The 288358-nt window shown below is 33.4% G+C and overlaps 14 protein-coding genes and 8 long non-coding RNA genes across 24 annotated transcripts; 9 read left to right on the top strand and 13 right to left on the bottom strand.

Moving 5' to 3' along the window:
• Positions 1-3955: 3955 nt before the first annotated feature.
• brk (transcriptional repressor brinker) lies at positions 3956-7574 on the bottom strand. The gene has a single exon (XM_075298941.1). It carries the CDS (start codon positions 6729-6731, stop codon positions 4581-4583), a length of 2151 nt encoding a protein of 716 aa, XP_075155056.1. The 5' UTR covers positions 6732-7574; the 3' UTR covers positions 3956-4580.
• A 46087-nt stretch (positions 7575-53661) lies between these two features.
• On the bottom strand, positions 53662-87271 carry Nup205 (nuclear pore complex protein Nup205). The gene is made up of 17 exons (XM_075298575.1): positions 87164-87271; positions 86949-87097; positions 86471-86890; positions 85851-86410; positions 85301-85792; positions 84812-85008; positions 84485-84637; positions 83262-83463; positions 82253-83117; positions 80953-81690; positions 80666-80870; positions 71910-72135; positions 61137-61875; positions 60752-61059; positions 60437-60597; positions 59996-60166; positions 53662-53931 (listed from the first exon to the last, which is right to left on the bottom strand). Exons 1-17 carry the CDS (start codon positions 87168-87170, stop codon positions 53738-53740), a joined length of 5787 nt encoding a protein of 1928 aa, XP_075154690.1. The 5' UTR covers positions 87171-87271; the 3' UTR covers positions 53662-53737.
• Positions 87272-87759: 488 nt separating this feature from the next.
• Positions 87760-88431, bottom strand: LOC142228505 (uncharacterized). Its single transcript, XR_012720191.1, has 2 exons — positions 88053-88431; positions 87760-87985 (listed from the first exon to the last, which is right to left on the bottom strand). It is a non-coding gene; the product is annotated as an uncharacterized LOC142228505 (long non-coding RNA).
• A 1620-nt stretch (positions 88432-90051) lies between these two features.
• On the bottom strand, positions 90052-90592 carry LOC142230242 (uncharacterized). The gene is made up of 2 exons (XR_012720616.1): positions 90323-90592; positions 90052-90265 (listed from the first exon to the last, which is right to left on the bottom strand). It is a non-coding gene; the product is annotated as an uncharacterized LOC142230242 (long non-coding RNA).
• Positions 90593-92025: 1433 nt separating this feature from the next.
• SMC3 (structural maintenance of chromosomes 3) lies at positions 92026-101524 on the bottom strand. The gene is made up of 6 exons (XM_075298798.1): positions 101329-101524; positions 101149-101263; positions 99108-99247; positions 96285-98671; positions 92492-93224; positions 92026-92327 (listed from the first exon to the last, which is right to left on the bottom strand). The coding sequence occupies exons 1-6, from the start codon at positions 101341-101343 to the stop codon at positions 92115-92117; spliced, it is 3603 nt and encodes a 1200-aa protein (XP_075154913.1). The 5' UTR covers positions 101344-101524; the 3' UTR covers positions 92026-92114.
• Positions 101525-105339: 3815 nt separating this feature from the next.
• Positions 105340-106715, bottom strand: LOC142229401 (uncharacterized). Its single transcript, XR_012720398.1, has 3 exons — positions 106332-106715; positions 105903-106266; positions 105340-105850 (listed from the first exon to the last, which is right to left on the bottom strand). It is a non-coding gene; the product is annotated as an uncharacterized LOC142229401 (long non-coding RNA).
• A 12353-nt stretch (positions 106716-119068) lies between these two features.
• Positions 119069-121974, bottom strand: LOC142229713 (uncharacterized). Its single transcript, XR_012720474.1, has 3 exons — positions 121888-121974; positions 119249-121821; positions 119069-119192 (listed from the first exon to the last, which is right to left on the bottom strand). It is a non-coding gene; the product is annotated as an uncharacterized LOC142229713 (long non-coding RNA).
• A 24014-nt stretch (positions 121975-145988) lies between these two features.
• On the top strand, positions 145989-155648 carry schlank (ceramide synthase schlank). The gene is made up of 7 exons (XM_075299118.1): positions 145989-146260; positions 148818-148938; positions 152441-152662; positions 152953-153174; positions 153311-153426; positions 155180-155324; positions 155393-155648. Exons 1-7 carry the CDS (start codon positions 146076-146078, stop codon positions 155522-155524), a joined length of 1143 nt encoding a protein of 380 aa, XP_075155233.1. The 5' UTR covers positions 145989-146075; the 3' UTR covers positions 155525-155648.
• Positions 155649-161582: 5934 nt separating this feature from the next.
• Positions 161583-164228, bottom strand: Rab40 (RAS oncogene family member Rab40). The gene is made up of 5 exons (XM_075300764.1): positions 164071-164228; positions 162738-162870; positions 162485-162678; positions 162053-162275; positions 161583-161998 (listed from the first exon to the last, which is right to left on the bottom strand). The coding sequence occupies exons 1-5, from the start codon at positions 164071-164073 to the stop codon at positions 161781-161783; spliced, it is 771 nt and encodes a 256-aa protein (XP_075156879.1). The 5' UTR covers positions 164074-164228; the 3' UTR covers positions 161583-161780.
• A 623-nt stretch (positions 164229-164851) lies between these two features.
• Positions 164852-165346, bottom strand: LOC142230265 (uncharacterized). Its single transcript, XR_012720629.1, has 2 exons — positions 165130-165346; positions 164852-165061 (listed from the first exon to the last, which is right to left on the bottom strand). It is a non-coding gene; the product is annotated as an uncharacterized LOC142230265 (long non-coding RNA).
• A 772-nt stretch (positions 165347-166118) lies between these two features.
• Positions 166119-167507, top strand: LOC142228837 (uncharacterized). The gene is made up of 2 exons (XR_012720277.1): positions 166119-166476; positions 167001-167507. It is a non-coding gene; the product is annotated as an uncharacterized LOC142228837 (long non-coding RNA).
• A 2938-nt stretch (positions 167508-170445) lies between these two features.
• Positions 170446-171154, top strand: Smn (survival motor neuron). Its single transcript, XM_075299066.1, has one exon. It carries the CDS (start codon positions 170523-170525, stop codon positions 171129-171131), a length of 609 nt encoding a protein of 202 aa, XP_075155181.1. The 5' UTR covers positions 170446-170522; the 3' UTR covers positions 171132-171154.
• Positions 171155-172293: 1139 nt separating this feature from the next.
• On the bottom strand, positions 172294-174915 carry LOC142228595 (asparagine synthetase domain-containing protein CG17486). 2 transcript variants are annotated; one of them, XM_075299065.1, is made up of 6 exons: positions 174812-174915; positions 173829-174243; positions 173556-173770; positions 173099-173499; positions 172859-173042; positions 172294-172808 (listed from the first exon to the last, which is right to left on the bottom strand). In XM_075299065.1, the coding sequence occupies exons 1-6, from the start codon at positions 174824-174826 to the stop codon at positions 172377-172379; spliced, it is 1662 nt and encodes a 553-aa protein (XP_075155180.1). In that variant the 5' UTR covers positions 174827-174915; the 3' UTR covers positions 172294-172376. The 2 variants fall into 2 exon arrangements, with proteins under 2 accessions (XP_075155180.1, XP_075155179.1); XM_075299064.1 differs by having other exon boundaries at positions 174690-174814.
• A 5664-nt stretch (positions 174916-180579) lies between these two features.
• On the bottom strand, positions 180580-182289 carry LOC142228587 (uncharacterized). The gene is made up of 4 exons (XR_012720215.1): positions 182160-182289; positions 181863-182040; positions 181693-181772; positions 180580-181627 (listed from the first exon to the last, which is right to left on the bottom strand). It is a non-coding gene; the product is annotated as an uncharacterized LOC142228587 (long non-coding RNA).
• Positions 182290-182366: 77 nt separating this feature from the next.
• Positions 182367-187489, top strand: parvin (beta-parvin). The gene is made up of 7 exons (XM_075299056.1): positions 182367-182588; positions 185115-185204; positions 185272-185426; positions 185481-185597; positions 185996-186180; positions 186237-186595; positions 187151-187489. Exons 1-7 carry the CDS (start codon positions 182468-182470, stop codon positions 187225-187227), a joined length of 1104 nt encoding a protein of 367 aa, XP_075155171.1. The 5' UTR covers positions 182367-182467; the 3' UTR covers positions 187228-187489.
• A 4321-nt stretch (positions 187490-191810) lies between these two features.
• Positions 191811-193114, top strand: Rpp20 (ribonuclease P protein subunit p20). The gene is made up of 3 exons (XM_075299055.1): positions 191811-191967; positions 192021-192189; positions 192988-193114. Exons 1-3 carry the CDS (start codon positions 191878-191880, stop codon positions 193104-193106), a joined length of 378 nt encoding a protein of 125 aa, XP_075155170.1. The 5' UTR covers positions 191811-191877; the 3' UTR covers positions 193107-193114.
• A 36-nt stretch (positions 193115-193150) lies between these two features.
• Positions 193151-193581, top strand: LOC142228584 (transmembrane protein 203). Its single transcript, XM_075299054.1, has one exon. It carries the CDS (start codon positions 193151-193153, stop codon positions 193571-193573), a length of 423 nt encoding a protein of 140 aa, XP_075155169.1. The 3' UTR covers positions 193574-193581.
• Positions 193582-195050: 1469 nt separating this feature from the next.
• Positions 195051-199546, bottom strand: Dbp80 (putative ATP-dependent RNA helicase Dbp80). The gene is made up of 12 exons (XM_075299053.1): positions 199393-199546; positions 199249-199337; positions 199119-199186; positions 198490-198621; positions 197762-197957; positions 197592-197706; positions 197352-197529; positions 197194-197295; positions 196996-197131; positions 196770-196932; positions 196599-196712; positions 195051-195333 (listed from the first exon to the last, which is right to left on the bottom strand). Exons 2-12 carry the CDS (start codon positions 199303-199305, stop codon positions 195194-195196), a joined length of 1401 nt encoding a protein of 466 aa, XP_075155168.1. The 5' UTR covers positions 199306-199337; positions 199393-199546; the 3' UTR covers positions 195051-195193.
• Positions 199547-201425: 1879 nt separating this feature from the next.
• Positions 201426-264890, top strand: Socs16D (Suppressor of Cytokine Signaling at 16D). 2 transcript variants are annotated; one of them, XM_075299051.1, is made up of 10 exons: positions 201426-201605; positions 205033-205286; positions 205350-206103; positions 206202-207374; positions 207441-207553; positions 233525-233693; positions 233760-233850; positions 241274-241381; positions 258728-258860; positions 264129-264890. In XM_075299051.1, exons 2-10 carry the CDS (start codon positions 205056-205058, stop codon positions 264150-264152), a joined length of 2796 nt encoding a protein of 931 aa, XP_075155166.1. In that variant the 5' UTR covers positions 201426-201605; positions 205033-205055; the 3' UTR covers positions 264153-264890. The 2 variants fall into 2 exon arrangements, with proteins under 2 accessions (XP_075155166.1, XP_075155165.1); XM_075299050.1 differs by having other exon boundaries at positions 205350-206142.
• On the bottom strand, positions 257096-258268 carry LOC142231502 (uncharacterized). The gene is made up of 3 exons (XM_075302108.1): positions 258184-258268; positions 257275-258121; positions 257096-257216 (listed from the first exon to the last, which is right to left on the bottom strand). Coding segments are annotated over exons 1-2 (813 nt in total). The 5' UTR covers positions 258186-258268; the 3' UTR covers positions 257096-257216; positions 257275-257310.
• An 11441-nt stretch (positions 264891-276331) lies between the features above and the next one.
• On the top strand, positions 276332-276888 carry LOC142231733 (uncharacterized). The gene is made up of 2 exons (XR_012720889.1): positions 276332-276598; positions 276666-276888. It is a non-coding gene; the product is annotated as an uncharacterized LOC142231733 (long non-coding RNA).
• A 2556-nt stretch (positions 276889-279444) lies between these two features.
• On the top strand, positions 279445-284514 carry Scamp (secretory carrier membrane protein). Its single transcript, XM_075299349.1, has 6 exons — positions 279445-279600; positions 279807-280043; positions 281740-281941; positions 282055-282184; positions 282254-282509; positions 283416-284514. Exons 1-6 carry the CDS (start codon positions 279544-279546, stop codon positions 283566-283568), a joined length of 1035 nt encoding a protein of 344 aa, XP_075155464.1. The 5' UTR covers positions 279445-279543; the 3' UTR covers positions 283569-284514.
• Positions 284515-288358: the final 3844 nt, after the last annotated feature.

Below are 288358 nucleotides of genomic sequence, written 5' to 3'. Positions count from 1 at the left end.
CGGGCTGCCACCTAACCTAACCTAGAATATATTATGTTTGGGGCATGAATGTTTCATAAAAATAATATGCGTGAATGCAAACATATATAAATTTACAAATTTCAAGTAAACATATATATGTTTACAATTTCTATGAAACGGTTGTATGTTGTTTCGGAAAACTGTTTCATGATAAGGCCAAAAATGTGATATGCTTAAGTCTAAATATTATTTAATTTGGATATTAGAATTTGTATTCGGAGTAAAGAGAATAGACATTCGGAACCAAAAGAATAGACATTTGAAAAAAAAAACAGCGTGAGTTTTCGCCTTGAGAACAGAATTTTATGTATGTGTCGACAAGTGTTTTGTTTATCATTTTGGCATTATGGGCACAATTTTTTTACCGGCATTAAAGGTAAACATGAAATTAAGTACAAATCACGATAAGTTTTAAAGGCATTTAAAATGGTGTTAAATGCTAGTAAAAAACGGTTCACTCCTAAATACATTTTCTTCTTTTGTTAGTGTTTTTGAATTCCTTCCAAAATTTCAAACTTTTTTACCAAAAACAGTTTTTTGTTATAAACTTGTTATTTTTGCAATAAAAAAAAAATATTTTATCCAAAAGCTCAGTCCATTTCGTTTATATCAAGCACTGTTCTTTTCCGACTGTAAATCTTTAATACCCCACATTTCGAAATTTCATTATAAAAATTTAATATAGTATAAATGTCTAAATTAAAAAAAAATGGTTCAGTCAAAGCAGGGATTGAACCCACGACCCTTTGCATGCAAGGCCGACATGCTAACCACTGCTCCACGTGGCCAACAAATGTATGTTTCTGTTAAATAATGTTATATTTGCATGGGCTCGTGGGCGCTGCAAACTATGCTATATAAATATAACTTATAACGATAATTGTCTACTGGTGACTATAACAGCTACGTAGCCCAGTGGATAGTGTGTTGGCTTACAAACTGTATGGTCCTCGGTTCGATTCTCCGTCCAGGCGAAAGGTAAAAATTTATAAAATTGAATAATTTCTTCAACATTATTTGTATTACAGGAAAAGGTTCCAAGAATTAAAAATTTCGTGGAAGTGAAAATTATGTTAGGGAATGCGCACAATCTTCTTTGGGGAAAATTCTTCCAAACATATAGTATTTTTGGGCTAGAGAAGCGATTTTTTTTTGAGGGTGAAGAAAACACATGAACAATTTATAATAAGAGATTTAATTTAGGTTAATATCCTTTTTGGCAAATAAGGAAGATTCCATTAAAAAATCCGCGAAAAGTTTCCCGATCTATGAAAAATAGCTTGCAGAACAGCCCCGACGGGAATTACACCCCACCAGTCTTCCATATGAAACCAAAAACATTCCCGTATATCTAGTTTCGTTCGAAAATTAGCGTTACAGATATGACTAGTGTGATTTATAATTTCACCGCGATTAAAACAATATATTACAGGACCTGAGACCAATATTTCGATTTAAGATTTTTCTACTCACATGTATTTTAAAATTTTTAAAATTCTACTTTAAATTATCATAAGCGTAGGAAGGCCTCTGGGGAGAGGGCTTAGACCCCCCCAGAAAAATTTTAGCCCCCCCAGAATTTGAAACTCTATTTATGATTTTCCATTTTTCAATAAATGTCAATAGTTTTTTTTTTTAATTTTTATAAAAATTAAACAAGTATATACAATCGCACAAAGTTCCGCTAAAGACTTTCATGAACACTCGAATTACTTGGGTTGTGGTAGCAGTTGCCGATGGCAATGTTTCAAGTCAGATATTTATGAAATAAAGCTGTGGTTGAACTTATGATTGATTTAGTTTAGTCAATTTAATTAAACAAATAGTAATTGATATTAAAACTATTTTTTCATAAATTAATATCTTAATAATGCTGTGAAAAAGCGTCGCCAAAAAAGTAGTGAAAATGTTCTTTTTGGTCTAGAAGTGGTGCAAAATTGGCGGAGAAGCAATGAATGTAATATGAGCTTGTCATGGGACAAATGTCCACCGTTTCAACAGCCGTTGCAATGAATTAGCATCACTTCTTAATGTGAGATCCGAATTCAGTGTTTTGAATGTGAATTAAAAAATTTTGTGATATTTTCCTAAATAAATAATTTTTATATTGTTTTTATGATTTTAATGCATTCTGACGCTCGTTTTTCCTCGAACAATTTCCAAAATTATCGATTTTTCTATAATGGATTTAGCAGTTTTGTGGCAAAATTTGAATAATTTGTACCAATTTTATTCTTACTCTTTTTTTAAACTATTTGAAAAAAAGAAAACAAAAAATTACACATTAAAATATGAAAAAAATCAATTGAAATCAAATTGAGGACATTTTTGGAAGTACTTTAGAACAACTCACAATTTTTTTGCTGGGAAAAGTGTGGAACTACTTTTAGTTGCTTTATTATAAATTAATTGACGAGTTATTTTGATGTCTAATTTTTTATTAAATTTTATGAAATAAAACATTAAATGAACCTATAAGTTCAGTCCATAAATTTTTAGCTAGGGGGGCTATAGCCCCCCCTAGGAAAATTGTCTAGCTACGCTAATGTAAATTATTCAATTTTAATTCTCACACCCTCAAAAAAATCGCCTGTTAACATATGTTCCAAACATATTTTGCAGGAAGCACATATATTATTGGATACTGCCGAAACATTAATATGTTTGTTGTATGTGAACATATTATATGTTTGGAAGCATTTGAGCCCAAAAATATTATATGCTTGGATGAATTTTCCCCAAAGAAGATTGTGCTCATTCCCTCACATAATTTTCACTTCCACGAAATTTTTTAGTTCTTCTCAAAAGAAGAACGTGGAGTCGAGTATAAATTAATAAAGAGGAACTAAACTTTGTTTTTATACATTTTACTGTTTAAATTTTCACTGTTTCCTCCTTTTATCATTTCACTGTCCCAACTCTAAAAAGAGTATAGTGCCCTTTCGTTATTTTTATGAAGATCCCTTTGTAATTGTTGTATATTTTCCACCGTTTTTTTTTTTTAATTTCCTTTGTCTGAATATTTTGACTTACTCCTCGTATGTTACGTTCCGATTTCTTTTAACGAACCAAGAAAAAATTGTGCCCATAATGCCAAAATGAAAAACAAAACACATGTCCACACATACATAAAATGCTGCTCTCAAGGCGAAAACACATGTTTTTTTTCAAAGATCTATTCTCTTGGTTCCGAATGACTATTCTCTTTACTCCGAATACTCATTCTAATATTCAAATTAATAATATTTAGACTTAAGCATATCAAATTTTTGGCCTTATTATAAAAGAGTTTTCCGAAACAACATACAAGCGGTTTCACAGAAATTGCTCCTTTTGATTCTCTCGCTGTGTTATGTTGATGTCTTTCGTTAACCCTCCCGGTTTCCATCTCTATTTCTTTCTCTATACTCTCTCTCCCTCTCTGTCACTCTCTGAATAAAATATCACAAGATATATATGTTTACTCGAAATTTGTAAATTTATATATGTTTACATTCACACATATTGCTTTTATGAAACATGCATGCCCCAAACATAATATATTCTAACATATTGACATATGTGTCCCAAACATTTAGTTTTAGTTTAGGAACATTACATGTTTGCACTTAAATATATTGTGTTTAAAAATAGTGCCCGAAACACATTTTGTTTATATCGGAACATATGAAAAACATAATTTTCCAACAGTGCAGTTATTAACATTAAAAAATCATCAAAATGTATCAATGACGATGGCAACACTGTTTATAGCCAATGATAAACAAGTGTTCGTAACTGTTCGGAATTGTTCGACCGAACTGCCAACGGAAGCCGAATACTAAAACAATGTTATCCCTAAATTTACCTCTTTCCGAGTATAAGTATTAATCCATCAGATCCTCTTCCCATATTAGCAAATATATAAAATAACCCAAATAATAAAACGTAATGCTTGTTTTTGTTTTGCAGGTTGTTAAAACATTGTTAATATATTTCGAAGTTCTTTACATGCAAATTTATCGCTGTATGTTTGTAAATAAAAATACTGTAGAAATATTGTAGGGCCTACAATTTTATCTAGAGAGTTTTGTAAAAATGTTTGTATATATCTATGTGTTTATGTATGCATGCATTTTTATGTAGCTTTTACAGTTCAATTTATATCACAATCATTTGAATGAACATTTTTCCAAAAATAAGTCAACTAACATTTTCCAAAAAATAAGTATTCGTAAAGCTTTCAATTTTAACAGTACAAAGTTCTTTTTTCTTCTCTTAAGAATTTAACTTTTATATCGTGAAAGATAATATATATATTTAAGTAGTATTTACATCACCTCCCTTAAGACTATGTGCTAGCACAATAATACGACTGACACCTTTGCGGTCGCATTTCAATAAAATTATTTTATTCTACTAGACCATTATCAAATTAATGGTTTACCTTTAAATATTGCTTAAATTATAAATTGATATGTGTTCATTACATTGAATTGTTGTTGTTGTTTTAGAAAGGATTCTTATCCAATGGCATACATTTTTCTTAATGATTAGTAAAAAAGAGGGGGAAGGGGGGTTCAGGCTAATATAGCTATCGGTGAGATCGACTCTGAAGAAGGGCGCGATTCATGCTCCAACCATCGTTCCACATGCTTTGCTCGTTGTAAATTAAGCTGATCATGAGGGCTTGACTGCATTTGCAGGGTTAAGCTAAAGGTTCGGTTGTAAGCGTGAGATTCCCCTCGTGAACAAAATGACGAGTCACTGTATGTGGAAGACGAACTTTCGTAGCCTGACGAAGACGGAGATCCCTTGGGACTTCGGAACGAAGTGGGAGATATGGTGGGAATGGAGGTAAAGGCACTTTTCATCACTTCTGTCTTACTTTCGGCAGGAAAAATTGTGTTTTCCGATGGGATGGCTAAATTTTCTGTCGTTGAGAATTGAAATGTAGATCCCTGGCATTGGTTGTTTGTAACGTCATATGTGGTAGGCGGAGGCGAAAGGCTAGCTGTATACCTGGTCCATGGACTTGCCTCAACTGATTCACAATACTTCGTTGTATCCGTGCTAGCGCCACTAACCACTGTACTGCTCTCCGAATCGACATAATCATCGAGCAGATAGGGTTTGAATAGTTTTACTGGTTTCGAAGATGGTATTTTCTCCTCGGTACCCACTTCAATTTCGACTTCATCCTCATCATTATTTGTATTAATGGCATGGCTGTTTGTGTCTGTATCTGTAGAGTCTTGTAGTTTTTGTTGCTTTTCCGAAAGCTCAATTGGATTGTCATCTAAGCTATTGGAAGATTTTCTTGATACCTTCCGCTTTCGGTGGGTTAAATCAACAATGTTTGTACTATTTGTCGAATTATTGTAACGCCCCTCCTCGGCACTTCTATCATTGGAAAACAAATCGGTCTTCATATGCTTTCGGGTTCTTAGTGACAAATCCATTGGACCCAAGGGATATACCAGGGGGGCATAAACATCTTCTTTGAATTGATATAATGCCGCTGCCGCTGCTGCTGGGTGGTAGTGATTAACAACAGTGATTTCATGGCTTGGGTATGTGATTTTGTGCTCACTGGCTGCAACTACACGTTTTGGTTCTAATACATTCTCAGAATTTTTCTTAGACTCTACGGACTCAATATGTTGGGATCCACATACTACGGGAAAACCATTGGTGGTGGCGGTGGCGGAGACGGCGGTGCGGGTGGCAGCTGCTGATAAGGCACTAACTTCGGGTAGACTCATTGACGGCATAAACGATGACTGTTGCTTGTCTGATGACTGATGTGTTAGTGCTTGTGTATATGCCAGATTGTGGTATTGATATGGTGTGTGGTGCTGTTGATGAGGAATATGGTGCGCTAATATCGGCAAAGGCAGTTGAACTGTTGCAGGTGTATGGTGAATATATGCTGGGATTCCGTAGTGGTGATGATGATGGTGGTGTAGTAGGGGTGACATTGCTGTGGATGCATTGTTGCATGCGCCAATAATTGATGAGGGGCGCAAAGCCGAGGGGACCGATTCTGCTGTCTCTGCTGCTACCGAACCATTAGACGATGGTTTATTTGTAATTGTCATAGCTACAACTGCAGCTAAATTGGCGGCCGAAAGTACATCTTGTGTTTGTGTGGTGGTTGTATTTGTCGCCCCCGATGACATAGGTGGCACAATTATTGAATTATGAGGTGCATCATGGCCTGCAGCTAAGTGGCCATGCTGGTGGCCACTAGCTCCAAATTGTACATTAATGGAAGACTTTTGGGTTTGTTGTTGTTGCTGCTGATGCATGTTGATATTGTGAAATTGGTGCTTCACAGTATTCTGATTAATATTGGCCACCGATGATCTTAGACTCGTCTCGCATTGTAACCATTTTTGTATTTGCCTACGGTGGATGTTATACTTTCGTGCCGTTGCCCGTTGATTGCCTTTGCAATCATTGTCATTGCGGTATGACTCGAGAACTTGTAGTTTGAATTGTGGTGTGAATATGCGTCTCGAGCCCATTTTATGGCTATTACTTCCGTTTCCACTTGTTGATGAAGAAGAAGTTCCCTCATGTAGAGGTTTTTTGCAACTTAGCTCTAGCATGGTAGCAATTCGATCATCTCTATTTTCATTTTTCATCACTGCTTTGCAATTAGTCGGGGAATTCCGACTGTCAACACTTTCATTATTTTCCATCTTTTGGTTTTGTACAAAAACCATAACAAGCGATTGTATAAAATGTTAATATGTACAACATAAAATATAGGCACTTCCGTTCACAATCAATATTTTTATTATTATCGTATATTATCTCAGTTTTTGTTTTTTGTGTGTTTTGATTAAATCATTTAGAATTGTTCAGTTTTTTTTTCTATTTGGGTTTTTTATTGTTTTATTGAATATCAGATGCTGTTGTCGCAATTTGAATTTGTACACTTCACTGTTTTGTAATAACTCATTCCCACAATAGTTATTGCTATGATGTCTGTGACCGAACACCTTCAAATCCAAAACACAAGTGTTATGCGTTCTAGTTCGAAGACTCGTTCTAGTTGTTTGGCTGTGTTATAGCAAGTAATTGCTTTAGTATTATACCGACACAACACATCGTAGTCGTTGGCTGTTGTCGTCGTCGTCGGTTTGTCTCCTGGCGTGAATGTGTTTAAAGTGGTTGCATTGTTGTTGTTGCTCTTGTCGTCTTCTTTCACTGATTCTGATTGTTTGCATTGATAGGCAAGACGTGAGTGGAACACAAAAGAGGTGTGGAACGAAACAAACAGCGCGGCGGCACAATACCCAGAACACGTTCGATCGCAGTGTTTTTTCTTTTCCAACTAACTAAAAACTCGGTAGAAATATATTTTAATGTTCAATTCGCCAGACACTGGCAGACATTCTGGCTCTAGGTATTTCCATTGTGGTGGTGCCTTATGACACAAATACCTACACACACATACACAGCCACACGCGGGCGCTATCCACACGAGTTTGATTAGTGCAGAGCATGGCAAATGGGTGTGAGTAGGTATGCCAACTAACCACATACACTTGCTCTCTCACTCTCTCCCGCTCTCACAAATATCAACTGTTGCTTTAGCTGTATACTATGCGTGTAGGTAGAACAACTAAAATATTCTTTCTCATTGATAGAGACTTAGCCGTCCCATCCCGTTCGGCCTCCCTATATCTGTTCATATGCACTAATGTGTATTGAGTATCTGTGTGCTATCTACAGACGGCGCAACATGTGCATGTATGTATGACAATTTGATTGATGAAGAAAAACAACCGCCGCTCTAAGTCGGTATGTATTCGGACGTGGACACTACACTAAATTTGTTCACACACTAGCTTCGACAACGACCTATGCATAAGCTGATAAGCAGTTGATATAATATGCACAATCGTTTTATTTGACCATAGCGTAAAAACTTATATGCCGCTTCTGCATACTTTGCTAAAATTGAGAAGAAAACAAAAAATGCATGCTAGCATCGGAAAGTCAACTTGCACTTTTCTCAATCCATACCATGAATAATTTTTCATACAATGTAAAGATTACCACATTAATGTACTTATACAAATTAGAAAAATTGCAACCCACATGGGGTTAATATTGAGAACAATGATATTGCAAGTATTTGTCAGCCAAATTCAATTTTATTTCCCCAAAAAATTTTGCAAAATGCATATAAAAATAAAATAATTTTCGAAGAAATTGGTAATATCTCGAAACATTGCAATTGTAAGATCAAACGTTGACACTCTACAGTGGCTTCTTTGCTAATGAATGCACCACTAGTGTAGATGGAAATCACAATCACGGCTTCTCTCCCTCCCCTTTGTGGCAATTTTTACAAAAACCTTAACGAAACTGAAAAGGTTTTGATCGCTATTCTACACATGTAAATACGTACAGTATAAATATAAGGAAACTACAAATATGTTGGTATAGTGAAACCTCTAAGAAGTGGACATCCCCGGTCGAATTTTGTCCACTTATGAGAGGTTAATTTTAATGAGATAATATAGCGAACGTGGTGCAATGGTTAGCATGACTACCTCGCGTACAAAGGGTCCTAGCTACTATCCCAGTTTCCACCGAATGCTAAAAAGAAGGCCCCTTGTCATTGAGCTACACTGAGAAAGGAGTAGAACACAGTGATACCACTCTGCTATCACAATGGACTGAATAGTCTAAGTGAGGCTGAAACAATGTGCTGGTACTATATCTTACCTAACCTAGGCTTTGCAAAGCATCTATGGTCCAATATTAGATCTGGCTAAATAATTAGCTAATGCAAAGCATGAACATAAGAATAATTAATGAAACTAATGGAGACTTAGATTCTAATAAAAAGTGCAACATATTTGAAATTTATTACAAAATATGAAGGACACCGTCATAGTTATTGGATATAGAATATTACGAATTAACAATAACTTTGGAACGGCACATTTGGGCGAAAATACAGAGAGGAAAAAAGTAGCTTAACCTAATTACCTTTTGAAAAGTACAAATAGTTTTTTTTTATTTATTTTATTTTTTGATTATTTTATTCTTATTTAAAGGAAGGACTAAGTTATTAAATTCCTTTTTTTAAGTTTTTGCCAAAATCGAATTTTTAGCAACTATTTTTCGATAAAAAATTCCTAATATTCATATGTATGCTTAGAAGAAAATTGTTTCTAATGACAATAAGAAAAAAGTTTTGTTTGTTTTTACATTCTTATATCCGGAAGGCACCGGTCATATTAACATAGCTTTGTCATTGATGGGGTAAATTTACAGCATTTAAATGTGAACAAATCTTTTGTTTCTTGTACCATTGTTCCTTACAGAGATACTGATAGTGATACATCGCGTTCGAAATGAGTGGACGAAAAAAGCGGTTACAACACAAGAAATGATAAGAAAAGTGAAGGCCAGATTTGATCGAAATCAACGCGGCGGTTGAAAAAAAAATTGCTTGTGAGCTGGACAAATCGTGAGAACGGATGCAACACATATTGAAAAATTTGCTTGGACTAAAACCATTGAAGTTCTAAAAAGTGCAAGAGCTTCCCGATGCCCCCAAAAAGTAAGACTGGAAAGAGCCAAGGGGTTGTTTCGTTTGCATGAATGTCTCCAATTACAAAATGTGGTTTTCTCCGAGAAGAAGTCATTTTAAATTGAAAAAAATGATAGAGTTTACCTGCCGAAGAAGTCAGCTGAGAATATACATCTTCGATTGGCGTCCAGAACTTAAACGACGCCACCGTAACGGCCGATGATCGTCGACCGTGGGTTCAACAAAAGAAACTAAAGAAACGATTGAAGCCTTGGACAGACAAATATTTCGACCGTAGACCATGGACAATCCAAGAGGACTCAGCACCATCGCACTCAACATGCGTCAACCAAGAATGGCTTAATTTCTACAGCGCAATGGCTACCAAAATCTACGGATCTCAGTCCATCGGACTTTTGCGCCTGGAGCATTTTGGAGAGTAAGGTTCGCACTAGAAAATACCAAAGTGTCGATCATATCAAGGCGCCTCTTCGCCTGGTATTGCCCAAAATTTTCAGAGCCACTTGCGTGCAGTTTGTGGTGGCTTTATCGGTCTTTTAAAACCCATAATTCGTGCGAAAGACAGCCATCCAATTCGAACAGATTCTACAATTTTTATTTTTCCGAAATTGTTTGTTATTTAACAATTGCATTATATATCAATCACCCTGACTCTTTTGTGGGATTGACAGCCAGACTGATACACCTCTTTGTTAAGTCAAGCTTTTCCTAGGTCAACGACATCATCCTCGCTTTACTAACCTAAAAAATTAGATCAATTGACCCAACGACATTGTCGGCTAAAAGAGAGCAATTCTACATCAATATGCTGGTTGGTTACAAAGATTATTTAAGGCATTTGACGTCTACCTGATGCTTGGAAAGTTGATCTTTTGGATGAGGTGAGGACCAAGACTATATGTGGGGTTTATATTTAAAAAAAACAGTCCCAAGGTCGGGTGAGTTATGGCTTCCTTGATATTTACTTGAGGATACTCAAAAGTAGATCAGTACAAGGATTCTATTTGCAAAAGCGAGCAAGATACAACAAAACCAAAGACAATAAACTTTAGGAAGATGGGAAATTGGCTTGCGTCATACCAAATGTTGCATTTACCATGTTAGTTCCATACATGTTTGTAATTTTTTTATTTGTTTTCCGTTTTTATTTTTTAAATGAAAAATCTTAATTTTCTTAATGAAAGAATGTTAAATTTTAGGCAACAACAAAAAAATTAAATTTTCCCGTTTAAGGAAATTTATTATTAATTTCTTTTTATTTGCATTTTAATGCTATGTCAATACTTGTCGTATACGCGTTTGGTTCGAGTATGAAACTAACACGGTAGATGGTTTGATCTCCTTAGTAGCCAATTTCCTGTCTTCCTAGAGTTTATTGTCTTTGACAAAAACTACGTAATTCTTCCATATGTTCTTGTAGTAAAAATATGACTTCTGATATATCCTATACACGGACGGTGTGATGGTTAAAAATTTGACCGTAAAAATGAGCAGAATCTTAATGGTTTTACGGTGGCTGTAGATAAACCTTCATTGTTGTAAGGCGGCATTTGTTACCTCTTGATTAGCGAGGCATATATGAGGTTATAGTTTAAGAACCATATTAATATGAGAATAAATCCATTAAAGAACGCAGGCAATGTCGTAGCCAGTTTAAAAATACACAAATTCGACTAAGGCCAACTGCAAATGTCGATTGTGACCAAATTAAGGTTAGGTTGGGATATAATATAACTGTTAGTCCAGGCTCGGTTAGACATTCGGTCTATTGTGATACCCCAGATGGTGAATTTTTCTCTTATTAGTGAGTGATGTTCTATTCTATGATAAGCTTAAAAGCTTGTCTGAATCCAAATTCTTCTTTACAAAATGATCAACGAGACAATGATTGTCTCTAAGCGTTTGAAGAAAAATTTTTTGGATCAAAAGAAAACTTTGCTTGTCTATACTTTCGTTCCTCAGAAAGGAAATCTGTTCTTTCAGTGTAGAAATTATTTAGAAGATATGACATTTACAAAGAAGCGGAAAGTTGAAGTAAGAGAATTAAGAATTACTTGATACTACTCTTAAAAAAGTAGAGGATGCTGATGAGGAATGTTGTAATTCCGAAACGTGCGTCCATCCCAACCATCTTGCAGTCTATAGGGCTTTGCCAAATAAATTTGACAAACATTCTTTTCCTCTGTTAGTTAAGCTACACTTTGGAGTTTAGTCAATGCATGGTTTTAAGCTGAAATCAAAAACAACAACAATGATTAAAGGAAAAATACCAACAATAACAAAACAAAACGAAGGAAAAAATTTGTAAATTTTACCAATAATGCGCCCATCTTGTATGACACTAAAGACATTCTGCAATTTTCAACACCAATTTTTTTCCTTCAAACTATAAAATTTTCTTTAGTGAAAAATATTAATTGTGTCTAATTAATTTTCTTGAATTTGTCGAAAATTAATTACTTATTTTTATGATATCGGCGTGATGTCAGCGTTTGTAAAACTGTTTAGTTAAAAATTTCTAAAAATAATCGAAATTTTCTAAAATTAACAAAAATTTGTCTTCCTGGAGGGTTCACTGTTTTTTTCAGTGTAGGTAGAAAATTTGAATTTATCCTCTAAAAATTACTTCAAGTAGAAATTATGTTATGTTTCACATAAAAACTTCCTTTAAAATAAAGTGCTATATAGTCAAGATACAAAAAGTCAACAAATGTAAAGACGATTTCATTAAGTTTGAAGAATCTTTCAGAATTATTAAAGCCAAGTTGACCTTAGTCAAACAAAATTATATTTCATGTTAAGATGCCCATTTTTAGTCGAATTATTTAACTATAAGGAGAAAATGACTTCATTGAAGAGTTAATGGACTTTTGGACAAGGAATAAACCTTTATATCTGAAAAATGTATGTTCTATTCTAATTCGCATTCGTATTCGTATTTTAAGGCCAAAAAATATTTAATCTCATGATAATATTGTTTGCAGTGTTTAGCCAAGTCCGAAAGGTGTGTCACACTGTGTGTGAATTAGAAAAAGTATGAAATCCTTAGAAATACGAGTATCACCAGCGTTACTCAAAACTGGTGTTTGACCGAAACTGGAATTGCATTACCATTTGCATTCAAGCGCGATATGGTAATCATCCCATCACGGTGGCCAAGAAAAATTTTTGAATTTTGAAAATCATTAAAATTCGTATAGTCTAATTGAAGATTATTTGGCAAGTGTCTGCGGTTGCCGGTAGGAGATGTCATTTGTTAGCTTACACAAAAATACTCTACGAAGAAGCAATATGAAATTCATTGAAGCTACTTGGTGAACAGGAAATGCCGTTGGTGGAGGAAAAGGTTAAACATCAAAACGAAGTATGCTGATATTCGGCACATTTGTGAAGTATTGTCAGAGGAATGCGTACACCCAAAGAAAAAATACTTTCCTCCGGAACGAAATTTTCTTGTAAATTATTTTCTTTAAGATCAAATAAATCCGAATTTATGATAAGCGAGACAGCGATTGTCTCTAAGCTGCTTTAGTTGCTTTTAAAGAATTTTTTTTTTTTAAGGTCAAAAGAAAACTATGTTTGTCTCATAAGTTTGATAACAACTTAAGCGTCTTCCACAACTACATCAACTATGAAGAAATAATACATTTGGAAAATATATTTTTCAACTTCTAAAGAAAAAATTAAAGAATTAAAAAAGTTCACTTGGATTTGGTACTGATACCTAGGCAAAGATGGGGCTTCTTTAAAATAAAGAATTTAAAATAAAGGAATTAGCTACACTCAAAAAGCGTGATCCCTCTAGGGTAAAAAACACATTTAACACAATACCTGCCTATGGGGTAGTCCTACTAAGTTGTTGCAGGACGTGTCATTTGGAATGAGTTCAAATCCTGTCCTATCGTGTAAACTTACCCCGTCCATGTTAAAGTGACCGGTCCCGTCCATAAGTTTGGTCCAGAACTGGGACTGGTCCACACACACCAGGTATTAGTCCTGTACCGATCCTGGGGTTGATTCATTTCCCGTAGGGCAATTTTGAAATTTCTAACTACAATTTTTCCATTAAACTACTTCATTAACAAGTGAAAAAATTAATTACGTCTAACACATTTTCTTGAATTTGTCGAAAAACATTTACATATTTTTGGCGTAGCATAGACGTTTGAAATACGTTGCACCAAAGATGCAAGATTTTCAAAATAAGTCTTAGCCTATATTTGAAGCTATCTTTGATCCAAATATTCAATATTTTCGTCAATATAAAGATTATGTAACAGGTTGGCTAATAAGTCCCCGGTCTGACACATAGATGGCGTCGCTAGTATTAAATGCATATTATTTTTATATAGTACCAACCTTCAAATGATTCGTGTCAAAATTTGACGTCTGTAAGTCTATTAGTTTGTGAGATAGAGCGTCTTTTGTGAAGCAACTTTTGTTATTTGTGAAAAAAAATGGAAAAAAGGAATTTCGAGTTATGATAAAATACTGTTTTCTGAAGGGAAAAAATACGGTGGAAGCAAAAACTTGGCTTGATAATGAGTTTCCGGACTCTGCCCCAGGGAAATCAACAATAATTGATTGGTATGCAAAATTCAAGCGTGGTGAAATGAGCACGAAGGACGGTGAATGCAGTGGACGCCCGAAAGAGGTGGTTACCGACGAAAACATAAACAAAATCCACAAAATGATTTTGAATGACCGTAAAATGAAGTTGATCGAGATAGCAGAGGCCTTAAAGATATCAAAGAAACGTGTTGATCATATCATTCGTCAATATTTGTGAAAAATGGGTGCAGTGGACGCCCGAAAGAGGTGGTTACCAACGAAAACATCAAAAAAATCCACAAAATGATTTTGAATGACCGTAAAATAAAGTTGATCGAGATAGCAGAGGCCTTAAAGATATCAAAGGAACGTGTTGGTCATATCATTCATCAATATTTAGATATGCAGAAGCTCTGTGCAAAATGGGTGCTGCGCGACCTCACATTTGACCAAAAACAACAACGTGTTGATGCTTCTGAGCGGTGTTTGCAGCTGTTAACTCGTAATACACCTGAGTTTTTCCGTCGATATGTGACAATGGATGAAACATGGCTCCATCACTACACTCCTGAGTCCAATCGACAGTCGGCCGAGTGGACAGCGACCGGTGAATCGTCTCCGAAGCGTGGAAAGACTCAAAAGTCCGCTGGCAAAGTAATGACCTCTGTTTTTTGGGATGCGCATGGAATAATTTTTATCGATTATCTTGAGAAGGGAAAACCCATCAACGGTGACTATTATATGGCGTTATTGGAGCGTTTGAAGGTCGAAATCGCGGCAAAACCGCCCCATATGAAGAAGAAAAAAGTGTTGTTCCACCAAGACAACGCACCGTGCCACAAGTCATTGAGTACGATGGCAAAAAATCATGAATTGGGCTTCCAATTGCTTCCCCACCCACCGTATTCACCAGATCTGGCCCCCAGCGACTTTTTCTTGTTCTCAGACCTCAAAAGGATGCTCGCAGGGAAAAAATTTGGCTGCAATGAAGAGGTGATCGCCGAAACTGAGGCCTATTTTGAGGCAAAACCGAAGGAGTACTAACAAAAAGGTATCAAAAAATTGGAAGGTCGTTTTAATCGTTGTATCGCTCTTGAAGGGAACTATGTTGAATAATAAAAACGAATTTTGACAAAAAAAATGTGTTTTTCTTTGTTAGACCGGGGACTTATCAGCCAACCTGTTATTTAAATCGAAAATGTTTTGTTTAGTTTAAGGAAAGTTTGCCTTACTTCAAAAACATACGACTTTAACAGAGGGAGGTCAATTTTGCAGATTCGAGTTCTAAATTAAAAAAAAAAAAAACAAGTAAGTAAAGTTGAAAGTCGGGCGGGGCCGACCATATCATACCCTAAACCACCATTACAGAATTAGTAATCATAAGCATTTGTGGGGTAACATTGATATAGGCCTGGGAGATAAACCGCAGTTGCATATTTAATAAAATTAAGGGGTACATGTTTATGGATGCTTTGTGTCAATCTGACTATAGCTCATAGTCAATGTTGCCAGGGAAAATGTTCGGTTTACCCTACAAGGACAAAAAAAGTTCCCTACTTTCCCATACATTCCCAAACAATTTTCCCTACTATATTTTTCGTTAAATTTAAAAAATTTTACGAAACAAAAATGGTTCTAAGTACTTTATTATCTTATAACATGAATATGCAACGTATATAACTTAGAATATAAATTTGTATTAGCACCACGGTTGCCACAGTTGGTAGAATTCTACCCAAATTAGTAATCTTTTTTGTTAAATCTCTATAAAAATAAAATTTTGGAAAAAGTTTCTATAAACAAATTTTTGTGAGAAATTTTTCTATAGAAATAAAATTTTGACAATAAATTCTATAGAAATAAAATTTTGAGAAAAAATTCCACAGAAATAAAATTTTGAGAAAATTTTTTAAAGAAATAATATTTTGAATAAATTTCTATAGAAGTACAATTTTGACAAAATGTTCTATAGAAATAAAATGTTGACAAAATTCTCTACAGGAATAAAGTTTACCACACATTGTTAAAGATCAAGCCTTGCCGGCTTCTAATTTCCTCCTCTAGAGCCACCAAAATGTAAAAATTATTACAAATTGTGTTGAGTGAAAATTTCCTACATTGTGTCCCTACGTCCCTACAAGACGCTAAATATTAGTAAAACCCTACATATAGGGAATTTCCCCTACTTCTAGCAACACTGGCTGTGTTGATATTGCACCTACGGAGTTAGTATGCCACTAATATTGAGCCCATTATTAAAAAAGAGAAAATCGTTAAATTAGTGTGGGTAATAAATACAAAGTTGTAAAAATCGAGCAATATTCTTATGTAAGAGCTACAAGTACGTATAAGAACGATCGGCTAGTACATCAAAATTTGAAATTTGAGTAACATTGGTTAATAAATAAGAGTACTATGGCCAAATTTGGGAAAATCGAGCGATGCATATATATGGAAGCTATATCTAAATTTGAACCAATTTGCATAATATTTTGCGGGTTTGATTAATACCACAAAAGATTACCTTGTGCAAGATTTGAGTAAGATCAGTTAAGAAATTAGGCCTGTATGGTCAAACATAAGGTTATTAGGGGCGAATTTTTCAAAATCGGGCGATACATATATGGGAGCTATATCTACATCTAAACCGATTTCGATGAAATTTTGCACATATAGTTAGTACTATAGAGGACTGGATCTAGCCAACTTTTAGTAAGATCGGTTGATAAATAAGGGTTCTATGGCCAAATTTGGGATAATCGGGCTATACATATATATGGGAGCTATATCTAAATCTGAACCGATTTCGATGATTTTTTGCACATATAGTTAGTGCTATAGAAGACTACATTTAGCCAAATTTGGGTAAGATCGGTTGATAAATAAGGGTTTTATGGCCAAATTTAGAAAAATCGGGCGGTACATATATATGGGAGCTATAGCTAAATCCTAACCGATTTCTATGATTTTTTGCACATATAGTGAGTGCTATAGAAGATTATATTTAGCTAACTTTGAGTAAGATCGGTTGATATATAAAGGTTTTGTGGCCAAATTTGGGAAAATCGGGCGATACATATATATGAGAGCTATATCTAAATATGAACCGATTTGGATGAAATTTTGCAGACTTGAAGGGCGATGGAAAAGATTACCTTTTGCCAAATTTGGTGACGATCCGTTTGAAAAAACGCGCAACGTGACCCCATTTGTCGAAATCGGGCGGTACATATATATGGAAGCTATATCTAAATTTGATCCGATTTCTTCCAAATTCAATAGCGTTCGTCCTTGCGCCCAAAAAACTCCCTGTAACAAATTTCATCAAAATCGGTTAATAATTGCGACCGGAATCCTGTGAACAACAAATACATGGACAGACGGACGGACGGACGGACACCAAGCGGTAGATCGACTCAGGAGGTGATTCTGAGTCGATCGGTATATATTTCAATATTTCTGGTAGGCACATTTTTTGGCCGATCAAACTTATTATACCCTGACCACTATGTGGTTTGGGGTATAACTATATATATCACAGAGTATGAACTTTCTTTTATTTGAGTGTAAATACAAAATTCTAATGTTTACTAGGAAAATCCATCCAATGTGTTGAGTGCTATATATAAAGGTTTATATTCCCATATACATATAGTTAAATCTGACTCGATCGGGACAAAATTTGTTAGACTTCTATAGACTTAAAATTTAAGTCGGCTAATGCCCTGAGGTGGAACACAATGTCAGTATATGGGAAACATTTAAATCTGAACCAATTTTGAGGCAACTTCGCAAAAGTGTATTTATGAATTATGGTCGATAGATTTGTATTAGAAGTAACATATAGACAAGTTGGAGTAATTTTTACAAGTTTTCGACTTAGCAGTTGGGATTTTATAAGGAAAATGTGGGTATTTTGGCAATTTTTCCCAAATCGGACATATATATGGAAGCTATATCGAAATCAGAACCGATTTAAACCAAATTTGACATGCATAAAATAAAATTTTGAATAGATATGATATGATAATTATTTTGTATAAAACAATAAGTAAAAAAAATAAGTAAAAGTTAGCATAGACCTGTATATTATATTAGTTTTGGTTAAGATAAGTAATAAGTTTTTCCTTAAAAACATTTGCGTTGCTGTTAAGCTGTAGACGATGTGGAAGAACATTCCAGAGTCGCACTGCATTTATAAAAAAGTGTCATTCCGAAACATGGATCGGTACCGAAATAGAGTCAATATTTTGCTCCGATTGGATCTCGCAAACTGAAGCCTTTCGTAGAGATAAGGAGGTTTCCGAGTATATATAATTTTATGGAGAAACAAAATAGTCCTGTATTTAAGCAAGCTACTGTACCGGGAGATATGTTTGAAACGATTATGTTAAGTCGATACACATATCTAATTATATTGTTATATAAAACATTCAATTTCCTTTTACTTGCAGCATCTGAATCTAAATCTGAATCGATTTCAACCAACATTGGCATGCATATCCAGAACCTTAATTCTACACCCTGTGCAAAGTTTCAAGTAAATCGGGGTAAAACGTTGGTCTCTGTGGCTATATGAGACTAAATACGGCGGAAGATATACATATATGGGAGCTATAAATCTGAACCGATTTAAACCAAATTTAGCAAGCATAGTTAGAATTTTAATCATACTCCCTGTGCAAAAATCAGAGTACAACTTTGGCCTCTGTGGTCAAATTAGTCCAAATCGGGCGAAAGATATATATGGGAGCTATATCTAAATCTGAACCGATTTCAATAAAATTTAGCACACTTGACTACACTACTAATTATACTCGTGGTGCAAAATTTCAATCAAATTGGGTTAAAACTCTGACTTCTGAGGTCATGTAAGTCCATATCGGGCGAAAGATATATATGGGAGCTATATCTAAATCTGAACCCATTTTAATCAAATTTCGCACACTTGACTGCACAACCAAGTGTTATGTTTGTGCAATATTTCAAGAAAATCAGAGTAAAACTCTGGCTTCTAGGCCACTATAAGTGCAAATCGGGCGAAAGATATATGGGAGCTATATCTGAATCCGAACCGATTTCAATAAAATTTAGCACACTTAACTACACTACTAATTGTACTCGTAGTGCAAAATTTCAACCAAATTGGGGTAAAACTATGGCTTCTAGTCCCTATAAGTACATATCGGGGGAAAGATATATATGGGAGCAATATCTAAATCTTAATCGATTTCTTCCAAAATCAATATGGTTCTATTCTGACCCAAAACAGAATCTTGTGCTTAATTTTAAGTCAATTGGACTTAGAATTTGATGACAAAAATGTGTTCACAGACAGACGGACGGACGGACAGACAGACATGGCTAGATCGACTCAGGGACCCACCCTGAGCATTATTGCCAAAGACATCATGTGTCTATCTCGTCTCCTTCTGGGTGTTGCAGACATATGGACTAACTTATAATACCCTGTTCCAGAGTGTGGCACTGGTATAATAAACTGTTATGTGAAAAATAATCTACTCGGTGAAATTTCAATATTGGGTCGGTAAAATAACGCTTTTTTGCATTTTTAATATCATTTACTAAATTTGTGCTTCGAATAAAAAAATAACAAAAATTAACCAAAAAACAAAAAACGAATTTTTCTTAATTAATAAGCATTGAACTTATTTACACGGTCATTGATTTTTATACCGCCTTTTAGTTATTCTTTTCTATGTAATGCAAATAAGTTAATTTTGGCATCAGTTTAACTGTGTGATGAAGATGTGATGTTTTTTTATTTTTCCTAGAGGTTCACTCATAAAAGTTTTCTTGGATCCAAATATTTTGACCTTTTAATAAGGATATTTAGAGCCAAAGATGCGGCTTTTTTTAAATAAACACATTTTTAGGGGCCATCTAGCTTTAAATCTACACGGACGAAAAAGACTGTTTTTCATATGCTTGGGTGTAAACATTATATGTTTGGAATTACATTTTTAGCACATTATTTTTAAGCGCAAGCATATAAAGTTCATAAAATAGTAGAACATATTATGTTTGGAACATATCATTTTCTCTCTGGAGGCAAACATACAGTGAGTCTCAAAAGTATTTTGCCTTCGAAAAATTTCATATTTTTAAAAACAAAAGTCCCATAAAATTAGTTTAAACCAAAAATAATTCATATTTTATTTGGTATACACTAAAAGGGATTAAAAACTAACACTGAAGTAAACAAAAATTAAAAACTAAGTTAATTTATGAGATTTTTAGGGATTTTTAATCTAAAATCTATTTTTTGACGTCACAAAAGTATTTTGCTTTTTTAGTTTTAAGAAGTATTTTTATTTTCATATTAACATTTTTATATTTAATATTTTGTTGGATAGCCATTGTTAGCTAAAACAGCTTCTAAGCGCCTTGGCATTGACTCCACTAAATTACGGCACGTTTCGACCGATATTTTACCCCATTCTTCTTGCAATGCTCTTTTTAATGAGTCTTTGGAGGAAATATATATATATATAAAAATAAGAGGACACCTTATTTTTTCTTCCAAGAAGGACCACAGATTTTCAATCGGGTTCAAGTCCGAACTTTGAGGCGGGGTTGGCAAATGTTTGGTGTTGTACAGTATCCACAATTTAACGTCCATAGCTGTATGTTTTGGGTCGTTATCATGTTGAAACAAGTAAGTAAAGTAGAAAGTCGGGCGGGGCCGACTATATCATACCCTAAACCACCCTTACTGAATTAGTAATCATAAGCATTTGTGGGGTAACATTGATATAGGCCTGGGAGATAAACCGCAATTGCATATTTAATAAAATTAAGGGGTACATGTTTATGGATGCTTTGTCTCAATCTGACTATAGCTCATAGTCAGTGTTGCCAGGTAAAATGTTTGGTTTACCCTACAAGGACAAAAAAGTTCCCTTCTTTTCCATACACTCCCACACAATTTTCCCTACAATATTTTTCGGTAAATTTAAACAAATTTTACAAAAAAAAAATGGTTCTAAGTACTTTATTATCTTAAAACATGAATATGCAACGTATGTAACTTAGAATATAAATTTGTATTACCACTACGGTTGCCACAGTTGGTAGAATTATATCCAAAATAGTAATCTTTTTTGTTAAATCTCTATAAAAATAAAATTTTGGAAAAAGTTTCTATAAACAAATTTTTGTTAGAAATTTTTCTATAGAAATAAAATTTTGACAATAAATTCTAAAGGAATAAAATTTTGAGAAAAAAATTCCATAGAAATAAAGTTTTGAGAAAATTTTTTATAGAAATAATATTTTGACAAAAAAAAATCTATAGAAATACAATTTTGATAAAATTTTCTATAGAAATAATATGTTGACAAAATTTTCTACAGTAATAAAGTTTTGACAAAAAGTCTATAGAAAGATTTGTTTGCTAGCTTTGTGGTAATTTGTGGTAATCTTCAAATTTTGTTAGATTTTTTTGCACGAGTGGTAACTGTTGTTACCACACATTGTTAAAGATCAAGTCTTGCCGGCTTCTAATTTCCTCCTCTAGAGCCACCAAAATGTAAAAATTATTACAAATTGTGTTGAGTGAAAATGTCCTACATTGTGGCCCTACGTTCCTACAAGACGCTAAATATTAGAAAACCCCTACATATAGGGAATTTCCCATACTTCTAGCAACACTGGCTGTGTTGATATAGCGCCTACGGAGTTAGTATGCCACTAATATTGAGCCCATTATTAAAAAAGAGAAAATCGTTAAATTAGTGTGGGTAATAAATACAAAGTTGTAAAAATCGAGCAATATTCTTATGTAAGAGCTACAAGTACGTATAAGAACGATCGGCCAGTACATCAAAATTTGAAATTTGAGTAACATTGGTTAATAAATAAGAGTACTATGGTCAAATTTGGGAAAATCGAGCGATGCATATATATGGAAGCTATATCTAAATCTGAACCAATTTGCATAATATTTTGCTGGTTTGATTAATACTACAAAAGGTTACCTTGTGCAAGATTTGAGTAAGATCAGTTAAGAAGTGAGGCCTGTATGGTCACACATAAGGTTATTAGGGCCGAATTTTTCAAAATCGGGTGATACATTTATGGGAGCTATATCTACATCTGAACCGATTTCGATGAAATTTTGCACATATAGTTAGTACTATAGATGACTGGATCTAGCCAACTTTTAGTAAGATCGGTTAATAAATAAGGGTTCTATGGCCAAATTTGGGATAATCGGGCTATACATATATATGGGAGCTATATCTAAATCTGAACCGATTTCGATTTTTTGCACATATACTTAGTGCTATAGAAGACTACATTTAGCCAAATTTGGGTAAGATCGGTCTATATAATATAATATATATATATATATATATATATATATATATATATATATATATATATATATATATATATATATATATATATATATATATAACTGTCCCCATATATCCCCATACCATTACAGAACCCCCTCCAGAACCCACACCATTCGCCGTCCATATATATATATATATATATATATATATATATATATATATATATATATATATATATATATATATATATATATATATATATATATATATATATATATATATATATATATATATATATATATATATATATATATATATATATATATATATATATATATATATATATATATATATATATATATATATATATATATATATATATATATATATATATATATATATATATATATATATATATATATATTAACTGTCATTTTCTTTGTAAATAAGGGAGTTTAAATCCATTTTGACTAGAGAAGAATATATGTTATAATGTAATTTAATTGTTTTTGGCATTTTTGTTCAGATAAAAAAAAACTATGAAATGAAACAATTTAAGTAAAAATTTTCAATTACTTTGGAAATTGCATTCTCCTATTTGAATATGGTACCAAATAATAATAATAATAATAATAATAATAATAGTTACCTTGTCCGACATATACAGTCGTGGGTTCTAGCACAGGTTCTAACGGCCTACCAATAGGTTAAAAGAAGGTAGCTCTTCCTAATTTTTTATCGTAATATTTCTGTAAACCGGCATTCCAATAGACTGGTAGACTAAGTAAACATTTATAAACAATGGGTCATTTTACATTATATAACCATTTTTACAATTGCCTATTTTCAAAATATTTTCATAGTTATTACAAGGATATGTTTATGAAATATTAAAATGACAACTTTTATCATCATAGTTACTTTATTTTCAAATATTGATGGTGTATTCCTACTGGGAATATTGACCGAACATGTGTATATAGTGACATCGAAATAAGTTTCTTTCATTTCCATACAAGTTTTAATGTTACAAAAAATCCCATTATATCGGAAGAGACTGTCGATTGTAACCATTGTAAAAGATTTTTGTATTTTGTTATTACAAAATATTTTAGTATAATATACCAAAAATTTTGGAAGTTTTTCCAAAGGCACAACTTTAAAAGCACTTCCAGAAGATGCACTCCCAATGATGTTCTTTATTTTAATTACCCAGGAAGTTCTTTAAATTTAATTTTTTATAACTTGTTTTTTTCATACTTTTACGGCCATTTTCATGTAGCTCCGTTAGGCTTTAACTGCCAGTTAACAGAAAGTAAATTGCAAATATCTTCGAAGCAAGTTTCCCGGCATCCCAGGAAATTCGAAAAAAAATCGCACTTTCCCGGGAATGGAAAAAGTGCGGGAAGAAACACCTTAATTGACAATGAATCTAACGCCAGCTAGTGAACCCAAAGATAAAATACTTTCTCCGGAACGAAAATTTTAGACAAACGAAATCCCCTTTCGTATAAAGTATATTCGTTTAGAACAAATTGAACCGAATTTATTCAATGACAGTCTTTGATATTTTTAATTTAATTTGACGCTAAAAATGTATTTAAACATTTTTAGCGTCAAAAGAAAACTTTGCTTGTCTAAAATTTCGTTCCTCAGAAAAGAAAACTCTGGTTGCCCCAAAGGATGGCATATGTTTGCGCATTTTTCTCAATTGAAATCGCCATAAGTTTAATGGGGTTTCATTTATTTCCAAAATGTTCCGGGAAAAGTGTGACAGTTGTTTTGATTAAACATTTGTGAAGGCTTTCATCCTAACATAGACTTTCTATTGTTGTAGACACACTGGGACTAATAACTCTATAGTGATTCCACAGGTGGTAAACCTATGTGCAGCTCGATTCTCAATGAAAATGGACCTTCTCTGTATATTCAAACAACGTGTCACACTGTGTGGAAACATTTAGAGAAGCTTTGACATACTAAAAACTGTCACCACCACCTATTGTATCCCAGGCGGGCATATTAACCTTTGCGCCACAGTGGTTCTCTAAAATAATAAATGACTTCTAATTGACAACAATTCACCAAGAGTAGCGGGAAGCGGGAAATTTGTGCGACAGCGTCCTTTCGTTTTAAACATCGCTGATTAGGATGTTGCTACACCAAGGCTATAGGTAGTCGTTACATTGGTAATGTTTTCATCGTTTATTCTAACATTAAATGAATATTTTATATATGTATGTATGTTTGTTATGTATTATTAAAAATCTTAGTTAATTTCTAGACTAGATTTCTATACCACGAATATACACTAAGACCTAAGGTTGATTTCTTCCTACCAACACTATTGCTTTTCATTCTTAAGTTATCATAGCCGCCGATTTCAGTCGCCGCCGCCGAATACGTCGAGTCATTTCGATCAAGGGGAACAGATCCCCTATTTTCATAACGATCATATTAATTATTGCCCAGCATCGGATACATTAGCTACGATGGACCCTTAAAATGGGATACATGTACTTATGATACAACACTGATATTGGAACGAATTTCTTCATTATGCCTAACTCGTCGGGGTAGAGTTCAACGATTTTTAAAATGAAATTAATTTCAGAAACTCAGGGTAGAGTTCACCGATTTATAAGGATGAGATAAATCTCAGCAACTTCGTTTAACTAAGGTGCAAGATAATTTGCTGATCATAGATAGAAAAAATACCATCTGCACTAGATCTTCTCAATACATATGTCAATTGTGAATGATTGGATCCCACACTCTACGAAACTACAACCATTGAACTAAAGTGCATTCATATGAACCCATGATTAGAGACAATCTTGAATTGCAATGAGGGTTAAACCCCTTTTCAAATATTCATGATATAAGCTAGAGATACAATCTACGCTAGATCTTTTCATTCATATTCCAATTGTTCGATCTATGAAAATACATACTGGTGTACAAAACATATGTATGAACCCTGATTAGAGTCAATCTGGCATTGCAATTAGGGTTCAAACCCTTTACAAATATTGATGATATAGGCAAGAGTTGGAATTTACATTCCACCATTCCATTGTTTTTCTGGATTCGTGTGATTATTCTAAATTGTACTGGGCAGTTTTTTAAGAAATTGCGATTCACATAATTCTATGAATTATTCCTTCATACGAATATATATGTGTGGTATGTATGTATATGCACCTATAAATATCTATCGGTAGATCGACTTATATTTATGGACACTGTATGTATGTATGTATCGACAGACATCTATCTGGTGGTATGTATGAATGTGTAGACGGTTCATATGCAATTGTTGAATTGAAATAACACGAAGCAAGGTAAGGCATTTCGACTTAAATCTAAACGTCGACACTATGTCTGGTATAATCGCATGAAGTGGCGACATTCTGTCTGGTTAGGCTGGGCATTGTTGCCACATTTAACAGCTGCATGGACTGCGACGTAAGCATAAACAACAACGAAGCAACAGCTTCGGTTCATACAAAAGAACAAAAACTCAATACACACTTTTACTAGACTGACTGGATGGTTGATTGTATGGTGCTTATACCCTGTGGTGTTGAGTTATCGCTCCTACTTTTGTGTAGAGAAAGCACATCTGTGTGTGCGTCTTTCTACATAATCACCAACAACACCAAAGAAATCAAAATAAAACAAAACAAGAAAAAAAAAGAACCATCTGTGTGTATATGTAATGGAATTTCACACCAATGCGGATAAGATATAAATATACATCACTTGGTGGCTTTGTACGAACGCAGATACACTTGCATGCATGTGTGTGTCGTAAAATCACCCGTCCATCCATCCATCCATCCACACAAAGCAGTGCTCGATTGTATATGTGAATGATAATATAATCGTTTTTATTTCAAACGTCTGCTCGCTCATTTGGCCGAACACTGTTTCTGTAATTGGGGAGGGGGGAAAAGAAAAACGGAATATTCGATTATATTGCGTCAACTGATCACAAACAAGTATTTAGATGAAATATGGCAACATGTACATTTTTAGTGAGTCGATTGTCGATTCGAGTTAAGTTTGTTTGTGGGTATCTGAAAAACCTGTTTGACTACGACCGGAGAGAGCTCTGGTCATATGCAATAATACACTAAAACGTAGGCGTAGTGGCGCTCGGTTGCTCTCGTACGACATAATGCCAAACGCCGATGAGCCCATATGAATGTATATAGAAAAGTGTGTTAGGGAGCACGTTACCTAAACCATACATTCATGTTCGTATCAATATACGCCATACATACGTACGTACATATATAGAAATGAATGACTGTGGCCCTTCGAATGGCTCGTTGTTGATTCCTCATTTATTCGCTGTCACATGTTGCATAGGCGCGATGTTTGTTTGCTCTTTCCAAGATTAACAATACACTTATGGGTAAGATAATAGCAATGATTTCACTGCCTGTTGATGAAACGATGTATTAGGTTAGCCTGAAGTGGCAGTCCGCTTTATTTCAGGCTTACGAAAAATACCAATTACAAGTTGGCACTTCTAGTTTTTACCGTTGAACTCACCCGATTATTTTCTTCTGTTGAATCAAGCAAATTGTTCCAAAAACATTAGTAATTTCAGATCCCCCAGCAATCTAAAGATATATGCATCTAAAATTCCCTTAATGCTGGTGACATTTCTGAGGGTTTCAAAGCTTCTCTAAGTGGTTTCACTGCAATGTGGAACGCCGTTCGGAGGTCCTTTGTCATTGAGCTTAACATGGAATCGGGCAGCACTCAGTAATAAGTGAGAAGTTCACCAATGTGGTATCACAATGGACTGAATAGTCTAAGTGAGCCTGATACATCGAGCAGCCACCTAACCTAACCTAACCTAACCTACGTCTCTCACAAAATGCAGGACTCTCACACAAGAGGTGCCTAATTGATACATTCTCCTCTGCATCTTGACAATTTATGCAGTAGTAATTAGACTCCAATAGTTTTTGCAAACTCGGTTGCGACCCGTCATTACAGATATCAAGAATGATATATGACTCCTGAAAACACTAGCACATATAGTGTGTGGTTTAAGTTTAGATGGAGCCATATTTGCTTGGTGTTTTTGCAACTCTTGCGATTCTTCCCTCGAACGTTCGCCATTATTACTGTCTTTTCACTCAGCAGAGACGTAGCCAGTGGGGGAGGAGTCTGGGCCCTCTGAAATTCTTTTGCACCCATAGAAAAATACCTTGGTTAGCCAGAAAATGTTCGCTCGGTGTCCCTCCAAAACAGATTTCTGTGTGTGTCCCTGTCATGCGTTATGAGCTGAGCTAGAACCATACAGATTCTAGTTCCCCTGGAATATGTAAGATAATTCCTAGCCTTTCTAACTCTTCCGATTTCCAGTTCCCTGGTAAATATTTAATTGCACATCCTTTCCATTGGGAGATTTGGGACAATCTATGGCCGTTTTCGTTTAAGGAACACTGTCGCCAGAGATTTTATTCCAGGTTGACTGTCTGAGTTATATATTTATTCCAACGTTTGTTGAAACGTTACTTCTCACCTTCGTTTCGCTATTTTAAGTTCCAGGTATTTTGACTTGACCAAAGCCTAATTGTCAGAGAATGAAGCCGAATATATCGACTCATCTCGACTCAAGATTAGAAAAATGTATTAATAATTGTTGTATTTTTTGTCAAAATGTTTAACTTTCTACCCCAAGTTCTTCAGTATCAAGTTTCTATAATAATTTGGCAAACATTTAACTCAGAAAATTTGAATGAAATCTAAATGTGATTGTAAGATTGGTTGTACAGCTAATCTCATTACCATTCGGATAACATCAAATTTATTTTATAATGGATAATTGACCGCCACCGAATAGACTAATTTATATCGGCTTAGCCACCAAGCCGCCGCCGCCGGAGGCAAAAAATTAGTCTCAGCAGCCGCCGACAAAAATGGGTCGGTTTCATTCTCTGCTACTTGTCAATCGATATAGAAATACCATAGTGGCAGTCCGATATTTCAGGCTCACTTAGACTATTCAGTCCATTGTGATACCACATCGGTGAACTTCTCTCTTATCACTGAGTGCTGCCCGATTCTATGTTTAGCTCAATGACAAGGGATCTCCTTTCTATAACCGAGTCCGAACGGCGGTCCACAATGCGGTGATCTAAAAACATACATAACATTTATTTTCAAGTTTCTTGTTGAAAAGGGCCAGAGTGCAATGCTCAAACACGCTCTTAACTTTATCTAATCCTGTCGAATGCATCCATCCGAACACAACACCATATAGTATTATAGGTCTAACCATCAGACCCCTTAAAGTATATATGTATATTCTGGTTAAATTCCGAGTCAATTTAACGATGTCCATCCGCCCGTTGGAATCACGCTATCCTCCGAACGAAGCAAGCTATCGACTTGAAACTGGAACAAGTAGCTATTATTAATGTAGGTCGGATGGTATTACAAATCGGACCATTTTTATGTATAACCCCATATAAACCGATATCCAGATATGAATTCCGGAGCTTTTTGTAAGAGCTTCTTTCTTCCGATCCGATTGAAACTTGGTACACTATGTATGTATTTATATGCCTCTAAAACCCATACAAAATTGGTCCATATCGGTGCATATAAACGGGCTCTGTAGACCTGCCCTTCAAGAAAGTATGTGATCATTTCGAGAGCAATGTCGATTCAATGTTGCTTCTAAGATAAATAATAAATATCTAGCAGAGTCTAAAGAAGGATTGAGGAAAATCTTATTGGTGGAGAATCCTTCGCATCCGATTGAAAGGATTTCCCGTTGTAGGAATGAAAACAACTTTCAATTCTTTCCACTTTACTTGATATATACAGCCTTTGACAGTAATTTCGCTGGAGTAATTCCATCAGAGGGACTTAAACAGTTCAAAACTAATTTATTCTAGATTGTGAAACAATTTCCCTGACAGTAAATGGTCGTTGGCGTTGAGCCGTCTGATTTTCATGAAAATGTATGTCCAATACTCGTAGTAACGATAATTCAAAATATTCCGTGTTTCCCTTAAAAAGTAACATTTGCGATGATCATATTCCTCTCTGCGTGTACTTGCAGAAGAATGGTGTTCTGGTCTTGTACACGACAGGTTAGGTAGTTGAATGTCGTATGTTATCGTCCTGGAATATGGCCTCCACATATTTGAGTGCCACCGTGTTCTTTAATTGATGTCTTAATAAATAAAATGTACTCCATGGGGTTAAGATAGTTTATAGCCCCATATCATTTCAGGCATATTGTGATTCCACATTAACTAGAAGTACCTGATACAAAGTTTTTTTCAGCTCTTTTTTCCTCGATATTTTTTGCGTTAGCTAAAAATTTTTAGGTCGGCGAGTAATCCGAAGCTATATGCTTCCCATATTCGCTTACGTCTCACGCAAAAACTGGACTCCGTATCATAACTCATTATCCATTCATTAGCAATTTTACTTTACAGCAAACTCCCCTTCAAGACAGATCCCCGCTATTACAGATATCAGTAGTGATATCTGACGTCCAGAGAATGAAGCCGACACTAAATTTTAGACTCCAGCAAAATTATTATAGCAACTCGATACTGATTGATTGTGGGTGGAGGGTTCAAAATTTTAGCCAAAAATACAGCAGGTTTTAACAAATTTTCTTGATTTAAATCAATATTTTTGATTAATTGGCGGCTAAATTGAAGTCGAGATGAGTCGACTGGAAAAAACGGTCGTCAGTGATTAAAATCAGCGGCGCGACTCGGCGGCTTCATTTTCTGCTGACGTCTCGAAAACAAGTGCGATTTAAGTTTGGATACTTGGTGTCTTTGCAATTCTCCTAACGAACATTTGACAAAATAATAATATTTTTGGACGGTTAACATAGAACATTTTGTAGTAAAAATGTTGTTTTCTCGCCAAGCGTATACATGGTTGCCGAAATCAGATACATAAGTTCCCTGGTATGTTCCGCCAGGTATAAATAAATAAAATAAGTTCCAAACATTTTGTATTTTTGCATCCAAATTCAATAATGTTGTCTTCCAAAAAACAATATGTTATTATGTGAAAATATAATATGTTTGGAAGCATTTTGCACCCAAAAATATTATATGCTTAAAAAATTCTCCCAAACAATATTGTGCTCAAAATTTTATTTATTTATTTATATATTTACAATCATAATGAATTATGAAAATAAACAGGTAATATAGGTGCTAACAACATAGGTTTTCGACCTGAATGCTCAAAATTTTGTTTCTGCCTAATTGTATATTCCCCCACATCTTTCTCACTTCCACGAGATTTTTTAGTTCTTAGCACCTTTTTCTGTAATACAAACATTGTAGAAGAAATTATTCAATTTTATGATTTTTATTTTATTTTAATTTTACCTTTTGCCGGACGGGGATTCGAACAGCGGACCACACAATTTGTAAGGATCAAAGAAGTAGCTGATCAATTGCCCAAGGAAAAATAAAATGTTAATTTTGTAATAACAAGCAACAACCACCAACTTAATTCAATATCGCTCCCTGTTAAATAGCGCTCCAAGCTACTAAACACATATATGTTTATAGGCTATTTCTAAATTAATATATGTTTGCATCCAAGCATATTATATTTACAAACATAATATGTTCTAACATATTAACATATATGTCCCAAACATGTTATGCTAGTTTATGAACATTATATGCTTGCACTCAAATATATTGTGTTTAAAAATTTGTGTTCCAAACATATAATGTTTATAGCCAAACATATGAAAAACAGACTTTTTCATCCGTGTACCCAGCAAAAAAATTTGGAAGTACTTCTAAAGGCACTTCCAAAAATGTCCTTCCAGAGATGTTCTTTATTTTAACTACTCAGGAAGTTCTTTTAATTCAATTTTTTATAACTCGCTTTTTCAAAGGGTCTTTTATCGACTTTTCCGAGAATTGACCTATGAGTAAGATAATAGCAATGATTTTACCCTTTTGATCGAACAATATTTTAAAACCCCATTTTAACAGCAATCCTACAAAAACATGTGTGTGATTGAATTGGTCATGTAACCGTCAAAGCCAGTAACTACCCAACAAAAAAATGTGGAAGTACTTCTAAAGGCACAACTTTAAAAGCACTTCCAAAAATGTCCTTCAAGAGGTGTTCTTTATTTTAACCACTCAGGAAGTTCTTTTAATTCAATTTGTTGTAACTCGCTTTTTTGATATTTTCAAAGGGTAATTTTAACTTTTTTTGTTTCAAATAGGTTAAAAACAGAGTAAGGATTAATAAAATGGTATAAATTATTTAAATTTTGTCGAAACAAATTCTAAATCCATTCTAGAAAAATTGCGAAATTTTGAAAATATTTGAGGTCAAGGGTTTCAGCCAAGCTTTAGATTGTATTAAAAAACATAAAAATTTATAAAAATTAATTATTTGTCAAAATACCACAAATTTTTTTAATTCACATCCAAAACACTGAATTCGGATCTAAAGAAGTGATGCATATTCAGTGCAACGGCTGTTGAAATGGTGGATATTCGTCCTATGACAAGCCCATGCTAAAATCATCGCTTCTGCCCCAATTCTGCACCACTTCCGGATCCAAAAAGAACATTTTCTCTACTTTTTTGGCGATGCTTTTTTAGCTGGGTACGGCAATCTTTATTTTTATTTTTTATTGAAGAGGTAAATAGTAGAGAACCTACTGACCATTGTGATACCACAGTGGTGAACTTCTCTCTTATCACTGAGTGCTGCCCTATTCCATGTTTGGATCAATGACAATTGACCTCCATTTATAGCCGAGTCAAAACGAGGTTTCACATTACGGTGAAACCATTTAGAGAAGCTTTGGTGTTTAGTCGAATCTGGGCGGGCATGCTAACCATTGCACCAAGGTGGCTCCCAAAAAATCCCTCGATAAACTCGCAGTAAATTGTTTTGAATATGGGTAAAATTTTTAAATTAACTGAGATATTGAATCTATGGATTAAAAATAGAACAAGTATATACGGCCGTTCTACTTCTACTAAAGTCCGACACCAACAATCGAATTACATTGAAACCTTTGAAAGGTGAACACTCACTGTCGCCTATATTTTGTCCACATTTGGGAGGTGTCCGGTTATGAGACGTTAATTGTAATGTGCCCAGACAACTGTCCAAATGTGGGAGATGTCCGGTTTTCAGAGTGTCCAAGTTTGAGAGGTTTCACTGTACCATTCTTGGATAGTTTTATTTATTAACAATTCCTTCTAAATTGTAAGGTAGACCATATGGAGTGTTAGATATATGGTACAAAAAATAAAAAAGACATATTGAGTATCTATATTGGCCTTGATTGGTTTAGAGGAGTCTATAAATAAATATGTAAGACAAATTTCAAACAGATCAGATGAAATTTGCTCCTCCAAGAGTCTGCCGAAGTCAAATCTGGGGATGGGGGCTATATATAATAATGAGCCAATATCGATAAATTTTTGCATAGTTACTATAAAGCATATATCGACATCACAATACAGCCGTTAAAATTATACTTATATGTAAAGATTTTGACCTTCCCTTAAGGTTTTTGGTATTGATTGTGAACCAAAACTGCGGCTTCTTTAAATTGAAGATATTAGAAAGATATCTACTATTAAATCTAGGCTCTAAAAACTTAAAATTAAAATATTGTTATCATTTATCGAATTTTCATTCTCTTTTTGCGATATATTAACGAAACTATTCATACACTGTAATTTTTTTACCTGTTATTAAAGATTACGCAACATTTTTTATAATGCGCAATTTATTAAAATCGAGAAATTTTAATTAAAATAAAGTTTATAATCTTTGTTAAAAAAATATTAAATTTAGGAACTAAATTTAATAAAAAGTAAATTTTGCTTTGAACTAAGGCAAAGTTTACTTAAAGTAAAAAAATATTTTTGATTTAAATAAATCGTCCTTAAATTAACTGAAATATTGAATACCATTGGATTTAAGATAACTACTCTTTAAACATAGGCTAAGTCTTGTTTTGAGGTTTTGGTGTCTTTGATTTAATTTGTTTTGGAATTAAAGAACCATTTTTTACTTTTAAACTTGGCGTTTGTTTGAACTTGATTAGCTTTATTAATATATCACAAAAAGAGAATGAAAACTCCATAAATGAGATTTGTATCTTAATTTTAATTATATTGAACCTATATAGGTACCTAAAAATGTCTTTATTAAAAAACGCATATTTGGCTCTGAATCAATACGAAAATCCTTAAGGCAAGGTCAACATCTTTGAATCCAAGTAAACTTTTTTTGGAGTGTAGATGGAGACTATATAAACAGCATATATTATTATTATTTTTTTTTTTTTAGAAAACCGGTCCCTTAAGGATTTTGGTATTGATTTCGAGCTTAAGATGGGATTCTTTAAAATAAGGACATTTTTTTAAGGACCTATCTAATTTTAAAACTACACTGAAAAAAATATTGTCGTGAGGTAAAAGATTTCATGTCTTTAAAATACGAATACAAATTTTGCTTAGCATAGAAGACGCATTTCTCTAAAATAAAGTTATTTTCCTTGTCCAAAAGTCGATAAACTTTTCAATGAAGTCGTATTGTCCTTATAATTAAGTGATTTGACTTAAAAATGGGTATCTTAACATGAAAGAAAAAATTTATGGGCTAAGGTCAACTTGACTTTAATAATTCAGAAAAATTCTTTAAATTTAATGAAATTGTCTTTAAATTTGTTGTCTTTTTGCATCTTGACTACAAAGCAAAAAATCGTTCAAATATAGGACATGTTTTTCAAAACTTTATTTTAAAGAAGTTTTTTACTTCAAACATAGCATAATTTTTACTGGAAGTCGAGTCCTAATTTGGAAAATAAAGTTGCCGTTAACTCGTTTTTAAAGGACTTTGATAGCATATGAAGAAAAAAGCACAAAACCTAAATTTAAAAGAGAATTGTGTCGTAAAGGTATCCTTACTTGTATTCTCCGCTTCTTTGGCTCGGAATCAATACCAAATTTTTTAAAGTAAAGACAAAATCTTTGGAACCGAGTATGTTTTTTTATCAGTGTAGGTTTAATAAAATTAACATTATGGTACAGATCTCATTTTCTGCATTTTCATTCTCTATTTACGATATGTAAATAAATCCATTCACTTAGAAATTAATGCCAGTTTAAACCAATCCTTAAAATAAATCTTAGCCTTCAATTGAAGCGTTTTTATTTTAAATCTAAGGGTTCAATATATCACTTAATTTAAAGACGGTTGCCTTAAATCAAAAATATGTTTCTTTACTTAAAGAAAAATTTGCCTTAGGTCAAAGAAATACGACTTTGAATTTTCAAGATGCGTGTCCTTAAATTTCATTTCATTATTTTAAAGAAATTTGTCTTTAATGTTATGTAAATTACTTGTCCTAAAATTTAGGCTGCATAATCTTTCATATAGATCAATATTTTTTTCAGTATAATTATGTGATTAGTATAGGGTAAAAAATAAGCTTTGAAACATAGCATAATTTCTACTTGAATTCGAGTCTGAATTTGGACATTTAAGGTGTCGTTAACACGTTTTTAAAGGACTTTGGTGGTCATGAAGAAAAAAAAGAAAAACAGGTAAATTCAAATTTGTTTCCAAGTATCAAGTACGCAAAACTCAAATTTAAAAGAGAAATTTGTCTTAAAGGTATCCTTACATAAATTCTCTGCTTCTTTGGCTCAGAATCAATACAAAAATTATTAGTATAAAGGCAAAATCTTTGGACTCGGGCAAGATTTTTTTCAGTGTAGATACTAACATCATGAAGCGAATTTCAAGCCCATTATATAACAAATGCGTAACCCCCCCAAACATAGTTTTGATGAGTCTCAACAAATTATACATGAAATCGGATAAATCTGTTTTCTAGTTTTGAAGAAAATTCTTACAGAGAAACCATATTTAAAATTTAAATTAAAATGTGGTAGCTGAGAAATTCAACTATGTAGTTCTCTATGGAAAAACTAGATGGAATCTTTTATTATCGATGATGGGCACGTCTCTAAAAGTAAAATTCGATAAGGAAGACATTAATTAAAATGCCGGAAACATGTTGAAAGAAGAAAATATAAATGTTTTAGAGTCATTTCATAGTGTGCTGCAGACTGTTAAAAATGTAGTTGAGGTTTGCAGACGTGACGAATAATTCAACCCTTTTGTAAATGCGGATTAAATTCTGCAGTAATGTTGAAATGCAGCAAACTCATTGACTACTTTTTTAAAAAGATTAGATTACTGATTCTGAATTTAAATATACGTCCTAATGCCTAATGTGATTAAACCCATGAAGTTCGTAAACTAATTCAGATTCTAGTTGTGAAATTAAAAAAAATCTATTATGATTCATTTTAAGACAAAAATCCATTGACAATTTAATGGCATTATCGCAATAATGCAAGTGATATCAATAAAGCCTACGAAGAACTACCTCACACTGTGGATAAATTATTCTGCGTTTTATTAAAAATTAAACCTACATCTATAGGTGAAGTGAGTAGAGAAAAAATATATATATATATATATGTTAGGAAACATACGAAATAATCAGCACGCTACATGCAAAGAAAATATACTTTCATCCGAAACGAAAATTTAGACAAGTACGAGTAATACGAAACTTGAAACTTGCAAGCTATGCAAAGATTCGCAGCAAAAAAAAAAATTGAAACTTGTTCCATAAACATTTCTCTTAAAGCGCATCCCCCATCAAGTTTTTTTTCCACTTCCGATGCAGTCCTTTTGGACAAGTCCACAAACATTTCTTTTAAAGCGCATCCCAGGATTTTTTTCTTTTGGACAAGTCTTAGAAAGTACGGAATTAGACCGTTTTAAGTGAACATTTAAGTTTTGGACAATTAAATTTCGCAAAAAAGAATAGGAAATCAATAAAAAAGTAAAAAATAATAAAAATAATATTTAAAAAATCACCCCGCTGGGATTTGAACATGTGCCGTTTGACTTTTTCACATCTATGGAAGTTCTTTTGAGAAGCTTTTACGATAATTTTTAATTTGTTGTCGTTTTTTAATGGAAAAAATATATTTATACAAAAATTTATGCCGAAAAAAAATGTATAACAAAAAAAAATTAATTTTTTAGAAAAATATTTAGTAAAAAAATGCCGCTGGTGAGATTTGAACCAGCGTTCTTTATATTTTCTTTCATAATAATAAGGAACATCTCAGGAAGTAGTTAGAATGTCATGCCGTGGTGTCATATTAGGTTCATATCACAATCATTTGAATAGACGTTTTGATGTATTGTGTTCAAAGGCGTTTGTGGCTGAGTGTGCTAAGGCGTTCTGTTATGATGCTAACAGACCCAGGTTCAACCCTCCTTGGAATCGAAGAAGATTTTCAATTTGCAAAAATTAGATTATAAGAAAATAAAAGTGTAACAAAAAATACTGATAACAATAAAAAGGCAAATTGGAAAAGAAATTGTTTGTTTTTTTAGTTTTTTTTTATTTCTTCATTCAAATGAACTTCCAAGGCACAACTTCTAAATGCAAAGGATCCAAAAATGGAGTACTTCCGTTCTATGTCAAGCCCATGTAAAATTCATTGGAGATGATGCAAGTTTGCACCACTTCCGGATCACAAATTGGGAATCTAAACTACTTTTTGGAAGCTCTTTTTTGCTGGGCTGAGATAATCCTTTTTATACCCTCCACCATAGGATGGGGGTATATTAACTTTGTCATTCCGTTTGTAACACATCGAAATATTGCTCTAAGACCCCATAAAGTATATATATTCCGGGTCGTGGTAAAATTCTGAGTCGATCTGAGCATGTCCGTCCGTCTGTTGAAATCACGCTAACTTCCGAACGAAACAAGCTATCGACTTGAAACTTGGCACAAGTAGTTGTTATTGATGTAGGTCGGATGGTATTGCAAATGGGCCATATCGGTTCACTTTTACGTATAGCCCCCATATAAACGGACCCCACAATTTGGCTTGAGGATCCTCTAAGAGAAGCAAATTTCATCCGATCCAGCTGAAATTTGGTACATGGTGTTAGGATATGGTATCTAACAACCATGCAAAAATTGGTCCACATCGGTCCATAATTATATATAGCCCCCATATAAACCGATCCCCAGATTTGACCTCCGGAGCCCCTTGGAAGAGCCAAATTCATCCGATTCGGTTGAAATTTGGTACGTGATGTTAGTATATGGTATCCAATAACCATACAGGAATTGGTCCATATTGGTCCATAATTATATATAGCCCCCATAAAAACCGATTCACAGATTTGGTTTGCGGATCCTCTAAGAGTAGCAAATTTCATCCGATCCGGCTAAAATTTGGTACATGGTATTAGTATATAGTCTCTAAGAACCATTCAAAAATTGGTCCATAAAGGGTGATACGGTCAAAATTTGGTCTAGGGAAAACGCGTGTAAATCGGTGAAATCGTTTATTTAAAAAATCAAATTAAATTTGTTTTTCAAGTTCAATTAGTATAAAATTCAGGAAAAATATTCAGTTAGGCTTTCGCTTTTCCAAATCCGAATTGCCGGGCCTCACGCTTGACACCTGCCATCAGATTTTGTACAGCCACCTTGTCCACCTTCTTCGCCGCAGAAAGCCAGTTTGCCTTGAACTGCTGCTCGTCCTTAGCAGTTTTTTGGTCTTCTTTAGGTTCCGCTTGACAATAGCCCATTATTTCTCAATTGGGCGGAGCTCTGGCGTGTTGGGAGGGTTCTTGTCCTTGGGAACCACCTGCACGTTGTTGGCGACGTACCACTCCATGGCCTTTTTACCGTAATGGCAAGATGCCAAATCCGGCCAAAACAGTACGGAACAACCGTGTTTCTTCAGGAAAGGCAGCAGACGTTTATTCAAACACTCTTTCACGTAAATTTCTTGGTTGACGGTCCCGGAAGCTATGAAAATGCTGCTTTTCAAGCCACAGGTACAGATGGCTTGCCAAACCAGATATTTCTTTGCGAACTTTGACAGTTTTATATGCTTGGAAATATCTGCTACCTTTCCCCTTCCTTTTGTCGTATAAAACTCCTGTCCAGGAAGCTGCTTGTAGTCGGCTTTGACGTAGGTTTCGTCGTCCATTACCACGCAGTCAAACTTAGTCAGCATCGTCGTGTACAGCCTCCGGGATCGCGCTTTGGCCGTCGTATTTTTTTTATCATCGCGATTTGGAGTCACTACCTTCTTGTAAGTCGATAGTCCAGCTCGTTTTTTGCCTCGATGCACGGTTGTAGACGATACACCCAGCTTATTTGCTGCATCTCGGAGAGAGAGGTTAGGGTTTCGCTTGAAACTACCGGCAACTCTCTTTGTCGTCTCAGCGGCTTCCGGTTTTCGATTTCCCCCCGATCCAGACATCCTGGCTGTCGACAAACGTTCCCCAAACACTTTAATTACATTTGTAACGGTTGATTTGGCAACTTTTAGCGATTTTGCCAGCTTTGCGTGCGAGTAGCTCGGATTTTCGCGATGCGCGAGCAAAATTTTGATACGCTGCTCTTCTTGCTTGGACGGCATTTTGACAACTGAAGAGTGAATTCCAAAATCAAAATAGGAGCAACATTCTACACACACACACCTTCAAAATGAGGGGTGTTCAGGTTTTTTAAATGCAAAATTGAAAGAAATACGTCAACTTTATATTGACCAAATTTTGACCGTATCACCCTTTATCAGTCCATAATTATATATAGCCCCTATATAAACCGATCCCCAGATTTGAACTTCGGAGCCACATGTACGAGCAAAATTCATCCGATCCGGTTGAAATTTGGTCCATATCGGTCCATAATTATATAGAGCCCCCATATAAACCGATCACCAGATTTGACCCCCGGAGCCTCTTGGAAGACCAAACTTCATCTGATTCAGTTGAAATTTGGTACATGGTGTTAATATATGGCCTCAAACACCAATGCAAAAATTGGTCGAAATCGGTTCATAATTATATATAGCCCCCATATAAACCGATCCCCAGATTTGACCTCCGGAGCCCCTTGGAAGAGCCAAATTCATCCGATTCAGTTGAAATTTGGTACGTGATGTTAGTATATGGTATCCAATAACCATGCAGGAATTGGTCCATATTGGTCCATAATTATATATAGCCCCCATAAAAACCGATTCACAGATTTGGTTTGCGGATCCTCTAAGAGTAGCAAATTTCATCCGATCCGGCTGAAATTTGGTACATGGTATTAGTATATAGTCTCTAAGAACCATTCAAAAATTGGTCCATATCAGTCCATAATTATATATAGCCCCTATATAAACCGATCCCCAGATTTGAACTTCGGAGCCACTTGTATGAGCAAAATTCATCCGATCCGGTTGAAATTTGCAACGTGGTGTTAATATATGGCCGCTAATAACCATGCCAAAATTGGTCAATATCGGTCTATAGTTATATATAGCCGATCCCCAATCACACAAAAATTGGTCCATATCGGTTCATAATCATGCTTGCCACTCGAGCAAAAATAATCTAGCAAAATTTTATTTCTATAGAAAATTTTGTCAAAATTTTATTTCTATAGAAAATTTTGTCGAAATTTTATTCCTATAGAAAATTTTGTCAAATTTTATTTCTATAGAAAATTTTGGCAAAATTTTATTTCTGTAGAAAATGTTGTCAAAATTTTAATTCTATAGAGAATGTTTTCAAAATTTTAAATCTTTTGAAAATTTTGTAAAAATTTTATTTCCATAGAATATTTTGTCAAAATGTTATTTCTATAGAAAATTTTGTTAAAATCGTATTTCTATAGAAAATTTTGTCCAAATTTTACTTCTATAGAAAATGTTGTCAAAATTTTATTTTGTCAAAATTTTATTTTGTCTAAATTTTATTTCTATAGAAAATTTTGTCAATCTTAATTATATACGTATTTAATCGGCCATTTTAAGTTTAATATATACCACGTATGGACTACGTGGTATATATTACGGTATTAGGAAGTTTTAAGATACCTTGTCATCAGCAAAAGTTACCACAACCCAAGTAATTTGATTGTGGATGACAGTGGATGGTGGAGGGTACATAAGCTTCGGCCTGGCCGAACTTGCGGCCGAATATACTTGTTTTTTTTTTTTAATTTCTTCATTCAAATGAACTTCCAAGGCACAACTTCTAAATGCAAAGGATCCAAAAATGGAGTACTTCCGTTCTATGACAAGCCCATGTAAAATTCATTGGAGATGATCCAAGTTTGCACCACTTCCGGATCACAAATTGGGAATCTAAACTACTTTTTGGAAGCTCTTTTTTTTGCTGGGTTGAGACAATCCTTTTTATTTTTTTAATACATAAATTTTGCGTCAAAAAAACTCCGTTTGTTTAAAATTTCGTCCCTCAGAAAAGAAAACTCTTCTTTCTTATCTACACGGACAGAAAAGTGATTTCTATATGTGTGTGAAGATAAATTGTGAATTTAACTAGGGAAAATGAAAAACCGAATATGAAATCCCCTTGCATTTATAATACTCTTCAAGAGCTTTCTTCTGATACCAAAACAAGATAAACTAACATTTCCGGGAAGCTTTCCAAAATTAAATCAAGAAATGGTACTTATAGTATTCTTGAAGACCTTTCGCTTAATACTAAAATATATTGCACAGATTATAATTAACCCATTAGGGGGCTGGCAGAAACACTCTGGCTTTAATGTAATTTTTTAATACATTTTTTAAGTGCAAGAGGTTTTGAACGCAACCTAATCCTCGCATTCGCTGAATTAAAATATATCTTAAGGGCAAATTTTGAACGACATATCTCACATCTGTGGGAGGAACAGATTGGAGTCAGTAGAACCGAGTCGAATATGAGAATCGTAAAAAGGGCATACCTAGGAGCTATATTGAACAAGAAGCTGGGCTTAGCTTCTCTTAGTGGTTTCACCGCAATGTGAAACGCCGTTTGGACTCGGCTGTAAAAAGGAGGTCTCTTGTCATTGAGCTAAACTTAGGGCAGCACTCTTTGGAGAAAGTTTCCTTTACTCAAATAATTTTTGCGTACGTTAGTTAAAGTATGAATCATAAAAATTTACTAAATTCATACTTCTCACAAAATAGTACTACAAATGCGCCCATCATAAACTTTGTATGGCACTAAAGACATTCTTGCAAATTTGAACTCCAAGTTTTTCCTTAAAATTATAACATTTTCTTTAACAAGCGAAACAAAATAATTATGTCTAATAAATTTTCTTCAAATTGTTGAAAAATATTTACTTATGTTCATGATATCTGCGTGATGTCATCGTTTGTAATACTGCTAAGTTATAATTTTTTAAAAATTTAAAAATTTTCTAAGATTAAACAAAAATTTTCTTCTTTTTTTTAGTATAGATCGAGCAGAGCCACAATTGCCATACATTCAGAGGACGATGGAAAATGGGATCCACTGTGATGCATAGGTTCCCAACAAAAAATGTGCTTTTTGGATCCGGAAGTGGTGCAAAATTGGCGCAGAAGCGATGAATTTAACATGGGCTTGTCATAGGACGGATATCCACCATTTCCACAGCCGTTGCACCGAATTTGCTTCACTTCTTAAGGTGTGATCCGAATTCAGTGTTTTGAATGTAAATTTAAAACATTTGTGATATTTTGCCCAATAAATAATTTTTTATAATTTTTAATGCATTCTAACCTTTGTTCGAAACTTTTGACCTCAAATATTTCCCAAAATTAGCAATTTTTCTAGAATGGATTCTGCATTTTTTTGACAAAAATTTAAATAATTTGTACCATTTTATTAATCGTTACTCTGTCTTTAACCTATTTGAAACAAAAAACGTTAAAATTACCCTTTGAAAATATGAAAAAAGCGAGTTATAAAAAATTGAATTAAAAGAACTTCCTGAGTAGTTAAAATAAAGAACATCTTTGGAGGACACTTTTTGGAAGTGCTTTTAAAGTTGTGCCCTTAGAAGTACTTCAATTTTTGTTTGCTGGGTTAGCATACCCGCTTTATATACAATGGGTCGTTGGTCCATTCCCACTTTGACAAACAGTTTATTCAGCCTCTCAGTAATACTGGTGACATTTTTGCACTGGACTTACATTTTAGGATGCGCAATTTACAAAAAATAAGGACAAATTTCTTTGAAATAATGACATTATTAAATTAATTAAAATTAAATTTATAATCTTTACTTTAAAAAAGTTTTTATTAAATTTAGAACACACATTTGTATCCTTATTTTAGTTGTATTGATCCTAGATTTATAGCCAAATAGGTCGCAAAAAAATGTCTATTTTAAAGAAGCCGTATCTTTGGCTCGGAATCAGTATCAAAATCCTTGGGGGAAGGTCAAAATCTTTGGATTGGAGTAAACTTTTTTTGAGTGTGAGTGTTTCAAAGATTCTTTAAATCAATCCACCAAACGCCGTTCGAACTCGGCTACTAAATTGAGGTCCCTTGTCATTGAGCTAAACATGGATTGAGACATCCCTCATTGGTAAGAAAGAACTTCTCTAACATGGTCGAAAATCGAATTTAAGACAAATCGACTTTTTGTCAAAAAAAGCTCGAAGTAGATTTTTTATAATTACAAAAATAGAATTATCGAATTTTTTCGCAAATCCACTTGTGATGCTAGCCTCAATCGACTAATCGAACTTGAACGAAAAAATGATTTCCAATTGAAATGTTGCTCTTTTTATTCTGACAACTTATAATTAGAGGTGTGCGCGTGAGGGAGTTTTCACGCACGCTCACGCACGCTCACAAATTCAAAATGTCATTCACGCACAATCACGCACGCCTGTTTTAGAATTGCTCACACTCACGCACGCTCACGAATGAATTCGTAACATTCACGCACGATCACGCACGCCCGTTTTTGAATTGCTCACACTCACGCACGCTCACGAATGAATTCGTAACATTCACGCACGATCACGCACGCCCGTTTTGGAATTGCTCACACTCACGCACGCTCACGAATGAATTCGTAACATTCACGCACTAAGGTTTTTATTGATTCACGCTCACTCACGTTCACGAACCAAAATCCTGCAAAGATAAACACTCACGATTGCAGAATAGTGACTACCGCACGCTCACGACGGGATATATCAACTCACGCACGTTCACGAACAACAAACTTATTCACGCACACTCACGATTCGAAAAAAAACTACTTACGCACGTTCACGAACAATGAAACGTACTTCCACACACTCACGATTCATAAAAAAACTATTCACGCACGCTCACGATGTAAAATGCAACTCACGCACGTTCACGACTATTATACTTACAAAACAAACGAAAAAATGTAATTCACGAATGAGTACGAACTTAAAAACTTACTCACTCTCGCTCGTGATACAAATGAGCTACCCACACAAATTCGCCAAAATATTTCTAATTAAAAATCTGAAGTACTCAATTAAAAAATTAACAGATACAATTAACATTTTAATCAAATCAAAATATAAATTCAATTAAAATTTGGATTGATTTTGGCCGAAAAACTTAATTAATTTTTAATTGAGGCAATCAATGATTTATAGTGTTATTGTTTACTTATTTTATTTTTTATTATATTATAATTACATATATTATAACTATACTATATAGAATTATTTTTTTTACATCTAAGCCAAAATTTAATGAACCAATGAAACCAATTATTTCTGAAAATTATTAATTTTTTATTTGGAAGTATGTTTTCAATTTAAAAATGTAAAAATGTTCAATCATTATTATACCCTTCACCACTACTGTGGTACAGGGTATAATAAGTTTGTGCATTTGTATGTAACGCCAAGAAGGAAAAGTCTGAGACCCATCGTTTAGTATACCGATCGTCTTAGAATTAAATTCTGAGTCGATTTAGCGATGTCTGTCTGTCTGTCTGTCCGTCTGTCTGTCTGTTGATGTATTTTTGTGTGCAAAGTACAGCTCGCAGTTTTAGTCCGATTGTCCTAGAATTTGGTATAGGGTCCTGTTTCGGCTCAAAGACGATCCCTATTGATTTTGGTTCAGATTTAGATATAGCTGCCATATATATTTTTCACCGATCTGGTCATAATTGGCGTGTATATCAACCGATCTTCCTCAAATTCCGTACATCCGAATATTTTATGAGTCTCGAAAAACTTGCCAAATATCAGCCAAATCGGTTCAGATTTAGATATAGCTCCCATATATAGCTTTCGCCCGATTTACATTTATTTTCCCACAGAGGCCAATTTTTTGCTCCGATTTAGTTGAAATTTTGCATAGGGAGTAGAATTAGCATTGTAAATATGCGTGCCAAATTTGGTTGAAATCGGTTCAGATTTAGATATAGCTCCCATATATAGCTTTCGCCCGATATGAACTTATATGGCCCCAGAAGCCAGAGTTTTACCCCACTTTGCTTAACATTTTGCACAAGAAGAACGTGAATTTCATCGTGAGCGTGAATTTTTCGTGAATGTGAGTTTCTTCGTGAGCGTGAACTTTCTCGTGAGCGTGAATTTTTCGTGAACGTGAATTTTTTCGTGAACGTGAATGTCATCGTGAGTGTGAAGTTTTCGTGAATGTGAATTTCTTCGTGAACGTGAATTTCTTCGTGAGCGTGAATTTTGTCGTGAGCGTGAATTGTTCGTGAATGTGAATTTTTTCGTGAACGTGAATTTTGTCGTGAGCGTGAATTTGAAAAAATTTACTCACGCACATTCACGAACAGAATTTGATGTTCACGCACGATCACGCACGGCACATTTTTGTTCAGTCCCATTCACGCACATTCACGTGATTTGGTCAAAATTTCATTCACGAATCACGTGACTCACGCGTGAATCACGCGTGTCACGAAAATTTCGTGTCACGCGCACACCTCTACTTATAATAAAGTCGATAATCGTAAAAATCGAAAGTCGACCCAATTTAAAATTGAATATTCGACTTTTTAAATTGAATTGGATCAAATTTAGACAAGCTCCCATTTATATATGCATCGCCCAATTTAGACTATTATGGTCATATTGCACTTATTTACTAATCGATCATGATCAAATTTGACTCAATGCAATCTTTTGCAACACTCTTCAAGTCTGCAAAAATAAACTTGAAATCATTTAAGGTTTAAAGGTGAGTATTAAGTTCGAGTTTAGCCGCTAAAATCGCCATTTTTTCACGATTACTTTTCTCTAATAATACTTTTTAAGGAATACAAACTTTTTGAAAACTTGCTTTGGGCTATTCCCCATCAAGTTATAATAAAATCTGCAACAAATATGTATAATTTTAGGCCTTTTTTTACTGTTTTAGTTTTCACTTTAGTGAAAAAAGTCGAACTTAATACCCACCTTAAGGTGGGTATTAATTTCGAGTTTAGACGCTAAAATCGACTTTTTTCACGATTAATTTTCTTTAAAAATCCATTTCAATCAAGAATATAAACTTTATGAAAAAAGTTGCTATTTCCCATCAAGTGATAATTTTAAGGTATAATTTTATACATTCTTTACTGATTCATTTTTGATTTTAGCGGCTAAACTCGAACTTACTCGTAGTACCGACCTCCCACATATGAGAATCGGCCGATTTCCCCAAAATAGGCCATATTATCTCTATTTATTAACCGATCTTACTCAAAGTTTGGCACAATGTAATCTTCTATAGTATCATATCATCAAAATTGGTGGCGTGAAATCTAGCATAGCTCCTACATGTACATACACTGACCTAATATGAAAGATTATGCAAAATACATTTTATCTAAAATAATGAAATTTTATTTAAAAGAAAGTTTAAAATCTTTACATCCAATTTTGTTTTCGTTAAATTTACGAAAGATGCGGCTTCCTTAAAATAAATACATTTTCAAGGGACCTAACTAGCTTTAAATCTACACTGAAAAAATATTAACATGGTATTAAAGATTATGCAACCTCAATTTTAGGGTGGACAATTTACACACTATTGAGGACAAATTTCTTTAAAATAATAAAATTTTAATGAAAGGAAAGTTTACAATTTTTGCTTCAAATTTTTTTTTTTATTAAATTTAGGACACATATTTGAAAATTTGCGTCCATTCGTTAAAGTTGCATGTCTTTAAACTAAGGCAATTTTTCCTTAAAGTAAAGAAACACATTTTTGATTTAAAGAAATCGTCCTTAAATTGACTCTTTAGATTTAAGATAAGAACGCTTCAAATATAGGCTAATACTTATTATGAGGATTTAGCATCTTTGGTTTAAAGTTTTGTTGGGATTAAGAAAATATTTTTTACTTCGAAGTATCCGTCATAATTTAGATTTTTAAACTGGCATTTGTTTTTACGTGAATAGCTTTATTAATATACCGGAAAAATAGAATGAAAATTCGATAAATGAGATCTGTATTCTAATTTTAATTTTTATACATCCTAGATTTAAAGCCTGATAGGTCGCACAAACATGTCCTTATTTTAAAGAACTCGCATCTTTAACTCGGAATCAATACCAAAATCCTTAAAGGACGGTCAAAATCTTTGGATCCAAGTAAACTTTTTTTGAGTGTAGGATCAACAAAAAAATTAAAACTTTTTACTCTTTTGACTCTCTTAAATGAACTCTCACATGTAATTAAATTAAATTAAAATTACGATACAGATCTCATTTATCGATCAGTATCGCACTCAAAAAATTTCACTTGGATCCAAAGATTTTGGGAGCCACCGTGGTGCAATGGTTAGCATGCCCGCCTTGCATACACAAGGTCGTGGGTTCGATTCCTGCTTCGACCGAACACCAAATAGTTTTTCAGTGGTGGATTATTCCACCTCAGTAATGCTGGTGCCATTTCTGAGGGTTTCAAAGCTTCTTTAAGTGGTTTCACTGCAATGTGGAACGCCGTTCGGACTCGGCTATAAAAAGGAGGTCCCTAGTCATTGAGCTTAACATAGAATCGGGCAGCACTCAGTGATAAGAGAGAAGTTCACCAATGTGGTATCACAATGGACTGAATAATTTAAGTGAGCCTGATATATCGGTCTGCCACCTAACCTAAACCTAACAGATTTTCTAGCGACCTATCTAATCTAGGATCAATACAATTAAAATTAGAATACAGATCTCATTTATCGAATTTCCATTCCATTTTTGCGGTATAATTAAAAAAAAAAATTAAACGAAATATGAAAAATCCTCAAAATAATTCTTAGCCTATATTTTATGCTTTTTTATCTTAAATCTAAAGATTCAATATTTTCAGTTCATTTAAGGACGAAGTCATTAAATCAATAATGTTTTCTTTACTTTAAAGAAACTTTGCCCTAGTTCATAGACATACGACTTTAACGGAGGGAGGTAAATTTCCAAAATTTGTGTTTAAAAATATAATTTAAAAAATTTGCAGCAAATATTGTAAACTTTATTTTAATTAAAATTTCATTATATTAAAGAAATTTATCCTTAATATTGTGTAAATTGTGCATCGTAAAATTTAGGGAGCGAAATCTTTAATACCATGTAAATATTTTTTCAGTGTAGAGATGTAAATTATTTAATCAATTTTAATTTATTGAATCCAACGTCACATTCAGATTTTATGAATTTGGCTTAAATAAAGTCTTTATGCCCATGAAGAAAATTTGCATTCCAGAGAATCTTTGACGGCGGAATAGAGGAGGAATGTCACAAACCCCTACTGACACCTTTCTGTATGTTGTGGATTTTCCAAAGATTATATCGGACAATGTTATTGTACATGTGTTAGATTAAATTTCAGTTTGCTGGTGTGTAACGAACGCAAAGTAGAAGGTTTTCCCTAAATATCGCTCTCTGCACCATGTTACGTGCAATTTCTAATCACGGGAAATACCAATCAGAACTAACAAAACATCATGATGTAGTGTGGATTTTCCCCGGCTCTCCACACTCTCCTTTTGATCCTTTCCAATGTTTTCTTAAGACAATGAAAAGGTGTAAAGATCTACCTGTGTATTGTGGGTTTTTCGTTCATTTTAACACCCATGGTTGGATTAAGCATTATCGCTTCCTTATACCTGACTATTAGAGGGCATATCATAAATACGCACGGTATTAATGAATTTCGTGTTTGCGGTTTGTCCTTGTGCAGGTAGACATTCAATTGACTTGATCAACTAACAAAAATGTGGAATTCCGATTTCTGGTGTATTTATTTCCGCTCCGTATATCCTTAACATCATTTAGGAAATCTTTGCAAATAACCGGACGATTGCGCAACATTAACAAAAACATGTACTTCTATACGAATATACAATGAATCCAATGTCTTAAATCTTGAATGGACGTGAGAAAATAAGCCAACTGATTTTCGAGTGGGTGTGATATCATGTATATTTGTGATACTACATGAAGCACGTTTAATTATTGTGAATGATTCTTGTTATGTTTTGTATTTTTAAATCTGGGTTGGGGGCTATATAGTTATGGTCCGATATGGATCAATTTTCGCCATATACTAACATCACGTACAGAATTTCAACAGGATCGGATGAAATTTACTCCTCCGAGAGGTTTCGGAGGACATGGAGATCGGTTTATATGGGGGCTATATATAATTATACATAGAGATTTGTACTTCCAGTAAGCTCCGTAAGGCAAATCTGGTTATGGTCCGATATGGAACAACATTTCAACGATTGTTAGAAGGCATATACTAACATCACGTACCAAATTTCAATTAAATTTGATCTTCCAAAAGGTTCCGCAAGACAAATCTATGGATCGGTTAATATGGGGGCTATACCTAAAAGTGGTCCGATATGACTCATTTGCAATGTCATGTCAATAAAAACTACTTATACCAAGTTTCAAGTCGATAGCTTTTTCGTTCGGAAGTTAGCATGATCTGCACAGACGACCGGACGGACGAACATCGCTAGATCGACTCAGAATTTTACCACGACCCAGAATATATATACTTTATGGGGTCTAAAAAGAACATTACCATGTATTACAAAAGGAAAGTTGGCATATCCCATCCTAGGGTGGAGGGTTTACCATTGACGGGCGCATTCCAAGGACACGTCATGGGGCAATTTAATATGACCAACCCACAGACAGGTCCTTATGAACCAGTCTGGGAAAACCTCTTTGGAACCAGTTTCATTTTGAGCAATCGAATCGCACCAGAAAGGAAAAACTTTTGTAATATGTTGAATAATGGATTATTCTGAAAAATGTATTTCAATAAATGTATAGATCCAATAAGATTTTAATATCAAGAGCCTATAGAAATCGGTACTGGTGCTAGTCCTGTGATAGGTCCTTTAGTGGCAATTTGCAACAATTTCCCGTTAAAACAACAACCTGGACTTAATCAATACGTTGTCATTTCATACTCGTTCGTGTTCACATCCAATACGTTGTGTTCTCAGACCATGTTGCATTCAAAGATTATAGATTCAGGAAGACAGGAAATTAGCTACTGAGGAGATCGAACCATTTACCGGGTTAATTTAATACTCGAACCAAACGCGTATACGACCAAAGATTATAGATTCAGGAAGATAGGAAATTAGCTACTGAGGAAATCGAACCATTTACCGGGTTAGTTTAATACTCGAACCAAACGCGTATACGACAAGTATTGACATAGCATTAAAATGCAAATAAAAAGAAATTAAGAACACGAAAAAAATTTCCATAAAGGGGAAAATGATTTTTTTTGTTGTTGCCTAAAATTTAACATTGTTTTATTAAGAAAGTTAAATTTTTCATTTAAAAAATAAAAACGAAAAACAACTAGAAAATTACAAACATGTATTGAACTAATATGGTAAATGCAACATTTGGTATGACTCAAACCAATTTCCCATCTTCCTCAAGTTGTCGTATACGCGTTTGGTTCCAGTATGAAACTAACACGGTAAATGGTTTCATCTCCTCAGTAGTCAATTTCCTATCTTCCTAGAGTTTATTATCTTTGGTTAAAACAACAGCAGAGGATCCAGGACGGAAGTCATAAATGGCTTAACCAATGCGTTCTTATACCATACATGTTCGTGTTCATATCAAACACGTTGTGTTCTCAGTCCATGAAAAGTGGTTGTTGCATTCAAAGACAATAAACTTTAGGAAGATAGGAAATTGGCTTGCGTCATACCAAATGTTGCATTTACCATGTTAGTTCAATACATGTTTGTAATTTTTTAGTTGTTTTTCGTTTTTATTTTTTAAATCAAAATTTTAATTTTCCTAATGAAACAATCGGGTATGATCTGGATTTCCCATCACATAGATTTCACCTTTCACTTTGATTTCCCCCCAAAAATTGTTGGTTGTTCTGTGTTTCCCGTGAAACAAGATTTTTCGAATTCGCCTGTCGAACAATGAAAATCTGCAAATCATATGGTTTGCAGAAGAAAAAGTAAACAAGCTGTTTCCATTGCTGTCATAAACTAAGTATTTTTCAAAGTTTTTGTAAAAAATACAAAATGCCTGCTTCTTTTTTGTTAATGGTTAATGGTATACGATTCATTTTCTAAAACACGGATTCAAAGGCAATTATCTTTTGTTTACTTTTGTAAGAGTTCAGAGCCGAGCTACTAATTTGAAGATTTAAGACGATGCGCAAAAACTTTTAACGCCGTTAGAAATAATCTTTATGTTCGCACTATAATCGATTACAAATGAAATTAATTAATTTTCATCGAATTACAAATTCAAAATTGCCGAATATTTTGTATTTTACGCTTTTTTTACTAAATAAAACAAATAATTTTGTGAAGTAAAATATGTTTGCTACCGACGGCGAGAACTCTTAACGCAGTTTATTATACTTGACTCACTCTTGCGTGCGACGCTTTGCAGAAGTAATGATGCCCAATCGTTTATAGCAATTCTGGGATCAAAAATATTGTTTTCATTTATTTTATTTGCTTCAAAAGGTAGTCGTGGGTTCGATTCCTACTTCGACCGAACACCAAAAAGTTTTTCAGCGGTGGATTATCCCACCTCAGTAATGCTGGTGACATTTCTGAGGGTTTCAAAGCTTCTCTAAGTGGTTTCACTGCAATGTGGAACGCCGTTCGGACTCGGCTATAAAAAGGAGGTCCCTTGTCATTGAGCTTAACATGGAATCGGACAGAACTCAGTGATAAGAGAGAAGTTCACCAATGTGGTATCACAATGGACTGAATAGTCTAAGTGAGCCTGATACATCAGACTGCCACCTAACCTAACTTAACCATCATTTTTCGCAATTATAAAAGTTTCAATGCGCTTTCTCAAAATCTTGCAACACCGTCATTTCGAACTTACATAAAATCAGCTGCTTTTAAACAACCCCTAATTTTTAGCAACAAGTGGAAGGAAAATCTTGGTCGATTTGTAATGCATTTTTAAATTTTGCTTTTAAGAGGGCTTTCGTGCTAATTTATCATCCAATACTTATGAATCATATAGAAAACATATGACAGATTGAAAATAAATGATTTATTTTGGTTTTAAATCCTTCGTTTTGCAAATATGAAAGATTCCACTAAAAAATTTTCCGTGCAAAGTTCTCCCATCTGTGAGGTGAAAAGTTGCATTCAGAACAACCCCTACGGGAACAATTCCCCGCAAGTCTTTCATGTGAAACCCAGAACATACACGAATGTTTAATTTTAATAAAAAAATTACCTTTTCCCCTTTATGGAAATTTATTTCGTGTACTTAATTTCTTTTTATGTGCATTTTAATGCTATGTCAATACTTGTCGTATACGCATTTGGTTCGAGTATGAAACTAACACCGTAAATGGTTTGATCTCCTTAGTAGCCAATTTCCCATCTTCCTAGAGTCTATTGTCTTTGCGCAAAACCACATAATGTTATGTATAGTCAATGCAACCAAAGATTGGTTGATTTATTTTAGCGCGATAATGCGATCTTAATTAATACTGGCCTTTAACAATTAATGTTCATTAAAAACAAAAATAGTCATGCCTGGGTTTAACCTAGGGTGTCCAAACCTACATTGGTTAACCGGATTCAATTACACAAACCGAAACCGGATTGTTAAAAAATTTGGCATTTTTGATTAATCGCGAAAACCGGTTTTTGACAATCAGTTAACCGATTTTCCATTCCAATGAATGAATTAATCTACTTTGTCAGTTGTTTATGTTTACATGTATTAGCGTTCTTCTTTTTGGTTTTTTGGTGTAAACGAACGACTTCCAGTTAAAATTTGTGATAATTATAAAAAATTATCGGGTTCTCTAAAGGAGCTATTATTGGCAAACTTTGTCGTAATTTAAATATTATAATTAAAGGCCGCAAGAACGTTTGGAAATAAATTTTATTAAAAAATTGTAGCCACCTGTTTCAGGGATGCCACCTTCATTTTACATCATGCTTTGTCAAATGTTTCTTCCGAAAGACGAACTTTTTGTAGATAGATACTGAAGATGAGAAACAATTGACTACTTTCAACACGTTTTCACTAAGTTGACCAAAATAATCGTTCACTTCACCACTCTCTATCAGAGAATGAAGCCGGCGGCGGACAATTATCCATTATAAAATCAATTTGAAGTTATTCGAATGGTAATGAGATTAGTTGTACAACCAATCTTACAATCAAATTTACATTCCATTCAAATTTTCTGATGTAAATTTTTGCAAAATTATTATAACACTTTAAAATAGATTGATTGGGGGTGAAAGGCTCAAAATTTTGACTAAAATTACTGCAATTATTAATAAAGTTTTTTAATTTAAACTAATATTTTTGATTAATTGGCGGCTAAATTTGAGTCGAGATGAGCCGACATATTCGGAGGCGGCGTCGACTGGCAAAAAATGGCCGACGGCGCGACTCGGCGGCTTCATTCTCTGCTCTCTATACGACGATTTCGCATTCTGCGAAAAAACTGAAGAGATATAAATTGTGTATCTTGCACCCAAAGAAAAAATTTTATTTTTTTATGTACTGAAGACGAATAGTCCGACTTCTACAATCAGTAAACGAGTATTTTCAGCGCCAAGTTTCATAAAAAATAAGCAAAAATGTCGGAGAGCAACTAACGGCTTTTAATTTGTCCAACAAACAGCATGAAATAATCAGTAATGTATTTTAAAATGTTTATTTTATAACAATGAATTATTAATTATTTGAATAAAATGAGTTTTAAAACTCATTTTCACCGAAAACCGTACTTGGTGAAACTAGGGTTTCAGAACAGAAATTTAATACGGAAACACTTGCATTAATTTGTATAGTAAACTTTTCCAATAATAATTTCGCTTTATTTTCAATTTAATTAAATAATAATAATATGTTTTTTAATCTGATGGAAAACATTGTATTAAGGATTTTATCCTACGCAATAGTGCTGTGTTGAATGCAGCATATTTGCTTTCTGGTTCATCATTTGTGGAACACAATTGTTTGGAAAAGGTTTCGTTGAAAACTAAAACCAGATATTTCTTCAAATTTTCAAGTTCCTCGCGGCTGCACTTGTACATACTCGTCTTAGCTGAAAGTAGATAATAAAAATAAAAATATGTAATTAAATCCATAATTTTTTAGAAATTTATTACAATCTGTGCACAGAAAAATATCAAAAATATAACATTTCAATTGAAGATATATTGAGTTAAAATTGTAATTGATTCATTTAAATAGTCTCAAATTAAACATTAAATATACAAATTAATTAGACCAATTACTTTTTTAATTAGATCAATTAATTGTTTAAATGACATTGGTGATTTATATTATTGTTTACCTTGGTTGAAGAAATAATAATTAAAAAAAGAATTCATTTTAAGACTGAAATTAAAAAGATTTTTTCTGTCTATACAATTATTTTAGATACTGATAACACTAGTTTACCAAAAAAAAAATCATGTACACTTGATGAGAGTCTGAATTTAAAAAGATTTTTTCTGTGTATACAATTGTTTTAGATACTGATAACACTAGTTTACAAAAAAAATCATGTACACTGTTCCATAAAAAAATTTTAAACATTTTTTTTTTCGAATTCAGCAGATCAAAATACAAAAGTCAACTCTCATCAAGTACACATTCTTAGTGTAAACTACTGTAATTAACATATTGATCATATTTCAAGAGTAAAAGGGTAATTTTCACAGCTGGGATAAAACATTTTCGTATTGAACATGTTCGACTATCGTATCATACGTCCTAATATCGGTCGGGCCGAATCTTAAACACCCACCACCATGAATCAAACCACGAACTATTATAGTTCCCTTTGAAAGGCCCTTCGCCGTAATGGGTTACTCGAAAATATATAGAATTTTAGGTGGATTTTATGATGTTAAAGAGCTACAGTTTCCACATTTGGAGATTTCATCAGATTCTTGATTTTTAAGAACAATTTTGATTTTAGTTTTAGAGGAATCTTACAACATCTTCTCTGAGCGTGTCAAAATCCAAATAACATAACTTTCATATGATTCGGTATCCAAATTTTGTACAATTTACGCCCATTATTCGAATGAGCACGAGAAGCAAAATTGGCAAGTCTTACTTCTAGTTTCGCAAATTTGGATAATCAGGGCGCCTTCTATCAACGCTTGCCTCTCGAGCCAAAATAATGTACCAACCGATTTTAACATGCAACAACTTGGGAATTTTACTACATCTACAATGTGGTCATTAATGGACTTTAACAGCCAGTGGTTGTAGAAAAATACCAAAATACCAAAATTAAGTTTGATGATTCACAAACACCCACATGAAATAGTTCGGAAATACAAAGCTTCCGTAGTAGCTCCAAAAAATCTTAACCTAATTTTTATTTCATATACATATTGCGTAAATTGTAGAATAAATACAAATTGGTATGGGTATAGAGTAATTGAAGTACCTTTCTGATGGAGGGGAATATGAGAGCTATATCAAACATATGAAGATTTATGGAAGAAACGATGGGCTTCTTCTGTGGGCTGTGAACAAAGGAAACTGATATGGGATATATTAGGAACTCTGAAATCCTGATGTCATTGCAAAGAGAGGATGTGAGGTCGATAATAGGTATCATGACAGGAGACAACCCTGGGATCGATCTAGCGAATGATGATATTTGTAGGTGGCGTCTGGACCCCGTGGCTACGGAAAATTCATTTCACTTCCTGGGCCAGTGTCAAGCACTATCTTTCAGAAGAAACAAGATACTGGGCTCTTATTTCTTTCAGGCTATGATCGACTGCGAGAATACTGCCTGAGGAGTATTCTCGCTTTCATCAAGACATCGGGGTGGAGAACCTAAGCGCAACCGAAGGGCACATTATCATAGAATGGACACATTTCGGCCGGAGCGAGACAGACACGAAGAGGAAGGTAGAGAGAAGTTTGAGGAACCGCAATGGACCAACTATGGTCTAAGTGGACCATAACCTATCCTAACCTAACCTAAGGTATTGACTACCAATATGACCCTATGGAATGTATTTAGAAGGTCTCGAGCATGGGTAAGATGGTCATAAATAGGGCATTAAAAAATGATGAATTTTCCCGCTGGAATGGCGCTCTGATTTTTTCTGTATATTTTTTTTTTAAACCATGTACACTTATAGGTCTGCTACAAACATTAGTCGGTGTTTGCTGTTATATTTTTGTACTTTTTTGATCTAGAGGACAACAATTCCAAAAACTTTTAGGTTATAAAATGAACCAATAACCAAACAATTTTTTGTCCTATAATATCCTTAAAAGCTCCTTAATTTGAGTAATATTCAGATTTATGGTCAAATACAAGACATATGTCTAATATATTGGTTTTGTTTTTATTATGTTACGATGGCCGCAAGTTTTTTTGTCCGTTTCAGCTAAACTAAAAAATCGAGTTTAAATAGCAAACAATGTGTGCTATTTAATCATCTTTTTAGAAAATTTTCTGTCCTTTTATTTAAAAAAGGACAGAACAAATTAAAAATGATTATTTTACATAAGAAAATGCGCCATCTATGGTGAGTAGATAACACCTGTCTTGGTCAATCTTACACTGAAAAAACACTGAACCCACCAGGAAGAAAACTTTTGGGTAATATTAGAAAATTTACATTATTTTTAGAAAATTTTAACTGAACAGTATTACAAACGCTGACATCACGCCGATATCACAAAAAATAAGTAAACATTTTTCGACAATTTTTTTTCACTTGTTACAGAAAATTTTGTAGTTTGAAGGAAAATCCTGAAGTTGAAATTGCAAGAATGTCTTTATTGTCATACGAATTTCGCATTTGTAGTAAAATTTACAGATTTAAGGAAATGATGAAATATTTTGTGAGAAGTACGAATTTAGTAAATATTTATATTAATTATACATAAATAATTTTTCCCCCGAGTTGTGTTAGAGTAAAGGAAACTTTCTCCAAACATAATAGTTTTATGGACTAAAATAAGGTTACATTTTTGTGTTTTGTTGCAAAGCCTATTTATCTGGCTGTTACAGCAGCTTCAGACTTATTAACAATTGATATGGAGAAAAAATGTTTTTAAGTACCCAACAAAAAAGTAGTGAAAATGTGCTTTTTGAATCCGGAAGTGGTGCAAAATTGGCGCAGAAGCGATGAATTTAATATCGGCTTGTCATAGGACGGATATCCACCATTTCCACAGCCGTTGCACTGAATTTGCTTCACTTCTTAAGGTGTGATCCGAATTCAGTGTTTTGAATGTAAATTAAAAACATTTATGACATTTTGCCCAATAAATATTTTTTATATTTTTATATGATTTTTAATGCATTCTAACCTTTGGTCGAAACTTTTGACCTCAAATATATCCCAAAATTCGCAATTTTTCTAGAATGGATTTTGCATTTTGTAACAAAATTTAAATAATTTGTACCATTTTATTAATCCTTACTCTGTTTTTAACCTATTTGAAACAAAAACAAGTAAGGAAAGTCTAAAGTCGGGTGGTGCCGACTATATTATACCCTGCACCACTTCGTAGAGCCACATTTACGCCATATCAAATCCGTCCGAAATCTATATATAATGATTTCTGTTCCCCTATACATGCATTTAAATTTGACTCGACCTTGAAAAAAAACTGTTAGACTTAAAATTTCAGTCTAATCCCCTGGGGTGGAACGCAATGTTAGTAAAAAGTCTAAAGTAAGGAAAGTCTAAAGTCGGGCGGGACCGACTATATTATACCCTGCACCACTTTTTGGATCTACATTTTCGATACCATCTGAAATCCTTCAAATTTGTTGGGTGCTATATATAAAGGATTATGTTCCCATATATATACATTTAAATCTGAACCGACAAAAATCTTAGAAAATCTATTAACTTAAAATTTAAGTCGGTTAATGCCCTGGGGTGGAGCACAATGTTAGTAAAAAATATAGGAAACATTTAAATCTGAATATGTATTAGAAGTATAGGAAAATTGGAATCATTTTTACAATTTTTCGACTAAGCAGTGGCGATTTTACAAGGAAAATGTTGGTATTTTGACCATTTTTGTCGAAATCAGAACAACATATATATGGGAGCTATATCTAAATCTGAACCAGTTTCAACCAAATTGGGCACGCATAGCAACAAAGCTAATTCTACTCCCTTTGCAAAATTTCAACTAAATCGGAGTAAAAACTTGACCTCTATGGTCATATGAGTGTAAATCGGGCGAAGGCTATATATGGGAGTTATATCTAAATCTGAACCGATATCAACCAAATTTGGTATGGACAGTCAGAATGTTAATTCTACTTCCTGTGCAAAATTTCAAGTAAATCGGAGTTAAAGATTTGCCACTGTGACAGTGTTGCCAGGTTAGGGGTTTTCCCCCCAAATTTAGGGGGTTTTTCATGTTTAGGGGGATTTTTATGGGTAAAATTTATTTGGGGGGATTTTTGGGGGTAAAAAATTATTTCAGAACTTATAGAGTGGAGCAATTCTCAAGCAAATTCGGAACAATTCTAGCATGAGTTATGAGAAAAAAGATGCGGAAAGTCTACAAGAAGATCCTAAATACAAACAAGTATCCAATAGCATTATTTTCGTTATCTTTTTTAAACTCATCTGTTGAAAGGGCATTTTTAATATTTGACAAAATTAAAAACAATCGTATTTTAACTTAGCAGCTGAAAGCTTTTTAAGAGTAAGCCCGCTTTTTAAATTGATATACATATTGTATTATTACATCCATAGAAAAAATAATTTCCTCAGGGATGAAATTTTAAACAAACGAAAATCTCTTTTGTTTTAAAGTATTTTCTTAAATAGCAAATTTTATTTTTTATTTACTTCAAACGAAAAAAAAATAGCATCAAAAGAAAACTTAGTTTTTTCTAAAATTTCGTTTCTCAGGAAAGAACTCTTCTTTCAGGATATATATTTGTGTTAAATTTAACTTTTAAAGTGTATCACTACAGGATTTTTTTCACGTAATTTTGGGATCACTTTTTGTACTTTTATATTCTGAAATTTTTTGGGGTTTTTGAAAAAAGCTTAGACCAATTTAGGGTTTTTTTTCTTAAGATTTGGGGGGGAAAATCAAAAATCACCTGGCAACACTGCACTGTGGTCATATAAGTGTAAATCGGGCGAATGATATATATGGAGCTATATCTAAATCTGAACAGATTTCAATCAAATTTAGCACTTGACTTTACTATTAATTGTACTCCTAGTGCAAAATTTCAACCAAATTGGACTAAAACTCGGACTTCAAGGATCATATAAATCCATATCGGGCGAAAGATATATATGGGAGCTATATCTAAATATGAACCGATTTCAATACAAATGTGGCAATCACTAGACTACAGTACCAATTGTTGTTTCAAGTAAATCAGGGTAAAACTCTGGCTTCTCGGCCCAAGTAAGTCCAAATCGAGAGAGAGAGAGAGATATATATATGGGAGCTATATCTAAATCTGAACCGATTTCTTCCAAAATCAATAGGGTTCTATTCTGACCCAAAACATATACTTGTGCCAAATTTGAAGTCGATTGTACTAAAACTGCGACCTAGACTTTGATTACAGAAATGTGTTCACGGACAGATGGACATGACTGTATCGACTCAGGAGCCCACCCTAAGCATTTTTGCCAAACACACCATGTGTCTATCTCGTCTCCTTATGGGTGTTGCAAACATAGGCACTAACTTATAATATCCTGTTCCATAGTGTGGCGCAGGGTATAAAAAGTTAAAATTACTCTTTGAAAATATGAAAAAAGCGAGTTATAAAAAATTGAATTAAAAGAAATTCCTGAGTAGTTAAAATAAAGAACATCTTTGGAGGACACTTTTTGGAAGTGCTTTTAAAGTTGTGCCCTTACAAGTACTTCCAATTTTTTTTTGCTGGGTAGTGCTTTTGTAACCCAGGACCATATTCCATCATTTTATGGCTTTGCCGTGGAAAATCTTTATTCGCGTTGCGTCGTTTTTGCCATAACATTAACATAAAGCGGCGTCTATGGCGTATATATTTTTTTATTCGGAATAACACTTTTTGTGTTAGTTTTTAGATACAAATTTATCAATGTTTACTCAGGTTTTATCGTTGCATATATGTATCTACATTTACACCGTACACTTACCATTATCCTCGTAATTGTGCATGTCGTGTTTTGTTGATGCTGAATATCTTATGTAATAGTCTAAATGACTCCACAGCAAATATAGACATTGTTCGGCAATAAAGACACATAAATACAACACAGATTGTTTTTCGATAAGTTGCTTATTAATCTGAGCGTACTTGTCTTTTGCTATATTATTAAATAAAAAACGAAAAAAGGACATTAATTTAATCATAAAATTCGGCTTAAGTTCATGCTATTAAATTATATATAGTAATATGTTAATAGTGGACGTTAGATAAAGCGAATATTGATGTTTGTTATAAACCTGATAGTAATGTTTGGCAAGTGCAAGTGGTTTGGACGCACTCAGACCTAATCGATGATATCCCAGGTCTGGACACATATCATAACTATATACAATACATCAAAATATATACATTAAGAGTGTATACGAACCTGTTGAATCGAAACTTATGTTGTCCATAACAGATCTTTGACGTAGGAGTCCTTCGTAAATTGCCTTTTGCGAATGGTAGTATTCTACGGATCCTTTGAGCTGATCTACTACGATACCTATGTTGAATTGAGTACATGTATTGGTTATGTGATCCTGACGCCTGAAAAATATATATCAATACATCCTTTAAAAATAGTATTCATAATTGGTAATAGTATAATTGTTATATTAGAATATCCAGTTATTTATCATAGATTTGTTATAGTTATTTAACAACAATTTATTAATAAAAATAAAAGGTAAAAAACTCTTACCTGCGTACTGGCTCATGTATTTGAGGCGAAAACAGAAGCCCATTGGTCCTGTGATCTGCAGCGTTATTGGTTACAATATTTCTACAAAACAGTGTCAAATTGGCAGCAACTTCCAAAAAATATTTTATATGAATTGAGATATTTTCATCGCTTTGTTCGTACAACGCATTATCAGGCTTTAACATTTCCTTGAAATTAACGTCACTTATGACGAAACGGGCATAAATCGAAAGCATAAGCTTTTGAATTCTATATAGGTTAACACCAATGTCACCTGTTGAATCAATGTTTACGAGCGCTAAAGTTTCCTTAAAATGCAAGAGGATAAAATATAAACGTTGTAATTATTAGCATATATGAGTAATGATGTGACAAGTGTAAATACCTGGTTGAATGTGCGTGCAATAACACCTGTAATCAACGATAATTCCTCCAATAATCCAAGATCCGAAAATGGAGATCCAGATCGAAGAATTATTTCGATCATATCCCAGTGAGAAAATAAGAAATGCATTACTTGAGATAACACGGAATAGTTCTCTGTTCCCAAAGTCGATATTAGGCAATCGCATACATTCAATGCTGGAAATAGAATCTGTCTAAAACGATAGTCGAAAGCAGGTACGAACTCTCGCATTTCATTTCGTTGCCACACCTCCTTTCGTTTCAGATCCGGATGCTTGTCCAAAACTTTCATATTCGACAAAACATCTAAAACTTTATTCGAGAGTAGCAGTTCGGCACCAATATGAGTATTTGCAAAACGCAACAGCATAGACATTTTCGATTCATAAACATATAGGCATTTCATATTCTCGGGGGCATTTGACAATGTAGAACAAAGTTGGTTGTCACTTTTAGCAATACTCTCTATGATGTGAGACAAATAACCATGGTGCGCTATGAAATTCATCAAATGCGCCATTGAATCTATGTCCAATAAAACGTCAATGCATGCCAGGGCGGACATCTTACAAATATCGTGTCCAGCAATGCAATCGTGGCATATTGTCTCCATTAACTTGTCACCAAATGACAATAAAACCTCAATTGCCATTTTGATATGAGTTGTATCAGAATAGATTGTATCGTTTCCCCTCGACTTGTCCAGTCGGGTAATCAAACTGGAAAGAAAATCATTTTTAAAAATTGCATTAATGTTTTGATTTCAGCTAAAAAACATCTGTTGACTAAACTACAAGAGCTTAACCAATAATAGAAATGTATGTTTGTTGAATTCGGGCAAAACCCTTAAGACTGCAAGACGGTTAGATGTACCATCGTTTCGAAACTGCCACATTCCTCTTCAGCATTCTCTACTTAAAGCGAAAATTTTAACCAATTATCAGAATAAATTTGGCAAATTCAATACATCCACTGCGAATTACATTCGAACCTTCCGACTTCGTCTTCAGCAATTCATAAAACAATTCACTTTCCTTTGTATCTCTTTATGTTAAAGTAAAATTAGGTTTATATTTTAAGGCGTAATAGATCAATATATATGCGATTTTATACATATTCAAAAATTATAGTGTGTCGTTTATCATTTTCACCTAAATACAAACGTGGTCTCGAAAGCAGTCCAATTGATTACTATGATGTATATTTCCACAATGAGGCATTTAGTTTCTGAGAGTCCCAAGACCTACCTAAACAAATCGCTAAAATAGCAGGGATTTTGGATTTGGATTAATTCTTCGGCGCGGCCACGAATCGACCTTCGGCATCATAAGACCGATTGACCGCAGCCGAAGCTTTTTCAATAATTTATTTCATGTTGAATTGTCCCAGTGTTGGATTTGTCTCAGTCAAAACACCCAGTACAAATAAAACGTAAAAATTATAAAAAAATCCTTTTTTGTCACTATAATATCAAACTATTGAATTTTGAATACTATAACAGGTTGGATGATAAGTCCCCGGTCTAACAAAGAAAAACACATTTTTTTGTCAAAATTAGTTTTTATTATTCAACATAGTTCCCTTCAAGAGCGATACAACGATTATAACGACCTTCCAATTTTTTGATACCATTTTGGTAGTACTCCTTCGGTTTTGCCTCAAAATAGGTCTCAGTTGCGGCGATCACCTCTTCATTGCAGCCAAATTTTTTCCTTGCGAGCATCCTTTTGAGGGAACAAGAAAAAGTCGCTGGGGGCCAGATCTTGAGAATACGGTGGGTGGGGAAGCAATTCGAAGCCCAATTCATGAATTTTTGCCATCGTTCTCAATGACTTGTGACACGGTGCGTTGTCTTGGTGGAACAACATTTTTTTCTTCTTCACATGGGGCCGTTTTGCCGCGATTTCGACCTTCAAACGCTCCAATAACGCCATATAATAGCCACTGTTGATATTTTTTCCCTTCTCAAGATAATCGATAAAAATTATTCCATGCGCATCCCAAAAAACAGAGGCCATTACTTTGCCAGTGAACTTTTGAGTCTTTCCACGCTTCGGAGACGGTTCACCGGTCGCTGTCTACTCAGCCGACTGTCGATTGGACTCAGGAGTGTAGTGATGGAGCCATGTTTCATCCATTGTCACATATCGACGGAAAAACTCGGGTGTATTACGAGTTAACAGCTGCAAACACCGCTCAGAATCATCAGCATCATCAATTCACCATCAGCTGCAACAACGGCTGTTGTTGCAGCTGACTGTTTGCGGTTGCGCACGTTTTCACGTTTTCAATACTAGGGGTGTTTTCTTTTAGCACTGGATACCTTAAGCAGTCACGTACTAAAATAAAACAGAGTACTCGTTTATCCAGGACATCTCCAAAAATATGCAACACTGTCATCAGCAGTTCAAAAACAATCACAGAAAAGAAGTGAAATCTTGCATTTTTAATGTATGAAATGTTCCAATTAGTAATAAATATTTACTGCTGCGATTATTTATGACACTCTACCACTTTGAATTTCATGTTTTTCGATAAATTAGTCACAATAAAGTGCTATTGTGAATCGATGAAGCGTCACTTTATCAAAACACAATCTGGCAAGATCGGCCCGACTTGCACTGATGAGATGTTCTGGATAGAACACCAGTGCAACGATGTTCTGGATAGCCCATACAAATGTTGTATCCAATGCAAAAAGAAAACAGCCCTACTGTAGTTAGGTTAGGTTAGGTTAACCTAACCTAACCTAACCTAACCTACTGTAGTTAGATATGTGTATAAATTGCGACGTTATGATCACGTATCCCAGCACGCCATATCATTTTTGAGATATGCGTTCAAATATATTTTTGATGTTCGCATTTTATTGTCGTTCTACAAGATTATAAATACTGGGTGCAGCCATTATTGCGTGAAATTTTTTTCTTTTGAAGAACAACCAGAAATACCCAACTGTTAGTTCCGTTGATGTGCTCTCAATTCTATTCGAATATGGAATACACTTCCACAAGAATTACGTTCACATTCGTACGGACAATTTCGTCGTATGGTTACTGACAATTTTTCTCATAATTGAAGGATTGTAGTGTCTGATCGTGTTTTATATGCTATTAGTCATTATTTTTATTTAGATAAATGCATTGTGGCTGGCTGGGCATTACAAAAGGAAAAGATAACAATTAAAAAAAAAAACTTGATATATGGCTGGGGAGACGCTAATATTTCATGATTTTAAGAATCCTTTAAACATGTTATATTTTCTTTCTAATTATCTAGCAACTATTGTTAAGTAAATATATAATATTAATGTATTGGCCTTGTACGCTTTGGGTATTGCACGAAATAAAAATAATAATTGTAACATGAAAACAGAGGAAGAAACCAAACAAAAGGCCTCAATCAATTCTAGAAGACATTACACGTAACAGTGAAATCCAAAATCATGATCATATTCTCAGATATTTGGTTGCGACAGCTTTGCCTAATAACAAAGATAGTGAATCAAAACCTCTTGGATCATACAATTTTTTCCAAGTCGGCCGCAGTCTCGATCACATCTCAAAGGAACTGAAGTTACTGAATTAAAAAGCGTAGACTTATATGACGTTCTCACCAAGCATGTTTTGGGATTTTAAATGTTTTTCCTTTATAAGCATTTTAAAACGAGTCGTTTTCCCCATACAAAAATCAAGTTCAAAACACAAGTTTTCCTCCAAAACACGTCATTTTTATAATGTAAACGCCCCTAATTTGGAATATGCTGACTGAACATACTCTTTTCAAAACAGATGTCAAATTATTAAAATAAATTTTATAGAAAAAACGAATAAACAAAGACTTCGAAGAACATGTGGATGTGAAAATAAAATTCTGCAGTAAGCTTTTATAAGCTCTCTTATCCAATGATTAGATTAAAGATAGGATTATGTCGACTTTATACCAACATTACCATAAGAGGCAATTTTCCACATACTTGGTGTCAAAACCTATACCGAAACCGGGGAAAATCCCTGTCATATACAAGGATACAGACCTATATTCCTAGATGTGCGTGAAGATAAATTCAGAATTTAGTTAGCACAGACACAAACCATTTTTTTGCAGAGCTCTGTTAATTAGTTAACAAGGCTTCATAAAGGAGATAACAGAGCACTGTAACGTGTTAACAGAGGTATTTTCTGCCCTAACCAATGCTAGATTTATTTTTTAATCACTATGAAAAATATTAAATGGTCTTCTTGACCAATTTACTTTATCTAATATTAAACCACCCACTTGTGGCATTATCACTCACAGCTACATTCACACATATGTCTCAAAATTTTGCAGAAAATTGAGTTTTTCGGCACAATTTTTTGAGACAATTGTCCCACAATGACCCATACACCATATGAAAGAGCTTGAAGAGCTCTATCGGCATTGGATAGAATTTTTTAGATCAGATGGTCAGTTTTGGAGAAAAATCAATTTCTTTATAAAATTCTAGAGAGGATGCCTCCAGTGGCCATTGTGGCCAAATGGACAATTGTCCCACAATGACCCATACACCATATGAAAGAGCTTGAAGAGCTCTATCGATATCGGATAGAATTTTTTAGTTTTTTAGTTTTGGAGAAAAATAAAATATATAAAAATAAAAATATCTACTATTATAAAATTAACTTTAATCCTAACTTGTAATGTAAGATTACTTTAAACTGAACAAGTAAGGAAAGTCTAAAGTCGGGCGGGCCGACTATATTATACCCTGCACCACTTTGTAGATCTAAATTTTCGATACTATATCACATCCGTCAAATGTGTTGGGGGCTCTATATAAAGGTTTGTCCCAAATACATACATTTACATATCACTCGATCTGGGCAAAATTTGACTTCTACAAAATCTATAGACTCAAAATTTAAGTCGGCTAATGAACAAGGGTGGAACACAATGTTAGTAAAAAAAATATGGGAAAACATTTAAATCTGAAGCAATTTTAAGGAAACTTCGCAAAAGTTTATTTATGATTTATCGCTCGATATATATGTATTAGAAGTTTAGGAAAATTAGAGTCATTTTTACAACTTTTCGACTAAGCAGTGGCGATTTTACAAGGAAAATGTTGGTATTTTGACCATATTTTTGAAGTTTCTTCTGGGACTCCTCGTGAAGTCCATGCGAGTCTTGTATCCTTGAACGACAGCATACAGGACTGGTCTAGGCGAACAGGTGATAACATTCCCCGGGAGAAAATTTAGTTTCTTCACGTTTGCCGGAAACGAAATCGTGCGGACGATCATTTACTTAGGCATTCAATCGAAAATGAGGATTCTAGGAATCTTTTTCTCTAAGTATTTGTTATGGAACAGACACGTGGCATATCTTGTAGTGATCAACAATCTTTTTATGACTCGTATGTTCTAAGAGAAAATGGCCACATCTCGACACTGTCTTGATATTTGCCGTGATCTAGTTATAGGAATTCTTTCTCATGGCATAACGATATAGGTAAACCTCCAAGAGAAACATTAAGAAGATTGAAGTGGCCTTGAATAAGTGTTTCTGGACCGCAAGTGGTCTCTTGAAGGCAACGCCAACAGACGTTCTTATGAACGAGTGTAGATATAGCAACTTCGAGGAGTTGGTTGAGAAGTTATTTGTGAAATTTGCGGCGAGGGCTTTGACATTACCACGGGATGGTCTACATGAGATTTTCTGGGAGCAGGTGGATACGAATGGTTCTGGTAAGTCATCCATCAGTCGTATAGTAAATCGATCACATGATATGGATATTATCCTTCCGTCTAAGCCCTGAGAGCATATTTCTGTCTCTTCGGATATGATAGTGGATATTACTCTTAGTTATCATGGGAAAGACTTCGTACCGATATTGTAGAGCCGTCATGCTTTCCTAGTCCGATAGCCTCACAATACAGATCCGTCAGAGTACTTCGTAATCGTGATATCTAGAATCAATCACACTACTTTCTTAGAGTTATAAACTCCTCCATTATCGAATTATGCACCTCAATAAAGTAGATCTGAATGCATATTATTAGGCAGAGTTGGCACGGCAATATTTAACACCCGTCACTATTATGATGATTCGGAACCTAGGAAGTGTAATTTTTGTAACAATTTGCTTGCCGTTGAGCATATCCTCTATTCAGTTGATTTTGGATTGCTCAAATGGTAACGTGCTTCCAAAGATTCATGTTGCTATTCGTGCGCATGATGATACTGACATCTAATCCTTTTTAATGCGTATCTACATTATTAATTTAAACTATAGTTTTTTTATACCCACCACCATAGAATGGTGACGGGGGTATAATAAGTTTGTTATTCCGTTTGTAACACATCGAAATATCGATTTCCGACTATATAAAGTATATATATTCTTGATCAGGGAGAAATTCTAAGACGATATAACGATGTCCGTCTGTCTGTCTGTTGTAATCACGCTACAGTCTTCAATAATGAAGCAATCGTGCTGAAATTTTTCACAAACTCGTCTTTTGTCCGCAGGCAGGTCAAGTTCGAAGATGGGCTATATCGGTCCAGGTTTTGATATAGTCCCCATATAAACCGACCTCCCGATTTGGGGTCTTGGGCTTATAGAAATCGTAGTTTTTATCCAATTTGCCTGAAATTTGAAACTTAGAGGCATTTTATGACCATAAAGAGGTGTGCCAAAAATGGTGACTATCGGTCCATGTTTTGGTATAGCCCCCATATAGACCGATCTCCCGATTTTACTTCTTGGGCTTATAGAAACAGCAGTTTTTATTCAATTTACCTGAAATTGGAAATCTAGAGGTATTGCAGGACCACAAATACGTGTGCCAAAAAATGTGAGTATCTGTTCATGATTTGGTATGGTCCCCATATAAAACGACCTCCCGATTTGGGGTCTTGGGCTTATAGAAACCGCAGTTTTTATCCAATTTGTCTGAAATTGGAAATTTATAGGTATTTTAGGACCATAATGGTGTGCCGAAAATGGTGAGTATCGGTCCATATTTTGGTATAGCCCCATATAGATCGATTTCCCGATTTTACTTCTTGGGCTTCTAGAATCCGAAGTTTTTATCTGATTTGCCTGAAATTGTACATATTCTGGTATTTTAGGCTCACAAAAACGTGTATATCCGATTTGGTAATGCCCATCTGGTCCTTTTGGTAATGCCTCCATACAGACCGACTTCACTTCTTGAGGGTGTAGAAGGCGCACTGATCATGAAAATTGCTTGAAACTCAATGTAAAATTTCTAGATTTTACTTCTACAGATTTAAGATTTCAAATCAAGACGTTATTTTATAATTTTCTTGCACACTTACAAGAGATGTTAATGATTCCTCTAAAACTCAAACAAAAATGGTTCTTATAAATCCAGAATCTGATATAGTCCTCATAGGTGAAATCTTTAAATTTATCTTCGGGAAGTGTCCTCAAGTCCTCAAGCCCTCCTGAAATTTCAAAGGAAACCCTAATATTTGGTTCATGGTGGTGGGTATTTAAGATTCGGCCCGGCCGAACTTAGTGCTGTATATACTTGTTTTTTCTTATTAATGGAATAAGTAGTATTTTATGTATATGAATAATTTGTTTTTGCTAGTTTTTCACTTTTTTATTTAAGACAAATGAATAGTTTAGATTTCTTTGTAATAAACAGTTATTAGGCAAATTTTAACTGTATTTTATTTATAAAATATATTGCAAATAAATAAATAAAATAAATCCTTATCCCAACTTGCGAATTATAGTTTAAAATCCTTAATATTATATATCCCAAATGGTTTGCCTTTCAGTTCTCTAATTCATACATATTATTTTTTCATATTACACGTCGTTAACATACTAAACCCATCTCCATCTGAGACAATACAATCTTCTTCATGGACTTCAATCACATACTTTTAGGGAGTTGGAGTTGTTCCATCGTAGACAGCCCGGCCTAGGAATTCCCTTACGAGGCTTATTAAAAAGTAACTGGCATTCCAACCTAAAAACAAAGCCCTCCATTAAAAAACTAACTGAATCGTGGTTGTTGTTTCCTGTTAGATAATTCTCTTATCAATTCATATGTGAATCTGACCGTTTGATATTACTCAAAACGTTCTTGTCGCAATTGTGGCAAGGAGGATGTTGATGGATGCTTTCTGGTATATAACCAGTACCACTCCTATGCTGTTCCTGAGAGCAATCCCCGGAAATGACGCATGATTTCCTACCATGGAATGGTATATTGTCCGTCCATTTCAGAAGCAGCATCTGATCAACATGCTGTTAAAACCAACGTTGGATACTCTTTCCAAATGACTAAAGGGAATAGAAAGAAAAGCAGGAGGCATTCGATTCAAAGATATGTTCATATCCGGTAGATACCGACTTCTATGTCGTTTTTGATGGTTTTCGTTTTGGGTTCTAATACAGTTCGATTTGTTGTATTAAATTGCTTCCTCACTGCTGTTTATGTGTAGGCGGATAAGATGTTTTTCTGGTATTCTAGAGATTTCCTCTTTGATCATATTAATTTTTAAGTCTGGGTGGAGGTCACTATTTCGGACATACCATGGAGCGTTAACTGCACTTCTTATCACTTTGTTTTGAAACCTTTGTATTTTTTCGATTGAACTGTTTGCCGCTAACTTATAATAACAATAACAAATACTTGTTAATTGGCTATTTATCTACGAAAAACTTATTACATATTAGATGATTATATGCTTTAAATTCACTACTTTTTTCATGGTCGAAGGTATGCCCGGGGTGAAGTACTTTCCTCCTAGGACATGCGTATGTAAATGTAATCCGTAGCGATGTCAATTAATAAGTGCTTATTACTTTTTAAGTAGAATTAGCTCTAAGTTTACCGTGTAATGAGAGTTTTTGCTAGGTTTCTTTTTATAGTAAACACTTCTTGTACTGTCGTTCACATATGCAGAAAATATTCTTTTTCTATTTTCATAAGGCCGAGTCTTCACACTAATATCTTAATCTCGGATGTTACAATATCCAGAGACAAAACAATAACTTCGCAAAAACTATTTTAGAAAAATTAAATTTCCTCTTCGATTGAAAATTTATTTCTTACGTCTTTTTTCTTTTCTGTCCTTGATCTGGCTACCAGCTGAACTACACAAGCATAGAACAAAATGGATGAAACTACATTAAAAACTGTTACAACAACAACAACAACAACAATATAATCTTCCTCATGGACTTCAATCACATACTTTTGGGGAGTTGGAGTTGTTCTATCGTAGACAGCCCGGCCTAGGCATTCCCTTACGGGGCTTATTAAAAAGTAACTGGCATTCCAACCTAAAAACAAAGCCTCCATTAAAAAAGTTAGTGAATCGTGGTTGTTGTTTCCTGTTAGATAATTCCCTTATCAATTCACATGTGAATCTGACCGTTTGATATTGCTCAAAAAGTTCTTGTCGCAATTGTGGCAAGGAGAATGTTTATTGATGCTTTCTAGGAATATAACCAGTACCACGCCTATGCTGTTCCTGAGAGCAAACCCCGGAAATGACGCATGATTTCCTACCATGGAATGGTATATTGTCCGTCCATTTCAGAAGCAGAATCTGATCAACATGCTTTTAAAACTGACGTTGGATACTCTTTCCAAATGACGAAAGGGAATAGAAAGAACAGCAGGAGGCATTCGATTCTAAGATATGTTCATATCCGGTAGATACCGACTTCTATGTCGTTTTTGATGGTTTTCGTTTTGGGTTCTAATACCGTTCGATTTTTTGTATTAAATTGCTTCCTCACTGCTGTTTATACTGTAGGCGGATAAGATGTTTTTCTGCTATTCTAGAGATTTCCTCTTTGATCATATTCATTTTTAAGTCTGGGTGGAGGTCACTATTTCGGACATACCATGGAGCGTTAACTGCACTTCTTATCACTTTGTTTTGAAACCTTTGTATTTTTTCGATTGAACTGTTTGCCGCTAACTTATAATGACAATAACAAATAGATTAGATGATTATATGCTTTAAATTCACTACTTTTTTCATGGTCGAAGGTATGCCCGGGGTGAAGTACTTTCCTCCTAGGACATGCGTATGTAAATGTAATCCGTAGCGATGTCAATTAATAAGTGCTTATTACTTTTTAAGTAGACTTAGCTCTAAGTTTACCGTGTAATGAGAGTTTTTGCTAGGTTTCTTTTTATAGTAAACACTTCTTGTACTGTCGTTCACATATGCAGAAAATATTCTTTTTCTATTTTCATAAGGCCGAGTCTTCACACTAATATCTTAATCTCGGATGCTACAATATCCAGAGACAAAGCAATAACTTCGCAAAAACTAATTTAGAAAAATTAAATTTCCTCTTCGATTGAAAATTTATTTCTTAAGTCTTTTTTCTGTTCTATAAAAAAGATTGTTAGCATGACCGAGTATTTTTAGGTGTTTTATTCGAATGACTCGCTTTTTCAGGAGTTTACTGGGTGATGTATTGTTGGGCAAACTTCTGTACTGTTCTACCCTTACTGTTTCTATTAAGTACTTTTTTGGCTATTACTTCTCTAGTAGTGTTTGAAAGTTCTACGCTAATTAATAATATATTTTTTTCTTTTTAATCTCTAAGCTTCATTTTGATTCCATATTGTTATATGTTGCTTATCGGAACCGAGAATTCAAGAATGAATCCGGCTTGAAATGGACATTTTTTTTTACTTGTTGAGATCGTGCATCCTATTTCCCGAGAGAAATATTAAAAACTGGAATATGGAGTACTTACTTTTCATTTGTTAATGCAGGGTGGTTTCGGGAATTTTGTTCTTTCACTATGCTGAGACAATTTAATAAAGATGCATATAGATTGATTCGTAGTTTTTGAGAAACAACACCGCTGACGATAATCCATTCCAACAAGTATTTCAATATAAATTTTATGTTTAACGCATTTGATTTCGATGGATGATGTTTGCCAGTTTCCGCTGCAATTTGCTCGTTACGGTCATATTCTAAAAAGATCAACCAGAATTAAGATAAATTTAATTTAATTTTGATATAGAAGTGTTGTTACATCCTTAGTCTGACGACAGAGTGAGAGCAAAAAGTGTTTCTATGTTATGGCGCTATTCTGCGCTATAAAACACTGTGTGTGTTTTGTTATGGTGTATCGCAAAAGCTGTCAGAGTAACAGAAAGCGACAAAGCGTGTCGTGCAATCATTTAAATCAAGAACTCACGTAGCTCCTCTTTAATTTTCTTTTTGTATTTTTTTTTATACCCACCACCATAGAATGGTGATGGGAGTATAATAAGTTTGTCATTCCGTTTGTTATACATCGAAATATGGATTTCCGAATATAAAGGGTGATTCTTTTGAGGTTAGGATTTTCATGCATTAGTATTTGACAGATCACGTGGGATTTCAGACATGGTGTCAAAGAGAAAGATGCTCAGTATGCTTTGACATTTCATCATGAATAGACGAACGATCTGCCACAACGTCGAATTTTCAGTGAATGGGCCCTAGAAAAGTTGGCAGAAAATCCGCTTTTTTATCGACAAATTTTGTTCAGCGATGAGGCTCATTTCTGGTTGAATGGCTACGTAAATAAGCAAAATTGCCGCATTTGGAGTGAAGAGCAACCAGAAGCCGTTCAAGAACTGCCCATGCATCCCGAAAAATGCACTTTTGGTGTGGTTTGTACGCTGGTGGAATCATTGGACCGTATTTTTTCAAAGATGCTGTTGGACGCAACGTTACGGTGAATGGCGATCGCTATCGTTCGATGCTAACAAACTTTTTGTTGCCAAAAATGGAAGAACTGAACTTGGTTGACATGTGGTTTCAACAAGATGGCGCTACATGCCACACAGCTCGCGATTCTATGGCCATTTTGAGGGAAAACTTCGGAGAACAATTCATCTCAAGAAATGGACCGGTAAGTTGGCCACCAAGATCATGCGATTTGACGCCTTTAGACTATTTTTTGTGGGGCTACGTCAAGTCTAAAGTCTACAGAAATAAGCCAGCAACTATTCCAGCTTTGGAAGACAACATTTCCGAAGAAATTCGGGCTATTTCGGCCGAAATGCTCGAAAAAGTTGCCCAAAATTGGACTTTCCGAATGGACCACCTAAGACGCAGCCGCGGTCAACATTTAAATGAAATTATCTTCAAAACGTAAATGTCATGGACCAATCTAACGTTTCAAATAAAGAACCGATGAGATTTTGCAAATTTTATGCGTTTTTTTTTTAAAAAAAAGTTATCAAGCTCTTAACAAATCACCCTTTATAAAGTATATATATATTTTGATCAGGAAGAAATTGTAAGACAATATAAGCATGTCCGTCTTGCCGTCTGTCTGTCTATTGTAATCACGCTACGATCTTCAATAATGGCGCTGTCGTCCTGAAATTTAGCACAGATGCGTCTTTTGTCTGCACGCAGGTCAAGTTCGAAGATGGGCTATATCGGTTCAGATTTTAATATAGCTCCCATCATTAGCGTAGCTAGACAATTTTCCTATGGGGGGGCTACATCCCCACTAGCTAAAAATTAATGGACTGAAGTTATAAGTTCAATAATTGTTTTATTTTATAAAAATCAGACTTCAGCCTAACTAAACAAGTAGACAATATATAATAAAGCAACTAAAAGTAGCAAAAAATTGGGAGTTGTTATAAAGGCACAACTTTAAAAGCACTTCCAAAAATGTCCTCACAAAGAATTATTAGTTATTAATTATTTTAACTACACAGGAAGTTTTTTAATTCAATTTTATAACTCGTTTTTTTTTTATATTTTTAATGGGTAGTTTTGTTTCAAATAGGATAAAAAAGTAAGAATTAATAAAATGATACAAATTCCATTCTAGAAAAATTGCGAATTTTTAAAAATATTTTCGGTCGAACGTTCCCATTTCCCATTATTTATTTGGGAAAATATCACAAAATTTTTTAATTCACATTGCATTCGAATCACACCTTAAGAAGTAATGATAATTCAGTGCAACGGTTGTTGAAATAGTGGGCATCCGTCCTATGACATGCCCATCTTAAATTCATCGCTTCTGCGCCAATTTTGCACCACTTCCGAATACAAAAAGAACAGTTTCACTACTTTTTTTTGCGATTCTTTTTTTGCAGCATTATTAAGATATTCATTTATGAAAGAATAGTTTTAATATCAATTACTATTTTTTTAATTAAATCGACTAAAACTCTGACTAAACAAAATAATAAAGGTGCTTTAGTTATTAAACTAAACATACATTTAGGAACTTAAATCATATGTTCAACGACAGTTTTATTTCATAAATATCAGACTTCAAACATTCACTTATAACAATTCACTTATATAAAAATAAAACTATATATTGCCATCGGCAACTGCTACCATGAAAGTCTTTAGCGGAACTTTGTGAGGTTGTATTTACTTGTTTAAAATTATATAAAAGCAATGGAAAATCGTAAATAGGTTTTCAAATTCTGGGGGGCTACATTTTTGCAGGGGGTCTAAGCCCTCCTCCCCAGAGGCCTTCCTACGCTTATGGCTTATAAACCGATCCCCCATTTTGGGGTCTTGGGCTTCTAGAAACAGTAGTTTTTATTCGATTTACCTAAAATTGGAAATCTACAGGTATTTTAGGACCACAAATAGGTGTGCCGAAAATGGTGTGTATCGGTCCATGTTTTGGAATAGCCCCCTTATAGACCGATCTCCCGATTTTACTTCTTGGGCTTTTAGAAACCATAATTTTTATCCGATTTGCCTCAAATTGGAAATCTAAAGGTATTTTAGGACGACAAATAGGTGTGTCGAAAATGGTGTGTATCGGTCCATGTTTTGGTATAGCCCCCTTATAGGCCGATCCCCCGATTTTACATCTTGAGCTTCTAGAAACCGTAGTTTTTATCCGATTTTTCTGAAATTGGAAATCTAGAGGTATTTTAGGACCACAAATAGGTGTGTCGAAAATGGTGTGTATCGGTTCAAGTTTTGGTATAGCCCCCATATCAGGGTTGGTCTGTCGCAAACTGTGACTTTTGCGACATACATTTACGACGGTATAATACATATGTCGCAAAAGTCGTAAACCTAATGACGAAGTTAATTGATCCAATTATTTTTTTAATTGAAATGTCTTCAATCACAGAAATGATAGTATCAATTAAAAAATTATTGTCAGCCAATTAAAAAATTAATTGATCCAATTAAAAAGTTAATTGATACTATATCTTTTTTCAGTTAAAAAATTTGTTAAATCAATTAAATTTTTAATTGAATATTTTTTAAAACTCAATTAAGATTTCAATTGGAAAAATTTTCGTGAAATTTTTTCTGTGTAATTTAGAAAACCTAATTTTTGCCAAAGAAATATTTAACATTTTTTAATTTAATTTAGTTTGGCTCACAGATAAAAGCGGTATATGAGCGGGTACAGATCTCACGCTTACTACATTATCGAGTAGGATATAGTAATTTTGGCTTGAAGTCTCCCATTAAAATAAATATATTCTATAGTCTATTTTTTCTATATCCATTATTGATTTTATTAACATTCCTGAGAATTAAAACTTCTTCGAACATATCGACATCTTGGCTATCATCGAATTCTCTGTATAGCCCGATCTCCTGATTTGACTTCTATGGTGTCTAGATACCACAATTTTTATTCGATTTACCTCTAATTAAAAATCTACAGGTATTTTGGTTCATAAATAAGTGTGCCGAATATGGTGTGCATCGGTCCACGGTTTGGTATAGACATCCCAATTTTTATGCGATTTGGACGAAATTCAAAATCAAAAGATATTTTGGGTCCACACAAAAGTAAGCCGAATATGGGACATATCGATCGATTTTGTTATATCTCCCATATAGATCGATCTCCCGATTTGACTTCGAGACGCTGCAATTTTTATTAGATTTGCCGGAAATTCAAAATTTAGAAGTATTTTCGGTTCGTAAATAGGTGTAGGGAATATGGTGTGTATCAGTCCACGTTTTGGTATAGCTCCCATGTGTTAAGTCTCACTATTTCTATGTTGGTATATATGTCTGCTGGGCAGAGTATCTGTCATCCAATTCACCTGAAATTCTATATACCCGTGTAAAAATCGGTGGATCTGATCATATCTAATAATTTCAAAGTATATATAATTATATCTGTTCAGATAGGGTTGTAGATATAAATAGATCTACGGAGATATGTTATGTATAGTGTTATATATGATTAGATCTGATTCAAGATCTCATTATATATATTGTTATGTCTAATTATATCAGTCATATCTGGTAAGATCTAATTGTATATCTTCATATATGACATCATATCTAATTATATATATATCGCATTAAGTCTTGAACCAGTACTGCCACACGGATAAAAAATATATGTATATGTTTGGGTGTACAAATAATATGTTTGTTGCGAGAATGTTAACGTGATATATATTGTTACAAATACGTATGTTTGGTCACACAACACAACAAGTGGTGACCAAACAATCTTTATATGTTGTGACAGTTCGAAGAAACCTTTTTCGATATCATTTTAAAAATTCAAAAAATTCTTAGTTCAGACACAACTGTCTGTTTGTTTTCAAAAATATCATATAATAGCATTGCAATAGCATCAACTCTTATAGCATCGCAATCAAGGTTTCCACAATTGGTAGAATTCTACCAATAATGATAGATTTTTTACTGTTTGGTATTTTTGATGTTTTGGTAGATTTTGCAAAAATCTTCTTCCCCAACTAAGAAGTACTTAAGTTTTCTATATACAGAAATACAATTTTGAGAAAATTTTCAATAGAAATAGAATTTTGAGGATATTTTCTATAGAAATAAAGTTTTGAGAAAATTTTCTAATGAAATAAAATTTTGAGAAAATTTTCTATAAAAATCAAATTTTGAGAAAATTTTTTATAGAAATAAAATATCTATAGAAATAAAACTTTGAGTTCAAAATACGTTTTTTTTTTTTAAATCAAAACATCAATAATAATGATTGAAGAATAAACCAACAATAACAAACAAAACGAATGAAGATAGAGGAAGCACGCTCAAAAACAAACCCAGCCAACTACATTCAAATCGATTATTTGAGTTTGGCAAAGGAAAAGAGATATGCTTGCAAATTTGTTTAGGCAGTAGCCGACTATCAAACCTTTTTTCGGAAGGTTCAACTGTAGTTCACTTTGGGTTGAGTGTATTAGCCGAATTTATTCTGATAATTGGTTGATAGTTGTGCTGCAAGTAGAGGATGCTGATGAGGAATGTAGTAATTCCGAAACAGCTGTACATCCAACCATCTTGAAGTCTATAGGGCTTTGCCCAAGTAAATTTGACAAGCATACTTTTTTGCTTAAGCCACACTTGTAGTTTAGTCAATGCATGGTTTTAAGCTGAAATCAAAAACAACAATAATGTTTGGTAATTTTTGGTAAAATCTTCTTCAAATTTTGGAAGATTTTTTTTTGGCACGAGTGGCAACCGTGAGAAAATTTTCTGTAGAAATACAATTTCAAGAACATTTTCAATTTATTTCAAACATCAATACATAGGAAGCCTAATAAGGCCTATAATACATGTATTGTAAGATTAACTACTACGACTAAGTTGTAGTATAACTAATTTAATGGTAAATTTCTTATCAATGATAAATACATTACAATTAAAACTTGGTCCCCCAACCACAAAGTATTGCAAAATTAAATAATATAAAAACCCAATAACCAGCACATTTATTAAGAAAATTGTAACTCATTAAGAATGTGTGTCATTTACATGATCCAAAATATTACTCTTATATGATTGGTAAGAAAAGGAAAAATTTCTTAGTGAATTAGGCAAATGATTCCAAAAGCGAAGAACTCGAATCAAAAAAGACTTTTCATATATCGAGGAATGTATCATAGGGACATCAATTTGAACATTACGCGTTGAATTTATAAATGAGAATTTATTTACAAGAACTTCTGGTTTTCTAGATTGCATAATCTTAAAAAAATGCAGAACAGTACGCAAATTCAAGTAATTTCGAAAAGTGCAACCAAGAAAATCAGAAGTACATGCATGAATACGATCATGATCATACCATTTAACATCATATATATAGCGGACAATTCTGTGGACAATTCTCTCTAGCCTATCTAAATTGTAAGACCACGTTCCAGAAAATATTTCAATGCCATAGTTTACAAGAGACATAAGTAAAGCATGGGCCAATTTTTTACGAATATATCTCGGAGTATAAGCCCTCAATTGGTATAACTTTCTTAAAGTGAGGCAAATACGATTTGATAAATAATTTAAATGAACATCAAAATTTAGATTCGGGTCAAGCATAACCCCAAGACATTTAAGAGAATCCACGTAATCAACTATCTGATTATTGATAACAATTTGAGGGCATAAAGCATTGCGAGTTCTTGTGTGGAAATGCATAGCTTTAGATTTAGCTGGGTTGATCATTAATCCATCATCATTCATTATTCCTATAAAGTTATTAATATGATCATTGATTAAAGTTTCAGAAGCATTTGGTCCTAACAAAATAAAGATATCGTCAGCGAATACATAAGGCTGACAAAATGTATTCTCTATCTGAGATATGATATCATTAATATAGGACAGAAACAATATTGGTCCCATAACGGACCCCTGAGGCACGCCTGATGTAACAACGCCGATACTAGAATTAACCCCGTTAAATGACACATACTGCCTTCTATCAGAAAGATAAGAATAAATTAATTTGCAGGCCGTTCTAGAATAGTTAAATTTGTGGTACAATTTCTTCGTCAGGGTAATATGATCAATACGGTCGAAAGCCTTAGTAAGGTCCAAAGAGACTAGTGTACAAAAATGATTCCTATCCAAATTTTCCCTAATTGCTTCAGTTAAAGAAAGTAGTGCAGAAGTCGTATTAAAATTCTTCCTAAAAGCAAATTGGAAAGGATGGAAAAGAGAATAACGATCATAATACTCCAGGATCTGACATTTCATTATATTCTCAAGTATTTTCGACATAGAGGGCAGAATAGTGATCGGTCTTAAATCGTTGCTCATCCGATTTCCATTTTTAGAAATAGGCACTACTCTACCTATTTTCCATTTCGAAGGAAATTCAGAAACCGTAAATATGGTGTTGATAATATGAAGAAGCATGGGAGAAATTAGTGGAAAAATCTTTTTTATGAAACTAATAGGAATGGCGTCATGGCCTAATGCATTTGACTTTATAGCATCAACAGCAGAAACTAGTTCATCAATTGAGACAGATCGAAAGGAGAATGATTCAATATTTTCAACAAATTCGTCAAAATCAATATTAGAACTATCATTGCTAGGATTTTCTAAAAAATCAAATTTTGAGAAAATTTTTTTATAGAAATAAAGTTTTGAAAAAATTTTCAATAGAAATAAAATTTTGAGAAAATTTATGTAGAAATAAAACTTTGACTTCAAAATACGTTTTTTTTAATTTGGTAATTTTTGGTAAAATCTTCTTCAAATTTTGTAAGATTATTTTTGGCACGGGTAGCAACCGTGGAAAAATTTTCTGTAGAAATAAAATTTTAAGAACATCTATAATTTTTTTTTTGAGAAAATTGTTTGTAGGAATTACATTTTGAGAAAATTTTCTATAGAAATAAAATTTTGAGAAAATTTTTAATAGAAATAAAATTTTGAATAAATTTCTATAGAAATAAAACTTTAACTTCAAAACACTTTTTTTTTTAATTTAATATATTTTTGGAAAAATTTTCTTCAAATTTTGGAAGATTATTTTTGGCACAAGTGGTAACCATGAGAAAATTTTCTGTAAAAATAAAATTTTGTACAAATTTTCTATAGAAATAAAATTGTGAGAAAATTTTCGATTTTTTTAATTTAATAGATTTTTGGAAATTTTTTTTTTCAAAATTTTGGAAGATTACTTTTGGCACTAGTGGCAACCGTGAGAAAATTTTCTGTAGAAATAAAATTTTGTACAAATTTTCTATAGATATAAAATTTTGAGAACAAAAAAAAATTTATAAAAAATTAAATTTTGAGAAAAAATACGTTTTTTCTAAATTTGGTTAAATTTTGGTCAAATTTTTGTCAACTTTTGGTAGATTATTTTGGCACGAGTGGCAACCGCGATCGCAATGCTTGCAGCTCGCACTCTTTCGTCAGCCTTAGGCTACTAAACAAAAATTCGAATAACTTTGTAAATTTTATAGAACTACAATAGGACTTTAAAGAACTAAAATATTTGTTATTAATTCCCACAACCAATTGTCTTAAATCCAAATCAAAGTTAATCATAAAGCAAATCGAAAAACGTTAAATTTTTATATCTCCCAGATAATTCATTATTCAAAGTTATAATTCGAAATTTTAAGACGTTTTTATTAAATTGCTTTTTCAAAAAGAAGGTACAGAAAGCAAATTAATGATGAATTGTTGTGCTTAGGGAATGTTTGTGTTAAATTAATATGGAAAATTTGTATTACACTGTACACAATTCCAAGAACTTACCTTGCTTCGAAGCATTTGAAAAACAGTTTCGCAAATTCACAAGAAGAATCAGTATTGTCTCAGATATTATGGCCGATATCTCTAAAGTTGTTTGGCTAGGTGTTATTTTTAGTAAAATTTTTTGCAGTATTTCAATAATTAATTCTTGCTTCTTAGACAATGCCAAACACGAATTGGGAACACAACTAAATAATACTTCAGACACCTATTTTGAGACAGAAAAAAATTATCAAGAAAATATTTAGTTGTATGGTTGAAAACATTGAAAAATAAGATTTTGTACATACCTGACTCCAAGCTTCAACAAATTTTAAAATAGCAAAGCGTTTAGAACGTTGCTCGTTGATTTGTAAGGCGTAGAGCAGTACCGATTCTATTTCTTGCAAAACCAGTCGTCGTTGGCCGCTTGCAATTGTACTTTGTACTATTTGCAATTCACCATGCAAAGTTGCATGAATTTTCTTCAAATCAATTAATTTATGTCCCTCAGTAGTTTTATATTCACACTCTTTGAATATTTGATCTAGTAAAGATTTTTCAAAAAAGTTCCAATGAGGAATATTTGTGTTGCCTACTTCCAGTTCGATTGAGTTCATTAATTCACACAATAAATTATTTCTCGTAACCGATGTGTTTGTTGTTGTATCAATAATAACTGTTGCATTATTTGCACAGAAATGATTGAGCTCGGTTGAAATTGAATCCTGTTGATTTTTGGTCGTCATACCCAAAAAGAAATCCGAAATATGTTGAAATCTGCTCAACTGACAACTGGAAGCCGTCTGTTTTAATTCAATTGCTATACATTTTAATAGATAACTTATTTGGTTTATAACGTGTGCATTTTCCATCACCAACACAGGTAATTCATTCAAATAGCGGCATAAAAAGTCATTTCTCGTACGTAAAAATCGCAAAATTTGATCGGATGTTTTGGGATTCTCGCACAAGGAATACAAAAGACTGAAGCAGCGTTCCATAATATTTTCCACATTTGCTTGTAAACAATTCGAGTTTCTTTTCATCTATAACAAAAAGTAAAAGGACATTTGACGTGCAAATATTTAAATCTTGGAAGGAGAAAGGCAGAAACCAAACGATTATTCCAGGATAATGGAGGGAGGCAAACTTAGTTTTTATCCAAGAAAATCCTCTCACTCGAGGTGTAGCATTTTCTCCCAAAAGCTTATTCTCATTTTAAGGCATTATTGAAGAATCACTACACCCAGTGAAATTTAAAAATAAAATAAAAGTGTTGGAATACATTGATTTTATTCCAACCCCTGACAAGCAGCCAAGGGAAATTTTGCAAGAACAATTAGAAATATTTTTCGGAGTTATATTGGAAAGGAAGCTGGACACCATCTCCATATTAAAAAAACAGTGTTAGAAAAACCAAGTTTGTCCTATTTGTTCCAAAGAGAAATTTATCAATATTCAAAAAATTATTGGCAGTTTATCGAATATTAACGTTATGACGTTATTGTAAATTTCCGAGAAAGAATGTAAACGAAGTTTGCATTAAATCGTACTTTTATAGATAAGTTATTCTGAAAAAAAATTTAGTTACTTAAACTTGGAACATACCTGTAAATGAATTTCCAAAAGAAACACCAAAGATTTCGTACAGTTAATTCCTAAGTCAAATAAACCCAATCGGTTTTTATTGGTACAATGCGCATCGTTAAGATAATCGAAACCCAAAAGAAATTGTGCGAGATTTGGGGTGGGTTGATATAGACAATCTTGAATTAACATGATTATAGCCTCTTTGATTTGCAAATGCACTTTAGGCGATTCCAAGCCATCGGTTTCAATAGCATCATCAGTCTTTGTTTGTCTTTGTACAAAATCCATTTCCAAGCATTCAACGAAACCATGACGTAGCACAGTTTTAGTAGCCTCATTTTGTGTAAAAATGCCAACTATTTGTGAGTTAACACCTGGCTGATTGGAAACCATATGTAGAATCTTCACAGCTTCAAGGGCATGATGCGGCAACCAATTGAAATATGTCAAAAAGTATGTTGTATTCAGTACATGATCTGGTTTTCGGCTTCTTGGATTTATGTCGAGCATTATTTTATTCAGCCCCGAGAGCAGAACAGCACTGTTGGAAAGTGAATGGGCCTCGAAAAAAATATCTTGATTCTTCAAGCCCAACTTAATTATTTTTAGACAAAGTAGGGCACATTCCTCCAAAGATCCTTTGCCTTTGAATTTTTTGAGGTCGTCTAATTCCATACGAGCATCATCAATAATTTGTAACATTAGACGTAAAGTATCCGACTTTGTTTGTAAATTAAGCATTATATGGTAGCCAGGATGAGGATTAAAATCGATATTGTCTTCAAAATCGCAGGGATTCACTTCATATATTTCCAAAAGATAGTGCAAAAATTTCAAACATTGAGCCCCAATTGACCATCTTTCTGATGGCTGTTTGTAAGTTCTGAAAATAATGGACATTTTTTATCTTGTTTTTATGTTTATCGAAATAGATTAATATTCCAATAACAGTCGATATAAAGTAAATTTTGTTAAATGAGGCATTGACCCACCATGTTGCTACAGAAATTTAAATTCAATTGCATACCTGTTATAGAATTTTAAGAAAATTCCATTAATAACGAATTTTAAATATGGATCCAACCCTGGTTTTCTAGGTCCTGCACCAAGATTCTTAGGTATTACAGTAGAAACTAAAGAATACAACAAATCTAGGATGCCGCTTGTAAGTGGATAATGCTCCATTCTACACTCGTTCTGTTCGATTTCCATTTCTAAATTACATGTATCTGAAAAAGAGAATTTAAATTAAATTCAAATAATATCACTTCTACCGAGCTATGCTTTTACAGATTACATTAATTAATGATAAAAAAATAGAAATATAATTTATAACCTTGCCAAAAATATGTACAGTCAATTTCATAGTTATATATTATCTTGAATATTTGTCGTCTTATGTAATAATCTATTAGGTTTGCAATGGAATAAAAAAAACCAAGCTATCGCGTTAAAGGTTCTGTATGTGGTAGCCTTTACTACGAAAAGGAATTTTGAACGGATTTTAGAACAATTTTTAAACTAGTGAATCGTCATTCAGCAGACGAGTAAAAAATAAGTGTTTTTTATTCAAAATATTTACTACATATATAATTTGATGTTATCGTAATAGGTATCTATTATTAATTGCTAGTACGGTGATCATAATAAAAGCGATTACGGAGTAATAGTCAAGAACAAAAGTGAATGGATGCTTTAATTAAAATTGATCAAACATATACGGTCGTGCGAAATAACAATGTTTTGTATCAAGTATCATGTACATTCACCATATTTTCCCACAGATGAAAATTTATATAATTTTTTCCCTGTCCTCTATCGTGGGCATCGGTAATCTAAGCGTTCCCATCAGAGAATGAACCCGACCCATTTTTGTCAGCGACGGCTGGACGGCTAAGTCGATATAAATATATCTATCCGGTGGCGGACAATTATCAATTAAAAAATCAAACTGAGTTTATCCGAATGGTAAAGTGATTGGGTGTCCAACCAATCTTACCATCAAATTTATAGTTCATTCATATCTTCCGAGGAAGATTTTTGCAAAATTATCATAACAACTTGTGGTTGGGGAATCGAAATACAATATACAGCAATTATAAATAATTCTGATTTAATAAAATATTTTTTGATTATTTGTCGTCAAGATTCGTCGACATATTCGGCGACGTTGGCTGGTCAATATGTTCGGCAGGTGGCTCCATTTTCTGATCCACATATTATGTAGAATATTATGTTTATTCTACTTACCATAAGTCATATTTGAGGGCAAAGTTTTAATGATTTGAGAAGCTTCTAAATTATTCCACAATGGTATAGCAGTTTCCTTCGAACGCCCTAGAGCAGCAAGAGTTTTTAGTATATCAGACTTCAAATAAATGGGGACTGAGCAGCTCAAAAGTCCTGTTTAAATAAGGAATTTATGTTTTTAATATAAATTGTTTTCATTAAATTTTCAATATTTTTCTAAAGTTTACTAATCCGATGATGAGTACATGGGATTAATTACCATATGTATAAAATATAAATTTGCAATCAATTTTTATTTAATATATTTATAGCTATTTTTATACTTACCTATTAAAGTAAACAGTGGATTCCAATTTGGATGTTCGCATATGGCTATACGAGCTACTTCGTCATGTGATGTTACCGCCCGTATCACCTCCAGAACTGCTCTCAAACCCTCAATTTCCTGAGGATTTATATTACGATTGATCATACGACTCCTGTATATTGAGTCACTAGAAGTGTAAAAGTCCTGCTTTAAGTTTCTGAAAACGAAAAATTAAAAAAACAGGTCCACATGTTATTCTTTAATATCAATTCATTTCATCGTATAAAGGTACGTTTGTGACAAACATATTCAAACACCCAAAAAAGAAAATACAGTTGCCGCGGTAGCAAAAACGTAACTAAAAAACGTTGATCGTTGAATAGACCAAATTGCAATAATATAATAAATTGTACAAATTAGATTTTACACAAAATTAGTTTTGTAAGACACCTATAGCAAAAATCACTGCACATTTGATTTTACGGAATAATAATAGTGTAACAACTTACGTGTAATATCTTGATAAGGATGAAAAGAAATGTTCCCAGGACAACGCTGCACTTCCAGTTAAACCTGTGGACTGCTTTAATAGATTAAATGTACTTCTTGATGAGCGTTCGCAGCTTGATAGACCGGCAATCATTTTCAAGTATGGAACAAAGAGTGTCGCGGGCAAAAGTTCACCAGCCAAACGTATAAACTTAAACAGAGACACTGAACGAGTAGTTGTGGCGTAATTTGAGGACGCCTCCAATGGACCCCAGTATTCCGAACACAAAGAAAGTCCTGCTCTATCATCGGCATAAAACTTTCCTATACACAATAAAAGCATTTCGAAGTTGTGATCCAAATTATTTGGTGGTTCCAAGCCTTCTTTTGCAAAACTAAGTACTGTTTTAGATGTTTCGTCCGCTCTTCCACGAAGTTCCGTCACTTTCGAATGCATAAAATCAATAAAATCTCCAAACATTGTATGAAGTCTCAGGTAGAAAAATTGATTCCTATAATGATATATAGACAGTATATAAATATTCGCAGCTCTCCAATTAAAAAGCTTACTGATATATTGCTTCCTTCTCGAGTATGTAACAGTAGATAAATTTAAATATATTTGATGCTATTGCATCGTCCACTAATTGTTCATCATAGTCGGTTATGGACATATGATTATGAGTTTGTTGCGACGCATGGCGTAAACCTGAGATAGCCAAACCAAATGAAAATTTCACCAAATTTACAATTCCATTGTTGCAGTTAGGATTTTCTGCATTCATTAATGCTCCATACATGTGTTGAACGAACTCATGATCTTTAATAATGCTTAGGTTTTGTATTAGGATACTGTCATCTTGTTTTTGCAGGATACTGGTGTCATATGAGTATAACAAGGCCATCAGCATTGTAAGTGTGGTATTTTCCATCTCGCCATTGGCTTCTTTTGCTCTATTTTGTGAAAGACTTTTTAACAATCTTATGGCATTGAACTTTGGCAAACCCCTTTGAGCAGACCAGTTAAACAATGCCGAGGCTAAAGACACTCGAACATCCTCGAACAGTTCTATAACTTGATTTTGATGTTTATTATCACCGAGAGCCCTGTTCTTTGTAAGCATAACTGTCTGCAAATGAAAATGTTTTTAATATTTAAATCATGCTTTTTGAATATTTGAAATAAATACCTCCTTTACAATGTCCAATTCATCCAATAGATCCACAATTCTATCCAAAATATTGGAATCATCAACAAGTGTTTGACAGAAAGATGATACTAATGAGACCAATTGCTTAGGAGACTCAGGTATCCAAGACACTCCGCTGACAATTTGAAATAAATCCCTAATGGAGTTAGCAATAGCTTTCCGGCCATCGTAGTACAAGAGCACAGCAACCAAACCTCTGGGAAGTCCAGGATAATGTATTTGTTGATGCTGAGCAGTACACAACAGCTCCAATGCCAGAAATTCATCTAAATCAAACATATCTGACACTATAATGCTCTCATCAATGAGCTCCTTGGACAACGGAACTCTATTCCCAGCTACAGGTACGCCTTGGGTGACATACGCTCGCAGTTGAGAGCGGTTGGATTCATTTTTAGGCTGAAATTAGTTCTTTATTCACAATTGCAAATTTGATTTTTAAAAACAAAATACAAACCGGATTTCGTAGAAGGTTTACAAAAATTTGTTTGTGCCTCTTGAGATATACTTCCAAGTTAGAAATAGCTGCCTCATTTGGATTTACAATTGTCTGCTCTATTACCTTGTACAGTTGTTTAAAGGGCGACCACATGTCGTCTGGGATTCCTGCATGCACATGACAATGAAACCATCTATTTTAAAGACTTCTAAACAAATTGTATACTTTCTTACCTTCCATGGCTAAATAATTTCAAGTTTTGCAAACCTCGATATGTTAAACAATGCCGGGCATTTGACATGCAACGAGTTATCTTAAAATTAACATACGGCAATACTGGCAACTGAATGCGTTAATTTTTGTTTTATCCGGCATCAATTTGGCATCAATATTTTGTGAAGGCGTTATTTTTTTTGTCCGGCTTTTAATGCCAACTATTTTTTTAACATAAATAGGTCTGTTCGCGTACTTTTCCAGTAAAAAATATCCTGTAAAACTAGTTAGAGAGTACCCTGCCAACATTTTTTGAATTTGGGGGCGCTTCTGAGAATTCCCACTACATCGAAAACAGTCGTATTTTACTCTCTTTGCTTAAAATTGCTGGAAAGTATGCGAACGGCATACTACGTCGAAAACAATCATATACGACATCAAAAACTCGTCGGAAAAGCGCCGTCACTATTGAGAAGTTGTACCACGCCAAGTTACTACAAAAAAGTTTCTCATCAGTGCAATTATTACGTGCCTATTTAGATCAATTTCGAAGGACGCCAATAAGAACCCCTGCAAACTATCAGAAAAAGTGAATTTTAAGGTAATTGTAGAAGAATTATTGTGGTCAAGTAAAACACGATTGTGTAGATGTTTATTGATTTGATTAAACATTTATAATTTCTTATAATGTTATACATAATGTTATACATTTTTCGGTTTATCTCATCACATTTAACATAATTTTTTGCATTAATAGAAGAATGATGTTGAGTTTTAAGTAGCAAGTTACATATTGCAGCGTCTATCAGCCAGTTTGTTTATTTTCGATGGAGACAGCGTGCCTGGAAAAATATTTGAAAAAAGATCACTTTATTCTATTTGGAAAGTCGAAAATTGTTCACCATATACCTTTCACAATTTTAAGCGTAATATCTATGTTTTCAGAACTTTATTTTCGTTTTTATTTAAATAAAATATAACAAGCTGGTTGCGCTTGGCGTTTCACAAAAAATAAAATGGCTCTTCTAACAGTAGTGATGGCATAATACTTTCATGTACATTTTGTACTTTTTGATATGCTTCCCCATCACAGTTCGCGATGGTTGTGGTGACATTTACGAGTCTGTGGTAGCGATGAGGATGAAATGGAACTTTGAAATGTTGGCAGGGCATTTGCATATTCAAAATTTAAGTTTCTAAAACATTAAAAACAGAAAAGGTATCCTTTTTGTTTTAAACTTCCAATTGTAGTTGCGGAATGCGCATTACAGACTATCAGTTATCTCACAAATATAACTTTTATACGACTATCATATCACATTTAACATATTTTTATGCATTAATGGATTTATTGTTTTTATATCTTTCTTTGAGTACATATGGCTGGGGAGCCGATCATGATTAAATTATTAGATTATACTTTTAGTTTTTTTATTTTATATAATTTATAGTTGTATTTAAATTTACTACATCCACTTCTATTCAGATTATAATAAACTTTGTAATACAAATGTATTTAGGCTATGTAGGCTTAGTATTACTGAATAAAAATTGATAAATAAATAAATAAATAAATAAATAAAATAATAAAAGATTGATGTTGAGTTATATTTATGAGAATTTATAAATGTTTAATAAAATTAATAAACATCTAAATAATCGTGTTTTACTTGACCACAATGATTCTTTTACAACTATCTTAAAATGCACTTTCTCTGATTGCTTGAAGGGGCTCTTATTGGCGTCCTTCTAAATGTATTCAGAAGGGCATCTAATAATCGCACTCATGCGATCTTTTTTGTAGTAACTTGGCGTGGTACAACTTCTCAATAGTGGCGGCGCTTTTCCGAGGAGTGTTGGATATCGTATACGACTGTTTTCGACGTAGTGGCGATTCTCATAAGCGCCCCCAAATTCAAAAAATGTTGGCAGGGGTTATGCGCTTTACAGACTATCAGTTATTCCGGACGACAGTGCTCGTGTCGAACATATCCCATATATTGTGCACAATATAAGTTAAGTCCGAAGGCATAATCGATACTGCTGCATGTTTATGGGATCGAGAACACATTTACCGATTATTTAGTCATCGCCGACAAGTCGTATCGATCCGGCACACTGTAAGATTCCTTGCAAACAACGACATTCCGTCCGGAATAACTGATAGTCTGTAAAGCGCATTAAAAGTAATTTGGCATTCTCACCACCCTGCCAGCATTTCAAAGTTCCATTTCATCCTCATCGCTACCACAGACTCGTAAGTGACACTGCAACAATCGCCAACTGTGATAGTATTTTGCCATCACTATTCGCAAGAAAGTACTTTGCCATCACTATTGTTACAAGAGCCATTTTATATTTTGTGAAACAACAAGCACATCTAGCTTCTTATAATTTATTTAAATAAAAATGATAATGAAGTGCTGAAAAGATAGTTATTTCGCTTAAAATTGTGAAAGGTATATTGGTGAACAATTTTTGACTTTCCAAATGGAATAAAGTGATAGTTTTTCAAATATTTTTCCAGACACGCTGCCTCCATTGGAAATAAAAGCACTGGCTGATAGACGCTACAACATGTAACTTGCAACTTGTAACTCAACATCAATCTTTTATTAATGCATAAAAATATGTTAAATGTGATGTGATAGTCCCCTGCCAACATTTTTTGAATTTGGGGACTCTTTTGAGAATCCCCACTACGTCGAAAACAATCATATACGACATCAAAAACTCGTCGGAAAAGCGCCGTCACTATTGAGAAGTTGTACCACGCCAAGTTACTACAAAAATGTTTCGCATGAGTGCAATTATTAGGTGCCTTTATAGATCAATTTAGAACGACGCCAATAAGGGACCCTCCAAACAATCAGAAAAAGTGAATTTTAAGATAGTTGTAAAAGAATCATTGTGGTCGAGTAAAACACGTTTGTTTAGATATTTATTAATTTGATTAAACATTTACAAATTCTTAAAAATATAACATTTGTACCACTATCACATTACATTTAACATAATTTTTGGCATTAATGATTATGTTGAGTTACAAGTAGTGAGTTACATGTTGCTGCGTCTATCAACCAGTGTTTTTATTCCATGGAGGCAGCGTGTCTGTAAAATATCTGAAAAACAATCACTTTATTCCATTTGGAAAATCACCAAATTGTTCACCAATATACCTTTCACAATTTTAAGCGTATAATCTATGTTTTCAGAACTTTATATTCGTTTTTATTTAATTAAAATATAACAAGCTGGTTGCGCTTGGCGTTTCACAAAAAAATGGCTTTTTTAACAGTAGGGATGGCAAATTACTTGCATGTACTTTTTGATGTACCTTTTCATGATGGTTGAAGTGACATTTACGAGTCTGTGGTAACGATGAGGTTGAAATGGAACTTTGAAATGCTGGCAGGGTCGTATAACCCCCATTTTCACGAAGCTCCGTTAGTGCTACGTTAGCTAACGAAATTTTAAACCGTACTATGGACATGTCTGTCATCTTGTCTATATATTTCATATGCCAGTTAGAAACTTAACTGCTAAAAATTTTTCAGTTAAAGTTAACCGGAGAGAAGATATTTCGATTTTACTTTCTGCTAAGTGGGAGTTAAAGTCTAACGGAGATACATGAAAACGGCCGTAAATGTTATATTTATGAGAATTTATAAATGTTTAATAAAATCAATAAACATCTAAACAATCGTGTTTTACTTGACCACAATGTTTCTTTTACAACTATCTTAAAATGCACTTTGTCTGATTGTTTGAAGGGGCTCTTATTGGCGTCCTTCTAAATGTATCCAGAAGGGCACCTAATAATTGCACTCATGCGATACTTTTTGGTAGTAACTTGGCGTGGTACAACTTCTCAATAGTGACGGCGCTTTTCCGAGGAGTTTTGGATATCGTATATGACTGTTTTCGACGTAGTGGGGATTCTCAGAAGCGCCCCCAAATTCAAAAAATGTTGGCAGGGCATGCATGTTTTGAAAATTTTCCCTTTATAAGCATTTCAAAATGAGTCGTTTACCCCATCAAGTTAAAAACTATACTACCATACTAAAATCAAGTTAAAAACACAAGTTTACCACCAAAACACGCCAATTTTATAATGTAAACGCCCCTAATTTGGAATATGCTCTGACTGAACATACTCTATTCAAAATATGCTTGGTGAGAACGCCATATAAGATTGTAGCACGCCGCGGAGCCGTCTTGTCGATTGGGAAAAAATTTGACAGTTTCACATTTAAAGGCCGTTTACACGGTGAATTGTGTACAGTTCAAATTGAACTAAATTTCTACTAAATATATACTAAATTTATGTAAAATATCAGAACACCGTTGGGCGGTTAAAAAAGACTGAATAAATTCTCAAATTTTTCACTTTTAAGCGCTGTTCACTCGGTCTTTAGTTATATAGTGAAAAACTCAAATTGAAATAAAAGCTATGCAGTACAACATATGCGACAACTACAACTGGTACCGCCCTCGTTGCAGTCGGGCCTACGGTCCGTGGCGGACACAGGGTTTTCAACCCTGTCCAAGGACTGCAAACCCCCATTTGGAGTAGGCTTATTTCACTAAAAACTCGAAAATACCAACTCCAAAGGGCTACAACAACAACAACTGGTAGGAAATGACCCACCACATGGACTCTGAAATGCAAAAAACTTTATATTTAAGGGATGTTTTTCTACAAAGGGTTACAAAAGTTGCAACTATTAACCCATAAACATTGATTTTTTATATGAATATATAAAAGTTGTCCTAAATGGGAAGACAGCTGTTTCCTCAACCTCATTGGGTCCCTTTATTTGACAATATTCATTTATCTACATAGTAATTGAAAGTATCGACAATTTAAGCAAGACGAATGTTTAAAAAGCATTACCACATTAAATGTTTATTTTACACTTTTTCTTACATATATCGAATATATTTTATAATTAAAACGTAATATAATATTTATGCATGGGTATTGTCGTCTTCAACGAAATCTTTAGCCTGCTCTCGTGTAACGCAATCTATGTGGCTTACTTTATTCCTAAACCGAACGCCATAAAATTTGTGGGCATTTTCCAATAATTCCGGCCGAAATGTTGTGGTAATAAATTGAGCCTTATCGCTCAACTCGTGAATCATGTCCGCGACAGCCTTTCTGTGTTGTGCATCTAAAGCCTAAAAGTATACCCAAGTATGTGATGTTATTAGTCATGAAAAATAAGTAGTAAATATATTCAATTTGTATATAATGAAGCCAACAGATATATATCCTTGTGCAATAGTAATGTGTAGCATATTTTACACTTGTCAATTTGAGATTGACGTATTTTAATATTTACCTGGTCAATTTCATCAAAAAGATAAAAAGGGGCAGGATCGCACTTCTGAATAGCAAATATAAGAGCCAATGCAACCAACGATTTTTGGCCGCCAGATAGCTGGTTCATTTCTCTCATTTCTGCTTCAATGCCGGTAAATGACACACGTATTCCAATTCCTGTAAATGCATCCGAATTGGCGACCTCGCGATCTGACACATCTCCTTCATTATCCTTTGTTTTTAGTATTAAATACCCAGCTCCTTGTGGTACTAATTTTTTGAATACCAGAGTAAAATTCTTTGCCACTTGCTTGAATGTAAATTGTATAGCTTCCACTTTTTGCATCTCGAGTGATTGCATCAATTCTCGAATTTTTTGGTCTCCAACATCCAATTCTTCTTTCCTCTTATACAATTTTTCTTTTTGTTCGGAGAAACTTAAAAATTGATCCAAGGCCTTCTTGTTCACATGATTATATTTTTTGAGATGATGGTTAGCTTTCTCCAATTCTTTAAACAAATTTTTTAAGGACATTTTAGCATAGGTTGGGTCCGTTTGGGGCAATGCGCCCAGAGATGCAATTTTTTCAGTATATTCATCGATTTTTTGAAGAAGTAAATTCTCTTTGGCGGCCCATTTTTCAACTTTTTTGGAATCTTCGTTAATTTTTTCTTCGACTTCCTTTTCAGCTTTTATCCAATTTTCTAATTCCACTTGTAATGTTTTCTGTGAATGTACGGCTTCTTGGACCCTGTGACATGAACAACAAAAATATTTCGTTATAATTAATCAATATTTATTTTCTGCTAAATTATTAGAATTAGATACTATAAATCCAAAATTAATAAAATTGTACATCTAACACGGTCATTGATATCAAATCAAAAATTATCGATGCATTTCTAATATTCTAAATTTATTATGATATTACTAAATTAAAATAGTAGATGTGAATTGCTTTGTACGCTGAAAAATATTGTAGTGAGGCCAAAGAGTTCACGTCCTTAAAATACGAACGCAAATTTTGGTTATAATAGCATTTGTGAATTTCTCTTATATAAACTTTTTTCCTTATCCAAAAGCCGATAAAATCGCTTTGTCCTTATAGTTAAGTGATTCAACTTAAAAATGGGTATCTTTACATGAAAGAAGGCTGGGGTCAATTCAAAAAAATTCTTAAAACTAAAGGTTAACATAAAAATAGTAAGCTACGATGAGCCCATCGTAAAAGGTAAACAAAACACTACTAATGTTGTCGTTAGAATTGTTGTTGTGTCCTTGAAACCAGTTTCAAATAGTTATCACAGTAGTTGTTGTTGACTAGAAACAAGACATTGTGTGATCGTTCACCAATCAGGTGAATTCAGCAATTCCTCTAAAAATAGATTTCAATCTGTTGTAGCAGTAATGTAATAACAAATTGAAATCGAAAAAATAAGATTAAGGGATTGTAGCTATATGAGAAGATGATGCACAGTGGTGGTGGAAAAATGATTGAACTTGGGAGAAATGATTTTCGTGTGTAATTTCCATAAGAAATTAGCATATAAGACCCAAATTGAATCACCTCACCCAGCCAGATCTTACTAGAGACTATGGAAATGTGGATTAGCCAACACTGAAACATATGTATAGTCAGGCTTGTAAAATGGGTATCTGGCATTTTCTATTCAATAGCATAATAATACCAATTCCTTAATCTTCATGTCCAATAGCTCGCATTGTAATTAATTAAAGAAAAAGTCTTTAAATTTGTGGAGTTTTTGTATCTTGACCACAAACCAAAAAAGCGTTCAAAACTAGAAGATGTTTTTCAACACTTTATTTTAAAAACGTATACATAGAATAATTTCTACTTGAAGTCGAGTCTGAATTTGGAAATTTAAATTGTCGTTAGCGCGTTTTTAAAGCTCTTTGATAGCTCATGAAGAAAAAGCTGAAAAACGAATAAATTCCAATTCGGAATCAATACCAAAATCAATAGTGTACAAAATCTTTGGAACCGGACATGCTTTTTTCAGTGTATGTAAGAAAAAATTGGGGCATTAGAGGGTTAATGGAATGGATTTACTTTTACGAAAATTGGACCACAATAGGTTTGTTTAGGTAATTTTCCAATAAAAGTTATTCAGTGTAAACTTGCAAGATAGTAAGAATGGGTTTTATTCTCTTAGGTAAAATTAGTAGAAGTGTACACGTTCACGAATTTATCATTAATTCAGCGGTTTTAAACTAATCAAAACGAAAGATATTTATATTTTCTAATTCTAGTGCAATTGGATTTGTTGATGATTAAACAGCTGATAATTGCAAATCTTTACTGGGAAAAATGTTTTTAGTGAAATATAAACGAAGGACAACCAGTAAAAATGTGTGATAGTAATCAAAACGTATCGAGTACGCAAACAGAGCTAATATGATTTAAATATTGTTATAGTCTCGCAGAAGTAAAATGAATACAATTAAAGTAATATGCATTTTAAGTGAAATAAAGCCTTTAAGTTTGCTAAATTTCAATCAAAAATGTAACTTTTGATACAAAAAAAAATTTAGCCTTTTTTCTAGCTATTTTTAGAATTCTTTAGCTTTTTTGGGCAAATCTAGCGGTTTTTGGTGAAACAATTCTGGCAACGCTGATCGTAAATGCAGACAACGTCACAGATTTTTTCCGTATTTAAATAACGAAAATCAAATTTTTGTATATCAAAGATTTTTCGATGTTAGATAATCCAAAGTTGATAAATCAATTTTAGCCATCAAAAGATAATATTAATAATGAAAATTAGAAGTCTACTATTAGTTTTTTTGCAGTCTCTGTTTACTTGTTATCCTTTTGCTTTTGTATCAGATTTTTTTAAACAGAAGATATGAATATCGAATACCAATTTTACCTCCTTAAGGTGGGTATTAAGTTTGATGAAAATTTTATTAAAACTTGATGGGAAATATCCCAAAGCAACCTTTCACAAAGTTTATATTATTTTTAATGGATTATTAAAGAAAAGTAATAGTGGAAAATTGCGATTTTAGCAGCTAAACTTGAACTTAATACTCCCTTAAACTCGAACTTAATACTCACTTTTAAGGTGGGTATTAAGTTCGTGTTTATTTGTGCAAATTTTATAGGGAATAGCCCAAAGCAAATTTTCACAAAGGTTGTATTCCTTAAAGTGGTTTATTAAAGAAAAGTAATCGTGAAAAATGGCGATTTTAGCTGCTAAACTCGACCTTAATACCCACCTTTAGCCGCAAAATCGCAATTGTTCACGATTACTTTTCTTAAATAATCAATTTTAAAGAATAAAAACTCTATGAAAAGTAGCTTTGGGCTATTCTCCTTCAAGTTATAATAAAATTTGCATAAAAAAGGTATAATTTTATACTTATTTTACAACTTTTTTTAATTTTGCTGCTAAACTCGAACTTAGTACTCATCGTTATACATAACAGTTGCCAAAAAATGTGTTGCAAAAATCGTGTGCGATGTACTCGTAGCAAATGTGGCAACCACATTGTTATGAATGCTAACCGAGATGTGGGTGGAAAGCGCCGACAATTTGCCGGAGGATGAATATCACTTGATGCTATACGACGGCTATAAGCAGAAATTTCGACGCAAAAGATTTGATTTCTTCTTGGTCTTTTACTATTTATTAAATCATGGCATAATTGCCCAGTTATCGTAATTACGCACACTTGGTTTTTCCCCATTTGGGAAAACATAATGCAAACTTTTGGAGATTTTCAAGGAGGCAATTAAACGAAGATTACTATATATATTTAAGTGTATCATAAAGATATTTGTAATTACCTTTTTTCCGTTTCCTCCAAGTCTTGATTTACTTTTTTTATACGTTTCTCTGCAGCACATAGTTCGGTTTTGCAATTTATCAATTTTCTTTTTCGGTCTTCTACTGATATCTCTTGCAGTGCTTGAATCAATTCATCCCTTCTTCTAAATAAGTTATTCACTAATAAATTGTCCAGTTTATTCTTTATAACCTCAAGCTGCATACGCTGGGTAAAGGCTTCCTTGTTTTCTTGATTTAATTTTCTTATATCTTCATTAAGTTGGTCTATTTCTTTTTGATCGTGTACTGATAATGTAGACATTAATTCCTGGTTCAATTCGACTTCTAACCCAGATTTGGTACTATTCATTGCATCGAGACTGGATTTACACTGAGCCAGAGATCTCTCTTTCGGAGTCCGATATTTTTCAATTCGCACCAGTTCCTCTTTCATTAAACGAATTTCACCTTGCACCTTCTCAAAAATATCCTTTGATTTTCCTTGTTTCGTTTCTGTTTTTTGCATTTCGGAAACGACTGCGTTAATATTATTTTCTATTTGTTTCAGTTCGTTCCGAATTCTAGTTAACTCCTTTTCAAAGTCTCGAATCTGTGCTGTTAATTCCGTACGCTTTTTTTGCATTTCCAAACGTGATCGAGACGTATTAAAGTATCCTCCTGTAAGCGATCCTTTAGAAGAAACTTGATCTCCATCCAAAGTCACACAATCTAAACCGGTACATTTGGCTAACTCTGTGGCTCTTTCTAAATTTCTACATATCAATGTCTTTCCAAATATGTAGCACAATGCCTTTCCATGTTGCTCATCGTATTTTAATTTCGAAATCATTGGAATTGAGTCTGGATCATCGGGATAGTCATGATTTTTTACTTGCAATCGGTTTAATGGCATAAATGTTACCTCTCCCGGCAATTTAAGTTTATTCATTTCCTTTAATATCTGTGTTCCTACTTTGTCAGACTCAACAATATGATGGAATAGCCTGTTACCAGCGGTCACTTCAACTGCCGTATATATAGTCTTATCACAACTAAAATTTTCAATTACTGGGCCATAATAAGCATTTGCAATGTCTGCGCATTGACCGCCTCTTTCTAGAAATGAGTCTAAAACTTTTCTAACAGAATCGCGTCCATTCAATATGGGTTTTCCTGCCATGCTTCGTAGTGCCTGATCTGTTTTTGATAGTTCCTCTTTATGAGATTGCAACTGTTGGGTCATTTGGGTCTCTTTCCTCCACAACTCATTTCTCGTAGCTTGGTAGTGGTCTTTCGTTTTTTTAAGTTCATAATATTTTTTGTTGTGTTCGTCTATTTGGAATCGAAGTTGTTCCAATTCTGCGGTATGTTCTTCAATTTTTCGCCCTAAATCTTTTTCCGCATTCGCGTCTTTTTTGAGATCTTCGACTAATTTTGAGTGGTGATTTATTTTGTCCTTAATTTGTTTACTTATTGATTTCAATTCGTTTTGTATCCAGCGATCGCGATCTTCACGGGAGGAGAATTGGGATCCTCGTCCTTGTTTTGCGTACAACTCTTTTCGTTTCTGTTCTTTTAAAGCAAGCTCACGAGAGCATTCTTCCTCTTTTCGCTTCATTGCCTCATATTTAGGTTTGACGTCTTCAAGTTCTCTTTCTTTTTCGCTAATGGTCACCTTAAGTTTCTTCAATTCCTGATCTGCGCGTTCCTTAGATTTATTATCACCTTGGACTTCGTCATTCAGATCCACAATGGTCAAATCTAATTTAGTTTTTTCGCGCAAAAGTTGTTGCTGCTCTGTTAGAAGTATTGAACGTTCTTCCTTAGTACTTTGGACATTCTTCTTTGCATCCTTCAAGTTTTTTTGAATTTCCTTAATTTTCTCTTGTGCTTTTTGAATTTCCAAATTGTACACTTTTTTCTTATCAAAAGATGACTTTCGTTGCTGTTGAATGTCTTCTAAAGATTTTTTCGTATCCTTCAATTCAGTTTCGTGTATTATGTACTCCAGTGTGCGCCGCGCCTTGTCCCACTTTTGATACTCTTTGAGTTCCTCCTTTTCTTCTTCAAGTGTCTTTAATCTGTCTTCTATTGTTTTAAGGTATTCTGAAATCTTTTCAAGTTTGCCTTCAGTTTCGCGAAGTATATTAAGTGACTCTTCTTTTCTTTCATCATATACTCGAGTTCCAGCTACTTCACGTAATAATTTCAACCTATATGAGTCAGCTGCGGTGGCCATTTGGTTAATTTTTCCTTGTTTCACAATATAATAAGGATTTGAATTAGAAAAGCCAGCAGATTCCAATAAGTTGACAACTTCAGTGCGAGGAACAACCTTTTTATTCAAAAAATATTGATCTTTTTTGGCGCCAATTACACGTCGTAAGAATATTTCATCTTTGTCAATCTTCATGAAATAATATGTTAATATATGCGAATATATAAAGATATTAAATATAGTATCAGTATCAGAAATCAAACTGTTTAGAAATTTAAAATTACTTTGTTTTCATATTGTATTTTAATTTTGAGTATTTTAGTTGATATCGGTTAAATTAACTTTATTCAACTTTGATTAAAATAATAATTAAATCAACTCAGGTTTTAATTTAATATGTTTATAAATGATGTAATTGTTTTCTGTGTGTTTAGGACCCAAATTTCAATTTCAATTTAATTTTCTTTAATTTTTATAAAATTCTATAAAATATTTGAGATACATATTAAATGCATCATATTTGGGGCAATAAATTAAAAAAATAGTATGTGTGGATTCAAAAACTATTTATACATTTCATTTAAATACCTAATATATTTAGAGATATTAATTACATTACACTTACAGGCACTCTATTATCAGAATTGTCAAATACTATTTCCACGTATGCTGATATAACTCTGGCGCCAGTACCTTCGTGCAGCAGACCTTGACGCTGCTCGGGTCGTAAATGAGTAAATTCATCACTTAAAACAAACTGGATAGCTAAGAAAGATATATACTTTGTATTGTTTGATTTTTTATTTTTAATATAAATTTGGGAGTCACCGTGGCACATTGGTAAGCATGCCCGCCTTGCATACTGAGGGTTAAGGATTTAATCGCAATCTCGATCAAAAACCACAAAATGTTTTCAGAGTTTGATTATCCCCACTCAGTAATGCAGGATACATTTCTGAGCCTTTCAAAGATTCTCTAAATGGTTTCATCGCAATTTGGACTCGCATATAAGAAAGAATTAATTTATCCAATTAAATTAAAATTTAATCGCAAAAATAATAGTATCTTTTACCAATGCCAACTAAAAAATTCTATTATACAAATATTTGATCAATTAAATTTTTAATTAGAAAACCGTAAATTTTTTTCTGTATGCGTTATATGAATTGTATACACGAAAAAGCATTTTATGGCTCGAATAGCAAAACTAATTAACAGAGGTATGTTCTGCTCTAACCAATGATAGATTTATTTTTTGATCACTAGGAAAAATATCAAATGGTCTTCCTGACCAATTTGCTTTATCTAAAATTAAAACAACCACTTGTGGCATTATCACTCACAGCTACCATAGACCAACCAACCTAACCTAAGGAAGGTATAGACATCTCAAGTGAATTCACAGCGCTGTAGTTTGTCTGCACACCGTAGATAGCTCTTTTTCGTCTGTAATAGTGATTTTTTAATTTGGCTTTAATTTGTTTTCTTTCCTTTGTTCTCTTCATGAAACGCCAAATATTGAAAAAAACATACAAAATTCTATACATCTACACCTTTTTTGTAATGCAAATTGGCTGATTTGTTTGGTTATTCTCGTTTTCCAAAAAGAAATTGAGTCACTTGACTGCGCAATTGAGTGGAATGACTGCGCACTGCAAATAAACAAAACCATGGTGAATTGTCAAACGATGTCTTTATATAATCTTGGTTTATGCAGCTACCATACGATACCAATTTTGTTCAGATAGGATAGGAAAAAACAAAGGAGATATTTTAAAATTTTTTTTACCCTTTCTAGGGCTATATCTTAAGACCCGCGTACTTCCCCCGGCTATGGATCACTTCGTTGGAATCAGCCACCGAATGACACACCATATATGAAATTTACGCAATTCGGTGAGGGGCGGTCGAGTTTTCTCGTCTGCTTATTTAGAGGACATGGTGCTTTAAGTGAGATGTTGATGGATTTTGTAATCTGCCCCAAACCCTTTAAATATTCTGCACAAGGTTAAAATTCATCTCTGGCATTTCAGTACCATCTCATTTCTTTAAATAGGGTCTTTGTAGCAGTAACAGCCAGCTTGAAATTGGTAAAACTATGATCTGAGAAAATATTTTCTAATATGACTCCAAATCCGATGCTAATCTTTGTGCTGCTATAATATAATGATAACGTCCAAAATATAATGCTTGTTTCTAGAGGCAAGCAAGTTAATCTCCCATGTTCGGTTAGTACGCAAAACAAACTCTGTTCGCGGAACCTAATAATATTACAGCTTTCCAATACATTATGATGCACATTAAATTCAAATTCAAACATTTATTTATTTAATCATTATCATCACATCCCAATATGAGTTTTGTTTCAAGTAGCCCTCAAGCAATGGTAGCTTATTATTTCAGGCTCACTATGGACGCCACAGTTGGTGAACTTCTATTTTTATTAATAAACGTATGTTAAGTTTAAAGGGACCAAATTTGTGTAACAGAATCCGACCGGCATGTCTACTATGTGTGGAACCATATAGAGAAGCTTCAGAGTAGTCAGAAATGTCTTAATGGCGGAAGATTAACCACTGTTTTGACCTTCCAAGGAAATACATGCTGGCTTGCCAAGATTTACTAGCAAGACTATCCAGACAAATAAATATGGTATTTTTACTTACCATAAAAGAAGTTGCTTTTACCAGACCCATTTCTGCCAACAACTACATTATGTCTCTTATCAAAAGGTTCTACAACCGTCTGATCTTTGTAACTTTTAAATCCTTGGATTATTATCTGAATAAGAAAAACATAATAAGTACTATTTATATGCGCCAAATCTTTAAAGTATCACAGTTTACCTGTTTTATATGCATGGTGAGCACGAATCACGTATTTCCAGCGTAATTACAATAGGGCCCCGTATTAAAAAACTTTATCGTAATACAAATAAATTATTTCTTGATGGGAATAATACGTCGGCAATTGTTAAATGTTATTAAACATTTCAATAGTTATTAAACATCTGAGAAAAGATGGATTTACGTTTAAGAAGAAATGCACAATAGTAGCATACAAAGATAATTCTCAACAAGATAGCGAATTATTATCTCCTTAGCGAAGGCACAAGTATTGATACAACAGATGGCGCTGAGAGTCTCTATTAGGCCCACCAATGTTTTTCATGAGGCGTTCGCGTTTTACACCGTTCATACTATAAGTTTATACGTATGATAATGCCCCTGTCCAACATTTCGAGACCACCCAATAAACACAAACGTTTGAAAAATGATAAATTTCAACAATTTTTCAAACATTTTTTCAAAGGATTAGGGTAATATTCGAGTAAAGAAATTGTTGAGAAAATCGCGTTCTCAACAAAAAACAGACATTACCCTCAACAGTAAAATTCAACACATTAGCAATGATTTCTCAAGACTTATTCTCATACTGAAATGCATCGCTACTCAATAATTTCTCAAACAATTTTCGATGGGAGTCAAATTAAAAACTAACATTGTTGCATATACTTTTCAACCAAAATTTGTATAAATGATATTCCCACTTTTAATTGAAAGTCGAAGCTAAAATTCTATGAATTTTGTATAATTTATTCATTTTCGTCAAAATAAAATATATAATAATACACTACACTACATAATACATTACAATACTAATTGAAAAATAAATACACCCAGAAAAAAGTGCCTTCGAAACTAAAGGAAAAAATGTTCATCAATTTAGTTTAGCCATTTTATTTGCATTCAGTTAAATTTTTGTGTGAAATAATAACATTTACTTGTTTCAGTAAAAAAATCCTAAACTGAAAGCAGTTAGGAATAGTTCATTAACTAGAATAAGGCATGGCATTTTACTAATACTGTTTTCTTCGCTGGGTATAAGAATTTACTACTGAAAAAGAAAATTTTATTCACTGATAACAAAGCATTCGTAAAAATAAACAAAAACCGAACTAAAACCAAGTTTCAAATTTAGTAAGATTTCTTATAAAATGATAATTCTGACTTCCTTTATTATAGAAAGCTTATCATACATACGAATAACACTTGGAATAGAAAATTGTTTTAGTTCATTCGTACTAAGAAGTATTCAATCCTTTCAAAACTTAAGGAAACACACTTGTTAGAATATGGGAAAATTTCCTACATTTCTTTTATTTACCTGTAATCGATACCTGTCATCGATGTGTTTGCGCGTGGGTTGTTTCATGATACAATGATTATAAGGTAGCCTTATTCCGTCAGGTGACTTTGAACGGCTCATCATAATGTCAAAAATATTGTATACATTTTTAAATTATGTTGTAATTAACGTCTTAAATTTAAATTGTATTTGACATTCGGAGAAACAAAATTCAACGGAAAATGCGAAAGTGTTGTCTGGATACAGAAATTCCAAAATTATTGCACGCGTTTGAATATTTCCACTCACAATGTATTTCCATACCAAACAAAAAAAACATTTCTCATGAGCAACACAAAATCAAAACAAACATTTTTGTATTTGTTTATTTACTTTTTACCGACATTTAGTTTGACGTTATGATGAGCTGCTTTTATGTTTTTGTTGTTATTTTTGTTCTACAGAGGCTACCTTACAATCATTGTATCATGGGTTGTTTTTTTTTAGTTGGAATCACGTTGTTATGGTATACGGAGAGATTGTTAAAAAATAATATTGTAAAATAATATAACAAAAAACAAATAAAATATATAAAATATTTGTTATTTTAAATTAGTGAGAAAAATGTTCGTTTTTTTTTTTAAATTGGTTTATAAACAAAGAAAACACCAGCAGAATAACAACCCTTCATTCGACTTGATTTTGAAATCTTCAATTATTAGGTAATATTCAGTGACGCTAACCTTTTGTGAAAAATTGGTTTAGGATTTTTTTTGTTTATATTTGTAGGTATTGAAATTGTAAAAGGCAGCAACTTATTCAAAGTGAAAGGTACTAGAAGAAGAAAAAAATGTGTTTTAATATTTCAAGGCCAGTCGATGCTGTTGATTCTAAATAAATATATTTAATATATTAATAAAACATGTATTTTATTGAAGAAAAAATTGCTTACATAAATACATAAAATTGTATTTAAAAACGAAGGTAAGCAGTTCTAAATTTGAAGTAAAAAGTTTAAAGATTTTAGTTTAGATTTAAATTTAGTGACTTCTCTAAAATGTTGATTTATTTTTCATATTAACTTACCAATTATTATAAACTATTTGAAGCAGTTCCAGTTAATTGTCCAACATTTTCATCGGTCAGCTTTTTAATGTTTTCAGGAACGTATAATCCATAATTTTAGTTTTCGGCAAAGAGATATACATTTAGTGACTTCCTTAACATATTATTTCCTTTTTTATTTTCACTTACCTATTATTATAAACTATTTGGAGTTAATTCAGTTATATGTCTATTTTTTTTATTTCTTCCAATTGACCACGAACTTCGTTGTACAAAGAAGTATTAAAAACCACATGGTTTTTTCGTTGCATGTAGGGTAGTGTTTTGTCAAAGTTTTCTCATATTATCTTCAAAGATTTCGTCAACATTTTGGCAAATTGGAAGCAATTCGCAAACAATTTGAAGATGTATTGAAGATGAGCTTTTTCAAGTAAAGTTGAATTTATGTTGAAAATTACATTTACCCTTAAACTGAAAAGTTGTTGCAGTTGAAAAACGCTCATCCTGTGTTTATTGGGCAGAGAATGAGTCAGCCCGATTAAGTTTCAGGCTCACTTAAACTATTCAGTCCATTGTGATACCAGAGATTGAAGCCAACCCATTTTTATCGGCGACGGCTGCGGCCAATTATTCATTATAAAATCAATTTGGAGTTATTCGAATGGCAATAAGATTAGTTGTACAACCAATCTTACAATCACATTTATATTTCATTAAAATTTTCTGAGCTAAATTTTTGCAAAATTATTATAGCAACTTGATAATGACGAATTTTGGGTGGAAAATCAAACATTTTAACAAAAATTACACTAGTTTACAAAAAAAATCATGTATATGAGAGGCAACATTTCTTATGTATTTTGATCTGCTAAATTCGAAAAAAAAAATAAAAAAACTCTTTATGGAACAGATTTTGACATATCCCGTAATTTTTAGTTTTTCTCTTCTCTTTTCTCTTTTTTCATTAAACACCCAATAAATACAAACGTTTGAAAAATACTAAAATTCAATAATTTTTCAAACATTTTTTCAAAGGATTAGGGTAATATTCAAGTTGAGAAATTGTTGAGAAAATCGCGTTCTCAACAAAAAACAGACATTACCCTCAACAGTAAAATTCAACACAATAAGGCCGGTATGCACCTCTAGCGAAAATTTTCATTCCCATAAGAAATGCATTGCTATTTATGCTAACGAAATTTTCGGTAGCGTTCAATTTCGTAAGCTGGTACGCACCTCTAATGAAAATAACAGGGTTGTCAAAAGCATATTTTGGCAGCAAACATTTAATTTATTACAATCATTGTGTGCGTAAAAGTTTTAAAAGGTCTGTAAATAATAAACAATTTATTTGAGGAATATTTGGAACCTATATTAACAATTTTTAAAAGCGATTAGCTGGTTTAAAATTTGTGTACACGGCCCTGTTTTTTTGTTGTAGACTTAAATAAATTTTTGCTACCGAAAATTTCGCTAGAGGTGCATACCGGCCTATAGCAATAATTTCTCAATTGTAATCTTCAAATTGAAATGCATCGCTACTCAATAATTTCTCAAACAGTTTTCAATGTGATAAAAATAAAAAATTAGCATTGTTGCGAATACTTTCAAACCACAATTTGTATGAAAGTCAATCCTAGTTCTAACTGAAAGTCAATACTAAATTTCTAGAGATTTTGTAAATTTTATTATTTTTTTCGTTAACAAATATAATAGTCTTAAAAATAACATTAATAATATATAAAAATAATAATATAATACCAATCAAAATGTAATTATCTTATTAAACGTATTAATAAATAAAACTATGAATACAACTTTAAATATCTTAAACATTTTTACATGTATAATTCCATTTCCTCCATAATGTTGGTGTCAAATAACTATTAATTAATATCCTGGCAATTTGAAATAATTACTATCGAGGAACTTGCTGGCTTGTGTGTTAGAATAGATTCCAGCAAGAGGAAATCACAAAATATCAAACTGATGACGGGATGTAAATTGATGTAATGCACATTTTCATCCAGAAGTCCTTGATATAGGAATTGTTGCACTTTGTTTTAATTGGTTGCACCTTGTAAGTTTTCTGAAAACTTTTCTTTGTTTTTCCCTTCATCGGTTTTTCATCGGCCAACATCTTCCAAGAATATACCATCCAATGATTTTAGTTTTCTGCAAAACAATCGAGTTTTGTGATTTCCATTATGTTTTCATTTTGACTTACCAATTTGTATTTCTTCCAACTGACCACGTACTTCGTGTTTTCCTCAAGAACGTTGGTTTTACAAAATTGTTGTTATTAAAATACTGGCAATTTTCAGGAACTTGATGACTAGATAATTGGAATAAATTTCCAGCAATTTCAATTCACAAAATAACAAATTAAACCGATGATGCGATGTAAATTAAACTATCGATGTGATGCGAATTATCATCCAGTAGTTGTTGATATGGAAAAGAATAAATACCAAGTTTTTTTGGTTGCACTTTGATTTATGGAAACTTTCTCTTCTCGATAAGCCACTATAATTTTTCATCGGCCAGTCTCTTAATGTGTCCAAGAATCACCATCCAAATATTTTAGTTGTCTGCAAAGAGATTTGATTTTAGTGACTTCCTTAAAGTTTTCATTTCGTGTTTTAATTTTACTTACCAATTATTATAAGCAATTTCAATTGATTATTAAAAAATGTCCACATTTTTTTATTTCTTCCACGAACTTTGTTGTCCAAAGTAGTATTGAAAACCATGTGGTTTTTCGTCAACAAATAAGAACAAAAAAAAAAAAAAAACAAACAACAAAACTTTAAATATCTTAAACATTATTAGTAAACACTTGCATTGATAATTCGATTTCCTTCCTTTTGGTTCCTTCCTTTTGGTTCCTTCCTTTTATTAACATGCGAGCAATTTGAAATTAGGAACGTACTGGACCGCGTGTGAGAATTGATTTTTAGCAGAAGGAATTCACAAACTATCCATTTTAAACTGATAATAGCATATGAATTAAACTGACGATGTGATGCACATTTTCATCCAGAAGTTGTTGATTATTATTATAAACTATACAAACACCGACATTCCGTCCGGAATAACTGATAGTCTGTAAAGCGCATTACAGATTATCAGTTATACCGGGCGGAATGTCGGTGTTTGTAAAGAATCATAAAGTGTGTCGGATCGATACGACTTGTCGGCGATGACTAAATAATCGGTAAATGTGTTAACGATCCCATAAACATGCAGCAGTATCGATTATGCCTTCGGACTCAACTTATAATGTGCACAATATATGGGATATGTTCGACACGAGCACTGTCGTCCGGTATAACTGATAGTTTGTAAAGCGCATAAGGCGTAAGCGGATTTTATGGGCTTTAGCTTAAGATTACTGGCGGACCTGGAAAACGTTAATTTAAGGAGTCTGCTAATGTTTTTGGAACAATCTGGTTGATTCAACAGAAGGAAATAATCGAGAAGGTTCAGCGGTTAAAATTAGAAGTGCCCATATGTAATAGGTACCTATTCTTATTCAACCGTCGAACTGAACGGACGTGTTTTCTAATAGCGGAGTATTTCATCGTAATAAGTACTTATTACGAATTTCACGTGTGGTAGAAATAATAAACCACCATGTAGCAAATTCAAAGTCATCCACTGGGTTGCTAACTTCAGGGCCCAGTGGACGGGTAACGACTGAAGTTATAAATTTGGGCAGCGACCAAGAGTCAGGCCCAATTAGTCGACCTGTAGACGGGTCGACTGGCGGTGACACTTTGGCAAGTCGAACCTTTTCTAAGGTGACGACATCAAAAGGAGGCAATCCCTCTCGAAAGAGATTCAAGGAACGAAGAAATGCTTTGCTTATCCTAAAGAAATTAGGATCAGTCGACACAAGCACGTTGTCGGCTAAGCAAATTGAGAACGCGATGTCTGGTGTCTACTCAGAGGTGCGAAAAAAGTTTCCCGGATAGGGTTGCCAGATGATGGTTGCCGAAATCCGGGACATTGCGCCGTACATTCCGGGATTTGTCGGGACAAGCAAAAACAGTCATATTTTTCGATATTAGTTCCCCATATTTTATCACTTGGTAAATTTGCATAAACGCCATGGCGTAGTCGTAATTGTCAGCAAGCTTTGAAATTCCTAAATATATTGGAGCCTCTGAAACTTTCTCCCAAGATGGCTGCGACGATTTTATATAAAACGTAAATAATTTTGGGAATATTTTTTTTAAACGGAAACCGAAACTCATATTTACTGGCATATTACTTTCGGGTTTAGCAAACAAACTTAAGCTCTGAGGTGACAATCGCTGCTTCTTTTGTAGTGGCTTTCGACTGGACTGCGAATTTGGATATCGCCATGGACATGGTTTTAGGTATATTTCATATCCGAATTGGGGATTGTTATAGTGTCACTAAAGGGTCTATGGTAATCATAGGATAAAATCGAACTTTGAAATGATGGCAGGGAGCACAAACTTGACTTATAATTTATTAAAATGCATTTTGCAGAAAAACGTGAATTAGATATTTGCGTATATTTTTTTTACATTTACTACTCAAGTGACAGCTGATGATTTTGATTTTTTTCGCAAAGTAGTGAGATTAAATGAAATGGTACAAAATCGGACAAACAAATGTACATTTAAAATGTATGAAAATCCAAAACCAAAAATATTTTTGAAAGCGATTTAATTTTAAATCGTTTTCATTTTTAAGAAATGTAAAAAAAAAAAATAAAACATATGCCTTGAGTAATTGAAATTCCGGGATATTTGGTAAATTTTGTGAAAGATCCGGGACACTTCCTAGAGACGAAATTCCGGGACAATCCAGGCGAATCCCGGCCATCTGGCAAGCCTATTCCCGGACCAAGTCCTCGACGGCAAGATGCTGGATGGTATCAAGGACGATATAAGTTAATAGCGGCAAGATGCTGGATGGTATCAAGGACGTTATAAGTTAATAGCTTTTGCGGACCAGAGGTCTATGGATTGCTTTAAAGCTGCATTGATGCTAATTGGTGAAGTTTGGGAAGGAGCCGCTTTGGAGTTAGTCGATAAAAAAAACCTGCTAAACCTAGAGCACATGCATGGATACCGGCAAACCCTCCTGATCCTGAGTCAACACTAGAGAGAATGTAACCCAGATCTTCCAACCGCCGATTGGAAGGTTGGTCGTTTGGATGAGGTGGATGGACCAAGACGACATGCGGTGTTTATATTAAACATAGAGTCGCTGCCACATCTAGCCCAGACCCATGGACGTGTAAGTTATGGCTTTCATGATATCCATATGAAGGTATACAAAAGCGATCAACCAAAGGATTCCGAAACGGACAAGCCTCCGGTAGAGTCAGCAGTGAAAAAATCTCCTAGCGAAGCCGAAGGAGACATAAAACCTGCAGACTATGGCGAAAATCATATGCGGGAAGTTTCTACAGGCTCAAACCTCACCAAAGCTGAACAGCGGATTGTTGCGAGAGCCACCGAGATCTTTGAAGAGGAAGCCCTTGATGACTCAATTGAAGCGGCTGATGTGACGGTGGTTGAAAATGTGGATGGTTCTACGGTTCCTCCAGATAAATCTTCACCATTGTAAGACCGCTTGTGCTGCCTTAAAAGTTCTCCTGATGAAAGGAGACATAGATATAGTTATTATTCAATGCATTGGCTATACACGGCAGTAGTTAGACCTATAATGCTATATGGTGTTGTAGTCTGGTGGCCGGCACTTCAGAAACCGACTTGTTTAGATAAAGTTCAGCGTACGGCGAGCTTATGTATCTCAGGCGCATTTAGTAAGACAGGAACAGACACCCTTAATGTCATGCTACATTTATTGCCTTTAGACATTTTGGCCAAACATTCAGCTGCAACAACGGCTGTGCGGTTGCGCGAGCTATCGCTGTGGTCGGAAAAAATGTACGGTCATAGTTCGGTCCTCAAAGTAATGCCAGATGTGCCTAACGTAGTGGATTACACCCTGGCAAACCCACTTTTCGACAAAAAGTTTGAAACTCTAATTCCCAACAGTGAGGCGTGGTGTACACAGACCCCGGGGAATAAAAGATGTATAGATTTCTATACTGATGGCTCCAAATTGAATGGACAAGTGGGGTTCGGAGTATATTCTAAAGATCTGGAAATTCGAATAGCGAAAAGATTACCTAATCACTGTAGTGTTTTTCAGGCTGAAATATTGGCAATAAGAGAGGTGGTGAATTGGCTGAGAAGTAATGTTCCAACAAATATTGGCATTAATATATACTCAGACAGTCAACCTGCAATAAAATCCTTGGACTCTGTGTTCCTTAATTCGAAAACGGCCATAGACTGCCGCAAATCTCTCAAAGAGATGGCTGAGCAGTACAATATTCACCTAATATGTGTGCCTGGCCATAGGAACATACCGGGGAACTGCGAAGCGGATGAGTTGGCAAGGCTGGGGACTACCTTAAATATTCCAGGGGAACTAGAATCTGTTGGTATGCCCCTGGCTACATGCAAGCTCATGCTGCGTGAGAAGGCTGTTATGATGGCAAATGTTCGATGGGAGAATTGCAAGGGCTGTAACGACACCAAGCAAATATGGCCCCATTTAAACTTAAACCGCACACTAGATATGCTAGTGTTCTCGAGACGTCACGATATCACTCCTGATATCTGCTATAACGGGTCGCTGCCTGATAGGGGATTTTGCAAAAACTATAGGCGCGATGTATAATGACTATTGTATGAGCTGTCATGATGCGGACGAAAAGGAATCAATTAAATACCTCTTGTGTGAGTGTCCTGCATTTTGTGTAAAGCGCAAGCACCTTTTAGGAGAATATAGCTTCAGATTACTGGCGGATCTGGAAAACGTTAACTTAAGCAGTCTGCTAATGTTTTTGGAACAATCTGGTTGGTTCAACAAAGAAAAATAATGAAGAAGGTTCAGCGGTTAAAAGTAGAAGTGCCCATATGTAATAGGTACTTTTAGTTAATGTGGTATCACAATGGACTGAATAGTCTAAGTGAGCCTGAATTTTAATCGGGCTGCCACTTTAACCTAACCTAACTTAATAGGTACTTTTAGTTAAATGTGGTATCACAATGGACTGAATTGTCTAAGTGAGCCTGAAACTTAATCGGGCTGCCACTTTAACCTAACCTATCCTAATGCCCTTAACATTTTGGCCAAATAATCAGCTGGAACAACGACTGTGCGGTTGCGCGAGACATAGACCTTATAATAAATAGATGCTCCACTATTCTCTTTTAAAAAAAATGTGTCAGTTGCAAAAATTAATTTTCTGACATTTCGTTTTGATTTTTTCGTAAACAGTCAGTCCCAAACATTAATTGTCGCTCATTTGCTTTTGTGTTGTTCATAAAGAGCAATGCTGCTCAAAATTAAATTTCGTATTTTGGTCACAATTCTTTGTTAAAATATGAACTTTTAATTTATTAATTTATTTATAAATCCTCTGTTGCATCATAAACGTTCTAATTTTGTGTAAAATTGGCAAACTACAAAAAGGAAAACGAAAGAGATTGTAAGCGTGCTCTTATTTTTCTCGTTTATTCTTAATCTTCGGAACTGTCAAACATAGTTTGACACACATGGCTCATCTATGTATTATAAGGTCTATGGTTCTATTGTTTAGTACTAAGTTCGTTTCTGCAAAAAACGAATATCTTCATCTATCTCCGTAAATAGGGCATCAAACTTAGGTATGTTAACATATTTATGCGAAATAATATGCCTGCCTATTTTTCGTGCGAAAATCCAGGGTTGTATAAATATGTGTTTAAAAATTATCAAAACAAAGATTTCGCATTTATTTCGCGCCAACGTTTTTTTTATATGGAGAATAACAGTTTTTCCTGCGAAAACATGATGTACTAGGCTTATGGTATTACATTGACAAGAGAGCGTAAATTTCTCTTCTACAAAAACAACAAATGTCAACGGTACAGATGCCGCTAAATATACGCAGCTTGTTGGTACTGACGGCGTTGCGGTCGAATCGCTGTTTGGATAAAATGAACATATGCAATGAAACGTCGGCAGTTACAATTTCAATATGTCTGAAAAAATTTAATTGTACGAAAACATCCGTCGTTAAAGATTTATTTTTTGTTGGAAAAAAATTTTTGTTATAATTTGCCGATTTAATTTATTTAAGTTCTCCTGTTTGAAGAGGTTAATATTTTTGTCTAATAAAGATATCTACAGTTTCAGTGTTTTTTATGTGAATTAAATAATTGTGTTTTATATGTGAATTAAAAAATTTTGTGATTTTCTCAAAAAATAATTTTTAACGCATTCCAATGTTTGAAGTTAAAGTTGTGCCTCTAGAACTCCAATTTTTTTGCTGGGAAAATTTTTTATTTCTAACATTTTATTTTGCATTGCAGGAAAATGGTGAGAGTTTGTTTCTTCAAATGCAAGGAATTTAAGCACCTTTACGGGTTTCCTACCGATCCGGAGGAGAGGAAGAAATGGTGCGAAATATTAAGAATCAACTACAATGTAATACGCCCAAACACGAAATTGTGAGATAAGCACTTTGATACCAAGTGCTTGGGTAGTAGAATTTTGAAGAAGTGTATGAAAGTGAAATAATGTAAAATAATATAAAACAAATATATATGGAAGAGGAATTCTCCAAATAATAGTTCACAAAAAAATAATAAAAAGATAACGTAGTAAATAACATACTTTGTCATAAATGTCAGAAAATGTGATATGGTATGGTTAATGGATCTTTTGCGAGTGAATGAAGCCCATCACTTAAAGCCGGTACTTCATTCGTATATTATTTTACTTTATTTTCCGGTTTAAAATGTACTTCATAGCACATAATCTTATTCAATTGAATCGTACCTGGCCGTTATGTTAGACTCACTTCGACTATTCAGTTCACAAGTGGAGAACTCATTTTATCAATGAGTCCTTCCGAATTCTATGTTTAGCTTAATGACGAAGGACCTCCTTCTTACAGCTGAGCCCAAGCGGTGCTTACGATACTGTGAAGCCGCTTTAGAAACGTCTTGATACAGTTAAAAACAATGCCGGTATTACAGAGAAGGAAAAACTTTTCGGTCTTTGGTCGAAATTGGGATTTTAACAATTGAATTTATTGACTCTTTTGACATAAAAGTAAACTTACAGTATGTGCTTCGTGTTCATAGCTAGGTTGCTGATTGTAAAGAATGATTAAAAAACAAGTAAGTAAAGTTTAAAGTCGGGCGGGGCTGATTATACCCTTCACCACTATGTAGACCTATGTAGAACATTTGTGTTACCATCTCAAATATTTCAAATAAATATAATGGAGACAATTTTTTGTACTTCTACAAAATCTCTAGAATTAAAATTTAAATCGTCTAACGCCCTGATATGACACAATATTGGAAATATGAAGCGAGACAAATTTTGATTTATTACACCATACTTATTTATTCGAGATAAAGGACAATTTGAGCAATATTTACAATTTTTGCAGTGACGATTTACAAGGATATTGGTTAGAACTCGCCAAGATATGTGGTCAAGTGTGGATTGTGATATATTATTTGGTCAAGTCGGGCGACTTGGTGCCTTATTTAAAACTCAACCGTTCTGTGGAATGTCTTGCATTACAGTGTGTAGAACATGGACGGACGGCCAGAATTTAAATAAACGAATTTAATTGTAAGACGATCGGTATACTAAATTTGTCTCAGACTTTTCCTTATTGGCGTTACATACAAATGCACAAACTTATTACACCACGTACCATAGCACTGGTGAAGGGTATAAATATGAAATAAATTGAATCAAATTTAGGATAAAACCAAATAAAAAATAGTAAAAACAAAATTTAAAATGTACAGCAAATAAAATTTAAAATTGGTCATAGCTGTGTGTTAATATTAACCTCTGTTTAAAGTTATTCGTATAGATTTAAACAATGAAGACATTATTCAAGAAAAATCAAACAATAATGTAATGTTATCTCAAATCATTTCAACGCAAAATTTTAAAGAAATTAACGACAAATTTGAAATTCAGTTAGACAGACCACTATTAAAAACATATGGGCGACATGATGGAAAACAAGATTTATCTCAAATCATTTCAACGCAAAATTTTAAAGAAAATAACGTTAAATTTGAAATTCAGTTACACAGACCACCACTAAGAACATATGGCCGACCTGACGGAAAAAAACTTGGAGATTTAAATTTGAATATTAAGGCCATAAGTTGCTCTTGCAAGTGTCATAAGGATAGAGACGATCTATTACTTATAATTGAAAAGGAGAGACAAATAAGCTCCTATTTAAGAAAAGAAATTGGTCGGCACGCCATTGAGGCACATACTATGGAAAAACAAGCAGAGAAAAGTGAAGTGGAATATTCCCAACTTGTTTTACAACATGAGCACCTAAAGATACAAGTGGAGAAATAAAAAGCTGACGAACTGGCAAGTAAACAAAAAGCTGACGAACTGGCAAGTAAATTGGCGTATGCAACACAAAAAGAAGAGGGGAATGCAAACAAATTTGCAAAAATGATATGTAGCAAAGTTAATACATATTCAAGTGACCAAATGAACATGGCTCGAAGCATATACTACGTTTCAAGTAAGTGCTATAGATATATGAGGGATGATTTCAATTTCCACCTACCCCATCCATCAATTCTAATAAAACTAAGGCCAATTAGGTTTATAAAACCAGAACTTGATGAGAACGTATTAAACAATTTAAAAGAAGTTACGTCTTCTTTCAACAATAGAGAGCGTCAATGCATTATAATTTTCGATGAAGTTGAATGCAAAAGAAGCTTAGAATATAATAAAGCCCAGGACGTTATTGATGGCTTCCACGACATTGGTGATGGGATACGCACAGGCTCTATAGCCAATAAATGCCTTTTTATGGTAAAAAGTGTTTGTAGCAATTGGAAATACATTTTGAGTTTTTACTGTGTACATGGTTTAACTCAAAAAGATTCTTTAAAAGAACTCCTGTTAAAAAATATTGATGCTGCAACTGGGGTTGGATTGCAAGTTCGAGGATTTATTTGTGCCAAACAATTTTTGCCATGTTTGATTACGTTCACATTTTTAAATCCATAAGAAACGGTTTACTATCAAAGGGATGTACATGTGATAACTCCAAAATTTCCGGACTATATATTCGCGAGTTGTACACTTTTGATAAAAATTCCCATTTTCGAATGTGCCCCAATTAACGGATTCGCATGTTAACCCAGAATTTTTTTTTTAAAGTGAAGGTGTCAAAAGCTATGCAGGTTTTAAGCCATACGGTTTCGTCGGCCATGAATACACTTATAGAAAATGGGCAAATCGATAAAGCTGCAATACCAACAAGCAAATTCATAAAGGAATGTAACGACCTTTTTGATGAACTAAATTGCAAGTCGTTATATGGTAAGAACGAACACAAAAAAACATCTATTAAATGACACACAGGATAAAATAAAAGGTCTTCAAAAAACAATCCAGGATTTTGCTACTGACGAACTCAATTCCACTTCCACAAAATGTATTGACAGATTGATATTCACAGTTATTTCCATGGTGGAAATGTCCAAAACCATTTTTAAAGAATGTCCCGATGTGAAATACATTCTGACTGGCAAGATAAACCAAGATGCACTCGAAAATTATTTTGGGATTCTCAGAGGGTCTCAAGGATATAATGATCGCCCATCAATTCGGGAAATTAAAATTGTCACGGCGAGAATCATTTCGCAAAGATTTATTAATGCAATGGGCGGCAGCAAAAGTCAGAACTGTATGAAAGATCAAGATAATTTCTTGGATTGGGACAATAATATAAAAACAGATGAACTAAAGTTTTTAGACAACGAACAACGCCAGATTGAACGGGACAATGTAATTGACGAAGTAATATTAGATTTAGAAAATTTAGAAAAAGATGTCCTTCCAATACTTCCGACAACCAGCCAGGCCGAAATTAAAGAGTTGCAAGTTCAGAGATATATACTTGGGTATACCATATATAAAAAATGTATAATGAAAGGTAGCTGCGAAAACTGCTTAAAGATGGTGAAAAAGACAACAGAGAGTAAAAAAATTTCAGAGTTTTTTATCCATCATAGAAATTTCGATCCATCAAAACTTCTACTAATTAATCCAGATGACAATTTTTTTCACTCTTTTCGGCTAATTATGTTGTACTTCAAAAGAACATATAGGAAATACTGCCACAAGGCGAACATAAAGGAAATTTTGATGAATTTTATTTTGAAGAAACCTATTGGTTCGATGAAAGCGATTGTTATAAACATCGGGTGAATCATTTGGACTTTCTGTTAAGAGTTTTACTGTACAAAAATACAAAATGGTTATCGGAAGACTTTATAAAAGAAATAAAAGCGACGTCAGATAAGTGCAAGAACAAGTTAAGAAAACTTAATGCTATGATATAGATACAAATTCAATAATTTTTTTCTTGGTATGTATTTTAAACATCACATCTTTGAGTAACATATATACACAATTTCAATAAATACACTGTTAGAAAAATATGTTTTTCATATGTTCCGATATAAACAAAATGTGTTTCGGGCACAATTTTTAAACACAATACATTTAAGTACAAACATGTAATGTTCCTAAACTAACACAAAATGTTTGGGACACATATGTTAATATGTTAGAATATATTATGTTTGGGGCATGAATATTTCATAAAAATAATATATGTGAATGTAAACATATATAAATTTACAAATTTCGAGTAAACATATATATGTTGGGATACTTTATTCAGAGAGCGACAGAGAGAGAGTTAGTATAGAGAAAGAAATAGAGATGGAAACCTGGAGGGTTGAATAAAAAGATATCAACATAACAGAGCGAGAGAATGAAATGAGAGCAATTTCTGGGAAACCGCTTGTTTGTTGTTTCGGAAAACTGTTTCATGATAAGGCCAAACATTTAATATGCTTAAGTCTAAATATTATTTAATTTGAATATTAGAATGAATATTCGGAACCAAGAGAATAGACATTTGAAATAAAAAACAGCATATTTGTATTACAGAAAAAGATGCGAAGAACTCAAAAATTTCTTGGAAGTGAAAATTACGTGAGGGAAAGAGCACAATCTTCCTTGGGGAATTCTTCCAAGCATAAACTATTTTTGGACTCAAAATGCTTCCAAACATATAATATGCTCACATAAAACGGACATATTAATGTTTCGGCAGTATCCAATAATATATGTGCTTCCTGCAAAATATGTTTGGAACATATGTTAGAGAAGCGATTTTTTTTGAGGGTGTACAATATAATATATACACTCATATTCCCATACAAATTATTATACGACAAACATTAACGCTTTGCAATACAATCTATGAAATTATTGAAAAAATATTTCCTCAACATATTCAAAATATTTAAATTTTCTATTCTCTTCTATTATAGGTTCTACCGTGTGCTTAACGATAATTACTTTCCATTTTCGGAGACCATACATTAGATTTTCATGAGAACCGAAACAACATTTGAATTCTTGTTTGAACAATCGCTTGGAAATCAGATTAAAGGAAAATAATGGTCTGATACGAGGCGGCCTTTTCATATTCATGGAGTTGTAAATACGTAACAGTACTAACAATAATACAACAGAAAACGACTCTATTATAATCCATAATTAATCATAGTACTAGGCTTTAAAAGCCTATTTTTTCTAAATTACTTCAAATACACTAAAAGATAACGTCCAAAGGCAGAATATTTTACTTTAAATGCTTTGATGTAGGGTTTTAAAAAGATATTATAATATATAATTCTTATATTAAAAAATTATAAAAAATTAATAACTTTAATATTGTATTATCTTCAGTACAAACTACTCTTATTAGTTATTTTTTTAGTTTCTGTTTTTTTTTATTTGTGTATATTTTTCTCTTAAACTAATATTACATTACATTAATATTATATAGAAATAAAGACTACAAAATAAAAAATATATAATGGGTATTAGAAAATATATTAATAAAGATAACCTATCTACAAAAAACGTAATATAAAAACGATATAAATCTAAAAAAAAGTATATACAGCAGTAAGTATGGCCGGGCCGAATCTTAAATAACCATCATGAATCAAATAAAACAGTTCACTTTAAAGAATCTTCTTCGGTGGGGGGAGGGGGGTGGGGTTACTTTATAATATATAGAAATTGGGGTGGTTTGATGACAAATATTCTCTCAACCAGTACGTTTTCCGAAGATAAAATTAAGACTAGATCAGATTCTGGATTTATAAGAACCAATTTTGTTTGAGTTCTTGAAATCATAAACATTTCGTGTAAATGATTAAATAAAGCCTTGATTTGAAATCTGTAATCTGTTACCTAAATCATTACGAGGAGTAAAATCTGGACATTTTACTTCTAGTTTCAAGTAATTTTTATGATCAGTGCGGCTGCGAAACCCTCAATAAGTGAAATGGGTCTATATCAATGCCTAACATAATGGGCCGGTAAAATTTCTATAGAAATAAAATTGTGAGGAAATTTTCTATAGAAATAAAATTTTGACAAACTTTTCTATAGAAATAAAATGTTGACATACTTTTCTACAGAAATAAAATGTTGAAAAAATATCCTATAGCAATAAAATTTTAACAAAATTTTCTATAGAAATTATTTTTTTTACGAAATTTTCTATAGAAATAAAGTTTGGGTAGATTATTTTTAGCGATATGGACCAATTTTTGTGTGATTGGCCTTCGGCTATATATAACTAAAGACCGATATGATCCAATTTTTGCATGGCTGTGAGAGACTATATACCAACACCATGTACTAATTTTCAAACGGATCGGATGAATTTTTCTCCTTCAAGAGGCTCCGGAGGTCAAATCTGCGGATCGATTTATGTGGGGGCTATATGTAATTATGGACCGATATGTATGATTATTAGAGATCATATATTAACACCACATACCAAATTGCAGCCAGATCGGATGCATTTTGTTTCGTTTAGAGGCTCCGAAAGCCAAATTTGGGGGTCCGTTTATATGGGGACTGTACGCAAACGTGGTCCGATATGGCCCATTTTCAATACCATCCGACCTATATCAATAACAACCACTTGTGCCAAGTTTCAAGTCGATAGATTGTTTCGTTCGGAAGTTAACGTGATTTCAACAAACGGACGGACGGACATGCTCAGATCGACTCAGAATTTCACCACGACCCAGAATATGTATACTTTATGGGGTCTTAGAGCAATATTTCGATGTGTTACAAGCGGAATGACAAAGTTAATATACCCCATCCTATGGTGGGGGGTAAAAAAATGTAAAAGCAAGTGTACATAGCAATGCATAATGCTTTAAGATCTACAGCTTCACTGATATACGCGTTTTACTAGCCTCCAATGCATTGCATTTCCCAAATTCTGATTTAATTGTAATCATTTGTGCCCATTTCAACTTTGAAACGGCGACGAGATAAAAGAATATACCTGAAACACAAAAGAAAAAATAACTATATTGTCTCCTCTATGGAAAACACACTTACCAGTTGGTTAACTGGTCAATAAATTTGGTCAATATTGGCACTACCGTATATAACCTGTAGCCTTTCATTTCCTTGGCAAAGAACTCCAATAAGGATTTTATCAATAAAATTTTACAAAGACGTCACATCCATGAAGGTTTGTGCATATCATTATACCAATGATTCAATAAAATACAAAACAATTTTAACTTGGACTCCAAAACAATTTTAACTTGGACTTCTCATTAAAGAGAGAAGTCCACGTTTATACGTTTCAGGGTTACACAATTATGGCCAAAGAAGTATTAGCAATAAGAGAGGCGGTGAATTGGCTGAGAAGTAATGTTCCAACAAATGTCGTCATTAATAGGGCTGTTTTCTTTTACCACTGGATACCCTAAGCCGTGAAGGACTAAAAGAAAACAGAGTACTCGTTTATTATTATTATTATTTTCATCTATGGATTAAACCCTTACAGACTAACAGTAATATATTACATTATATACATATCGTTTGTTAATATATCAAGTATTTAATAATAATGTTATCTATTTCTTTATATTGTTTTTCTCTTCTGACAAATCAAGATAATAATAAAATTTATTTAATTCTTTACAAAGACGGCGAAGTGGATCGTTGTTTTCAAAGTTCGTTCGAAAGTATTCAATGTGGAGCAGTTCAAAGTTGCGGGTAGGTCTAAAGGGTACATTGAATGATATGCTGTTAATAAGGAAGTCAGATTTAAATCTTCCGTTAATTAAATCAACCATAAAACAGATATTCAGCATGGTACGTCTACTTTTCAGTGTAGGTAATTTGATGAGCGATAGTCTTTCTTTGTAAGACGGCAAGGTTTGAGGTGTCCAGTTATTCCGACGTAAACAAAACAGTAAAAATTGTTTCTGAACAGATTCAATACGATTGCAATGAATTTGGTACTGTGGGTCCCAAATTACAGATCCATATTCCAGGATAGGACGCACAAGTGAAGTATATAAGTTTCTTGTAACAAATGGGTCAGAAAATTCCTTACTCCAGCGCTTGACAAATCCAAATGATCCATAGGCCTTATTTACAGTCGTAGAAATGTGAGATCTAAAATTTAGCCTGCGATCCAAAAGTATTCCAAGATCTTTAAAGGATTCAACAGTTTCAAGCGTTGTGCCATTCAAGTTATAATTCGTGTCGATATAATTTAAGGCCGGTATGCACCTCTAGCGAAAAATTTCATTCCCATAAGAAATGCATTGCTATTTATGCTAACGAAATTTTCGGTAGCGTTCAATTTCGTAAGCTGGTACGCACCTCTAATGAAAATAACAGGGTTGTCAAAAGCATATTTTGGCAGCAAACATTTAATTTATTACAATTATTGTGTGCGTAAAAGTTTTAAAAGGTCTGTAAATAATAAACAATTTATTTGAGGAATATTTGGAACATATATTAACAATTTTTAAAAGCGATTAGCTGGTTTGAAATTTGTGTACACAGCCCTGTTTTTTTGTTATAGACTTAAATAAATTTTTGCTACCGAAAATTTCGCTAGAGGTGCATACCGGCCTTTAATCTATAAAAAGAGATATGCTTGCATTTCCCTATGTTCAGTTCCATCATATTTGATGAGCACCATCTTGTTGCGTGCCATATATAGCTGGGCGCAGATCGGGCAAAAGTTGACCGTGGAAGCCGTGTGTTCCACGGGATAATTATATTTTTATAAAATTCTTTCGGGTTGTGGTGGGTGTTCGGTCAAACAGGAAATTGAATGGGGACGTGATGGATATTCGGTCGTCAGGGTTATTCAAAAGTGGTGCCAAGTTAAAGAGTTGTATCATTGGCTACAACCCTGTGAAATGGCTGCATTTCTTTATGGGTGAGCAACACTGAGAAAAGGGAAAATGGTTGACCAACAGGGAAATTGTTGGTGTAAAATAATGTATATAAATTAGTAAATATGTATGATTGAGACGCCGAAAATTCGTGGGAAAACCTAGAGCGTCGGTTTCGACCCTATAAAGTAGCCGGACGGCATAGGTGGTCATGCATTAGTGCCGCAACTTTTGTCCAGTGACCGTGTCCCTAAATCACAACCGGTATTGTGTTGATAGTGTGTGCTGCTATTTGTCGTTAACGTTATTGACTTAACAATACAAAAATAAAACGGACATACAAAAATCAAAAAAAAAAAAAAGAAAAGAGTGAAAGTTGAATACGATATTTGAAACGGAATTCAACGTACAATTTAATTTTATTTGTTCTTCTGGAGCTTGGCGTAGATTACATATGTGAGTGTAAATTAGATGTTGTAGAAAGTAGAATTGCATGCTAATGTATTGTGTTGGTTTTGCTTGTTTTATTTGCATTTAGTACGCCAAAATACAAAAAAGGAACATCTTTGCTGGCCTCCGCGGTGGATTTAAAACTCGGTGGTCAGCTGTAATTTTTGCTGGAGCTGGTAAATATATATTTGAGTGACCACGAAGAATTCGTCCATTTAATTAAATCTGGGAAAGCCAATTTGTGGTGTCCGTCCATCCTGGCAAAGAAAATCTTCTGTTGGCTTCTTTACACTTCAAGTGCAGTATCACCATCATCTAGAATTGGAAGAATTTTCTAATATTAGTATCCGGAATCAAGGTAAAGTGATAGTATATACTTACTTGATACAAGATTGAGCCAATCGCCAAGCCGGCGCCATTAGGGGACTAAGCGGTCACTTTGATTTTGTGGTCATAGCCTGAAAAGGAATAAAAATCGTCCATTATTATACTACAAACAAAAGAAGAGTTAGATTAAAGCACCGGAAAGAAAGCCAAATTTATTTGTGCTTTAAAGTAAACATAAAACGATATTCTTCCACTTAAATATTTAAAAGAATTATATTTCTAAATTAGCGTAAGGTTTATGTTGTGCCGTTTTGTGATAGTATAAATATCAGTTCATTATTGTTTCTTTTTTTTTTTTGTAAAGGTTTTTAATACCAGCTAATTTTTGCATTTTGTGAGCGGAGGATTTACTTGACGGCATCTAGACAGGATAATAATTTTTTTGTAGGATCTAGAATTTAGTGATCCTCATATCTAACTAAGAGAGCTCTTTTATTTAGGTGTAGAATTTAGTTTTTTTTTTGGCCGTACATTTTGGTCATTACAAACGTCTAGGCGTCTGGAAATTTAAGGGTAGATCTGAGCCAATGGCTCACCTATAAGTTAAAATATATAAAACTGGTATTAGTTACTTAATTGTGTCTTTTGTTTCGTTTAGTATTTGTAAGTTAAAAATTAAGATCCGAATATTCATTGTTAGAAATACGTTTTTTTTTTGTGTCAATAAATGTGAATATTGTATCTTGTACTGAAACTTAAAGAATGATGTGTTAATTTTTTTATAAAAGGAGGAGGTGATCTGAGTGGTATAGGCTTGTGAGGTGAGTGTGTGGAATACGGGGTCCTTGCAAAAGTAAGGTTTCATAGGATAACAAGGACCATGGAAGGGCGGGCAAAGTGTGGGAGCAGGAGATCAGCTCCCACCGTCAAATAGTGTGTTTTGTGTAGTGATCGTTTTTTTTTTTGTCAATTTGAATTTTTCATGTTACTATTATTGTTCGTCCCTCTGGGCTAAGGTTGGTGGGTTGGGACCAACTGGGATATAATGGCGTGAGCTACCGGAAGCCACCTTAGTGCCATTATAGGGGGCTCGTAACAATCTGTACATGCTATTCAGATCAGATTGGAGTAAGGATTGGTCATCACTATTCCGAATAACCTTTATAATTTTAACATCGTCAGCATACATGAGAGTGTAACCATATTTAATGGCTGATGGAAGGTCATTTATAAATAAGCAGAACAATAGAGGGCCAAGATGACTGCCTTGTGGAACACCAGAAGGCACATGTATTGATTTTGAAATAATGTTATCAAATACTACAAATTGTGTACGATTCTTTAGATAACTTTCAAACCAGGATACCATTAATTCACTGAAGCCCATGCGATGCAGTTTGTACAGTAAAAGTGAATGGTTTACTTTATCAAACGCCTTACTAAAATCAGTATAAATGACATCAGTCTGTAAACGATCTCTAAAGCCTTCGTTAACCATTGTAGTCAATTCCAAGATATTTGTTATGGTCGAACAAGATTTACGGAAGCCGTGTTTTTTATCCAGGACATCTCCAAAAATATGCAACACTGTCATCAGCTGTTCAAAAACAATCACAGAAAAGAAGTGAAATCTTGCATTTTTAATGTATGAATACTCCAATTAGTAATAAATATTTACTGCTGCGATTATTTATGACACTATACCACTTTGAATTTCATGTTTTTCGATAAGTTAGTCGCAATAAAGTGTTATTGTGAATCGATGAAGCGTCACTTTATCAAAACACAATCTGGCAAGATCGACGCGACTTGCACTGATGAGGTGTACTGGATAGAACACCAGTGCAACGATGTTCTGGATAGCCCATACAAATGTTGTATCCAGTGCAAAAAGAAAACAGCCCTAATATATACTCAGACAGTCCACCTGAAATAAAATCCTTGGATTCTGTGTTCCTTTAAATTTAAACTTAAATCGCGAACTAGATATGCTAGTGTTCTCAATACGTCAGATAATATCACTCCTGATATCTGCTATAATGGGCCGCTGCCTGATTTTGCAAAAACAAATGGCGTGAAGTATAATGACTACACTAATAGAAAAAGTTTCGTTATATTAACGAAATATGTCGTTGAAAGTCAGCCAACGAAACAAATTCGTTAATACAACGACATTTTTCGTAATTATAACGAATTTCAGTTAATTAACGTAATGTTTAATGAATGAAAATGTTTCGTTATATCAATGAAAATTTTTCGATGGCTGCGTATTAATGAAATTTTCTTTGTGTGTACTGTATGAGCTGTCATGATGCGGAGGAAAAGGAATCAATTAAATAACTCTTGTGTGTCCTGCATTTTTTGTAATGCGCCGTGCAGACTATAAGTTTATCCGGACGACAGTGCTCGTGTCGAACATATCCCATATATTGGCCACGTTAAGTCCGAAGGCACAAAAAATTTACCGATTATTTAGTCATCAACGAATTGTATCGATTGGACACACTGAAAGATTCTTTATAAACACAGACATTCCGTCCGGAAAAACTTATAGTCTGTAGGACGCATAAGGCGTGAGTGAATTTTAGGGGCATATAGCTTTAGATTACTGGCGGATCTGGAAAACGTTTTTGGAACAATCAGGTTGGTTCAACAAAAGAAAATAATCGAGAAGGTTCAGCGGTTAAGATTAGAACTGCCCATATGTAATAGGTACTTTTAGTTAATGTGGTATCACAATGGACAGATTAGTCTAAGTGAGCCTGAAACTTAATCGGGCTAACCTATCCTAGGGGCATATGACCTTAGATTATTGGTCAAGTAAAATACGATTGGATAGATGTTTACTAATTTAAATAAAGATTTATAAAATATATAAAGGTATAACACTTATACGAATAAAAACACATTGTATTAAGAAAGGAATTATGTTTTATTTATAAGTTGCAATTCTGCTATATTCGGTTGATACTCCAGAGTCTATCAGTGTTTATTCTTGATGGAGGCAGCGTGTCTGGAAAAATATCCGAAAAACTATCACTTTATTTTCCATTTGTAGTGTCACTTACGAGCCTGTGGTAGCGTTGAGGATGAAATAGAACTTTGAAATGCTGGCAAGGACTAAGGGGATCCCAAACAGTACGAAAAAATAATTTTATTTGATAACAAAATACAATAAGAAAATACATTTAACGATATTTTACTTACGTCCGACAATTCTTGGCGTTAGGCCTCAAAGTAAGATTTTTTACAAACACAGACATTCCGGCCGGAAAAATTTATAGTATGGATGGAGCATAAGACCACACTAGACTACAATAAGAATGAGGATTTGATTGATGGTTTTCAAGATGGGATCCGAAAAGATAAATTAGCAAAAAAAATATTTTTTATGGTCAAAGGTATTTGAAGTAAATGGAAATATATCATAAGCTTTTACTGTCTTGGTGGAGTAGCTTCGACTTCCATTTTTAAGGAGCTATTAATTAAGAACTTAGATGCTTTAGATCAAAGACAATAAACTTGAGGAAGATAGGAAATTTGCTTGCGTCATACCAAATGTTGCATTTACCATGTTCAATACACGTTTGTAATTTTTTAGTTGTTTTTCGTTTTTATTCTTTAAATGAAAAATTTAATTTTCTTAATGAAACAATGTTAAATTTTATACGGTGTTCTCACCAAGCATGTTTTGTGATTTGAAATGTTTTCCCTTTATAAGCACTTCAAAACGAGTCGTTTTCGCCATACTAAAAAACAAGTTCAAAACACAAGTTTTCCTCCAAAACACGTCAATTTTAGAATGTGAACTCACCTAATTTTGAATATACCCAGAATAACATACCCTATTCAAAATGTATGTCAAAATATTGAAATAAGTTTCATAGAAAAAAGAATAAACAAAGGCTTTTAAGAACATGGACATGTGAAAATAACATAAAAAATGTTTTCCCTTTTCGCTCGCGGTAATTATTTGGACATAGGTTGCATATATGTGAATGTCGAGTAAATGTGAATTTCTAGTTTCCATGGTAATTGTCAAATTAAAACATCTCAACCCGGTGTGAACGGTGAAATGTTTTGGAAAAACGAATGAGGAAAACGAGTCGGTGGGAACGTAGCATTAGGCAACAAAACAAAAATTACATTTCCCCTTTATGGAAATTTATTTCGTGCACTAAATTTCTTTTTGTTTGCATTTTAATGTTTGGTTCGAGTATTAAATTAACCCGGTAAATGGATAGATCTCCTCAGTAGCTAATTTCCTATCTTCCTCAATCTATAATCTTTGCAAAATTAATAACTATTTTGAACATAATGGTAAAAAATCTACATAATTTACGACTACGTTCATATTTTCAAATGCATACGCAATACTCTTTTAACCAACGGCTATGCAACACCAAATGGAGAAATTTCGGGAAAATATATAAAAGACTTGTATGAATTTTATAATAATTAAGAATTTCGAATGTGTCCTAAACTAACCGTAAAACATGTGTATCTCGAATTTTTCGATAAAATGAATGTCAATAAAGCCGTACAAATTTTGACTCATTCGGTTGCACGGCATATATTCCCAAGAAGCAAGCGAAACGAGCAATTTTATTAAAGAGTGCAATGACCTCTTCGATTAGTTAAATTGTAAAACTTCATATGGCAAAAATAAAAAAGATAAGCCGTTCTGCGCAGAAAACAATGAAAAATTCAATAGCATTCTAAAAATCGGTTAAATATTTTAAAAAAGTGGAACTTAAATCCACCAAAGTCAAATGTATAGACCCCCTCATAATCTATACTACTGCCATGATGCAGATGTGCAAGGACATTTTTAGAGCCTGAAGGTAAGCACATATGTGCTTCCCGGGAAAATTAACCAGGACGCTCTTGAAAGTTATTTTGCAATATTAAGGGGATCCCAGGAATATAATGATCGCCCGTCGGTATATATGCAATGGGTGGAAATAAATTTCAAATTGTAAAAAGGACGCTAATAACTTTTTGGACTGTTCGAAGATTTGAAACAAAATATTTCAGATATTGAAAAAAAAAAAACAGAACTAAAAAGAGCATTGAAGAGGTGGGACTATTCTTAAATGATTTAGACGAAAAGGCAACTGGGAAACAAACAAACATAACCCATAAAGAAGTGAAAGAGCTTCAAGTGCAAAGGTACATACTCGGGTATACAATTTACAAATCATTTGTGGACAAAGAAAATTGCATAAGATGCAAAAATCTGGTTCAAAAAAGTGAATCCTCCAAAAAGATTTCAGAGGTATTTATTCATGCAAAAAATTTCGATTCCAACGAACTACTTTTAATATACACGGACGGCGAATTCTTCACATTGCTTTCGCATGGCTATGTTCCTTTTGAAAAGGACATTTAGAAAATATAACTAAAACTATTAAAATGAAGACCAATTGGTTTGAGGAATGTAAATAGCATCGATTGAAGCATTTATAATTTCTTTTGAGAGTTCTATTGTACAAAAACACTAAATGGCTTTAAGAAGATTTTCAAAATGAGACGAACCTTAATACAAAGGAAGCTAGAAAAAAGAAACTTTCATATCTAAATGCTATGGCGCTTCACAGCTAAAATTTTCCAAACAAATTTGAAGAATTTTTGTTTACGTTTTCAATAATTTGAAATGAGAAACAAAAAATAATAATGACTTTTACTCTTTTTAATTACAGTAAAATATATTTTCAAAAAGATTCCGGAAAGCCGTTGATTCTAAAAGTAAGTGGAAAGAAATTCGTAATATCGGCATTGGGTCTGAAGTACATCTACCAAATAAATTTGAAATCGATATTAATGAGCTGAATAAACGTTTTGATAAAATCAAACCCACCAGAAATTTATAACCAAATGTCTACTGCACCTATTGAAAATCAATTTGCATTACGTTGTGTTGACCAGAACAAAGTTTATGAAAGCATCGAGTATATTAAGTCTAACGCCACAGTTCTAGATGAAATAAATCCTGCACTAACAAAATCAAAATTTCCTAATGAATGGAAAGTAGCGAAAATGACCCCAATACCCAAGAATAATAATAAGTACAGGCCTATAGCCATACTACCGTTTTTGTCAAAATCTCTGGAACGAATCATTTCTCTTCAGATTATTAAATTTATAGAGAGCAAAAACTTATTAACTGACAGACAGTCTGGTTTTCGAAAATGGAGGAGCTGTACAACCGCTCTTATAGATGTAATTGAAGACATACGCCATAACATGGATGATAAAATGGTATCATTCTTAGTTCTTTCAGACCACAGTAAAGCCTGGTACTGTTGATCATCACATTTTAATTACTAAACTTAACAAACTATTTCACTTCTCTGACTCGGCATGTAAGCTTCTATCTTCGTATTTGTCAAACAGAACACAAGCGGTTCCTTCAGATAACTCATGTTCCAGTATGTTGGAAATAACCAAAGGTGTTTCTCAAGGATCTTCGCATGTATATAAACGACCTACCAGACGTGCTAACCAATTGTAAAATGCAAATGTCGCAGATGATGTACAATTATATACAGCTACAAAACTTTCCGAAGTAGAACAATGCCTTATAAGTTTCAGTCACAGAGAGGAATGAAACTCTTAACTCCTAGAATGGTCTGTCTAAATTCAGAATGACTATTTCTTCCCTCTACTATACGTCTCTGGAATGAACTACTTTTAAACATACACTGAAAAAACAGTGAACCCTTTTCCATTGCAAAATGAACTAAACTGTAGTAATATTGATCATGATTTAGCCCGTAAGATTTTTTTCAACTTGTCTAGTTTATAATTTTCTTAAATTTTAGTTCATCTATAACATTGTAGTTTAGTTCATTTTTACAACACCATAAGATTTATATACCCCTACCAAGTTAAAAAATCAGTATTATTTTGGTTTACTTGCTTATTTTGTGGGAAACCCGATAATAAAAATTGGTTAACAGTCTCTTTAAAATGTCGACGACTAAACTATTTTTAAATAAATCATTCCACAGTACAGAGAAATTAAATAATTAAAGGAACAACAAACCGTTTTACTATTATGAAAAATTTCATACATTAAAATTAAACTTTCTTTAAGCAAAAGTACTTTATTATAAAAACTTATGATGAACGTTCTTAATACAATGTTTTTTGTGATCAAAAATTATGACCACGTGGAACAGAGAGTAGTTCATTTGAACCCGCTGTTTGGACATTTTGACTTATGTTTTTTTTTACTCATCGTAGGTAATTTTTTCACATATCTTGCTGGAAAAAATGGAAACATAATGAAAATTGTTAAAAATTAACACCATGTAGTGAAATATAATTTTTAGTTCTTCATTTTAGCTTGTAACTTACCATATTTGGGGAATTTATCAAATGGTGTAAGGAATTCAACTTTTCTTTGGAAAACATATCTCATAAAATTTGTACCTGAAACAATTAGAGAAATAATGAAGTATTCTAAATAAACTCATAAAACTGTGTTGTTATCGATGTGAAGGATATAATAAAATAAATATTCTAGTTGAAAGAAAGCTAAAGTTTTAATATAAAACTTACCAATTCTCTATTACATTGTACGCTGAGGGGAAATATAAAAAGTTGTCCAAATTTATTTGGGTTACTCTGAAATTAAATATTTATTTTTTATATTAAATAAAATTATTAAATAGGGTTTCAAAAAATCTAATGAAAAAAATAATAATATGCATAAAAAAGAAAATATTCTTGATAACCCTAGACAGTCATCATTCGTCAAAATGACGACACGTAATTTCATTTTCGATTTAAAATGCATTTTAGTCTATTGGGAAATGTTAAATTTAAGTTATACTAATTCGGCCGTTTTATGAATTTTTGTTTTATACTACTTAAAACCAAATTGAATAAAAAAATAAATTCAAGTTTGGTTCACTTTTTCGCTCACGATGAAAATTATAGCGTCATGAAATCAGCCGTAGTCAAAATGACGAAGGATGACGTTAATGTACAAAAAATAAGGATCACCGTCCAGGGTTAAAAGAAAGTTAAAGTATCTTTACCAATTCACTATTAAATTACAGGCAAAGGAGTACTAAAAATTTGTCCAAATTTTAAGGGGTTATTCTGAAATTAAATATTTGTTTTTACATTAAAAATATTACATTGGTTTCCAAAAAATTTGATTAAAAAAATACTAAAATAAGGTATTAAAAAGCAGTAATTTTGATGATAAAAAGGTCACAAAAACGTAAATATTCTAGTTGAAATAAAGCCAATTTTTAAAAGGAAACTTACCAATTCTCTATTTTTTAAATTTGTTCGAATCCATCTGAAGTTGCTCTGAAATTAAATATTGTTTTTACAACAAAGAAAAACAATAAACTGGTTTCCAAAAAAAATAATTAACAAATAATAATATACATAAAAAATATTCTTTTTAAAAGAAAGTCATATTAAAAAAAATACTTACCAATTTATGAATAAACTATACGCTGAGATATAACAAAAATTTTCCAAATTCATCTGGAATTGAATATTAATTTTTTTACATAGAATAATAAAAATATCAATACACTTTCAATTTCAACATATTTTCCTAAATATTCTTAATAACTTTTTTCTAAACTACCGATAAAATATTAATAACTTTCATTTAAAAGGTTTAATAAACAAACACCAATATATGTCTCAAAAATCCAAAATATTCCATGCCTTTATATGCCCTTGTTGCATACCTACTTAAAAGATGCAACAGCCCACGCCAACGCCAACTATACAACTGAAGCATGCCAAACAAAACCAAGCAAAGCCAAAACATTCCTACAACAACAAAAACACATGTACCTTTATTGAAAACAACACCTCGTCCAGCCAAATAAACCATCCACGAATAACAAACACACACACACAAACCACTAAATGAACAAAAATAAAAACAACCCCACGCTCATGTATACACAACAAAACTCAAGTAACATCATCTTTACATTAATCACATTCCACTATTCCGATAAAGATCTCTGTACTATGCATTAGTTCATCGCATCTGCTGACAATTTACACTAAGAATAATATTCGTAAAGGCACACCAGTTTATGAACGATGAAACGAAATTTTTGACGAAAATGTCTATAAATTTAATTACATGTGAACTAAAAATATTTCATTGGGTAATTTTTTACCAACAATTATTAACTATAGGAATTGTCAGTAAGAAATTGCTATCCACTTTCAAGTTCATTTTTCGTAAAAAAATATTTTCTCATACAAAAAAATCTTATAGTAAATTGCACTTATTATTTAGAAAATACTTTACATTTCACAAGTAGTTTTATAGCATGACAGACGAATTTTTAACTACCAGTTAAGAAAATTTTTAAGGAAATTTCCATCGTATTTTGTAGGCTATGAACTAAACGATTGCTACTTAAAATTTGTAAAATTTCCTTTCGAGTAGTTAATTTTCGTTGAAGATACGAAAAATGAACTAAAATTCTGGAAAATTCTTGTAATAAATTATTGTAAAAATCTTCTTAAATTTACGAGACACTTTTTTTCTGTGTACAGCGCATAAGCAATTCTACAACTTTTAAAACTGAGCTTTATAAATAACCTGCCGTATTATTGATATGACATATGTTCGAATTGCTCAACGTCAATATACACTCGTTAAGCAGAAGAAGAAAAACGGAATTGAAGTAATTTTGTGAAGTCATACAGGAAATTGTATTTATATTATTTTCTTCGAAAAAGGTAAGTTAATCAATTTTTTAACATGATATCATTCCATAAGGTCGGTACTAAGATCGCATTTCCAATTGTCGATGTGGATCACTCCCTTTTAAAAATGTATATGCTGTTTGTGCTTCTAGAGATTGTTTTGGACTTTAGTAACTATACTTGAACTTAGTTCCCATCTAAAGTATGATGCAATACAGGGGCTTTTAAAAAAAATCATTTGATTACATTCATTCCATTTTATATCCATAGGAAACATATACTTCGGCTCACTATTTCACATACGCTCCGTAATATCAAACATCCTGCTTTAGCTCATATCACACTACAAGAATGCTGTTGCTGGAATTTTCAGGAGAATTTGAATTCCTGGCGATTAAATTTAATTGTTTAAGGTTGGTATTAAGTTCGAGTTTACCCGCCATTTTTCACGATTACTTTTCTTTAATAATCCATTGTGTAGAGTATGAATTATTAAACACCACTCTAACATTTATCTTTATCCTAACATTCTAACATTGTACTCTCACTCTCATCTGTTGAAACAAGTTAACGTATCTCATACACTAACACACACATCCAATCGGTTATTTATACAAAACTAAAATCTCATTGCGAGTATTTATAATTTTGAATTCTAATAAAGAAGTTAGTATGCATTTGAGCACATACAACGCCACTTGTGTTTCATTTCGTAGTGTAATACACTACATATTTGGCGACGAGGAGAAAAAAGCGAGTCAACGGCACAATAGATTTGTGGGGTTCAATAGCCTCAAATAACAGTAAAAAAAAAAAAAAGTTGCATATGTACTTATATATGCAATAAACGAAAAGAAAACTGAAAACAACTGAACTAAAAAAAAAGAATGCCCCCGAAGATGGATGAATCCAATGTAACTCTAAATGGTGGTCAGATGACAGTGGTCCAAACGACAAGTGTCAGTGAATTTAACCCCAGTGTTGAGTCGTGGGAAGTTTGGAAGGAAAAAATTGATATCCATTTCTGCGAGATTGGTTGTACTGAAGACAACATTAAAAGATCGATATTGCTGAAATCAATTGGTGCTGTGCCGTATAAAGTGCTTCATAGTTTGTGCAGCCCAGATTCTCCAGTGTCCAAAACGTATGAAGAGCTGTGTGAAATATTGGACACTCAGTACACACCACCAACAATTGTTTTCAGTGAGCGAAAAAAATTTCATTTGGCTGTAAAGAGTGATGGGGAGTCTGTGGCAGAGTGGTATGCCCGTGTGAAAACTCTAGCACTTAATTGCAAATTTGGACAACATTTAGATGCTTTTGTTTTAAACCAATTTATAATGGGTTTACCAAATTTTATGTTTGAGAGGCTGTGTGAAGAAGACGAAAGCATAACGCTACAAAGTGCTTTGAGGAAAGCCATGATATTAGAAACCAAAAATATGACGAAGGCGGTGGAAAGAGACCAAAGTTCTATAAACTTTGTTAACAAAAACAAATTTCAAAGGAAAAATAGTGGTGGCGGTGGCAGAGGTAGTAATTGCAGTGACAATAGGTGTGGTATTGGCAGCAGCAGTAAAGGAAATGGTGGCAGAGGAGATTTTTATGGCAGCAGAGACAATAGATCTGACGGTGGAAAAAAGTCTGCATGTTCTCATTGTGGCTGGCGAAACCATAGTTCGCAATCTTGTAAATACAAGGACAGCAAGTGTCATTCCTGTGGGAAGATTGGCCATTTAGCTTCTGTTTGCTATAGTAAAAAGAGAAGTGTTAATTATGTTTCTAATGACTCTAATGAAGATTATATTGATAATGAACTTTTTAATTATTCAATTTTTAGTGTGGCTGAGCGTGGTTCTAGTGACGTGTACTCTCTACCAGTCGTTATTGATGGGGTCAAAATGAACGCCGTTTGTGACACCGGTGCTCCATGTACGCTGTTGCCTGTTTCGTTTTATGAAAACAACAATATAAAGAAAAATCTTCGACCGTGTCGTGTACCTTATGTGGATTATAGTGGAGACAAATTAAAGCTGGTTGGTGAATGTGATGCCACTGTTACTTATGAAGGTAAAACCAAATCTGTAGTAGTTGTTGTTGTTGATTCGTTGAATCCACCGTTACTTGGACGCTCATTTTTACGTGCTTTTAATTTTGAATTACTGCAAGTCAACAATTGTAAGACCTGAGAACGTAAATTCTATTATTGAACAGATGAAAATTGAATTCTCTGATGTTTTTGAGAATAAATTGGGCGAATATAGGGCAAATATTATTTCCCTGAAGGTTGTTGAGGATGCAACACCTGTTTTTTTTTAAACCGAGACCAGTACCGTTGGCATGAAAAAAAAATTGAGGCAAAATTGCGTGATTTGATAGAAGCGGATGTATTGGAGCCAGTTGATAACTCTGATTGGGGTACACCATTGGTACCAATCTTGAAGCCTAACGGAGATTTTCGAATTTGTGGCGACTATAAAGTAACAGTTAACAAATTTTTAAAGGATTTCAAATACCCTTTGCCTCGGATAGAGGAAATTTTTGCTTCTTTGGAGGGTGGCGAACTTTTCACAAAACTTGATTTGTCAAATGCTTACAATCAACTGGTGTTAGATGAAAGTTCTCAATTACTGTGTGCGTGGAGTACGCATATAGGGACTTTAAAAGTAAAGCGTTTACCATTTGGTGTCAAAACAGCTGCGGCTATTTTTCAGAAAACCATGGAAAATTTATTGAGGGGTATTCCATGTGTAGTTGTATACCAAGATGATATAACGGTCACTGGTAAAAACTTGCAGGAGCATGTACGTACATTGCGTTTAGTTCTTCAGAAATTACAAAGTTCTGGATTGAAATTGAATTTAAATAAGTCGGAATTTTTCAAACCCAAAATTTCATATCTGGGCTTCAATATTGATAAAAATGGACTTAGTAAGAACAATGATCGGATTTCGAGTATAATTTCTGCACCAATTCCTTCTAATGTCTCGGAACTAAGAGCCTTTGTGGGTATGGCGAATTACTATTCAAAATTTATTGACAACTTTGCAGAAATTATGTCTCACTTTTATTCTCTATTGAGCAAAGATGTACCATTTGTGTGGTCGGACGATTGCCAGAAGGCCTATGATTTTATAAAAAAGGCTGTAACATCAGACCAAGTTCTAGTCCATTTCAACCCTGAGTTACCACTGATATTGACAACAGATGCTTCCAATAATGCAGTGGCGGGAATTTTATCTCATGAATTTTCAGATGATCTCAAACCTATAGCTTTTATATCAAGAGCTTTGTCTAAAAGCGAGAAAAATTATAGTACGCTAGAAAAGGAAGCTCTCGCAATTGTGTTTTGTGTTACAAAACTAAAACAGTATTTACTTGGTAATAAGTTTGTCTTACGAACTGATCATCGTCCCCTTCTTGCAATTTTTGGAGCAAATAAAGCCTTGCCTATGATGGCCTCAGCACGTATGCAGCGATGGGCACTAATTTTATCCGGTTTTAATTATACCGTTGAACATGTAAAAGGAGTTCAAAATGAGGCGGACACCATTTCGAGAATGCCTCAAACAAGTTTTGAGAAGAATGTATTTGAAAATTCGTATGTGAATTTAATTGAGAATGAAACAAATTTTAATTTGAATTTTAAGACCGTCTCTCGTGAAACGAGACGTGATCCAGTTTTATCAAGAGTGGCAGATTGTATTTACAATGGAACCTTAGATAATTTGATTGATGATTTGTATAAGCCATATCGTGAAAGAAATATACAATTAACGGTTGAATCGGACTGTATTCTGTGGGGTTACAGAGTTGTAATTCCTGAAAAATTAAGATCTGCAATCTTAAACGAGCTACACTCTTCACATTTAGGAATTGTGAAAACAAAGGCTTTAGCCAGATCATACATATGGTGGCCTGGCCTAGATAAAGATATTGAAAATCTTATCAGAAATTGTGTGAACTGTCAAAAATTGCAGCCCAGTCCCGAGAAAAGCGTTCTGATACCGTGGGTTCCCAATGGATCTGTTTGGAGCAGAATCCATGTTGACTTTGCTGGTCCCATAAAAAATTTTCATTATTTCATCATAGTTGATTCTTTTTCAAAGTTCGTGGAGATATTTAAAACTAAAGATTTAACAACTGCATTTACAATAACGAAGCTGAGAGAATTGTTTGCTCGCTATGGACTGGTTGATACACTTGTCAGTGACAACGGCCCACAGTTCACTTCGTATGAGTTCAAACATTTCTTGTCCTCCAATGGAATAAAACACATGTTGACTGCTCCTGGACATCCGTCCACAAATGGACAAGCTGAAAATTTCGTCAAAACTTTTAAAAAGTCAATTTTGGCAAATTTAGTCCAAAACAAGAATACCAATATAGATCAAGTTTTATGTCGATTCCTCATGGATTACAGAAACATGACGCATTGCACAACTGGTGAATCTCCGGCAAAACTATTTTTTGGCAGGAAACTTAAAACTAGATTCAGTCTTCTGAAGCCACCAACAACACAACAAAACATATTGAATTCTCAGAACAACAACGTGGCCAATCATAAGGGAAATAGAAATGTTTCTTTCCTAGAAGGTCAAAACGTTTTCGTGCGTGACTATCGAAATCCAAATAAACCTAGCTGGACTAATGCAACAATCAAACAAAAATTAGGTCCTCAATTGTACTCCTGTGTTTTGTCTCACAACAACTACGTCATTAAACGTCATCTTGATCAGATTCGAGGTCAACAATTTAAACAACAACAACAACAATCTACTGAGCCTCATCTGGAGCACTCTTCTAACAATAACGACACCCTGTCATCAGAAATTGAACATCGGCAAATAAACAATGAGAATTCACCCACTAGACGAGAGCTCAGACCACGAGAGGGAGGTAGAGTGGTAAAAAAATAGTTTGTTCACAAATTGAATACATATCTATATATATAAAAATACATATTTATATACATATATCTATAAATACACATGTTTATATGTTACCAACTTTAGGAGGAGCATGTAGAGTATGAATTATTAAACACCACTCTAACATTTATCTTTATCCTAATGCGCTTTACAGACTATCAGTTATTCCGGACGACAGTGCTCGTGTCGAACATATCCCATATATTGTGCACATTATAAGTTAAGTCCGAAGGCATAATCGATACTGCTGCATGTTTATGGGATCGATAACACATTTACCGATTATTTAGTCATCGCCGACAAGTCGTATCGATCCGACACACTGTAAAATTCTTTACAAACACCGACATTCCGTCCGGAATAACTGATAGTCTGTAAAGCGCATAACATTCTAACATTGTACTCTCACTCTCATCTGTTGAAACAAGTTAACGTATCTCATACACTAACACACACATCCAATCGGTTATTTATACAAAACTAAAATCTCATTGCGAGTATTTATAATTTTGAATTCTAATAAAGAAGTTAGTATGCATTTGAGCACATACAACGCCACTTGTGTTTCATTTCGTAGTGTAATACACTACACATTGTAAGGAATACAAACTTTGTGAAAATTTGCTTTGGGATATTCAAGTTATAATGAAATCTGCAACAAATATGTATAGTTTTATGGCGTTTTATACTGATTTAGTTTTCACTTTAGTGAAAAATGATGATTTTAGCGGCTAAACTCGAACTTAATACTCACCTTTAGAGCTGTATGTATATTTCATGTGTAATAAATATAGATATTAAGAGTGATCATAAAATTTGAATTTTATTTGGGGTAACCAGTAATAAATATTTATAACAAATCGAAAATAGCAAATAGAAGTAGTAATTTTTTGCTATCTAACATTTATATTTTAATTTCTGTCAAAAAGTGCTTTTTCATATAAGCAAGTTAAAATGACCAGTTTTATTGCACGATTTTGCAATGATATTCTTCTGTTAATTTTAACTAGTTTTCTCCGTATTGCTTGCCAAAGAAACTTCAAAAGTCGTATTTCATACTAGTAAATTAGGTAAATTGTATGCTTTTATAGTATAGTTTTTTTCTTTGTGTGTAATTGCTTAATAAGATATAAAATATCTATTTTGTTTTTCAATGATGTAAACTTTATTGCCATTTCTACAAAGGGAATGTCCAAGATGTTAATAATGGCCTCACATCCATATCTTTCTTTTATCAGCAGCAAATGTTTCGAAACTTCAACCATTTTACTGCATTAATTTTATAAGAACCTACTTGGCCACCAGGCTGTTCCCAGAATGGAACTGATCCACGAGTTTGAACAACACATGCCCATCTCAACAAAGTTTCGAATTTCGGCCGATGTCGATTCCATTGGCCACAGAGACCAGAGATTCGACTCGGTTTGCTTAACATTTTCACAAAGTGTACAAGTATTATCAATTCGTACCATTGATTTCAAATAGCATATTTATAATGAAAGAGTTAATCTTAATTAAATCTATTTAAAACAAATGTATAAAGTAGAAAGTCGGGCGGCGCCGACTATATCATACCCTAAACCACCCCTATATATATATGTATATATATATATATATATATATATATATATATATATATATATATATATATATATATATATATATATATATATATATATATATATATATATATATATATATATATATATATATATATATATATATATATATATATATATATATATATATATATATATATATATATATATATATATATATATATATATATATATATATATATATATATATATATATATATATATATATATTATAGTCAATCACTATTGACTATGTCACCAGTACTACTGACAAAGTATACCCCACACAATATATTTTGCTATAGACATTTTACATATGCTTGTCATTTAAAATCCACTACTGACAATAAAACTACTGACTAGATGGTAATTATGGGACCATATGGAGACATTGGAACTAATGAGTCAGTAGTACTTTATGGTTACTTTAGTCAACAGTTTTGGATTTTTTTTTGTAAAAGTAAGTTTACTTTTTTGATTTAATTTATATTTTTTATGTTGTGTATTTGCAAAAGATTAACATACAATAAAATCAAATCACACATGGGTCCTATAGCTAGTTCAATAAATAGATCAAGTTGTCCCGTTGTCATCGCTTCCAGCTTTCTTATTTTGTGACATTTATCAGACAATTCTGCACAACTAAAGGGTGATTTGTTCAGAGCTTGATAACTTTTTTTTTAAAAAAAACGCATAAAATTTGCAAAATCTCATCGGTTCTTTATTTGAAACGTTAGATTGGTCCATGACATTTACTTTTTGAAGATAATTTCATTTAAATGTTGACCGCGGCTGCGTCTTAGGTGGTCCATTCGGAAAGTCCAATTTTGGGCAACTTTTTCGAGCATTTCGGCCGGAATAGCCCGAATTTCTTCGGAAATGTTGTCTTCCAAAGCTGGAATAGTTGCTGGCTTATTTCTGTAGACTTTAGACTTGACGTAGCCCCACAAAAAATAGTCTAAAGGCGTCAAATCGCATGATCTTGGTGGCCAACTTACCGGTCCATTTCTTGAGATGAATTGTTCTCCGAAGTTTTCCCTCAAAATGGCCATAGAATCGCGAGCTGTGTGGCATGTAGCGCCATCTTGTTGAAACCACATGTCAACCAAGTTCAGTTCTTCCATTTTTGGCAACAAAAAGTTTGTTAGCATCGAACGATAGCGATCGCCATTCACCGTAACGTTGCGTCCAACAGCATCTTTGAAAAAATACGGTCCAATGATTCCACCAGCATACAAACCACACCAAACAGTGCATTTTTCGGGATGCATGGGCAGTTCTTGAACGGCTTCTGGTTGCTCTTCACTCCAAATGCGGCAATTTTGCTTATTTACGTAGCCATTCAACCAGAAATGAGCCTCATCGCTGAACAAAATTTGTCGATAAAAAAGCGGATTTTCTGCCAACTTTTCTAGGGCCCATTCACTGAAAATTCGACGTTGTGGCAGATCGTAAGTCTATTCATGATGAAATGTCAAAGCATACTGAGCATCTTTCTCTTTGACACCATGTCTGAAATCCCACGTGATCTGTCAAATACTAATGCATGAAAATCCTAACCTCAAAAGAATCACCCTTTAGAAATAACAACTGAAAATAGAAAAACTAATAATATATAATATAATACGTTGCTCAAACAGATTTTACCTATCATAACCGCAAATATCGAGGTTTTCCTTCTTTAAATTATCCAGTAGTTCCTCTGGCCAATTTCTGGTTGATGCTGTTTCGATTAACCACTATTTTAACTCGAAATTTCTAATTTCTGTTCGACCTATCCATCAAAGACGCAATAAAATGTCCTCCGAACTCTGCACAGGCTCACTGTCCTCTCCGAAGTTTTTTGTTTTTTGCGATATTTATATACGATTGTTTTTTCACTAGTCTTTTTAAATTTCTTTTGCTCATATTATTTTTTACAGCTGTCAAAATTGAGACACTAGACCCCAGTCTTCCTACAGGGTATATATATATATATATATATATATATATATATATATATATATATATATATATATATATATATATATATATATATATATATATATATATATATATATATATATACCCTGGCTAAAACAAAACAACTTATGCGCTTTACAGACTATCAGTTATTCCGGACGACAGTGCTCGTGTCGAACATATCCCATATATTGTGCACATTATAAGTTAAGTCCGAAGGCATAATCGATACTGCTGCATGTTTATGGGAACGATAACACATTTACCGATTATTTAGTCATCGCCGACAAGTCGTATCGATCCGGCACACTGCAAGATTCTTTACAAACACCGACATTCCGTCCGGAATAACTGATAGTCTGTAAAGCGTATTAGGAGCTATCCTATCCTAACATAATTAAAACAATATTTTATGAATATCTATAGTATTTGACCAAAAAATCTGAATATTTATCGAATTGAGGCATAACAGCAAACAAAATGTTTGCTGATCGTATTTAGGAGTTTGTAAGTATATTACAGTGCAAAAATATAACAAAAACTACTTTTGGTTCTTAAATATGCTTTGGGGAAAAATTTATAACCTAAAAATTTTATAAATTGTCGTTCATTTGGCCCTGAAGTACAAAAATATAACAGCAGACATCGACTGCTGTTTTTAGCAGACTCTTTAGCATAACATGCTACTGATTTTAAACAATACTTCGTTAAATTATTAAATTGGATTGGGTAATTTTGACATTACATAACTTTTCAAAAATTTTCTTTTACATATGAAATGAGCGATTTTTTAAAGGAATGTATGTTATTTTCATTTTTTAATTCAATTGGCAGTTCATTAAATAATTTAAGCCCATTATATAACAATAAGTTTTGATAAAAATTGGTTCTACTTATATTTAATCGAAAATCTTGAATATTTCATAAATTGTACGGCTGAACGTTTGCTACATACGTTATAACACTTTGCATATACTTTGGAACTAAGTCGTGCTTTATTTTAAATATATATCAATGCGTTCATTGTAAGTCTTTGGTTAACTGACATCCATTTTAGTTTATTCAACATGCTGATTGTATGTTTTAAATGATGACATTTTAGAATCGCTCGCATTGCTTTATTTTGTAACTTCTGAAGTCTGGCTTTCATAGCTTGATTTCCCATAAACATGATTGTTGAACAGTACTCAAAGTGTACTCTTTTTAAAAAAGCAACTTCTTTTGAGATCTTTTTGCAGATATAGTTGTAATGTGCATCAAACTTCAATTTTTTGTCAATTACAATACCTAAGTACTTTATTTCCTCAACTTGATTCACTTCTTGTCCATCGATTAGAATATTTCCTTCAATGACTCCATTGATAACCATTACGTTAATTTTGTTTATGTTGAGCTTCAGTTTGTTCATTTTTAAATACTTTTCCACTGATCTTAGATCTTCATTAAGCTTTGATATACATTCGTTTGTATTTCTTTCCACTTATGTACAACAAAGCATCATCAGCAAACAAGCATAATTTAGTATTTCTTAATATGTTTTTTAGATCGTTAATATATATTAAAAATAGCAGTGTTCCTAATATTGCTCCCTGCGGTACACCGATTCCTACAGTACTCCCTGATGAAACATAAAGGCCACATTTTGTTCTTTGTGTTCTCTCCTCCAGGTAACTTTTAAACCATTTACTTTCAACTCCTTTTACTCCATATTTTTCAATTTTCTGTACCAATAATTCTCTATCGACGGTTTCAAATGCACGTTTTAAGTCCAAGAAAACTGCTACGATGCAATTTTTATTCGTGACTTCAGATTTCCATTGAGTAATAACGAGATTCAAAAGGGACTCACAGTTGTAATTATGTCTGAATCCTGATTGCGTTTCGATAAATACATTATTTGATTCAAAATAGCTATTCAGTTGCGTGTATATTACTTTTTCCAATATTTTACTAAGAATCGGAAGCATATTTACTGGTCTTATTTCATTGGGGTTATCCGTATTTTTGATTTTCGGTATGGGTATTACATATGACTCTTTTAGACATTTAGGGAAAATTCCCCATCGCATAGATTCATTTATTAAACGTTTTATTGCTTCACCAAGCAAGTCAATGTTATTTTATAGAATTTTTACTAAAAGAAAATGTTGATCTTTTTTTGTATTCATTCCCTTTAATAAAGATTTCAAATCATTGGTATTTATAAATTTGAATTTGAAGTTCTCCTTTGGAATGTGTGAAATATTATTTTCATAATTGATCGGAGGTATACTGCTGACTATTTCTTCTACACTCTCTATAAAAAATTTGTTCATTTCTTCAGCTATGCGTTTCTCATCAGATATGAGGGATCCATTTACTTTCATTTTCTTAATATGGGTATCATCTTTCTTAAGTACAAATTCTTCTATACACACAAAAAAAATTTTCTCTGATTCTATCACCAAATTAATTGATCCAATTAATTTTTTAATTGAAATGTCTTCAATCACGAAAATGATAGTATCAATCACAGTTTTAATTGGGCATAAAAAAAATCTTGATTAAAAAATTAATCGATTTTTTCAGCAAAATTCAATTAATTTTTTAATTGATTCAATTAAAAATTTAATTGATGTTGATTGCAAAACGCAATTAATTTATTAATTAAAAAAGGTAACTATTTTTAATTACTTAGTTAGATTGTCTTAGAGTTTTTATTTGGATTAACAAATGATTGTTTGAAATACATTTTTAATTAAAAAAGTAAAAACAAATCAGCACTTTTTTAACTGAATTAGCCCAATAAACACAAACGTTTGAAAAATGCTAAATTTCAACAATTTTTCAAACATTTTTTCAAAGGATTATGGTAATATTCAAGTTGAGAAATTGTTGAGAAAATCGCGTTCTCAACAAAAAACAGACATTACCCTCAACAGTGAAATTCAACACATTACCAATAATATCTCAAGTGTTATCCTCAAATTGAAATGCATCGCTACTCAATAATTTGTCAAACATTTTGCGATGCGAGTCAAATTCAAAATTAACATCGTTGCAAAAACTTTTCAACCTAAATGTGTATGAATGATATCCCCACTTCAAATTGAAAGTCAAAGCCAAAATTCTATGGATTTTGTATAATTTATTCATTTTCATCAAAATAAAATATATAATAATACACTACACTACATAATACACTACAATACCAATTGATAAATAATAATCTTATTAAACATATCAACAAATAAGAACAAAAAAAAAAACAAACAAACAACAAAACTTTAAATATCTTAAACATTATTACTAAACACTTTTGCATTGATAATTCGATTTCCTTCCTTTTGGTGTCATAAAACAGCATTAAAATTTATTAACATGCGGGCAATTTGAAATTAGGAACGTACTGGACCGTGTGTTAGAATTGATTTCCAGCAGAAGGAATTCACAAAATATCCATTTTAAACTGATAATAGCATATGAATTAAACTGACGATGTGATGCACATTTTCATTCAGAAGTTGTTGATTTCAACAATTTGTTGTTTTTAACAATTTTAATTGGTTGCTCTTGTAATGATTCTGGAAACTTTTTCTTGTCGATAAGCCACTCATTTTTCATTGGTCAGCTTCTTATTGTTAGCAAGAATGTAGCATCCAAAGATTTTAGTTTTCTGCAAAGAGATTTAAATTTAGTGACTTTTCTAAAGTGTTGATTTAATTTTTCATATTGACGTACCAATTATTATAAACTATTTGAAGCAGTTCCAGTTAATTGTCCACCATGTTTTCATCTGTCAGCTTTTTAATGTTTTCAAGAACGTAGAATCCATAATTTTAGTTTTCTGCAAAGAGATATACATTTAGTGACTTCCTTAAAGTTTTATTTCATTTTTTATTTTCACTTACCTATTTTTATAAACTATTTGGTTATTTGTCTAAAATTTTCCATTTTTTATTTTTTCTTGCAATTGACCACGAACTTCGTTGCATAAATAAGTATTGAAAACCACAGGGGTTTTTCGTTGCATTTTAGAGTAGTGTTTTGTCAAAGTTTTCTCATATTATCTTCAACACCTTTTCAAAGATTTCGTCAACATTTTGGCAAATTGGAAGTAATTCGCAAACAATTTGAAGATGTATTGAAGATGATCTATTTCAAGTCAAGTTGAATTTATGTTGAAAATTATATTTACCCTCAAACTGAAAAGTTGATGCAATTGAAAAACGCTCATCCTGTGTTTATTGGGAGTCTTCCGAATTTGATTAAAAAGTTAATTGTATCAATTAATTTTTTAATTAAACATTTTAAAACTTTCAATCATTGACTTAATTAACTTTATGTTTCTATCATGATTAAAAAGTTAATTGTATCAATTAATTTATTAATTGAAAAAATTAACTTTTTAATTGGAAATATTTTGGTGATATTTTTTTCTGTGTAGTTTTCCACATTGACCGTTGATCTGTACAGTTATCAATTTAATTACTGATAAAAGTTTCCTTAGCACTACGAAGTTATGATTTGTATTGATTGCTGAAATGCCTATAATTTTCCCAACTAGTATTATCGTTTATCCAAACAGCTCTTTGATGTAATTGTTGTTTGTGAACTTTCATTCTCTTTAAATTGCTATTAAACCAATAGTTTGGTAATTTTTTTGATTTTGTTTCCTTCGTGCATATCATTGGATATATATATATATATATATATATATATATATATATATATATATATATATATATATATATATATATATATATATATATATATATATATATATATATATATATATATATATATATATATATATATATATATATATATATATATATATATATATATATATATATATATATATATATATATATCGGTTAATCTATCGGTATACGTTTTATGGGCCTAAAATCAATATTTTATGTGGTTTAGGGTATAACAATAAAAATGAAGACCAGTTTGTTTGAAGACCATACATTGAAGCATTTTGAGAACCTAAAGGACGACACACAATGAGTGTGCACACAATAAATATATGCTTGACGCCAAAGTCTAAAAATAAGTTAAATAAATTTTATATATAAATTCTATAGGCTGCTTTGCTTTTGATGTTGAAAAATATACAATTGAAATAATTAACATACAATTATCCATTATAAAATCAATTTGAAGTTATTCGAATAGTAATGATATTAGTTGTACAACTAATATATTTCATTCAAATTTTCTGAGCTAAATTTTTGCAAAATTATTATAGCAACTTGATACTGAGTGCTGAAAACATAGTTATTTCGCTTAAAATTGTGAAAGGTATATTGGTAAACAATTTTTGACTTTCCAAATGGAATAAAATGATAGTTTTTCAAATATTTTTCCAGACACCTCCGTTGGGAATAGAAGCACTGTCTGATAGACGCTACAACATGTAACTTGTAACTCAACATCAATCTTTTATTAATGCATAAATATATGTTAAATGTGATGTGACAGTCGTATAAATGTTATATTTATGAGAATTTATAAATGTTTAATAAAATTAATAAATATCTAAACAATCGTGTTTTACTTGACCACAATGATTATTTTACAACTATCTTAAAATGCACTTTGTCTGTTTGAAGGGACTCTTATTGGCGTCCTTCTAAATGTATCCAGAAGTGCACCTAATAATTGCACTCATGCGACACTTTTTTGTAGCAACTTGGCGTGGTACAACTTCTCAATAGTGACGGCGCTTTTCCGAGGAGTTTTGGATATCGTATACGACTGTTTTCGACGTAGCGGGGATTCTCAGAAGCGCCACCAAATTCAAAAAATGTTGGCAGGGTACAGACATTTTTGTACAAATATTCTATCAATCTGAACAGCCCGCTATAACAAATCACATACGTGTGACCGACCCATTATAACTAAAGAATTTCTAAAGTATTACGATATTGGATAACATGATTGGACGATATGGCATCACTGTTCGTGTGTATTATTCTAATCACGAATTTAAGCAATGACCATCAGAAGTTTTGTTTCTTAGTGACTACATCTGAATTAAAATATATTGCGTCAAATGGAGGGGCTGAAGCAATTGAGTGAACTATTTTGGTCGCCTACAGTATGGCTTCCGCCCAATGTAACTTGGGCAGATATAGCTCCTGGCTCCAGAGACGACGTGCAGCATGCTGATTATAAGGATCTTGTATGGCCTTTGCCTCTGGCTGCAGTTATCATGTTAATAAGATACTCCTTAGAAAGGTAATAAAAGATAAGATATGTGTATAAAATCCAAGTATGACTATTATATGTTTATGTGACGCTCAGCTGTATACATACTACATTTTGATTAACACACCCAAATTTGTCCGATACCTTTACCGGGTACCACGCTATGTGTTGTTCACGCCCATAAATGAGTGGATCTTAAAATAGGAACTCTAAACATTGAACTTAGACCGAAAATGTATATTGTTTATAGTAACGACGAAATTCTTGTCATTCAAAGTATCAAAACTATCTATTTGGAAAGAATATATGACATTTCAACTGAAAAACATGTAGTATAGACAAAAACAGCGGGGGGTATGTGGGACGTTTTTTTTTTATATTTTCCTCTTTTAAAAAAATAGGTTTGTAATAATTTTTACAAATTTTTAACCATTTATGAATAGTTTATAGCAATTTACTTTGCATTTTGGTTGCTTTCATCGCCTGATTCAGAGTTTGTAGCACCACTCAGTCTTATGAAAAATCCATAATGCACTACTTTACGCACTTTTCTATTCGTCGCGAAACAAAGTCATAAATTGGCGATGTCATTCATGCGTGCATGTTGAGTTTCCTATATGTGCATAGTATCGAAATAACTTAAAGCTATTATTATTTGTAAGTACTAATGCTTCTGAATGAAATTATATTACATGATTTAGATGCGGATCGCAAGATGTGCCATAATCTAAGAAAATCCGAAACATTGTTCATGTTTTACTTGATTTTGTTATTAAAAAATTAGCGTAATTCTATAAAGATACCGTTTAAAAAGGAAATTAAGTAAACTTGAATTAACTAAACACAAATAACATTTTTGTTTGTTTTATATCCATACGATTTGTAATCAATTTGAGATGTTATGAAGACATTTTCTAAATTTTAGAACATGCTCATTGGAGTTAAAAAATAATTTCAATCGATAAGTTCTAGACATCGAATTATCAATCACACAACTTACATATACTTTTAGTAAGGAATACAAATACATAAATAATTAAAAGTCCAATCACGATTGAATACTATTCAATAGTTTTGGTGACAGTCAACTGCGATTCCTAAAAATGTTAATTCAGATGCATGTTGTTCAATGAATTATAAAATATTTATTCTTATTAAACGCTTTTACACATGAAACATAAAACAATTTTTTTACTTCCATATTTGTAACAAAATTTTAGACAGTGGCTATAATCAATATCCCTATTTTAATGTGCTTCCAAAAAAAAACACATGACTGAAATTTGTCCAAATAAACAAAACAATTATTACAACAAAAACAGTATTTGTCGAAAGAATTGGTTAAAACGTTGTGTCACTTTCAAGAGCATAAAATGCACAATGAACTACCCAGCAAAAAAATTTGGAAGTTCTTCCAAAGGCACAACTTTAAAAGCACTTCCAGAAGATGCACTCCCAATGATGTTCTTTATTTTAACTACCCAGGAAGTTCTTTTAATTCAATTTTTTATATCTTGGTTTTTCATACTTTTAATGGGTAATTTTAACATTTTTGTTTCAAATAGGTTAAAAACAGGGTAAGAATTCATAAAATGGTAGAAATCATTTAAATTTTGTCGAAAAAAATGCTAAATCAAATCTGAAAAAATTGTGAATTTTTGAAAATATTTGAGGTCAAACGTTTCCCACAAGCGTTGAATCCATTAAAAATTTAAAAAAAATATAAAAATAATTTTTTGACAAAATATCACAGACTTTTTTAATTTACATCCAAAACATTGAATTTGGATCACACCTAAAGAAGTGATGCAAATTCAGTGCAACGGCTGTTGAAATGGAGGACTTCCATCGTATGACAAGCCCATGTTAAATTCATCGCTTCTGCGTCAATATTGCACCACTTCCGGATCCAAAAAGAACACTTTCATTACTTTTTTGGCGACGCTTTTTTTTTTGCTGAGTACTGGTATATTATCTTATGTCCAGATCGGGGAAGGTGGTCACTTTCAAAAGCATACAATGCTCCATTAGTACATTAACTTGTGTCCAGAGACGAAGGCGTATGTCAGACGTGGCATCACTAGTGATTTAGCAAGATATACCTGCGAAAACAACACATTTGTAATTGTAACAACGCAAATTGTTATTCATAGTTTTTCATCTGCTGAATTGTTTTCGCATAGTTTGTTCAGATTTTATAAATAATAATAAAATTTGAAATTATTTATTATCCTTATTTTTCTGATTTTATCTTTATATAACGACGTCAATTTCGCAGAATACACGTACAATGTTAAAAATTGATTACACCTGTTGGTCAATCTATATTGAAGGAAATTAAAAAAGATAAAATCATTTTTTTAGTAAAACATACTGTGTGTTGAAGACATCAAATGATACCCGGATATAGTAATTCCATTATTATTCATGTCGAATTGGTTACGAAATAAAAAATAAGGAGAAGTGTTTCAAAGCTAGTTGAATTTTTAATTTTTGTGATTTGTATTTATTATGATAACATGTATTCTGAATATTAAACAAATTAATAAACAAGGTACTACATGTATGCACTTTAATTTCTTTTCAGATTTTGGATATCACCCATAGGAATATCTCTGGGTATCAAAGGTTCGAGACATAAAAAGGCTGAAAAAATTCAACTGCTAGAAACAATGTATGAAAAATCACATCGACTTGACGATAAAAAGGTAACGTAAACCCAGTTAAAAAAACATATTGAATGGATACAAATTTCTGAAGAAACAGATGCATCATAGGGAAAGTAAGACTATACTGACGCAAGCGCTCATTGCATTCGTATGACGTATAATGATTTACATTTACAAGATAGTGTTTTATTTTCTTTTTCTGGACTAACGCAATGCCCACTTTCCGGTCCATTCTGATTACGGGACTCTGTCACCATTACCATTACGTAGGGACCATGATCCGGACAACGAGGAGTAGTTTCTCTGGTTACAGAGGAAAGAAAAGAAAAATATAAAAGCAGCGGTCATATAAAAAAAAAAAATAAAGCGACTAAAAATCTTTTTCAATAATTAATGATAAAGTGAATTAAAATTAATTTATATACTAAGGTTAGATTAGGCAAGGTTGAATTTAAATTACAAAAATGTAAATTCGTAGAATGCTTGAAAGTGACAAAACCTAGATACAAATTCTGAGCATCGAATACAACCTTTAATTAACCTATACATCATTGTAGAATCAGTCATCGTCCGTCGGCTCTTATGAGCAGGCAAAAGATTCAGCTTCAATATAGAAGATACGAAGGAGAACGAACTCACTGCTTCAATGAAGATGTCTCAAAGCAAGGATATCGAGGATCCTATACTCCATATGGGTCTAACAAGGGTAAGGGCCCGAAAACTCCTTCGTCCAAAGCTTTATAAATCCTAGGACCCCAAATGCCTTATTCACAATCAAACTAACATGATCATTCGAATTAAGCCTATGATCCATTACAATATCCAGATGAAAAAAAGAACCAACATTGCTAAGAATCGAATCGCATATGGTCGCAATTTTTCTACACAAGTAACTAAAGCTATTCAAATCATCCTGTAGTAAATTATCTTCAGTGATATCTTAACATCACCCGCATACATTGAAATCTTAGAATTAACAAGAAGAAATGGTTTTTGCGTCGTTCATACTGTATTTGTATTTGGACAACTTTTTAGGGATTTTATATAAAAAACACGGCAACGCTGGTTTGAATCAACTGGAATCGTTAGAAACCACCCCTTTTTTAATTGGGCGCCACACTGTGCACTGTGGCCTTACCAAGTTTCCTTAATATATTTAAAGAAACCCCCCGTTGTCTTTTATATAACGGGATTGGAGAACAAAAACAAATATTAATAATCGAAAATCGTTTTTGATGTATCCGGTTGAGGTATCTCCAAAACATACAATCTGGACGTATCAACCGCTCCTTCAGGTATCGAACCTTCGACTGCTGTTTACTTTCGGGCTCGTACGTGTAAATCCACGATTCATCTGTCCCGATGTCATAGAGGTGTTTCGAAACACCGCGATTGTATTTTGGAGCATGTCTTTCGAGCAATCGACATGAGCCTTTTTTTAAAAAATTGTGTTGGATCCAACGCAAACAATTTTTTACGGCCAAAAGTTTATGCAATATTGAATGTATGCCGGTCCCACTAATACTTAAGGTTGTCTCAATCTAACGATAGGGTCACATGACGATCTTGCAATATCAGTTGGCGCACAGCATCAATGTTTTCGGGAACGACATCGAGTGAATTCACAATACCATCGATAAACTGGTCCTTGGCGGAGCTTCATCAAAGCTGAATTAAGTTTATCTGTGCACTATTGTTGAGTTAATCAACTTTAAAAAAAATTGCACGAAAATATTCACCATTTAATTCAATTTTTTGGGCGAGATTCATCTGTAAACAACACAAATGATGCTCGGAGAACGTATAACCTCAAAATCAAGCTTTACGATAGAGCTGTCAGTTGGCAGATTACAACACTAGGGTTATATAAAAGGCAAGCCTCGTAAACCTACTTTTGTAGGTTTACGAGGGTTGCCATAAACTTCCAATAAATAGTGTTGTATTTGGTCATGTGTCTTTACTGTGAAAGGGTTCATTTATAATTAGTAATTTATATTATTACAATTAGATTCGAGCTTTCATTGATTAAGGAGAAAGATATACAATATATACACGCATGACTATGGAAGGACGCATTTTCATAGCCTTTAATGTAGTTCTATAATATAGGTCATTTGTGCCTTATATGCTAACTCTCTCTTCCCAGTCAATGATTTCGACCTACACTGCACATCATCTCTTCGTATATATACAAATCTCTTAATTTTTATCTCTTTTATTTTTACACTAAAAAGAAATCGAGATGTAATATTTGAATGCACCTTACAAGCTTTATTCTCGTTAGCTACAATTAACAAAGGTGTTTTCTTTTCTGATAAAAGGCTTTTCTTCCATATTGTCTGTACAGAGTGTACAATTTTATAGTGCTGTCAGCAACCTAAAAAAGTATAATTTTTACGGGCAGAAAAGAATTTAAACATGGCTAACGTAAAATTAACTTGGGTTACGCCCATTTTCATGAAGCTCCGTTAGTGCTCCGTTAACTAACGAACTTTTAAACCGTATTATGGACATAGCTGCCGTCTTGCCTATATATTCCATATGCCAGTTAGGAACTTAACTATCGACAATTTTTCAGTTAAAGTTAACCGGAGTGAAGATATTTGAAATTTTCTTTTTGTTAATTGACAGTTAATGCCTAACGGAGCTACATGAAAATTGCCGTTAATGTGTTTATTTTCAAAATTATAAAATATTAAAACATTCTCGTACGTTAAATTCAAGGTTAAATTATTAAATTGGATTGGATAATTTTGACATTACAAAACTTGTTCAAAATTTTTCTTTCACATATGAAATTTGCGTTTTTTTTAAAGGAATTTATGTTATTTTCAGTTTTTAATTCAATTGGCAGTTCATTAAAAAATTTAAGCCCATTATATAATAATAAGTTTTGATAAATAGGAATGAAATAGGAATAAAAACATTGAATTTATTCAATTTCCATTAACTCGAGTCGCCATCATTCATTTATTGAAGTCACTATCAACAGCATAAGCAACTCCGCTTTTTAGGGCAATTGCAGCCCACTTGTTTGTTTGCAGTGCTGAAAATGCCGTCATTTGCTGCTGACCTTTTCAAACTGCTGCCTTTTTACAGAAAAAAAAAACTAAAAGACACTACTACGGGAGAAATGCAAAAAAGTGCAAATATTCCACAAGAAAAGAAAATGCCAAAGAGGCCACAGGCTTAAAATTGTTTTTTTTTTTTTTTTTTTTCTTACGTCGACACAAACAGATCGCGTCTAGGAATAAAGGAAATTTTCATGTATATTAGAAGTACATAGATTTGTAATCGATCAATTTCCTCCATTTCCATTGTCTTAGAAAGCTTGAATCTAATAATGAAAATATGTAGAATCATTCATTTGGTCATAAATCGCTTGAGTCGATATCAAACAATCATAAAAATAATATAGTTAGTAATTATACGAGTATTCTATCATGTTATGTTATTCATAAAAATATTTTAATTGTATTCAACTCTATCGGAAGATGCATGTACAACTTACCTAATACAATCCAATTTATCTACATTGCAGATAACATCATTAACCAAACATCTTAACATGACTGAACGTCAGATTGAACGCTGGTGGCGTCTAAGGAGAGCTCAAGATAAACCGTCCACGTTGACCAAATTTTGTGAAAATACCTGGAGGTGTATATATTATACATACAGTTTTATTTTTGGAGTTATTGTTCTATGGGATAAACCTTGGTTTTGGGATGTCAAAACCTGCTGGTATGGTTATCCTCATCAGGTATGCGTGTATTAACGTATTTTATGAAATACAAAATATGTGTTATGTATTTAAACGTGAAGATATTACGTGTGTATGATTGAAAAATGAGATTGTCATCTAAAAAAAAAAAAAAAAAAAAACAACTTAGTAAATTTTAAATATTAATACAACAAGCGACACGCAAATAATTCTCTGTCATCTACTGGGATTCTAAGGTCGACCTTAAAATCTCCAATTTTTAACAATGAACAAGAAAACAATCACCCAATTTTTTATACAAAAAAATACTTATTTCAAATATTCAATAGTCTGTTACAGGTGACATATGGTGGTATTACATGATATCAATGGCATTCTATTGGTCTCTAACTGTAACACAATTCTTCGATGTGAAGCGGAAAGATTTTTGGCAAATGTTTATACATCACATGGTAACTTTGCTATTGATGTCCCTGAGTTGGATTTGCAATTTACATAGAGTTGGTTCTTTGGTGCTGGTCATCCACGATTGCGCAGATATTTTCTTAGAAGTGAGTGTTCAAAATAATGCATTTATTTTATATAAAGTACAATAGTTCATTGCAATTCGCTGAAACGGCCTTTAAAAAGCTTTGAATAGTTTAAATAAATAAAATGTTAACATTATATTCCAATTTCTATTTGCAGGCAGCAAAACTGACGAAATATGCCAAATATCAAAAATTGTGTGATGTCATATTTGCTATATTTACAGTTGTATGGTTAATTACTAGGCTTGGTTTCTATCCTCGCATTATTTACAGGTAACTATTCACTAATATCCATTTACCGTTTCCTAATTAGGTGAAACTACTCAGGAATCGCATTCAAAAAAAAATTGCAATATTCCGAGAAATTCAAAATATAAACAAGTTTATCTGAGAACATATAATCATAGTTTAAATCTCTTTATCTAAAAAATCTATCTGATTGCCTCATATGCTAAAGATTTTCTATTTTTTGATGCTCATATTTACTGTAATAAAACAAAATAAATATCACCGTCCATTTTTCTCGAGAATAAAAGCAGTTGATACAATCAACAAATATTTTCAATACCCACTAGATAAGGCACGGTCGATTTAAATTTTACTGAAAACTCATTGTTTTATGACAGTCATTTATGGATTTATAATATATAGTTTTATAGGTGTAATAATGATATTATACCAATACAAAGAACGTTTACATAATATCTGGATAGACAGCTAAGCAAAACTATATTTTGTAAACACAAAATTTTCATGAATGAATAATGAAGCGTTGCGATACCACTTGAAAAATGTGAAGGATCGCTTAGAATTATACAATAAACAAAAATAAAATGGAATGTGGAAGACTTGAAACACGAAGTATGGTTAGATAAAAACAAAATAAATCATTTTCATTCAGATTCGAAAATTAAAAAATTAAAAAAAAAAATAAGCTTGATGGTTTGTATCTGTTTCGGTGACAACTCGATCGATTGGTAATAATCGTTTATATAATAAAAATGGAGGATTACCTCCGCATTCTAGGTAATTCATTCGATTTTATGGACAACTATACATACACAGGGGACACAGAAACAATTGTGAAGAATTGGCTATCAAATTAAACATTTTAGACTATGCAATGTCCAGTGCAAAGCTAAAATCTAAATTCGATCCATGATATGGTGGAATATTTAAAAATACTCCTTGTACAGCTCGATAGTGTAACTTAGATAAAATGTTCAAACGTAGAGGCCAAATATTCCGTACGAACACATCATATGCAGTTTTAAATATGCAGTTTTAAACTAAAATCTGATGTGTGCATAAATGCTCGCCATTGTACAGGTATATTGAAATTACATGACAAAAGCAGTTTGACTTTTTTAACCCTTCGATATCTCGGCTATTGCCTTTGGATACCGATTTGTAAACAAGAAACAGTTATTCGCTAATTAATTTGATTTCAAATATTAATATGGCTCAATGAAATTAAACATTTCATGTCACAATTTGCTAATGCTAGATATGTGTTTGTCTCATGTCAGATATGAACTGGAAAAAATTCCCAGTTCTAGGTGTTCTGTTTTTTTTTTTTCAGATCCATGACGAAAAATAGGGTTAGTTTTGAAAAGGCTGACCACATTTTATATTTATATCTTTCACTTCGTTGCTCGATAAAAACTTTGACTTTGAAGGCTGACCACATTTTATATTTATATCTTTCACTTCGTTGCTCGATAAAAACTTTTTCTCCAAATGATTAGTAGAAATTTTCTTAAGAAAAAAATCAAAAAGTCACTGAAACACCAACAGGATGTGAGCTTGCATAACTAAAAAACGCCATTTAAATAAATAAAAATATATAACGGGAATTGAAATTAAAAGTTTCACTTAGGCAGCATTGAACATTAAAGGGTTAATAATAGCAATATTATTAATAATAAATAACATTTCATATTATTGCATATATGTGATATGCATTATGACTTCCCATTATACTTGTTTTGTAGTAATTTAAATATTATCTATTTTTTTATTTTAGCACGTCGATTGAAGCGCCCAAAATACTTCCCATGTTTCCAGCTTACTATATTTTTAATAGTTTGCTCATAATGTTACTTCTTCTGCATATAGTATGGACGTATATGATACTTAAGATTGTTATAGATTCTTTACAGAAAGGCTTGGTAAGAACTTAATAATCATGTATAAAGAATAATTCAAAATGAACTTTTTACTTTGGTAAATTTTTCAGATGTCTGGTGATATTAGATCGAGTGATGAAAGTGATGTTTCGGAAAGTTCAGAAAATCTGAAATTGTCAACTAATGGTGCTGTTCAAAATAATGTCGTGAAAAGATCTAACGTTTCGAAGAAAGCTGATTAGTAGTGCATCATATTCACTTTATGTATAATCTGTACAAATAAATATTTACTAGTAATTTGATCTAGTAATATGTTATTGGTATATTAATTAGTACAATAATAAATGTAATCTGTATTGTTGTTTATATGCCTGTGCAATTTATTGTTCTTTAACAAATTCATTTTCAATAATTCATATAACAAATGTGTAGCTCCCGTCAAGGGTGCCCGAGAGTCCAATTAAATGTTGGTCGAAATTACTTTGTAAACATTGTTATTTTATTTATCATTAATGCCTTAAAGTTCCACTTTAGGTAAATTACATGTTCCGCCTTTATGCTTAGTACTAAGTTTGTTTCTGCAAAAAACGAATATCTTCATATATTTCCGTAAATAGGGTCTCAAACCCAGGGTTGTTAACTTATTTATGCGAAATAATATACCTGCATATTTTTTCGTGCGAAAAAATCCAGGGTTGTATAAATATGTGCTCAAAACAAAGATTTCGCATTTATTCCGCGCTAACGTTTTTTGTATGGAGTATAACAGTTTCTCGTGCGAAAACGTGATCTTAGTACTAGGCTTTAAGGTGGAATTACATACCATGCGTGCGTACGTTATATGCTATTGTAAAAAAAAGTTATAATAATGTGAGAAATACTATTGTTTGAGCTACACGACAACGTAAGGGATGCATATGACTCATGAAGTTGACGAACTTTTAACTTTAGGACAAATCCGTCTCTCATATGGTTGCAACACGATAAATCTGTAAGCAAGTAACAAATATACTCACATTGGGTACACCACAGAAAAAAAGTTTTGTCTTCAATCAAAACATGAATTGATACAATTAGTTTTTAATTGAAATTTTTTCAATCACTGAAATGATAGTTTCCATCACCAATGCTAATTAAAAAATTAATTGCTACCATTATTTTTGTGATTTATGTTTATTTTAGTTACAAAATTAGTTGAATCATTTAAATTTTTAATTGATTCAATTTCTAAATTCAATTAAAATTTTAATTGGAAAATGTGTGTATATTTCGAAGGCGATACATGTCCGATATCTCTTTTTGACACTTCGCTTTATAATATCAATCTTTCGCGTTCGAAAGATTGATATTATAAAGAGAAAATCGCGTTCTCAACAAAAAACAGACATTACCCTCAACAGTAGAATTCAAAACGTTAGCAACAATTCCTTAACATATTTGCAACAACTTTTCAAACTAATTTTCATTTTAATACTTCAAACCCATTCGAAAATCTGTTGAAGGCAAGCAATATGCAAGGCCATTTGAACTAATGTTGAAGATGGGATTCACTATCAAATTGATATGGCGTTACCTAAGAAAAATGTTCATCCTTGTGTTTGTTGGGTTAAGTTTTTTAAAGTTTTCTTTTTTATGGATCGCCCTGTTGTTGCCCTCATTGCTTTGTTATCGAATTTTAACAACTCTCACTTTACGGAGGTAAAAAGGTAAATATTGTTTTAAAGTTCACAACAGTAAATGATAGAAATTTGAGTGAAAGCTGAAGGAGCTGATTCTTCTAATGAACGATTGAAAGATAATCGTTTTTGCTGACCAGTGGTCAATAGATTGTTACAAGCCGCCTTAATGCTAAATTTTGGAAAAGAATTGCTCTACTATGAATGATACTATGAAAAGTACATACTATGAGCGTCAAAAGTGTGTCAGCACCAGCACCTAGAAGCATTTGAGTTTTCGTCAGGTTTTTGGAAAAATATACAGGTTTAATTCAATCAAGCGTAAAGTAATATTCAATGTTAACGAAATAAAAGTGAAAAAAAAACAAATTGCAATATTCATTCTTAGAAACATTTATATAAAAAGTCAATTTTTTACGCAACAAAAGTGAGCACATTAATGTGATTAAATTAATTAAGAATTTAAAGTCAATTTTTTGATTGACAATATTCAAAAATGAAACGTCCTTGTGTATGTACTTTTGAGCATAACTAAGCCGTTTCTGCTTGTGTACATTCAAAATGTACGGTTTCTGTAACCCATGTAACTTGTCAGTTTCTATTGTGAAATTTTTGCCTTCTCGGCAATACTTCCCGCAAAAGTAACGGTGAATATAACGGCCAAATGAGTCAACAATGAATGAGTTGAGTGTAGACTCACTTATGATGCGTAAAATGTCGAGTTTTTTTATACATACATTTTTAAAAAAGAATATTGAAAAGTTGTCGTTTTTCGCTATTATTTTCATAAGGTTGACTAATATTTTATATACACATGTGGTCAAATTAATAAGTACAGTAAAGTTTTTTTATGTTCCATGGTAAATTTAATAAATATATTTATTGAAAAGCAAAATAAAGTCTATAGTTCATATTAATGGCATACATTTAACTTAAAAGTAAATAATTTTCTGGAAAAGACAAGTGAAATGAAAAGCTAATCCAAATAAGGCAAAGTAATAGTCAAAAATGAATGGACAAAATAATAAGTACATTTTCTAAATCGTGAAATATACATAACCATTGTATTCAATTTTATTTTGATAACATTTTATACTCGCTTTGACATACTGCTTACAAGCTTCCGAAGAAAACATACCTCTAAGGTGGGTGTTTCAAGAAGACAACGATCCTACACTCACTTCTCGCTTTATTAAAAATTGGTTCCAAGACAATGACATAACCCTTCTATATTGGACTACTCAGCCACCAGACCCTAAACCCATTGAAACCCTTTGGGGAGAGTTAAAACACAGAATTGGGTACGAAACATATAAAAATAAACAACATCTTTGGAATTTGTAGATTACATGCGTACGGGTTCTCCAATATATTTCTATATTCGAACAGGGTCATTTTATAAATAATGCGATAAATTCGATCTAGGCCATACCAGAAAAAACAACCCCATACCACAGTGTTCCCACTCCCATGCTTGACCGTCATTTTTGTGAAGCGCATCTGAAATTCTTTTCCTTGGGGTCGACGAACATTACGACTACTACCATTTCGGAATATATTTTTTTAGTGTCATCGCTCCACAGGATATTGCGCCGTTTTCTCTCACCTACCGTTCCTGACCACCTATAATGTTTTCTGATGAGGCATAGTCTCATTTTACAAATTTTTTTCCGTAGCATAGGAACTTTTCTGACTGCCAAATAGATCGAGCAGATATCACATTGCCTAGTTACATGACGTAGTTACAACACCAAATTAAAAAATATGTTTGAGATAGGACAAAAAGGAAAAAATTCCAACGTGTACTTATTATTTTGACCACATGTGTATATGAGAGCTATGTATATCTCAATCTGTACTGATTTCAATCAAATTAAGTACACTTGACGATACTACTAATTGTACTCCTCGTGCAAAATTTCAAGTAAATCAGGGTAAATTTCTGGCTTCTGGGGCCACATAAGTCCATATCGGGCGAAATATATATATGAGAGCTATATCTGTATCTGAACCGATTTCAATAAAATTTAACACACTTAACGATACTACTACTTTTACTCCTTGTACAAAATTTCAAGCAAATCAGGGTAAATCTCTGGCTTCTGGGGCCATATAAGTCCATATCGGGCGAAGCATATATATGGGAGCTATAACTAAATCTGAACCGATTTCAATCAAATTTTGCACACTTAACGATACTACTAATTGTACTCCTTGTGCAAAATTTCATGCAAATCGACCTGGACTTTGATTACAAAAATCTGTTCACAGACAGACGGACGGAGAGACGGCTATATCGACTCAGGGACTGATCCTGAGTAATACTGCCAAAGACACCAAATGGCTATCTCGTCTCCTTCTGGGTGTTGCAAACATATGCATTAACTTATAATACCCCGTTTCACAGTGCGGCGCAGGGTATAAAAATTCGCAAATTATGTTCGCAGAGATGCCGCTTCAAAAACTACACACAACATACAATTTTTGATAAATAGTCCTATCTCAAGATATGGGGTTTTGTCATAAGTGTATCGATATTTTTTTATTAAATTTACACGACCATCTTGTATTTCAGCTGTAATGTCATTCATTGTCAATATCACAAGATTTACTCGTGGAAGACTTGGTACGGGTTGTTTCAAGTACCTATTGCCTAACTATCCGAGACATACAAATCCCAGGACGTTGTCATTTTTCGATTATGCAAACCTCATACAATACAAGAATAAACGATGTTGCTCTTCAAATACCATTGGACAGATGCCTGCAGATCCATCATCAAAAATGCTCCTTGTATATACATGTAAAATCTGTTCTCTCCGTAACTCGAAACACATTTCAAAAATAGCATATACAAAAGGAGTTGTTATTGTTACGTGTGATGGTTGTTCCAATCACCATATAATTGCAGATAATTTAAATTGGTTCAGCGACCTTAATGGAAAAAAGAATATAGAGGAAATCTTAAGAGAAAAAGGAGAGAATGTTACCAAAATTGGTTTCGAAAAATCAGACTAACGTTGATAAAATTAATTAAAAATTATTATTTAACTTATTGTTAACTAATTTTACACCATGTTATAATTGCTTCAAAAGAAATAATAGTAATGACAACAACAAAATTAGCTGTTTCAGTTTGTGGGTTTGTGATAATGATATTGCTATAAATAACTCTAAATCCAGACTATGTTCTTTTATCATACAAATGATGAAGTAGAGTTGAATATACAAGTCAATGGTTATAGAATCCCTTCGTTACTGAAATGAGATGTCTTGGTGCAGTGTTGGATAGGAAACTCGGTTTGGACATCATGTTGATTCTATTTTTTCGAAGGTTGTGCCCACTCTTCGGAGGCTTTACTCGCTAAGTTTTTTATGCCAGTTCATATTATGAAGAGATTGGGGTTTTCATTACTAATGTCTTCTGTTATTTATTGTATTGAAGTAGTTTCATGTGCAAATTTGACTTCTCCCTACGGCGCAATGAACACACTTCGGGAAGTGTATTAGAGTTTTTAGGAGTACCACCGTGGTGCAATGGTTAGCATGCCCGCCATGTATACACAACGTCGTGGGTTCGATTTCTGCTTCGACCTAACACCAAAAAGTTCATCAGCGGTGGATAATCCCACCTTAGTAATGGCGGCGACATTTCTAAGTGTTTCAAAGTTTCTCTAAGTGGTTTCACTGCAATGTGGAACGCCGTTCGGACTCGGCTATAAAATGTAGGTCCCTTGTCATTGAGCTTAACATGGAAGTTCACCAATGCGGTATCACAATGGACTGCATAGTCTAAGTGAGCCTGATACATCGGGCTGCCACCTAACCTAGGAGTAGCTTTCCCCATGTATGTTGAGCATATGTAATTCCGAAACAGCTGTACATCCAACAATCTTGCAGTCTATAGGGCTTTGCCCAAATAAATTTGACGAGCATACTTTTCCTCTGTTGGTTAAGCTACCACTGTAGTTTAGTCAATGCATGATTTTAAGCTGAAATCAAAAACAACAAAAATGATTGAAGAGTAAACCAACAATAACAAACAAAACGAATGAAGATAGAGGAAGCACGCTCAAAAACAAACCCAGCCAAATGCACTCAAATCGACTTTGAGAAAGGAAAAGAAATATTCTTGCAAATTTGTTTAGGCAGTAGCCAACCATCAAAACCTTTTTTCGTGAGTTTCAAGTGTAGTTCACTTTGGGTTTAGTGAATTACCCGATTTTTTCTGATAATTGGTTGATAGTATTGCTGCAAGTAGAGGATGCTGATGTATATGATGTATATGTATGTATGAGTATATTTTCATTTTCATGAAAATATAATTTATTATTCCTATATATCCTACTATTTGTTGGCAAAGGTTTGCTTGTATCCAAAAATCATCTAATAAATTGAGATTTAATCATTTTGTTTCTACAATTTCCCTGCACTAAACCGATGAAAATTGGATAAATGAGAACAATTATTAACTAAAGACCACGAGGTTTAGAATACAATATTTTATTATTAAAACCAGAAAGGTAGAAAAAAATCAAATATAAATTACAAAGTTACTATGTTCTCAGAGTACAAAGAACTTGTTTTTAAATTCACAAAAAAAAACACATTACAAACAAAAATGTTATTTTAACAACTTTGTTTATTATTTAATGATATAATAATAATAATAAATACTATATAATAAAGCAGGCATTAATCCAAAGATTTCACCGTAATAAATCTATTGCAGCTGGATTTATGTCAACTGTATCAGAGGGTCCAACTTTTATTACGAATATCGATTATTTTCCTTATTTTTGTTGAAATATGTTATGCAAGATCACGCAATACGACAACTATTTCGGCCAGAGCCAACCGGCGTTTTACATCGATTTTTGCTTTTGGAACTACTAGTTAAGGTATTAAAACAGTGAGATGTCGTTAATGCGTATGATTTTAATGTTGATTTTACGGATGGAGGTAAGGGTAACGATTCAATGGCATAAACTGTGGTTCGCCTTACTATAGTTCGACAGCATAGTTCCTGCAGCGTTAGCACTGTAAAAAGATGACGTATTGAATCATTTTATTTAGGCAATCGAGCATTCTTACCTTTATTGTTTCGCCATATACGTTCCATTCCGTTTCTATGGAGAGCCATGCGCGCCAATTCGCAAAATGATTCTCTTATGTTAAAATCACATAGAGGGGATATTTCGAAGCATGACATATTATGACGTGTAGCATACAATTCTGCTTGTTTAGCTGCAACTTGTCTTTTAAATGCCAAGTGGAGTCTATTTCCAACAAGAACTTTCGGTATACCAGGAGCGTGCTAAGTAAAAAGAGTATATCTTTTATATCATTATATATAACGTAATTCGAATACATATTGTTACAATTTAATTTAATTTAAAAGAATGTGTACAATTCGAAAAGTCGACATCAAAAAGTTGTTCCTAGTACAAATACGTCAAAAATAATACAACGCGTGTATAAAGTAACCTAAAGATTGTAACTAGATTGTAAAAACACAAATAATACCTCTTCAACTTCCTTAAGCCATCGATCTATGCCATCAAAACTCCATTTATTTGTAATGTCATAAACCAAAATAATTCCTTGGGCTCCTCGCGAATATGAACGTATTATTGTACAGAATCGACCTTGGCCGGAAGTGTCCCATAGCTGAAGTTTAACTCTTTTTCCTTCTAATAGTATAGTAGTCGTCTTGTAGGCTTAAAATAGAAAGAAAATATTTATTATAAAAGTTTTTTAAATCGGAAACATAAATTACCATTGCCACTACAAAACGGACTTTCAGAGGCATCTTCCAAACCAGACAGAATTTCGTGCTTTCCGACATCGCTATCTCCCACTAATAATACTTTTAACAAGTAATCATAGTCCTTCGTCATGTTATTTATTGACTGTAAATAAGAAAAACAAAAAAAAAAAAAGATTTAATAAAGCTTTGTGTTAATTGTCCTGCTTTAGAGAAGCTCCGTTCATTCACACTAAAGATGGATTCCCCATGTTAAAAAGCGCAATATCGTTTGTTATATGAACGTAGTATTAGAACAATATTAAGAATTTAATTGGTCGAAATTATCTGCTGGTCAGCATAATTGCTTTAAGCTTTGTTGAGAGCAAAATCTTTACGTCGAGAGCTAGGACCAGTAAATTTCAACCACATGGGGGTGATCGCTCTTTCTATCGTACACTAAAAATTTTTAAGATGTCCATATTTCCAATATGGTGTTAGTTCTTGTTTATAACTGGGACAAGGTTTCCACTGTCCCAGAATATTTAGTAACCACATGATGCCTACTCTGAATAGCTGTAGATCCAAGTTATGCTTTCCAATACAATTCGTTATCCCGTTATCTCTTTATTCACATTTTATGATCTTATTTTATTACTAACCCAATATGGTGTTAGTTCTTGTTTATAATTGCGACAAGGTTTCCATTGTCCCAGAATATTTAGTAACCACATGATGACTAGTCTGAGTAGTCGTAGATCCAAGTTATGCTTTCCAATACAATTCGTTATCCCATAATCTCTTTATTCACATTCTATGATCTTAATGGAAAACTGCAACTATTTCTTCTAATAGGTATCCAGCAGCGACACATTGGGAAACCAAAGCACATTTTAGAATATTTGGTTTTACTATCTGATAGTAAGATTACGAGGATCTAAACTCATATGTCCAACTTTTCTATTTGTAAATAATAGTCTTTTTGTTCCCCACTTTTACCTTATATGCATAGCCCATCTACAATAGTAATCATTAGTCTAACATTGGTTTTGCTTTTACCGTTTACCAAATCAGGACATTATAGAAAAGTTTGCCCTTTTGCTTCAAACAACCAAAACATCGAGCACTTAAAAATACAAATTTTGTAAAGTCTACTTTTGCATTACAATATAACATTTAATGCTCAATTCTTATGTATATATAACCCCTAGTAATATATAAGTAATCGTTGAGGATTACTTGATAGATATAAATCACACAGAAATCTTTTGTTTTTTGATGGCTGCGTGATATTTGCTTTTAACCACTGTACAATACTTTATTGTTCCAATTTTGGAATGCACTCTGAATTTTGTGAATAACTAACCATCACACTAGATCGTTAGAATTTGTTTATATTTCCGTGTATGTTTTTAATTTCCAATCGCATTGCATTATTTACAATAACTTTAACAAAAACAAATATGTTAAACTATGACACTAGATAGACCACATCGATTACCGAAATGTTCACCGATTACACAGCAGCCAGTATTGCCCATTAATTAAAATATCACATCGAAGATGAATAGTGGAAAATCGACTATTCACGAAAAACTCGACTTTGTATTAAAGGTGCACAGAAAAAAACATCACCAAAATATTTCCAATTAAAAAGTTAATTGATTGATTAATTAATAAATTAATTAATACAATTAACTTTTTAATCAAGATAGAAACATTAAGTTAATTAAGTCAATTATTGAAAATTTTAAAATTTTTAATTAAAAAATTAATTGATAAAATTAACTTTTTAATCAAATTCGGAAGACTAAGTCAGTAAAAAAATGATGAACACTTTTTAAATTTTTAAATAAAAATGTATTTCAAACAATCAATCGAAATAAACACTCCCCTGCCAACATTTTTTGAATTTGGGGGCGCTTCAGAGAATCCCCACTACGTCGAAAACAGTCGTATACGATATCCAAAACTCCTCGGAAAAGCGCCGTCACTATTGAGAAGTTGTACCACGCCAAGTTACTACAAAAAAGTATCGCATGAGTGCAATTATTAGGAGCCCTTCTGGATACATTTAGAAGGACGCCAATAAGAGCCCCTTCAAACAATCAGACAAAGTGCATTTTAAGATAGTTTTAAAAGAATCATTGTGGTCAAGTAAAACACGATTGTTTAGATGTTTATTAATTTTATGAAACATTTATAAATTCTCATAAATATAACATTTATACGGCTATCACATCACATTTAACACATTTTTATGCATTAATAAGAGATTGATGTTGAGTTACAAGTTGTAAGTTAAATGTTGTAGCGTCTATCAGCCAGTACTTTTATTCCCAATGGAGGCAGCGTGTCTGGAAAAATATTTGAAAAACTATCACTTTATTCCATTTGGAAAGTCAAAAATTGTTCACCAATTTACTTTTCACAATTTTAAGCGTAATAACTATGTTTTCAGCACTTTATTTTCGTTTTCATTGAAATAAATTATAATAAGCCAGTTGCGCTTGGTGTTTCACAAAATATAAAATGGCTCTTGTAACAATAGTGATGGCAAAATACTTTCATGCGAATAGTGATGGCAAAATTCTAGCACAGTTGGCGATTGTTGCAGTGTCACTTACGAGTCTGTGGTAGCGATGAGGATGAAATGGAACATTGAAATGCTGGCTTAGACCCTGCCAGCCAATTCAGAAAGTAATTGAAAATAGTTACCTTTTTTAATAAAAAAATTAATTGACTTTTTCAATCAACATTAATTAAATTTTTAATTGAATAAATTAAAAAATTAATTGAAATTTGCTAATAAAATAAATTAATTTTTTAATGAAGAATTTTTTCTATGCACAATTAACACTGTGATTGATACTATCATTTTCGTGACATTTCAATTAAAAAATTAATTGGATCAATTAATTTCGTGATTGAATCAGAAACAAATTTTTTTTTTGTGTTGTTATTAAGTTCGAGTTTAGCCGCTACTTTTCTTTATTAATACATTTTAAGGAATACAAACTTTGTGGAAATTTGCTTTGGGATATTCCCCATCAAGTTATAATGAAATCTGCAACAAATATGTATAATTTTATGCCTTTTTTGCTGATTTATTGATGACGACTTAGCGGCTAAACTCGAACTTAATACCCACCTTATATTTTCATATAGGATTGTTATTTCTTAATTTTTTCATATAAGATTGTAATATCTTTCAGTGTAGCTTATTGTAATGCGCTAAATGAATTGCTTAAGTAAAAAAAATATTATATTTCATGTTAGCCTGATACCGAAACAGGCAATTGACGTCCAAATGCATTATATCTAATTATACAGTTATTTTTCGATAACTCTCCCAGCCAGATCTATACTAAAGGCTGTGGAAAAGTTCATTCGCCCGAACCGAAACATGTACAGTCCTGTGACGGCTACTATGTAAAACTTTTTTAGTATTTTCTTTGAAATTACTTTTGAGTTCCCATTGTATTTTTTGGTTGGACGATTTATTGAAGTGTGGCCAATGATATTGATAAGCGACAACATTGACATAGGACAGGGATGTTTTTTTTTTTTTTAAAGAGAGTCGATTTGGAATGATCGAAGCTTTGATCTCGCTCTTTCTTGTTCGAGTCATCACCCAAGTCACAACTAGTTCTGGAGTAAAATTAAAGTGTATATTCCGCAGACCACGCGATTTTTAATAATTGTAATGAAGATATCATACAGTGCAATTTATTAATTTTATTTTGCTTTTTATTCGATTTTGAGGAGGAAGGTAAGAAATATAAAGTGATTGTGTCAATTGTGTTAATAAATTCCATTTTGCGGTGACATTCATGATCTTGTTGGAAATAAAATTTTCTCATTTCTTTTTACTTTAATTGTTATAGATTTATTTAAATTATAAAGACTAAAAAAATCCACTTGTTGTGCAAAAAAATTTTCCTAGTGTGTATTTCATTGATAAAGCATTTAATTGAGAATCGAAATGCAATTTTTTTCTAAATATATAAAGCAAAAACTGTAACTGGAAACTTTAGCTATAAATTCGCCGCGTATATATGTATGTATATGTATATATATATATATATATATATATATATATATATATATATATATATATATATATATATGTATATATATATGTATATATATGTATATATGTAGGTATATGTGTGTGTATGTATATATATATATATATATATATATATATCTAAAACAAAGATCATGAATAAATCCGAATGAATATTCCGATTATTAAATTGTAATTTGGCAAAATCTTTGCTTTGAACAAATTAGGTTTTTTGGCAATATACGCCATCTCATGCATTTTACACGTGGCTCACATGTGCTCAAGTAGACATAGGTGAAGTTAGATGGCGCTGAGGAATCCAGGCCACCAGTTTTTGTTAGCGTGGGAAGTATAATGCGGTACGGTAGATGACACTACAAGGAAAAGATGATTCCGAGCAAGGAAAAGATTGTAGCATAATTTTTAGGAGCAGTGGTGAGAAGAGTTTATGTTAAAATACTAAACCAATATCGTCCTTTGTGTTGTCCTTAACGACTAACTAACAGTCAGATGCCTTCGAGTATGATATCCCTTGACTGGAATACTTCATACTTCGAAAGTATCATAAACTGAAAGGCGCTAACCTAATCTAAGTATGTGGTACAAAATATCCAAAGGAAGGAAAGTTATCGCTCAATATAGAACAAGAGATCAAAATGAATAAGGAATTTGTGAAAAATAATTATATGCACTTAATATTGAGAACTATTACATCTTAAGAGATTATATTTTAATGTTGTAATTAATTGAAAATTATTATAGTGTCGATATTTTCCAAGATACTATTAAAAAAAAATACAAACAAATTTACATAAATACACCAGAATACCAAAGGTGAAGAAAAATATCCCATTATAAAAAAATGTAAAATTTAAATATGTATATTAAAATATTACATTATTGCTAGTATTTCCGAAACACAAAATCAAATAGTTTACAACAACGATACAATTATTTTACAATATATTATTTTACAATATACTAAAAAAAGTGTAAATTTGATTGTAGCTAATTATATTTGATAAAATGGTAAAATTAATTTAAAAAAATCAAAGATAAATATGTTTTAAGAATCTGTAAAAAAAAAAAACTATAATAAAATAACGTAATAAAATGAATAAACAACAAAATAATTATAAAATACATGATAAAAAAAAAAAAAATTATGGAAAAATAAAAAAAAAAAAAAAATAAATAAATAAAAGTAATACAAAATAAACAAATCACCAAAAAAAAAAAATATAAAAATAATAATAATAAATGTAAATTCAAATAATAAAATAAATATAAAAATCTAAAAAAATATTTTTTAATATATAAATATACATCAATAAAATGAAAATAGAAGTAGATAGTAAAATACAAAATATAAATCAAAATTAAATTATTTAAATTAATATAGAAATATTAATAAATAAATATGAAATTTAACTAAATAAATAAAATAATTAAATATATGTAGAAATCTATATATAATATTAATAAATTAATTATAAAATACTAATAAATAAATAATAATACAAACAAGTTAAATTGTTATTAATAAATGGAAATAAAATTAAATAAACATAAAAATATACTGAATGTAAAATTAGGCAAATTGATGAAAAAGTAAAATTAAACAAATGTAGAAATATACAAAAAAAAAAAAAAAAATATATAAATCCTATTAATCTCAAAATCTATTTTGAGATCCAGATTAAAAATCTATGTAAAAAAAATCTATATATAATGCATTCGTTAATCGTAAGAAATTTTCTTGAAGTATGATGTGCACGTAATACTTTGACAAAATTTAAAAATAAATTTCCACAATACTCTAATTAAAATATATGTATAGCTTAATATAAAAAAAAATACACTATATTTTTTTGTTATCAATCTTTAATTGTTTATATATTTTTTTTGTAAACATTTTTTACAGTAAATTTTTACTGTTCATTATAATTATAATTTAGAAATAATTAATTTAGTTACATATTTCCAAATAATAATAAAATTTTGTAAAGTAGACTGTAAAACGAATTAACAATGTCTTAAATATTTGAAAATAGTGCTGAAAATGTAACAGGCATGTAGAGTTCGGATCATATTATTTAGGGGTGTTTCCAAATTTCATAGGCGACGAAAACACCATGGATGACTGTAAAGTCATATGGGGTGGGCATAGCCTATTGAGACATTAACATCTGTCTCACACATAAAGCCGAAATTTGGAATTGAATTTGAAATGTAACGGTCGATGAATTTCCAAATATTACACTTCAATTCTGATTCATTTTTTTGTCTATCCACTTCTGTAACAGTCAGTTCGATTTAAATAAAATATGGTACGATAATTATTTTGTGATGCCTTCAGCGGAACAAGAATCCCCCCATCCGGCGAGCTAAGCCGCAGCCGAGACCAATCGTACCAGTTCCGCGATTTCCATTAAGAATATGTCACAGTCCAGGCGTGTATAGATTTGTATCTGGCGTTTTCTTTTCAATGGCTCTATTAACCATGTTCCTTAATCTATATCTGTCCATAAAGCTCGAAAAATAATTGTATAATTATAATTATACAATTATCATATTTTTTTATCTATAGATAAAAAAAATATGACTTAGGTATATCTATGGCAACTCTGATAGGTGTTGTCGATATGCTTTAATAAAAATTTAAATAAAAACATTTACAAATGTATACTGAATCCCTGCCAACATTTTTTGAATTTGGTGGCGCTTCTGAGAATTCCCACTACGTCGAAAACAGTCGTATACGATATCCAAAACTCCTCGGAAAAGCGCCGTCACTATTGAAAAGTTGTACCACGCCAAGTTACTACAAAAAAGTACCGCATGAGTGCAATTATTAGGTGCCCTTCTGGATACATTTAGAAGGACGCCAATAAGAGCCCCTTCAAACAATCAGAGAAAGTGCATTTTAAGATAGTTGAAAGTGCATTTTAAGAATCAATGTGGTCAAGTAAAACACGATTGTTTAGATGTTTATTAATTTTATTAAACATTTATAAATTCGCATAAATATAACATTTATACGACTACCACATCACATATAACATATTTTATGCATTAATAAAAGATTGATGTTGAGTTACAAGTTGCAAGTTACATGTTTTAGCGTCTATCAGCCAGTGCTTTTATTCCCAATGGAGGCAGCGTGTCTGGCAAAATATTTGAAAAAATATCACTTTATTCCATTTGGAAAGTCAAAAATTGTTCACCAATATACCTTTCACATTTTTAAGCGAAATAACTATGTTTTCAGCACTTCATTATTGTTTTTATTTAAATAAATTATAAGAAGCTAGTTGCGCTCGGTGTTTCACAAAATATAAAATGGCTTTTGTAACAATAGTGATGGCAAAATATTTTCATGCGAATAGTGATGGAAAAATACTATCACAGTTGGCGATTGTTGCAGTGTCATTTACGAGTCTGTGGGAGCGATGAGGATGAAATGGAACTTTGAAATGCTGAATTATTTTTTTCAGGACAATTGAAAGAATAAATAATTGCCACTTTTACCAATGCCATACGATTCTTTTATCAGCTGATTTTGACTTCTAAAAATTGTAACAACATATTGAAATTTTTGTTTTGTAATCGTGATTCAACCTCTTTATTCAGACATGCGTATCACTAAGAATACCGTTGTTATGTTGTCAGACGGGTAGGGGGTTTGCTGCAAAACAACAACACAATTCAAAAGCGTTCATTTGTTCAACCGCAATCAAATTCTTGTAATGGCTACGGTGAAACAAGGTGAAACTAAGGAAGTTCTGGATGATCCCTGGGATGATTCCCTTTTGATTAAGGCTTATGATGATTCAATAAAGCTGGCCAGAGAAGAATTGGCACGGCGAATTTCATTGTCGACTAGCAAAGTAACCAAAGCCAACAGCGGGGAGGAAGGAAAAATCGAACACAAAGTAGGAGACTATGTACGCGCTACCTATGAAGATGGTGTGGACTATGAAGGAGAAATCATTTCCATTGACAGGAAAAGCGATACTTGCCTTTTGAAATATATTGGCTACGAAAACGTGCAGGAAGTACCGTTAGCGGAACTAATACCATCGTGGGGTAAAAAGGTACGTCGTTTACAGTTTGCTAAGGCAAAACTTGACGCCAACAGCGCTACTCATGGCTCTTCGAGATCAAGTAAGCCCCGAAAGGCCAAACAACAGACATCTATGCCTCCACCGCCGCCAATTCCACCTTTGCTAGCGGCTTCACATAATACTGAAGACTCTGAACATCTATCAGCAATGTTAATGTCATGGTATATGAGTGGATATTACACAGGAGTGTATCAAGGAATGCAATTGGCAAAATCCAAATCGAAGAAATGAATAAAATTTAACTATAAACAGTATTAAGCCGTCTTTTATTATCGTGTTTATGTCTTCGTATCTGATTTTTTTTTATCAATTATGGACAAAAACTCATTGTACTGTCAATTTTAGGATCATAGGTGGGGTTATACTTAGGAAAATGATGAGGGCGCAATAGAACCAAACATGGGAACAAGCAAAATTCCCATCATGCTGGGAAAGGGAACACCATCAAATAGAAGCATTAAACTTCCTAATATACATTAGATTTAATTTTTCTTGACATCGATGTCTTTATATTGCTGAGGGTTATTTTAAGCAGATTCAAAATATAAAAAAATCAATTTTGACGAAGAATCTGCAGTCCACCAAAAATCAGGCTTCGGTTTATTTTTTTAATGAAAAATCTGTGTTAATGGCTAGTCTTAACGTAATTTTTATTTTAAAAATATTGCGTGGCAATCAATACATTCTTAAACTTGTCGATAATTTTGTTGCAAAACATGTATTAATACCCTTTTAGCCCAAAGACAATAAACTTGAGAAATACTGGGCTATTGTCAAGCGGAACCAAAAAAAAACCTGCTAAGGACGAGCAGCAGTTCAAGGCAAACTGGCTTTCTGCGGCGAAGAAGGTGGACAAGGTGGCTGTACAAAATCTGATGGCAGGTGTCAAGCGTGAGGCCCGGCAATTCGGATTTGGAAAAGCGAAAGCCTAACTGAATATTTTTCCTGAATTTTATACTAATTGAACTTGAAAAAGAAATTTAATTTGATTTTTTAAATAAACGATTTCACCGATTTACACGCGTTTTCCCTTGACCAAATTTTGACTTTAAATGAAAGCTCTCGAAACGTATTAGTTTTTGCATTTAAAAAATCGCCTTCGACAAAAATATACCGATCGGCCGAGCTCTAGTTTGCCGATTGCATTTCGTAGCTTCGTAAAGAATTTAAAAATACTTCTTTATAATTTGTTGGGTCACATTTTAAAAAATTTTATAAAAATACGCTGAATTATTTTATTATAAAACATGAGTAAACTTTTATCAATTTTTGTAGGACAAATAATATTTGATGCTTTTAGTATTATTTGTCCCAATTTCCAAAGGAATTTCTTTAGAAGTTGGTCAATAGGCACATTTAGATTGGATAATTGAAAATAACACAACGTCAAGTATTTTCGGTTATTTATAACTTAGTTTACTTGCAAAACTTACTTTTGCATAGACGGAAATATTGCGATTTACAGAAGATTCGATTTTATACCAAGTATCGAGAACGGTCCCTTGCGTTTTCCTTTTTGTTGGCGATTTTTGAACCAAATTGTATAGCCCTTTTCTTAAGAACTGCCGCATCCTTGAGGCCAATTTTGTATCCATACAATCGCAAAAATAATTTGTCGCCTACTCCATCATCGTAAAAGAAGCAGCATTTTTGACTGGTTTTTAAGCTTCTTGCAAATTGTATTACATTTTCTTCAATAAAAGGAGCCCTTGGAGTCCTTCCACTGTCTGATATAACTCGGTCATCTCTTGCCAAATTTCGTGATGGTATTCTTTGCCAGTCCAATTCCAATTCTTCGTGCACACGTTTTAGTTTTTCTTCCAATGACCCTGGGCAGCGCTTAAAGGCATTTTTATGTCGCATATAACCACCAAAAAGTTCGTCGGCACCGCTTCCAGTTATTACTACCTATAATATGTTAGACATTCAAAAACAAACAAAATAACAAATGCATTCACCTTTGCCGATGACTCAAATTCCGACCCGTTTACTACACCTTTCCCTTGTGAAGCAAACCAAAAAGCACTTCCAATGGATTCATCCAATATTGTATTTAATGGGAATATCAAGTGTTTAATTTTCTCCTTCAATTCTGACTCTAATCTATTTCTTCCAATATTTACTTCAATAAAATTCCATATTCTATTGGATAAAACGTCTTATAAATACGAAATGAATTTTAAACATTTCCATGTTACCTGTCAGGACATAATGATCTTAAACTGCAAAGAGATTGACGTGCAGACACTCTATCAGGTACGTCCCAATTTTTAAACGCAGCATTCGATTCTTCGAATGACACATTAATTAAGTCGATTGGATCAGTCTTCGCTACAAATTTATCGGCTAAAAATGCTAGTATGGAGCAGTCTATTCCCCCGGAAAAAAGCACTGCTACTTTTGAGTGGTTGCATGGAAGATTTTGGGTGCACTTTGTACAAAATTTAGTAGTTGTTTGAACACGATGTTTTACAGAATTTTCCAGCAGGTTTGAAAATACATTAATTGCCTCCGAAATGCTACTGTCGTTTAACAAGCAATCGTATAGTTCAAACGCCGATAAGTTCGCACCATTAAAACTGTAAAAGTTAAAAGAATACTGAAAACAGAAGCTTTTAAATATATACTACATAAATCTTTTAACAAAATTATCACCTTATCTTTCGACACATTTAGCCAAGGGGGATTAATAGTATATTCTGTAATTATCTCCAATCCACATGTTTTTTGCAATATATTTGCTTGATCCCGTGAATATTCATCCATCTTCTGCCACGGAAACAATGTACATCTCCCATAATCATTGTTACGGATTTTATATATACCGAGTGGAGGAAGTTCTAATATTGCACACGAGTCATTGTCATCATCTGTAATATAAGAGGAATTAGGATAGATTTACATTATATTCATTTACTTGTCACTTACAAGGCCGTGATCGCGCAACACTAAGAATACTTAAGTGTTCTGCAGTATTTTCAAGTAATAATGAATTACGCCCAAGACTGTCTCGAGCAAAGTAAAGATTACCCTCGTATTTCTCATAAAATACTAAACTGAAAGGTCCCTCGATCAATCGAAAACAGTTGACAATTTCTTTTTCAGTTTTGCATTCAGTAGTTAACTTTTGAAACAGCCAACTTGTGTCTGATTCACTTTCCGATTCTAAATTAAAAATATCGCCATTAAATAAAAGAATATGTCTTTCAGATTCGACAGGTTGTTTGCATATATTATCTCCTTGATGCCACAGAACAAATGAAACGAATTTAGCGTTACATTTTTCAATTTCAATAAGATTCTGCAGGTCTGGTCCACGATTTTGTAGAGATCCAAAGTGATCCTGTTTGGGTAGAATTATAAATTAGTAACAAAAAGTCGAGCCTTCTTCGAGAACTTATTTTTAAAATAGATAAAAAAAAGCTTTTTCTTGAATATTTCATCATTAAAAATAGGCTCAACTGCAGTTTATGGGCCCCTCACTGAATTGCGTAAATTTCATATATGTTGTGCCATTCGGTGAGCTGATTCCAACGAAGTGACCCATAGCCGGGTCATATAGCCCTCGAAAGGGACAAAAAATCCTTTTTAAAATATTTAATTTAGTTTGGGAGTTAGAAATCCTACATTCTGGCCTTTCAATTGATGCACAACATGTATAGGTCTACTTTTAACAAAGTTATTGAGCTTTGATTCTGAGTTATTGAGCTTTGATTCTCCTATGGACAGAGTCCAAAGTGGGCTAAAGCAGACCCAAGGGGGAAAAGGACATATTATCTCCGGACTTACTTCTAGTAAACAATTATGATGATGTCCTAACTTTGAAAAACAACAGAATATACCACACATTTTCACTTGTTTATTTATTATCTAGGTTCCGAGAAGAAGAACAAGTAAAGAAGCATACATACCCCGTATACCCTCATACAGCCCCCTCCCTTAGACGATCTTATGCCCTCAGGACATATATAGGGACCGGCATCGTAAGAATTGACGCCGTTCAAAATGTGTGCCCCGCACAAAGACTTTGTAATTATAACCAAAGATTATAGAAGAGGAAGATGGGAGATTGGCTACTGAGCACATCAAACCATTTACCACATTATGCGCTTTACAGACTATCAGTTTTCCGGACGACAGTGCTCGTGTCGAACATATCCCATATATTGTGCACATTATAAGTTAAGTCCGAAGGCATAATCGATACTGCTGCATGTTTATGGGATCGATAACACATTTACCGATTATTTAGTCATCGCCGACAAGTCGTATCGATCCGACACACTGTAAGATTCTTTACAAACACCGACATTCCGTCCGGAATAACTGATAGTCTGTAAAGCGCATTAGTTTAATACTCGAACCAAACGCGTATACGACAAGTATTGACATAGCATTAAAATGCAAATAAAAAGAAATTAAGAGCACGAAATAAATTTCCATAAAGGGGAAAATGTAATTTTTTTTTTTGTTGTTGCCTAAAATTTAACATTGTTTCATTAAGAAAATTAAATTTTTCATTTAAAAAATAAAAACGAAAAACAACTAAAACATTACAACCATGTATTAAACTAATCTGGTAAATGCAACATTTGGTATGGCGCAAGCCAATCTCCTATCTTCCTCAAATCTGTAATCTTTGGTAAATGCAACATTTGGAATGGCGCAAGCCAATCTCCCATCTTCCTCAAATCTATAATCTTTGCGTGTGTGAACCTAAAGTCGTGCACTTTTATCTAATCAAGAACAAGAGGCAATTTGAACATCTTGTTATAATTAAAATTACAAAATTACAAAAAGAAAAATGTGATTCTTTTACAACTATCTTAAAATGCACTTTTCCTGATTGTTTGAAGGGGCTCTTATTGGCTTCGCTCTAAATTTATCTAAAAAGGCTCCTAATAACTGCACTCATGCGCATTAGCGTAGCTAGACAATTTTCCTAGGGGGGCTATAGCCCCCCTAGCTAAAACTTTATAGACTGAACTTAAGACATCAAAATAGCTCAACAATCAATTTATAATAAATCAACTAAAAGTACCCTACGGGAAATTGGTGCAAATTGCCACTGACGGACCTATCACAGAACTGGTACCTGTGCTCCAGTTAGTTACAATTTTCACATTTACCCCCATTTTCATAAAGCTCCGTTAGTGTTCCGTTAACTAACCAACTTTTAAACCGTATTATGAACGAAGCTGTCATCTTGCATATAAAGGGTGATTTGTTAAGAGCTTGATAACTTTTTTTTTTAAAAAAACGCATAAAATTTGCAAAATCTCATCGGTTCTTTATTTGAAACGTTAGATTGGTCCATGACATTTACTTTTTGAAGATAATTTCATTTAAATGTTGACCGCGGCTGCGTCTTAGGTGGTCCATTCGGAAAGTCCAATTTTGGGCAACTTTTTCGAGCATTTCGGCCGGAATAGCCCGAATTTCTTCGGAAATGTTGTCTTCCAAAGCTGGAATAGTTGCTGGCTTATTTCTGTAGACTTTAGACTTGACGTAGCCCCACAAAAAATAGTCTAAAGGCGTCAAATCGCATGATCTTGGTGTCCAACTTACCGGTCCATTTCTTGAGATGAATTGTTCTCCGAAGTTTTCCCTCAAAATGGCCATAGAATCGCGAGCTGTGTGGCATGTAGCGCCATCTTGTTGAAACCACATGTCAACCAAGTTCAGTTCTTCCATTTTTGGCAACAAAAAGTTTGTTAGCATCGAACGATAGCGATCGCCATTCACCGTAACGTTGCGTCCAACAGCATCTTTGAAAAAATACGGTCCAATGATTCCACCAGCGTACAAACCACACCAAACAGTGCATTTTTCGGGATGCATGGGCAGTTCTTGAACGGCTTCTGGTTGCTCTTCACTCCAAATGCGGCAATTTTGCTTATTTACGTAGCCATTCAACCAGAAATGAGCCTCATCGCTGAACAAAATTTGTCGATAAAAAAGCGGATTTTCTGCCACTGACTTTGGTAATAAAATTCAATGATTTGCAAGCGTTGCTCGTTAGTAAGTCTATTCATGATGAAATGTCAAAGCATACTGAGCATCTTTCTCTTTGACACCATGTCTGAAATCCCACGTGATCTGTCAAATACTAATGCATGAAAATCCTAACCTCAAAAGAATCACCCTTTATATCCCATATGCTAGTTAGGAACTTAACTGACGAAAATTTTTCAGTTAAAGTTAACTGGAGAGAAGATATTTGCAATTTACTTTCTGTTAACTGGCAGTTAAAGCCTAACGGAGCTACATGAAAATGGCCGTTAGTGAAATAAAATTATCAGAATAACCTTTTTTCGACATATTTCAAGTTTTTTTTTTTTTCATTTCGGGTTCGATTAGGAGCCCAAAGTGAAAGAGATTTTAATTGTGGATATTCTTTAGTAACTAATTTGCATTTCTGTCCGAGACTGGTTCCTGAGGACCTGTTTATGAGTTGCTCCTGCTAAATTGCCCCAGGACGTGTCGTTTGGGATGAGTCCAAGACGCGTCCTAAAATGTAAGTTTACTCCGTCAATGACAAACCCATGTTAAAGTGGACGGTCCCTTCCATACGTTTTGATCAGAACTGGGACTGGTCCATACACACCAGGGACTAGTCCTGTACCAGTTCTGTGGTTGATCCATTTCCCGTAGGGTAGTTCCACACTTTTCCCAGCAAAAAATTGGGAGTTGTTCTAAAGTCACAACTTTAAAAGCACTTCCAAAAATGTCTTCACAAAGAAGTTAACTATTTTAACTACACAGGACGTTTTTTACTTCATTTTTTATATTTTAATGCGTAATATTTTGTTTTCTTTTTTTTAAATATTTAAAAAAAAAGAGTAAGAATAAATAAAATGGTACAAATTATTCAAATTTTGCCACAAAAATGCTAAATCCATTATAGAAAAATCGATCATATCTGAAATAACGTTTCAAACAAGCGTTAGAATGCATTAAAAATCATAATAAAGTATAAAAATTATTTATTTGGGAGAATATCACAAAATTTTTAATTCAAATTCAAAACAATTTTGTACCACTTCCAGACCCAAAAAGAACATTTTCACTTCTTTTTTGGCGACGCTTTTTTGCAGCATTATTAAGATATTAATTTATGAAAGAATAGTTTTAATATCAATTACTATTTTATATTCAACTAAATCATAAGTTCAACCACAGCTATATTTCATAAATATCATACTTCTACCACAACCCAAGTAATTCGATTGTGCATGGAAGTCTTTAGTGGAACTTTGTGCGTTGTACGAGTATATACTTGTTTAATTTTTATAAAAATGTAAAATCGTAAATAGGTTTTCAAATTCTGGGGGGGCTAACATTTTTCTGGGGGGGTCTAAGCCCCCTCCCCAGAGGCCTTCCTACGCTTATGCTCATGCGATACTTTTTTGTAGTAACTTGGCGTGGTACATAATTACAAAAACAAAAATGTGATTCTTTTACAACTATCTTAAAGTGCACTTTTCCTGATTGTTTGAAGGGGCTCTTATTGGCGTCGCTCTAAATTTATCTAAAAAGGCTCCTAATAACTGCACTCATGCGATACTTTTTTGTAGTAACTTGGCGTGGTACACAATTACAAAAAGAAAAGTGTGATTCTTTTACAACTATCTTAAAATGCACTTTTTCTGATTGTTTGAAGGGGCTCTTATTGGCGTCGCTCTAAATTTATCTAAAAAGGCTCGTGCGATACTTTTTTGTAGTAACTTGGCGTGGTACAACTTCTCAATAGTGTCGGCGCTTTTTCGACGAGTTTTGGATGTCGCATACGAAAGTTTTCGACGTGATGGGGATTCTCAGAAGCGCCGTCAAATTCAAAAAATGTTGGCAGGGCTTCTGCTGGAAATCTATTCTAACACGGTGTCCAGCACGTTCCTAATTTCAAATTGCCCGCATATTAATTAATTTTAGTGCAGTTTCCCTGCCAACATTTTTTGAATTTTGGGGCGCTTCTGGGAATCCCCACTACGTCGAAAACAGTCGTATACGATATCCAAAACTCCTCGGAAAAGCGCCGTCACTATTGAGAAATTGTACCACGCCAAGTTACTACAAAAAAGTATCGCATGAGTGCAATTATTAGGTGCCCTTCTGGATACATTTATAAGGACGCCAATAAGAGCCCCTTAAAGCAATCAGAGAAAGTGCATTTTAAGAGAAAGTGCATTTAAAAGAATCATTGTAGTCAAGTAAAACACGATTGTTTAGATGTTTATTAATTTTATTAAACATTTATAAATTCTCATAAATATAACATTTATACGACTATCACATCACATTTAACATATTTTTATGCATTAATAAAAGATTGAAATTGAGTTACAAGTTGCAATTTACATGTTGTAGCGTCTATCAGCCAGTGCTTTTATTCCCAATGGAGGCAGCGTGTCTGGAAAAATATTTGAAAAACTATTACTTTATTCCATTTGGAAAGTCAAAAATTGTTCACCAATATACCTTTCACAATTTTAAGCGAAAAAAACTGTGTTTTCAGCACTTCATTATCGTTTTATTTAAATAAATTATAAGGGTAGGTACTATGTTCAGTTTTCGAGTTGAAAACCACTTTATTTTCGCGATTACTTTTCCTTAAATAACCAAAATTATAAATGAAAACAAACTTATTCCTGTAAAGTCTTGCCGAAATCTAGAGGAACAAGAAACTACGCACCAATTGAGTTAATTTGTCCGCTTTATATTGAACTGTTTTAATAAAGTAACCACGAAAATTTCAACGCGAAAAGCGAACATAGTACTTACCTTAAGAAGCTAGTTGTGCTTGATGTTTCACAAAATTTAAATGGCTCTTGTAACAATAGTGATGGCAAAATACTTCCATGCGAATAGTGATGGCAAAATACTATCGCAGTTGGCGATTGTTGCAGTGTCACTTACGAGTCTGTGGTAGCGATGAGGATGAAATGGAACTTTGAAATGCTGGCAGGGTTTATGATACCAACAGGAAGGAAATCGAATTGTCTATTCAAAAGTGTTTACAAATAATATTTAAGATATTTTAAGTCCTGTTGTTTTGTTTTTATTTGTTGATATGTTTAATAAGATATTTATTTTTCAATTATGTAGTGTAGTTTATTATTATGTATTTTATTTTGACGAAAATGAATAAATTATACAAAATTCATAGAATTTTGTCTTTGATTTTCAATTAGAAGTGGGGATATCAATTACACAAATTTTGGTTGAAAAGTATTTGCAACAATATTAATTTTTAATTTGACTCGCGTCGAAAATTGTTTGAGAAATTATTGAGTAGCGATGCATTTCAATTTGAGAATAACACTTGAGAAATTATTGATTATGTGTTGACTGTGCCCAATAAACACAAACGTTTGTAAAATACTAAAATTCAATAATTTTTCATACATTTTTTCAAAGGATTAGGGTAATATTCAAGTTGAGAAATTGTTGAGAAAATCGCGTTCTCAACAAAAAACAGACATTACCCTCAATAGTAAAATTCAACACAATAGAAATAATCTCTCAATTGTAATCCTCAAATTGAAATGTATCGCTACTCAATAATTTCTCAAAAAGTTTTCAATGTGAGGCAAATTAAAAATTAACATTGTTGCGAATATTTTCTAACCACAATTTGCATGAAAGTCAATCCCAGTTCTAACTGAAACTCAACACTAAATTTCTAGGGATTTTGTAAATTTTATTAATTTTTTTCGTTAAAAATATAATAATATTAAAAATAACATTAATAATATATAAAAATAATAATAATATAATACCAATTACAACATAATTTTCTTATTAAACGTATTAATAACTAAAACGATCAATACAACTTTAAATATCTTAAACATTTTTACATGTATAATTCCATTTCCTCCATAATGTCGGTGTCACATAACTATTAATTAATTTATTAATTATTAATTAATATGTTGGCAATTTGAAATAATTAATATCGAGGAATTTGCTGGCCTGCGTGTTAGAATAGATTCTATCAAGAGGAATTCACAAAATATCAAACTGATGACGGAATGTAAATTGATGTAATGCACATTTTCATCCAGAAGTTCTTGATATAGGAATTGTTGCACTTTTTTAATTGGTTGCACTTTGCAAGTTTTCTGGAATATTTTCTTTGTTGTTTCCTTCATCATTTTTTCACCGGTCAACATCTTCCAAGAATATAACATCCAATGATTTTAGTTTTCTGCAAAGCAGTCGAGTTTTGTGATTTCCATTACGTTTTATTTCACTTTTTGTTTTGAATTATCAATTATAGTTAGCGTTTTGGACTAATTTCACTCTTGTGTCAAAAATATTTCAATTTTTGTATTTCTTCCAACTGACCACGTACTTCGTGGCACAAAATGTATTGAAAACCACAAAATTCGATTTCCTCAAGAGCGTTGGTGTCACAAAATTGTTGTAAAACTCATTAAAATTCGGGCAATTCGCAAGGAACTTGATAACCAGTGAGTTAGAATAAATTTCCAGTAAATTCAATTCGCAAAATAACAAATTAAACCGATGATGCGAGGTAAATTAAAATATCGATGTGATGCGAATTAACATGTAGTAGTTGTTGATATGGAAAAGCATAAATACCAAGTTTAATTCGTTGCACTTAGATTTATGGAAACTTTCTCTTTTCGATAAGCCACCATCATTTTCATCGGTCAATCTCTTAAGGTTTCAAGAATGCAGCATCAAAATATTTTAGTTTTCTGCAATAAGATTTAAATTTAGTGACTTCTCTAAAGTGTTGATTTAATTTTTCATATTGACTTACCAATTATTATAAACTATTTGAATCAGTTCCAGTTAATTGTCCAACATTTTTTATCGGTCAGCCTTTTAATGTTTCAAGAACTTAGAATCCATAATTTTAGTTTTCGGCAAAGAGATATATATTTAGTGTCTTCCTTAAAGTTTCATTTAATTTTTTTTAATTTCACTTACCTATTATTAGAAACTATTTGGAGTAAATTCAGTTTTTTGTCTAAAATTTTCCAAGTTTTTTATTTCTCCCAATTGACCACGAACTTCGTTGCACAAACAAGTATTGAAAACCACATGGTTTTTTCGTTGCATTTTAGGGTAGTGTTTTGTCAAAGTTTTCTCATATTATCTCCAACACCTTTTCAAATATTTCGTCAACATTTTGGCAAATTGGAAGTAATTCGCAAAAAATTTGAAGATGTATTGAAGATGAGATGTTTCAAGTCAAGTTGAATATATGTTGAAAATTATATTTACCCTCAAACCGAAAAGTTGTTGCATTGTTGCGCTCATCCTGTGTTTATTGGGTGATGTCTGTTTTTTGTTGAGAACGCGATTTTCTCAATAATTTCTCAACCTGAATATTACCATAATCCTTTGAAAAAATGTTGAAAATTAGCATTTTTCAAACGTTTGTGTTTATTGGGATATAATTAAGTTTGTGGATGAACGCTTTTGAATTTGGTATGCGGTGTACAATTTGTCAATCGTAAAATCTGGAGGAGTGACAATCGAATCTAAATAAATCATAATAAATTAGATTTTTATTCAAAAGGACCAGGAAAATGAGTACATTAAGCCGCCCCAAATCTCCGCATTCCAATACTCCGATAAAGTCTAGTGAAAAAGAAGAAAGTTTTTGGGATAAATTCAGTACTTTAGGTAGAAAAAAAGGAACTAAGGAAGGTAAGAAAATATACAAGTTCTCAAGGCATAGGTGAACATTACGTCATTGTTTATAATTAATTTGGATACATAGATATTTACATAAACATACACACTGAATAGTTTTTTTTGCATTTCATGTTAGCTACTCCAACTTTTGTATTAAAGAATGCGAACTATTTTCATTCCAGAGAGTAGTTCTACGTGAGGTTTATTGCTGTTGTGGAAATTTAAATTTACCAAGAAAGCATGAATAACAATTTTTCCTCTCTCTTACGGTCAAACGAAATTAATTATTTGAGGCAAATCTCTGGTGTTATTGTATTTTGATTATGGAATTACATTTATTAATATAGTCAAACTTCATATGTTGTGCTAAATTTCAAGGTTTTTACATATGTAGTCACCAAACACATAAGACAGGTTCTAAAACTTTATTGTATTGGTACATTTATTGTTTATGATATAGTTTGTCAGGTATACGTTGTAGGATGCTGTACAGGCGTAAATGGATGTATCCTAACGAATTATGTGATACCCATAAAGTCACTAATATGAATATATGAATAATGTACTGAAATGGAAGATTATGGCCTACTTAAAAAAGAAAAAAAAAAGGCCAAAGAGCTTTTTCATACTATATCAGCTTGTAAACATAAGATTTGAAACTACATATAAAGTCTAAGCACCACCGACCATTAGCCATCAAAATATTTGTTGTGTTATTCTCCATTGTACCTGGATTACTTTTATATTATGATACAGGCAAAAATGAGAATCGACCGCAAGAATATCATGTAGGAGGCTTTTCAAAAATCCAAATGAAACGCTGGAGAGAACAAAAACTATATTTAAGGAATTATAATGGATTTTTTTCCTCTACACCCCAATCTGTGTAATGTTTTCAGTCACTTGTGGCTTTTATACTCATACATATTTACATTTTATTATATTTTCTAATTCAGTATTTTTAGTTCATTTTTTTTACCATGTTATGGGATTGTTTTGATGATAAAATTTTTCTTCTTTGTTTTTCTTTTTTTTATTTATGGCTGGGGAGCCACTTTAATACTGCAAGAATAATATTATAAACGTATATAGACTATTTTGAGTACTTAACTTTATAATAATGATTTACTCAGATTTTGTTATAATATAATTTAATTGGCCTTATAGGCTTTATATTACGGAATTTTTGAAATAAATAAAAATAAAAAAATATATCTGAGGAAGGAAAGGTTTTCATCACACCGCTCGGACTGATTTTTTGCGTCAGCCGCAAATTTTAAGAAATTACGATTCACTCACTCATTTTTAGGTTATGTTAAACTCTAATTTTTATGTATTAAGGTGTGTACTATGTTCGGATTTTTCACCAACACACTAAACTAAAAGTACAAAAATATTGGAAGGAAAAGATCCAAGAAATTGATTGCAAATAATTTTATATTTCTATATTAATTAATTAAAAAAAGTAACCTTGAAAACAAGCTGATTTTCAGCTTGAAAACTGAAAATAGTACTCAGCGTTATACTTAAAATTAGAAATAAAAACGAACGCCACCATTCAAGAAATTAGGTAAAACGAGCTTAAAGTGCAGGAACCTGTCTTGAAAAGTTCGTCAACGGTTTGGAATAAGGCTTGAATTGTGTACAAAAACAATCTTGCGGTTAGCTCAGCACAACTTTTGTGCCTTTTTTGTGATACAAAGCATGTCTGAGGTATCAATCATAAGAAAGGTATAAAAATTTACTCCGTTGTGTCCCAGTTATTTTAAAACGTGTGAGACTACTGCGTTCCCGGATATTTTTTAAAATTGGACAACAATGAACAAAGCCATCAGAATCTAAATTAAAGGAGCTTTGAACCTTTCAAGTCCTCCGGTCAATATTTTGAGCTTTTTCCTACAATAGCTATAGCGCTGTTGTAGTTGTTTCTCGCCAGATAGCAACACTATAGATCATTAGGGGTCTAATCTCTGCTGTGATCATCCAAAACAAAACTAGAAATATCGGACATCAGTCATTCAAAAATCAAAGAATACACGCATATCTCCTCTAGTAAATACTGATTGAAATTCAACCAGCATTAATCCTTTTTATCAATTAACAACATTAACGGAGCAACACTATCCATGCGAATTTTGTGAGTCATGACAAAATAATAACACCCACATCTCCAGATGATCTTTTCTTAATTCTTATAAAAACTACAAAAAATTTTAGCGTACTTGGAATCCCATTAATATTGTTATTTATTTTCTTGGGGTTATTTTTTTCTTGTAAGATTTGTTACACCGATAGAAAAATCTGCTAAAACAGTAGTCGGCGGACAAGAAGTGGTAAAAATTTTAGGTTAAAAAAACGTTTGAAAAAAAATACATTCTTACATAACATTGAAATTAACGCCAATTTTGAATATTAAATCCAGAGACTACTCATTATACCTAGATTATATCAATTATCTTTAAATTATGCATCTGAATTATTCATAGTTTATTTTATTGTAAAGAATAAATATATATGATACAAATAATTTATTTGCAGTACAAAAAGTTCAGGAAGAAGGAAAACATGCAATTGATTCCCCCGGTTCTCCAAGTCAAATCGATATACCTCCGGAGGACTATGCTCTACGTAAGTTTTGCTGCAAAAGCTGAATATTCTGGATATAAGAATTCTAAAGTTTTGTTTTGTATTAAAGGTGATCATGAACAACGTACTGTAATAGACCCTCAATCGATGAATGATCCAGAAGTACGTAAATTGCAGCAGATTCTAATTGATTGGATAAACGATGAATTAGCCGAGCAACGTATTATAGTACAGAGCATTGATGAGGATATGTATGATGGTCAGGTATTAACAGAAATACGAGTTCATTATTTAAATGCTAATAGTGAAATTTAAAAGGTATTACACAAGCTGTGGGAGAAATTAACAGGGAAAAAGTTAGATGTTCTTGAAGTTACACAGTCAGAAGAAGGTCAGCGTCAAAAATTGAACATTGTGTTGAATGCTGTAAACCACGTAAGTTTTTACAATACTACGATAAAATCGTTAGTTTTTTTTTGTACCAAAGAATGAAGTTTTCTGCGATGAGATAACCAAGAGTATCCAAAATAATCCTACATTTGGCATTAAATTTTTAAATATCTAGATTCACCTTTTGGCCCCACATAAGTTTTAAAATTTAACGGAGTTTGAAAAGTACAAAAAAATGTCTGGATATGGTGTTCAGATTCACCTTTTGGAACAACTCAAATTTGAATACAAGCAAAATCCAAACAAAGTTTACTTAACATAGAATATAACCAAAACAATTAATTTCATAGTATAAATTGCTCGGACTTAACTTCAATAAATTATAATAAGTACAATTTCGCCACATGCTTTGTTATGCTCAATGTTTGTTTTTCTTTTTTTAGACTTTAGGTTTTCATCAGAAGATACCAAAATGGTCCGTTGAGAGTGTTCATACAAAAAATATTGTAGCTATTTTGCACTTACTGGTTGCATTGGTTAGACATTTTAGAGCACCGGTTAGACTTCCAGAGAACGTTTTTGTAACCGTGGTAATCGCTCAAAAGAATGGAGGTGTTTTGAATGCTCAGTAAGTTTTTACCTTTTTATTATTTGAAGTTTTAGCTATGACCAACTTACTTACAGAAAATTTCAAGAACAAATAACTTCGGAATATGATGATGTTGGAATGCGTTGTGAAAAAGATGCCTTTGACACATTATTTGATTGTGCACCCGACAAACTAGCAGTTGTTAAAAAATCACTTATCACATTCGTCAACAAGCATTTGTCCAAGTTAAATTTTGAGATCAATGACTTGAACAGCGACTTTCGAGATGGTGTATATCTATGTCTTCTAATGGGCTTACTGGGAGGATTTTTTGTACCTTTACATGAGTTCCATTTGACACCGCAAGACACAGATCAGATGGTTGCCAATGTAGGCTTTTCGTTCGATCTTATGCAAGATGCCGGTTTGCCAAAGCCCAAAGCACGCCCCGAAGGTAAGTAATGTAATGTGATGGCAAAGCTTAGACCCATTTAGCTGGCTGACCCATTTAGCTAGAAAATTCAAGAGAAGCAACCATACTGTGTAATTCTTGTCTGACGTTTCTTTAAAACTTGATTAATAACCTCATTTGTTCTAGTTACTACTAACTTATCTTTTCTGATATATAGGAACTATATGCATATGCCTTTAAAAAGATTACTTGATTGTCCCTTGTCCGAATTTGTGAAGATTCAAATCCGATTTTTTGGAGAGAAGACACTGAAAGTATACCTAGAAATTTAATCAGTCTGCTTTTATTGAAATTTGAAGGAAATATGGAGGGAGGCTAAGCAGAAAGGAGAACATTTCCCTTGTCCGTAGTTTTTATTCCCTAAACCACGATATGATCACTGCATAATAACTTTGACCACAAATTTTTGCTCTACAACTCTAGATATATATATGTCAATCGATTCAGAATCAGTTTTTTGTTTAATTGCACTTAAAATAATTTTCATTCGTATAAATCTCGATATACTCCAATTAATATTTTTTCTTTCTTTTTTAGATATTGTGAACATGGATTTAAAATCAACGTTGCGAGTATTGTATAGCTTATTTACTACCTTCAGAAATTTCGCCTAAACGTATATATTTATTGCTTTGGTGGATTCAATAGTAAGAGCTGCAATTGCCTACTAGGTACTTTTCGCGAGTGAATTGTCGAAATAACCTGCTTGGCTAAGTGAACTATGTATTCAACAATTATATTATTTTGAATTTAACGTGCCTTAATGGGTTATTAACGTATATGTAATTAACCACAACTATTTATTAAACAATAACGTATTTTCTCTTTTTTATACTAATATTATAATAAATATTAAAATGTAACAAGACAAAATAATTACGTGTTACGTTCTGCTAGCATCGATATAATTGGTTTCGACATATCGATGTCTCAATTCCAGAGTACGCTAAGTCGACTTTGCTTGTTTTGATGGAGTTCCTATTTTTGTATTCGGATTGATGTGACTTGAGTCCTGACAAAAGGTCGAAGCTATCGGACACTTCTATCAAAAGTTATGGTAAAAATTGTACTTAGCCTGCGACTAAAGTTGTAAAAAATGCCCATTCCAAAAAGTGCTAAGGTTAGTTAGTACTGTTTAGAACAGAACTGTAAAATATTTTTCAAAACTTAGTAAACATAGCATTCCTTACAATGTACATTTGTTTTTACTATGCTATCTAAGTCTACTTAGCATACACATGATATGTTACATTTACATGTGTGTTACATGCATGATACAATGATTGTAAGGTAGCCTCTGTAGAACAAAAATAACAACAAAAACATAAAAGCAGCTCATCATAACGTCAAACTAAATGTCGGTAAAAAGTAAATAAACAAATACAAAAATGTTTGTTTTGATTTTGTGTTGCTCATGAGAAATGTTTTTTTGTTTGGTATGGAAATACATTGTGAGTGGAAATATTCGAACGCGTGCAATAATTTTGGAATTTCTGTATCCAGACAACACTTTCGCATTTTCCGTTGAATTTTGCTTCTCCGAATTTCAAATACAATTTAAATTTAAGACGTTAATTACAACATATGTAATAACTTTTTATACAGTACTTACTATAAGGTTAAACTTGCTGTACTGATGTGGAAAAATAAACCTAATTTAAAAATGTCAACAATATTTTTGACATTATGATGAGCCGTTCGAAGTCACCTGTCGGAATAAGGTTACCTTATAATCATTGTATCATGTGTTACATGTGTGTCGCTATGTTTACTTAGCATGTTATTCCCCGATTAAACAAAAACATTTCGCATGTGTAAGTAAACTTAGAACAGTTTAGATTGGAGAAAGTTGTCAGCGTATTACATCGAAATATTTATATAGAAACATATGGGCGAATTTGTTTGAACTATTTCGCCAGGAATTATTAATTTTTGTTTTAGGTTAAAATTAAATGTATAACACTCTATATAACTGTTTTTGTAACATATTGAAACATAGGCTAAGTAAGTTGTTACATTTTGATTCTCCAAGCCATAATATGCTATATGTACTTAGGCGACCAATGTCAGAAAAAATTCCGATAAAAGGAGGCTAAGTCCACTTAGATGAACAACGCAAAGCTTTATGTTCATTCCAAAGTGGTCTAAGTCAATTTTAGCCACGTTTTAATGTCAGTATTTGGAATTCGCACATTCTAAAAAAATTCTACAATAAATATGATTTTAACACCGAAAAAATGAATTTCTATCTTATACGGTTTTTGAGAAATTCCAAATAAACTTTAAACCCGTCTCCTGTAAAATTCAGTTTTTAGACTTAGCGCACTCTCGAATGTAGACATCGATATTTTCACTACAACAAAGGAGGTTACTGGAAATCAATGCTTAAATTGAGGTAAATTCAACTGTTTGAACATCAACCAATAGCTGACCGAAGAGATAATCGAGTGATCCGCGATTCTACTACGCAGAAAAAATATTTTTGATTTCAATTAAGAAATTAATTCTACTAATAACTTCTAATTAAAATTTCTCCAATCATGGAAATGCAAAATTCAATCACCCACGTCAACTAAAAAACGATTGATCCAAACTAAATTTAAACTTTGTGAAAAGGTGCTTTGATGTATTCCCCATCAAGTTTTAATAAAATTTGCATCAAAGAGATACAGTTTTTAATGATTTTATTTCGGTTTTAGCGGCTCAACTCAAACGTAATACTTACCTTTAACCGGATTTTTTTCCTATGAATGTAGGATTTTTTTCTGGCCATTTCCTGAGCATACAAATTGTGAAGGTATGTAGATTACTTTTTCTGGGGGTTACTCAATGCACCCTTTGTGAACCCCTCGAAAGAGTATTAACTTTCTCTGATATGAGTAAAACTAGTCCAAATTATATATGTTCATTTTCCGGAAAAACTTATAATCTGAACGACGCATTGGAGAAATTCAACGACTCGCTTTGAAGGCAATTTTGACCATACTGCAACCGACTATGGTTAGGTTAAGTTATGGAGGATGAGACCAGCCCGTAACTGAAGGGCTGTCTCCCAATTAGATCATGTTGATCCATTGTGTTTCCTCATTGTTGTTCTTCTTCGTCCTCCTCAATCATTTGAGTTTGCAGGCCTTTATGAAGGCAAGTATATCCTTCATGTTGCAGTTCCGTACGTCCGTTATATCCTGAAAGAAAAAAGAGCCCAGTATCTTGTTTCTTCTAAAGGATAATGCTGGACACTGGCACAGAAAATAGTAGGAGTCTTCTGTTGCCTCTGGATTCAGACACCATCTACAAATATCATCAGTCATTAAGCCAATCCTTACCATGTGTTTTTCAGAGGTGTTGTGTCCTGTTATGATGCCTACCAGTGCTCTCAGATCATCTCTGCGGGTCGCCATCAGGAAATCAGAGTTCTTGCGGCTCTTGTCGTCGCAAATCAACTTGGTTTTCTCGCAGGTCGCAGATGAAGCCCAGCGTTCCTTTCATAAATCCTCATATCTTTTATTGATCCTGTAAGTAAATAAGGATAGCGGGGGAAGACATCTGTAACGATGTCGTTCGTCCCTCACGCGCCTTCTTTAGCCAACACGTCCGCCTCCTCATTTCCCCTTATTCCATAATGTCCAGGTACCCAGCATAGAGTGATATTATGCTGTTCAGTGAGAACTTTAAGCTCTCTACGACAGCGGCTGATTACCTTCGACGTTATGTTCGGGTTTCCTAAGGCCTTTATTGCTCCTGAATATCGGCCTCATCAACAGTAGTTCTGCAGCCTTCGCAATGGCGAACACCTCTGCCTGAAAGATGCTGCATCCGTCATCCATCTTGTATGAATCGCTGATACCCAGCTCTTCGCAGTAGATACCACTGCCCGTGCCCTCATCCATCTTCGAGCCGTCCGTACATATGTTCAGGTCTCCAAAATGGATGCGTCCCTCTCTCCACTCCTCTATACTTGGTATAATCGACCTCAATCGACCCCATATGCATGCTGAGTCGCCATAAAGTCCATCCTAATATTTCGCCCAACTGAAGCAACAAGTTCCACGTGTCTGCTTACCGCATTTCCAAGCGAGTCTAAAAATCACATTTACCCTTTGCCAAGCCTTCGGTAATACGCGTGTTCCAAGCACGCCGCGAGAAGCTCCTTATAGAAGTCACCCAGTGTATCGAAGGCTACCTGTAGCATACTCGGGGAGATTCGGTCCAGCCCCGGAGATTTGTAGGGACCGAAACTGTCCAGCGCCCATTTTATGCTTTAAGCTGAGTACTATGTTCAGTTTTCACGCTGAAAACCAGCTTGTTTTCACGTTTACCTTTTTAAATTAATTAAATTATAAATATAAAATGGTTCACAATCAATTCCTTAGATCTTTTCCATTCATTATTTCACAAGACTTTATAAAAATATAATCGTCTTCACACAGATTTTTGTACTTTTAATTTAGTGTTTTGGTGAAAAATACGAACATAGTACTCACCTTTAGAGTATTTATTTCAAATTGCCTGCATATTAATGAACAATTTTAATTTTGTGATCGAAATGTCTTATATATATAAATCAAATAAATTATATTAAAAATTAATTTAATTAAAATTAATTATTAATTAAAATTAAATTAAATTTTTAAATTATCCCAATAGACACAAACGTTTGAAAAATGCTAAATTTCAACAATTTTTCAAACATTTTTTCAAAGGATTAGGGTAATATTCAAGTTGAGAAATTGTTGAGAAAATCGCGTTCTCTACTCAAACTGAAAAGTTGTTTCATTTGAAAAGCGCTCATCCTGTGTTTATTGGGATGTGGTAAAGTCACATAATGCTATAATGCGCTTTACAGACTATCAGTTATTCCGGACGACAGTGCTCGTGTCGTACATATCCCATATATTGTGCACATTATAAGTTAAGTCCGAAGGCATAATCGATACTGCTGCATGTTTATGGGACCGATAACATATTTACCGATTATTTAGTCATCGCCGACAAGTCGTATCGATCCGACACACTATAAGATTCTTTACAAACACCGACATTCCGTCCGGAATAACTGATAGTCTGTAAAGCGCATAATTGTCCTTATTGTTTGAAAAACTGTTGAATTTTAGCATTTTTCAACGTTTGTGTATATTGGGATTGTATTGAAGATATTGAGTACTCATTTAGTTGTAACGAGTACTCAAAAAATTAGTCAGTAACGAGTACTTGTAATCAAATACTCGTTACTTTCCCAACACTACGTGCTCCATAGGACAGAGATGAATAGCCTCCATAGGAAGAAGATTCCGACTAAGCCCCAAAGGAAGCGACAAAACGACATATATATAACAGCGAAATCGAATTATAAGGTATGGATAGTTGAATATCTTTATATAAATTGTATAAAATTTTTATTCGATAGGCACAACAAACTTACTGCAAGAATCTTTTGAACTCCGGACTAAAGGAGATTTATATACATTGTTTGGGTAATGCTGTAAATAGGGGTCTGAACCTAGCGCTAGATTTGGTTGTCAATTCTAATGACACCCTTACTTACTCCATAAACACATCAACGATACAATTAACAGGTAAGTTCTCATAGGAGCCTTTCACGTGGGTTTTTTAAGAAATAACTGAGTAAAAATCAAATTTGAGAGTTATCGACAATACATACAGTTTGTTGGGTTCATTGTTCAACAAAAGTAGCATCTTATACTTTAATAAGCAAGATAAGTATAAAAATACCTATTAATATGCATCGAAAAAATTGAGAGCCCGTTAGATTCTTGGATAGAATTGTGTTACATCGAAAAATTTGAAGATTTTTTTATATTCCTATTAACTAAAACTTAATTCAAAGCAATAATATTTAAAATAATGACGAATTACGACATCGGAAAGGGGAGCTTAAATTCCTAGAGTATGTTCAAAAGTAAATATATTTTTTTTTATTGGAGAAATAAGAAATATATAAAAAATAAAATACGTTCGGTCCATTCTAAACCTCCATAGCAATCCTTTTTTGTTATCCTCTTATCACCTGTAGGATGATTGCTGATAGGGCAAATTTCATCCACGATATGGAAACCACTTTATTTTTTAATAAAAATGATACTTGTATACACCTTTTGATATTTAATTCATTCACCTTAACCAAAGTCGCATTTTGAATAAATTGGAAAATTTCCTAAATTTTCAACAAAAAAAATCGAAAGATTGAATTCAACTTTCCCAAAATTGAAAGATCGGAAAATTCACTATTACAAAACTCAAATAGTCGACACTAAGAAATTTAAAAAGGTTTTTATTTGTTTGGTTCGGATTACAATCTTTAATCACTATTAAAAGCATACAATATTTATCATTTTCCATCAATTTCATTACAGATGAATATCACCCTCTTTGCGATGACGAGGATGTTACAATACAAAAACGGAATAATTCTGCAATTCATATAAAAATTATTCGAAATTCTATACTGGAAGTTGATGGAAGCTCTTTCTGAGATAATAACCAGATAATAATTTTGAAAGTCAAGAAACTAAGAACATGTTTAAACTATCAGAGCTTGTACGTTGGCTCGGCCTCACAGAATTTGAGATTATGGTTAATTTGTGCGGCCTCCTTGTTTTCACAATAAGGCTTGCATTTCGAATTTCTGGTACTATAGCAAAAAATACAGTGGATTGGTTTACAATATTCAGTCCACTATTTTGTGTAGACATATGCAATGGATATTTCTGCATCATCGTCCTATTACGTATGTACTTGGATTCCGATAACAAGCGCAAAGCATTACACCGTTTTATGTGGAGCACATATTTTTTATTCTTAGTAGCAATTTTTAAATATTTGTTGTGTTTAAAATTGAGTGGCCAAACCAACTTGGACTACAGTGAAGTGTTCTCTCCCATATTTGTTCTGCTCCAACTCGTTGCCGTGCGGGCTTGTCAGTTACCTAATACAATTTAAATACAATATTTCAACGAGTTTTATTTGGTTTGTTATAGAAACAGTAGAAAAATTAAAAGAAACGGTAAGTTACAAGTGCAAAAATGCATTAATTGAATAAAATGTTTGTTCTCAAACGAACTCTTTCAATGAAATGTCAAGCGTGTTTTCGGAGAACCACGAATATAGTTCCCACCTTAAAACGGCTATTAGACAGGTGAGTGTGAAATATTTGTCGATTAAAGGTGGGTATTAAGTTCGAGTTTAGGGTAGGTACTATGTTCGGTTTTCGAGTTGAAAACCACTTAATTTTGGAATTGGAAGCAGTTATGATAATCATCATGTTCTGACAGGAAAACCAAATACAATACAAAGACATCTAGCTTAATAAATCATTATTTACTATCCTAACAAAAGTCATATAAAGGATTAAATAATTAAAGGGTGGTTAAATTATAAGGGCCGATGTTGAATGTGAACCACACCTAAACGCCAAGTTTTTTTCCGAATTTTATTTGACATTTCTCTATTTCAGACTTACTCAATTTGAACCATGGAGAGATACACAATCCAACAACGTGTTAAATGGTTCCAAGAAATGGCAACATTGGACGGTCAATTTTCGAAGAAAATCATCTTCAGTGATGAGGCACATTTTCACCTCAGTGGTTTCGTCAATAAACAGAATTTGGGCGAATGAGAATCCAAGATTGTCGAAAAACCAATGCACCCACAAAGAGGGACTGTTTGGTGCGGTTTATGGGCTGGCGGCATATCGGGCCATATTTTTTCCAAAATGAGGCCGGTCAGGCAGTTACTGTGAATGGTGTTCGCTATCGTGAGATGATAACGAACTTTTTATGGCCCGAATTGGAAGATATGGATGTGGACGATATGTGGATTCAGCAGGACGGTGCCACTTGCCACACAACTAACGAAACAATGGCTTTTTTGCGCAACAAATTCAGTGGCCGTGTTATCTCACGTAATGGCGATGTCAATTGGCCGCCAAGATCATGTGATTTGACACCGTTGGACTTTTTTCTTTGGGGTTATTTGAAAGAAAAGGTGTACGTCGATAAGCCAGCAACAATTCAAGAGCTAAAGGATGAGATAATTCGGCACATTAACGGCATATAACCTCCATTATGCCTCAGCGTCATCGAAAATTTGGACCATCGGATGAAGGTGTGCCACCGAGGTCGCGGCGTCCATTTGGCCTATATTTTGTTCCATACATAATTGAGTAATACCAATATATCATAATAAAATAAAATTACAATAATTTCCTAAATAGTTTGCGTTTTATTCAAATCAACATCGACCCTTGAAATTTTAACCACCCTTTATTTCTAATTCATATTAAAAATGTTCTAAACCGTCTCCGCGCTGAATTTCACTTATTCATATGATAGTATTTTCAGGAATTAACAAAATAAAGAAATATGTTTAGGATAAATTTTTTGTTGGGTACTTGCATTTGAATATATGAAAACAATTATTATATATTTTATTTACGTTTTTGAAACGATCTCTTTTATTTCACAAGTCAGAAGGAATGTAAAAATTCATTTTTTATCAGATACAAATGAAAAGCAGGTTACAAATTAGAATAGTAGTTTTATTTTACATTAAATATATTTAGGATCCAATTCTTTCAATCTCTTCTGTATTGTCAGCATTCAATTCTTTAATTGTTTTCTTAAAATGATTTTCGATAGCTCGGCAAATATCCATTGACTTTTCACTATCTACGAGATTTATTGCAATACCATTTTTGCCTAAAAAGAAACCAGGAGTAAGAGTAAGTAAATGCAGCAATATCAGAAATAAGCAGTAGATTAGATCGAGATTCCCTTTACATTTGTTACAATTTCAAATCTAATATCTTCAAAAATATCGCTTCTTCCAAACTTATCATTTCTTCAGAATTTATTACAATATATTATTTGTGACAGATATGTAGATTTAACTGCCAGTTAACAGAAAGAAAAATTGAAATATCTTCCCTACGGTTAACGTTACTTGAAAAGTTGTCAGCAGTTTCCTAACTGGCATATGGATTAATAGGCAAGATGATAAATTTGTCCATAGTACGATTTTAAAGTACGTTAACGGAGCTTCATGAAAATGGGGGTGAAAATATCAAGTATTTGATATTTGGTTCCACAAAAGAAAATAATAAAGAAGGTTCAGTGGTTAAGACTAGAAGTGCCCATATGTAATAGGTACTTTTAGTTAAACGGGCTGCCACTTTAACCTAACCTAACCTAAGTATTTGACTTGAAATATTTAAATAACATGTCATAAATAAACATGTCATAAATTATACATATGGCAGCTGTCTGACCATTTGCTTTTGAATTAGCATGTTGAGCTAAGTAATTTAAACGATCATTCTTCATTCGAAGTGGTACAAAATGAATTTTAAAAAATATTGCTTTCTGAAAAAGAGACGTGAGCTTAGCTTCCTGAGATTGGTATGCTTACTGCAGGTGCAGAAAACGGACACCTAAAAGAGAATAACAAATAGCAACACTCTTAAGATATTAACTGAGCATACAAGAACATGAGGTTATGAAAATATAGCACGAAGTGGGTGCAGATTCCGAGATGATAAGGCGTAATAACCCCGATTGCTTTCCGAATATTTTAGGCTAGATTAGACTATTCAGTCCATTGTGATACCACCACGAATTTCGATTCTACCAATAAGTGCTGCCCAATTTACGGCGAAACCACTTAGAGAAGCATTGATACATTGGTTTTGTAGTCAATATACAGGCATCAGAATGTAAGCATAATTTTCTTTGAGAATTGAGAGACCTAATTAAAAAAGTTAAAAGGAATCAAAATACATTTCGTTCAGAACAAATATAATATCTATAGATTTCCAACTTATGTAAAAAAAATGGGAAAATGTATGATATTGAGCTAGCTAATTTTCAATAATTGCTGGAAGTTAAAAAAAAAATAAAACAAAAACGTAAACGTAAACATGTTTTTTCTGTAAATATGTGATAAACAAAAGTATATGGGTACGAACCAAAGCGTCCTGTTCTACCAATACGATGAAGGTATGTTTCGCAGTCGGCTCTACCTTTGGCATCCATTGGCAAATCGAAATTTACAACAATAGTTACTTGTTCCACATCGATACCTAAATAATAAGATCATGATAATATATCGCATTCAAAAGTTAATTATCGTTGCCAACCTCGAGACAAGACATTAGTGGTGATCAGTACTTTTTCCAAACCAATTCTAAATCGATCAAGAACAGCTAACCTTTGTTCCACAGTGAGATCCCCAGACAACACAGCAACAGAATGACCATCCGATGACAATTTACCTGCAAGCCAACCAGCAGTTTTACGAGTCTATAAATAATTCATTTATTTATTATATTATATATAACACATAAATTTCACATATTGTCTCACATGGCAAAATATTATGGCTTGGCCAATTGTAATACTTCCGTATATGTTTTGAATGGCTTGATATTTTTCTTCCTCTGAATTGCACCGAACATAGTATTGCTTTATGTTGTCAAGTGATTCCTGTTCTCTTTGTAGTCTGTAAATTTATAGAAAAGTTTGAATACAAGCATTCAACATACTACGCAACACTTTTTTTACCTTATAATGTTTGCATCCGGTACAATATGTTCCGCGAAGTCCATTACTTCTTTGTCGTAAGTGGCTGAGAAAAACAACATCTGACACTTAGGAGAAAGTTGTCTACAATTAAATGGTACATTAGAATTGAAACGCATTTATTTTTTATGAATTCGTACTTATGAATTCGAATACATTGATCATGGTGACCTTGGGTGGCTATCATAACATCTGCTTCGTCAAGCACAAAAACTCGAATCTTTTTAAGATCTATAAATTTATACTTAATACCCCAATCCAAAACTTTTCCTGGTGTTCCTATAATAATGTGGTCTGTAAGTTTTGTGCCTGGATCAACTGGAAAATATAAAATAAAACTCATTTTGATATTGTATTGACTTTTTCGTAGGTTAAATTACCTTCTTCACCCCTTACAGCAAATTTAAGTTTAATGTCTGGGCAAAATTGTGCCATTCTTGCAGCAGCTTCTCCAGTTTGAATCGCCAATTCATACGTGGGAGATAAACAGAGAACCTACATAATTTAGAAAATCATATACTTAAATCTGAAAAAAAATGGGTGCAATTACCTGTGGATAGTCCAATTTTGTATCGACTCTGCTTAGCATTGCCAACACAAAAGCAGCTGTTTTTCCAGTACCTGACTGACTTTGTGCGATCATATTTTGTGGTGGATCAGCCAACAATATTGGTAAAGCATTTTCTTGAATTTTCGATGGTGCATTGAACCCCATGGCATAAATACCCTTTAGAATTTCTGGTTTTCTGTGCAATTAGAAGATGATTTATTGTAGATAGGATGAATCCAACTATCAAACATAGGTTACTGATAATATTAAAAGGAATAATAGTAAGTGTAAATTGCCTTCTAATACAGTATTTTGAAAATGCTTCAAAAAACAACGGTGACAATCTCCGCAAAATTCAAAGTATGTTCGAAGAATTATATATAAGATGAATTCTGCCAATGTTAAAAACTTGTATACCACTATAAATTAATTTTAATTAGTTTTGTCATATTTTTTATCATATTTCTCCCTATTTACTGTAAATAAATGTTATTGTAAATTGCCAGCTTGCCTCATTTAAGCCTTCAGTGACGCTGAGTGTATAATGAACATATTTGCTAAATGTGATGCGAAATTTGAAGAGTAGTCCTTCTTTATACATATAAATATAAGTACCCTTTAACCTATTCTGATATAACATTGCTCCATTTAATCTTTAGACTTGTTTTGTTCTAAGGCAATTGCGTATATGTGCCAATTTATCAGTTGGCTTTAAAAATAGTACTTACAAATGTAATTTCTCGAAAGTTTTTACGGAATAAAGCGGTGATGATGGATCCTTACGTTGAATTTCCAAGTCTGATTTGGACTCTACTAAACCTTTACGAATAATCTTTAGCAGTAGGCTGGTTTCTGCTGGGCTGTAAATAAAAATTCGTGTGTTTTAAATTTCAAGTATACATAAATAGAAGTTATTTGCAAATTGGATTTGGAAGCTCTGGCTTGGTAGGTTAGATTAGGTGTTGTGGCGGCCAGTTATTTTAAGTTCACTAAGACTATTCATTTGCAATGATACGAATTTCCGTGAGAGATATTGAGCTTTCAATATGTTTGATATTAATTTCAATAAAAAAACATTTTTGAATTAGTTGCAAAAAATAAAGCACATTTGCAAACCAATCATTTTTATCATTCGATGCTTTTTATTTATTTATTTCAAAAATTCCGTAATACAAAGCCTATAAGGCCAATTAAATTATATTACTTATAAACAAAACCTAAGTAAATCATTATTATTTTTATAAAGTTAAGTACTCAAAATATTCCTTATTTTGAGTATCTGGTAATTTGTGACCACATTTTTACCGAAAAGCCTATTTCTCTTTAATAAAAATTTTGGGCAATTGTAGTAACTTACCTTGCAATATCCGGCGCTTCCGATTGTTCTTTTGATTCATCTTTGCTTTCGATTTCCAAATTACTAACCTAAAGATAGACAAGAGCATTTTCTAGGGTATTTAAACTTATAAGTGCTGGTATTCACCTACCAACTTTCCAAGTTCAAGTTGGTCCTCAGCTTTCTTAGCCCAATTACCATCTTCCATTTTGCTGCAGATTTATAAAATCCCTAACGGATCTGGAAAGTATTAATTGTAAAACGTCTCTAAAAAATAATCAATTCATGCACATACCTTCGACAATGAAAAGAAATATATTTGTGCAAAAATTCCAAACGATCCAACAAAATTTGCAACGCTTTTAATAGGTATTTACGCTACGAATGTTAGCGATGTGACTTCCTTTCGATAGCAAAAGAAGGCACACAAAAACAGGGTGACACATACGAAAACAATAATTAATTTTTTCAAGCCGGTATTATTTCTCTAATGCCCCGTCCAGTCTATAAAGCGGGCCTTATACAGTCGGATAAACCTGCGACACAACACGTTGCGGTGACAAATCCAATAGTATAAGGTCATGTTCGCGTGTTGCGGGGACGTGTTGGCATAAAATCACAAATCATTAGGTGTAAGGGGATGTTCGTCAAAAACAAATTTATTTTTACAATAAAAACAGGCATTTCTGCAATGAAATTAATGATGAATCGCCAATTCTGGTTGGAAATTTAAAAAATATTTAAACCTAAACGAGAATTGTGACAAAAGCGTAGATAAAATCCACTTCCATTCAATGGAAACCCTGGTGAGAAGCATTTTGAAATTCATCAAGTAATTTGTAATTTATTAAATGTGGATTGCTTCAGGATCCGGATTTTTATTATTTTTTCCATTAGTTCAGTAACAAATGGCTTTACCCACAACTCTTCACACATCTTCATTGTTTATGTTTATGCTTCATCTTACTTTTCCAAGTTGTCATCATCCCTGCCAACATTTTTTGAATTTGAAACAATCGTATGCGACATCCAAAACTCGTCGGAAAAGCGCCGTCACTATTGAAAATTTGTACCACGCCAAGTTACTACAAAAAAGTATCGAATGAGTGCCATTATTAGGTGCCTTTTTTAATAAATTTAGAACGACGCCAATAAGAGCCCCTTAAAACAATCAGGAAAGGTGCATTTTAAGTTAGTTGTAAAAGAATCACACATGTAAATTCTTATAACATAACATTTATAACACTATCACAACGCATTTAACATAATTTTTTCATTAATAATAGAATGATGTTGATTTACAAGTGGCAAGTTTCATGTTGCAGAGTCTATCAGCCAGTGTTTTTTTCTCGATGGAGGCAGCGTGTCTGTAAAATATCTGAAAAACAATCACTTTATTCCATTTGGAATGTCAAAAATTGTTCAACAATATACCTTTTACAATTTTAAACGAAATAACTATGTTTTCAGCATTTCATTATCGATATTTTTAAATAAATTATAAGAAGCTAGTTGCGCTTGGTGTTTCACAAAATATAAAATGACTCTTGTAACAATAGTGATGGCAAAATACTTTCATGTATATTTCATACTTTTTCAGACGCTTCCTCCATCACAGTTGGCGATTGTGGCAGTGTCACTTACGAGTCCGTGGTAGCGATGAGGATGAAATGGAACTTTGAAATGCTGGCAGGGATATTTGTTCGTGCAGTGTAAGGGCAAAACTTGAACGAACACACAACAAATAGACGAACCTCTGTCGTTGTGTTTATCCGACCGTGTAAGGTCCGCTTAATGCGCTTTACAGACTATCAGTTATTCCGGACGACAGTGCTCGTGTCGAACATATCCCATATATTGTGCACATTATAAGTAAAGTCCGAAGGTTTAATCGATACTGCTGCATGTTTATGGGATCGATAACACATTTACCGATTATTTAGTCATCGCCGACAAGTTGTATCGATCCGACACACTGTAAGATTCTTTACAAACACCAACATTCCGTCCGGAATAACTGATAGTCTGTAAAGCGCATAAGATTCTTTACAAACACCGACATTCCGTCCGGAATAACTAATAATCTGTAAAGCGAATAATACAAAGATTTTATAATTTTAAATTTAAAATTTAAATTTAATTTAAAATTTAAATTTAATTTAAAATTATAAATTTAAAATTATAAAATCTTTGATAATAGCGGAGGATGCAAGATTGACGCCGTTCGTGAAGGACGGCAAATTACAAACCAATAATTTTTCTCAAAAGCGCTCCAATTCTTATTTCGTCCCCCCTCTTAACAACCATATCATAGTTCCAGGGACTTCTCATTTTCCCAGTGTTTGAACGAGGGGTGAACGGTTGAACGCTTTTGAATTTGGATTTGTGTCTATAAAAGCAATGTGAATTCAGAGTGGTTGTGAATTGCAAAAGTTTGTTAATTCCTAAATTTGTGGGTAGAAATAATCCTGGAAAATGGTGGCGCTTTAGTGTATGGAAAACGAAAATGTACGGTTAATTTATTATGTTTGTATAAATCCGTGTTCAATGCTTTCGCAAAATATTCTGTATACACGTATTTGGGCGTGATTTGTTGTAGAATATCTCTGTCGGCGTTTTTTGAACGAATTCTTATGAAATATTGTGTAAATTAATTACAAACAAATCCTTTGATATCGTTTTGCCAATATCATTAATCTGCATTTGCGAAAAAATATGGTGTATGAATCTTTTCCACGGAGAACAAAGATAACGAAGATCTATTCCTATTGGAAAATTAAATACGCACTAGCCAGTATTGATATGTTTTCAGTTCATTTTCGAATAGACATTGGACCGATTTACAAAGGCAGTTTGAACTCACATCAACAATAATAGAACAATAAATGATGTGGTTAATATAAATACTATGTATATTTACACCCTCTCGGTGGGGCCATCGTTTTAGTTACATAGAATTCGCCGCCGTGGAATTGATTACAGATTGATACTAAAGGGTGATTTGTTAAGAGCTTGATAACTTTTTTTTAAAAAAAAACGCATAAAATTTGCAAAATCTCATCGGTTCTTTATTTGAAACGTTAGATTGGTCCATGACATTTACTGTTTGAAGATAATTTCATTTAAATGTTGACCGCGGCTGCGTCTTAGGTGGTCCATTCGGAAAGTCCAATTTTGGGCAACTTTTTCGAGCATTTCGGCCGGAATAGCCCGAATTTCTTCGGAAATGTTGTCTTCCAAAGCTGGAATAGTTGCTGGCTTATTTCTGTAGACTTTAGACTTGACGTAGCCCCACAAAAAATAGTCTAAAGGCGTCAAATCGCTTGATCTTGGTGGCCAACTTACCGGTCCATTTCTTGAGATGAATTGTTCTCCGAAGTTTTCCCTCAAAATGGCCATAGAATCGCGAGCTGTGTGGCATGTAGCGCCATCTTGTTGAAACCACATGTCAACCAAGTTCAGTTCTTCCATTTTTGGCAACAAAAAGTTTGTTAGCATCGAACGATAGCGATCGCCATTCACCGTAACGTTGCGTCCAACAGCATCTTTGAAAAAATACGGTCCAATGATTCCACCAGCGTACAAACCACTCCAAACAGTGCATTTTTCGGGATGCATGGGCAGTTCTTGAACGGCTTCTGGTTGCTCTTCACTCCAAATGCGGCAATTTTGCTTATTTACGTAGCCATTCAACCAGAAATGAGCCTCATCGCTGAACAAAATTTGTCGATAAAAAAGCGGATTTTCTGCCAACTTTTCTAGGGCCCATTCACTGAAAATTCGACGTTGTGGCAGATCGTAAGTCTATTCATGATGAAATGTCAAAGCATACTGAGCATCTTTCTCTTTGACACCATGTCTGAAATCCCACGTGATCTGTCAAATACTAATGCATGAAAATCCTAACCTCAAAAGAATCACCCTTTATAAGGTTCCTCCCAAAGAGATAATAATTTCGTGATTACTTTATGTAGCCTTATCAAAAACTCTGCAACTAAGGTGGGATGCGTCCAAAGTGATTTGGTCGTGTGTCGTTTAGGTTTAGCAAGAAAAGATGATGCGTGTCATTTGACCCTTGATCAGATGGTTCAGATACATTGCCATCTATTTCTAAAAAAAGTAAGAAATGAGTCGACTGCACTTGCCTGATCTGGAGCTATGGACGACGATCAGACTCTGAGAACAGGATTAAATTTGTACTTACAACCTCAGACACATAACACTCGTGAATTCTTTTCATGTCTGCAACCTGGTCGAGAGGCTCTATTTTTCTTATGTTGAATTTTGTGTATTTTTTTTTGTATTTGGAATTGTATATCCAAAATAAAAATACTTTTTTTATGGTTTATTTTCCAATATTCCTATTTTGGTGGATTTTTTGATATGATGCCTATCTAGGCCGAGTTCCCTAATTTAACGGTTTTGTGGAAAACGCAATTTCCATAAAATATCCTTTGGCTTAAATGAGAATATATTGGAGTTGATCAGTATGGACTAATTTCTTGTATAGTATAGGTCTAGAGACCGTTGCTTCAATTTCCTACCTTGAGCATTTAAAAGGCATAAGTCTGGAATTTGAATACGATTATCATTTATACCCTTAAACGAAGATAATTTTAACGTTATACTCTATTCAACAGATGAAGTAAGAATTTAAAAAAAAAATCAAGAAGACATCTAATTTTTTATTCTGACTTTAAGTACAGGCGAATCTAACATTTAAAATACATGGAGGAACTCAGCGACACAAAAGCCATGACGGTGGGGCAAAAACATCTGAAAGAGTAACTCGAATGAAGGCTAGAAATCTACGAAATCTACGCCATATTGAAAAGGCTAAAGATTAAAATTTCTCGTGAAAAGATGAAATGTATATTAAACAAACAGCTCAAGGAAAATCCTAATCAGTTCCAAAAGGCACATAAAATATTAGACTAGAAAAAGCCCGGGTGTTGCTCCGCTCGCACGAACGTGATGAAGCTCTGAACAAATTACCAATTCGTAAACTCTCAATATGATCGTCCTTACTTAAGACCGGTATGCACCTCCAGCGTTCCCATAAGAAATGCATTGCTATTTATGCTAACGAAATTTTCGGTAGCGTTCAATTTCGTATTGATACGCACCTCTATTGAAAATTTTTGTTCATAACAGGGCTGTTAAAAGCATATTTTGGACCCAAGGCACGTACAAAACGGCCATACGAAGTAATTTTTGATCGTAGACACAGAAAGCAACATATTCCGTAATTTATTTTGGTTTCACAATGCCTCTTTAATTCATTTAAAGCAGAAATATTCTGGAAATACAGAAATATTCTGGAAATTTGCAAAAATGTTGGCAGATTACACTCTTGCAACTTAGTTCTTGATCGATTCAGAGCAACAGACCTTACAAGAGGCGATCGTATGGATTTTTTATCACATCATATCACCTATTCTGTTATATAAATTATATGAACCACCCTAATGTTTTATATACTTCCACTGTTAAACGGTTGTAAAATAACCTTCGTACCAGAACGCTGTAGCAAGTTAGGTTTGCTGGGAATCTGTACACATGTTGTTAAGAAATTATTTTTTAAATTACAAATGTTATACCATAATATTTTTTTAATGGAAAGCGTGCGTGAGTAAGTGCACTGATTTGTTTAATGTTTGAATAATTTGAATTATCCTCTGTAATGTAACTGTCGTTAATAATGTCTTAAGTTCCATATTTTTAAATGAAAATTAATCTCTCATAAGATAAAATTGTTCCTAGATCTTTTGCTTCATAAAGTTTGATAATTTATAAAATACTTTTAATATATGAAAATCTGGAGAAAATAATTGCAATTACGACTAAAAAAGTGTAGGACTATACGCCCTCAGTGAAAAAAAAAAAAAAACAAAATCTTCCTTCAACCAAATAAAATGTCATTCTCTTTGTACAGATTTACAACTGTTGGAGCATAAAATGGATTCTTCAACAAAAAGTAAGGATAATACTTCAGCAACCGCTTCGGTTATAGCCGGTATTTGCAATAGTGAGAGCTTCAGTATTTTTCCTTCGCATCATCATGATTTGGCCATGGAACTTAATGCAGCTGCATCATTAAGTGACGACTCTGGAGTACCGTTGACAACTAATAGCTCCATATCCAGTGGAGATTCTTATCGTCTTGGATTGTGCAAGTTTGATATTGAAGTATGTTTGCTTTTTGCTATATATTCTCCATGGTTTACAATTAAATTTCTTTCTTGTTTATAGATAGTGGAAAGCGATGGCGAAGTTTCTCAGTTTGATTCCTTAGACAATTGTTCTGAAGGTGGAATGAGTGCAGAAAATTTCAACACATTAAAAAAAGGGCCTCTTGCTCCTATAGATCCTCCACCGGAATTTCAGGATTCACCACAAACAACTCTTGTGCGATCTATGGCAAAAATTTCAGTCACTAGTCTTCGACGATGGACATCCTCCCAATCTTCGTTTGAACATTTGAAGGAACACGGAAACGTTGAAATCTCAAATATAAGTGGAGGTACTACTGGTAATACAAATGCGTGCGACGAAGGGGCAAGCGTTGCCGGAAATTATATGGTCGGCGAGGATATTCTTGGTAAAGAATTGTATTCTATAAATAAGCACATGTACTCTAGCGATTCGATATTGAATTCTCACATGGATAATATATACGATGAACCAAATAATATTCTCAGCTCATCACTGGGTAATAGCGTCGACGTCTTAGACTCGGATTCACCTTCGCAATCAATACCTCCACCACCGCCGCCTGTCTCCATTGTAAAAATAAAGCAGACGTTGTGTCCTTATTTTCAAGATCACACTCGTTATTTCAAAGCCATACCATCCGAACAGGATAATATTACATCGGCAGTACAGAGATTTAATGTGTCTGGCCTTTCGGAAATCCACGATTATGATCTTTACTACGGAATAAAACGAAATGCATATCAACAGTACGATAGCAGTCTACAACGAAAAATTATATATAGTCCTTTAGGTAATTCTCATTACTGCCACAACCATATATATCATGGCGGTAGGTCTAGACTCTTGCCAATTTTTCATATATATTTAATGAGGTAATATTATTTGCAGGAACATGTAGTAATAGGCCTAACTCAAGAAATTCTCTTAACAGTCGTCTATCGAGTTCTCACAATTCATTGAGTGTTTCTTCTGCGAATAAGCCAGATGATTCAATATTTATTACTCAGGCAATGTCACATGATGCTCTTTTAACCCGAGAAATTTCAGATTTTTATACCGTACCAATTGACTCCGACATATATGCCTTGCCGGTGGACATGATTAAATCGGATAAAACAAGATCACAAAACACTAATCGAAGTATTATAAACCCCACCATCACAACTAATCATACAAATAGAGATGCCAAAGATGTAGTAATATCAAGTAGTTGCAGTAAACACGGCTTAATCAAATGCCACCACCAAAATAAAGTAAATCGTAAAAATAAGACCAAGCGCAAAAAACGATCTGGTTCAAATTGTGCCGAGAATGGCGAAAGTAGTGATCGTGCCCCAAGCCACATATCGACTAGTACATCGTCACGATATACATCAACTTTTGTATCGACATCAAGTATTCATGAAGACGATAACGTGAATGCGGTGGAACCTTTGCATATGTCTTTGGATGAAGTGAAACAATTTTATCACACTCTATATTCAGAAACGAAAGGTAGTTCTGAAGCCTCCGGAGGAGCTTTTAGCTCTGGCCTTGCTCCATCGCTACAACATCCCAAATCTGCAATTTCCAACCCAACATCGAAATCACTCAACGATGTCTTATGGAGCTCCTCTCGTAGTAGTAATTCAACACAAAATCGTTTGGAGAAAAGTGTTGGTCCAGCAACAAAAAATCATAAAAACTTTTCATCTGATTCCGAAGCTCATTCAAATAATAATAACATGATTGCCATAAATAATCAAAATAACCAAAAACAAAAAGTAAATCAGCAGACGAACTTAACTACATCAAATGATAAAACGACAGAGACTCCACAAACGATTCTGAAGACCAATATAACACCCAATGAGAAAAAATCGCAGTTTTCGCTAAATTTAAAACAAAGATTTTGTAGCATTTTTCGTTTTCGAAAAAATAACAGCAGATATAGTAGCAAGAACGAAAGTAATGAGAATGATGAGACTGTTACAGGCAATGAGAAATCTTGTTCCTCAAAATCAAATGAAGACAAGAGGAAAAAATTCCAATCAAGAGCTCTTCCACCCCTACCGAAAAAAGGTAAATGCATTTAATACACAAATAGACTATCATAAATAAAAAATGATTTTTTTACAACATTTCTAGAAACTGGGGCAAAAAGCGAAGAAATCATCGAGGAAATTGCAAATGAGGATGATGATAAAAAGGCAGAGAATAGATCCTTTCATTTCACATCCAGCATTGAAAAAGTTAAAGATGTAAGTATATCTGAGAACTCAAAATTTTATTAATTATAGCGTTATCTCAAGAAACTTTCGGACCTCCATCTAATCCCTGATCATTTTCAGATAATGATATTAGTGATTGTGTGGACTAGTTTCGCACAGATGAAAAAGTACCTTTATGTTTCGAAAATTTCTATTTCGAAGAAGTAAAAAATATAAACAAAAACGAAAGCAAATTGCCAAGAGTTTTCACAAATAAAAAGCGAATAACTCTACAACTGAAGAAAAAAATTTTTAGCAAGAATATACTTGACTTATTTTCAATAATGTTTTTAATCATTGAAAAACTGAGAAATTAAAATCAATATTGTAGCGAAACCTAAATATAGTACAAACACAGCTAATATCACTTCGTTACCATTATAGAGCTCTACCAAAGAGCTTCGGCATTTGTCCAAAATTCGATAATCGGTCACGAATGTTTAAGCTTTTTAATTTTTTAGTAGCTTATAATTGGTTTCACGAAGTATGCAGCTATTTTTAAGACAATTTTGTTTTAAAAAATGTTAGTTTTCAAATATATAACTAACAGCGTGGCAATACAATTTCAAACTGGTCGATAAATCTTAATTTTGTTTTGAAAGATAGAATTTTGTGGAACAGGGTATTATAAGTTAGTGCATATGTTTGCAACACCAAGAAGGAGACGAGATAGACACATGGTGCCTTTGACAAAAATACTCACGGTGGGCTCCTGAGTCGATATAGCCATGTCCATCTGTCTGTGAACACATTTTTATGATCAAAGTCTAGTCGCAGTTTTAGTCCAATCGACTTCAAATTTGGCACAAGTGTTTTGGGTCAGAATATACTTTTCGCCCGATATGGACTTATATGGCTCCAGAATCCAGAGTTTTTCACTAATTTATTTATTTATTCATTCAGAGCATGTAATTCTAAGCCTATTTGGCCAAAATAAAGTAATTACAATGGACTACTCTCTAGATTTCCATACAATATTCATATACACTTATTGAGCAAGAGAGTAAGACAGACGTGTTACAACCAAAGCTCTTCACAACTTTGATTTTATATATGAAAAATTTTCAAAACCGACGAAAAATAAATTCAGGAATAATATTATTTGAAATCTAACATTTTGTGTGAGTGTCCTGCATTTTGTGTAAAGCGCAAGCAACTTTTAGGAGCATATAGCTTCAGATTACTGGCGGATCTGGAAAACGTTAACTTAAGCAGTCTGCTACTGTTTTTGGAACAATCTGGTTGGTTCAACAAAGAAAAATAATCAAGAAGGTTCAGCGGTTAAAACTAGAAGTGCCCATATGTAATAGGTACTTTTAGTTAATGTGGTATCACAATGGACTGAATAGTCTAAGTGAGCCTGAATCTTAATCGGGCTGCCACTTTAACCTAACCTAACCTAACATTTTGGCCATACGATTCCTTGCGAATCATGGATAAGAACTGTGGAAAATGCAATTTAATTTGTCGAGATGTTGAAGTGTGCTGCGGCAGCTATTGCGAGAAAAATTACCACATGATATGTGTTGGTGTTTCCAACAATGAATGTGATGCGCTTTTTAAATACGAGAATTTGCGATACAATTCAATTCAATTCAAACATTTATTTAATCAATTAAGCCCTCTTGGACCATACATTGATAGATTTGAAAAAAAGTACAACAAGCTAAAGAAATTACAAATGCAAAGGAAAAAAATCACAATAATACTTAAAACTAATGTGAATACAATATTCTCAATAGCTGAAAAACTACACGCACATTTCTTTACCTAAACACCAAAAAAACGCAACACCGCATATGGAGGTATTATCAGTGATGATACAAAAACAAAGTTAATTGTTATAATTAAAATACTGAATTAGTTTACTTTTAAAAGCGCTTAGACTTACGGAAAAGTTCTTATAATCGGATGGAATTGCATTCCATAATCTGGATAAACGAATTATGAACGATCTTTCAAAAACAAGGTGTGAGAAAGTCTCTATTAGAATTTTAGTATTACGAGTAGAGTTTAGAAAATTAAAACATTGGAGGTAAGCGGGTTCACCATGTTTTATAATGCTAAAGAAAAAACTAAGGCATCTTATGCTTAGGAAGTGCTCAAAAGTACAGCCAAGGAACTGATGCGTGAAATACACATAATTACGTCGGCAGTTGCGACCATAGAAATACCTTAAAATACTATGAAATGAAGATTCAAGCCTGCGAATATTTGACCTATTGGTGCCAGTATATACCTCAGCTCCGTACAATATATGAGGCATTAGTAACGAGTGAGCAACATGTACTTTATTTGCGTAGGCAAGATCACATTTATGCTGTACAACTTTTTTAGAATGAGATTTAGTTTGGAGCAGATGCTGCGCAAAAACCAAATTGGAGTCAATTTGATAACCAAGAGAAGTTATGACATCTTTCGAAGAGACTATATGATTCTGCACAGTTATACTTTGAGGAGTATTTTGGCGACGTGAGTAATTAAACACTATACATTTAGTTTTCGGAATATTAATGTTGAGATGGTTGCGACGGGCCCAGTCGCATATCCTCCCAATATCGTCGTCCAAATGTGAAATGCAGCCTGGTAATCCTCCACTAGTACACGTACTCAGCAGCTGAAAATCGTCTGCATAAATTCCCATATCTACATGTTGAACATAGAGCCGAACATGATTGACATACAACATGAACAACACAGGACCTAAAATGGAACCCTGAGGAACACCGGCAGAAATTACATTAACACCAGACACACGACCATCACATCGAATATATTGAGAGCGACCAGACAGGAAAGACAATAAAAGTCTACAAGCTGTAGAAAAAAATTTAAATTCGTGGTAGAGCTTCGAATGTAGTATACTATGGTCGACTGAATCGAAAGCTTTACTCAAATCAAGAGCCGCGAGAATACATGGGTCACCTCTATCAAGTGCCCGCCTAATGTCATCCGTTAGCTTAATCATAAGGGATGTGGTACTATGATGTCTCCTGAAGCCCGACTGACAGTCATAAATTAATGAGTAACGATCAAGATGTTCAATAAGTTGGTCCTTTATTATTATTTCAAAGACCTTTGATAAAGCTGGAAGGATAGAAATGGGACGAAAATCAGAACAGTCATTACCACTAGTACCCTTTTTCCTCATCGGCGCCACTCTAGCCAGTTTCCAAGCCACTCTAGTCAATAGAATGGTATTAAACAAGTGCAAAATATGCTGTGATACAAATGGAAAAATCAATTTAATAAATCTAATAGGTATTTCGTCAGAACCAACTGCGTTGGACTTAATTCTGTATATTGCACTTTCTAATTCTACCATATCTATATTTCTAAAACTAAGACAGTTATTGCGATCATCCTCGTATGTAAAATTTCCTAAGTTATTAACAGGTACATAATGAGGCGTAGTAAAATAATTATTAAGATTATCTAGATCTATATCACAGTTATCGCTATCACAGAAATTAGAATCGAGAACTCCCGTAGAACGAACTCTAGACCACAATTCCTTGTAACTCCTGCAGTTTTGAAACATTCGAAAACCATACGAACGTTTAACTCGTCGAATGGTTCGACGGGCAATAGCTCTATACATCTTGAAACGAGATCTACTCTCGTCGGATCGATTCTCAATAAAATCCCGGTGAGAGAAATCCCTATTAATAATAGCTCGACGTATGTCTCCGTTATCATACCATACAGGCTTGTCATTTCTAATTACTCTTGACCTCAAAGGAACATAGTAATTAAACAATGCATATAAAATATTGCTCAGGATTGAGAGTTGTGTGTCAGTATCATTAGTAAAATAAATAGCAGAAAAGTCAGTATTCAATGCCGCGAGAGACAAATCATCCAGTGAAATAGAATCATTTGCGACGGCTGTATGAATTTTATTAAAATTACAATTGAAAACTAAAAAAGTTTATTTAATCTTGTTAAGGAATCCGAAACAAAAATGGCTGAAGAAATAAATAAAACAAACAAGCTAATGGAACAACAAGTTAATTATGCTAAGGCAGAGATTGTGAGAGAATTAAAGAGAGCACAAACAAATACGGGAAATGATACATATGCAAGTAAGCTTAAATCAGCGAATAGTGTACCAGTTATTTTAAAGCATAAAAACCAACAAACAAGCGAACCAACAGAAAAAGAAGTGAAGGAGAAAATCAAACCATTGGACTTGAATATGACCGTTAAGAGAATTGCAAAGAGAAATGACGGTATTATAGCAATCAGTTGTGGTAATGTGTGTGAGAGAAACGCTCTGTCAGATAAAATTAAAGACAGTGTTGCCAATTTGGTGCTTTTAGCACCAAATTTAGTGCTTTTTGATTTCTAAAAAGCACCAAATTGCCTTTTTGGTGCCTTTTCAAAAAAAGCACCAACTTGGTGCTTTCTGGCATTTTCATTTAGTGCTTTTGGTGCTTTTTTATTTTGAACAGTATTAAGTAATTGATACAAAAATTTTGATTAGACTTTCAAGAGCTGAAGAAACTCAAATTTATTGCCAAATATAGAATTTGATTATTATGAAGTTGGTATTGATTTTTTTTAATCAATATTCTGTAGGAAAGTCGAACAATGAGTGCCGAATTTTTGAATTTGGTAAAGATGTCATTAAAAACGTTTGTATTAAATTCACAAAAGCACGCACAACTGAAATAAGCAATGGACTCGTTCCATATATTAATATTTTGAAAGTTGAAAAACATCACTGATCAAAATGAATTGGACGAAAGCATTAAAACTGATCAAAGTGTATACTTGAATAGCGGTTCATAATGGTGAGTACTAAGTTTGAGTTTTGCCGCTAAAGTGAAAACTATATCAGTAAAAAAGGCATAAAATTATGCAAAGTTGCTGCAAATTTTATTATAACTTGATGGGGTATAGCCAAAAGCAAATTTTCACAAAGTTTGTATTCCTTAAAATGAATTATTAAAGAAAAGTAATTGTGAAAAAATGACTATTTTAGGAGTTAAACTCGATCTTAATACCCACCTTAACTTCATAAAATTCAATTCACAAAAGTTCTATAATACATCTTCGGAGTTTTTTAGTAGAGCATTTAATTTTCGATTTTGTGGTGGAAGATGGTATGTTAGAATTTATAAAATATTTTTGGTGCTTTTTGGTCATGGGGAGTTGGCAACACTGATTAAAGAGAATATGGGGAATCAGTACGAGGTGCAGGCACCAAGGATGAGAAATCCCTAAATATTAGTAACCGGAATGAGTGAGGATTAGAAGGAAAAAAAAAATGGAATCGGAAAGAATAGCCTACTAGCAACCAAAGGAAATAAAAGGGTTACATTTAAATATTGGCGGATTAACATCAAACTACAATGAGCTGGATATTCTATGCGAAAATAAAAAAACTGTCTTCATATGCACATCGGAAACCCACTTAACAGATGATATCGATGATAGTGAGATAATTTTGGAAAAATATAATGTTGTTCGGTGCGACAGTACGTCAAGACACACTGGGGGGGTGTTTTTTTACATAGGTAAAAGATGGAAGTTCAATAAACTGGATGTCAAGGCCGTGGAGAAACAATTTTGGTGGTTAAAAATTGAATTTTTTTATGAGAATGTAAAATTTTATTTAGTGGGAGTTTATGGATCGCTAAATAGACAACATTCACCAGAAGAAAATTTTATAACATCTTTTGAGCAGGAGATGGGAAGATTTGTAGGAAAAGACTTTCTTGTAGTTGGTGACTTTAACATTGATTGGTTAGTCAACACTGCATCAAAAAAAAACGGATACAGAATTGTTTTAAAGAAGTTGGAAGAAGGAACAAACAAGAATTGCACAAAATTCACGAACTTTAATTGACTATGTCGTTACTAACATATGTTATGTAATATTAAAGTAAAACAGAAGATAGTCTCAATATCAGTGCTCACGAAACATTACAAAATGGTTCAACCAACATTTAAAATATTAAAAAGCATAGAAAAATATATCTCCATAATATGGCCGTATGGTATAACAATGAGTATTCATGGAATCAATATAGAATATGTAGGAATCAATACAAGAAAGAGTTAAACCTTGCTAAAGCAAACTATATTAATAGCAAAATAAATGAATGTAGGACACAAAAAGATATATGGAGGTCTATAAAAAAGTGTGTTAAAGAAGGTAAACACTTGCGTAAACGAAATTGAAATTAATGGAAAAATTTTACGTAGCGAAAAAGACATATGTGAAGGTTTCAATTTCTTCCTCATCCAAAGCATCAAAAATATATCTGATGGAATTGAGTTTATTAATTATGAAAGCATCATAAACGTAAATCCAGAATTAACATTTAGATTCGAAATTTTGGATCTAACTCAAATAAAGGACACAATGAAAACCATGAACAACAAGAAAGATCAAAATATGTTGTCAGTAAATATGCTCACCCAAAACTTCGATATAGTAGGACCACAGTTACAAAGAATAATAAATTCATCCCTCCAAAATGGAATTTTTCCCAAATGCTTAAAAGAGTCATGCGTTGTACCAGTTCAAAAAGTGCAAAATAGTGCAATATCTACGTTGAGTAAACTAATGGAGAAAATAGTATACAACCAATTAAGCAATTACTTTGAAGGTAATCAATTATTATTTCCAATACAATCAGAATTCCGGAATCATAGCTGTGAAGCCTTGCTAAATCTAGTGGTATCAGGCTGGAAAATCAAAATTGTCCAACGAAAAGCAAACTCAAAAGTATGTAACAGGTTGGCTGATAAGTCCCCGGTCTAATAAAGAAAACACATTTTTTTTTCAAAATTCGTTTTTATAATTCAACATATGTTAGTTCCCTTCAAGAGCGATACAACGATTATAACGACCAATTCCAATTTTTATACCCTTCACCACTACTGTGGTACAGGGTATAATAAGTTTGTGCATTTCTATGTAACGCCAAGAAATAGTGGTCATAGACCCATCTTCTAGTATACCGATCGGCTTTGAATTAAATTCTGAGTCGATTTAGCGATGTCCGTCTGTCTGTCTGTCTGTCTGTCTGTCCGTCCGTCCGTCTGTCTGTATATTTAATTTTGTGCACAAAGTACAGCTCGCAATTTAAGTCCGATCGTCCTCAAATTTGGCATAGGGCCGTTCCTTGGGACATAGACAATCGCTATTGGTTCTCGAACGTCTTGCAAAATATCAGCCAAATCGGTTCAGATTTAGATATAGCTCCCATATATATTTCGTCCGATTTAGACTCATATGACCACTGAGGCCAAAGTTTACTACCGATATTTGTGAAATTTTGCACAGAGAGTAGAATTGACACTCTACCAATGCTTGGTAAGTTTGATTGAAATCGGATATATATAGCTCCCATATATATCTTTCGCCCGATTTGGACTTATATGGTCTCAAAAGCCAGGGTTTTGCCCTGACATACTTCAAATTTTGCACAAGCGGTACTTTTAACGATACTATTGTATGTGCCAAATATGGTCAAAATCGATTCAGATTTAGATATAGCTCCCATATATATCTTTCGTCCGATTTGAACTTATATGGCCTCAAAATCCAGGGTTTTGCCGTGATTTGCTTCAAATTTCGCACAAGGACTACGTTTAGTAGTATCGGTAATTGGGCCAAATTTGGTTGAAATCGGTTCAGATTTAGATATGGCTCCTATATATATCTTCCGTTCGATTTGCACTCATATACTCCCATTTACGTGAAATTTCGCATAGATAGCAGAATTATTATTCTAACTATACATGTCAAATTTAATCAAAATCGGTTCAGATTATATATAGCTCCCATATATACGTACACCAGAGTTGGGGAAATATGGTAGACTGTTACACATTTTAGACCCAATTTCAATGGAAGTTTCCTCCAATTAACTGGATAGCGTTAGCCGATTTTAAATTTTTTTTCTAGAGATTTTGTAGAAGTAAAAAAATGTCTCCTTTATATAGCTTCCAGCAAATGTGAAGTAGTTGAGATGGTAACACATATTTTGGCCTACATAGTGGTGAAGGGTATAATATAGTCGGCCCCGCCCGACTTTAGACTTTACTTACTTGTTTGATACCATTTTGGTAGTACTCCTTCGTTTATGTCTCAAAATAGGCCTCAGTTTCGGCGATCACTTCTTCATTGCAGCCAAATTTTTTCCCTGCGAGCATCCTTTTGAGGTCTGAGAACAAGAAAAAGTCGCTGGGCCAGATCTGGAGAATACGGTGGGTGGGGAAGCAATTCGAAGCCCACCTCATGAATTTTTGCCATCGTTCTCAATGTGGCACGGTGCGTTGTCTTGGTGGAACAACACTTTTTTCTTTTTCATATGGGGCCGTTTTGCCGCGATTTCGACCTTCAAACGCTCCAATAACGCCATATAATAGTCACTGTTGATGGTTTTTCCCTTCTTAAGATAATCGATAAAAATTATTCCATGCGCATCCCATTGCATGCAGATACCATTACTTTGCCAGCGGACTTTTGAGTCTTTCCACGCTTCGGAGACGGTTCACCGGTCGATTGGACTCAGGAGTGTAGTGATGGAGCCATGTTTCATCCATTGTCACATATCGACGGAAAAACTCGGGGTGTATTAAATACAAGTTAACAGCTGCAAACACCGCTCAGAATCATCAACACGTGGTTGTTTTTGGTCAAATGTGAGCTCGCGCGGCACCCATTTTGCACAGAGCTTCTGCATATCCAAATATTGATGAATGATATGACCAACACGTTCCTTTGATATCTTTAAGGCCTCTGCTATCTCGATCAACTTCATTTTAGGTCATTCAAAATCATTTTGTGGGTTTTTTTATGTTTTCGTCGGTAACCACCTCTTTCGGGCGACCACTGCGTTCACCGCCCTCCGTGCTCATTTCACCACGCTTGAATTTTGCATACCAATCAATTATTGTTAATTTCCCTGGGGCAGAGTACGGATACTCATTATCAAGCCAAGTTTTTGCTTCCACCGTATTTTTCCCCTTCAGAAAACAGTATTTTATCAAAACACGAAATTCCTTTTTTTCATTTTTTCACAATAACAAAAGACGCTCTATCTCACAAACTAATTGACTTACAGACGTCAAATTTTGACACGAATCATTTGAAGGTTGGTACTATATAAAAATAACATGCATTTAATACTAGCGACGCCATCTATGTGTCAGACCGGGGACTTATCAGTCAACCTGTTATGTTTGCTGATGATACTCTGTTGTATGTAAGTGGAGAGGATGCAGAAGATGTGCGAAAAGTAAATGACGACCTTAAAGAAATTGAAACGTATTTAAATATGAACAAGATTAAGATTAATACAAGCAAAACGTTTCCAATGCGTTGAATATCTGGTGGAAGGGAGTTCCAAAGGCGGGTTGTATTTGTGAAAAATTGTCATTCAGAGATCAGAAGTTGGTGTCGGGTGGGTATAACGAGTATACGTCTGCTAGATCTGCCAAAATTTAATTTGCCGTGGAGGTACGGTGAATTTTTTGTGTAAATAATTTTGTGCATCAATGTAAGTGCTTTAATTTTCATGTAATCCACAAATTCCGCCCCGAATAAGCATCTACTAAACAGCGAACAGCTATCGTATCGTTTTAAACCATAAACATATCGCAGATCAAGAAAAGCTGCCTCTAGACGATTTTTGCTTCTTATATCCGTTTTTGTAAAAAGTTCACTGCCATATAGCAATATGGGGATAAGATATGTCTTTGCCAGGAGCATACGAATATGAAGAGGCGTGTAGTGTTGGGTTTGATATAATGTTCGTAGCATACCGAACGTTTTTCCAGTGGCAGAAACTATTTGATCAGTCCAGCTTAAAGACTTATTGAAGATTATTCCAAGATTTTTCACTTTCTCCTTCTGTTCAATGTTCACTCCACCAATCTTTACCATGTATTCATATTCTATGTATTGTGTTCGCCAATTTACTAGTACGAAATTCTATTTTTTGGATTTATTTGAAGACTATTTGCAGTTGCCCATGAATATATATTCTCCAAATCTTTATTCAATTTGGATACGCCATCGGAGATATTGGTTTTGGGACAACTTAAATAAATTTGAACATCGTCCGCGTAAATATGTATTTTGGAATGTTCAAGAACATTTGGCAAGTCGTTTATGTACATGCTGAATAACAGCGGACCGAGAATTGATCCTTGTAGAACTCCAGCGACTAGGTTCTTGTTTTTTACATAAAATAAAAATTATGTAAAACAAAAAAAATGTAGACAATTGTTATGGCCCTGAATCACCACAGCGAGGGAGCTGTGAAAAAGAGAAGGCATGGATGGAACGTTGCCATTAATTTCACCCGGCTATGGGTTCGTCTCCTTTCAGGACTATAAACAAAACAAATAAACTTATACCTCTCATTTCTCTTATCTGAATTCCATTTCATATTTCTATACCAGTCCAGTTGCTTCAGGATATTTGATGACATTATCCTTGGGTCTACCCACCCCGTATAGGTTAAAAACCCATCCTTGGCTATTACTCGACCGGCTCTTGCAATAGCCCCTAAATTGCCACATACGTTGAGTGTTAAACTACATATGAGTACTCATGCATTTTTCCCAAATTAAAACATTAAATTTAGCAGTTCATATCATCAATTCTTATTTTTTTTATATAAAGTAATATTATTACTTGAGAACGAATTAACATCAAATCGATATCTTTCAATGTTCAATGTCAAAGACAGGAAATAGGAGGTAATAAAAATCAGATAGAGGGCACTTACATTTTTGGATCCTTTAAATAGGATTGTTCATTAATACTTCAAAAGACTCATTCAAGAACAGGTCTTGGCCGATGTTGAGCGCTCAAAATCGTCGTAGTCGGGCTGTTAGTTGCTTTTGGCTTATAGAATCCTCTAGGTTGGAAAAAAACAAACAAAAAATAAAGAAATGATGTTAATAAAGTTCTTCGTAGTTTTCTAATTACATACATAAATTCATTTCTTTTTCTTTCACAATTATATTACTTATAATAAAAAAATTATACTAATGATATTAAATGAAGATTGAAATTAATGAAATTGGAACAAAAAAAAAATTAAAGAAACGAAAAATAATTATATATATATGTAATTGACATTTGTGTGCGGTTTCTTCATCGTTGTCCAAGAAAATTGTCTTGCTGGAATAGTAGTTTGCGTGAAGAAAACATGTGAAGAACTCCCTTTATGTTTATTTTAGTTATTTGGTCAATCGTAGATTTAAGGCTTAATCCTCGTCATTCAGGAGGTAGGCAGCTTGTTGTTTAAATAAAAGCAATATCAATAATTCCATCGCCTCCCTGCTTTTTGTGACCTTGCTGGATTGGTTTCTTAAAAAAAAAGTAGATTTTCTGGTGTTCAGTTCACCACTGATGCCTTGCTTCAACAATTGCTTCTCAATTATTTTTCGGGTCGTTCTGGGGGTTATTTTACTTATAATTCAAAACTAACACCTCCGAGAATTTATCTTTGTTCTTTCAAAATTGGTTGAATTAGCTGGCTTTTACTTTGTTAGCTGGCTCTTACTTCGTTTGAAAATATAATTTTTGTTCTCACAGTTGTGTCAGACTTTGTCACACGTGGACTACCAAAAAGCTAATGATGTTCTTTTGCAACCTTTACAATTATGTCTACTACTTCATCTACATAGAAACCGTTAGATCACTTTTCCCTATATCGCTGTCAAAACCAGTTCTTGAATTCGCCCTAAGCATAAGAGAATTGCAAAAATTCACATAAACATTTACATTAGGTCAGCTGAGGCAAAACTGTCATTGTTTATGATATACCAACAAACCATACCACTACACCATCAAAACTTTCCAGAACCTGAGATAGGAAAGATTTTGAGATCTGGTATGGTTTATGTCTATACCATCTCTCCTAAACTTCCCCGTGTGGCTCGACCCACGAATCGACAATAGCCGGGCTCATGCTCTTAGGTCTTTGGCATGAAATACTCCGACGATTCTTCCTCTTAGATCTTCCAATTTATATAAATTATTGCCAATTTTAGAATGGATTCTAGCTTTAAGATATTTTGGAGCCAATTTGGCATTAAAGGCTTTGCTGAAGTCACTAAGTTGGAAGTTTCGTCGGAATACTTCCTGCCCAAGAATGTAATTAGCTTTTCGCGTCCTCATGTTGTAAGATCGGGCCGATTTCTCATACGCCTTTTCCAAATTGTTCCTAATTGACTCGTCGATTAGCTTCATGGTATCCGGTTTGGAAATCACAGTAATTTCACTATCGTTTACCGATTGCAGTTTACGCAAAATAGGGTAAGATGACCCATGTACAATCATCTGTCGGCCAAACAACGCATAGTACGGTGACGATCCAATAGAAGAATGTAAAGAGCTGCGAAGAGATAATGCAATCGAATGCAGGTGTTCATCCCAGTCCGAGTGATTTTTGCCGATGTAAGACCTTATTGCTGCCAGTATTGAGCGATTGACTCGCTCAGAGGCGTTGCTTTGTGGTGCATGAACTCCTGTGAATATCTGCTTTACTGAATATCTCTCGCAAAACTCTTTGAATTCTTTTCCAATAAATTGACGACCATTGTCTGTGTGTATACACTCAGGCACGCCAAATATCGAAAAAATGTATTTCTCTAAATAATGTATAATTGAAGTACTACAAGCCCTCCTAATGGGTTCAACGAAAACAAATTTCGAGAAGTGGTCCAGACAAACCAATATGTGGGTGTGGCCCTGTTTGGAACGTGGGTATGGACCCAACAGGTCTACGTAGAGTTTTTGAAAAGGTTTCTCTATGTCGCTCTGGGCGCCCATTGGTGGCCTTGTTATGTAGTTGGGGGCTTTTGACATCTTGCATGTGTCGCATTGTGAGACATAGGACCTAACCTGACTCGCCATATGTGGCCAATAATAGTTTCGGCGCAACCTCTCAAGTGTTTTCCCGATACCACCATGCGCAGCCTGTGGTGGGTTGTGTGCCGACCTGATCATAGACTCCGTGAGGCCTGCGGGTACCCAGAGCTTCCAGGAGAGCGTATCAGAAATATGATCACCAGTAGAAAATTCGGTCTTTTTATAGACAAATTTGTCCTCAACCCTTAAATCTGGTAAAGATTCACGGTTCTCCCTAATACTATGACGGAGGTCCTTATAATCGTCATCTTCGAATTCTGGTGAATTCAAATCGACCTCTACTATACAAGGATGAAATGAGGCCAGCTCATTACTAAATGCCCGAGATAGAGTGTCCGGCACGATGTGCTCACTGCCCTTGCGATGCTCTATTTCAAAATCATATGCAGCCAGTGACAAGCTCCAGCGAGCTAACCGACCCGAGAGATCTCTCTGCCTCATCAACCACTGCAAACTTGCATGGTCGGTGATGATTTTGAAAGGGAGCATCTCAATGTAAGGCCTAAATTTCTGTACAGCACAAACCGCAGCCAAACACTCTAGCTCGGTCACCGAGTAATTTTGCTGGGCCTTGTTCAGCTTCTTGGAGTAATAGTAGATTGGTCTTTCAAAGCCTTCATCATCCAGCTGACACAAAACAGCTCCAATACCGGAACATGATGCATCACACTGGATGATGAAGGGTTTCGAATAATTTCGATGCACAAGAACCGGAGCTGTACAGAGAGCGTCTTTAATCCGTTCCAGTGACTTCAAGGCGTCTTCGGTCATGGTAAACTTACTGTTCTTCCTAAGAAGGTCAGATAAGGGAGCACTTAGGGTTGAAAAATCCCGAACAAACTTTCTATAGTAATTGGCCATGCCAAGAAATCGGCGAACCTCCTTCGGTGTCTTTGGAATCTTAAAATCACGAATTGCACTAATTTTCTCATCAGATGTTCGAATTACGCCATTTCCTATCAAAAAACCTAAGTAGTTCACCTCTTTCATGCAAAATCGTGATTTTTCTAAGTTTATAGTAAGGCCACTTAACTGAATGCACCTAGCTACCTTTTCAAGTAAAGCGATGTGCTCTTCGAACGTCCGAGAAAAAACGAGTAAATCGTCTAAGTATACGAATACTCTGACCTTCAATTCCGCCGGAATGACAAGATCCATAAGGCGCATCATAGTTTGAGGAGAATTGCAGAGACCAAACGGCATTACAGTAAACTGATAGAGAGGTCTACCAGCTACTGTAAATGCTGTTTTTTCTCTGCAATCTTTCGCCAAAGGGATCTGCCAAAAGGCATCCTTTAGGTCGAGGGCAGATATATAAAAGGTATCCGATAACCGCATGAGAAGCCCTTCTATATGGGGAATTGGATAGGCATCTTTAACGGTCACTTTATTGAGGTCTCTACTGTCCAAACATATCCTGGTCTTACCTGGCTTCACTACTGTCGCCACTGGTGAAGACCAGGGACTTTTACTTTCCTCTATGACAGCCAATGCCAGCATCCTATCCAATTCCTCATATAGAAGAGCCTCCTTAGCAGGCGATATGGGATAGTGCCTTTTCTTGATAGGTGTCGCATTACCAGTATCGATGTGATGTTCGATCAGGTGGGTTTTGCCAAGGCCAAGTTTCGAAAAGGAAGGAAACATTGACTTAACCTTTTCCACCAATATTCTTTGATTTGGGTTCAAAATGTGGGCGTTCGTATCTACAGAGCAACTTGGAGCCAAAATCTCTGATACGACAAATTTATCAAGCCCGAAAAGAATCCAAAAATCGAATCCTAAATACAAAGATTGCTTTAGATCCGGAGCAATGTACAACGTTATAGTCTTTGTTTGACCTTTGTATGAAATTTCGGTATGAATCTTTCCTACTACGGTCGACGAAGCTCCATCTGCAACCTCAAGAGATGATTTAAATGGGCGAATTCAATTCCATTATCACGCAAATATTGCAAAGAACCACCCCCCAGAACACTCACACTGGCCCCACTGTCGAGTAAGCCTGAAATCGAATTACCCCATAATACAACCTCAGCGTATGGACGTATATCTGTCCCTTCATCATGTATGACTGTGCTAATAACTCGTCTATGTTCAGATCTAAGCTCCTTATGACGCTGTCTAGTCCTTAAAATTCGTGCCGAAGGCATATATCCCACACCAGATTCGCTGAATATATCGTCCCGTACTTGCTTATAATGTCGCCATCTCTTCATAAATGAGTCTCTAAATTCATGTGGTATGTCCGATAAGTCATTTTCAGTTTCTAATTGTAAGTCAGGGTTAATTATGGTGTCATGGCCGAGAAGATTTTGTTGAAAAGTACGTGTATCATCTTTGAAGTCAAATCCGGGTATATTATCTATGAGTTCGGGACCCCGGTTACCCAACTCTGCCGAAAGTTTTTTCCCTTACAGTCCGGGCAATTGGAAACAACATAATTGTCGCGACCGCATCGATAACAAAAAATTCTATTTGATTTTTCCTGGCAGTTAATAGCGATATGTCCTATCTTCTTACAATCAAAACATGTCAATTTCGAATGATCAGAAGTGTCACGTTTAGTATTCATATACACTGCATCTACCTGAGGTGTTTCCTCATGTCCGATTGGCAATAACTCCTCAACCAAATTAATCTCATTCACCCTTGACCTGTTCCGGTTCATGTTACTCTCGACCTTTGCTATGTCCCTTTCTGCTCTACGACATTCCTTTAAAAATTCTGACAAAATTCTACTTTTAGAATTATGTATGAAAACTGTCATTTTCGGGTTTACGTTTCTTTTCAAAATTTCTATCAAATCCGCGTCCGATCTTTGATTTTCCATTCTAGAATTCAATTCAGTAATAACATGATAAAATTGATCGAAACTCTCAGTTGGTCTTTGAACTCTATTCATCATAGTGTGCTCTATGTCACAATCTGTATCAGCTGTGCGAAAATGATCCCTTAATTGATTCTTAAATTCTATCCATGTGGGATTCTGATTTCTAGTGAGCCAAGAAAAGTACCAAGAAGCCGCTAAACCGTTTAAAAGAATATAAATATTTCTCGTTACCTCTTCGAGAGAATAGCCTTGAGTATTTGCAATATGCTGAACACGAATCAAAAAGTCATCTACCCGTAAACCTGTACCATCACCAGAAAATGAAATATTCCAGCGATGCATTTCCAAGCGTCTACCGTCATTCCGATTAATATTGAGTGATTGTACCCTCCTTAGCAATTCGTCTATCTCGGTCGATGTACGGATCTGACTCTCTCTTCCCTCATTCTCTAAATTCTGTTCCGTACCTTGCACTGAGTTTCGATTCATATGGTCGTTCGATTGGTGATTAGTAAAATTATGATTCCCTGAAAATCTATTGCGGTTTCTACCTCTGCCTCCCCTAGATCTTCTAGCATTCGGTGGCATTTCCCTAGGAAATTCAGCCGTAACCTGTCTTTGAGATTCTAACATAGTCGATATTCTACTAAGAAGTCTCTCTTCCATGGAAGAAACTTCACTTTGTATTTGTTGAGAAATTAACTGTGGCAAAGCCTCAGCACCCTGTTGCCCTTCACCACTTTCCGCCATTTCACCGGAGTCTCTATTAACCTCGACAATAGTGGAATCCCTTTCACCAAACCCCTCTAATATGGTTGTGTCGAGTAAAGAGTCACCCGACGGGATCGGAGTGCTAGATCTACTTTCTTCTTCCTGTCTAGCCCAAAAGCGAGTATTTGGTCTCATCAAAATACAAACTCAATTCAGGTGTATATAAATAATTATTTGTATACAGTAAATCATAGGAAAATAATAATAAAAAAAATCAGAAAAAATATTCAAACACACTTTTCGTTTTTAATGTTCAATTTGCATGAATTATTTTGGGAAAATATGTCATGAGTTCTAACTCATATGTAGCTAATCTGGACTTCTGCAATAATCTACGATATTTCGTGGACTTTCAACATCGAATATTCGGATTTCCAATTAATCGGTTTGAAAACCAACGAAAATCTAAAATGAAGCTTTAAGCACAAACGTAATTTCGCGGAAGCAATATTAGTGCTGCATTTCCACCACATTTATTATAAGATTACGCGGAGTATGTAAAAATAAAAAAAATCTCAGGTTTATCAAAATTTCCTATTTTCTCTATTTCCATTATTATTTTATTTTAGTTTCTTTAGGTGTAAATTAGCACAATTGCTGGAAGTCGCAAAACTCCAAAGGCAAGATACTAAATTCTACCTTGTACGTCTAAGAAAATATTGGACGGTGTTTGCATTTAGTCCTGTTAACTTACAGGTTACAATAAATACTACTGTAGCAACAATACTCGGCCAATTGCCAGCCAGTCTACACAACTTTGATAAAACCTGAATTTTTCTTATTGAGTGTTTCGTCGAGATTGGATAAGTCAAACATAATATGATGGAAATTTTCTTCCCGTTGGGCGCCATTGTTATGGCCCTGAATCACCACAGCGAGGGAGCTGTGAAAAAGAGAAGGCATGGATGGAACGTTGCCATTAATTTCACCCGGCTATGGGTTCGTCTCCTTTCAGGACTATAAACAAAACAAATAAACGTATACCTCTCATTTCTCTTATCTGAATTCCATTTCATATTTCTATACCAGTCCAGTTGCTTCAGGATATTTGATGACATTATCCTTGGGTCTACCCACCCCGTATAGGTTAAAAACCCATCCTTGGCTATTACTCGACCGGCTCTTGCAATAGCCCCTAAATTGCCACATACGTTGAGTGTTAAACTACATATGAGTACTCATGCATTTTTCCCAAATTAAAACATTAAATTTAGCAGTTCATATCATCAATTCTTATTTTTTTTATATAAAGTAATATTATTACTTGAGAACGAATTAACATCAAATCGATATCTTTCAATGTTCAATGTCAAAGACAGGAAATAGGAGGTAATAACAATCAGATAGAGGGCACTTACATTTTTGGTTCCTTTAAATAGGATTGTTCATTAATACTTCAAAAGACTCATTCAAGAACAGGTCTTGGCCGATGTTGAGCGCTCAAAATCGTCGTAGTCGGGCTGTTAGTTGCTTTTGGCTTATAGAATCCTCTAGGTTGGAAAAAAACAAACAAAAAATAAAGAAATGATGTTAATAAAGTTCTTCGTAGTTTTCTAATTACATACATAAATTCATTTCTTTTTCTTTCACAATTATATTACTTATAATAAAAAAATTATACTAATGATATTAAATGAAGATTGAAATTAATGAAATTGGAACAAAAAAAATTAAAGAAACGAAAAATAATTATATATATATGCAATTGACATTTGTGTGCGGTTTCTTCATCGTTGTCCAAGAAAATTGTCTTGCTGGAATAGTAGTTTGCGTGAAGAACACATGTGAAGAACTCCCTTTATGTTTATTTTAGTTATTTGGTCAATCGTAGATTTAAGGCTTAATCCTCGTCATTCAGGAGGTAGGCAGCTTGTTGTTTAAATAAAAGCAATATCAATAATTCCATCGCCTCCCTGCTTTTTGTGACCTTGCTGGATTGGTTTCTTAAAAAAAAAAAAGTAGATTTTCTGGTGTTCAGTTCACCACTGATGCCTTGCTTCAACAATTGCTTCTCAATTATTTTTCGGGTCGTTCTGGGGGTTATTTTACTTATAATTCAAAACTAACACCTCCGAGAATTTATCTTTGTTCTTTCAAAATTGGTTGAATTAGCTGGCTTTTACTTTGTTAGCTGGCTCTTACTTCGTTTGAAAATATAATTTTTGTTCTCACAGTTGTGTCAGACTTTGTCACACGTGGACTACCAAAAAGCTAATGATGTTCTTTTGCAACCTTAACAATTATGTCTACTTCTTCATCTTCATAGAAACCGTTAGATCACTTTTCCCTATATCGCTGTCAAAACCAGTTCTTGAATTCGCCCTAAGCATAAGAGAATTGCAAAAATTCACATAAACATTTACATTAGGTCAGCTGAGGCAAAACTGTCATTGTTTATGATATACCAACAAACCATACCACTACACAATCAGTCTTGAAAGCCGAGTAACTACTCAATTGTGACTCACAAAAGTATTGAAACAATCTGTTTCGCTATTTTCGTATTCAAAAAATATGTAAAAGAACCAACAAGTATTTATGAAAGTTCCCATTGCAAACATCCAGTATTTATAGTTGAGTAACTACACGATTATAACATGTTGGCTGATAAGTCCCCGGTCTAACAAACAAAAACACATAGTTCCCTTCAAGAGCGATACAATGATTATAACGACCTTCCAATTTTTTGATACCATTTTGGTAGTACTCCTTCGTTTTGCCTCAAAATAGGCCTCAGTTTCTGCGGTCACCTCTTCATGCAGCCAAATTTTTTCCCTGCGAGCATCCTTTTGAGGTCTGAGAACAAGAAAAAGTCGCTGGGGCCAGATCTGGAGAATACGGTGGGTGGGGAAGCAATTCGAAGCCCAGTTCATGAATGTTTGCCATCGTTCTCAATGACTTGTGGCACGGTGCGTTGTCCTGGTGGAACAACACTTTTTCCTTCTTCATATGGGGCCGTTTTGCCGCGATTTCGACCTTCAAACGCTCCAATAACGCCATATAATAGTCACTATTGATGGTTTTTCCCTTCTCAAGATAATCGATAAAAATTATTCCATGCGCATCCCAAAAAACAGAGACCATTACTTTGCCAGCGGACTTTTGAGTCTTTCCACGCTTCGGAGACGGTTCACCGGTCGCTGTCCACTCAGCCGACTGTCGATTGGACTCAGGAGTGTAGTGACTCAGCTGCAAACACCGCTCAGAATCATCAACACGTTGTTGCTTTTAGTCAAATGTGAACTCGCGCGGCACCCATTTTGCACAGAGCTTCCGCATATCCAAATATTGATGAATGATATGACCGACACGTTCCTTTGATATCTTTAAGGCCTCTGCTATCTCGATCAACTTCATTTTACGGTCATTCAAAATCATTTTGTGGATTTTTTTGATGTTTTCGTATACCAATCAATTATTGTTGATTTCCCTGGGGCAGAGTCCGGAAACTCATTATCAACCCAAGTTTTTCCACCGTATTTTTTCCCTTCAGAAAACAGTATTTTATCAAAACACGAAATTCTTTTTTTTTCATTTTTTTCACAATAACAAAAGTTGTTTCACAAAAGACGCTCTATCTCACAAACTAATTGACTTACAGACGTCAGACGTTGACACGAATCATTTGAAGGTTGGTACCATATAAAAATAATATGCATTTAATACTTGCGATGCCATCTATGTGTCACACCGGGGACCTATAAGCCAACCTGTTATCTCACAAAATTAATTGGTTTCGGTAAGTTTTCGTTCTCAAACAAAATGTTTTTAATGTATCAGGGAGACAGTTGAAAAGTCTGGCTATGTGAGTCTGAAATGATTTGTACATGTAGCCCATAGCATTCGAAGCTGATTAGTTCTGCGAGATCGGGTAAAATTGAACAAATGTACCAAAAAAGAAGGCGATTGTTGCTTGTAAACATTCACCCTTATTCCTGAAGTCGCCATCGCCGTCGCTTTTTGTCGCTTTTTGTCGCTTTTCATCTGTCGCCACTAATTGGTATTCCGTTCGTCGATATCTTCCGCTATCGACAAAAATCGGTATTCCTGGTGTCGCTTTTTGTCGCCAATATCGTCGCTTTTTGTCGCCGTTAAATTTACCAGCGACGAGTTTAGTGATTATTTTTGAAGAAGTTTTTTAGACTTTATTAATGGAATAATTGAAAAATAAATTTAATAAATGGAAATTGGTAAGAGGTAAAGTGACTAATCTTGAACAATTACAAAAAATGGGAATAAAAGGAACTAGAGATCAGCCATTAGATGAGCTAGACTGACTCCACCGATTTAAAACCGGTTGGAACAAATGGTTTGTAGTTTAATGCCTTTGAACTTTAGAGAAAAATTGTAACAAATGGTAGAAAAGCTGTAACAGTTATTAAAAAAATCTATACTGTTCAAGTATTTATTCCAGCTTCCACTCTTTGAGGAACTCATGTTCTGTGCTGACCACGATCACAAATCTATTGATATAAAAATGAGCTATTTATACCAAATTGATCTGTATATATAGTAATTATGGTCATCACATTCACATCATAAAAAAGAAAACTGCAGAATTAAAGTAAACGTGTTGATTTTTCCATGTATTTTTAACAGAAACCCTTCAAGGCCAATGTATTTTATTTAGGACCAAACGTAGATAATGTAAATCATTTCCCGAGTCAAATTTATCATTTATTATTTTTAAAAGCAAATAATTAAAATTCAGTTTTGCACATCAGCTGATTGTTTTCTTTCACGAAATAAAAATATTTTAAACCGAAAAAATTAAAATTCATTTTTTGCACATCAGCTGATTGTTTTCTAGTGATATCGGCCTTTTATTACCGAGTATTGTAATTGGTACAAAATGTAATCGTCGTCTCGCCGTCGCCACTTCACAGGAATACCAAATGAATGACGAGACGACTTAAAAGCGACAGACGACAAAAAGCGACGGCAAGAGCGAGGGCGACTTCAGGAATAAGGGTGATTATAAACAAGTATATACGGCCGTAAGTTCGGCCAGGCCGAATCTTATGTACCCTCCACCATGGATTGCGTAGGAACTTCTACTACAGGCTGTCATCCACAATCGAATTACTTGGGTTGCGATAACACTTGCCGATGGCAAGGTATCGTAAAACTTTTTAACACTGTCTTCTAAATTGTAAGTTAGTCCATACGGGGTATATATTAAACAAAAAAAAAAGGCCGATTAAATACGTATATAATCTAGTTTGACAAGATTTTCTATAGAAATAAAATTTTGACAAAATTTTCTATAGAAATGAAACCTTGACAAAATTTTCTATAGAAATAAAATTTTGACAAAATTTTCTATAGAAATAAAAATTTGACAAAATTTTCTATAGAAATAAAAACTTGACAAAATTTTCTAAAATGTTGACAAAATATTGTATAGAAATAAAATTTTGACAAAATTTTGTATAGAAATAAAATGTTGACAAAATTATCTACAGAAATAATTTTTTTACAAAATTTTCTATAAAAATAAAATTTTGACAAACATTTCTATAGAAATAAACTTTTGACAAAACTTTCTATAGAAATGAAATTTTAACAAAACTTTCTATAGTAATAAAATTTGACAAAATTTTCTATGGAAATAAAGTTTAGGTAGATTACAAAATTTTCTATAGAAATAAAATTTTGACAAAATTTTCTATGGAAATAAAATTTTGACAAACATTTGTATAGAAATAAACTTTTGACAAAACTTTCTATAGAAATGAAATTTTGACAAAACTTTCTATAGTAATAAAATTTGACAAAATTTTCTATGGAAATAAAGTTTTGGTAGATTATTTTTGGCGATATGGACCAATTTTTGTGTAATAAGTCATCGGCTATATATAACTAAAGACCGATATGGACCAATTTTTACATGGCTGTTAGAGGCCATATATTGACAAAATGTACCAAATTTCAACCGTATCGGATGACTTTTGCTCCTCCAAGAGGTTCCGGACGTAAAATCTGGGGACGGTTTATATGGGAACTATATATAATTATGGACCGATATGGACCAATTTTTGCATGGTTTTTAGAGACCATATACTAACACCATGTACCAAATTTCAACTGGATCGGATGAATTTTGCTCTTCCAAGAGGCTCCGGAGTTCAAATCTGGGGATCGGTTTATATGGGGGCTATATATAATTATGGACCGATATGGACCAATTTTTGCATGGTTATGAGAGGCCGTAAACTAACATCAGGTACCAAATTTCAACCGGATCGGATGAATTTTTCCCCTCCAAGAGGCTTCGGAGGTCAAATCTGGGGATCGGTTTATATGGGGGCTATATATAATTATGGACCAATATGGACCAATTTTTGCATGGTTGTTAAAAACCGTATACTAAGACCACGTACTAAATTTCAACCGGATCGGATGAATTTTGCTCCTCCAAGAGGCTCCGGTGGTCAAATCTGGGGATCGGTTTATATGGGAGCTATATATAATTATGGACCGATATGGACCAATTTTTGCATGGTTGTTAGAGGCCGTATACTAACATCAGGTACCAAATTTCAACCGGATCGGATGAATTTTGCCCCTCCAAAAGTCTCCGGAGGTCAAATCTGGGGATCGGTTTATATGGGGGCTATATATAATTATGGACCGATATGGACCAATTTTTGCATGGTTGTTAGAGACCATATACTAAAATCAGGTACCAAATATCAATCGGATCGGATGAATTTTGCCCCTCCAAGAGGCTCCGGAGGTCAAATCTGGGGATCGGTTTATATGGGGGCTATATATAATTATGGACCGATATGGACCAATTTTTGCATGGTTGTTAGAGACCGTATACTAAGACCACGTACCAAATTTCAACCGGATCGGATGAATTTTGCTGCTCCGGGAGGCTCCCCAAGCCAAATTTGGGGATCGGTTTATATGGGGGCTATACGTAAACGTGGTCCGATATGGCCCATTTTCAATACCATCCGACCTACATCAATAACAACTACTTGTGCCAAGTTTCAAGTCGATAGCTTGTTTCGTTCGGAAGTTAGCGTGATTTCCACAGACGGACGGACAGCCGGACAGACGGACGGACGGACGGACGGACATGCTTAGATCGACTCAGAATTTCACCACGACCCAGAATATATATACTTTATGGGGTCTTAGAGCAATATTTCGATGTGTTACAAACGGAATGACAAAGTTAATATACCCCCATCCTATGGTGGAGGGTATAAAAAGAATTATCGAACTGATGTCAATATAACGCCAGAATGAACACACCAGATAACGAACTACTTGGTTAAATGCAAGCACAAGAGGTTTCATGTTCTCCTTTGAAGTACCACAAAATGAACACACCAGATAACGAACTACTCGGTTAAATGCAAGCACAAGAGGTTTCATATTCTCCTTTGAAGTACCACAAAACACCTCAAAGCAGTACAGAAAGTGAAGCATGATCAAAGCGTGGACCAACATTCTCCTAACATGAAAAGGTATTATTAAATCCGTGTTATATAGACGACGAGGTGGGTGTGAGCAAAAACGTTGTCAATATGCGTACACACAAAAAAAATTTTTGATTTCAATCACGAAAATCGCGGATTCAATAATTTTTTTAATTGAAATGTCTTCAATCACGAAAATGATAGTATCAATCACCCATTTTGATTGAAAACCAACAATATTTTCAATTAAAAATTTAATTGACTTTCGTCACGGAATCAATTAATTGTGTGATTGAATCAATTAAAACGGTGATTGATTTTTAACATAAAATTCAATCACAGTTTTAATTGAATCAATAAAAATTTTAATTAATTTCGCGACAAAAATCAATCAACTATTTGATTAATTCAATTAAATAATTAATTGAAATTGACTATAAATTTCAATCAAAAAATGTATATATCGTATTTAGTTTTATTTGAAATAAAAGAAAATATGCTTTTCTTATAAAACATATGCAATATTTTATTATTTTTTGAATTATGCAATAGACAAATAAATTTGGTTCTTGTCATTTGTGTGTTTTGTTCTAACATAACTTACATATACAATTACTATCAATAACAACTAAATGGTGAAAAAATAAACTATATAAATCATTATCTTCCTTATCATAATAACCATGCCAGCATGTTCCTTCTAATATGCAGATGTGCCTAGATTTCCAATAAATCAGCAGCCTGAAAGTAAACAGAATAATTCGAATTTAATTTTGTTCAATTAAAAGTTAATTTTATTAAACATTACCTGATTATATCAAATTCAATTCTTAGTTCCAGGTTGCAGTTTATAATCTTCTTTTGTAGTTGTAGTCTTCTAGCATAAAAAGTGTATTAAGGAGCTCGGTAATTTAATTTTAGTAACAATTCCTTTCCAAAATTTCCACACATTGAAATCGTCTATTAAAATTTTAACCAATCAGAGACAAAAATAATGGGAAAGCAATGTAATATTTGGTATTTTATTGACGATACTTTGCAAATTCTGGAAATAGAAAAAAATATAAATGGAAAATACATATTTTTATACATGTTGATGAGACCACTATACTCCAGAGACAAAAGAACAATTCAAACAATGGACTGAAGCTGTAGGAAGTGCCCCAAAGAAGGCAAAAACAATTCAATCGGCTGGTAAGGTTATGGCAACGGGTTTTTGGGACTTCAAAGGTATTTTATTGATTGACTATCTGCAAAAGGGTAAAACAATAAATTCAGAGTACTATTGCAACCTTTTGGATCAATTGAATGTACAAATTCGAGAAAAACGTCCTGGCTTACAACACAATAAAATAATTTTTCATCAAGACAACGCACCAGCGCACAATAGTGTTTTAACAATGGCTAGAATCAACGAATTAAAGTACGAGTTGCTTGACCACCCACCTTATTCTCCTGATTTAGCTCCCAGTGACTTTTACTTGTTCCCAAATCTAAAAAAAATCCTTGCTGGCAAGCGTTTTGCCTAAGTGTATTGAAGTTTCAGGGATTATATTGAAAAATAAAAATATTTTTGAAAAGCTAAATATTCTCTTTCATTGATAGGCTAAGAAGTTCCGAACCGCCCTCGTATATAGCGCCTAACTAGTTTGAAGGATTTCAGATGGTATCGAAAATGTGGATCCACAAAGTGGTGCAGGGTGTAATATAGTCGGCCCCGCCCGACTTTAGACTTTCCTTACTTGTTTATTATTACATTAGTACAACGTTATTAGCTTTCGATTTGATTGTACATCTAAAACACCGAGGAGTCCTTATATGGTAGAAAAGACATTAAGCAAAGAAAAAATGTAAAGAAAAAATTTGTATTGTAATTATGATATCAACTTATTGCTAGTAGAAACATTGAATCGAATTTTTGGCGTTTTTCAATAAAATATATTAATTAAATTAAATATATTTAAACTATGTATAGTTAATTTTTTATCGTTTTAATATATGTTCTATTTTAGTATGGTTGGTATTGGGGGCCATTATCAAGCGAAGCTGCTGAAAAAGTCTTGTCCAACGAACCAGATGGTAGTTTTATTGTACGTGATAGCTCCGATGACCATTATATATTTTCACTGAGTTTCAAATTGAATAACTGTGTTCGTCACGTTCGTATTGAGCAAGATCAAGGTATGTAGTGATATTTTAATTTCTCTAAATTACAATTCTTAATTGACACTATGTTTTCACATCTAGGAACATTTTCATTTGGGTCATATGCCAAATTTAAATCGCAAACAATTACCGAATTCATAGAGAAAGCAGTGGATCATTCCAGAAGTGGCAGGTAAAATAACATACAAAAAGACCCCGAATGGCAAACTGTGTTGAATTTGAATGTGTATAGACATTTGAAATAATACATAAATTTATTTAATAGATGAGTTTTCCACTTCCTACAAATATTTAAAATATCTTATTCTCACCAACTTTGTTCCCAAAAAAAATGAAAGTCGATACAGTTATTTTAAAAATAAAAATATGGACAAAGGTAATATTAACTTCGTCTATCAAACCAAAAGAAAATAATTGGCTACCCTACTTTCACCACAATGAAATTATCCAGTTAGTTATGTAGATTTTGAGAAGAATCTGGTATATGCCACAAAGGGAGGCCCCTCCCAGATCAGATATTAAAAATTTTGCCTCAGGAGATCCTTTTATGTCACCTGTTAAAATCGCGTGTTAAAGAGCGGGCAATTGCGAAGGTCCATTTTGAAAATTTCCGTCAATGTGACTCGTACAGGACATAGGTAGTATATCCTCTCAATAGGATTCACCTCAAAGACGACAGCATTGGGGTACCCAGTTTTCTGCTCATAAAAGTTTTAATAATTATTTTTTCCTTAAGTTCAGTCTAATTAACAAAATTCGGTAAAAGTGAAAGCCAGGCTCTGCCGTATGATTAACTTCTTCCTAAATTTCAAATAGATCAGAAAATGTATGTATATACCCAAAAAAATTGTCAATAGGCAAAAACGGAAAGCAGCTGAAACAGTAAATATTGTCTGCTATTTTTAAGCTCGATTCCACTAAAACATGTTTTAGTTTGACTGAAAGAAACTAGAGGGTTATCGCCTTCTTTGCGAACGGCCGTGTTTTAAGCTGTGCGTACAAATGAGTTATATTTTTGCTTATTCACATTCTTCTGAGAGAAAATATTGTTTTTCTTTTGCTTATAAGATACGATGTCTAATCAGCAGAATATATTATATATCTGTGCTCAATGTGAGGTTCATATAAAAGATAAGCACATGAAATGTGGTGAGTATGATGCAAGATATCATTTTTCTCCCTGCTGCTCCATCCAATCCTCATCACATGGAGGAATGACTGCAGCAAAGAAAGTAGCCTGGAGATGTCACAAGTGCAGAGAGAGGAGAGGATCAAATAATTTATACCAAATAGTGGTGTCATCGGTGGAAAACTCAGCTCAGAAACAACAAGGAAAGGAGGATGAAGATGCTGTTGAAACAAAAACCAGGAACTACAACCTCCACCCACAATGGATACCAACAACGTTTTACAAATCATGATGCAAAATATGGCACAGATAACAACACAACTTGCGTCCATCAGCATTCAAATTAAAGATAATACACCTAGGAAGATGGGAAATTGGCATGCGTCACACCAAATGTTGCATTGACGGTGCTAGTTCCACACATGTCTGTAATTGTTTTTTGTTGTGTTTCGTTATTTGTGTTTCGTTGTTATTTAATTGAAAAATTTAATTTTCTTAATGAAACAATGTTAAATTTTAGGCAACAACAAATAAAATACATTTTCCCGTTTATGGAAATTTATTTCCTGCACTTAATTTCTTTTTATTTGCATTTAAATACTTGTCGTATACGCGTTTGGTTCGATAAACGAAAAGTATGGGCCTAGCACGGTAAATGGTTTAATGTGCTCAGCAGCCAATTCCCATCTTCTTCTCTCTATTATCTTTGATTCAAATTCAGAACCAGCGAACAACTCTCGATCAAATAAACGAAAATTGTACAGATCTAAAGCAACAAGTTAATTAACTCCAGAATCAAAACAAGAAAAAAGAATGAGCGACATGGAAGTTAAAATAAATAAATTTGAGCAAAAACTGTTAAAGAAACATAGTGCGATTAGCAACGTCAGAATTGAAAATATAAGTGCAAGAGACATAATACAAAACATAGCGAATAATGTAAATGTGGAATTAAACGATAATGATATTGAAGGTGCATATCGAATAAAAGGAAAGGAAAAAGCCGTTATTGAATTTTGTTCTCTAAAAAAGAGGGAGATAATGAGTAACATAAAACGACATAGAGTTGAAGTGAATTATGTTAATGAAGAGACAACAGATAATAACAAGTACATCTATATAAATGATGAGCTCACGAGCACAAACATCCGCTTGTTATGGCTTGTCAAAAACAGCCCACCTGACCACAACGTTCGTTATTCGTATTCGATATAGAAATATTCTCGGTTTTTTCTCGAAGAAAACTATCGAAAACGATATCGAGAATGGTTCGAAAAATTTTCGAAAAACGTTCACCTGTCGTGCTGTTACTGCCAGCAAACTCTTCGTTTTCGAAGGCTTGCTAGTGATTCGTTAAAGAAGGTTTCGCGATATCTATAATTGATCGTTAACGAATCTATTTCGAATTCGTTTTCGTATTCGATATCATTCCGCTTTCGAAGGTTTTCTATACTGTTTTATTCCCATTTTGTTCCCTTATAAGTTGTGTAGTAAAAGAAAATTTTCAAGTTTGTTTTTATTTTATTACAACACAATATAGATAATTAGATTGCAAAAAATATAGATATTAGTGTTGCGAAGAAAATACTTAAAATATTTACATTTAGGAATATATATTTGAAGTGATTTAAAGCACTGCATTGACTTTTTTGCGCGGAATTTCTTGTTAAGCCGGCCGTGGCTATGCCATTGAAATGGACTATAATGAATGAGTAACATTTTCTTGGATACATCTGCAAATTAAACAAGAAAGAAAATTGGTAGTTTTTTAAAAGATATATAAATAATTTACTTACCTCTTTTAGATTCGTTAAGATACTTCACCCGCACTTAACAATTTTTTAAACTGAAATGACTTTTTAATCTCTGTCTTTGTAAAAAACAAACATGGCGGAACACCAACAAATAAGCCGAAAAATATTCGTTAATACTTTGAAACAACGAACGTTCGAAATTTTTCTATTATCGAACTTTTCTCGAATAATGTGCGCGTTAATTTATTTCGAAAAATGATCGCTTTAGCGAACCTTCGCCATTTCTCGGCACTTTGGTCGGTTGGAGAGCACAAGAAGTGAAATGGAAGTTTGTATGGGTGAGGAAAGGAGAGATATGTGCTCACAAAAATGAAAATTTAGTTGTCATAAAATATGAGAGTGATATTGAGAAGATTATTTAAAAACATATGACATAGACAACATACACGAAAGATTATATAAAAAACAAACAATAAACAAAACAAATAATTAAACAAGGAATAAAAAAAAAAAAAAAAACAAACCAGTTTTCAGATTTTTTTCTCTTTTTTGTTTAAAAACACAATACATATTAATAAAATCCAGATTCTTGACAATTTTAGTGAAATAAATGAAACTTTAATAAACCAATCTAGCCCATTTGAATATTCGATCACTGCGAAAAAATTTTACTCAATTTTTAGCAGTCATCAATGAAATAATAAGTGAAATAAAAATAATTATGCTGGTTGAAACAAATGCTGGTTGAACAGACAATGAAAACTATTTCTATGATATCAATGGTTTCAATGCTTTTTTTCTCAATAGGGGTGGCTATTTTGAGTTAATGCAAATAATCTTAGTAGTAGACAATCAAAATATTTTATTTTTTCTAATATATCGTCCACCGAGTCAAAACATTAATCTTTTCTTAAGTGAGATGGAAGTGAACTTAACAAATATAAACAAGAAACATGAAACAACAAACTCGTGAATACATAAGCAAAAACCATGCATCGATCATATTATGTTCATTAGAAAAAATAGAACAGTCAACAAAGCCCATGCCGCTGTGATAACAACAAATGTGTCAGACCATTTTTCGCTCTTCGGTTGTCTTGAAACTACACAGAAAGGAAATTGTAACAGCATAAATAACCAGGTCTACAGGAAGAAAAGTGGACTGAAATATGCAACGAAAATACTAATAGCAATAACCTTTTCAATGCAATATTTTCAAAATTTTCTGAAATTTACCTGTAATCTAAAACTATCGTAAAAAAACATAATTAAAAAAGGACTGAAAGCCCATGGTTAAATTATAGACTTCTTGAGTGCTGTGCTGTACGATTATATAAGAGATGGAAAAATTGTAAAAATAACAAAATATTTGAATTTGAATATAAAAAATTTAACAATAACTTAAACAGATTTATAATAACAGCGAAAAATGAATACTTTCACAATGAGTTTAAAAGAAATATAAGTGATACTAAAAAATCATGGAAACTTATAAATAGTATAATTGGCTAAAAGATCTATAGATATTGACGATACCATTAAAAAAGGCTCTAAAAATCAAGATCTAAGTGTTGTAACAGAAAATTTAAATTCATAACTGCGACATAAAAACATTCCATGAGAAAGAAAAACGTTTAGCAAGCAAAATATATATCTCACATACCGATAAGGATGAAATAATTACCATTAAAAAAATGCATATAAATAAAGGACCAGGAATTGATCAAATAAGAGCAAAAGATCTAAAAAGTAATGCACATACACTTGCTCCGATAATAACAAACCTGATCAACATGAGTATGCATGAATGAATTGTCGCAACACTTATGAGAACTTCATTAATAAGGCCTATACATAAAAATGGTACTAAGAATGTCTTAAACAATTATAGACCTATATCGATATTACCAATCCTAGAAAGTGTTGGAGGAAGTGATGGTACGGAGAATTAGACCATTTTTAACAAAATATGAAATAATAAGTAAAGAGCAATTTGGTTTTCAGAAAGGGAAGAGTATCTCCAAATTACTAGGGCACTTCACAAATCATATAAATCAAAGCCTAAACTGTAGCAAGCACAATCTTGTGCTTTGTATAGATTTTAGTAAGGCCTTTGATACATTGTGCCATAAGAAACTGATAGAAACTCGTGATAGGAAAGGTATAAGAGGAAATTGTTTAAAATGGTTTGAAAACTATCTGCAACTTAAGATCTTATCTTAGAGTTAAAATTGGCGACAACCTCAGCTGTGAAATGCCTTCGGCTTATGGAGTACCACAAGGATCGAAACTAGGCCCTCTTCTATTTATTGTTTATTCTAATGATATGTTGAAGTTATTAAATCACGGCAAAGCATCGCTACGTAGAGTTGAGGGCCCTCCAGAGAATCACATGAGTCCAAGGTGCCATCAGTGAAAGAATATTGAACCATCTTTATTCACCTCGAACGAGCTAGTCCAAGAAGCCAAATAAACAAGTGGCAAGTTGAACCTACTGTCGGTACCAATGAAGCTATGCAGCATGAATGTCCAATATGAGCACACATGTTTGGCATCACAACTCACCAATCACTGACATGTTTTTTTTAGATGCAGCATGCCATTAAGGGAATCTATTCCTGTCTTACTGAATGCGTCTGAGATACACAAGCACACCATACGCTGTATTTTATCTACAACACTTTTTTTCCTATTGCCTTTTTTCACGAGTACAAAACTACCGTGGCTTTCCTCGCCCTTCCTCCAATATTAAGCTTAAAATCAGCTTCCTGTCCAAAATAACGCCAAGATATTTTGCACACTCACCAAAGGGAATTTCAATACCCCCTAAGGATATGGGCTTAACCGTGGGAATTTTGCGATCTTGCAGTACATGACTAGTTCTGTCTTTGCAGGATTAACTCCTTCGCCCATTTCTCAGTCATCCGGAGGGCTCTCTGTATAATATCTCTAATTGTGGATGGGAATTTTCGCCTGACTGCTGGAGCCACATCATCTGCGTATGCCACCACTTTTACCTTTTCTTTTTTTTACGGAAACCATAAAGTTGTTTATAGCAACATTCCAAAGAAGAGGTGATATAACTCCTCCTTGGGGAGTGCCTCTGTTCACATACCTTTGTATGTCTGCTTGACGTAGTGTGGCTGAAATACATCGCTTCGTTAGAAGTTGGTCTAACAGTCTAAGTATACTTGGATCAACATTCAGAGTTGCTAGTCCATTTAATATCGAGCTCGGATGGATGTTATAGAATGCCCCTTCGATGTCTAGAAACGCCATGATTGTGTATTCAATGACAGATAGTGAGCTTTCAATAAAGCTGACTAGTTCATGTAATGCGGTCTCAGTAGACCTGCCCTTCGAGTATGCATGCTGTAGTTTCGAGAGCAAACTTGAATCGATGCTAGTTCTAAGATCCTCTCCAGAGTCTTAAGTAGGAATGAGGATAAGCTGATTGGTCGGAACTGCTTCGCACTCGAGTGAGAGGCTTTTTCCGTGTTAAGTTTATACATCCTTTATATATCACCGTAAAGCAAGACATAACTCTATCAGTCACTACTTGTAACTCCGTCGGAGTAATTCCATCAGGTCCGGGGGATTTGAATGGTCCAATGCTATTTAAAGTGCATTTTATTCTAGATTCCGATACATTTTCTCGATAAGAAATGATCGCTGAGCCAGAACATGGTTCAACCGTCTGATTTCCAGGAAAGTGTGTGTCCAAAAGTACCTCCAATTGCCCTACGATGTTTTAATGATACCTGGAGCGGAGTTAGTGGATGCTAGTACCTTCCGTAGTCTGGAAGCCACTGACGTATTCTCAATACTGCTCCAGTACTCATTCCAAGAGTTATGTTGAGCCCTTCTCAGTTCTCCTCTCATATTGTAAGTGTCCCAATCCTCCGGGGCTCTGGTGGAGGATTGGTCAATCAATCAATCACGCCCACAGCACAAGAAGAAGAAATGAAGGAAGATTTAATGTGCCAACATTCCAAAACAACTATGGTAAATCCAGTCTTAGCGTCAAACTGCCAAAAATTTTAAACAATCTACGATATATGTTGTTAATATTAGAAATGAAAGCAAATTTAGATACAGTATTAAAAAGCATTTATTAGATAAACAATGAAGGTGAACTGAATATTGTTATTTGTTTATATAAAAATGAAGAACTTTTTCCTGCAGACAAGCAAGTTTTATGCTTCGCGGGATTTAATAATTGTAATAAATATTATATTTTGTAATACAAAAAATAAAAAAAAAGAAAACAATATATTAAGGATATTAGAGTGCAGGAATATACAAAACATTGTTTTGGCTTCTTAAACATGCTTTGGGTAACATATTAAAACCTAGAAATTGTACAGTTGTTCGCTATGCCTTGAAGGAGAAAAAATAACAGCAGACACCTAGTGTTATTATTAGGAACGTACTATAACAAGTTATGTATAGCCACCTAAGGAGTGTTGATCCTCCTCTTCCAAGTATTAACAAATTAATTTCTCAAACGGGGATCTTAAGTTGATTTTTCAAAGGAAGTCCGCTCCAAAAAATCTAACATTCAGATATCCCATTTTAACCATATAACCACTCTCCACTTTTCCCCCTACGCAATATTTGAATTAATTTGATTAAGAAATATATAAACAAATCAAAATAATTAATGTTTACAATACGGACACAAGTTAAAACTCCTAACTTATCTCTTTCAGATATTTATTCTTTCTCCATCGAAGACCAGAACATGGCCCAATGCGTGTACAACTGACAAATCCAGTGTCCAGATTCAAACATGTACAAAGTTTGCAACATATGTGCAGGTAAATATTATATTAAATATAATACATTTTTTTACGCCAACACCTCAAATATATGTCGTGGCTTTCCATAATGGCTTATCTTCCTCTTTATTATGAAATAATCATTCGATAGTTCATCTCCAAAAATTAAATTTTTCTTTGAATACCAAAAACACCTATTACTGTAAAACCCCTTTATCATACGATTGTGACATTTAAAGGGTTGTATATTTAGTAGCACTTTTTAAATCGAATACCGAATGGTCGAACTAATGGCATAACACATTATTCAATACAAACGACTTGTCTTTTATTTATTGTTCACTATGTGGCCGGTTTCAGAAAAAGAAAAATGGAAATGCTATTTTAAATGTGTAAAGGAAATCTTAACAAACTACCATTGGCTTAGAAAATTTTGGAGAATCATCATTCTTTAATGTACATACATTTTTTTTTCACGAAATTAATTGATCCAATTAAATTTTAATTGAAATGCCTTCAATCAGGAAAATGATAGTATCAATCACAGTTTCAATTGGGCATAAAAAATTCTTGATTAAAAACTTAATTGATTTCAATAGCAAATTTCAATCAACTTTTTAATTGATTCAATTAAAAATTTAAAGGATGTTGATTATTAATTAATCAATTAATATTTTAGTTAAGAATTGAGTAAAGTAGAAAGTCGGACGGGGCCGGCTATATCATACACTAAACCACCCCTACTGAATTAGTAAACACAAGCATTTGTGGGGTAACATTGGTATAGGTTTGAGAGATTAACTGCATTTCCATATTTAAGAACATTAGTAATAAATCAAAATTCGTGAAAATCGGGCAATATTATTATGTAAGAGTTACTTGTAAGTCTAAATACGATCGGATATTACATAAAATTTTGAAACTTGAGTAGCATTGGTTAATAAATAAGAGTATTATGACCAAATTTGGGAAAATCAAGCGATGTATATATATGGGAACTATATCTAAATCTGAGCCAATTTGGATGATATTTTCCAGGTTTGGTTGAAACCACAGAGGATGAATTTGTGCTAATTTGAGTAAGATAGGTTAATAAATGGGGCCACTATGGTTAAAAATAAGGTTATTAGGACAAATTTTTGAAAATCGGGTGCTACATATATATGGGAGCTATATCTAGGTTAGGTTAGGTTAGGTTATGTGGCAGCCCGATGTATCAGGCTCACTTAGACTATTCAGTCCATTGTGATACCACAGTGGTGAACTTCTCTCTTATCACTGAGTGCTGCCCGATTCCATGTTAAGCTCAATGACAAGGGACCTCCTTTTTATAGCCGAGTCCGAACGGCGTTCCACATTCCAGTGAAACCACTTAGAGAAGCTTTGAAACCCTCAGAAATGTCACCAGCATTACTGAGGTGGGATAATCCACCGCTGAAAAACTTTTTGGTGTTCGGTCGTAGCAGGAATCGAACCCACGACCTTGTGTATGCAAGGCGGGCATGCTAACCATTGCACCACGGTGGCTCCCTATATCTAAATCTGAACCGATTTAAATGATATTTTGCAGGTTTGGTTGATATTACAGGAGATTATCTTGTGCTGAATTTGAGTAAGATCGTTTAATAAATGAGGCCACTATGGTCAAATATAAGGTTATTATATACAGTGCTGTTCAAAACATTTACAACTAGCCCTAGCATGAACTTTATTGTTTCGCTTCCACTTAAAAAACAATCGTTATATTTTGTAATATTTTCTTCTTTAAGGGCATTTTTTTTGTTTTTTTACCTGAAATAGTTTTAAGGACCTATAAGAAGATGGATTAAATGTATAAAAAAGGCATTGCGGGAATATCGTTAAGTTCATTGCCTAATTTGGTCGTCATAGGCCTTTATGCCCTATTTTTTGACTAATTCGACAAAATTACCGGCAATAAGCATAATCAACATAATAAAAAGGTTAATATCGATGATTTTAAAGTTGGGGTATCACACGAATTTCGGAAAAGTACAATATTCAAAAACCAACTGCGTCTCGAGTTATAAACAGTGGATGCACCAAAACTGTATACTGGTGTAGAAGAAAACCTAAGACTACGTCAAAAGAAGATCATTTAATCAAAAGAACTATGCAACAACTCAATCAAATATCATCCAAAGAAGTCATTTGAATTAAATTCAAATTGGGTATATTAACCATAACGATCAGATGTAGAGCATTAGAAGTCAGAGTGCAATTATACAAAAATGTCAAAAATCACTTATTTCAAAGAAAACTAGGTTAGCGCGCCTTCAATTTTCACAAAAATACCTTAAATGGCCTCAGGAGCAGTGGATATGTGCTGTATTTTCCTACGACTCAAAATTTAACTTGCATGGGTCGGATGGTAGAAATTTAGTACGAACGCTGCAAGGATAGCCTTAATCCAAGAAATGCAAAAAGTTACGTTAATCATGGTGGGGCCAATGTTATGGTCTGGGGTATTTTTCTCGACAAGTTATTGGCCCGATTTATAGAGTCGAGGGTATTATGCTGTCGGAAGTCTACAAAAACAGTTTGTCTAATGTGATATTGCCGTAAGCATTCCGGGAAATGTCATCTGCATGGATTATTCAGCGCGATCATGACCTCTAGGACGCATTATCAAAAAACCTTTATCGTTAGTTCTTTAAAATTGACATAATAAGCAACAACATTGCATTAAAATTTGTGTTTTAATATTTTTATTTTCATTATAATTACGGTTTGTTTTCAACAGGGGATGTGGTTGCAAATGTTTTGAACAGCACTGTATATGGGAGCTATATCTAAATCTGAACCGATTTGAATGATATTTTGCAGGTCTTACTAAATTTGAGTAAGATCGGTTCATAAATAAGGCTATTAAGACAAGAATATAGGAGCTATAGCTAAATCTGGACCGATTCCGATGATTTTTTGCACATATAGTAAGTACTATAGAAATTTAGATTTTGCCAACTTTGAGTAAGATCGGCTGATAAATAAGGGACTTATGGCCAAATTTGGGAAAAAAAACATATACCAAATTTCATCCAAATCGTTTAATACACTGAAAAAACAGTGAACCCACACGGATGAAAAAGACTGTTTTTCATATGTTTGGATATAAACATTATATGTTTGGAACACAAATTTTTAAATACGATATTTTTGAGTGCAAGCATATAATGTTCATAAACTAGCATAACATGTTTGGGACATATATGTTAATATGTTAGAACATATTATGTTTGGGACATAAAATGTTTGTAAATATAATATGCTTGGATGCAAACATATATTAATTTAGAAATAGCCTATAAACATATATGTGTTTAGTAGCTTGGAGCGCTATTTAACGGGGAGCGATATTGAATTAAGTTGGTGGTTGTTGCTTGTTATTACAAAATTAACATTTTATTTTTCCTTGGGCAATTGATCAGCTACTTCTTTGATCCTTACAAACTGTGTGGTCCGCTGTTCGAATCCCCGTCCGGCAAAAGGTAAAATTAAAATAAAAAAAATCATACAATTGAATAATTTCTTCTACAATGTTTGTATTACAGAAAAAGGTGCTAAGAACTAAAAAATCTCGTGGAAGTCAGAAAGATGTGGGGGAATATACAATTGGGCAGAAACAAAATTTTGAGCATTCAGGTCGAAAACCTATGTTGTTAGCACCTTTATTACCTGTTTATTTTCATAATTCATTATGATTGTAAATATATAAATAAATAAATAAAATTTTGAGCACAATATTGTTTGGGAGAAATTTTTTTAAGCATATAATATTTTTGGGTGGAAAATGCTTCCAAACATATTATATGGTCACATAATAACATATTGTTTTTTGGAAGACAACATTATTGAATTTGGATGCAAAAATACAAAATGTTTGGAACATAGACTAACCAAACATATATTGTTTAGACCAATATGCTTTCAAACATATTATATATTGGTAGAGATCAAACATATAAATGTTTGGGCAATACCCAAAAATGTATATGCTTGAAGCAAAATATGTTTGGGAGTATATGTTACAGAAGCGATTTTTTGTGAGCGTGCACAAGGAAAGAAAACTTTCGATTAATTTTAGAAAAGGTTTGATACTTTTAACTAAACAGTATTACAATCGCTGGCATCACGCCGATATCACAAAAATAAGTAAATATTTTTCGACAAATTCAAGAAAATTTATTAGACATAATTAAGTTTTTTCACTTGTTAAAGAAAATTTTGTAGTTTTGAGTTCAAAATTGCAAGAATGTCTTTAGTGATATACGAAGTTCATGATGAACGCATTTCTAATAAAATTTAAAAATTTAAAGAAATAATGAAATGAATAATGAATGGATGTAAAGTGATATTTGTCAAATAAATAATTTTTATAATTTTTTATACATTTCAGACAGGCGGAAACGTTAGACTTCAAATATTTTCAAAAATTCACAATTTTTTTTTTTTTGATTGGATTTAGCATTTTTTTTTCGACAAAATCTAAATAATTCGTACCATTTTATGAATTCTTAAACTGCTTTTAACCAATTTGAAACAAAAACAGATAAAATTACCCATTAAAAATATGAAAAAAGCATGTTATAAAAAATTGAATGAAAAAAACTTCCTGTGTAGTTAAAATAGAGAACATCATTGGGAGTACATCTTCTGGAAGTGCAAGTTGTGTCTTTGGAAGAACTTCCAATTTTTTTGTTTATTTATAATTTTTTCCCGTTTTTTAGTTAATTTATCCAACGTACGCAAAAAATTATTAAAGTAAAGGAAACTTTCTCCAAACATAATAATTCCATGAACTAAAATAAAGATAAATTGGCTTTAGTGAAATAGAGAGCTCACTTTTTTTGAGTGTAATTGCGACTGGAATCCTGCGAACAACAAATACATGGGCAGACGGACCCCAAGGGCTAGATCGACTCAGGAGGTGATTATGAATTGATCGGTATATATTTTATGGGGTCTAAAATCAATATTTCTGGTAGGCACATTTTTTGGCAGATCAAAGTTATACCCTGACCACTATGTGGTTTAGGGTATAAAAAGGTAACTTCAATTAATTAGAGTTTTTAGTTTGATTAACAATTGATTGTTTGAAATAGATTTTTAATTATAAATTTAAAAAAAAAAATATTTAAAAAGAAATTTTAAAAACTTAGTCTTCCGTGTTTGAATAAAAATTTAATTGTATCGATTATTTTTTTAATAAAAAAATTTTAAATTTTCATCATTTATTTAATGAACATAATATTTCTATGTTGATTTAAAAGTTAAAGGAAAAATTTTGGTGATTTTGTTTTCTGTGCATGAATTGCTCAAGTACACCCTCAAAAAATCGCCTCTCTAGCATATACTTACATATAGACATATTCTGCTTCAAGCATATATATTTTCTGAATGTGTTCAAACAACAAAATTTTTGCGCTATTTAAACATATTATGTTCCATTCTAAGTTAAAGTTAATTCCAGTTTCTAAACATTTGTTTGCTTGCAGTAAAATGTCATTTAAATGTCATCTTTATATTTTTCATCTATTCCCTCTCGCTCTCTCTGACGTTTCTAAACATATGTATGTTTATACGAAATTTCTAAATTAACAATATTAATTACTTTATAACATATTATTAACATATTTAAACTTACATCCAGAGTTATATTTAAGAAGATTTAATGTCCCAAACATAATATGTTCTAACATATTAACAACATATAACATCATTCGATTTTCTCTTCTCCCGGATGATCAATGTGTTTCGTTCTTGGGTGGTAGGATTCATTGGATGGGATTTAGATTATTGAATTCTGGGTGTAGTTCTTTTTTGTAACGTTCGTATCCACATAACTTCTTATGTAGCCTTTTGTTAAAGCCATGTATTCAGGGGCCAAATCACCACATTCGTCATCGAGTTCTGTTTCGTAACGAGAAACATTTCGATTGCTGTAAATTTGGATCACCGCATTCGATCGTAATTTATTTTGTCTAGTACTTTTTTTTACATTGCTGTAAACATATGGTAATAAGAAATTGGAAGCAAAAGATGATTTCAAAATAACTTTTTGTGATCAAAATATTTGTGATCTGAGAAATGTATATTGTTTTTGTGAGTTAAATATATATAATAACATATTATGAATCCAAGCGTTTTTTGTTTTCCTCGTCTTCGGATTCAAAGGATGAGCACAAAGTGGCTTTAATAAGGGAAAATATTAAATATTCGTGACAAAAGCAGTCCTTTAGCATTGTCTGAAGTAGAGTAATTGTCTTTTAACATCCATAGATTTAAAATACGTTTTCGTCTGTCAAAAGAAGCTTTTAAATATGTTCTTGAAAAAATTAGTTTTTTTGAAGCGGGTACTGAGCATTCTTTCTTCCGTCCGTTTCCCTAAACGCAAGTAATATTATATTTTTATATATTACATTTTCACCAACTTCTTGTTTCTTTTTGTTTACCTTTTTTCAACTTCGAGTAGAGACAATTCGTAACGACAGCGGTGATCCGCGTAAACTACATTACGATGACGAAGTACTCGATTTCGACTGCTATGATTTGGCCTCTGGGGCCAAGATAAAGATATAGTTATAGCTGAATCAACGTACAAAGCCATGTATGTGAATTTATTCCCAATACGTATATGGATCTTGAACAGACCGTATCATTTTTTGAAGTGGCTTATTAATTTATTGTTACAAACATGACTTGCTTAAGTTTTAAGATATAATTATAAATTAATGGTTCTTCAAGCTCGAGGTCTTTTTAAAATATTTTATTTATTATTCCCAATATTTCGCGATTACGATATTGAATCGCTTCCTCAGGGGTCTACAATAGATTTATAGAAATTACATTTCATAAATATCACAGTATTAAACATTTAATAATTTAAAATAAGTGTAAATCTTAATTACTTTTAGTTAATAATCTTAAATGGTATTATAGGATAATATAATTATACAAAAATCGGACAGACATATCTTAATCTCATTTTTCAAGTATCAGGCGAACAGAAAAATTAAAACAGTAACACAACCAATGACTTACATGTATAGTATCCACAACACAAAATACTTAAAGCTACTGTAGATTCACTACCCTCGTCAGCTGTCTGTATTGCACTGAGTTGTTTTTACTATTGCACGATGATCACTACCATGTATTTGTTGTTTCCTTTTCCGAAGCAAATGCCTGTAACAGTGAGCGATGTTTTCTGTATCAACTTTGAAGTTCATTCGTTTGCTTGCAGGTACATTGTTTATGTGAAGTGTTTCTAGTGTAAACCTTTTGCTGTAATTATTCTCTCTTTCTAATATTCTTACGTCGTCAAAGTTTGGGGTATGATTGTTTCTCGCACAGTGGTCTGCTAGTGCCGTTTTTGTGGTATTCGAGTTGGTGCGTAATTTAATATCCGATTTATGTCCTGAAATTCTTGTTTTTAATTTGTTTTTGGATGTTCCTACATAAACTTTTTCACATTTTTCTTTATTATTTCCACCGCACGGTATTTCATAAATCGTATTATGTTTTTCCATAGTGGGGATCTTGGTTTTTATGTTGGAAAATAATTTTTTGAGAGTATTGTTTGACTTGTGTGCTAAAGTGTATTGTCCTTTATCAAAGATTTCAGAGTTTGTAATTCGTTCTGATAATTTGTTGACATATACTAGTGACTTGTATATTGTTTCCTCGTTTTTATTTTCGTTTTGTTTTTTCCCCTCCGGTTTAAATTGTGATATTAAGTCATTAATTAAATATTTTGGAAAATTATTGTTGTGTAGAATATCTCTAATAATGGATTTGTTTTTAGAATGATATTCTTTGTCACTTATGTTTAACACCCTGTTTATAAGATTTTTTGCTGTGTTAATCACTATCCTTTTTGGGTGTTGTGAAAAATAATTCATTATTCTCCCCGATGCTGTTGGTTTTTGGTACCAATCTAAACCAAGTTTATAATTTTCCTTCCTGATAACCAGCGTGTCTAAGTATGGAATTCTGCCGTTTTTCTCTATTTCTACCGTGAATTTTATGCTATTATGGAAGCCATTTAATGTTGTCAAGATCTCATCTCTAATGTTGTTAAGATTATTAACTAAAAGTAATTAAGATTTACACTTATTTTAAATTATTAAATGTTTAATACTGTGATATTTATGAAATGTAATTTCTATAAATCTATTGTAGACCCCTGAGGAAGCGATTCAATATCGTAATCGCGAAATATTGGGAATAATAAATAAAATATTTTAAAAAGACCTCGAGCTTGAAGAACCATTAATTTATAATTCTAACAAAAAGGTCGACCAAAAATCAAACAAAACTTAATAGTTTTAAGATATAATTTTCTGGTACAGTTCACGGTTACCACAGTTGGTAGAATTCTACCAAAAATGGTAGATTTTCTACTGTTTGGAAGATTGGTAGAATACTTGGTGTTTTGGTATATTTTGCAAAATATTCCTCTCCAACTAAGAGGTACTTCAGATATTTCCTTTAGGAAATATTATTTCTATAAAAATAACATTTTTACAAAATGTTCTATAGAAATAATATTTTGATAAAACTAAAGAAGTAAAATTTTGACAATAAAATTTTGACAATAAAATTTTGACAAAATTTTCTAAAGAAATAAAATTTTGACAAAATTTTCTATAGAAATTAAATTTTGTAAGAAATAAAATTTTGACAAAATTTTCTATAGAAATAAAATTTTGACAAAATTTTTTAAATAATATAATATTTTTAAAAGTTTTAATTTTCGTGTTAGATTCTAATAAAATTTTCTAAGGAAAAAAAATTTTTGACAAAATTTTCTAAAGAAATAAAATTTTGAGAAAATTTTCTAAAGAAATAAAATTTTGACAATTTTTTCTAAAGAAATAAAATTTTGACCAAAATTTTCTATAGAAATAAAATTTTGACAACATTTTCTATATAAATAAAATTTTGACAAAATTTTCTATAGAAATAAAATTTTGACAAATTTTTCTAAAGAAATAAAATTTTGACAAAATTTTCTATAGAAATTAAATTTTCTATAGAAATAAAATTTTGACAAAATTTTCCATAGAAATTAAGTTTTCTATAGAAATAAAATTTTGACAAAAATTTTTAAATAATTTAATATTTTTAAAAGTTTTAATTTTCGTGTTAGGTTCTACTACCAAAGTCCATTGTGAGTAAATTCTCCTTTTTTGTAGAAGTAGTAACTGAAATAAATAAGATAATAAAACATTTATTTCGAAAAAAATATGTATTCCAAATTTCACCCGGATGGAATGAATTTGCTCCTTCAACATGGTTAGCAAGTAAAATCTGGGATCGGGATTATATGGGGGCTATGTCAAACCTCTGCAACGAATACACAAGCGAATACTTCAAGCACACGCCACACAATTCGAGTAGTAACTTCATTGTCCATTTCTCAAACGAGTGAAATATAAACCTTGCACATTGTGAACCAAAACAAATAGAACCCAGTAAAGCAAGCACCAAACAATGCTTTGAAACCAAAACCAAAATATTGAAAAGAACTGCAAAACGATTCCTTTTGAATGTGATGGCTCTGCAATGCTTGACACTGTAATCGCTTTACAGTGGTTTTGTTTTATTCATTAATCGAAGTATTCGAAGTATTCGTGGAGTGTATTGCCTTCACTAGAACATCGATTACTTCGAATAGGTTTGTGCAATCCTTTGCTATATATAATAATGAACCGATATGAACCAATCTTTGCGTAAGTATTAGGGACTATATACTAACACCACGTACACACAAAAAATTTCACGAAAATTTTTCCAATTAAAATTTTAATTGAGTTTTAAAAAATATTCAATTAAAAATTTAATTGATTCAACAAATTTTTTAATTGAAACAAAAATCAATCACAAAAATAATAGTATCAATTAATTTTTTAATTGGATCAATTAACTTTTTAATTGACCTTCAATTAATTTTTTAATTGATACTATCATTTCTGTGATTGAAGACATTTCAATTAAAAATTAATTGGATCAATTAATTTCGTGATTGAATCAGAAAAAAAAAATTTTTTTGTGTGTACCAAATATCCACTGTGTTATAAAAGGTAGAAATTTTAGAAGAAATTCAAAAAACTCCAGCAAAAGAAAAACGATTTCGGTACACGTTTTCCAAACATTTTTTCTTTGCTTTGTAGACAATCAGAGTAATTTCTTCGCATTTATCGGCCCAATCAATCACAAGATTCTTGCTTGTTCGCAAAATGTAATATATTCTCAATATTTATTTGTGATAGTATCGGATTTTTCTGGCGACATTCGATGAATATTTGTTTTCAATTAGTAATTTTCGAACGGTTCCATATAAAACCTCAACTCATCGGTTGCTTTTAGGTCGAGAGCTATCTATCTTTTGCTGGTGTAAGGATTACCTGGAACGGCTTTCAATATTTTTCTGCCGCCTATTCTTGAAATCTCTTTTGGTCTACCTGTAGATTGCTTCAACTACCTTGTTTTGTGCACGATTCACAGGTTCAAATTTCGGTCAATTCTTTCGCTTATTTTCCTTTGTGACAATTAAATTAAACTAGTTGAATAATTTTATTAGTTCTTTTGTCCGGTATTTCTATGTATTTTTTGAATAATGTTTTTATACCCAATGTTAATTGGTACATATGTAGTAATAAATTATCGATGTATTTTCTGAAAACAACTGCATTGACAACCATTCTTTTTACAAATTTTTAAGAATGTAACAAATTTTCTAAAGAATTTCTTGACACCATAAATATTAACTTTAAAATAAATAAACAAAAATCTTATGCTAAAAATTGGGATAAACTGAGAACTGAATTATTAACAATTACATTGAAAGTACTAAAAAATGTTTAACATAATTATGAACCGATATGGACCAACTTTTGCATGATTAGTAGAATACATGTACTAAATTCAAGCAGATCGAGTGAATTTTGCTACTTCGGGAAGCAGCGGAAATCACACCTGGGGATTGGTTTATATGGGGGCTATATAAATTATGGACCAATTTCTACTCGTCCATGAGGCTCCGAAAGCTAAGTCTGGGGATCAATTTATACACTCATAGAAAAATCATGAACCGTGTGCTCATTTCAAAACGATCCGTTCATGAAAGCGAATCAATACACATGGATTGTCAAACGGAGAACAGGCAGTGTCAATCTGACAACGATTAACTGAGTACAGTATAGTGTGATGATATGTATTGCAACCAACTTCAAGTTATGTTAGGTTAGTGGCATCCCGTTTTTTTCAGGATCACCTAAGACAGTCCACAGTGGTGAACTTCTCTCTTATCACTGAGTGCTGCCCGATTCTATATTTTTATTTCATTTATTTATTTATTTGATGCTAACTATTGCACCACGGTGGCTCCCAACTTCACGTGAAACCGCTCGTCTGACAGTTGACAGATATATTCCAGTGACAGTTAATTTTATTGTTTACAAGCAATTTGATATATTGCAGAAAACCACAAGTGGTTATCGAACGCGAAAGTGGCCAGTTACGGAATTTGGTTTGCTCCCACGGAAACCATGTCAACTTGAGCAGTTTGTGAAAAAACAAAATTAACGGGTTTACATGCCAGAGGGGTCAGCTGCTAATATAAACCTGCGAATGGCCACCAAAACTCAACCGCCGTCGATGGTAACTGTATTGGTATTGATAAACGGCCGAAACCCAATAGGACTCTGCATCATCGCATTCAGCTCGCGTCAACTAAGAATGGCTTAACAAGGAGTTTGCTCGCTTCATTTTTACCGAACAATGTCCTATAAAATCTTCGGATCTCAAACTGTTGGGCCTGTTGCATTTTGGAGAGTAAGGTTGACACTCAAAAGTGTTTATCAGTGCATTTTGGAGAGTAAGGTTGACACTCAAAAGTGTTTATCAGTTCATTTTGGAGAGTAAGGTTGACACTCAAAAGTGTTTATCAGTTCAAAACGGCGCGCTTCGCCGGGAATGGGCCTAAATACCGCAGAACCACTTTCGTGCAGCGTGTAATGACTTTGTCGGGCGTTTGAAGGTCATAATTCTTGCCAAAAGATAGCCAATTCGAACAAACTGATTCTACAATTTGATGTTATTTCCGACATTTTTTCTTTTGAATAGTAAAATAAAATAAAAACTGGACAAAATATATCAGCCATCGAGTGTATATTTCACATACTGATGATGGCTTTTAGTTATTGCCTCTACTGAGACCGCATTACATGAACTAGTCAGCTTTATTGAAAGCTCACTATCTGTCAATGAATACACAATCGTGTACTCAGACATCGAAGGGCATTCAATAACGTCAATCCGAGCTCGATATTAAATGGACTGACAACTCTGAATGTTGATCCAGGTATACTTAGGCTGTTAGACCAACTTCTAACGAAGCGACGTATTTCAGCCACACTAGGACAAGCAAACATACAAAGGTATGTGAACAGAGGCACTCCCCAAGGAGGAGTTATATCACCTCTTCTTTGGAATGTTGCTATAAACAACCTTCTGGTTTCCGTAAAAAAAGAAAACGTAAAAGTGGTGGCATACGCAGATGATGTGGCTCTAGCAGTCAGGCGAAAATCCACAATTAGAGATATTATACAGAGAGCCCTCCGGTTGACTGAGAAATGGGCGAAGGCGTTAATCCTGCAAAGACAGAACTAGTCATGTACTGCAAGATCGCAAAATTCCCATGGTTAAGCCCATATCCTTAGGGGGTATTGAAATTCCCTTTGGTGAGTGTGCAAAATACCTTGACATAATTTTGGACAGAGGGCCACAGTAATCCACAGTAACTTTGTACTCGTGCCAAAAAGCAATAGGAAAAAAGTGGCGACTAAAACCGAAAAGTGTGCATTGGCTATACACTGCCGTGGTTAGACCTATAATGCTATATGGTGTTGTAGTCCAGTTTAGACAAAGTTCAGCGTATGGCGTGCTTATGTATCTCAGACGCATTCAGTAAGACAGGAACAGATTCCCTTAATGCCATGCTGCATCTACTACCTTTAGACATTTTGGCCAAACAGTCAACTGCAACAACGTCAGTGCGGTTGCGCGAGCTATGGTTGTGGTCGGAAAAAAGGTACGGCCACAGTTCAGTCCTCAAAATAATGCCAGATGTGCAAACGTAGTGGATTACACTCTGGCGAAACCACTTTTCGATAAAAAGTTTGAAACTCTAATTCCCAACATTGAGGCGTGGTGCACACAGACCCCGAGGAATAAACGATATATAGATTTCTACACTGATGGCTCCAACATGGACGGACAAGTGGGTTTCGAAGTATATTCTAAAGATCTGGAACTTCGAATAGCGAAAAGATTACCTAATCACAGGCTGAAATATTAGCATTAGGAGAGGTGGCGAATTGGCTGAAAAGTAATGTTCCAAAAAATGTTGGCATTAATATACTCAGACACTCAACCTGCAATAAAATCCTTGGACTCTGTGTTCCTTAATTCGAAAACGGCCATCGACTGCCGCATATCTCTCAACGAGATGGCTTAGCAGTACAATATTCACCTAATATGGGTGCCTGGCCATAGGAACATACCGGGGAACTGCGAAGCGGATGAGTTAGCAAGGTTAGGAACTACCTTACATATTCCACGGGAACTAGAATCTGTTTGTATGCCGCTGGCTACCAGCAAGCTCTTACTGTGTGAGAAGGCTGTTATGATGGCAAATGTTCGATGGTAGAATTGCAAGGGTTGTAACGACACCAAACAAATATGGCCCCATTTAAGCTTAAACCGCACTATAGATATGTGTGTTCTCAAGCCGTCAGATATCACTCCTGATATCTGCTATAAAGGGTCGCTGCCTGATAGGCGATTTTGCAAAAACTATTGGCGCGAATTATAATGACTATTGTATGAGCTGTCATGATGCTGAGGAAAAGGAATCAATTAAACACCTCTTGTGTGAGTGTCCTGCTTTTTGTGTATGGCGTTAGCAAATTTTGGGGGACATATAGCTTTAGATTACTGGCAGACATGGAAAACGTTAATTTAAGCCGTCTGCTAATATTTTTGGAACAATCTGGGGCCAAATCACCGCATTCGTTATCGAGTTCTGTTTCGTATCGAGAAACATTTCGATCGCAGTAAATTTTTGGATCACCGCATTCGATCGTAATTTGTTTTGTCTACTACTTTTTTTTACATTTCTGTAAACATATGGTAATAAGAAAATGTAAACAAAAGGTGTTTTCAAAATAACTTTTTGTGATCAAAATATTTGTGATCTGAGAAGTTTTCATTGTTTTTGTGCGTTATATATAATAATATGTTATGAATCCAAGCGTATTTTTGTTTTCCTCATCTTCGGATTCAGAGGATGAGCACAAAGTGGCTTTAATAAGGAAAAATATTCGTGACAAAAGCAGTCCTTTAGCATTGTCTGAAGTAGAGTAAGTGATTCTATTTTGAAGTGAGTGCTTTTAACTAATTATGTTTTTAACATCCATAGATTTAAAAGACGATTTCGCCTTTCAAAAGATGCTTTTAAATATGTTCTAGAAAACATACATTTTTCTGGGCACATTTCGACGTCCGTACCACAAATTTTACAGCTTGCCGCCACGTTGAACCTTTTGGCCAGTGGCAGTTTCCAGCATAACGCCGGGAACGACTTCTTACTGGGGTTAGCACAAAGTACCATGTGCAAAGTGATAAAAAATGTCACTATCGAAATACAAAAGAAGTTGTGTCCCATAATGATACAATTTTTGCCTCAAGAATCTGAGGAGTGCATGGAATATTTCATGGAAAAATTTAAAATCCCTGGAGGTATTTGTACAATTCATATTGGAGGTATATATGTCACATCTTTAAAACAAAAATTACTTTCAGTGGTTGGTTGTGTAGACGGCACACACTTTGGCTTCCAAGCACCCACAGATGATGAATACATGTTTTTCAATAGAAAAGGATTTCATAGTGTAAATTCAATGATAGTAAGTTGTGTATATTACAAAAGCATTTATCTGTTAACAGTTTTGTAAAACATTTAGATTTGTGACCACAAGTACAAAGTACTGGCCATAAATTCAAAGTACGGTGGTGCTTCGCACGACAGTTTTGTGTGGAAGCACTCTGAAGAACGAAGTTTACTGGAGCAACTGTACACAGAGAACGGTTTAAACGTTTGGGTTCTTGGTAAATATTATATTATTGGGCTTATTGTAAATATTCACATATATATATATGTATTTATTATTAGGTGACTCTGGATATCCCACAGAGCCCTGGTGTGTAGTTCCATATGCTGTTGCTGCTGAAGGGTCTACAGAAGCCTATTTTAATGGAGTTCATGCAAAGGCTAGGTGTATTATAGAACGCACAATAGGAGTTTTAAAAGCTCGATGGAGAATCCTATGCAATGAGAGAAGAAGTCGATACACTCCCGAAAAAATGGCACTATTTGGAAATGTATGCGCTGCTTTGCACAATATATGTATAATGTTTAATGTGGCTATGTACACACACGTGCATTCTAGCGAGCCTTGCAGCCTTGAAGTATATACTGGCGGGGAAACCCGTTTGATAAAAATTGGTGAAAAAATAAGGGACCAAATAAAAATTTCTTTAAATAACATTTAAAAAATGGCTTTATTAAAAAAAAAAACTTAGTAAACAAAAATACATTTTATGTATTGACAAGTACTACGTACTTTAATAAAAAAATGAAACGAAACAAAAACGAATTTCCATTCTTTGATAAAAACTATACGTATTAAAACTGTTCATCACATTTAAGTGGTTATGAGATCATGGAGGTAAATCGATCAGCCAGAGAATGACAATTTCATTCATTAAATTCAATAAAAAATGAAAGGATCTGAAAATAAAAAAAAGCTATTAAACGATATTGAGGCAAAAGTAATTCGAATACTAACCCGACCGCAATAAAAAGCAAATTTATTTAATTCTCCTCAAAGGGAATTTGATTTCAGCGCGTCAAGCTCCAATGTTTTTATTTGTAGGTCAATTCGTTTACAGGCTATGCTTCCGTCAAACTCCATTTGTTTCAATTTGAAGGCTTGTTCCTTAAGAGAGATCAATTTATCTAGCTTACGATTAGTTTCCTCTTTTATTTTAAGTGACCGCTCTTTAATGTCAATCAACTTGCTCAATTGGTCAATGTTTTCTTTAACAAGGTCTATCTTGGTATGTTTTTCATCAATCTTTTTTGTGGATATACGTCTTTTTGAAGTTGTGGGCAACTCAATTTCAATATCTGAAAATTCACTTTCCGATGTACCACTAATGCTTTTTTCGTTTGTGGGTATATTCTCATTTTCGGCACAAGTTCGATTGGTGGCACTTCCGAAACACTCGACATTTCTTAATCCAGCTACAGCCGCAGTTAGCCCAGCTGCTTCCACAATTTGCTCCTCTGCAACAGTAAGCATTATTTGATCATATGGGCCGCCACCAGTTTTTTTTTTCGAGGCCTTGTTGTGCGAGAGTTTTTTTTTTGTATTATGCTTTTGATCGGCATACACCTTGCGCCAACTTGTCACATCTTTCACTGGAGGGCCCCAGGAATTTAGTTTGGTAGTCAACTCGCGCCATAAGTTGTGGCTCTTGACTTTAGCTTGAGCACAGTTTTTTAATTTATTCTTGGCTAGATCCGGGTGTTCCACCATAAATTGTGCCAGTACTTCTTTTTGTTTTGCGTTTACTTTGTTACAGTTTTTTTTTGAAGCGGCTGTTGAGCACTTTATTTTTTGATCCGTTTCCCTAAATGCATGTAATATTATATTTTATTAAATGTATTTTTGCCAAAATAAAATAATACTTACATTTTCACAAACTTCTCGTATCTTTTTGTTTACCTTTTTTCGCGCAAAAATACTACGTACGTTGATTTCGATAGCATGCTACCTATCGTGTTCAACTTCGAGTAGAAACAATTCGATAACGACTGCGGTGATCCGCGTAAACTACATTACGATAGCAAAGTACTCGATTTCGACTGCGGTGATTTGGCCCCTGGTTGGTTCAACAGAAGAAAATAATCGATGTTAAAACTAGAAGTGCTCATATGTAATTGGTACTTTTAGTAAATGTGGTATCACAATGGACTGAATAGTCTTAAGTGAGCCTGAAACTTAATCGGGCTGCCACTTTAACCTAACCTAACCTATTGCCTCTAGTAGAAATTTTTGTGTGTGATCTAGGTTGAAATGTATAAAATAAGATTCGGCGCACCAGAAAGGTTTTTATCATGTGGCTTTCTGCTGCTTCAGCAGATTTCTTGTAGTTATGAATCATGTTCGTGATACCACATGAGTAAAGTTTTTATTCTTCATTTGTTAATACTTATATTGTTTATTTTTCTTACAGATTTGTAATATTAAAAGCTGTAATAAGGAAGGACTTAATACAAACATTACCATTGCCGAGAAGACTCTTAGACTACCTGAATTACAAACACTGTTATTCAGAACAAATTGAAAGCGATAGTTCCAACTCACAGGTAAGATATTCATTATATCTGTTCTAATATCAAGCTGCCACAGGGAATCAAGTTTATTGGGACATGATTTGTTCTGTGTTTTTTTTTCAATATTACTTTTGGGACATTTACATTCGTTCATATCCCACCCATAGGGAAAGCACTCTGTACAAGATTCCTAATTGTAATTAGGAATATTTCCCTGGCTAAACTAAATAAATCCCAGAATTTCAGCTTGCAGCAGACGCATTGCTAAGCGGAGTTTATATCGATAGAATTTAACACCCATATACGAATGTTGCCCCGTTTCGGGATTAGAGAACAAAAAATCGTTTTTTATGTCCAAAATGTTCCCCATTAAGATATGGAATATTACTATACAGCCTTTAATAATGGAGCTCCCAGCCTAAAATTTTGCACATATTCATTGTTTGTCTGCAGACAGTTAAAAAATGAGCTGATCGATCAATGCTTGATATAGCCGATATCTTCTGATTTGGATCTTAGTTTTAGTTTTATTTCTATTAGACTAAAATTCAGGTTCACACATTAAGCTGAGATAGTGTATTAGCGATGGTTCACATGGGCCTAGTTTTTAAGGGGAGTTTACCAACTGCTTTCTCACTTTGGTGCAAGATTGCCTTTCTTTTGGAATTTGTAATGAGCTCGTTTTGCTTGGATTTCGTTGTGTTCGAATCTTCACATGCCGAACCATTTCATGTTTTGTTGGAGAGTTTTTTGCCGTTTTGCCCGTAGAGTGTGCACATATTACCAGTACCATTAAAACTATTCAAATCGTATCGGATAACAATGAAAGCTTTTTCTTGTTGGAGCAACTGCACTTTACTATGCTTCACCAAATACCTTAAATTTCAAGTATGTTAAGTAATTTGGTGTGTTGGTTCCTACAAAGTAAACATTTTGGAACGGAATTGCAACCGTATATGTCAAAGTACTGACATGGGTGGACGCCTTCGTCAGGAATTTGAGCTTTTCTTCTATGGACAGAATCCAAAGTGGGCTAACGCGAAAGTAGTGATATGGGTGGCAAGATCGTCATGGGGTCCTATGGACAGAATCCAAAGTGGGCTAAAGCGAAAGTATGACCTTCGACAGGGGTTTGAGACTTTCTCCTATGGACAGAATCCAAAGTGTGCTAACGCGAAAGTAGTGACATGGTTGGTCGGCCTTCGGTCGGGGTTCGAGACTTCTTCCTACGGACATGATATCACAATGAACTGAATAGTCTAAATGTGTCTAATACATCGGGCTGCCACCTAGGTTAGGTTAGCCACCGTGGTGCAATGGTGAGCATGCCCGCCTTGCATACACAAGGTCGTTGGTTCGATTCCTGCTTCGACCGAACACCAAAAAGTTTTTCAGCGGTGGATTATCCCACCTCAGTAATGCTGGTGACATTTCTGAGGGTTTCAAAGCTTCTCTAAGTGGTTTCACTGCAATGTGGAACGCCGTTCGGACTCGTCTATAAAAAGGAGGTCCCTTGTCATTGAGCTTAAGATGGAATCGGGCGGCACTCAGTGATAAGAGAGAAGTTCACCAATGTGGTATCACAATGGACTGAATAGTCTAAGTGAGCCTGATACATCGGGCTGTCACCTAACCTAACCTAACCTATGGGTGGTCGGCCTTCGGTCGGAGTTCGAGACTTCTTCCTACGGACATGATATCACAATGGACTGAATAGTCTAAGTGCGTCTAATACATCGGGCTGCCACCTAACCTACGGACATGATCCAAAGTGGGCTAACGCGAAAGTAGTGACATGGGTGGACGGCCTTCGGCCGGGGTTCGAATTTTTCTCCTATGAACAGAGTTTAAAGTGGGCTAACCCAAACCCATGTTGGAGTGGGTGGACAGTCTATATGTAGCTTTGACGTTACGATTGCATTAAAATTAGTAAATAACACAAATAAGTACCTACAACATAATACATAATTTTCTCAACGGACCAAAAATCAATATTTGTTTTATTTATTCAGAATAAAACCTTAATAACTTCGCTAAAGCTGAAAAATGAAAGGGCAGAAGATGCTCTTTGATATACAGGTATTGGTCATAATCGAAGGACATTTAAGATACATTAAAATATTCAAACAATTGCGATCAAAATTTTTATTATTTTTTTATAAGAGCTCTTTACAAGGACATCAAGTTTGTTCAGTCATTCAAAATAATTTTGTGGATTTTTTTGATGTTTTCGTCGGTAACCACCTCTTTCGGGCGTCCACTGCGTTCACCGTCCTCCGTGCTCATTTCACCACGCTTGAATTTTGCATACCAATCAATTATTGTTGATTTCTCTGGGGCAGAGTCCGGAAACTCATTATCAAGTTTTTCCTTCCACCGTATTTTTTCCCTTCAGAAAGCAGTATTTTATCAAAACACGAAATTCCTTTTTTTCTATTTTTTCACAATAACAAAAGTTGCTTCACAAAAGACGCTCTATCTCACAAACTAATTGACTTACAGACGTCAAATTTTGACACGAATTATTTGAAGGTTGGTACTATATAAAAATAATATGCATTTAATACTAGCGACGCCATCTATGTGTCAGACCGGGGACTTATCAGCCAACCTGTTATATTATATTCGGGCCCGCCCGACTTTAGACTTTTTTGTGTTATTATATTTCATGTTAGCCTGATACCGAAACAGGCGATTGACGTCCAAATGCATTATATCTAATTATACAATTATTTTTCGAGCTTTATGGACAGATATAGATTAAGGAACATGGTTAATAGAGCCATTGAAAAGAAAACGCCAGATACAAATCTATACACGCCTGGACTGTACATGTTTCGGTTCGGGCGAATGAACCTTTCCACAGCCTTTAGTATAGATCTGGCTGGGAGAGATAACTCAATTTTGGACCCTTTATGCTAACTCCTTATGGAGAAAACATTTGGGAACTTTCCTCTTACAAATTGAATCATCTTTTCTCCCACTGTACATCATCTTTTCATATAACTTACAAGTCCCTTAATCTTATTGTTATTTCGTTTTGTTACATAGTAATGCAACACACGAAATTTATTTTTAGAAAGCTAATTTGTTAAAATTCACCTAAGTGGTGAACAGTCGAACAATGCTTATTGTTTCTACAGTCAACTACAACATGTGACAATTTACAGAAACCGGTTTCCAGGATACAACAACAATTCTAACGCGTACATTAGTCGTGTTGTTTCCTAGTTTTACGACGGGCTCATCGTTGCTTATTATATTTCATGTTAGCCTGATACCGAAACAGGCGATTGACGCTTTAATAAATTTATCAATTATTACGTTTTTCCTTACTTATGAATGCCTTTTTCCACAAAACGAAAGGTCTTTACTAAGTGAGTGGTTTTGACATTTCAGTTCGACAAAATGCGAACGAATCGAGTTAGAGAAACCCAATTTTAGGGGTTTCGTTCGCATTGACTTTCGTTTCGATTTTCGTTTAAAGGGTGATACGGTCAAAATTTGGTCAAGGGAAAACGCGTGTAAATCGGTGAAATCGTTTATTTAAAAAATCAAATTAAATTTCTTTTTCAAGTTCAATTAGTATAAAATTCAGGAAAAATATTCAGTTAGGCTTTCGCTTTTCCAAATCCGAATTGCCGGGCCTCACGCTTGACACCTGCCATCAGATTTTGTACAGCCACCTTGTCCACCTTCTTCGCCGCAGAAAGCCAGTTTGCCTTGAACTGCTGCTCGTCCTTAGCAGTTTTTTTGGTCTTCTTTAGGTTCCGCTTGACAATAGCCCAGTATTTCTCAATTGGGCCGAGTTCTGGCGTGTTGGGAGGGTTCTTGTCCTTGGGAACCACCTGCACGTTGTTGGCGGCGTACCACTCCATGGCCTTTTTACCGTAATGGCAAGATGCCAAATCCGGCCAAAACAGTACGGAACAACCGTGTTTCTTCAGGAAAGGCAGCAGACGTTTATTCAAACACTCTTTCACGTAAATTTCTTGGTTGACAGCTATGAAAATGCTGCTTTTCAAGCCACAGGTACAGATGGCTTGCCAAACCAGATATTTCTTTGCGAACTTTGACAGTTTTATGTGCTTGAAAATATCTGCTACCTGTCCCGGAAGCTGCTTGTAATCGGCTTTGACGTAGGTTTCGTCGTCCATTACCACGCAGTCAAACTTCGTCAGCATCGTTGTGTACGGCCTCCGGGATCGCGCTTTGGCCGTAGTATTTTGTTTATCATCGCGATTTGGAGTCACTACCTTCTTGTAAGTCGATAGTCCGGCTCGTTTTTTGGCTCGATGCACGGTTGTAGACGATACACCCAGCTTATTTGCGGCATCTCGGAGAGAGAGGTTAGGGTTTCGCTTGAAACTACCGGCAACTCTCTTTGTCGTCTCAGCGGCTTCCGGTTTTCGATTTCCCCCGATCCAGACTTCCTGGCTGTCGACAAACGTTCCCCAAACACTTTAATTACATTTGTAATGGTTGATGTGTCAACTTTTAGCTATTTTGCCAGCTTTGCGTGCGAGTAGCTCGGATTTTCGCGATGCGCGAGCAAAATTTTGATACGCTGCTCTTCTTGCTTGGACGGCATTTTGACAACTGAAGAGTGAATTCCAAAATCAAAATAGGAGCAACATTCTACACACACACACACCTTCAAAATGAGGGGTGTTCAGGTTTTTTAAATGCAAAATTGAAAGAAATACGTCAAGTTTATTTTGACCAAATTTTGACCGTATCACCCTTGAGATACCCCTTAGAAAAAAACAAAATCAGCTGTTTTCCGTTTTGTATGCGAACGAAGACTAGAATTCGGATAGCAGAAATATGCTGTTATTTTTCTCTTTTTGAGATATCATCACAATGAGCACACATTGTAGCTTTTACCTCCTACGAAAATGTTGTGTAGCTACGCCAATGTTTAATTTACAAGTGTGACAAATAAAAATTCAAAATAAAATAATTTTATACCAAAAATTTTGAAATTTTCAATTTGCTTTAAATTTATGACAGAAAAGTATCGAAATAAATTGTCCTCATAATTGATGGTAAGAATTACTTCAATTATTCTTACTAATCGTAACACATTTCCTAATATTTCGAAACATACATCGATACATTTCCAGATTTTCTATATTTTAAATTTGACTGACAATCAAAGTTTCAATATGGCGACTGACATCTTTGTTTTTGTAATACTAAAACTACCTTATTAAATCTGCCTTGGGGAAAGCAATTCAAACAAATTCTTTAGTATTAAATGTAGAAATATATCCATTTTTTATTGTTTTCTCTTTTCAGATTTCGGGAGAAGGATCTTTGTAAATTTGTTCCACTTTGTTGTTCATTTCATATATTAATATCATTATTATTTTTAAATACTCTAGCTAGTATTACAGTGAGTAAAATTAAAGTAATGTAAGTATTATACATATTATTGTCTTAGCATAAAAACTAAATCATTAATTTTATTATTGCTGCTCACAAAGTATTGTCTCGGTGCTATAACATAAGATATGTACAAGTAATATTAATTATAAATATAGTTAAGTAGTACGTACTAGCACGATTATGACTGATTTGAAAAAGAAAATATGATATAAAAACAAAATCTAAATTTTTAGTATAAATTACAGTCTTAGGAAGCGAAACCTTTTACATGAGTAGAGAACAAATAAATCAGGATTATCGAAGACAAACTCATTTGAATGCGTACATAGATAATTAACCGTGTATATACTTACATAAGTAATAGATCGCCATTTGCAAGTAGTTTTGCAGTGCAATGAAAGAAATTCAATTTCAACAAATTAAATTTGTTATAAAATATAAAACTGTATTCCCAAGGATGAATTCATCATCTTGCCGTCTTATAAAATATTTAAATTTTATTCATATTCATAAAAACTACATTTTAGCTAATCAATTTCTTCTATCTATTTTAATATATTGTTTGCATTTGTTTTAAACATTTTAATTTTCAGGGAACTCATTGTATGTAAATATTGAAATAATTGTCGAAATAATAAAGTGCAAAGTCTATCTTGCAATCAGAAAATGCAACTTTAATGATGTAATTCCATAAGCTGCACATCCATTTTCAAAACGGATTGTACTTTTTTTAATAGTTTCTTTCAATATTCGAAAAATTTTCGAATTGGAATGTTAATTTAAGCCAAAATCAATGTATGCCCACATGACCATAGTATTTCGAAATAAAATAGAGTTCGCATTGTTCGAAAAAAGTTCTAATACACTAATAGAAAAATAATAATAATAATAATAATAAATAATAATAAATAATAATAATAAATAATAATAATAATAATAATAATAATAATAATAAAATAATAATATATTAACGAAATGTGCCGTTAAAAGTCAGCCAATGAAACAAATTCGTTAATACAACGAAATTTTTCGAATTTTCTGTAAATCAACGTAACGTTTCGTACTATTAACGAATATTTTCATTCTGTTAATGAAATTGTTTCGTTATATCAGTGAAAATTTTTCGTTGGCTGAATTTTAATGAAATTTTCTTTGTGTGTATAGTAAAAATTTTGAGAATTCGTTGTATCTGTTTTTGTTTTTATTATTATTGACAAAACATTCGATAATAATATTAGTCCAATAATGTCGCTATCCAACTTGTCAGTCAAATCCCACACGTTGATCGTACCATAATTTATGTTCGACGAAATAATCGACGAATTGTTCGTCTAGAACGAAACTAAAATAACTTTAGATTTATTTCATACATTCTTTATCCTCATCATATCCTCATCCTTTAAAACTTACTATCGAAAATAAAAACAATTGTTATTCGACAGACACTAGTTCTCAAGATATAAATTAGTGATTTTTACTATTCGTTCGTCTCGAGGCGAACGAAAATTCTACGAGATTATGAGATTAGTTGCACAAGCAATTCATATCTTCTTAGAGAAATTTTTGCAAATAGCCAACTGATATTGAATGATTGTAGGTGGAAAGGTCAATATTTTGGTACAAAATACAAAAAATATAAATAATTTTTTCTGCTTTAAATAAATATTTTTAATTAGTTAATGGCAAGAATTTGAGGCGACACTAAATTTTGGCCTCCGGCAGCAAAGCAGCTTTACATTTGCTATTCTAAAATGAAACCAAAATGAGGTTATCCGATTAGTTGTACAGTTGTCAGATTAGTTGTACAGCCAATCTTATACGGCGTTCTCGCCAAGCATGTTTTAATTTGGACTAAACATACTCTTTTCAAAATATATGTCAAGTTATTGAAATAAATTTCATAGAAAAAACGAATAAACAAAGGCTTTGAAGAACATGGGATGTGAATATAACTTAAAAAAATCACTTTGCGGTCACGGTATTTATTTGAACAAACATAGCATATATTTGAAATTAGAGTAAATTTCGAGGAATTTCGAGTTTCTATGGCAACTGTCAAGGTAAAACTGCTCAACTCGGTGTAAACCATGATACAATGATTGTAAGGTAGCCAAAAATAACAAAAACATAAAAGCAGCTCATCATAACGTCAAACTAAATGTCGGTAAAAAGTAAATAAACAAATACAAAAATGTTTGTTTTGATTTTGTGTTGCTCATGAGAAATGTTTTTTTTTTTGGTATGGAAATACATTGTGAGTGAAAATATTCAAACGCGTGCAATAATTTTGGAATTTCTGTATCCAGTTATGCCCACTGTTTGGGGCATGTACTCGCCCAGTAACGCTGTTGTTGAACTAAGGGTTGAATTACACACCATGCGTCAATCCGTGCGTTGATGGAAGGGTTGATTTTTTTCTGTTTGCGGCAGACTATTTGAGCTTTTGATTTCAAAGAGAAATTTCAACTCTTCAATCGTCGGACGCATTGTACGCATTGAACGCATGGTATGTAATTCTACCTTAACTCCTTCCAATTTTGATCGGCTTGGGGATCAAGGTGATGCCATTTGGATTGTTGAATTGTTGGCGTGGCCATTGTCAGAGTCTAGCAAAAAAATGGCCAACAGACAACACTTTTGCATTTTTCGTTGAATTTTGTTTTTCCGAATTTCAAATAAAATTTAAATTTAAGACGTTAATTACAACAACATAATTTAAAAATGTCAACAATATTTTTGACATTATGATGAGCCGTTCAAAGTCACCTGACGGAATAAGGCTATCTTATAATCATTGTATCATGGGTGTGAACGATAAAAAGTTTTGGGAAAAGAACAGAGAAAAATTATTTGTCGATTCGAGCATTACTAAAATTACGACGGTTGTTCGATGAGTACTTAGCCTACAACAGTCTGCTTTTCCCTTGTTGTAAATGGCACACTGGAAAAATTCCTTTTTCTCGAAGCCTCAAAATAAGCCTCCGGCGGTGTCACAAAACTAAATCGCATGGCCACATCGGGTAAAATCAGGTACTATATTCGGTTTTCCCACCAAAACTTTGGAAAAGTTTAAAAACATTGATTGTGTACAATTTTATCTTTTAAAATTAATTGTTTCAAAAAAATAACCGTGGGAAGAAACTGTTCTCGAATCTACCAATCTTACATTAAATTACAAATCAAACATTAATTGGTCATTTTTCTTATTACCATAGAACATAAAAGGGATGGATGTCTCAAGTTACTTCACAGCATACCGAAGATGTCATTTCTTAAAAAAAAATATTTTCTCAAAGGAAACCGAAACTTTTTACTAAAGTGAGATAATAATTTACTAAAGTCAGACAAATTTGTACTCAATTTTTTAATAAAAGAAACTACTTTTTATTTGTTTTGAGATAATTAAAAGATGCCAACCCATGTGATGTCTTAAATGTCACAAAATGTTCAACAAATGTCACATTTCTTGCTCTGGATTAGTGAAATTATACCCACCTCAATTTACATCAAATTTTTGCCAATCCTAGTAAAATTTTTCGATTTCGAACAGGCCCAAAGAATATAATATTCTGTATAATATATAATATTCAGGCCCAAAGAATATAATATCCATGCATATTTAAATGCAAATTGAGTGATTTGAACAGTAACTCTATTTATACAAAGAGATAGTAATGCCCTGTTTCTGTATATCGAACGATAACTTTATTTCGTATTTCGAAAACCAAGTCACTTCATATTTTGTTGTCGTGTTGGAAACGAACGTATACCATAGGTATCAATAAAAAAGTGAAAACATTGCTAACATTTGGCTGAATTCTTAGGCCAAAAGTTTGCTAATCAATGTATTCTCATACAAACGAACAAACTTTCAAAAATACAGAACCCCAAATTGATTCGAATACGAGTTACTACTTTTCTAACGACTGGGTCTTCGTTCGACATACCGAAACAGGGTTTAAGTGAACCGTATTGAGTGCAATGTAATGTGATCTTCGAATGGCATTTCGAAAATATATTGGTGTGTATTTAGAAATAGCTTCCAATCTATTCCACAATGACATCCTTTAAAGAAAAAAACAGTTGGAAATGCGTCGATTTATTCTCAAACATATTGCTCGATACACAAACTGTCTGAAAAGGGGGGTTTCAGGACTGGTAACAATAACTCGGTACAACTTGTGAAACACGTTCGTCGGGTGCAGTTTCCTCTTTCAGCCCTTCTTTAATTTTCGGTGAATACTTGGGGACCATGTTACGTGGGCTGTCCCTACTCGCGGAAAATGTAGTGGGAAAAGTGCCCAACATTTTGTGGAGGATATAACCGAAGTTTTTTACACGCCCAACATTCGAAAACAATAAAATGGTTGAAACCAAGCGTTATCAATGTACTCTTTTGACAACCCTCTTATGGGCAAAAAATTTCATAATGCGCTTTACAGACTATCAGTCATTCCGGACGACAGTGCTCGCGTCGAACATATTCTATATATTGTGCACATTATAAGTTAAGTCCGAAGGCATAATCGATACTGCCGCATGTTTATGGGGTCGATAACACATTTACCGTTCATTTAGTCATCGCCGACAAGTCGTGTCCATCCAAGATTCCTTAAGCGGACCTTAGACGGTCGGATAAACCCTACGACAGAGGTTCGTCTATTTGTTGTGTGTTCGTTCAAGATTTGCCCTTACACTGCTCGAACAAATATGATGACAACGTGGAAAAATAAGATGAAGCATAAACATAAACAATGAAGATGTATGAAGAGTTATGGGTAAGGCAATTTTTACTGAACAAATTAAAGAAAATAATAAAAATCCGGATATATATGACAAAACATTGATTCCGGAAGTATTCCTTTCATAAATTACAAATTACTTGATGGATTTCAAAATACTCCTCGCCTGGTTTTCCACTGAATGGAAGTGGAATTTTTCTACGTTTTTGCCACAATTCTTGTTTAGAATTATATATTTTTTTTCAATTTCTAGCCAGAATTGAGGATCCCTCGTTAATTTCATTGCAGAAATGCCTGTTTTTATTGTGAAAATAAATTTGTTTTTGATAATGTTTGGCGAACATCCCCTTACACCCAATGATTTGTGCCACCCAACCAGAAAAAATCAAAGTTGTTTTGATTTTTTCCCAACACGTCCCCGAAACACGCGAACATGACCCTAAACTAGCGGATTTGTGGCCGCAACGTGTTGTGTCGCAGGGTTTATCCGACCGTATAAGGTGCATTAGATGTGCATTCTAGCTTGCGAAATTTAACGTTACCGAAAATTTCGTTACCATAAATAGAAATGCATTTCATATGGGAAGGAAAAAATTTCCAAGTGGTGCATACGAGCCTTTAATGTAAGTACTATGTTCGGGTTTCGAGTTGAAAACCACTTTATTTTCGCGATTACTTTTCCTTGAATAATCAAAATTGTAAATGAAAACAAACATATTCCCGTAAAGTCTTGCCGAAATCTAGAGGAACAAGAAGTTGCGTTTCAATTGAGTTAATTTATCTGCTTTATATTGAATGTTTTTAATAGAGTAATCGCGAAAATTTCAACGCGAAAATCAAACATAATACTGACCTATAGGTGTAATAAAAAGGTAACATCTCTGAAACATATGGCTCTAATTCTCCAAACGTCATGTTGATCTTCTATTATTAAAAAAAAAAACGAGAAAGGTGACAGAAGTGGTTAATGGTAATGGTAGATATTTAAACAAAAATATAGAAAAATTTTGCAAAACGATGGTCTGTTACTGCTTAAATGCTTTTCGAAGGCCGGGAAACCGGTTGTCAGAGAACAACATTTCTAGAACTGACACTAACTGTCTGATTTATATCAAGGGTGTGGACAAAGGGAAACATTTAAAATTTGCCGAATTTTGTATGCATATCACAACATTATTTTAATTGTTTTTCTATGCCTAATTCCTAGCATTACACAAAATTGCATATTTCACAAACATTAAAACCACAATTATATTTTTGCGCATATGGTTATGGTTTTTGCTTATGGGTCGTTCGATTTAATTGTAAAATCTGCAGAATCCTATCAATAACAAAATATCTTCCATATAGAACATGAAATAGTATTACATCATAAATTCGAGCGGAACTATTATAATATGTATGCATGTATATATACATACGTAGTAGATATAAATACTAGGACACAAAAATAACTAAGTTCATTTACATTTACGAAATGAGCCATTTAAATTTAATAAGCAAATGTAAAAACAAAAAAACATAAGGCCAAATAAAAATTATGATTTAATCATATACATATATAATTATATGCATACCTATACATACAGCTCTGTCTATTATAATAAAACAAATGTACTAAATAAAAATTCTCGATGTTTAAAAGCATTACAGATTATTTTTTCTAGAAGCTTTAGGTAAGTAAAATTTTATAGATATGAAGTACTACCACAAATGCCTTATGTTAGGTCATAGTGGTAGACCAGCTTCTTGCAGGCTAACTTTGTAGAAAATTCAGTCCATCTCTCAGAAAAAGTAAACGAATGTTTCTATAGCCCATTTAACTTTATTCTAAATTATGAAAATTTATTGATTTTAGTTAAATTTTACTAGTATTTGCTTACTTTAATGGCATGAACGAAATGTGTATAAGAAACAAACTTGTATACTGTAACGACCCTCACTCCAGATCCTATCTACCATTGACCCTTGCTACCATTTATTCCGGCCATGCTCAGTGGATGGAGGTCGTTACATAAAAATAAATGGCGCCCAACGAGGGGCTGTATCAGTGGAGAAAAACAACAAATCATTTTTTTAACCATGTTTTGACCGATTGCAAAATGGCAGTGGTCATTCTGTCTATTGATACTTCCCCAGTTTAACGACGGATGGAAATCAAAATTTTAAATATGCATCATAATTGGATTCTTGATCGAATCAGAGATGGTTTGGTTAAAAGCCAAATTAGGATGGGTATTTTAAGTAGCTCTCACTCTCAAAAGCCTGAGAATTTTGAATCTGATGGATCGTTTGAAAATATGAGTTTTGGAAAAGAAAATTTTAGTAATTAGAGTTGGATCAGGTCAATAGACTTCGAATTTTTAAGAACTGAAGTGCGGACATTTACCTCTAATGAACTGATCAACTACTTTTTTTTCGTTTTCGCATTAAGGAAGGTAGGATAGTGAGAAAAAACTAAAAGTAGAAAGCATTCTTTACGCAATGATCTTCTAGAGAAAAAAATTGTATTAGGAATTTGAAAAGTTTTTTTCCCTTAAAATTTCTAATATTTGGCTAAGACAATTATAAAAAAATAAATAAATAAATAAAAATGGCAACAAATCAGAGCGACAATACTTTAACTAATAGAGATGAGGAAGCGGCTGGAGATTCGGAGCGATAAAACAGACGACAGACGAGAGAGACTACTAGAATTCAATCCATGATTAATGATTCGGTTGCTAGTTTAAGAGGAGAACTACTGGATGCTTTATCCCAACAGTTTAGAGAGCTTATGACTGATGTGAGATATTCGCGTTCAAATAATGGTGCATCGGCGGGGGCTAACCCTTCCGATACGCCTGCCAATATTCGTGAGGAACCTCTAAACACAGACAAAGTTTTAAATATTATTAGAAATTGGCGTATAAGATATTCAGGTCATTCGGATAAATGTCGGTTGAGGAATTTATTTATCGTGTCAATATTTTAGCGACCAATACTCTACAAGGAGATTTTCAATTACTTTGCAAGCATGCACACACGTTATTCGAAGGAAAAGCCCTTGAGTGGTATTGGGGATTTCACCGACGAAATTTTGATTTAGATTGGGAATCTTTAACTTCTGCGTTAACCCAGCGTTATAAAGAGGATTACAGTGACTATGACATCATGGACTCTATACGTAAGTGGCGACAAGGACCGTAAGAGAGCATAGATGAATATTTAGACATTGTATTGGCTATGGCAGACAAACTGAATACCCCTATTCGCGACTCAGAAATGTGCGAAGTAGTGATGAGGTATTTGCGCCCGGAAGTAAGACACGAGCTCTTGCACTTCAACATAACAACAATAAGTGTACTAAGAAGATAAGTCCGAAAGCACGAAAAGTTTATGCGGGAGTTACAAGAGAAAGATAATAGGCTAATAGGAAAAACAAAAGTATCGGAAATATATTTTGAAGAAGAAGACGGCTCGGATAAGGTAAATAATGCGTATACTGAAATGTTGGAATTTTCTTACGGTTGTGGTTTGGTTGACAATTACAAGCCAACATGTCCACGATGCAACTCCAAGGTTTCGGGAAACGGGAAAATGGATGTCCGCAGGAAATATTTTCTTAACTACGCAAAATTTAATCGTAAATAATAACAAAGACGCGTCGAAGGATACTGAAAGAAAAAAAATAGTTTTATCTCCTTGTTAAAATACAAAAAAAAACGGAGATCTGTATATGATGAACTGGAAATTTTTGTAATATAGCGCAACCAGTATCAAAAAGTAACTTTAAAAAAATATATAGTCCAGAAGCTGAATATAGATGCTAAATCTTCGAAATTTCGAAAATTGTTGTATAAAAAAAAAAAAAACTTTAAGACGACGCTGATTGTGGATACTAAACAAAATTAGAATAATGAACAGAATGAATTTCTAATCGGTTGTCGTCACTTTCGAAATTGAAGATCGGAGCGTAGGGAATGCTAGCAGGGCTGACAAAAATTAATACGGTCGGCATGGAGGGGCGAGCTTTCCGATCGAGATATCATTAACATCGAGATATCTCAACATCGATATCCTTCCACACTTCTTTAATGCGCAACCATTGGTCGTTCTTTATTTTGTTACCTTTAAATTTTATTGATATTGTAACCGACTGAGATCTATTTACCAGGACAAGAACAACCCTCATCCACTGAGCATGGACGGAATAAATGGTAGCAAGGGTCAATGGTAGATAGGATCTGGAGTGAGGGTCGTTACATAAAAATAAATAAGAAACCGTTATAATACAAATGAAGCATACAATTTTACTAAATTCCATTTTTTTTAATTATTGAATCTTATAATGTGCTTCTCGTGAACTTCGTGTAGGGCTAAAAACATATTCGTGCCTGTTCTGGTACACAGAGTTGTTCTGGACTACACTTTACACCGTCACAGATCTGAAAAATATACACGAACATTTTTCTGTGGGCCAAGTGTACAGCTTTCATATGCAAAGTTAGAAGATTTTTAACACAAATATATAACATATTTCGAAACTTTATGTGTTTTTTATATAGTATTTTGCACATTTTATTGGTCAAGATCAGTTGAATATGCCACGGGATAATTATTTTATGGTTCCTGTCTGCAAATAAAATGTATTGCAGGAAAATCAGTTGTTTATATTTTGTGATCAGAAATTCCTAAAAGTTTTCTCACTAACGCTCACGCTTGATATTGTTTGGGTGGACTCACGTACACTCACGAAAAGAAAATTTTTACGCACGCACGAAAATGTCGTGACTCACGAAAAATACCATGACCCACGAAAAATTTCGAGACTCACGAATAATTTTATGAGTAATTTAAATTAGCGACGTGTCCGAAAACATGAGCATGAAGAAAATTGAGAGTGTTGTTAAATACTTAATATCCCAAATTTGTAAATGAAATTAACTCGTAAGTGTTTTATGTCCGTGGGCGGGATTATTTTCGTGAGTGTATTTTCAGAAATTCGTTACTCACGCACACTCACGAAGAAATTATTTTCGTGACTCACGCTCACGCACGACATTTGGTTTGTTAATCACGCTCACACACACTCACGCCGTAGCCAATTTTAAAGAGTATTATTTTTTTCCAATTTAACAAAAAGTATTAATTAAATTGTATCATGTTTCAATCAGGAAAATATTTTAGTTAAAATTATTTAAAATAATTCTACATTTTCTTTCATGGTGTGTTTGAGTGATTATGACACCAGAGAACTTCTTATCTGTTACCCGATTCTATGTTTAGCTCAATGAGAAGGAACCTCATTATTATGGATTAGTCCGAAAGGCATATTACCAGCAATATTGAGATGAGATAAATCATAGTTGAATGACAAGGGAACTAACTGAGTCATAACGGCGTGTCACTAGCATTACAGAGATGAGATAAATCACAGTTGTAAAACTTTTAGTTCCAAAAACATTAATAGCGTGCTTAACATAACATTTTCCAGCTCCATTATGTAAGAAATATTTGTACTGCCGCACGACATGTAGTTAGGAATTCACAGTATCGACCATTCACGAAATGGAAAGCCATACTTATGAACAACGTTTATAACTTCTCGCTCACGCACAATTTGCGACAACTTTTGCGATTCACGATTCATGAAAATTCAGGAAAATTTTGACTCGCGACAAATCTCATGACGCGCTGCCATTACTCATGAGTAAGGAACATTTTCATAAATCACGACAGAACCATTAGCAAAATTAAAAAATGGTTCACTAGCGAACAAACCAACAATTGACGCTATTTAACTCTTGAACGTGATAAAACCCGTGAATGTGATTGGAATCGGTGAACGTGAATTTTTTTGATGAGCACACGTTCACAAACAGAATAGGATTTTCACTCACGGCCGACATATTTTTGTTGTCAAATTGCTAAAAAGTCATTAGTATGCTGAAAATTTCTGCTGATCCGAATAAAATTATAAATCCACCCCGGTCTATATGACAGGGAATTACTAAGGCAGTAGACCCAAAACAGTCACAGAGTACACATTGGAACTCTAGAAAACCATTTACCGTGCTAGACCCATACTTTTCGTTTATCGAACCAAGCGCGTATACGACAAGTATTGACGTAGCATTAAATTTGAAATAAAAAAATTAAGTGCAAGAAATCAATTTCCATAAACGGGAAAATTTAATTTTTTTATTGTTGCCTAAAATTTAACATTGTTTCATTAAGAAAATTAAGTTTTTCAATTAAATAATAACGAAACACTAATAACGAAAAACAACAAAAAAATTACAAACATGTGTGGAACTAGCACCGTCAATGCATCACTTGGTGTGACCCATGCCAATTTCCCCTCTTCCTAGATGTATTATCTTTGGTACACATTGAACCTCTAGAAAACTTCGAACATTAAAAAACAATCAGTAGATTTTCATTATGAAATAACACTTGTAAACACGTTGTCCTCTTAAAGGTGGATACTACCATAAGTTCGAGTTTAGCCGCTAAAATCACATATAAATCAGTAAAAGCGTATAAAATTATATCTCTTTGATGCAAATTTTATTATAACTTGATGGGAAATAGCCCAAAGCATAACGTTTATATTCTTTAAAATGGACTATTAAAGAAAAGCAACCCTGCCAACATTTTTTGAATTTGACGGCACTACTGAGAATCTCCACCACGTCGAAAACAATCGTATACGACATCAAAAACTCGTCGGAAAAGCGCCGTCACTATTGAGAAGTTGTACCACGCCAAGTTACTACAAAAAAGTTTCCCATCAGTGCAATTATTAGGTGCCTTTTTAGATCAATTTAGAACGACGCCAATAAGATCCCCTGCAAACTATCAGAAAAAGTGCATTTTAAGGTAGTTGTAAAAGAATCGTTGTGGTCAAGTAAAACACGATTGTGTAGATGTTTATTAATTTGATTAAACATTTATAAAGTCTTATAAATATAACATTTTTCCGTTTATCTCTTCACATTTAAAATAACTTTTTTCATTAATAAAATAATGTTGTGGATTTACACGTAGCAAGTTACATGTTGCAGCGTCTATCAGTCGTTTGTTTATTCTCGATGGAGGCAGCGTGTCTGGAAAAATATCTATAAAAAACAATCACTTTATTCCATTTGGAAAGTCGGAAATTGTTCACCATATACCTTTCACAATTTAAGAGTAATAACTATGTTTTCAGCACTTTATTTTCGTTTTTATTTAAATAAATAATAATAAGTTAGTTGCGCTTGGTGTTTCACAAAATATAAAATGGCTCTTCTAACAGTAGTGATGGCAAAATATCTGAAAAAACAATCACTTTACTCTATTTGGAAATTCACAAATTATTCACCAATATACCTTTCACAATTTTAAGCATACCCTGCCAGCATTTCAAAGTTCCATTTCATCCTCATCGCTACCACAGACTCGTAAATGTCACCACAACCATCGCGAACTGTGATGGGGGAAGCATATCAAAAAGTACAAAATGTACATGAAAGTATTTTGCCATCACTACTGTTAGAAGAGCCATTTTATTTTTTGTGAAACGCCAAGCGCAACCAGCTTGTTATATTTTATTTAAATAAAAACGAAAATAAAGTTCTGAAAACATAGATATTACGCTTAAAATTGTGAAAGGTATATGGTGAACAATTTTCGACTTTCCAAATAGAATAAGGTGATCGTTTTTCAAATATTTTTCCAGGCACGCTGTCTCCATCGAAAATAAACAAACTGGCTGATAGACGCTGCAATATGTAACTTGCTACTTAAAACTCAAGATCATTCTTTTATTAATGCAAAAAATTATGTTAAATGTGATGAGATAAACCGAAAAATGTTATATTTATAAGAAATTATAAATGTTTAATCAAATCAATAAACATCTACACAATCAAATACAAACAAACAATCTACACAAACAAAAACTGCAAGGTTTTTATTTATTTTATAAGCAATCTTCATGTTTTGGAAAAAATTGGACTTTAAATTTAGTAAAAAGTCTAGCGTTGTACATAGTTTGCTATAATTGGCGATGGTTGGATTTTTAGTATTGCCCTGCCAACATTTTTTGAATTTGACGGCGCTTCTCAGAATCCCCACCACGTCGAAAACAGTCGAATACGATATCCAAAACTCGCCGGAAAAGTGCCGTCACTATTGAGAAGTTGTACCACGAATATAAAATGGTTCTTCTAACAATACCCTGCCAACATTTTTTGAATTTGACGGCGCTTCTGAGTGACATTTACGAGTTGTAGTGACATTTACGAGTCTGTGGTAGCGATGATGATGAAATGGAACTTTGAAATGCTAGCAGGGTCTATTATTAATGAAAAAATTATGTTAAATGTGATGTGATAGTCGTATAAATGTTATATTTATAAGAATTTATATATGCTTAATGAAATTAATAAACATCTAAACAGTCGTGTTTTACTTGACCACAATGATTCTTTTACAACTATCTTAAAATGAACTTTTTCTAATAGTTTGAAGGAGCTCTGGTTGGCGTCCTTACAAATTTATCTACAAAGGCACCTACTAATTGCACTCATGCAATGCTTTTTATACACTTCACCACTACTGTGGTACAGGGTATAATAAGTTTGTGCATTTGTATGTAACGCCAAGAAATATTGGTCATAGACCCATCTTTTAGTATACCGATCGGCTTAGAATTAAATTCTGAGTCGATTTAGCTATGTCCGTCTGTCTGTCTGTCCGTCCGTCTGTCTGTATATGTAATTTTGTGCACAAAGTACAGCTCGCAATTTAAGTCCGATCGTCCTCAAATTTGGCATAGGGCCGTTTCTTGGGACAGAGACAATCGCTATTGGTTTTGGAAAAAATCGGTTCAGATTTAGATATAGCTGCCATATATATTTATCCCCGATGTGGTCATAGTTAGCGTGTTTATCAACCGATTTTCTTGAAATACCGTACATCCAAATATTTTATGAATCTCGAAAATCTTGCAAAATATCAGCCAAATCGGTTCAGATTTAGATATAGCTCTCATATATATCTTTCGTCCGATTTAGACTCATATGACCACAGAGGCCAAAGTTTACTACCGATCTTCGTGAAATTTTGCACAGAGGGTCGAATTGACATTCTACCAATGCTTGGTAAATTTGATTGAAATCGCTTCAAATTTAGATATAGCTCCCATATATATCTTTCGTCCGATTTGAACTTATATGGTCACAAAAGCCAGAGTTTTGCCGTGATTTGCTTCAAATTTTGCATAAGGGGTACGTTTAATAGTATCGCTAAGTGTGTCAAATTTTGTTAAAATCGGTTCAGATTTAGATATAGCTCACATATATATCTTTCGCCCGATTTGGACTTATATGGTCTCAAAAGCCAGAGTTTTGCCCTGACTTACTTCAAATTTTGCACAAGCGGTACTTTTAACGATACTATTGTATGTGCTAAATATGGTCAAAATCTATTCAGATTTAGATATAGCTCCCTTATATATCTTTCGTCCGATTTGAACTTATATGGCCTCAAAATCCAGGGTTTTGCCGTGATTTGCTTCAAATTTCATACAAGGAGTACGTTTAGTAGTATTGGTAATTGTGCCAAATTTGGTTGGAAGCGGTTAGATATGGCTCTCATATATATCTTCCGTCCGATTTAAATTTTAATTCTAGAGATTTTGTAGAAGTAAAAAAATTGTCTCCTTTATATAGCTTCCAACAAATGTGAAGTAGTTGAGATGGTAACACAAATTTTGGCCTGCATAGGGGTGAAGGGTATAATACAGTCGGCCCCGCCCGACTTTAGACTTTACTTACTTGTTTGTAGTAACTTGGCGTGGTACAAATAGTGACGGCGCTTTTCCGACGGATTTTAGATATCGTATACGACTGTCTTCGACGTGGTGGGGATTCTCAGAAGCGCCGTCAAATTCAAAAATGTTTGCAGGGAATAAGCTAGTTGCGCTTGGTGTTTCACAAAATATAAAATGGCTCTTGTTACAATAGTGACGGCAAAATACTTTATGTACATTTACTACTTTGTGATACGTTTGCCCCAGTTGGCGATTGTTGTAGTGTCACCTACGAGTCTGTGGTAGCGATGAGGATGAAATGGAACTTTGAAATGCTGGGAAGGTAGTGACGGAAAAATACTTTCATATACATTTTGTACTTATGATACGTTTCCCCATCACAGTTGGCGATTGTTGTAGTGTCACTTACGAGTCCTGTGGTAGCGATGAGAATGAAATGGAACTTTGAAATGCTGGCAGGGTACATAAATCTAAAGCAGAACTGGCATATATGCCTAAATTATTACCATACGGGCTCAAATCGATACCGTTATCGGCTAAACTCGAACTTAATACCCACCGTAAGGTTTTACTGATTCTACCGCGTACTCTTGGTGTGAACCGGATATAAGAAATGCACATAAACAGTCGCTATGGTTGTGTTTAGTCCGTTAGACGATTGTACGCCGGTGGCTACATTGTTTATGAAGCCGTTGTCACAATTTTAACTTGGCTCTGTTATTCTTCTCGTGTCTACATATTATTGATTGTGTTTAAGATTTAATAATTTTTGCAAGTAAATATGTCTGGTTTTGACGATAATCCCTTTGGAGAACCAAATGTTGACAACCCATTTGCGGTAAGAATAAACAAATGTTCAATCAATTATCTCTGTACCGAATAAAGTTGCTAATAATTGTACATACGGTATATATGTCATGTATATGTTATTGACTCACTTTTTCATTATCTCGATTTGGCGACATGAATGAATGTATACTAAGGAATGCATTATTCCCGTATGGATAAATTAATGTATTTTGTAATGATATGTCGTATTCGTAGGATCCGGCTATTCAACAAGCAACACGCACAACAACAAATGTCCAAAATTCTCTGGAGGATTATAATCCATTCGAGCAGGAACAATCGAAGCCACAGTTACAGATAAATTCTTCAATAAATTCTAATGCAGCTGTTGTTCAGCCGCTTTCACAAAACATTAACATTCCAGTACAACAACAACGCGCTCCTACAGCGGCGCCTAACACAAGCATCCAAATAACAACAGAGGAATTACAGGTATGTAATTTAATATTTAGCACAGTCTAATATTTTCTTATTTATGCGTTGCGTTATCAAAAAGTGTCTGCTTTTACAAGAAAAAAAAAAGAAAAAGATCATTGTACTTTTTAAGGCTTCTTTCATGACGTGGCTTTGACTAAAATATCTATTTTAATAAATGCTATATAAAGAAGTAGGCCATGTTCATATCTGCTCAAATCTCATTTTTAGATCTAATTCTATCTAATCTGTTCCTCCCATTTTTGCTCGCAATTGCAAAAAGTAGCATAAACAAAAACAAACAGAAAAAAATTGTTTTTATTGAAAATTACTTTTTATGTGTTGGTTGTAATGAAAGATCTGATTTTTTTATATCTGATGAATTTTATACTGTAATGGAGTTGATATAATTTGGTACAGTGGTATCTTTTGAATTACAGGTAGACCAACAATGTAATCATATCTATGTGCATGGTAATTAGATAAAGTCTGAGTTTACCATTTTTAAGTGTTACTCAGATTTTAGTTGGAATATTGCAACCAATGAGATTTCAAAAAAGATACATATTGAGTCCGTGTATAGATTGGGTTATCCAATCATTTAAATTCAAATTCCTAATTAGATGTCACATTGGTCTAGATCTAATTAGATCATCATGAATTCGATGGTTATAAATAATAATGGTTCATATATATTATTCTATATACTATCTAATCGTATCGCCAATTGCTAATATTATATACTTGGATACGACCTTGAATGATGCAATATCTGGAGCTTGCACCTCCAGATAAAATTGTTAGCAAGGGTTATGGAAACGGTACATAGTGTGCAAAGTGTGAGAGAACAACTTTACCATTTTTTTTATTATCAGCTATGCAACCGGCTTTCAAAGTCTCATTGGTTGGTAATTTCCAACCTCTTCAGGGATGGATTTTTTTTTTTTATTGAAATAAACTAAGACTTAAAAAGTCTTTTGTTATATTTTTGATTATTTTCTTTTTTTATGTGTAAAAAGCGACGACATGGTAACACCACTACATGATGATAGAAACATTAAACACATATTTAAAATAATTACAAAACTAAATTAAAATATCACAGAAGTTTTTCCCTATACCAAATTCACATTACTCTTCCAAAATTCACTTTAACTAGTTTACAACTGTCATTTCTTTGCGATCAAAGAAGGTTGAACATAAATATTTTTTATGCATTATTTATTTAAATTACGCTTCTCATAACTAAGTTAGGAATTTAATCGTTTGCCATCTAAATAGATCGTTTATTTTTCAGCACCAATTTTCTTTCATATTTAATAACAATGGTACGTTTAAAAATTTCGAAGAAAAGGGGACAAAATCTATTGACTCTTTTAGGTTATCCGCGGTTGAAATACGAAATGTAAGAACATAAATGAAAACATTTTATTTTAAAAGATTCGATTGTTGTGTTGTCATACCAAACACCGACAACACAACAATCGAAACGTTTAAAATAAACTTATTAGATTTTTTACAAGCTTATGTTTTTCATCGACTAAACCAAAACAACTCTACTTAGTATGTGAGGATATTAAATACAAAATATAAAAACCGCCGAAAAAGTAGGCCGTACCAAGCCTAACATAAAAATGTTAACTGTTGTTTTAAAATTCTGTGGAAGTGTACAAATAATGGATAATATTAAATTTATTTGTTTTTATTATTTCAGCGTCGGCAAGAGGAATTGGATAGAAAAGCTGCTGAATTAGACAGGCGAGAGCAACAACTACATGGCAATGTTCCACAATTGAATAACTGGCCGCCTTTACCGGATAATTTTTGCGTTAAGCCATGTTTTTATCAGGACTTTAATTTAGAAATACCTCCAGAATTTCAAAGACTTGTGAAACATTTGTATTATACATGGATGTGTACGTAATCTTCAAGAGCCGTATAACATTAATGAGTCATTGGTTCATAACTATTTTTTTTATTATTTATTGCGTCTAAAATGTATAATAATTATAATTGTTGTTTTTTGCAGTCTATACTTTAACGATGTGTGTTAATATCATAGGTGGCCTCACTATTCTCCTATATAGTGGAGACTTTACAAATTTCGGTCTCTCTATATTCTACACATTATTATTTACACCTGCATCGTACATATGTTGGTAGGTTACGAGTCATCATAAAATAAATATGAGATTTGCTATAATGTTTTTTTTTCTTTTTAATGTCAGGTTCCGGCCAGCATACAAAGCATTTCGTAATGACTCAAGCTTCAACTTTATGGTATTCTTTTTTGTTTACTTCTTCCAAACACTGTTCTCGGTTTTCCAAGCTATTGGATTTCCCAAGACTGGATATTGTGGTTTCATTGTGGCCATATCGCAGTTCAACTCTTCGGCAGCTGGTATTATAGTTGGTCTATTGTTGCTATGCATTGCCTTCTGTTTTGCTATCACTGCTGCCGCAAATATAATGATGATAACCAAGGTAAGACAATATCTTAAAAGCGAAAGATATTCATGGTTAGAGGTTTTTCGAGATCTCTTAAACCTAATACAATTTGTTACTATTGTATAAATTCGCACTTTTTTGTCACAAAAAAAATGCTAGATATATTAATCTATTGTTTTGGTGCTCTGCTGTTTGTTCTTTTATGTTAAATTAGCATTGAATCGGCTGTGAAACTCTCTAGAGAACTGCTGTAGTGCAACAGTTAGCATTCTCGCTAATCATCACAAAATCTCATCATGGGTTATATTTCTGTTTTGGAGTAATTCCAAAATATTTTTCACATTATATGGAATTTTTTTGCTTCATATTTTAGGAAATTTATTTTATAAAATTTACAAAATTCCGGAGAAATTTCTTAAATGTAAGGATATTTTTATATAAATATATTATCTGGAGCTTCAATATTTTTTCATTGAATTTGGAATGTAGGTTGTTGAAGATAAAAATTGTGATTTAAAGAAAGAATTTTTAAAATAATGGGAAATTTAAATCTGGATTATTGACAAAAAAGCATCAGAATTACGTTATTACGTATTGAGAACAACGAAATACTACGGTTTGTCATGAGGTCTGTGATAATAATGAACGAGCACCTAGGAACGAAGGAAGATGGTGTAAGCAGAGCATTTGTTGGGTATAAGCTGAACTTTTGCGTACTACCTTTATTATTGTCCAGCATTCAGAGTACGGCGCAGTTTAGAATAGGGAATTTGATAAGTATACGGTGTTCCATGAATGGGTACGATTATAAGGGCAATGTAGAGCTCGCAAAAAGTCAAATACTGACATAGGTATATGTTAGCCGATACGAGACAGGGAATATTGGATTCTAGTTTCAACCTCAGCTAAACTATTTATGATGTCTGGTGTTTTCTCTTTCAGATTCATTCAATATACCGCAGTTCTGGGGCTAGCATGGCTAAAGCTCAAGCCGAATTTGCCACGGAATTTATGCGTAATCAGCATGTTCAACAAGCTACAACTTCTGCAGTCAACACTGCAATAAACTCTCAATTTAATAACCGTCGGTATTAATGGAAAAAATCTAGGTCCGCATGCATTGAACGAGAATTGGGCCGCACCCAGAAACCTTATATTGCAGATTTAGAGACGCCTTGCAATCAATACAATAAATAAATAATAATAATGAAAATGAAATTAATTTCATAAATTATATCTCGATAACAAAAAAAAAAAAAAATAATTAAGATTATAAATATGTGGATGGTTGCGTAGACTCAGTTAAAATACATGCTTTATCTGTTTTGAATTTTATATACCCATGTAAAAATTGAGAAATGTAAATAAATATGATTAGATAGTTGGCCTTTTTAAATCTAACAAGATACACATATATAATATGAAATATAATGACATGTATTCCCATATATGGCGAGATCTACCCTCTGGCTAGATATAATTAAGTATCCGAACTTCGATCAGGGCCAATATTTTTCAGGTCTGATTAGATTTAGTTCCATTTCATTCGATCTCTCAATTTTTACTCGGGTCTTACGTGTATTCACTATGCTAATATAAATTTATCTTTGCAATTGAAATATTCACCCATCAGAAACAATTAAAGATATAGTGATATAAGTAAGTGTTCTGATTGATATATCACTATTACTTTCATATACTAACACACTACATGTATACACATGCATTTCACATTACTTTTAAAGGCTTAAAGAGAAATGGTTGGAAGCATGGGTAAATGTGAACGTCCAATACCTTATATTAATAAGTATATATACATATATATATTAAATTCAAGTTTTTATCATCCATATGTAATATTTCCAAACATTCTAAAAGAATCTAATGTCTAGTAACGTCATATTATTCTCCCCATATATCACCGTTCCTAAACAGTAATTTCAGAAAATAATTGATTTTATTATTACTTTAGTTATTATTTTTTGTTACCTACATATATATACGTGTGTATTATTATGTAATAAACTACTATTAAATAATATATGAATTTGTGATATTTTATTGGTGGAACAAAACATGGACTAAAAGGAGGGTAATACATAAAAGGTTTCTAGTCGAATCTTAATAAAGGCTGGATGGCTATAACTTATACATCAATTGAATAAAATTAAAAATTAATATATGCCTATGAGGAAGCATTGGGCTAGCTCACAACAAACAGCAGTGTTAGCTGAAATAGTTGTTTTAGTTTCAGCAAACATTCATTAGTTGGGACGGCAAACATTTTTACTGCAAAAATAGCAAACAAATACTGCTGAATTAGCAACCATGTTTTCTAAAATTTTTTTAACAAACATCGCTGCTGAAATATCAAACTGCATTATTTGAAATAGCTACATTTTTTTCTGCTATAACAACTACAAATGTTTATTGTCCTAGCAAAAAACTAGAATTCCATACAAAACCTAATTCCATACAAACCTAAAGCGGTATTTGCAGTTGTGTTTTAGTGCTAACACAGCCGTGTTAAACATAAACGTTTGAAAAATGCTAAATTTCAACAATTTTTCAAACATTTTTTTTTAGGGTAACATTCAAGAAATTGTTGAGAAAATCGCATTCTCAAAAAAAAAAAAAAAGACATTGCTCTCAACAGTAAAATTCAACACATTAGCAATAATTTCTCAAGTGTTATCCTCAAGTTGAAATGCATCGCTACTCAATAATTTCTCAAACAATTTTCGATGCGAGTCAAATTAAAAATTAACATTGTTGCAAATACTTTTCAAACAAAATTTGTATAAATGATATCCCCACTTCTAATTGAAAGTCAAAGCCAAAATTCTATGAATTTTGTATATTTTATTCATTTTCGTCAAAATAAAATATCTAATAATACACTAGACCATTTTTAAATATCGGTCTTGCCTTCGTGTTGAAACTGACTGGACGCGAAGCAAATTAGGTTGGGAAGTTCTGCACTAGACTTACATAATACACTACAATACTAATTGAAAAATAAATATCTTATTAAACATATCAACAAATAAGAACAAAGCAACAAAACTTTAAAAATCTTAAACATTATTTGTAAACACTTTTGCATAGATAATTCGATTTCCTTCCTGTTTGTATCATAAAACTGCATTAAAATCAATTAATATGCGGTAAATTTGAAATTAGGAACGTGCTGGACCGCGTTTTAGAATAGATTTCCAGCAGAAGGAAATCACAAAATATCAATTTTAAACTGGTAATAGGATGTAAATTAAACTGGCAATGTCATGCACATTTTCATCCAGAAGTTGTTGATATGGAGTAATATCAAGTTTTTAACATTTCAAATGGTTGCACTTTGAAATGTTTCTGGAAACTTTCTTGTCAATAAGCCACTAATTTTTCATCGGTCAGCTTCCTAATGTTTGCAAGAATGTAGCATCCAAAGATATTAGCTTTCTGCAAAGAGATTTAAATTTAGTGACTTATCCAAAGTGTTGATTTAATTTTTCATATGGACTTACCAATTATTGTAAAATATTTGAAGCAGTTCCAGTTAATTGTCCAACATTTTTTCATCGGTCAGATTTTTAATGTTTTCAAGAACGTAGAATCCATAATTTTAGTTTTCGGCAAAGAGATATACATTTAGTGACTTCCTTCAAGTTTTATTTCATTTTTTATTTTCACTTAAGGTGAGTACTATGTTCGGGTTTTTCACCAAAACACAAAATAAAACCAGTAAGGAAAGTCTAAAGTCGGGCGGGGCCGACTATATTATACCCTGCACCACTTTGTAGATCTAAATTTTCGATACCATATCACATCCGTCAAATGTGTTGGGGGCTATATATAAAGGTTTGTCCCAAATACATAAATTTAAATATCACTCGATCTGGAAGAATTTGATAGACTTCTACAAAATCTATAGACTCAAAATTTAAGTTGGCTAATGCACTAGGGTGGAACACAATGTTAGTAAAAAAATATGGGAAACGTTTAAATCTGAAGCAATTTTAAGGAAACTTCGAAAAAGTTTATTTATGATTTATCGCTCGATATATATGTATTAGAAGTTTAGGAAAATTAGAGTCATTTTTACAACTTTTCGACTAAGCAGTGGCGATTTTACAAGGAAAATGTTGGTATTTTGACCATTTTTGTCGAAATCAGAAAAACATATATATGGGAGCTATATCTAAATCTGAACCGATTTCAACCAAATTTGGCACGCATAGCTACAATGCTAATTCTACTCCCTGTGCAAAATTTCAACTAAATCGGAGTTAAAATTTGGCCTCTGTGGTCATATGAGTGTAAATCGGGCGAAAGCTTTATATGGGAGATATATCCAAATCTGAACCGATTTCAAGCAAATTTGGCACGCATAGTTACAACGCTAATTCTACTCCCTATGCAAAATTTCAACTAAATCGGAGCAAAAAATTGGCCTCTGCGGGCAAATGAATGTAAATCGGGCGAAAGCTATATATGGGAGCTATATCTAAATCTGAACCGATTTTGCTGATATTTTGCAAGTTTTTCGAGACTCATAAAATATTCGTATGTACGGAATTTGAGGAAGATCGGTTGATATACACGCCAATTATGACCAGATCGGTGAAAAATATATATGGCAGCTATATCTAAATCTGAGCCGATTTTTTCCAAAATCAATAGGGATCGTCTTTGAGCCGAAACAGGACCCTATACCAAATTTTAGGACAATCGGACTAAAACTGCGAGCTGTAATTTGCACACAAAAATACATCAACAGACAGACAGACAGACGGACAGACAGACGGACAGACAGACAGACAGACATCGCTAAATCGACTCAGAATTTAATTCTAAGCCGATCCGTATACTAAAAGGTTGGTCTATGATTACTCCTTCTTGGCGTTACATACAAATGCACAAACTTATTATACCCTGTACCGCAGTAGTGGTGAAGGGTATAAAGAACTATTATATTTGTAAAGACGATTATATTTTGATCAAGTCTTGCCAAATAATGGATGGAAAAGATCCAAGGAATTGATTGAAAATAATGTTATATTTCTAAATTAATTAAATAAAAAAAGTAACTATGAAAACAAACTGTTTTTCAGCTTGAAAACTGAACATAGTACTCAGCTTAAAGTGAAAACTAAATCAGCAAAAAGGCAAATTTTATTATAACTTGATAGGGAATAGCCCAAAGCAAATTTTCACAAATTTTGTATCCCTTAAAATGGGCTATTAAAAAAAGTAATCGTGAAAAAATTACGATTTTAGCGGCTAAAGGTGGGTATTAAGTTCGAGTTTAGCCGCTTTTGTTGACTTACGAAATACCTATTCAAACATTTTACCAAGTAAACTTGGTTCATGCTAATTTCTTTAGTATTTCATAATTTATTCTAATGAAATTTTGATATTTCAAAACTTTTTTTATTATTTTGCTTTGAAAAAGTATGTTCATATATTTTTTACATAATATCGATGTCTCCATTCCAAAGTACGCTAAAAAAGTGAATTTTACAGGAAACAATTTCAAAGTTTTTTTTTTTTTGTGGAATCTGTCAAAACCCGTATAAAATAGGAATTCCCTTTTTTCGGTCTTAAAATCATATTTATTATAGATCTTTTTTAGTATATACGAACTCAAAATAGTGATAATAGAACATGGCTAAAAATGACTTAGACCACTTTAGACCGAACAAAGCTTTATGCCCTTTTTGGATTGGACATTTTTTTAAAACTTTAGTCACAGGCTAAGTGCGATATTAACCATAACTTTTGATAGAAGTGTCCAATAAATTCCAAATTTTGACAGGATGTAATTCACATCAATTCGAATAAAAAATAATGAACTCCATCAAAACATGCTAAGTCGACTTAGCGTATTC

Source organism: Haematobia irritans, chromosome 3 (genome assembly GCF_050003625.1).
Source record: "Haematobia irritans isolate KBUSLIRL chromosome 3, ASM5000362v1, whole genome shotgun sequence".
In the NCBI taxonomy this organism is placed as follows: domain Eukaryota; kingdom Metazoa; phylum Arthropoda; class Insecta; order Diptera; family Muscidae; genus Haematobia; species Haematobia irritans.
This window is presented reverse-complemented; position numbering and strand designations above follow the sequence as displayed.

Coding starts and splice junctions, on each gene's coding strand:
- Nup205 (XM_075298575.1), bottom strand. Junction 86,411..86,470: donor AATTGGACATTGTAAAGGAG/GTATTTATTTCA, acceptor TTTCATTTGCAG/ACAGTTATGCTTACAAAGAA. Junction 61,876..71,909: donor CCTGCATTAACAAATGAAAA/GTAAGTACTCCA, acceptor TTTTCTTTCCAG/TTTGATTACCCGACTGGACA.
- Rpp20 (XM_075299055.1), top strand. CDS start 191,878: ATGAATAGCCTCCATAGGAAGAAGATTCCGACTAAGCCCCAAAGGAAG. Junction 191,968..192,020: donor CAGCGAAATCGAATTATAAG/GTATGGATAGTT, acceptor TTTATTCGATAG/GCACAACAAACTTACTGCAA. Junction 192,190..192,987: donor ATCAACGATACAATTAACAG/GTAAGTTCTCAT, acceptor ATTTCATTACAG/ATGAATATCACCCTCTTTGC.
- LOC142228584 (XM_075299054.1), top strand. CDS start 193,151: ATGTTTAAACTATCAGAGCTTGTACGTTGGCTCGGCCTCACAGAATTT.
- Scamp (XM_075299349.1), top strand. CDS start 279,544: ATGTCTGGTTTTGACGATAATCCCTTTGGAGAACCAAATGTTGACAAC. Junction 280,044..281,739: donor TAACAACAGAGGAATTACAG/GTATGTAATTTA, acceptor TTATTATTTCAG/CGTCGGCAAGAGGAATTGGA. Junction 282,185..282,253: donor CCTGCATCGTACATATGTTG/GTAGGTTACGAG, acceptor TTTTAATGTCAG/GTTCCGGCCAGCATACAAAG.
- schlank (XM_075299118.1), top strand. CDS start 146,076: ATGGAGGGGCTGAAGCAATTGAGTGAACTATTTTGGTCGCCTACAGTA. Junction 152,663..152,952: donor GGTATGGTTATCCTCATCAG/GTATGCGTGTAT, acceptor AATATTCAATAG/TCTGTTACAGGTGACATATG. Junction 153,175..153,310: donor GCGCAGATATTTTCTTAGAA/GTGAGTGTTCAA, acceptor TTCTATTTGCAG/GCAGCAAAACTGACGAAATA.
- parvin (XM_075299056.1), top strand. CDS start 182,468: ATGAGTACATTAAGCCGCCCCAAATCTCCGCATTCCAATACTCCGATA. Junction 185,427..185,480: donor AGGATATGTATGATGGTCAG/GTATTAACAGAA, acceptor GAAATTTAAAAG/GTATTACACAAGCTGTGGGA. Junction 185,598..185,995: donor TGTTGAATGCTGTAAACCAC/GTAAGTTTTTAC, acceptor TTCTTTTTTTAG/ACTTTAGGTTTTCATCAGAA.
- brk (XM_075298941.1), bottom strand. CDS start 6,731: ATGGTTTTTGTACAAAACCAAAAGATGGAAAATAATGAAAGTGTTGAC.
- Dbp80 (XM_075299053.1), bottom strand. CDS start 199,305: ATGGAAGATGGTAATTGGGCTAAGAAAGCTGAGGACCAACTTGAACTT. Junction 198,622..199,118: donor GAAGCGCCGGATATTGCAAG/GTAAGTTACTAC, acceptor TTTTATTTACAG/CCCAGCAGAAACCAGCCTAC. Junction 197,296..197,351: donor CAATGTATTCGAATTCATAA/GTACGAATTCAT, acceptor ATTTAATTGTAG/ACAACTTTCTCCTAAGTGTC.
- Rab40 (XM_075300764.1), bottom strand. Junction 162,276..162,484: donor GGCTTAAGGAAGTTGAAGAG/GTATTATTTGTG, acceptor CTTTTTACTTAG/CACGCTCCTGGTATACCGAA. Junction 161,999..162,052: donor TATATGGCGAAACAATAAAG/GTAAGAATGCTC, acceptor ATCTTTTTACAG/TGCTAACGCTGCAGGAACTA.
- LOC142228595 (XM_075299064.1), bottom strand. CDS start 174,749: ATGTGTGGTATATTCTGTTGTTTTTCAAAGTTAGGACATCATCATAAT. Junction 173,771..173,828: donor TGTTGCGCGATCACGGCCTT/GTAAGTGACAAG, acceptor CTTATATTACAG/ATGATGACAATGACTCGTGT. Junction 172,809..172,858: donor AATTTGAGTCATCGGCAAAG/GTGAATGCATTT, acceptor AACATATTATAG/GTAGTAATAACTGGAAGCGG.
- SMC3 (XM_075298798.1), bottom strand. Junction 99,248..101,148: donor TAAAAGCAACTTCTTTTATG/GTAAGTAAAAAT, acceptor TATCTTTCTTAG/CTATCCAGTTTGTTTTAAGT. Junction 98,672..99,107: donor ATTCTGATAATAGAGTGCCT/GTAAGTGTAATG, acceptor TATTTCATGAAG/ATTGACAAAGATGAAATATT.
- Socs16D (XM_075299050.1), top strand. CDS start 205,056: ATGGATTCTTCAACAAAAAGTAAGGATAATACTTCAGCAACCGCTTCG. Junction 207,554..233,524: donor GCATTGAAAAAGTTAAAGAT/GTAAGTATATCT, acceptor GTTCTATTTTAG/TATGGTTGGTATTGGGGGCC. Junction 241,382..258,727: donor AGTTTGCAACATATGTGCAG/GTAAATATTATA, acceptor TTTTTCTTACAG/ATTTGTAATATTAAAAGCTG.
- Smn (XM_075299066.1), top strand. CDS start 170,523: ATGGCTACGGTGAAACAAGGTGAAACTAAGGAAGTTCTGGATGATCCC.